The sequence below is a fragment of the Leucoraja erinacea genome, chromosome 2 (genome assembly GCF_028641065.1).
Source record: "Leucoraja erinacea ecotype New England chromosome 2, Leri_hhj_1, whole genome shotgun sequence".
Classification (NCBI taxonomy): domain Eukaryota; kingdom Metazoa; phylum Chordata; class Chondrichthyes; order Rajiformes; family Rajidae; genus Leucoraja; species Leucoraja erinaceus.
The window spans coordinates 93,082,981-93,290,656 of NC_073378.1; the positions used below are offsets into that span (position 1 = coordinate 93,082,981).

A 207,676-nucleotide genomic window follows, 5' to 3' on the forward strand; every position below is an offset into this window, starting at 1 on the left:
AGCATCTGCAGTTCATTCGTACACAACATTTTTGAAATATGGTCGCTTGGGCAATTTTGATCGCAAATGTTCAAAGTGCTTAATTTATCATGCTGGAAGCAAATTGGCACCACTGTGGAGTTATAGAGTTATGGCGTTGAATTTAGTGGTAGTATTTTTATTTTCATAAAGTGGGTATGAGAACTTAATGGATACCCACTGCTCCAGTATGCAGAAAACCACCTAAAGCTAACTTCTTTGTTTTTGCCTCCTCTGCCTCACCACTCATGTCAATTTTTGAAATGTATTTTGTAAGAATAGTGCAAAGGTTATCCCAGCCAATTTAAATACATTTTCTTTAGTTCTATATCTGCAGTTCAATTGAAGCACCATTCTGGATAAAAAAGATTTTGTACCCTGACAATCTTACATTTTTTATGAATGGTTAATTCTCTAGCTGCCTGCATTTGGTCCATATCCCTCAAAACCTGTCCTATCCAAGTACATGTCTAACTGTTTCTTAACTGTGGGAAGAGACCCAGCCTTAACTACCTCCTCTGGCAGCTTGTTTCATACACCCACCACCCTTTGTGCGAAATTTTTTACCCGTCAGATTCCTATTAAATCTTTTCCCCTTCACCTTAAACCTATGTCCTCTGGTTGATTCACCTACTCTGAACACGAGACTGTGCATCCACCCGATCTATTCCTCTCATGATTTTATACACCTCTTATGACATCAGGACTGTGTTTAATTGCAAAATTGGCGTTCATTCCGTGACTTGCGTTTAGTGGCAAGATGGCGCCGATGATGTCATTACCGGTTAGCGGCAAGACGGCGCTGAGTGCGTCATTCCGGTTCATGGCAAGATGGCGCTGACTGCAGAAAGCACAGAGTGAAGATGTCGTTGAATAATTCAAGAGAGCTTACTGCTCTGTCTATGGTGAGTGTGTTTGTTGGACATTATTTAAAGCACGTTTTTGCTTCAGCAGCAGCCTCGACAGGAGGCTTTAAATGTTTGAATCATTCGGTTTACACACTGTATGTTCACCACGTTCTGAAGTTACTTGGCATTTTAGTATTGGTTGTGTGTGAATGAGTCTGCGTGAGTGTGTGAGAGAGAGAGTGCGTGTGAGTCGGTGTCTGTATGTGTGTGTGTGTGTGTGTCTGTGTGTGTGTGTCTGTGTGTGTGGCTGTGTGTCTGTGTGTGAGTGAGTCTGTGTGTGAGTGTGTGTCTGAGAGTCTGTGTGCATGTATAGGGGGTTGCACGTAAGGTCTCCGGGTGCAAGGGCTTGACAAACGGAACCGTTCAATCCATCTGGAGGACATCGCAGCTTCCGGTATATGTTGATAATACACGAAACGCGTAATTTCCTACCTGTTAAAAACTGCCAAAATGGTGAATTTTTGCGCTGTAAATAATTGTGGAAGTCAGGGTAACCGTGAGAGACATCTATCCTACTTCAGAATTCCAAAAGTGAAGAGAAATGAAGGTAAAGAGAAGCGAGAGCTGAAGGGACAACAACAGCTAAAGTGCTTGGCAAACATTGGCCGTGCAGATATAGAAACATAGAAACATAGAAATTAGGTGCAGGAGTAGGCCTTTCGGCCCTTCGAGCCTGCACCGCCATTCAATATAATCATGGCTGATCATCCAACTCAGTATCCCGTACCTTCTCTCCACACCCTCTGATCCCTTTAGCCACAAGGCTAAGGGGATCGAGATGGAAAATATTGGGAATTATCGCGTTTGCTCACTGCATTTAATCACCAGTAAGGCATTATTTGTGTTTTTTCTTGATTCCTTTTGTGTCTAAAAAGTTTCAGAAGTGATAAATCTGGCTGTAAAATTTAAAAATTGCCCATGATTCTGAAGTGGGTTTTTACATGCAAAAAGAAAACGCTTCTGAAGCTAAATTTATCATTAAAAAAATCTCCAGACTTATGAGTGGTGTGTGGAAAAGTAAGTTTTCTATCATTATGTTATTGAGATGTATATCCACTCACGCATAGCCCCCAACTCACAGGCAAGGCTAGAGAGGGAGGGGGGTAGATAGAAAGGGATACAGAGGCACAGAGAGGGACAGAGAGGCACAGAAAGAGGCACAGAGAGGGACACAGGCATGGCGAGGGACACAAGAGGCACAGGAAGGGACAGAGGCACAGAGAGGGACACAGAGAGGGACACAGAGAGGGACACGGAGAGGGACACGGAGAGGGACACAGAGAGGGACACAGAGAGGGACACGGAGAGGGACACGGAGAGGGACACGGAGAGGGACACAGAGAGGGACACAGAGAGGGACACATGAGGGACACAGAGAGGGACACGGAGAGGGACACAGAGAGGGACACATGAGGGACACAGAGAGGGACACAGAGGGGGACACAGAGAGGGAGACACAGAGGGGGACACAGAGAGGGACATGGAGAGGGACACAGAGGCACAGAGAGGGACACAGAGGCTGGGGAGCTTGATGATTTTGGAGCCAGGGTTTCCTGGTGTCCGCTGCCTTTAAGAGTTGGAGTTTCCGGTTTGCGCCGTCTTTTGAGTGGGTGGCTCTGCTGCGAGCGGGCGGCCCTGGGCAACGTGAACACAACATGCAGCCATTGTGACGTCACCAGCGGTTTCATTTTGTAACTTATTTGAGATTTTTGAACAGTTTGATTAATAATTTGAGAAATAATGCATGAATTTTTCAGATGAGGCAATTTCTGAATCCACGGGATAAAACACTACAGGAATATGTAAAAAAAATATCGTTAACACTCTAACATTTATTCAAGCAGATGTGATCACACACACACATAACACACACACTCACACATCCATCCAAGATCAGAGTTTTAATAGTTACTAGACCAAGTGCAGACTCGTTGGGTCTGTTCCCCCAACGTGCGGTGATGGGGGGGGGGGGGGGGGGGAGGCGGCGTGCACCGTCACACACACTAACTATCCCCCCCATCCCTCCCCCCCGTACTCACGCTAATTACCCCCTTGATATTATATTAATATTATTAATTTGCTCCTTTTACGCCATAACCACCCTATCTACTGACGCATAGCCCCCAACTTGCAGTCACATCTAGACAGGGGGGGGGGGGGGGGGGGCGTGCGGGGGTAGAGAGTGAGGGCAGAGAGAGAGAGACAGACACAGAGAGACGGAGGAGGGGAGAGGGGGGAGAGAGGGGGGAGAGAGGATGTGCTGAGAGGGGATGGGGAGAGGTGGGGAGCAGGGAGGGGGAGGGAGGGTGGAGGGGATGGGGGTTTAGGGGAGGAATGGGGGGGAGGGGATGGGGGGGGGGGGGAGAGAGAGAGAAAGAGGGAGAGAGGGAGATAGAGGGAGTGGGAGGGAGAGAGGGAGAGAGAGGGAGAGAGGGGGGGACACAGAGAGGGGAGGGGAGAGGGGGGGAGGGGGGGAGAGGGAGAGGAGGGGGGAGAGGAGAGGGGGAGGGAGGAGAGGGGGGGGGGGAGAGAGGGGGGGAGGTAGGAGGGGGGGGAGAGGAGTGGGGGGGGGGGGGGGGGAGGGTCGGTGTTGGTGGTGCTTGTTGTGGTTGGTGTATGGGGGGGTGTGGGATTTTTTTGTTGGTTACGGTTTTGGGGGCTTTAAAGGTGGTATGGAAATATTTAAAGAGGGGGGGGGGGGGGGAGGGAGAGGGAGGGGGGTGGAGGAGAGGGGGGAGGAGGAGGGGAGGGGGGAGTGGGAGAGGAAAGGGGGGGGGGGGGAGAACCTAAAAAACATTTTAGAACCCTAAAAGACACATTCTGCAAGCATTGTAGAACCAAAAGAGACACTTTTTGCAAATATTTTAGAACCAATAAACACTTTTTTTCAAACATTTTAGAACCAATAGACACATTCTGCAAGTGTTTTAGAACCACTAAGGACACTTACATTTGAGTAATAATAATAATAAATAAATGTTATTTATGGGCGCCTTTCAAAAATCTCAAGGACATGTGTTCAGTGTTATTCACAGCTCAGAGAAACTTGACCCTCTGCCTTCCTCCAGCTTGCAGACACTGATTGAGGCACACCACTTCCTGGTTTTATAGTTCCTCCCCCCTGCCGCCAGCAGGGGCAGCAGAGAGAATGGGGAATTTTGTAAAATCATTAATATATCTGTCATTTTTCATCGACAGGAAAAATCTTCGGCACACATACAGCGGAGGGGGGCTCTGAGCAAGGTGGCCAAAAATGACAGCCGTAGGTGGCGGCGTTCTCTCGGAAATCGCAGCACAGATGGCCAAAACCAGTCAAGAACAGACTTTTAGTAATATAGATATAAGATAAGATATAAAATTCTTAAAGGATTGGCCATGCTAGATGCAGGAAAAATGTTCCCGATGTTGGGGGAGTCCAGAACCAGGGGTCACAGTTTAAGAATAAGGGGTCGGCCATTTAGGACTGAGATGAGGGAAAACTTCTTCACCCAGATTGTTGTGGAATTGCCTTCCACAGAAGGCATTGGAGGCCAATTCACTGGTTGCTTTCAAGCGAGAGTTAGATTTAGCTCTTAGGGCTAAAGGAATCAAGGGATGTGGGGAAAAAGCAGGAATGGGGTACTGATTTTAGATGATCAGCCATGATCATATTGAATGATGGTGCTGGCTCAAAAGGGCTGAATGGCATACACCTGCACCTATTTTTCTATGTTTCTATGTACACCAAATTATTTCTCTCATGATTGTCTGCAATTTCATCCCTGTAACAGTATCATGTTTGATAGATCTTCCCTGTAGTACTAAACTACTGTTTGAATTCATTTTAAAAATACTTCACAACAAGAACTGAACTGTAGATTAAGGGTGTTGTCTTCCCAAAGCATTAAGTAATTTGACCAAGAGATTTTAATCGTTCTCATTAACGCATTGTGGTTTTGGAAGTGTTTTTCTGTGAGAACCTTTCCTGCAGCTGAGGTACTTTTCCACAATTCATCCACAGTTCAGGATTCTTCTTCCAGCATTCTCTTATTTCTTCTTACTTAAGTGCCTGTCCCACTTGCATGCGATTGCGTGCGTTTGGTGCGACCAACCGAAGCGGAGTTCATGAGAAGTTCGCGCTTAGTTCGCGCTTAGTTCGCCACTGCAAGAATTTCGGAGCCCCGTGCGATGTTGGGACCAGCCCCGCACAACTCCGGGCTTCTAAGTGGGACAGGCCCCGCGCGGCCATATGGTAATTTGCGAGCCAAGGTCGCGTAAGTGGGACAGGCCCTTTACTCTTCCACTTGATGTGTTTCACTCTCTATCATAAATTTCTACCTATTGCATTCTCATCATCCTTTTTTGCTCCCTCCTTCCTCTTTACTCATCTTTTAGCTCCTCTCAGCTTCCTCTCTCTATCCATTTTTTTTCTCCACTTCCATTGACATCTCCACTTTCCCAGCATTGTTTCCCTCCCTGGTTCCAATTATTCAATGACTGCATAACCTCGGTTGACTAAATGTTGCACCATATCTAATTACCTGGTCACAAAGTCAACTTGCATGTGTATCCATTTAAGATTATTTTTCAAATTAACTTTGATCCTTGAGCAACTTCTACTAGTCTAATTCAGAAGGGGTTGTTAGGTGGGTGCAAGAGGGTGATTCTAGCTTGAAGACTGACAAGAATTTTGTTTTAACAAAAGTTGTTTTGTAAGAAGTCAGGGTGCAAGACATCTGTGTTAAAAGTAAATACATTTGCAGATAACTAAGCAACTACAGAAGCACTGTTCCTTTGTCAAACCAGCCATTTACCTTCTAGGAACAGCAATTTGGGAACTACCTTTTCTTTGTGAAATGAAGGGTCAGCCTAGACAGCAGGAAAACAAAACAAGAAATATCTGTATGTCATAACTAATTGTATGGGGAACGAGAAGGTCCCTTTGATGTGGAATGAGATTTAGGAATTCTTCAGATCTGCACCTTTTAAATGGGATAAGTGAAGCAGAAATATACCAACACTGATATTTACCATCAAAGGAAGACACCTGTATATTGCTACATGCATGCATATATTTTTTTAATAGTTTTGAAGCACACACATATAGTCATTACTTACTTTGAACTTTTTAATGCAAATACACCACCGATTTTCAGGCACCCTTGGTTCCAGAGCCTTGCCGGATTATCTGCTTTGCCGGGCTAACATGTAATAATAATTCATAATAATAATAATGTGGGTTGCTGTCCCCGCTCGACATGTTGATTTATCCAGAGAACAAGGAAGAAGCCGGGAGAAGCGAGAGCACAGTCACCGACACACAACTTAAAGTAAAAGTGCACAGCAAACACAGCTGGGCTGCTGTACAGGGACTGCTTTGCTGTGTTCTACATAGGTCCCTGAGCTTGGCCGACTCATTTGATCACGACTTGAGCAACTTGCAGCCCTGAGGCTCATACACGCACCCAATCAGATTTAAAAATAACATGAACTCTTTCCCCCTTTCAACACCTTATTATACTGGTTTACTGTATATCTACCAGTCTCCAAAGTTATTGCAGCGCCACAAGATGAGTTGGGTGGATATCAAATAATGTTGAGATGGTGTATTGCAAGGAGATTGAGTAGCTCGTGACCTGGTGTCGAGACAACAACCTTTCTCTCAATGTTAGCAAGACAAAGGGCTTGAATTCAGGAAGCGAGCGGTACACATACCCCAGTTTGCATTGATGGAGCTGAAGTAGAAATAGTTGAAAGCTTCAAATATCTATGAGTAAATATCACCAACAATAACTCCTGGACCACCCATATTGAAAGAATGACCAAGAAAGCACACCAACACCTCTACTTCCCAGGAAGGCTTAGGAAGTTCGGCATGTCCCCAACATGCACCGTCGAAAGCATTTTATCGGGATGCATCACAGCATTGTTTGGGAACAGCTCCATCCAAGACCACGAGAAATTGCAGAGAATTGTGAACGCAGCCCAGACCATTAGACAAACCAACTTCTCTTCCATTGACTCCATTTACACCTCACACTGACTCGGCAAGACCATCAGCATAATTAAGGATGAGTCACACCCCGGCCACTCCCTCTTCTCCATTCTCCCAACGGGCAAAAGGTATAAGTGTGAATCGCTGACCTCCAGATTCAGGGACAGTTTCTTCCCAGCTGTTATCAGGCATCTGAACCATCCTACCACAACTAGAGAGCAGTCCTGAACTACTATCTACCTCATTGGAGACCCTCAGATTATCTTTGATCAGACTTTACTGGCTTAATCTTGCATTGCACTAAATGTTATTTACATTATTTATTTTATCATGTATCTGTACACTGTGGATGGCTCGGTTGTAATCATGTATTGTCTTTCCACTGACTGGTTAGCACGCAACAAAGGTTTGTCACTGTATATCGGTACACATGACAATAAAATCAGCTAAAGTAAACTTAATAGCATTTTTGCTTCTTCCACCGGATGACGCAAAGATGAACATTTGCTTTGATCCAGTTTCATTCTGCATGTCCTCCACCTCTCCCACTTCCTGCCCCTTCTCCTCTCCCACCGTTCATCTCCTCACTGTTCAGATTGCTCTCATATCTCCCAGCACCAACACTCCACGCATCTTCACCACCTGTTCCTGATCGCGTTCCCAACCCTCAAACTCCCAGATGGCTTGCAGTTGTATCCGGATCCCCCGTAGCGAATACCCCGTACAGTAACACTATTCTACACACGAGGGACAATTTACAATTTTACCAAAGCCAATTAACCTACAAACCTGCACGTCTTTGGGGTTTGGGAGGAAATCAGAGCACCCGGAGAAAACCCACAAGGTGACAGGGAGAATGTGCAAACTCTGTACAGACCACCCGTAGTCCTGATCAAACCTGGGTCTCTGTGCTGCAACACAGCAGCTCTACTGCTCGGCCACTGTGCCGACATATAGTGGAGCCACTTATGGTAATACAAAGGAAGAGAGGTTGCACAATTTGTGTTGTTGTTTAGCAAAACCACTACTGTACATCACCAAAATTCTTTAAGAAGACCACTTTGAAGATTATCTTAGAACAATTATCTTTCACAAGATGATTGCAGTTTGCTAACACAGGATCACTGGCAGAGGATTCTTTTTTTTTTCCTTTTTTTATTCTTCTTTTTTTAGCAGTAAAAGGAAGTAAAGAAAGAGAATAGTAGAAAGAGAAGTGCGTGATACCGAACAGTGAGGCGAAGGAAAGAAGAAGAGAGAGAAAACAGGGAACTGAAGGAGAAATAGCTATTTATTATTCTTGACCACCCTTCACCCGATCCTGAAACAGTTAATTTCTACGGTTATGTTGCACCATATGCTTATAAGAAGTCGATAAATGGAGACCAAATCATTAAGAATTGGTCTGCTTTGTCTGTTTGTCACATTTCTTCAAGATGTGAGGTTGAGACAATTACCTATAATTGTAATTGTGAATGTTCTGCAGTAATCTCATGAATAATCCAATACTTTATTCTTGAACTCTTTCTCTTCATCTGTTTGCATCCTCTTGGTAAAATCACAGGCATAACCCCATTGCAAAATAATGTCAATGCTAGAAATGTGAAATAAAACATAAAACATTGAACATGTTCTGTAGGCCAGAATGTCAGTTTTAATGCTATTTGTTTTTGACTATACCTTTCGGTTTCTGATTTTGACTTCTTCAAAAAATTAATCACGTTAAATTCCATCTGCCATTGCACTGTCCATTTTACCAATTTATCAATATCATATTATAGATTTTAACTACTTTCCTATCAACAACATTGAATTCTGTGGCATCTGCAAATGTACTAATCACACCTCCTACATTCATAACCAAATTGTTAATGTATACAGTAAACAATAGGGGTACCATTACTGATCCCTATGATGTATCATTTGTCACAGACTTTGAATTCACTCTGCACCATTACCCACTGCCTCAGATTACCTTGCCAATTTTGGACCAATATTCCCTTGATCCAATCAGCCTACATTTTTGGACCAGTCAAGTGAAACCTTGTCAAAAGCTTTTCAGAAGTTGGTTTTAAATAATTCTGATCTATTGCCAGGGTTTCATTCTTCCACATGGATTGTTACTCACATATGGGGTTTCACCATTGCATAAGTTAGTATATGTCTTTAACGTCTTAATTAAAATCTTTTGTGCCCCCATTTGGCATGTGCAGATCGCTGAGGCTAATATTTATCATCACTGTCAAGTTTGCTCAACATTATTAAGTTTCAACAACCTAATACATTTTTGATTACATTTTCATTCCTGTCTGGAAACCCTCAATGGCTTCAACTTATCCAAGCTTCATAAACACCTCCAGTTTTTTGTGCTCACGATTTAATACCAGTTTGGCAAATACTAGCCCTTTTCTCAGCCACATATTCCTTCGGTATAATTGGTGACCCATCCTTCTGTTTCCCTTCAAATTTCCAACAGTTTCTAATTTCTCTCTACCTTTCTCACGTCTGTATGAGATCGATTTATTTTATTCTGGTTTCATGAACTTTACCTAATCACGTTCCTCTCTTGGCTGTCTTTCGTGTTTGATGGCCATCTCATTGCATATGGCATCTGAGACAAAGTTACCTGGATGAGTGGTACTGTTGCTGATGAGTTAAGGTCAGATTTTAGGTCATAGTTCTGACTATCATTGGCAGCTGTTGCTCTGATGGTTTAAAGAAGACTATGATTTGGATAAAATTATCCTTTCTTCTCATTTTCAGGATTTGATTCAGACATCAGACATGTCAGAATGTGCCAATCAACTGACTGTTTGCACTTCAACTCTTGTCAGCTTGTCAGGATTTCAGAGGAAAATCAATGTTTTCACTGCAATTGAAGCTTGTTGGCATTAACCATTTGAAAGATGGGATTGCTGCCTGTCAGAAGCAGTCACAGAGTAAACAGTAAAACTGAAGGCTGCTTATAAGAAGCTGACTGGAGACTGGAAGTGGCTGCCAGCAGAATAATAAGATACTGCTCATTTTTTGGATTTGCAAGTCACTTGGGAAGGGAAAATGGGCCAGATATTTCTGGGAAAAATAATGGCATGATAAAAGAACATGTATTATTAACATGTAAACTGGCCACCAAAATCTAGGGATTGAGAAATAAACTGCAAGCTGTGAATAGCCACAACCTGCAATTCCATTCACACAGTTTCAACACCATATCAATTACTTTCCTAGAATCTCCTTCTGTGTTTCTTCTAATTAATCACCCATTTCCCGATAATCTATTCTCTCATATGCCCATGAATGAGCCACTAGTTTATCTATGAGTCATCGATATTAATGGTAAATTCCAGTCACCAACCAGCACCTCATCGAGATATGGAATGGATCAGAGCATCCAGGGAAACCTACATGTTCCACAGGCAAGTCATGCAAATTCCACAAGGACTACAGAAAGGGGCCACTCTCACTCCTTAGAGAATCCTATATTTCCAATAAATATACAATCGATGCAATAAATGATGCATAAACCATCTATTATGGCTCGCAGATCAATACAATCAATCCCATTGCCCCTTTTACTTTCATCAACACATTATCTTGTGCCTATTTGTACCCTCCTGATTCTCCAACCTATTAACTATGCCAGGGGTAATTGCAGTGATCAATTAACCAGCATGCCATTGGGATGTGGTAGGAAGCCAAAGCACCCAGGTTGAAAGTCACAGAGTCAAAGGGGAAACTCCACACAGACAATACCAGAAGTCTTGAGAGATTAGCAAAAGAGTAAACTGATAAGTTCAACTTTTCTGAGTTCTCAATAAATTTGGAATCCCCATATTTCAAAGGTTCAAAGGTTTCGAAGGTCTTTTATTGTCACGTGTACCAATTATGGTGCGGTATTATGCGAATTACCATGCAACTACACTAAAAAAGCAACAAGACACAACTACATAAAAGCTAACATAAGCATCCACCACAGCAGATTCCCCACTTTCCTCACTATGATGGAAGGCAATAAAGTCTAATCTTCTTCCCTCATTTTCTCCCGAGGTCGGGGCAGTCGAAGCTCCCGTGTCGGGGCGATCGTATCTCCGTCGAGGTAGGAGATTAGAAAACGTTTCCCCCAACCCCGTCCCCCACCTGCCTCATAAAACAAGCTAAAGAAAACGAAAAGTATACATTTAACACATATTAAAAAACAACAAAGAAGAAAGGGACAAACAGACTGAACAACTGGGCAAGAATGATTCAGGATTAAATACCACTTAGATCCTCTTGATGGTGCTGTTGAACACAAATGCCGCTGGAGAGCTTGATTAGAAAGCTGCCGGAGTTTGTGGAACTGCAATTCTTAAATAAATTATCAAAACAAAATCTTGCCAGATTGAAGAGGAATGAATTTACTCACAAAATTAACTGATCAAGTCAAAAATCCACAAGAGCAACAGATAATTCTCTATGGAGTTCCCAGTTTTTGCCCCAGATTTGTATTTAATGGGATAATAAGATTATATTGTTTGGTCTCTCGTGCCTGCATTCCTGGCTGATCTTTTACCCCAACAGCACTTTCCTGAATTAATTTGATTTCCTTAACATCCAAAATGCTGTCTATGTCTGTCTTTTTCAGCTCAGTGACTGAGCCTCCACAGTCCGCTGGAGTAGAGAATTCTAAAGGGCCTGTCCCACTTGGGCGATTTTTCTGGTGACTGCCGCTGACTGTCATAGTCGGACCAGGTCGCTGAAAAACTGGCGACTGGACTCTCCTACGACAATGTCTACCACAAGCTACACCAACCTATCACCTAATCGACATTAAGCTACTGCAAGTTATCTACAACCGGCAACCCAATTGTCGCGACTTAGGATGTCCACCTACGACCACACCTAAACCAACCTACGATGATACCTACGATAAACTACATCCACCCGCGACAAGCTATGAAATGCTACGACCCTGTCGTCGACAACTGAGGAGAACTGAAGACACGTGATGTCATTTTGGCCTCTAAAACAATGGAATCACCCAGTTTTCCTATAAAACCAGTTGCAGAGTGCAGTTACGAACCATTCTGCATCATGACTACATCGTGGAGCAACATCAGAGGGCATTGCTCTTATAACAAGAAGAAGAAGCCAGTAGAGCAGTAACAGCAGCCATGGTGGAGGGTGACCGAGTGGACAATCAGACAGGCAACATCACTCCAGGCTCATGAAGAACTGTAGGACAGGCTGCATCGATGGTGGCACTGGAGAGATTTCCAGGAAACACCTGCAACAAGAGAGCCAAGGACCAGAGAGACCATTTCTGCGCTACTACAACTCCGAACTCGGCAGTGTACCATGGCAGAACAACATGATCTGAAGACCAGCAGCAAACAGCCCACACCACAAACAGAAATCCACCTCTCCAGGAAGGGAGCCCACAAGAGACCACACAAAAAGGCAATTTTCAGGGCCACCCACATCCTCCCAAAATATCTTAATTTTCTCAATGCAGTGCAACGCTTGTATTCGTGTTTGTCTTATTGATCAAAATATATGAAATTTAAATATTTGAAAGTAATACCATGAACTTTAAACTTTAAACTTCAAACATCAAACAAAACAAGTATAAAAACATCCAGGACAACATTATTACACTCAGGGGTGATCTGTGTCCATTAATCCAGTAAAACTTGTGCCCACTTGCGTTCCAAAGTCGCTACTTGACTTCTCTTGACAACAACCTGGTGACAACCTACGACAGCACCTACGTCAGGAGAAGACAAGCTGTGACAAGCCCACGGTTGCCGACTGTCGCTGAAAAGTTTTGAACATTTCAAAATCCAGCGGGGACCAGAAAAACGCTACGGCACTTTGGTCAACTGAGGAGATTACTCATACAGGCAACACCCCGGCGACGGTGTGGTGACTGCCTAGTCGCCTAAAAAATCCCCTAAGTGGGACAGGCCCTTAAAAGATTCACTAGCTTCTTGGTGAAGAAACTTCTCATCTCTGTCCTGGATGCCTGCCTCTTATGTTGAGACAGTTTTCTTACTCCAGCCAGGTGAAGTACGAAAGTTTTGAACATTTCAAAAATCCAGCGGGGACCGGCTTTGGTCAACTGAGGAGATTAACCCTAAGTGGGACAGGCCCTTAAAGATTCACTAGCTTCTTGGTGAAGAAACTTCTCATCTCTGTCCTGGATGCCTGCCTCTTATGTTGAGACAGTTTTATACTCCAGCCAGGTGAAGTACGACCTCTGCGGCAACCCTGTAAAGCCTTACAAGAATATTTGATTTTGTTTCAATGGCATCTCTGCTTCGAGGCATAGAGCCATAGAGTGATACAGCAATGGAAACAGGCCCTTCGGCCCAACTTGTCCAAACCGACCAACATGTCCCAACTACACTAGTCCCACCTGCCCACGTTTGGTCTATATCCCACAAAACCTGTCCTATCCATGTCTAACTGTTTCTTAAATGTTGGGATAGTCCCTGCCTCAATTACCTCCTCTGGCAGCTTGTTCCATACACCCACCACCCTTTGTGTGAAAAGGTTACCCCTGAGATTCCTCTTAAATCTTTTCCCCTTCATCTTAACAACTGTTTGTTCTTCTAGTTATGCCTGCTTAATCTCTCCTCATGCAACTAAACCATCATCCCAGGAGTGGATTTTTCTGGGTGGGACTAATAATACCATTGCCAGAAATTATTAAATTCAAAATCAAGTTATGTTTTAGGCAGAATTTAAGCTACAATTCACAGTGATGGTTGATAAAAAAGGTTTTCTTTGAATTTTACTGTTCCTATTTATTAACGACAAAATATTAACTAAGAGAACTGTTATAACCTGCAGTTATACATTATGTAAAACATTCTGATTATGAATCTTTTGCTTTTATTTATATCTATATTGTGAGGGGGAGGTTGCAGAGATGCTTTGTTGATAGCATTGTGGAGAAGTTTAGGGCTGGTTGGTATTTATTGAAATTGTCAGAGTTGGTGGAGATGACTGATGGTTAAGGGTTAATGTGGGGGCTGCACAGGGAAATGAACAATGTGTTTGTCAATTCAGGGGGTGGACAGGGAAGTGACAAGTAGGTGGAGCCTGAGGACTTTGATAAGGGATGAGTGGGTGCTAGTTAGGAATGATAATAAAGACAATGCATATGGAGGCAGATAGATGTCCTGGACTTCTGGCAGCAAGCCAGGGAGGCAATGGGCTGTTAACTACCACTAAAGCGCGAGTACAATTAACACATACACGAGTACAACAGGTAGTACAAAATGAGAAAGGAAACAGAGAGCAAAGTATAGTGTTAAAGCTACAGAGAAAGTGCAGATAAAAGAAATGCAAGGACCGCAAAAAAATGTGAAATACATTCTCATTCTATGAGAGATCCGTTCAGTAGTCTGATAATGGCGGGAAAGAAGTTGTTCTTGAATCTGGTGGTATGTGCTTTCAAGCTTTTTATCTTCTGCCTGACAGAAGAGGAAATGGCCGGGTTGTGTGTGGTCCTTGATTATGTTGGCTGCTTTTCGGAGGCAACATGAATCAGATATAACTGATGGGGGGGAGTTAGGTTTGCATGTTGGACTGGGATGTGTCTACAACTCTCAGCAATTTCTTGCTGCCTTGGGCAAAACAGTTGCCAAACTAAGTTGTAATGCATTCAGTAGGATGGTTTCTACATTGCATCTGTAGAACTTGGGAAAAGTCTTTGGAGACATGCCAGGCCTAATTAGGCTTCTAAGGAAATATAGACATTGATGTGATTTTTTGGCCTTGGCATCAATGTGGTTGGATCAGGACAAATAGTTGGTGATATTTACACATAGCAGCCTGAAGCTCTCGATCATTTTCACTTCAGCATCATTGATGCAAACTTGGATGTTTACTCCACCCCACTTCCTGAAATAGATTACCAACCCCTTGGTTTTGCTGACGTCGAGGGAGAGGTTGTTTTGTTACTTATCTGCTTCTCTATCTCCTTTCTATACCATTGTTCAAGATAGGGCCTACTACAGAGGTGAATCTGCAAACTTGCAGATGGAGTTAGAGAAAAATTTGGCTGCACAGTTGTGAGTGTATAGAGAGAATACGCTCACATCTGTATAGTGTATAGTGCACCGCTGAGAATGCGTCCGTGTGGGGCACCGATGCTATGAATTATTCTGGAGGATGTTTTGTTGTCTTGTGGTCTATGCGTCAGGGAGTCTAAGGTCAAGAGACAAAAGTGGCTGCTGTCCATGTTTTATGAGCTTGGAGATGATTTAAGTTAGAATTATGGTGTTGAAGGCAGAGGCAAAGTTAATAAAGTGGACTTTTATGCAGGAGTATTTGTTATCCAGAAGTTGTAAGGATGAGTATAGGGTTAGGAAGTTGGTGTTTGCTGTAGACTTGTGGCAGTAAAGGAATTGCAATGGATCGAGGCTGTCGGGGAGGCTAGAATTGATATGCACCATGATCAAACTCTCGAAATACTGGTCAACATGGTGGATGTTAGAGCCACTGAACAGTGGTCATTAATGCACACTCCCTTGCTTTTCTTTGGCACGAGATGACCTTGGTCTTAAGGCAAGTGGGAACTTCTGATTGGAGTAGGGAGATCAAAGATATACTCCCATGCGCAGATTCTGGGGTGACAGCTGGGGACTATCTAGGCTAGTTGCTTTCCACAGGTTCACTCTCAGGAATCGGTCTGTAACTTTGGCCGTGAGTGCAGATGATCCCAAGACTGTTGGTGCTGGTGTAGCTATTCCACTAATCTTCTGTTCAAAATAGACATAAAAGGCACTTTGCTGATCGGGGTGCAGTGCACTGTTGCCAGCAACACTATCCGTCTTCACTTTGTATCTTAAAATCCATGGAACACCTTTAGAATTGTATAAATTGTTGCACTGTGGAAAAATGTAGCTTCATTTTCTATTGTTGACATTTTACTTGTTCTAATGCTCATTACAGTGCACCAGGTCTACTGCTTCAACCATTTCGTTCTCTCCTTTAAGTTGTCTAATTTCATCAGTAAACACCTGAGGATATTTCTACCTTAAAAAATTCTTCTTCATTTGCTTACAGATGTTTAAAATATATTTAAAATATGATATGACTTCTTCAGAAGGTATTCACTACCATTATAATCTAATAATATCCATGCTAAAAAATATATCCTTCTGGGTGGCAGAGGTCTTATTGTTATGTTAGCTGCAGCTTTGCAATCTAATTTATGTTTTTAGTCACCACTTTGAACAAACACTTTGCCTGCACCAAAACAGGAAGAAGAGTTCCGTCGTGAGATATAATTGCAGATCTAAGTGATTCCACCTTTGGAAGTTTAAAAGCTTTGGCTGTTTTCCTGAGTAAATGAAGTGGGACTCCATTATATTCAGTTTTCCCATCTATTTAAAGCATTATACAGTTGCTTGACTCTAAGCGTAATCCATTCCACATCATTCAGACTATACAAACTGACTTAAATGACAATAAACCGGTTGCTTCTGGCTCCTCATCAAATTTTCTGGCTGTGCGTTTACCTGCAGGTGATTCATTTCCTTGGCAATTCTTTGCACATTGATTGCTCTTTCTGCATGCGTTACACATTTTACTAAAAGTAGAACACTACTCTCTCCTGTGGAACACATGTTTCCTCCCACAGTTCAAGTACTTGGTATCCTTATTTGGAAGCTTTTGTTTGTCACCCAAGAGATTCCTCTGCTTTCACATTCTGTACTGTTGACTCAATAATGACTTTATGTTGAACCCCCATGTTCTCTGCCACATTACAAAATCGTATTTGTTTTCTCTAAGGCCAGGTTCATTTCTCAAATTAAGCTTCCACGTTTTTAGCCTGCCCTTCCAAACGCAAATCTGTCTCTTGAGTATATTTTTCTGGCATAATTGCATGAAACTCACAACCTTATTATTATTATTCTGTATTGATTGTACAATTCAACAACATCTTAGCTCCACCTACAAGAATGTTTTTTCCACAATTAACAATTATGAAAAAAAATATGCAACACAAATATTATTTCACGTTTAGCCCCTTCTTTGACCCAGTCTGTCCAAATGGAATAAATATAATGTACCTCTACATCTTTCATTGATAGGAAATGCCCTATTGTACAGTATAAACAAAATATATGCTGACTACTGCAGCAGTATATACTTAGTCATAAAAAGAAACAGAGGGCTGGAGTAACTTAGCGGGTCAGGCAGCTTCTCTGGAGAACATGGATAGGAGATGGTTCAGGTCGGGATACTTCTTCAGACCTATTGCAGTGAGGTGGGGAGGGGGATAGAAAGATGAAAAATAGGTGGGGATGGGGCAACCTTCTGGCAGGTGATGGGTGGATGTGGGTTTTTGTTTGACAGATAGCTGCACAAAGGACAGAGATGAAAAAAAAAGTGTGAGATATGAATAGATGGGGTACAAAATGTGAAACCAGTGGAAGTAATAATAGACATAGGTGCAGGAGCAGGCCATTCAGCCCTTCGAGCCAGCATCGTCATTCAATGTGATCATGGCTGATCATCCCCAATCAGTACCCCTTTCCTGCCTTCTCCCCATACGCGCTGACTCCGCTATTTTTAAGAGCTCTATCTAGCTCTCTCTTGAAATCATCCAGAGAACCTGCCTCCACCGCCCTCTGAGGCAGAGAATTCCACAGACTCACCACTCTCTGTGAGAAAAAGTGTTTCCTCGTCTCCGTTCTAAATGGCTTACCCCTTATCTATATTACTAAAATTCTGATCTTGACCACTTACTGTTGTTCTGTATATTGATTTTAGAAAAAACGCTGCCACTTACGGCTGTGATTTTTGGCCATCTTACTCAGAGTCCCCCTCCGCTGCGCAGGACAAGAGGATTTTTCCCATCAATGAAAAATAAGAGTTATTAGTGTTTAAAAAATGTTGAGATTCTCTCTCTTGAAGGCCACGCCCCTTCCAGAGGGACTATAAAACCCGGAAGTGTTGAGTGCCTCAGTCTCTGCAAGATGGGGGAGCGAGAGGATCAAATCTCTCAGTCTGAGCTGTGAATAACACTGAACACATGTCTACTAAACTGTGAGTGGTTTTACTGACCTGTCCGCCAGAGGACCTATGCGAGGACCCTGTTTGTTGATTTTAGCTCTGCATTCAACACCATTGTGCCAGAGCTACTACACTCCAAACTTTCCGAGTTGACTGTTCCTGAACCCCTCTGTCGGTGGATCACCAGCTTCCTGACGGACATGAAGCAGCATGTGAAGCTGGGAAAGCACATCTCGGACGCAGGAACGCTCAGCATACAAGCACCACAAGGCTGCGTACTCTCTCCTCTCCTCTACAACAATAACTGCACCTCCACAGATACCTCTGTCAAGCTTCTCAAGATTGTGGACGACACAAACCTGATTGGACTGATCCAGGATGGGGAAGAATCTGCCTACAGATGGGAAGTGTCACAGCTGGTGTCCTGGTGCCGTAGCAACAACCTGGAGCTCAATGCTCTTAAGACAGTGGAATTGATTGTAGACTTTAGGAGAGTGCCCCCTCCCCTCACCCCACTCACCATCAACAACACCACAGTCACATCTGTGGAGTCCTGGGAACCATCATCTCCAAGGACCTTAAGTGAGGGGGCTACCATCAACTTCACAGTCAAAAAGGCACAACAGAGGATGTACTTCCTATGGCAGCTGAGGAAGCACAATCTGCCACAGGCAATGATGGTCCAATTCTACATGGCCATCATAGAGTCTGTTCTCACCTTCTCCATCATGGTCTGGTTTGGCTCAGCCACCAAGCACGACACCTGGAGGCTGCAGCGAATCGTCCGATCAGCAGAGAAGGTTATTTGCTGCAACCTTCCCTCCATTGATGAACTGTACACAGCAAGGGCCAGGAAGCGAGCGGGCAAGAACATCTCTGACCCCTCTCACCCTGGCCACAAACTCTTTGAATCTCTTCCCTCTGGAAGGCGACTCCGGATTGTCAAAGCTGCCACAGCCAGATATAAAAACAGTTTTTATCCACGAGTAGTTGCTCTAGTCAACAGCCAAAAATCTGTAGCCTGCCTTTGATCTGATATTTTGTTGGTTCACATGCTTGATCAATGGTGTTTTATCATTAATGTTTTATTATTATTAATGTTTAGTGTTTTCTGAGTCATTCCTCACTGTCACTGTATGTCATGTTGTTACTTGTGGGTGGTTCACCAAGGCAAATTCCTTGTATGTGAATACTTGGCCAATAAACTTACTTACTTACTTACTTACATTATATCAAATAGCATGCTGGTGAATCTGATAGAAGTCTGTCCATTACCTAAATGAATCTATCTGGAACATCCCTCATTAATATACCTTGCTGCATGATTTAATTACATAATAGTTGCCTTGTACAAAGAGAATAAAAGCTGTAAATGCACACTGAATATTTTATCTCTCTTAAGCAGAGTACTGTACTACCAGAGTGGCAGATGAAGTTTAATGTGGATAAGGGTGAGGTTATCCACTTTGGTAGCAAAAACAGGAAGGCAGATTACTATCTAAATGGCATCAAGTTGGGAAAAGGGGAAGTACAACGGGATCTGGGGGTCCTTGTACATCAGTCTATGAAAGTAAGCATGCAGGTACAGCAGGCAGTGAAGAAAGTGAATGGCATGTTGGCCTTTATAACAAGAGGAATCGAATATAGAAGCAAAGAGGTCCTTCTGCAGTTGTACAGAGCCCTAGTGAGACCACACCTGGAGTATTGTGTGCAGTTTTGGTCCCCTAATTTGAGGAAGGACATTCTTGCTATTGAGGGAGAGCAGCGTAGGTTTACAAGGTTAATTCCCGGGATGGCGGGACTGTCATATGCTGAGAGAATGGAGCGGCTGGGCTTGTACACTCTGGAGTTTAGAAGCATGAGAGAGGATCTCATTGAAACATATAAGATTGTTAAGGGCTTGGACACGCTAGAGGCAGGAAACATGTTCCCGATGTTGGGGGAGTCCAGAACCAGGGGCCACAGTTTAAGAATAAGGTGTAAGCCATTTAGAATGGAGACGTGGAAACACTTTTTCTCACAGAGAGTGGTGATTCTGTGGAATTCTCTGCCTCGGTGGTCGAGGCAGGTTCTCTGGATGCTTTCAAGAGAGAGCTAGATAGGGCTCTTAAAAATAGCGGTCAGGGGATATGGGGAGAAGGCAGGAATGGGGTATTGATTGGGGATGATCTGCCATGATCTCATTGAATGGAGGTGCTGGCTCGAAGGGCCAAATGGCCTACTCCTGCACCTATTGTCTATATTGTCTATTGTCTATTGTATTTTAATTGTTAGGGGAAGTTAATAACATCCTTTTCCTCTACCATGAAAAAGAGAGTTACTTCCAAGTAAGGTATATTGATGGTTAATTCTGACAACTGCCATGTTTCCGTGATCATTTCACTGTAGTATTGACTACAAATTACACTGGTGTCAGCAATTTCTAGATGGCTGGGCCAGCGACTGAGTATTATGTGTGGATCACTAATGCAGTTATCATCATTAAACACAAGCTTCAAATTTCAATTACGATGCAATTACACTATTTGACATTTCCATCTTGCAGCTGAAGGTGTTATCAGAACGCGGATGGTTTATTAAATTATCACATGATAAAGTTATACCAGACTCAATTAAGCACAGGCAGGACTTCCAACAGATGTATTTAAAAAAATCCTAATTTCAGTATTTAGCAATTTTACCTTGAAATGCCGCAGTGTGGGATTGGCAAATTCACGGGGAAAATTGGCTGTGTTGATATTGGATAGACTTGACATGAATTAGTGCTTGTGGCTCATGCTGTGTATTTGGATCAAGAAATCTCATCAGATTTTCCTTCTACTTAATGCAGATGACCCACTTCACACTGAAAAGAAACTCCTAATTTCATTGCAGTTTGAAATAGAAGCCTGATGTGCTTTCTCGCCTAAATTGTTAGTGGATCTGTGTGAGAGGGGGAGTTTGGTGGTGGTGGAATGCAAACAGATTTATCAGTCATATACCTCTTCAGAGATCTCGATCGGAAATAATTTCATTGTTTATGTCAATCTGTGAAATGACAAATTAGAGACAAATTGGCTTCTTCCAATACATTATCATTCTTTTCTCCATCTGAGATTTTTGAAAAATAATTGGCATTGGCATGAATTATAAATCTGGAAGTGAAAAAGGCCACTGGAATGTCCATTAAACTTTGGTCCCTTTGCTTGTGACTAATAACGAACAACTTTGCAGCACTAGTCTAAGGGTTAGCCTTCTGCACAAACTATAGTAGTAAGTTGTTTATGTATGATTTTAATTTGTTTATTTTTTTCTCCACCATTAAAATCATAAAGCGCATTTCTTATTTCATCAAGATAAAAGACAGTGAGCTGCTTCCAGACCTTCAGCATTTGCCATTGTACAGAAAGCCAAAATGTGTCCTGAATGATTTTGTCTATTTTCCTCTTGGCATGGTTGAATTTGAAAAGCTCACTGAACATTATATTGGGATTTTCATAAACCTAAGATGTCTTAAAGCTGTAGCACCCAATCTATTGCTTATGAAATGGCACTGCATAGGAAAGCATTGTGGTCAACCTTTGCACAGTAAGATCCTGAAAATGAGAAGGGTTTAATTTGTCTTGTTGATGATGTTGCTTGAAGCATGAGCCAGGAGTCCAGCCTGCATGTTGATCATTAAAATTCCATACATTTTTTCATAGAAATTTCGCAGCATTGAAACAGGTCCTTTGCGCGTATGATGACCATCGTACTTAAATGCTAACTGGTCCCATTTACTCGCAATTGCCTATAGCTTTCTTTGCCCAAACAATTCAAGTAATGGACGTCCATGGTGGGGAGGAGGGTGTAGGGGCTCGGAGGGTGGAGGTCATTAAAGAGACAAAGGGCATGTGAGGTGTCTTGGACATATGACGGGATAGATTGGACCGGGGGGATAGTATGGAGTCGAGGTATGTGGAAATCATTTCCTTGGGACAGGAGCAGGCAGCAACAATGGGTCTGCCAGGGCAGTTGTGTTTGTGGATTTTGGGGAGAAGGTAAAACCGGGCTGTGTGCCGAAGGGAAACAATAAGATTGGAGGCTGTAGAAGGCAGACAGCCAGAAGTGATGAAATCAGTGGTGGTGTTTGAGATTGAGGCCTGGTGCTCATCTGTGGTTTCATGGTCCAGGGATGTGGGAGGAGGTGTCTGAGAGTTGCCACCTGGCATCAGCCAGGTCAGCGAACCGGACCGCCACAGTGCCTCGCTTGTCAGCGGGTTTGATTGCAGTGTCAGGGTTGCTGCAGAGTGAGCGGAGGGCTGGCTGTACGTTCAGAGGGGGTGAGGTTGGAGTAGGTAAAGGGAGTGGAAAACTCATCGGTCTCCTCCATTGTCAGAGTAAAGCTAAATGCAAATTGGAGGAACAGCATCTCATATTTCACTTGGGCGGCTTACAGCCCAGTGGTATGAATAATGATTTTCCTCACTTCAGGTATTCCCTGTCTCTCTATCCCTCCCCCACCCAAGTCACACTAGCTTCTCATTTTCAACAAACAGCTACAAACAGCTTACAACAGCCCGTTTCCTTTATCATTGTTACTTTTTTGGCGTATCTTTCATTTATTGTTCTTTATCAAGGACATGACTTCAGAATTAAGGGACAGAAGTTTAGGGGTAATATGAGGGGGAACTTCTTTACTCAGAGAGTGGTAGCGGTGTGGAATGAGCTTCCAGTGGAAGTGGTGGAGGCAGGTTCATTGGCATCATTTAAAAATAAATTGGATAGGCATATGGATGAGAAGGGAATGGAGGGTTATGGTATGAGTGCAGGCAGGTGGGACTAAGGGGAAAATAAATTTGTTCGGCACGGACTTGTAGGGTCGAGATGGCCTGTTTCCGTGCTGTAATTGTTATATGGTTGTTATATGGTTATATCTCTCCACATCACCATCTATATCTCTTGTTTCCCTTACCCCTAACCAGTCTGAAGAAGGGTCTCAACCTGAAACATCACCCATTCCTTCTCTCCAGAGATGCTGCCTGTCCCTGCTCCAGATTTTTGTGTCTATCTTTGGTTTAAACCAGCATTTGCAGTTCCTTCTTACACTTGTTCAGATGTCACCAAACCCGCGAGAGTCAGTGCTCAACTCTGCAACTGGAGCCTCCACGTCCTGACTAATAGACCCCAATCAGTGAGGATAGGGGACAAATCATCATCTACTAAAATCCTCAACAATGGTGTTCCGCAAGGATGCTTTCTCAACCCTCTTCTTTACTTCTCGTACACCCACGATTGTGCAGCCCTGTACAAATCCAATTCAAGTTACAAATTTGCAGATGACATCACCATTGTGGGCCAGATATCAAATAATGATGAGACAGAATACAGGAAGAAGATTGAGAACCTTGTGACCTGGTGTGGAGCCAAAACCTTTCTCTCAATGTCAGCAAGACAAAGGAGATTGTGATCGACTTCAAGAAGTGAAGTGGTACACATACCCCAGTTTGCATTGACAGGGCCAAGTAGAAATGGTTGAAAGCTTCAAATTCCTAGGAATAAATATCACCAATAACTTGTCCTGGACCACCCATATTGAAGCAATAGCCATGAAAGCACACAAATGTCTCTACTCACTTAGAAGGCTTAGGAAGTTTGGAATGTCCCCAACTCTCACCAACTTCTACAGATGCGCCGTAGAAAGTATTTTATCGGGATGCATCACAACATGGTTTGGGAACAGTTCCATCCAAGACCACAAGAAATTGCAGAGAATTGTGGACCCAGACCATACACAACCAATCTCCCTTCCAATAACTAAATTTACACCTCACGCTGTCTCGGCAAGGCTAGCAGCATAAAATTAAGGACGAGTTACACCCTGGTCACTCCCTCTTCTCCTCTCTCCCATTGGGCAAAAGAACTATAGAAGTGTGAAAACGCACACCTCCAGATTCAGGGACAGTTTCTTCCCAGTTGTTACCAGGTAACTGAACCATCCTACTAACAACTAGAGAGCAGTCCTGAAGTACTATCTACCTCATTGGAGACCCTCGGACTATCTTTGATCGGACTTTACTGGCGTTATCTTGCACTAACTATTATTCACGATATTCCCTCAATCATGTATCTGTACACTGTGGATAGCTTGATTGTAATCATGTTATTGTCTTTCCGCTGACTGGTTAGCATACAATAAAAACTTTTCACTGTACCTCTGTAACTCGGTGGCAATAAACTAAACTAATGACTGATGCCTCTCAAATGTTATGAGAATACTTGTTTCCATCAACTCCTCGGGCATTGTGTTCCAGGCTCTAACTACACTGTGCGAAAAGATTCCCCCTCAGATCAACCTACCTTTCATCTTATAACTACGCCCTCTTATTTTAGACACTCCCACCAAGGGAAAGATATTCTCACTATCTTTTTACAACATTCCTGACCATAGTTTCCGTACCTCTACATCTAAAATTAACTACATGCTGACTCACTTGCAAATTATTATGCTGGGCTGGATTGAATTACTATTCCTTTCATGCCAAACTATAAATAGGATGTAAATAATACTATCAGAGAACTACCAATCCAATGAGCAGTACAGCACAGGAACAAGTTATTCAGCCCACCATTTCAGCCCTGAACATGATGCCAAGACCTACCCTGACTTGTTTGCACATAATCCATATTCTCCCATTCGCTGCATATCCATGTGCTTATCCAAAAGTCTCTTAAATTGAATTGAATTGAAGTGAATTGAATTGAATTTCCTTTATTGTCATTCAAACAATAGTTTGAACAAAATTGCGTACCTTGCAGTCATGACAGAAAAAAAAGCAACAAAACACTCGATGAACACAGTTTCACACAAACATCCAGCACAGTGAATCTCCAGGCACCCCCTCACTGTGATGGAAGGCAAAAAGTCTTATCTCTTCCTTGCTTGTTCTCCCGCTACATCGAGGCAATCGAGGCTCTTGATGTTAAAGCCCCCGCTATGTGATGGTAAGTTCCGCGGCCGATTCCAAGCTCCGCGAACGGGCCGATTCAAACTTCGCGATCCGGGGTGGACAAAGCTGCCACCATCCAGTCCAGCGGGCGAAGTTGTTGTGCAGGAGCTCCCGAGAATCGGCCACCAACCTGGGACCTGCGAGCTCCCAATGTTACCGTCCACAGGGCCCGCGGCCGAAGCCTCCGAAACTCCGAAGTCGGGACACAGGCACAGCACCTCCTCCAAAGTCAGCCAACTCCATGATGGTAAGTCCACAGGCTCTGCTACTGGAGCCTCAAGGTCGATTCCAGTTGGAGGCCGCCAGCTCCACGATATTAGGCCTCAGCACAGACGGAGACGGAGGTACGACAAGGAAAAGGTCGCACTCCCGTTGATGGAAGGGGTTTAAAAAGAGGCTTGGCAGCGCCGCCACTTCTGGATATTGCCACTATTGCATCTGCCTCCACCACCACCTCTGGCAGAGCATTCCAGACATTCACCACCCTCTGTGTAAAAAAAATTGCCCTGCACATTTCCTTTGAACTACATCACTCACCTTAAAGCTATGCCCTCTATTATTTGTTTGTCATATACATCAATGATCTGAATGATGGTGTGGTAAATTGGATTAGTAAGTATGCAGATGATAATAAGATAGGTGGTGTTGTGGATAATGAACTAGATTTTCAAAGTCTACAGAGAGATTTAGGCCATTTGGATGAGTGGGCTGAAAGATGGCCGATGGAGTTTAATGCTGATAAGTGTGAGGTGCTACGTCTTGGCAGGACAAATCAAAATAGGACATTCAGGTAAATGGTAGCGAATTGAGGAATGCAGTTGAACAGAGGGATCTAGGAATAACCGTGCATAGTTCCCTGAAAGTGGAATCTCATGTAGATAGGGTGATAAAGAAAGCTTTTGGTGTGCTGGCCTTTATAAATCAGAGCATTAGGTATAGAAGTTGGGATGTAATGTTAAAATTGTACAAGGCATTGGTGAGGCCAATTCTGCAATATGGTGTACAATTCTGGTCGCCAAATTATAGGAAGGATGTCAACAAAATAAAGAGAGTACAGAGGAGATTTACTAGAATGTTGCCTGGGTTTCAGCACCTAAGTTACAGAGAAAGGTTGAACAAGATAGGTCTTTATTCTGTGGAGCACAGAAGGTTAAGGGGGGACTTGATAGAGGTATTTAAAATTATGAGAGGGATAGACAGAGTTGACATGGATAAGCTTTTTCCATTGAGAGTAGGGAAGATTCAAACAAGAGGACATGATTTGAGAATTAAGGGACAAAAGTTTAGGGGGCAACATTTTTTCCATTGAGAGTAGGAAGATTCAAATCAGGAGGACATGGAGGGTTATGGTCTTTGCAGAATTACAAGGTGAGAGAAGTGTTTAGAAGGGCCAAGATGGCCTGTTTTCCGTGCTGTAATTGTTATATGAGCCCGAGGGGGAACTTACTCACGTGAGGGCGATCCGGTCCGAGAGCTGGTACGGTGCTGTGTGGGAACGTTTCTGGAGCGGTTCCAGAGTGGTTCAGCCGCGGGCCGGAGGCTGCGGTGCTGGACTGGAGGTGCGGCATTTCAAACCCCGGGCCGCAGTGTTTAAATTGTGAGCTGCGGGACTGGTATACCATCGGACGGTGGGGAATCGCCTCAGGCAGAGGGAGAAGGGGAGAGACTGCAACCCTAAGATTTTGGTCCACCACAGTGAGAGGTGTTTGGAGGTCTGTAGGATGTTAATTTGTGTTTATTGTTGTTATTATTGTATTATTGTATGTATGACTGCAGGCATGAAATTTCGTTCAGACCGTAAAGTCTGAATGACAATAAAGGAAAATTAATTCAAGGAAAATTCAATTCATTCAATTCAATTCATATGGTTATATGTTTATATATGCTATTTCCATCTTAGGGGAAAAAAGGTTCTTAAGGGTCTGTCCCACTTAGGCTATTTTTAGGCGACTGCTGGCGACTGTCATAGTCATAGCAGGTCGCTGAAAAAACGGCGACTGGAACCCACTTTCGACATAAAATTTGAAATAGAATCATTACTTTAACAAAAAAAAATACTGAAGTCAGCACCGGCGACAACCTACGCCACCTGGCGACAACCTACATTAACCTGGCGAAAACTACGACAGCACCTACGTCAGGAGAAGTCAAGCCACGCTCATTAGCGTCAAACTCACTGTCGCCGACTGTCTCAGAATTTTTTTTAACATGTTGAAAATCCAGCGGCGACCAGAAAGACGTCATGAATCTTTCGGCGACTGAAGAGACTACTCACGACCATACAGACGACACCCCAACGACCATGTGGTGAACGCCTAGTCGCCTAAATGGGACAGGCCCTTCCATCGTATCTATGCCTCTCATCGTTTTTTTTTTTGATTAGGTTTAAAAAAATTATAATGTTTAAATATGAGTTCTCTCATTTGCATGGCACAGAAATCGAGAAGAGCCTGTTTTCCCAGTACACTGGGGATTTGCAGTGGGGAAAAAAGGAAACAGTGCATAATGGGACATCCTGCACCTGTAGATGACCTCATTCAGTATGCGATATACAATGCAGAATGCAGATTATATGCATAGCAGATAGCAAATGGCTGGGTGGAGTAGGTAAAACTGCAGCTTGTTAAACAGAGCACAGCAGACATAGCTACAAACAGAAGTGCTTTGCAGAACACGAAGGAAAATGAGTATCTATGATCGGTTGTAAGAGGATGGCACAACCATCTGATATTCCTGGCAGTCTTTGTGTCCCAGAAGTAGGACTCTTAGCTGCTTTAAAATGGAACAGAAATTCAAAGGGACAAGGACAAATAAAACAGAAGATAAAAGACCTGCCTGCATTATTCAAGAATGGATTGAATCTCAAGAAGAAACATGCTGATGTGGTAATTGTACAATTTTCTAATTTATTCTATATTGGAAAGAGATGGGGCAGATTAGCTTCACAGTTCTGAGGAAAGAGTTATGTTGTCCTTTCTATGATAGGTCATTTAATATACAGTACATTGTGTAAGGTACGGGGCAAAGCACTTTGTTGAACGACATATACGTTAGACAAATATGATTGTGGTAATGTGATCACATAGCATGAAGCCTTCACAAATAGATTGACTATTGTTCATAGAGGAACATGTTAAATACAACCTAAGCAAATAAAGATAGATTTTAAGTAATCGCTTTTTAGTCACAATGAACTGACTTGATGCACTGATCCAATGAAGCATTAACCTTGTCATCTTTGATACTCTCAGGAGAGTTTGATTTTTCTATCAACGTGAAACATATCAGCACTTTACATTGAGGGCAATCATCCTCACGACTGTAATCAGTGTCAAAAAAGTAACAACTTAATTTCACGTTACATTATAGAACCATAGCTCAGTAATGGCACTAATCAATTTTTAGAGAAATCACAAGTAAAAAATAAAGCTCTTTTTGAAAAAGAAACCAAAGAAGGTCTGATGTTGAAACTGACAGATCTTGAAGAGTTTCATTAAATTGCCTGAATGGTTAGATTGTGTTTTGTAATATGTGTTGCATGTTGCTCTTGGTTATCTGATTAAAGATTTTAGTAATACAGATGACCTCCGTGGTACGCAGATGGTGTGACTACTTAATACAACATTGCAATGAAATATGGCTAATTAAACGTGCCATAGAATTTTTTTCAGCCACATCTTCATAATTAAAATCTTGGTAATTTAAAATGCTGAAAATGCCCGACAAATCAGGCAGCATCTGTGGAAAGAGATACACCAGAAATAGCTAATTCACTCACATAAGAAAATTGGGACTGAAAATGATGGGCTGCCTGTGCTGTGCATTTCCAATATATGTCATCGCAAAATTGGTATCAACCCTTTCTCAGATTAGCCCTCAACTTTCTCTCACCGGCCCTCTTTATTGAAATTATATCAGTCTTGTTTCTTATGTTGCTGGTACCGATGAAGGTCATTTAACTGAAGTTTTGCGTCTCTCCATAAATACTACTTGTCCTGCTGAGTGTTTCTGGTATTTTCTGTTATTGTTTCAGTTTTTAGCTTTGCATTATTTGTCCCAATTACTGCAATGAATGTCTGGTGGTTTTCATTGTGATAAGACATATATGCATGACCAATTGGTATGGGGCACAGCAACTTAAAAATAAGGAGTAAGCTATTTAGAACGGAGACCAGGAAACCATTTTTCTCACAGAGTGGTGAGTCTGTGGAATTCTCTGCCTCTGAGGGCGGTGGAGGAAGGTTCTCTGGATGCTTTCAAGAGAGAGCTTAATAGGGCTCTTAAAAATAGCGGAGTCAGGTGATATGGGGAGAAGGCAGGAACGGGGTACTGATTAGGGATGATCAGCCATAATCACATTGAATGGCGGTGCTGGCTCAAAGGGCCGAATGGCCTACTCCTGCACCTATTGTCTATTAACACGAGTCATTAGTGATACAGTGTGGAAATAGGCCCTTAGGCCCAACTCGCCCACACCGGCCAACATGTCCCAGCTACACTAGTCCCACCTGCCCACGTTTGGTCCATATCCCTTCAAACCTGTCCTATCCATGTACCTGTCCAACTGTTTCTAAATGTTGGGATAGTATCTGCCTCAACTACCTCCTCTGGCAGCTTGTTCCATACACCCACCACCCTTTGCATAAAAAAGCTACCCGTCATAGATTCCTATAAATTCTTTCCTCCTTCACCTTAAACCTATGTTCTATGGTCCTCGATTCACCTACTCTGGGGAAGAGACTCTGTGTATCTACCGATCTATTCCTTTCATGATTTTATACACCTCTGTAAGATCATCCCTCATCCTACTGCGCTCCAAGGAATATTCCCAGCCTAGAGCCCGCAGAGGGATATCAAGAGTCAAGAGTCAAGAGAGTTTATTGTCATGTATCACAGATAGGACATTGAAATTCTTGCTTGCTGCAGCACAACAGAATATTGTAGGCATAAATACAGAACAGATCAGTGTGTCCATATACCATAGAATATATATATACACATAAATAAACAGATAAAGTGCAATAGGTTGTTATAGTTCAGTTTGTTTGAAGTTGTGCTTAATAGTCTGATGGCTGTGGGGAAGTAGCTGTTCCTGAACCTGGATGTTGCAGTTTTCAGGCTCCTGTACCTTCTACCTGAAGGCAGCGCAGAGATGAGTGTGTGTCGAGGATGATGTGGGCCCTTGATGATGTTGGCAGCCTTTTTGAGGCAACGACTGCGATAGATCCCCGGTTGAACTCGGGTCTCTGGCACTGAAAGCACTGTAATGCCCCTGTCGCACTTAGGAAACCTGAACGGAAACTTCTGGAGACTTTGCTCCCCCACCCAAGGTTTCCGTTCGGTTCACGGAGAATTTTGTCAGTCTCCCTACCTGCTTCCACTACCTGCAACCTCTGGCAACCACCTGCAACCTCTGGGAACCGCATGGAAACCTTGGGTGCAAAGTCTCCAGAAGTCTCCGTTCAGGTTTCCTAAGTGGGACAGGGACATAAGGCAGCAACTCTACCGCTGCGCCACCATGCCGCCAATATATGACTCAATGATTCTGATACTTCAAAACAGCTACAGCTAGATTTATAAACTGGAAAACAGCAATTAAGTATTGGTGTCAGAGTGTGATGTATCCGATGTAACTCACAAATCACAAGCAAAAATTATTTAAAATAAAATTTTAATTAAAAGAAAACGTTACATTGAATTACTATTTTGTATAATTCTATTTCTTGGAAATAAAATTGCTTTATAATGGATTTCCATGAAAAATTGTTTTCTTCTACACTTTTATGGATTAGTTGCTCATGCAATTGTACAAGTAACAGCAATGATTTTGAAATCCATATGCTCACCATTTTCGGGTGGGGATGTGGTTCCTAATGTATCTTTCTATGCCAAAAGCCTTTTATACACTTGCCCTGTAGTAATTGCTGTGATCAAATTTTGTTTCTTTGGGATGTAATGTGTAACATTATCAGGCAATCAATAACTTGTTGTACAAAAGCTGTTATACTGTCATCATATAAATGAATAGATCCATTTTGCAGAAGATACTTTGATTAAATATTTATAATAGACTGAAATATTAATATGTCCTGTGAAATATTTGTACCTATTGTAATTTCATGTTATTACAGTCAATTATGAAGCACAGATTCATTAGACATTACAGTAGAGAATGCCACTCGTCCCCTTTATCTTCATTCTAGCCATGGAAAGCCAAAAACGTTCCAGTTTTTGATGCATAATCATGTATGTTACATGCTTCAATGTATATCCATGTACCTTTTAGACTTTAGAGGTACAGCATGGAAAGAGGCCCTTTGGCCCACCGAGTCCACGCCGACCAGCGATCACCTCGTACACTAGCACTCTCCTACATACTAGGGACAATTTAAAATGTTACAGAGGCCAATTAACATACAAACTTGTACATCTTTGGTGTGTGGGAGGAAGCCGGTGCACCTGGAGAAAATACACGCGGTCACAGAGAGAACATACAGAATCTGTACAGATTGAACCCGGTTCTCTGGTGCTGTAAGGCAGCAACACTACTCCTGCACCACTGTGCCATGAGATGTACCTTTTTAAATGAAATATGGATTTCTGCCTTACCACCTATTAAGGATGTGAGTTCCAAACTCACAACATATCTGAAAAAATATCTCCCCCCAGTTTAATCAATTTTTGAATTGAAATGGTCAGTCAAAATATTTTCTAGAAAGTAGATTATTTTGAAATAACTTGCATAAGTTAATCTCCATCTTGTTGATTTAATATAGATAAATATCTGATCCAAAGTGTAAAATTAGTCAGCACTGAAAGTTTATTTTTTGAGTTTTTGTGAGTAAAAAAATCAAATGATTAACTATGCATCTTTACTTAAGAGAACACTCAGTCTATTGGACAGTGATACATTTATTGTCATATTTTATCATCCTAATGTAACTGGACAGTTATTATTGTGAATTTATGTAACAGTGGGTAACACTGTTGTTCATACATGAACAGTATGTTTCGGCTCATTATTCAAAGGTCATTTGTACAGTCCTTCGACGGCAATCTACGTGCCTCCGTTGGATTAATTCATTAGCTTCCAGCAGAATGTGGTAAGAAGGCTTCCCCTGAGGATTGGGAAACAGGAACTGTTGATTTCATTTCCCTTCCCCAGCATATCTGGTCTTCTATTGTCTCAGAAGGAATGACATTTCACAGAACTCAGGAAATGGCCTGAGACCCTGCCTCCACCCTGCTGTGTGACAGGAAGTAGTCAAATAACAATTACGTGCACAATGTGAGAGGAGCTGTGAATCATGGATTAAACTTTTCACCGTTGCCATTCCTGTTGGACAACAGGGACCCAGTTTATTTCAAGGTGAAATGGATAAGATTAGTTCATAACTTGTCAGATCACAAAATAAATTGCCAAATATTAGAAATACAAAAAGATTGTTGAGTGGTATTCAATTGTTAATGTACTGAACCTGTTTCATCTTTGCATATTCCATGCATAATTTGACCCTTGCTATACCTCAGAGAGTTCAAAGTTAAACTGAAAATCTTAAAGCATGAAATTTTGTTGACCAGCTTGAGTATTCAAAATTGATGCATTAATTAAGTTCTCACACCATATATTTTAAGTACAAGTAGATGGGCTTGGCCATTACAAATCCTATCTTGGTGAAGAGTTCTGTTTTATTGTTTATTAAAGAAATTATGGGAATATGCTTTTGAAATTACGATGAAAACTGGTTCTCAGTATTACACATTCTGCACCACGTAACCAACAAGTAACCCGATCACTGTTCTTTAGACAATATACAATAGACAATAGGTGCAGGAGGAGGCCATTCGGCCCTTCGAGCCAGCACCGCCATTCAATGTGATCATGGCTGATCATCCACAATCAGTACCCCGTTCCTGCCTTCTCCCCATATCCCCTGACTCCGCTAGAAGGCAGGATGGGGTACTGATCGTGCAAGAATATATAATGTGAGACCTTGTTGGTTAGATCACATTTGGAGTATAATGTACAGTTCTGTGTGACACACCTCAGATGGATGTGGTTATACTGCAGAAGGTGCAGAGGGGATTCACCACCAGGATGTTTAGGAAGGAGCTGCAGATGCTGGTTTACACCAAAGATAGAAACAAAATGATGGAGAAACTCAGTAGGTCTGGCAGCATCTCCGGAGAAAAAGAATAGGTGTCTCGGAAGAAGGCGTTGCGGTGCTAGGAGGTGAATTGCTTGCTGCAAGTATCCAGCTCTGACGTGCATTTGAAACCATAAGATTTTTGTGGCTTTTTGAATTGAGTTCCTGGCCAGTAGTGATCCCCAGACCATGTGAGAATCAGCAGGGGTAATGCCATTGACCACACCAGGCATACGCTTAAATTCTCTCTTACTGGAGGCACGATTGAGGCATGAATGTTGTAGCTTATTAGCATTTGCTTGAATGTCGTGATGGTCTTGCTGAGTGTATACATGCACTGCCTCATTAGATGCTGAAAAGCCAATGGAATTGAATGTGCAATCGTCAATGAATCTCTTCACTCCTGTCTTATTGATGAGGCAGCTGAAGATAGTTGGGTCTAGGGCATTGAATTGGACCTAATGTATTACTTACAACAGTATGATGTTTGACCTACAGCAAGTAGTTTTAATTAACTCCATTACATATCCCATTATCCATTCAAGTCTCATTCCTCAGGATGGCCATGGTCTGAGAACAAACTGTTCTCAACCTTGACTGCGGTGGTATAGTACAGGATCACTCGCACAAGGACTTAAAGGAATAGACAAGTGTGAGTAGTTTCATGCCACTTTGCAAACATTGATATAATTTTGATTTGAATTGTTTATTTTCTGGAACTTTTTATTCTATGTTGTGACCCTCTGGTGAACCGAATTTGTGACATTTTTGCAAACTGGAAATCACAGCTTGATGAAACCTTCAGATAACTTGTGAGCAGCATTCATTTAATGAAAATTATAACCATATAACCATATAACAGCACGGAAACAGGCCATCTCGGCCCTACAAGTCCGTGCCGAACACTTATTTTTCCCTAGTCCCATCTACCTGCACTCATACCATAACCCTCCATTCCCTTCTCATCCATATGCCTATCCAATTTATTTTTAAATGATAAAGTCGAACCTGGCTCCACCACTTCCACTGGAAGCTCATTCCACACCGCTACCACTCTCTGAGTAAAGAAGTTCCCCCTCATGTTACCCCTAAACTTCTATCCCTTAATTCTGAAGTCATGTCCTCTTGTTTGAATCTTCCCTATTCTCAAAAGGAAAAGCTGATCCACATCAACTCTGTCTATCCCTCTCATCATTTTAAAGACCTCTATCAAGTCCCCCCCTTAACCTTCTGCGCTCCAGAGAATAAAGACCTAACTTATTCAACCTTTCTCTGTAACTTAGTTGTTGAAACCCAGGCAACATTCTAGTAAATCTCCTCTGTACTCTCTCTATTTTGTTGACATCCTTCCTGTAATTGGGCGACCAAAATTGTCCACCATACTCCAGATTTGGTCTCACCAATGCCTTGTACAATTTTAACATTACATCCCAACTTATATACTCAATGCTCTGATTTATAAAGGCTAGCATACCAAAAGCTTTCTTTACCACCCTATCTACATGAGATTCCACCTTCAGGGAACTATGCACACAGAGAGTGGTGAATCTCTGGAACTCTCTGCCGCAGAGGGTAGTCGAGGCCAGTTCATTGGCTATATTTAAGAGGGAGTTAGATGTGGCCCTTGTAGCTAAGGGGATCAGGGGGTATGGAGAGAAGGCAGGTACGGGATACTGAGTTGGATGATCAGCCATGATCATATTGAATGACGGTGCAGGCTCGAAGGGCCGAATGGCCTACTCCTGCACCTAATTTCTATGTTTCTATGTTATTCCTAGATCCCTCTGTTCAACTGCATTCCTCAATTCGCTACCATTTACCATGTACGTCCTATTTTGATTTGTCCTGCCAAGATGTAGCACCTCACATTTATCAGCATTAAACTCCATCTGCCATCTTTCAGCCCATTCTTCCAAATGGCCTAAATCTCTCTGTAGACTTTGGAAACCTACTTCATTATCCACAACACCACATATCTTAGTATCATCTGCATACTTACTAATCCAATTTACCACACCATCATCCAGATCATTGATGTACATGACAAACAACAGTGGACCCAACACAGATCCCTGAGGCACCCCACTAGTCACCTGCCTCCAACCTGACAAACAGCCATCCACCATTATTCTCTGGCATCTCCCATTCAGCCACTGTTGAATCCATTTTGCTACTCCTGCATTAATACCCAACAATTGAACCTTCTTAACCAACCTTCCATGAGGAACCTTGTCAAAGGCTTTACTAAAGTCCATATAGATAACATCCACTGCTTTACCCTCATCAATTTCCCTAGTAACCTCTTCAAAAAATTCAAGAAGATTAGTCAAACGTGACCTTCCAGGCACAAATCCATGTTGACTGTTCCTAATCAGACCCTGTTTATCCAGATGCTTATATATAGTATCTCTAAGTATCTTTTCCATTAATTTGTCCACCACTAAAGTCAAACTAACAGGTCTATAATTGCTTGGTTTACTCTTAGAACCCTTTTTAAACAATGGAACAACATGCGCAGTACACCAATCCTCCGGCACTATTCCCGTTTCTAATGACATTTGGAAATATTTCTGCCCCTGCTATTTCTACACTAACTTCCCTCAATGTCCTAGGCAATTTCCTGTCAGGACCTGGAGACTTATCCACTTTTAATAGTTTTCAAAAGTGTCAGTACTTCCTCTTCTTTGAATCTCATAGTATCCATAGCTACTCTACTTGTTTCCCTTACCTCACATAATTCAATATCCTTCTCCTTGGTGAATACCGAAGAAAAGAAATGGTTCAATATCTCCCCCATCTTTTTTGACTCTGCAGATAGCTGTCCACTCTCTCTCTCTAATGAACCAATTTTATCCCTTGTTATCCTTTTGCTATTAATATAGCTGTAGAAACCCTTTGGATTTACTTTCACCTTACTTGCCAAAGCAACCTCATATCTTCTTTTAGTTTTTCTAATTTCTTTCTTAAGATTCTTTTTACATTCTTGATACTCATCAAGCACCTCATTTACTCCATGCTGCCTATAATTATTGTAGATCTCTCTCTTTTTCAAACCAAGTGTCCAAGTGTTTTCCCTAGAAAACCATGGCTCTTTCCAATTTTTACTATTTCAACCGAACAGGGACATAAAGATTCTGTACTCTTAAAATTTCCCCTTTAAATGTCCTCCATTTCTCTTCTACATCCTTCCCATAAAACAAAATGTCCCAATTCACTCCTTTTAAATCCTTTCGCATCTCATCAAAGTTAGCCTTTCTCCAATCAAAAATCTCCAACTCTAGGTCCAGTTCTGACCCTCTCCATAATTATATTGAAACTAATGGTATTGTGATCACTGGATCACCGAAGTGCTCCCCAACGCATACCTCCGCCACCTGACCTGTCTCATTTCCTAACAGGAGGTCCAGCACTGCCCCTTCTTTAGTAGGTACCTATATGTATTGCTGCAAAAAACTATCCTGCACACATTTTACAAACTCCAAACCATCCAGCCCATTTACAGAATGTGTTTCCCAGTCTATGTGTGGAAAATTGAAATCTCCCACAATCACTACCTTGTGCTTACTACTAATATCTGCCATCTCCTTACATATTTGCTCTTCCAATTCTCGCTCCCCATTTGGCGGTCTATAATACACCCCCATAAGTGTTGCTACACCTTTCCACTTCTCAGTTCCACCCAAATAGCTTCCCTAGACGAGCCCTCTAATCCATCCTGCCAAAGCACTGTTGTAATAGGGGAGATTATGTGTTCGGCACGGACTAGAAGGGTCGAGGTGGCCTGTTTCCGTGCTGTAATTGTTATATGGTTATATGGTTATATGGTTAATATCTTCCCTGACAAGCAATGCAACACCTCCACTTCTTGCCCCGCCAATTCTATCACACCTAAAGCATTGAAATCCTGGAATATTTAGTTTCCAATCACAGCCCTCCTGCAACCATGTTTCACTGATCGCCACAATATCATACTTCCAGGTGTCAATCCAGACTCTAAGCTCATCCACCTTTCTTACAATGATCCTAGCATTAAAATATACACATTTAAGAAATCCATCGCCTCTTATTCTCTGTTTATTTTCTTTTTCTTCTTTCTCCCCTAGATTTTGGGTCCGAGTGCTTCCCTTCTCTGCCTCCTGCCTCACACTCTGTCTACTAGCTTTCTCTATTTGAGTCCCTCCCCCCAACCATTATAGTTTAAAGTCTCCCCAGTAGCCTTTGCAAATCTTTTCGCCAGGATATTGGTCCCCCTCGGGTTCAAGTGCAACCTGTCCTTTCTGTACAGGTCACACCTTCCCCAAAAGAAGTCCCAATGATCCAGAAACTTGAATCCTTGTCCACTGCACTTGTCCTTCAGCCACGCATTTATCCTCCACCTCGCTCCATTCCTACTCTCACTGTCGCGTGGCACAGGCAGTAATCCTGAGATTGTTACTTTTTTGGTCTTTTTCCTTAACTCTCCTCCCAACTCCCTAAATTCATGCTGCCAATGAATTGTGCAGTCCTCAGCAGAGCTCCTCACTAAATTTAAGGTCGGACTTTGCACAGTGTCGCACCCGTGAAACCATGAAAGCACAGTTCTTGCCACAAGATGCACAGCAAACCATTCAGAAACAGAAGCAAGGGTTTGAAATAAAGAAGAGGAAATTAAACAAAGAATCAAGGAAGCCCGCTCCTGCCAAGTTATCTGAAGGTTTCATCGAACTATGATTTCCAGTTGCCAGAAATGTCATAAATTCGGTTCACCACAGGGTCACAACATAGAATAAAAAGTCCCAGAAAATAAACATTTCAAATCAAAATTATATCAATGTATGGGAAGTGGCATGAAAATAATCACACTTGTCTATTCCTTTAAGTCTAATGTGCGAGTGATCCTGTACTATAGTCTGAAGAAAGGTCTCGATCTGAAACGTCTCCCATTCCTTCTCTCCAGAACAGCTGCCTGTACCGCTGAGTTACACCAGCATATTTTGTATATGTACTACACCAAGGTTAAGAATAGTTTGTTCTCAGACTGTGGCCATCCTGAGGAATGTATATCTGAGACATCAGCTACTACATCAGTGGATAACCCACTAGTAAATAATAATAAAAAGGCAAGATGTTCATTGTACCTGTACCACACTGTATTTGTGACAATAAACCCGACAACATGAAAATGAATAAATAGAAGACAGAATGTTTTATTTTCATGTCCTGAAATGAACCAATGAAACTCTTACTTGCAGCAGCACAACATATATGTAAATGTAGTACTGTGAAACCCATAATAAACAACAAAAATATAATATATATTTTATAATATACAAGACCAAGTGGGACCCGTTGGGTCCCGTCCCCTGAATGCGCGGTTGTGGGGGGAGGGGGTGCCTGCGGTGTCACACACACACACTAACCAACCCCCCCACCCCCACACACACACACACACACACACACTAACCACCTCCACACACACACTAACCACCCCCATTTATATTATATTCATATTATTCATTCACTCCTTTTACCCCATCCCCCGCCCTATCCACTCACGCATAGCCCCCAACTCGCAGGCACAGCGAGAGAGGGAGGGGAGTAGAGCGAGAGGGACACAGGGGCACAGAGAGGGACACGGAGGCACAGACAGAGACACCGAGAGGGACAGAGGCACAGAGAGTGACACAGAGGCACTGAGAGGGACACAAGGCATTGAGAGGGAAACAGAGGGAGACAGAGAGGCACAGAGAGGGACACAGAGGCACACAGAGAGGCACACAGAGAGGGACACAGAGAGGGACACAGAGAGGGACACAGAGAGGGACACAGAGAGGGACAGTGAGGCACAGAAAGGGTCACAGAGGCACTGAGAGGGACACAGAGGCACTGAGAGGGACACAGAGGCACTGAGAGCGACACAGAGGCACTGAGAGGGGGGACACAGAGGCATTGAGAGGGGGGACACAGAGGCACAGAGAGGGGGGACACAGAGGCACAGAGAGGGGGGACACAGAGGCACAGAGAGGGAGAAAGGAGGAGAGTAGTGGGGAACGGGCAGTGGGGAGGGGGGCGGGTGCCAAGTAAATTACTGCATGTTCGGCGGATTCAATCCAGAGCCCGGGGGGTAGTGGTCGTCACAGGGGAGGGCTGGTTCTCTTGAGGGAGGGACAGAGAGAGGGCTGTGGGCGGACATGGAATCGAGAGAGGCCGCGGGCGGGTGGTCATGGACCCAAAGTCCCCGAGCGCGGGGCGGACTGAGAACAGGCAGGGCAACAGCGGACGGGCCCATGGTAAGCGGGGGATAAAAGGACTGTGAGTCAAGGGGGCGGGGTGATGTCACTCGCAGTGCGTGGAAAACAGTGCGGAGCAGGATGCTTGTGGAAAACAGTACACACAGGCCGCGTGAGCAGACCCATTGTGACGTCATCAGGTCATTTATTTTCGGATATTTTATATTTTTTAACATTTTCACAAATAACTCAAGAAATAAAGCTCTCATTTTTCAGGGAAGCCGATTTTTGACTCCAGGGGATAAATCTCTACCGGAATATATTTTCCTGTTAGCGCGTTGTTTCATCGAGTGGATGTGAGAACACGAACACACACACGAACACACACACGAACACACACACGAACACACACACACACGCACACACACACGCACACACACGCACACATGCACAGACAATATTTAATAGCCTGATCATTGTAGGGAAGAAGTTGTTCCTGAACCTGTGCGTTACAGTTTTCAGGTTTCTATATCTTCTTCCCGATAGCAGGAGTGAAATCGTACCATGGCCAGGGTAGTGTGGATCTCTGATGCTGCTGAAAGCCTTTTTGAGGCAGTGACTCTTGTGGGATATGGGGAATTTTTTAAAATAGCAATGATAAAATGTAAATTGCTCCGGTTGGATTAATGAATGTAGGCTGCTTTGTGTTTACTTATATTGATCTCCGAAAGGGAATCCTTTCTTCCTCTTCCTTTCACCACTTTGCCAGGGTCCTAGGCAGGTAATTGTGTTGGTAAGGGCAGGAAGTGGAACAAGGCACTCTCAACAATACCATAAGTACCTCCAGAAATTATCCATTTCCACAATTTCTTGAAAAATAGGCAATAAATTATAATATAAATCATCATAAAAGTTATTATGACACTTACATTTCAACATTGAATACCCAGTTACCATGGAAATGGAAGCTTTCCAATTATAGATCTCATTTTTTATCTGCCCATTGGGAACTTCCTTCACATCGTAAAAATGGCACTGCTAATTGCCGATTTATAAATATTGAATGCTGCTCAGTGAATGCTTTCTATCTCTGATGTTAGTAGCATCATAGAAACTTAATCAGCTTGAGGAAGAGGTGTAGGATCCCATATGGATTTCATTTTCATTAGATTTAATTGGGGTCGATCTAAAAAAAGGGCTAACTGCAAGATGCAGAACTGAATGTAATAATTTAACATAAATCAAAATAATTATTACAGCTATGATATCCCATGGACTTTTCTTGCAGATAAAAGGTGTAGGGCTCAAATCTCATAGATATGACACTTTCAAACATTTTTTTGAGCATCATTTGCTTGCTCCAAGTTTTATTTGAACTAGTCCAAACATCAACCTATAATTGACGATAGACTGGTGAGTCTAAAGAAGGGTCCCGATCTAAAACTTCACCCATCCTTTTCCTCCAGAGATGCTGCCTGACCCGCTGAGTTACTTCAGCACTTTGTGTCTATTGTCAGTAAAAAAAACAGCATCTGCAGTTCCTTTCTAACCAGTTTTAATGTATAACTTCAGACCATTCTCACGAATATCTCACTTTGGGAGCAGAAGCGTTTCTCATATCATATAATAATATGGTCCTTCCAGGTCTGCAAAAAACACTTCAAGTTGCCTCCACTATGAGATATACAACACAGAACTTAGAATATAACAGGACCTTCGACCCACTATATCTCTGCTGACTATGGTGACAATTTAAACTAATCCCATCTGCTTGCACATGATCTATATCATTCCCTGCTTGTGCTTGTCTAAATGTCTCTCAATATTGATGTCGTATTTGCTTTCATCATTTCACCTGCCATCACTCTCTGTTCAAAAAAACCTTACCTCACTAATCTCCATTAATCCCCCCCCCCCCATCTTAAATCTGTGCCGCAGGGTAACATTTCCACCCTAGTAGAAAGACCAGCTTTATATACTTCTATCAGCTCTCCTCGGCCATTGCTACAGTGAAAACAATCCAAATTTGTCTGACCTTTCCCTCCAGACAATAGACTTTATTTCAGGCAATATCTTTGTCCTGACCTGAAATGTCACGGATCCAGGGGTGCTGCTTGACCCGCTGAGTTTTAGTTTAGTTTATTGATACAGTGCAGAAACAGGCCCATCGGCCCACCGAGTCCACACCGACCAGCGATCCCCGCACATTAACACCATCCTACACATACTAGGGATGATTTTCACTTATACCAAGCCTATTAACTTACAAACCTGTACGTCTTTGGAGTGTGGGAGAAAACCGTAGAGCTCAGAGAAAACCCAGGCAGGTCACGGGGAGAATGTACAAACTCTGCATTAGAGATACTGACATCCGTAGCCAGGATCGAACCCGGGTGTCTGGTGCTGTAAGCGCTGCAAGGCAGTATCTCTACCCCTGCGCCACCGTGCCACCCTACACCAGCACTTCGTGTCTTTTTTTCGTAAACCAGCCTCTGCAGTTCCATGCTTCTACATTTGGACTGTTCCAGTGCAAAATATATTTGGTGAACCTTTCTCCCGTACATCTTTCCTGTAATGCAGCATCCAGAATTGCACACGATATTCCAAATATGGCCTAATCTAAGTTTTATTCAACTGCAACATGACTTCCCTACTTTTATACTCGATCATTTCATTATTTCCTAAAAGAACTCAATCGGGTTTGTAAAAAATAACTATCTCCCAGCCAAAGCCATGCCGATTGTAAATCCATGGTTATCCGGATATTCCCAGAGTTTGCAGACAGCACCATTCACAATCTAGTGTAAAGAATTTAGGGAATTCCATCAAACAAGATATCCAAGAAATAAAGCAGAAGTTTTACACCCACAGGGTTAATAATAAAACAACTGTTCACCCTACTGTGAACAGTTGTTTAGTTTTCACTGTTCATGGTACCATATTGGAATTCTTCTCTTCTGCACTTCAAAATAGCTTTTGAATAAGCAATTATTTGAGATTACAAGAGTAACAATCAGTAAAGAATACTGTGCTGAAATTTAAAACGTTTTTTTTGAAACACTAATGCCCTGCAAAAAATTGATAGAACAATACATCTTATGAACAGGCTCTTCAGCCCACCATGTCCATGCTGAAATCAATACAAATGCCAAAGTTTGAAATTAAATGATCAAGTCAATGAATAGGTTGTGACTTTTTCCAGAAAGACAAAGAAAATAGTTCTGCCATAAGAATCACAGTATGCTGAACCATGATCAAAATAGTTTTAAGATATTTGAAGTAATTTGTGTTGCAATTAGTAATTACATGAGTTTCAAGTTGATGCCCTAACAAAATAATAAGTCCAAATCTTTATTGTGTACCGACAATATTATTGGCCTGGACGTGTGTAACTAAAACATTTATCTTTGTACATCTAAAGTTGTGGTCAGTAACTTGCTACAGTTTTGTTGACTGCGCTCCAACATATTGTTTCAGTAGGGGTGATCTTTACAAAGAACAATTATTAGTTAATTTAGAGAAAATAGACGCAAACTGCGGGAGCAACTCAGCGGGTCAGGCAGCATCTCTGGTGAAAAAGGATGGGTAACCTTTCGAGTCGGGACCCTTCTTCAGAGTTAATTTAGAATTAAAAAAAAAAAATGTTTGAGTGCTTTTAATGTTTTATAAGGATTTGTATGTTTACAAGATTTAAATTTGTTTTTAATAGATTGTGAGCGTTTGACAGCTTGGGCAGTTTACGGATATTACTTGGCTGTCAAAGCTTTTTCTGGATGGATGGATGTTCTTTTTCTTCTCTCAACACACCCCTCCACAACCTAATCACAACCCCACCAAATAAATGCACATAAAATCCCACAATACTGGGGAAACCATTGCCATTACTCAGAGCCTGGGGCCTGCTTGCTGTCTTACATAATACCTTGTTAGCTCAATCGCTCAACAAATATATATATATTTTTTACGAAATCACTTGTGAATGTGCATAGCTTACTGCTGCCAACAGATTTGGCCCATTAAAGTATTGAAAAGATCTCAACACTGTTTATTTTATTCCAATTACCCCGGTCACTATTTAGCAACACAATTTAAGATATAGGAGACTGTTAAAATGAATGGATTATCGATGATGCAATGTAGGGCAATAGACTGTCAAATTTTAACAGCAACAATGTATTGTACATATAGAGCACATATAATATGGAAAAACATTCCGCAGCACAGCACAGCACAAGAATGCCGTCAAGCAAAATTTGACAACAAGCCACATGAGGGAATATTAAGGTTGATGATCGGAAATTTGATTAAAGAATTTAGTGTACAAGAGGATATTCAAACTGTAGTGAAAGGAACTGAAATTTCTTCCCGGTTTTGTACTGTTATCAATTTAACCCATTGCAGTGATTACATCAGTTATTTTCTAACCACATTGGTCAATACTGGCCTACTTTCACATCTGCTTTTTAGGAGAAGTAAATGTATAAAGATATGGGATTTTAGGAAGAAAATTCTGTATTTGGGCCTCGGCATACTATTAGTGTCGACCGATTTCAATTGTGTCAGTGTCAAGAAATTGCGAGCTTGTGCAAGGTTGTATGGATGTAGATCGTAAAACTGGAGGCAGGAGCAGGGTACAGGCCTTCAGAGTTATAAAACAGGGATAAAACTGAGCTGCAGCTTAAACTTGGTACAATAATTTAATCAATATTTGTCAATGAGGAATCAATGAAATGAAAAATTAATTAATTTTGACTTTTGTAAAAAGCCTAAAAATTCATTTGCACAGATGGTGTCTGCATGTAACTCAATGGATAGCAGGTGCAACAAAACTCCTCAATCATAAGTTCTGAGTCATCAGGAACAACTGAACAGCCCCACACATCTCGCACGTGCCATGCTGTTACAGAGTATGCAAGGGAAAGTATCAGGTTAAGTCTGGAACTGCGCCAGGACCAGGAAAAAGTGGTCCAGGTTTATGGTCATCGAGGGATTGGATCAGAGCCTTCGTCCAGGGTTGAACGTGAAGTCTAAGGTCAGGGCATCAAACATGAAGATGGTGGTAATTGGGGAAATGAGGGCAGGATTTGGAACCATGGGAGAGGGACCAGATGAAGAGCAGGTAAATAAATGAACCTACCTGAGTGGAGTGACGAGTTGGGAATTGCTCAGAGCTTTTAGATCAATGTTGTTCTGTGGAATTATTGATTAACAGAAGCACTTCAGAACAACGTGACTTAATTTCCAGTGTGCTGCTCATCATCATTCTATTTGTGTCTGATATATGCAAGTATAAATAGTGACTGGAAATATCTGATCAAATTTCTGGTACAGAACAACTTGATGTGGAATCATTGCAATCGCATTCCACCCCTGACTGGCTGATTTATTGTCTGTAGAGCTGAAAATAAAAAGCAACACCACCATATCAACATCTGTAGCTATTAGCTGGATTGAACTAGTGTGAGTGAAGTATTAAGCTGATTGCCAATTGGTGTTGGACAACAGCTGGTCCATGAAGCTGGTCTGGCTGGGTTTATAAAACATAATGAGGAGATTGTGGTAGATGTAAAATGAGCAAACATTAGTGAAGACAATTTTGGAGTGCTAAGGTGCTATGATGTCAAGAGGCTGTAATCGCTGCCAAAGGTGCCTCAACAAAGTACTGAGTAAAGGGTCTGAATACAAGACCCTAACCCTCTCCTTTACAATGACCTCTACGCTAATTGAAGCTAATGGAGTCATTGCTATAATGCTAGTTTAGGTCATGGTAATCTCATGTTTCATTGCACTGGACGTTTTACTTGTTGCATGTCATGGACATATTCAGGGTTGTTTTTCATCTGTCAATTTATCTGAAGCTGCTAATCACTTTTTGTGTTTATCATATGTGCTGGTGATAGATGGATGCCTAGTTTACTAGACCAATTGTTTATGTACTTCAAAGACAATTCCGTGTATCAATTCCTTGAAATTTGGAAAAATGGGCTGAAAGATGGCAGATGGAGTTTAATGCTGATAAATGTGAGGTACTACACCTTGGCAGGACAAATCAAAATAGGACGTACATGGTAAGAATAGAATAGAATAGAATATGTTTATTGTCATTGCACAAAACTGAGCAACAAAATTCCATTTGCCTCTCCTCCGTTAAAAGAAATACAACATGACACCAATGCACATATGTACAGTTAATAGTAGAATATAAATACATTTTTAAAAGAATTTAGCGGTATTCCTCGAAGTTACTTCTTGCTTCCCAGTGTTCACTATTGGAGTTAAGCTCTTTTATTGCACAATGGTAGAAACTATTTTTTAGTCTACCAGTGCGAGCCTGCAGAGACCTGAATCGCCTCCCGGAGGGTAGCAGAGTAAAAAGGTGGTTGGCAGGGTGGGTTGTGTCCTTCTTGATATTTATGGCCCTGCGCAAGCATCGGGCCTTGTATATGTCATCCAAGGAGGGCAGGTTAGCGTTTGTAATGCGCTGCGCAGTTTTTATAATTTCCCTGCAGCGCCCTCCTCTCAGCCACAGTACAGCTGGCAAACCACACCAGGATTCCATAGGTGAGGATACTTTCCACGGCGCATCGATAGAAGGATAGCAGCAGCGGCTGTGAGACTTTAGCTCTCCGTATAGACCTTAGGAAATACAGCCGTTGATGAGACCTCTTCACGAGAGTGACGGTGTTCATTTGCCATTTGAGGTCCTGGGAGATGTTTATTCCCAGGAACTTAAAGTCGTTGACTCTCTCCACCATGTCTCCTTTGATGTATAAGGGAGCAGGTTCCTCTCTCCTCTTCCTCCTGAAGTCAACGACAAGTTCTTTTGTCTTTGATGGGTTTAGTACCAGGTTGTTTTTGGTACACCAGACAGTCAGTTTTTGGACTTCATCCCTGTAGGCAGACTCGTCATCGTTGTTTATCAGTCCCACCACAGTTGTGTCGTCCGCAAACTTGATGATCCTGTTTGTACTGTGTGTTGGTATACAGTCGTAAGTGTATATTGTATACAAGATTGGACTCAGCACACAACCTTGTGGCGCTCCTGTGCTAAGCGTCAGGACTGGGGAGTAATTGGACCCCATCCTGACAGTCTGTGGGCGGCCTGTTAAAAAGTCCTTAATCCTTCCACATGTGTTTGCATTAACACCCAGATCAGACAGTTTGTCCACCATTCTGCTGGGGATGATGGTATTAAATGCAGAACTAAAATCTACAAATAACATCCGCACATATGAGCCAGGACGCTCCAGATGTGTCAGTGCAGAATGTAGAGCTGTGTTGATGGCATCTTCCGTTGACCTATTAGCTCTATACGCAAACTGATGCTGATCCAGGGTGGATGGGAGTGAGGACTTAATGTGGGCCAGGACCAGCCGTTCAAAACATTTCATCACGGTCGAAGTGAGAGCAACAGGTCTATAGTCATTCAAGCTCGTAATGAATGTTTTTTTGGGTACAGGCACGATGGTAGCAGTCTTAAAGCATTTAGGGACAGTGCACGTTAACAGAGAGAGGTTAAGGATTTTGCTAAAAGCCTCCGCTAACTGGTCTGCACAGTCCCGCAATACTCTCCCTGGGATGCCATCTGGGCCAGCAGCCTTCCTGGGGTTGACCCTGCGGAGTGTTCTTCTGACGTCCTCCGTACTCACAGCGAGTGGCGGGTTGTCGGTGTGGCTGCAGGTGCAGGCTCTGCCTCATTCAGCTCAAACCAGGCGAAAAAATGGTTGCGCTCCTCAGCTAGCGAGTTGTTACTGCTGCAGATGATCGCCCCCCCCCTTGCCCTTGTAGTTTGTGAGTTGCTGAATGCCCTGCCAGACACGCCGAGGGTCCCTCTCGTTGAAATACCCCCCTATCCTTCTTCCATAGGCTGTCTTTGCCTCCTTAATGGCTCTCTTTAGTTTAGATCTGGCAGTGCTGTACAATTCATCACTGCCAGATCTAAAGGCTGAGTTCTGTTCTCTCAGCAGGTTCCTGACATCCCTGGTCATCCATGGTTTATTGTTTGGGTAGCACCTGACCTCCCTGTTGACAGTGACGTTGTCAATACAGTTCTGTATATAAAACATGACTGTGGATGTATATTCATGTATGTCCTGGTTTGCAAACAAGTCCCACTCGGTGCGCTCAAAACAGTCCTGAAGTTGGGCGGCAGATGGTAGGGAATTGGAGAATGCAGTTGAACAGAGGGATCTGGGAATAACTGTGCATAGTTCCTTGAAGGTGGAATCTCATATAGATAGGGTGGAAAAGAAAGCTTTTGGTATGCTAGCCTTTATAAATCAGAGCATTGAGTATAGAAGCTGGGATGTAATGTTAAAATTGTACAAGGCATTGGTGAGACCAAATCTGGAGTATGGTGTACAATTTGGTCGCCCAATGATAGGAAGGATGTCAACAAAATAGAGAGAGTACAGAGGAGATTTACTAGAATGTTGCCTGGGTTTCAACAACTAAGTTACAGAGAAAGGTTGAATAAGTTAGGTCTTTATTCTCTGGAGCGCAGAAGTTTAAGGGGGGACTTGATAGAGGTCTTTGAAATGATGAGAGGGATAGACAGAGTTGAGGTGGATCAGCTTTTCCCTTTGAGAATAGGGAAGATTCAAACAAGAGGACATGACTTCAGAATTAAGGGGCAGAAGTTTAGGGGTAACATGAGGGGGAACTTCTTTACTCAGAGAGTGGTAGCGGTGTGGAATGAGCTTCCAGTGGAAGTGGTGGAGGCAGGTTTGTTGGTATCATTTAAAAATAAATTGGATAGGCATATGGATGAGAAGGGAATGGAGGGTTATGGTATGAGTGCAGGCAGGTGGGACTAAGGGAAAAAGTTGTTTGGCACGGACTTGTAGGGCCGAGATGGCCAGTTTCCGTGCTGTAATTGTTATATGGTTATGAATGTCTTGTTGTCATATGTTGCTGTGTAAAAAAAAGGCAGATATTCTTCCATTCAGAAGTGTTATTAAATTTTGTATTTGTCATTTTTGTACTTTATTGAGATGTTTAACCAGTCACAGTTATGGGAAATATATGGTAACTGCAAATCTCTGTTACATAGCAGTGATAAATTACTGGAAAATTTGTCAGTATTTTTGTAGTGCGATGGTATTATAACATTGCTTATTGTTAAATTTCTCTCTGGTTACTGGCTGCCCAAGGATAAAGAAATGGCCTAGTTGCCACTTCAATCCCTTGAAAGTGTTATCTAGAGCCAGGATTTTGCCATAAATAAATGCCCTTTCATGCCTTTTTTGATGATTTCACCAGGATAATGCCTTTTTCACACAGGGAGTGGCGAATCTCTGGAACTCTCTGCCACAGAGGGTAGTTGAGGCCAGTTCATTGGCTATATTTAAGAGGGAGTTAGATGTGGCCCTTGTGGCTAAGGGGATCGGGGGTATGGAGAGAAGGCAGGTACGGGATACTGAGTTGAATGATCAGCCATGATCATATTGAATGGCGGTGCAGGCTCGAAGGGCCGAATGGCCTACTCCTGCACCTATTTTCTATGTTTCTATGTTTCACGATTGAGTAACTAAATCAGCCTTTTTTTTTGCCGTTTTGCTAAGAGGTCGTGCTATTTTCTCTAGTTGTACCGTGATTACAATGATGTTTTCTATGTAAACACGTTAATATTAATGTTATTATTAACGTGTTAACATAGTATAACTTGCAAGAAAACTTCCACCACCGGGGAGGAACCTAGGGCGCCACCGTCGGTAGTCCATTCGCTCTTGCCGCTGACTGCTGGTTCAGTTTTCTCTAGATCTATTTAAGAAAGAACTGACTGCCTGTAACTATCAGAAAGTTCTGGTTGCCTTGCAATTAAATTTGAATGAGATCTCACCAAAAACTTGTCTTAAGTCTCTGGCTGATGAAACAAACCTCCTCGGGACGTGCCATTTCTCCACAGAAAGCTGTCCAAAGGCTGAAATTGATTCTATTAAATGCAATCCCCATGGACTTAAAATATTCACACTTTCATGTTTTTATTATATTTTAAACCAAATTAAAGCACACCCGTTCAGCAAACCAAGGGAATTCATTGGCATGTTACCCATATTCTATTATCATTCCTTGGGTTTTGGCAGATTTTATCTTGATATTCTATTTCTGGAGCATGATAATAATGGTTATAATCTTTTTGTCAGCAGATAGCAAACTTGGAAAAGAATGCTGATTCCAATCTATCAAATTCCACAAGAAAGGTAGGCAGTATAATAATCTCTTAGAAGGTCATTTGCCTATTGTTTCTATATCCAGAAGCCAAAAGGGGTGATCATCTGATTATTGTATGGGATTAATGCGCTGGTCACTCGGTGGCCAATCAGACAGTCTCCTAGGGGCCGTTTGATCAATCACCGACCTGCTTCCCTCACCGAAGCAGACGATGGCTGCAGCCGACATGGAGAGAGGGAGAGATGCAAGAAAGCAGCTATGACATATAATACACAATAAACTATATTATAAATACACAATAAACAAGTGATGCATTCTTGCACTGTAACATGGGTATGACCGCACATAAAAAAAATCCCCCTCCCCCCCCCTTCCCTCCCAACCTCAGCCTCAATGACTTTAGAGTACCCCTATTTCCTAAAACCAATTTCCATCACTGATTGTGTTGTATTTGAAGTGCCTGAATTATAGGAAACGTACATTTGAAAAGTATGTTCTTCTCTATTTCTGGCACAACCAGATATGCAAAATGTGTCAGTTGTGATTCTGCATTATTTATCAAATGGCTACCATTAAAACCTTGAAATGCAATAACAGATTTGAGGGTAACTTGGGTCACTGTGTTTGCCTGCAGAAATACTTGGTTGCAACATTAGCAAAGGCAGCATCTGCAGTTCCTTCTTAAACACATTAGCAAAGGAGACTTGTTTGACACCGATGTGCTAGCTAAACCTGTATCCCTAGATGGATGGATGCAATCAGTGGGCATTATTGTGTTCTTTACATCATTTGCTCTCATTCTGCATTTGGGGTATATTCTTACCTCAATTTTGTCAATATATATTGATTGTATTGTAATTAGCTTATAAAGCCACATCACTCAACTGGTTCATTTTGGGCTGACAAATGACTCACTGCTGAAATATCTCATGAACTCATGGCATTATGACCTCTTGAATCAGCCCTGTACATTGAAGGCCCTCCTTTTGCCTGCTTCCTTATTGTGAAGTGGGCAAATGAAACCGGTCCTGGAAGTTCTAGGGTTGGACCTCGGCAAGATTGGAGGTTTGGTCAGTGATCAGTGTCAATTGATGATTTGAGGAGTTGTTGTGAGAGTCAAGCATTGGGATTTGCAGGGGAAAGTAGTGTTGGGTTCAGCAAGGATTTAATAAGTCAAGGAAGGACCGTGGTGGTCAGGGAGGGTATAGAGGATGAGGGGTGGGTGATGCAATCACTAGTTAGATGCTAAGATTGTTAATTGGGTAGATTTTGCTTGATATTTATTGGGAGAGGATCAGTAATGAGTGGAGGTTGTATTGCTGGTCTGAAAAGAGTTTGCAATTGATAGAGAATATGTTTTTTTTACCAGTGTTCAATATACAGCACTGAAGCTGACACCTTGCCAGTGATAGAATACATTTTAATAAGAATACCTTGTTTAGTTTTACTCAGCCAAATATCCTGCACTACTTCCTAATTATCTCATCAATTTTCCATTACTTGATTCTTTGTCATAGATATATTCGGAGACCATTTGCTGTGCAGGGCGAGCACTAAGGGATAACTTTGTATCACTGGCACCTCACTTACTGAAAGATCGAATAGCTGATACTGGGAAATTCAAGTAAGTAAAAATAAATCAGTCCATGAAGAGGGATGTTAAGCATGCTGTGTGGAAATTGTCTGCCATGTTTCCTTGTTTATAACAAATGTTCTGAAAAAAACGCTTACAAAGAATTTTAGAAAGTGATTTCAAAATCTTTTGATTATTCTTTGCAAAAATATTTATGTACACTATAGTCACAAAATACAAATAATAGTAATACAGGTGCACAACCTTTTATCCAAAAGCCTTGGGACCAGACACTTTTCGTAATTCGGAATTTTTCGGCTTTCGGAATAGAAGATTTTTAGCGTAGATTTTAACGGCTGGCTCAGTGGTAGAGTGCTCGGCTCATATCCGCAAGGTCGCGAGTTTGCGCCTCGATCCCGGCAGTTACTCGATTGCGAGTTTGAGTCTTCAATGTAGTTTTTTCTTGCAGAATAGGAGAGAATAGGGAGGGTTAGGCTGGGATCATTCTCTGCGAGATGATCTTAGTGCGGGAGACAAGTGTAGGAGAGGTGTACTGACTGTGTGGCAGAACTTTGGAAGTGATTGCCCACCATTCTCAAAAGCCGCTGTGTCTCCCTGTCCCTCCAACTCCAGAGGAATCCGCTCCCCGATGGGCTGCTACGGCGACAAGTGGCAGTTCGCCCACAGCCCGAGCTGCGCCACCCCAAGAACAAGACGTACCTTGCACACCATCAGCTTCTGCCCCTACGGGGAGCGTGTTCCTCTGGAGTTGGAGCGGGGCTGGGCTGGAGTTGCTGATCTGGGATCTCCGTGCTTGCAGTGGGCCTGGGGGTCGGTGTCCCAATGAGGGGGCACAGCTCGGGCTGTGGGCGAACTGCCACTTGTCGCCGTAGCGGCCCATCGGGGAGCGGCTTCTGGTGGTCCTGACGTCTCTCAGCTCCTGTCCAGGGGGGTGGCCGGAGACATCAGGACCAACAGGAACCCGCTCCCCGATGGGCCGTTACAGCGACAAGTGGCAGTTCGCCCACAGCCCAAACTGCGCCCCCTCATCTGGAGTTGGAGCAGGGCTGGGCTAGAGTTGCTGCTGGCTGTGAGTCTCTGGGATCTCCGTGCTTGCAGTCGGTGTCCTGTTGGTCCTGACGTCTCCGGCCACCCCCCTGGACAGGAGCTGAGACTGGGAACTGTACCGCCCTTGCCCCCTCCCTCTACAACTGCAACAACCCCACTCTCCTGCAAGGGCGGTACAGTTCCCAGTCTCAGCTCCTGTACGTCACAGCCCAAGCTGCTCCCCCTCATCCGCAACCCCAAGAACAAGACGTACCTTGCACACCATCAGCTTCTGTCCCTACGGGGAGCGTGTTCCTCTGGAGTTGCAACGGGGCTGGGCTGCTGCTGGCTGTGGGTCTCTGGGATCTCCGTGCTTGCAGTGGGCCTGGGGGTCGGTGTCCCGTTGGGCCTGACGTCTCCGGTGACTGGCACTAACCTGCTGGCATCGCTGACGTGAACACAGTGCAAAGCCCCCGCGCCGCTGCAATGGGCAGGGAGCTGGAGAGGGGAGGGAAGGGGTCACACACATGGCCAGGAAGCAGAGGGGTGTAGGTGGGGTGAAACTGAAGGGAGCGACAATCTGCTACTGCCTGCCCGCTGAGTTAAAAAGTTCCCACGCAAGACTCACGATACACTGTGCAGGCAGCAGAAGATTGTCAATTATTAGCCCTCCCGCGCAATATACCCTCACCTTCTCTTTTATGAATGGGGATTTAGTTTCCCTTTCTTCGAGGACCGACCGGAGGTTCCGCTGTCACCTCTGCGGGCCGCCCTCGGTAAACGTCTTCAAGGACCTTTCTTCAAGGACCGAAAAAATGTCCGCTATTCGGAGCTTTTCGTTATTTGGAATTTCGGATAAAAGGTTGTGCACCTGTATTATTTAATTGTTTTAACCTGTGGACATAAATTCATAGAGTGATTTGCCACTTTGTGCATTAACAAACTGAACTACAAATTATATCTTATCCTTACAGGCTATTTACATATTTCCTTGCAACAGACTGCATTTTTTTCGTTCTCATTTCATAAGTGATAGGAGCAGATTTAGGCCATTCGACCCACCGTGTCTACTCCGCCATTCAATCATGGCTGATCTATTTCTTCCTTCTATCCCTATTCTCCTGCCTTCTCCGCATAAGCCCTGACACCCATACTAATGGATGGCGTAGTGGGAGAGCTACTTCCTTACAACGCTAGAGACCCGGGTTCCTTCCCGACTATGGGTGCTTGTCTGTACAAAGTTTGTACGTTCTCCCCATGACGCACGGGTTTTCTCATTGGTTTCCTCCCACACTGCAAAGACGTACAGATTTGTAGGTTAATTGGCTTGGTATGAATATAAAATTGTACGATAGTGTTAATATACGGGGGATCGCTGGTCGGTGCGAACTTGGTGGGCCGACGGGCCTGTTTCTGCGCTATAGCTTTAAACTAAACTAAACTAATCTCGGAGGTACAATGAGAAAAAGCAGAATGTAATATATTCCGGCAAAATGCTAATGAATAAATAAGATACATTTAAGATATCGCTTGATAATTGAAAGTTTGTTCTATTTCTTAATAGGAGAAGCTCCGTGGGATTTGAAATGGTGGACTGGTTGCTTGATCAATGTTCATTCATCGACACTCGGATCAAGGCTGAAGGAATCTGGCAGACTTTGTTAGAACTGGGAATTATATCTTCAGGTAATCGAATATGTTCAGTGTTGCTTGCAATACTTTTGGAACTGAGATAAATGATAGATCATGCTCTTGGTCTCTGTGCCAATTCCACCCTAGTTTCACACTCTGATTCCCTTGGCACCGGTACAGATTCACAGGTGGATCCTGATTCCTGGGAAAGGAGTCCTGTAGTTCTACAGCATGGAAACAAGCCTATCGGCAAAACCTATCCAGTATGTAGACACAAGGAACTGCAAATGCTGGTTTGCATAAGTAGACACAAAGTGCTGGAAAAAGTGGGGCAGGATGCTCCTGGACTTGCTTCCCCCTCCTCTTCCATCTACATTCTTTCCTCTGGCTTTATAATTTGCAACTCTTCAATCGTTTTGTTTCATATCTTCTGTCTTTTCAACTCTGGCCTTTGTCCAACCATCTACTTATCAATTAAACCTTCTCACCTGCGTTGGCCTGCTAGGCTTTGTTCCTCCCCTCTCTTCGAGTTTTCTAACCCTCCCACCTAAATCAGAATGAAGAAGGGTCCCAACCCAAAACATCACCATCCATGTTCTCCTGAGATATTGCCCGATTTGCTGAGCTACTCCAGCACTGTCTTCTTTTGTTTAGTACATCCCTTCTAAGCTCGGCCCATATCCTTCTAAACTTACCTATCAATATTTGTGTCCAAATATCTTTTAAATGTTGTTATTGAATCTGCCTCAATTATTTCCTCTGGCAGTTAATTCAATTCATCTACCACCCTCTTTGTGTAAAATTTGCCCCTCAGGTTCCTGTTAAATATTTCCGCTCTCACCTTAAACCTATGTTCTCTGGTTCTTGAAACCCCAACTCTGGGGGAAAAAGACTGTTAATTTACCCTATCTATTACCCCCATAATGTTATATACCTCTTTCAGATCATCCTTCAGCCTCCTGTGCTCCAGGAATAAAGTCTTAGCATTCCCTATAGCTCAAGTCCTGGCAACATCCTCATAAATCTTCTCTGCATTCTTTCCAGCTTAATTGCATTTTTCCTATAGCAGTGTGACCAAAATTGAACAAAATCCTCCGTGTGGCCTCGCCAACATCTTGTGCAACTGTACCATTATGTTCTAGCTTCTTTACTTAATTCCCTGACTGATGAAAACCACAGCGCCAAAAGCCTTCTTCACCACTCTCTCTACTTGTGATTCCACTTTCATGAAACTGTGTTCCTGTACTCCTAGATCCCTCTGTTCTTTAACACCCCCCAGAGTCCTACTGTACAACGTGAAGGTCCTGCACTGGGTTGTCTTCCTAAAATGCAACATGAAAAAATGAATGCAATGAATAACCATAATCTTGGTGCCTCTTTATTTTATTTGACTTTTTAATTTTCATAACAGATTTGGCTATTGTGTTGTGGACATACCAACAGATACATAGTATTCATAATGTAGACTTCTAAAAATTAAAGTGTGGGGGGGGTGGGGGGGGGAACAAGATGGTGAGAAGAGCATTAAAATAATAATAATAAAATCTGGATGCCAATATTGTTGTTCTTAATGAGATGGATGAATGGGTAAGTTTTATTTGTCCATTTACCACCTAAAATGCATGGGCTCTTGATTGGATTAGTTGTCACTTAGTTCATTGGTAATTCACACAAATTAAAAAAAAACATACTTAAGTACATGCCTTCCTATGTATAACAATAACATAATACATTGTGTAGGTCAAACATGATGCACCAGGCAATAATGTAGCACAAATATTCCATCACCTGGGACATTGTTGATGGCAGGTTAAGGATGATCTGTTTTGCTGTGACAGCCACCATACAATGCAACACTTGATATATTCTAATACAGTTGATTTATTGTGCCTCTGCTCTCTTAACAGTACATCTTCAATGGAGTAAAACACATATATTTTGATGTAGCCAATGAAAGGTTGATCCATTACTCGGTGCTAGTTCTTTGCAACATTAAGAAACGAAGAATTTGCTAAATGTTTAATGCACTTAGGTGCCTTGACATATATTGGCATGCTCTTTAATATCGTATGTTCAGCAGCATTCTCAAACATATATATATTTCTTTGAATTGGCACATTTAAAGAAAACCAAACTATTTATTGGTTTCAAAAGATGACATAAAGTGATGACATTAACTATCTTGCTCTCATCTGGCATGAGTAAGGAATACATCGAGAGCTAATACATTCTCAGTAAACTAGAGAATGAGGGAAAACAGCAAGCACTTCCACAAACTGAGAAACAATGGCATGGGTTGTATTGTTTTCTAAATGGTAAACTGGAAATATATACACGCATGCGTGTGTGTGTGTATATGTGTGTGTGTGTGTATATATGTGTATGTATATATCTATATATATTGTGAATTTGAGTCGTAGAGTTATACAGCGCAGAAATAACCCACTAAGATATCTAAATGAACTAGTCCAATTCGTCTGCATGTAACCCATATCCCTAAAATCTTATCAATATACCTGTCCAAATGTATTTTAAAATGTTTACTTGTACAGTACTCCGTGCTTCCTCTGGCAGCCTGTTCCAAATACCCACTACTCTATGTGTGAAATAAATGTCTCTTTTTAAATCTTTCCCTCTCACCTGAAATCTTTGAACTCTAGTTTTTGACTCCTCTACCATGGGAACAATACTGTGAATATCCAACTTCTTTCTGTCTGTCATGATTTTGCATACTTTTATAAGGTCACCCCTCAGCGTCCTAAGCTCCAGGAAAAGAAGTCCTAGCCCATACAACTATTCCTTATTACTCCAGCACAGCAGTCCCAGTAACATCCTCGTGGATTTTTCTTGCATCCTTTCCAACTTCATGACATCCTTCCTGTTGCTGAGCAACCGGAACTACACGTACTGTTCCATGACTGGTCTCACGAGCAACTGACATGATGGACATACAGTTGGAACATGACATGATGTCCCAACTCCTATACAATTGCCTGACTCGTAAAACAAGCTTGCCAAAGGCCTTCTTCACCATCCTATCTACTTATGTTGCCCCTCTCAGGGAACTATGTACCTGTACCCCTTCGTCTCTCTGTTCTACCATACTATCCAGGGCTCTGCCATTTACTGTGTACTCTCTTTTCTGGTTCAATGTAACACCTCACACTTGTCCAAGTTAAATTTCCTATACTATTCCTTGGATTTCTATCAAGGTCTGGCATGAAGGTTGGTAGGTCCGTCCGCTGTAACTGAAATCTGTTATATAGAGGTCTGTAATAATGAGGGTATACAGTATGGCAGATCTTTTTGAATAGGGTGAGAATTAATGTACACTTTGTGCCTTGAGGGCTGAGGGCTACTGGACAAGATCTCCAAATAGGACTTCCCTTCTGCACAGATGGTATTGGAGTCAAAGGATGTGTAGGGAGGAAATACCCCCTAGCCCACATTACTTTCGATTGAGATATTGTGGCCACATGCTGTGTGTCTATGTGTTCTGAACAGTGAAGATCAGAAAGTTAATGTAGGACCCATACCACAGCCTGAATACAGACTGTCATGCCGTAAGCCTTGGGGAAGCAGGCATGCCAGCAGATAAATCTACCCTCTCTGCCTCGCTTTCCAAGCTAAAGGAAAAATCAAGGAATTTGCATCTTCCTGAGTTTAGAAAAGCAATAACAGCAGCACTACAGCAATAAAGATGCCAAATTGTTACAGTGTAAATCAGCCACACCTTCAACTGTGGGAGTAGACCAGACAGAGGTGTGAGCTTGTGGTTAAGGCCTCAGAAGGTGACAGAAGTCTGTGGAATTTGTGGACAATGTTCCCCAGAAAAGAATCCCTGCAGACCTCCTGCAGTGCTGAGGACTTCCATGCCTCCTCTCTTGGTGATCAGTCCAAGTCTGCAGTCTCTTCAATGCATCTAGTTATTTTCTAAGTCATTGAGCAAAGCAGCAAGAGTAACCCGAAGTCAAGTGCTCAGTAGCACTTGTACGTGAGCGTGTAAATGGCTTGTTAAGCTGTCAAAAAATAGTTGTTAAAATATCTTTCATTTGTGTGCACCAACAAAGTTTGGAAATGCATCAGAACCGTACACATGGAGAACTGATTTAATTTGGAGCTTACCCATCCTCAGAAACATGTGACCAGGAAGCAAGAACTTACTTCAAGAACTGCTCTGGGAAGTGGGCGGAGAATCTTTAGAATTTTTACCCCAGAGTGTGAGTTCAGCCATCGAGTTCATTCAGAACAGCGATAATTAAGGAAATTAAGGGGATAGGGCAGGAAAATGGCACTGAGATGAATGATCAGCCACGAGTTGGTTGAAAGGCAGAGCTGTCCTGAAACTCCTGCACTTATTTCTTTTATCCTTGTGTTGTTATGCAAGTACTCTGTTGATTATTAGCATAATTCCTGCAAAACTGAACTCACAATTCACAGGTCTGGCAGTTGTAGTTTTGGGTGCTTAAGGCATTGCACTATAATCACTGAGTTTTCTATTTCATAGCAACGAAAAGCCAAGAGAGAGATTTGAAGATAAAGATATTTTTTACCAGTTTTCAAACGATGAATGTGATGTCCTAGTCTGCCCCTTTGGAAAGGATGAGGAATGGAAAAATGGTGCAAGACTGCTTGGGCACTTAGTCCCATATATTCAATCAAGAACAAATCTGCAGATAATGTTAGTATATTTTATGATTTCTTTTTAATATTTAGATTTAGATTCTTTTTAATATGCCAAAGAAAGAAATGAACTGATACAGAAGAAAATGTCACCTGTGGTACAATGCATGGGAATTAATTTGTTTTGACACATAATCTTAAACAGTTGATAACTAATCAGTTGAGCACTTGTACACCTCACCCAATTTTATTTACATTGAAGTTAATCAAGTGTTTGGTGATCAGAATCAGAATCAGAATCAATTTAATTGTCATTTGGACCCCTGGAGGTCCAAACGAAATGCCGTTTCTGCAGCCATACATAACACACAAATAGACCCCAGACACAACATAATTACATTTAACATAAACATCCATCACATAACTGTGATGGAGGCCAAATAAAACGTATCTCTCCACTGCACTCTCCCCCCCCGATGTCAGAGTCAAAGTCAAAGCCCCCGACTGGCGATGGCGATTGTCCCGCGGCCATTAAAGCCACGCCGGGTGGTGCGAGGTCGCACACCGGGTCTTGATGTTGGAACCCCCGGTGTGCGCTCGCAGAGTCCGCGGCCATTCCAGCCGCGCGGGGCAGCGGTGTCAGGCCCCGCTCCATTGAAGAGCTGAACTTCGACCCCGCAACTCAGGGCGGGAGAAGAGAATTCGCCGAATACCTGAGAAGTTAAGACCCCGAAAAGCGGTCTCTCTCCAGGGAGCCGTGGGCTCGGCGCCGCCGTCGTCCACAGACCTGTAGAGAGCCTCCGACTCTCCGCTCCATATGGCAGCAGAGAGAAATATTTTGCACAGCTTTAAACAGCAGCAACAGCATCAGCAGCAGCAGCATGCTCCTCCAATTCTCCGGACCCGGCCAGCTCCGCGACGGTGAGGAGAGTCGACACCTGAGTCCCCGGTCTCTTCCTGTTGGATTTGATTCCTCGTTACGGCCTCAACGACGACTGAGACCCGACGATTGAAACAGAATGTAGTGTCTCAGTGTCAATGATTGAGAGTTTCACAAAGTTTTCCCCCCCCCCCCCACCACCCCACCCCCACCCCCCCCACACACACACCCCCACATAAAATAACAAAAACTACACAGAAACACAGATGCCTGCTCCATAAGCCAGATATTGCCTCATACTTAAAGGTGTTGATTTGTCATTAGTTAAGTGAGTGTTCATAGGAATGGGAAATGTTTGCTTGTTTATCAAAATCCTCATGGCATATGTTGGCTGAAGTCACATGTGTACATGCATAACCCAGCTCTGCTGATTAATTAAATGCTTGCCAGGGTAGAACAATGAGACAGACATTCATAAATAATTGTAATACAATTGCACATCAGTGATGTTCACTAAACAATCAAAGACATCAAGAATGTTAGTAGCTGAATCTACATCATATCGCCAAATAAATGCAACAGCTAATTCTCATTAGGAAATGATGCAATGGGGAGGGCTGGAATGGGTGAGTTTTTTTTAATAAAAGCATGTATGTGGATTGATTTATGCAAAGAGATTACAAACTCATCATTTTGGTTGATTGGTTTTGGAGAAAGTGACTAGGATGAGGGAATTATAGTGCTGGAGGAACTAAGACAGAATGGAGATGGGGTTGCAGGTTTTTTGTGACTGATAAGATGAAATAAAGGATGCATTGAAGCCATATTGAACTTGAGAATCTCGGAGGAATGCTAGGCAGCTAGTGGAGGGAGAGAATTGAAGAATACCTGAGAATGGTTATGGACCAGAGAAGTACTGTAACAATTGACACCGGAGGAATGAGGGGGGAGGTAAAGGACAATGAAAGAGAATGGACATTGTGGGTAGATGGAAAGAAAAGTAATTTCCTTTTATGAAAGAAAATGGGCTACTGCATCCATATTTCCATATGTCTTGAGCAGAGAGAAATATTTTGCACAGAACTTTAAACATTTAACCTGATTTTTGGAAGAGCAATTCAGCATAGAGAAAAAAAAGACATTGTCTTCAATTCTGTAGAACAAGAGGATAGGAGACAGAGGCCATTTAAGATTGGGAGACCTGCAACTGCCTAAAAATAACTAAAAGACTTGGGGTGATTTATCATATTCCAGGACGCTACCCATTGTGGCAGCTGAGCTACCATGTGGAAATTGAATGACAGGAATGTTAGTGTCCAAACGGGGTCAATGATTGGAGAAGTTTTGGAAAATCTACTCAAATGTCACTACACCAAAAAAATACATTTAGCATGACAAAAGCTCCAAGGAATAATAGGAATGATTATCATACAAAACTTGGCACCCAAATATATTATCTGAATACGTCCCAATCGATAGGTTTTAAGAAGGATTATTAAAAGATTGAGGATTAGAGTGGTTTGAGGATGGAAATATTTTGCAAAGTGGCACATCTTCTGAGTACTTTAACTTAAGAGACCTGCAGGAATATGTGAAAAAAATGTCTGACCTACTTATTGATTATGTTTATTTTTCCCACAAACGTCTGGGACACGAACACTTCACATGTTAAATCATTGGTGTATTTTCTGCAAAGTGTGACACTGCATACTTCCATATGTACTTCCAAAGATGGCGGATGTGCAGGAGTGGGCGCCGTCTGTGTATGGCAGCCTGCCCGCAGTCCGTCTCTTCACCTTTTTTAAAATTTCAAGTCCTGTTAAAAAATGTTAAAAAATGTTAGTTGGAGGTCTTTTATGTGGTGGGTGGGGGTGGGGAAGGGGGAAACTTTATTTCTTAGTCCCCTACTTGGTTGGAGAGGCAGCATCCTTCCGAGCTGCTTCTTCGCCCTGTCCTCGCGGCCTACCATCGAGAATGGAGCGGCGTTTCATGTCGGGACCGGCCGGGACTACAGCTCGGCGGTGGTGGCGCAGCGCTGGGATACCAACACGGAGTGGGCGATGCCTTACCAGGTCGCCGTGCGGTAAGCTCCGGAGCGCTGTGGCCGCTGACTCCCAACATCGCGGAGCTGTGGCTGCGGGCGTTTGGCCGCGGTCGGCTCTGGATTTGGAGCGCCACGGAGCCTGGGATTGAGTTCGCTGGGGTCGGAGCTCCAACCGGCGCGGCCTGAGGACTACGAGTGCCCCGGTCTCCGGGGAGGAAGCAGCCGCTCCAGACTTTCCAAGCCGCTGAGGAATGTTTCACCCAACGCCGGAGTTCCATGTTCACAGCAAGATGGCCCTGAAAATTATCGGATTGGCTGCAAGGCCACAAATGGGCCCCGACCTCGGGTGTTTCACAGAGGAAGAGGACTTAACTTTCTGGTGCCTTTCCCCACAGTGGAAATTTTTGATTCTGCTGTGGGGGGACGTTTGTGTTGAACTCTATAATGTGTTGTGTCCATTTTATTTATTTTTTTAACCTTTTTCTATGGTTGTATGGAAACTTATTATCTATTTTATGTAAAGCATTTTGAGGTCAATGCGAGTTGACTTAAATGTGCTATATAAATAATACTTACTTACTTACTATAAGTCATACTGAAATGCACGCAGACGGCAAAATCAGTTGTAGTGCCTATCCTGGACAGATAGCTGATTGACATATTTGAGGGAAAGCTGGGCATGCAGTCCTGGAAATCATGCACTTTTTTCCCGTAACAATCATTCATTAATTTTAATGAGCAGACAATATTGCAGATATGCGATCTCAACACCCCACCCCCATTGGATCTATTATTATGTAAATGACATCATTAGCTAACAATGTGCACATATACTGTATAAAATGGCCATGATTTAGATAAGATACCACCAGCTATTAGTATCTACAGATCTATATTACAACTTCTTCAGGAATTCAGAGGGTGGTGGAAGACCAGAATAACATTTTCCAAAATAAATATAATTAGGAGGAAATGTATAACAAATGAAAGTAACCATTTCAGGTAAAATGTACTGTTTAGATAATAGATATATTTTCCTAAGCCTATGTTACTGGAGTATCTCGTTAATGTATCTTTAATTTACGGTAGATGAGCAATGCATAAGTCTGGCTCAAATACTTAATAGAGTGACTTACAGAACTAGCTTGAGCATACAGAAGGTCGGGCAATTTGGGGAAACCGAAACAGAGTTAATGTCTCAGGTCACAGACCCTTTGTCAGAACAGGCTAGGTTTTTCTGACCTGAAAGCTTACCCCGTTTCTCTTTCCAGAGATGCGACTTGACGTGCTGAATATTTCTTGCACTTTCTGTTTTTATTTCAGATTTTCAGTCTCTCCAGTTTTATTGACCCTGCAGAGAGTAATTGGCTCAAAATAATGGACAAGCCAATTATTGAAAATGTTTAGTATAGAACCAAAACTGCAGTTAGTGTGAAGCAATGGCATGGAGTTAGAGTTAAATAACCAATAATAGACATACCACAATAATTGGATTTGGCATAATAAACCCTGACACTTTAAAAGCCCACCTCCTGATCTTAGCTTGATGGGAATGCATGCTTTCTTTATGTCCCAAAGATGATGGTTCATTTCTAAGTAATTCAAAATCTGAACAACAGTCTTTTGGCATAGTGTGAACATGTGTCAAATTTGTAAATTACTGGAGTAACTCGGGTATAAGGAAGTTATTTAGAGTCAAAGAGTTACACGGCATGGAAACAGGCTCTTCAACCCAACTTGTTCATGCCAACTTAAACCCCCATCTAAGCTAGTCTAATTTGCCTGCATTTGGCCCATACGGATATTATATATCCATATAAGCCTTCCTTAGCCATGAACCTGTCAAATTGTCATTTAAATGTTATTATTGTACCTGCCTAACCACTTCCACAGGCAGCTTATTCAATTTCTGGTAAGGCATTGAACTTTCTTGTTGGAGTTCATTTGAATATTTGAGGATGGTGAAATGCACGTTGACTAATACAAATTACCATTGTCAGCTTAAAAATGATTACAACCAAATCATCGGACAATGGAATGGAGTCATTACCTTTTCTTATATTTTCTTAGCCATTAGTCCGTTTATTTACAGATTCTAATTTATCTGGGTATCTGCAAATTGTTCACAAAAATACAGTTGATTTAGTACTGTTATCTTGTAATTTTAATCATAAATTTTAGCAATAATGGCTTTTATGAAATGCATGATTATTTAACATTGAATTAAGAATTAGTAAATGTAATATCTGTTTCTTTCCGCTCTATGTTATTGATACAACATCTGTATTGTAATTGGTTTAAAAAGATAAGTTGAATGTTTCAGAACCTTTGTCCTTTAGAACTGAGCAAAAATACACAGGCTGAGATCCATCCATGTGTTCAAGGAGAGAGAAGTGTATTTTATGATTTTTCTACCTAATTAGCATTCAATGAAATTAATAGCTAATGGATTCTCCACTCTTTATTCCCAGCTCTGAACAGAAGTCAGCGGAGGAGAAAATAGTTTCATCTGATGAAGTCCTGCAAATTCAGGAGCTTGCTCTTTTATCAGCTACGGTAAAAAACCTTATTGATTCAGGAATGAGCAGTAATTTTCTTAGGATTTCAAGAACTGAAGCTTAATGGGGTACGTTTGGTTTTGGGGAGAGGCACAATGGGCACCAGTGAATGGTAAGCCAGTTTTTCACCCCACTTGATCTGAAATCGATAAATCAATTTTATGACACAGCACATTTTGTGTCGCCACCAAAACAAAAGCTAATTTTGGTTCTAACTCCTTCCAAAAGGATTGAATGCTTTTGGATTGCATGTTGCGCAACAATTACTCCAGAAATTATGACTTCTGAGAGGACAAAAAGAGTCAGAGTGACTGCCTTGCCTATTTTAATATTCATTATTAGTTCTTTGTCCAAATGCAAAGCAAGAATCCAAATGGAGTTTCAGTAAAAATAAGAGGAAACGTCAATTTTTTTTATCCAATAATTTTAGAAGCACTAGTGTTTAAAAAGGTTTGGGCAGAATTGTACTAGTTTCTCACTCAAAAATAACCATTGTGGGGCAGTGGGTTTGAAATCTTTTCATGGGTTTTCTGACTGGTACCATTCAGATTCGGAGGTTTCCTGTGTGTAAGGCTGGGAAGTAAAGCTGAGGTTAGTTGGACATTGCAAAGTTAGAAATTGTCTTTGTCGGCAGTATTTAGAAGGGGTTTTCAGAGGAGGATGTTATTTGAGGAGGGATGTCAGACACTGGATGATATGCTGTAGCCTGAATATCAGATATTGGGGAGAAAGGAGTTGAATATCAGGAATCTGTTAGCAAGGCTGAGAAAGGAAATAAATTGCTTTGGACAGCTGAGGTGAATATAATTGCTCCCACTGGCCATGACCAGTACAAGTTTGTACTTACTGGTCTAAAACCCTTCTTGCTCTCTGTAAATGACTGAATAACACAATCTGAAATCCAAGATCATCTTTAATCAGTATCCAAACTATAGCGGTACAGCAGGTTGTTAGTTGCTATAACTTCATAACCGCTTCCAAGACTGAGCAGTACAGGAAGTGGGTGTTAATATAAATCGTACAGTAGGGTGGGGTTAGTGATGCTATTCTAGGATGATTGGTTATTCTGCATAAACCAATCGACACTCTCTTTCAGCTACTATGTTTTATAAGATAAAGAAATCCTGGTCCCGGGGTTAAAAGTAACATTTATCTTGAAATGAGGCCCTTTAAATTATTTAAATTAAAGACCATTTTTCTAAGAGCAGGCTAGTCATTTGCTTCCAAACAACCTTGGTTGCAATGTGAAAAAGGTGCCCAGCAGGTCGGTTGGGATTGAAATGCAGGTATTTGGATAGGGTGGCTAACAGTTAAATCTAACGAGGCCGAGTATTGCAACAAATCTCAATCTTAATTATACTTCTGGGCTCGGGGTTAAAAAAAATTATGAATATTTGAGGCCCTTTAAGCATCTTAAATTAAAACAACCATTTTCCCCCTTCAGAGCAGGCTATTCTCAATTTTCCTTTTTCTCTGATGTTCCAATGTGCAGTAGGGATATTGCAGGGTTGCCAGCTGTGTATTAGCCAGGGGCCATAGGGTGGCTATATTGGGCTAAATTAACGAGTCCGATATTGGGATGGCCCTTGCCCCACATTTAACTGCTACTACTCTGTAAGAGGCCTTGCTTAAGACAGATCCTAGATCTGATACAACAGCGTGCGTGCGTGCATGTTGCATGTGCTGTTAACGTCACGCACAAGTGATTCACCTGTCATTAGTTGTGTGCTATATTTTACCAGTCTCTGTATCACCCTCCTGTCCCCCTCAATGTCCCCCATCCCTCAATGTCCCCTATTCCCTCAATGTCCACTCCCCTCAATGTCCGCTCTCCCCACATTGTCCCCTCTCCCTCTGTAATCACCTCTCCCTCTTGTTAAGACAGATCCTCAATCTCCGATCTCCCTTCAATGTCCGCTGCTCCCTGCATGTCCCCTCGCCACCCTCAAGTCCATTCTCTGTCAATGTTGCTCTCTCCCTATATGTCCGCCCTCCCTCAATGTCCCCTACCCCTCAATGTCCGCTCTCCCTCAATGTCCAATGTCCTCTCCCTCAATGTCCCCTCTCCCTCAATGTGCGTGTGGCGGCGCCTAACGGCAGCGGCTCAACTGCTGTCCCTCTGTCTTTTTTTAATTTTTGTCCCGTTCGATGTATTTGGTTTTAATTTTTATTATTTTTTAGCTGTGTATATGTGGGGGGTGGGGGGAATCCGTTTAATCTCTTACCTGTACGGGGACCTGACTTTTTCCCTGTCGGGTATCCGCTGTCGTTGGGCCTGACATCGTGGTGCCGGTGGTGCCGGCGGTCTCCAACCGGAACCAACCTGAGGGCTCCAGCCACGGAGCCTGCAGACTCACCATCTGCAGACTCACCACCACCTGGCCGACTTCGGAGTGGGGAGAGCTGTGGTGGCGCGCGGCTGCAACCCGACTTCGGAGCTTTGGAGGCTCCGACCACAGGCCCGGTAGACAGGAACATCAGGAGCTTGCAGGTCCCTGGTGAGAGACCGCTTTTCGGAGCTCCCACAATGGCAATGTCTCCCGCTGGAATTGCGGGTTTTAAATGACTCGGAGCGGGGCCTAACATCGCCCGGCGCGGTTTAAATGGCCGCACAGTTTAACATCGCTCGCCGGGGTCTTTAACATTGTGGGCCCCAGCCGCCTCAATGCTGCAGTTGGACTGCTGGACCATCAACAAATGGAAGAGATAAGACTTTTGCCTTCCAGTGAGGAGGTGTTGGAGATTTACTGTGATGGATGTTTGTGTAAATTGTGTTAAGTGTGGGTCTTGGTTTTTTTTGGAATGTCATGACTGCAGGAATGAAATTTCGTTCTAACCTTGTCTGTTTGAATGACAATAAAAGGCATTCTATTCTATCCCCCTCCCCTCAAACACAAAGTTGGCAACCCTACATACTGCTCCAATGTTTATTTCCTTCCTTCATCAAAATGATCACTCTTTCTCTTGATCCATCTTCACTAGAGGCACTATCCCACCCTTTTAAGACAATCTTCCTCCCAAAGGCACTTCTCCCTCTTTATTGACTGTTTCTCACATCTGTTCAGGATATAGGGTGATGGGTGGATGGGTACTGTTGCCCTTGTCTAAAGGTATTCTCCGACCATTATTAATTGATTTGTTTCTGACTTCCTGGAACTTATTATAGTGCACCATCATAATTTCACTGGAGGCCATTTGAACGGGATACTGATTGTGGATGATCAGCCATGATAGCATTGAATGGCAGTGTTGGCTTGGGCCGAATGGCCTACTCCTGCACCTATTTTCTATGTAGCTTTGAAATGCGCACTCACTGAAGTTATGGTGATCTAAATCTGAGGAAAGTGAAAGCTTTTTTGATGATGTTTATGGTGAAGTCATGTGAATTATCTTGAAATGACAGATTTGATTTCTCTTTTCATTTTAGCATCAATAAAACTTAGTTCATTGCAGCATTTCAAAATGCTTTGCACGATGAATTATTATATCCATGTAGTCAAACATTCAATTTATTCTGGGAAAACTGTAATCACAGTGAAATTGCTTAAAATAATTTTTAATTTAAACATATTTTCAATGCAGTAATTTAAATATTAATATTTGCCTCAGGATCATAAAGCACGATTGTCATCACTCCCTGATAGACCATGTCTTCATAATCAGTACCATTTTAAAAAAAAAAAAAAAAAAATACAATTCAGTTTTGTAGCTGAAAATTCCTAAGCAGATATGATTAATGTAAATTCCTATTTGCAGCAAAAGATAACAATAAACGAGTTTATGCATTAATAGGAATAATTTTGATCACATTTTTAAAAAATGTTCCTTCGGGCCTTCTGCTGCAGAATATGTTTACAAAACAGAATAACCTGCTGATCTGTGACAACTCATGTTTTTTCTTTGGACAATAGGTGAAGAAGGAGCTGGATGCTGCTTTTGCTTCAAAAACAGAAACATCATGTGAGTAACTCTATTCGATTCCCACCCAGTTGCTTTCCGCCAGCAATGTTCACACAATGCAGAAGGATAAAGTGCATTGCTGACACCACATCCTCTGAGGGAAAAAGTATTGACCTAATAGCTGTAACACCCAGTTGGTACTTCCTATCAAACCGGGACTGAATAATGGCTATATCATGCTTTAAACCAGCTGCTTCCTTAAAAATAATTCTATTTTATACAAAAGGTCAGTGTTTAACTTTTAATATATAATCTCAGTTATTCATTAAATAATTAGATGGAACAATAACAAGAAAAAGAAACATTCAATTACTGAAAATTGAAATAGAAACAAAACTGCTGGAAAATGTTCTCCTTGCATTTCACCCTTTATACATAAGAATTACAAGCAGAAAGTAGATAATGGCCCTCTGATCTACTCAATGCCATTTTTCTTAACTATTCCCACTTCCTTAAAGGAGAATGAGGGGCAATTTAATTGAATATAAATTGAGAGGCCCAAACTGCATGAACAAGAAAGATCTAGTTTCCTTGGGAGAGAATTCAGTAACTAGGAGGTCATAGCCTTGTTAATTGGCAGGAGATTTGGAGTTGGAGGACAGCCGAAGAACAAATTTTCACCAAAAAGTCATATTGATTTTTGGAACTCATTGCCTGAAACAATGGTGAGTGCAGGACACCCTCATCACATTGAAAAAGCACCTGGATGAGCTGTAATCCAAATGAGTACAGATCAGGAGCAGGAGGAGAAAGTAATTGTTCAAGAAGGAACTGCAGATGCTGGAAAATCGAAGGTACACAAAAATGCTGGAGAAACTCAGCGGGTACAGCAGCATCTATGGAGCGAAGGAGAAAGTAATTGTCTGAATCTGGAATTAGCTTGGGGTTGCTAATTGTGGTTCCTCAGGAAGCTGTTTGGTAAGTCACATAGTCTTGTCTTGATCATATATCTTTATTCCCTCAATGATGCTAGGTCAAACTCTTGAAATAATATAATAGCAATGATATTTAGCAATCATTTGATTATTATGGGTGTCAGGGGTTATAGGGAGAAGGTAGGAGAATGTAGTCGAGAGGAAAAGATAGATTAGCCATGATTGAATGGCAGAGTAGACGATGGGCCGAATGGCCTAATTCTGCTCCTGTCACTTATGAACTAGTGAAATGTAGTAGTATCGGCATCAGTTGAAGAAGAATGCTCGCTACCACTTTTTTGAGAGCAATTAGCAGTTATTAATTGATGGCCGGGAGAACCAAGCCTGTACCATATCCAAATATTTTGTGTAGAATTTTCCCAAAATAATATTTGGGGTATTTTTTCTTAGGGTAAACGTGCAGCATACTTTGTAAAAAACGTGCAGGCAGAACATATGGCTGATGGTGTGGGTAGCTTTCAGAAAATAATTCAAATATTTCCTCTGCTTTACCTAACAGTTAAAGATTTAGCGATGCAATCTTTGTTTAGGCAATGATAAATTCATGGATTTTTTTTAGCGTGCAAGGAAGAGAACAGAAGCCAAGTTGATTTGAAAGACGCTGCTGAAAATCTCAAGAAGAATAAGGTAAATTAACTGCATAGCAATAACATACATCAACTTTATTGAACAGCAAATAAATGCTGTGCACATCTCTGAATTTGCTAACTTTAACTGTAACGATCCTGTTATTTGTTTTATTGATTACTGTTTGCATTTTCTACATCTGCTGTTGGATGGAATTTTAAAGCTGGGCTTGTGCCTTCACAAAAAAAGTGATTTGAGTTATTCCATTGCTGGGGAAATGAGAAGAAAAGTCAAAAGCGATGTCCTATTGCCGAGAAACACAGAAACATAGAAAATAGATGCAAGAGGAGGACCTTCATTGTGATCATGACTGATCATCCACAATCAGCAACGCTTGCCTGCCTTCTCCACATATCCCTTGACTCCGCAAGCCTCTCGAGCTAAATCTAATTCATCCAGTGAATTGGCCTCCACTGCCCTCTGTGGGAGAGAATTCCACAAATTCCAACTCTCTGGGTAAAAATGTTTTTTCTCACCTCAGTTTTAAATGGCCTCCCCTTTATTCTTAGACTGTGGCCCCTGGTTCTGAGCTCCCCCAATATTGGGAACATTTTTCCAGGATCTAGCTTGTCCGGTCCTTTTATAATTATATATGTTTCTATAAGAAATTGATGGCCCTCTCATCCTTCTAAATTCCAATGAATACAAGCCCAGTCTTTCCAATCTTTCCTCATATGACAGTCCTGCCATCCCGGAGATTAACCTCGTGAACCTACCTGCACTCCCTCAATTGTAAGGATGTGGTCTCACCAGAACCCTGTACAACTGCAGAAGGACCTCTTTGCACCTATACTGAAATCCTCTCATTATGAAGCCCAACATACCATTTGCTTTCTTCACTGCCTGCTGTACCTGCATGTTTACTTTCAGTGACTGGTGTACAAGGACACCCAGGTCTCGTTGCACTTCCCTTTTTCCTAATCTGACACCATCAAGATAATAATCTGCCTTCTTGTTCTTGTCGCCAAAGTGGATAACCTCACATTTATCTACATTATACTGCATCTGCCATGCATCTGCCCACTCACTCAACCTGCCCAAGTCACCCTGTAACCTCCAAGCATCCTATTCACAGTTCACATTGCCACTCAGCTTTGTGTGATCTGCAAATTTGCTAATGTTATTTTTAATTCCATCATCTTAATCATTAATATATATTGTAAATAGTTGCGGCCCCAGCACTGACCCTTGCGGCACTCCACTCGCCACTGCCTCCTGCCATTCTGACAAGGACCCATTTATTCCTTATTCCCTGTCTGCCAACCAATTCTCCATCCAAGTCAATACCCTACCCCCAATACCATGTGCTCCAATTTTGCCCACTAACCTCCTATGTGGGACCTTATCAAAGACTTTCGGTAAGTCCAGATACACTACATCCACTGGTTCTCCTACATCCATTTGATTTGTCACATCCTCAAAAAATTCCAGAAGATTAGTCAAGCAGGATTTCCCCTTCATAAATCCATGCTGACTTGGACCAATCCTTTTACTGTTATCCAAATGCCCCATTATCACCTCTTTAATAATTGACTCCAGCATCTTTCCAACCACCGATGTCAGGCTAACTGGTCCCCGTTTTCTCTCTCGCTCCTTTCTTGAAAAGTGGGATAACATTAGCTACCCTCCAATCCACAGGAACTGATCCTGAATCTATAGAACATTGGAAAACCATCACCAATGCATCCACAATTTCTAGAGCCACTTCCTTGAGTAACCTGGGATGCAGACCATCAGGCCCTGGAGATTTATCAGCCTTCAGTGCCGTCAGTCTACCCAATACTATTTCTCGCCTAATGCAAATTTCTTTCAGTTCCTCCATCTCCCTAGATCCTCTGTCCTCTAGTACATCTGGGAGATTGTTTGTCTTCCTTAGTAAAGACAGAACCAAAGTACCTGTTCAGCTCTTCTGCCATTTCCTGTTGAACTCTTCTGCCATTGTTGTTCCACCATCTTTCATGCTAGGATCCTTTTCCAGTCGACCTTGACCAGCTCCTCTCTCATGCCTTCAATGTCCCCTTTGTTCTACTGCAACACTGACACTTCTGATGTAACCTTTTCCCTCTCAAATTGCAGATTAAAACTTATTATATTATGGTCACTACCTCCGAGCGGTTTCTTTACCTTGAGTTCCCTTATTAAATCTGGTTCATTAGACAGCAGTAAATCCAGAATTGCCTTCTCCTGGCCTGGTAGGCTCCAATACAAGCTGCTTTAAGAATCTACCTCAGAATCACTCTACAAAGTCCATTTCTTGGGGTCCAGAACCAACCTGATTTTTCCCAGTCTACCTGCATATTGAAATCTCCTATAACCACAGTGGCATTACCTTTGTTACATGCCAATTTTAACTCCTGCTGCAACTTGCACTCTCTATCCAGGATACTGTTTGGGGGCCTGTAGATAATTCCCATTAGTGTCTTCTTACCTTTACAATTCCTTAATTCTATCCACAACGACTCTACATCATCATTCCCCATGTCACCCCTCGCAAGGGACTGAATTTCATCCCTCACCAACAAAGCTACCTGCCTGTCCTTTCTATAGCACATATAACTCTGAATATTTAGTTCTCAGCCCCGATCCCCCTGCAGACATGTCTCTGTAATCCCCACAATGTCATATCTACCACTCTCTAACTGAGCCTCAAGCTCCTCATCTTCACTTCTTATACTTCGTGCATTCATATATAATACTTTTAATATATTACTCACCTCACCTTTCACATCGATTCCTATTTCACTTGGCCATACTCTCCTATCCCTTCATGAGCTTTCAGTCCTGTTAATTCTGGTGTCTTTCTTCACTTTTCCCATACTCTCTTTCCCTTTAACTCCATCCTTGTATTTCCAAGTTGTCTCTCTCCCCCCCCCCCCCCCCCCCCCCAACTATTTAGTTTAAACCCACCCATATAGCAGTGGCAAACCTGCCTGCCGGAATGCTGGTCCCCCACCTGTTAAGGTGCAACCCGTCCCTTTTGTACAATTCACCCTTACCCCAAAACAGATCCCAGTGGTCTAAGCATCTAAATCCCTGCCCCTGCACCAGCTCCTCAGCCACACATTCAGATCCCCTATCTCCTTGTTCCTGCCCTCACCAGCACGAGGAACTGGAAGCAAACTGGAGTTAACCACCCTGGAGGTCTTGCTTTTCAGCCTCTTTCTGAGCTCTCTAAAGTCACGCTGCAGAATCGCTTTCCCCTTTTTTTTCCCGACGTAATTTGTGCCTACATTTACTACCACTTCCGGCTGCCCCCCTTCCCCTTTGAGGATAGCCTGCAATAGGTCTATGACATCCTGGACCCTGGCACCAGGAAGGCAACACACCATCCTTGAATCCCGCCTGTTGCCGCAGAAACCCCTGTCTGTACCTCTCACTATGGAATCCCCTACTGCCATGGCTCTGCCTGTCGTCTGTCTCTTCGACTTTGCCTCAGCGCCACGTTTTGACTCGCAGACCTGTCCACCGCTCAGACTGGCAGTGTCTTCTGTCCCGACAGCTTCCAAGAGGGTGTACCTGTTTTCAAGATGTACAACCCCCGGGGTCTCCTGTACTCCAAGTTTCCTTCCCTTCCTCATTGTCACCCATCTTCTCTCTTCCGATAACCTCGGTGTAACGATCTCGCTGTAAGTCTTGTCCAGGAAATTCCCGGAAGATCCTGAGGTCACCCAGTTGCCTCTCCAGTTCCCTAACACGTTCAGGAGATGAACCTAGACATAGTTCTAGAATTGTAGCAGCCAGAGGCACCAGCCGTGTCCCTGACCTCCCACATCCTGCAAGCAGCACACTGAATCATTAATGACAAGTCATTATTAGTTAGGTGTGCACTTTTCCGGTTTCTAGTGATAGTTGTATGTGTGCTACAAATTTTGTTGGCAATACCAGAAGTATTTTCAGCTTCGCAATAATTGGCTCCACCAGTAAAGAGGGATTTATTTTTATTGATCGGTATATAATCAGGTGGCTGTATCAGTGAAGCAATCACTAATATGAACTGGAAATTGTAATCTTGCAAACACTCAGCACAACTAATCTCTTACTCTTTAAAAAGGGAGATGAATTTAATAAGAAGAGGCAAATTACAAACCAGTAGAAAAAATTATTTCTTAATGCATCAATGAACATGATGATACTCACACTAAAAGACACACCGTGCTAGATTAAACTCAGTGGATCATATTTACAGTGCAGCTTTTAGAACATTTCACATTTTAAAGAAGAATGAAATATATATGCATTTCTGATTTGTGATTTCCTCCTAATATATCATTGCTAATTTTAAGTGGTAAGCTTCCACTGGCCCAGGTACAAATTCAGAATGCATTTAATAGCTGGGCGATATTCAATACTTTAAGTATTGATAATCTGTAGAGGATAATCAGGAGGCAGCTTCGTTGTCCATGCATGATATGATCCATGAGATTTCATAGGATTTGAGGTCAACATTGCAGACTTTAATGGCTGTCCTTCTCCATCTGGTAAGCCAATGTGTTGCTGCCTCGCATGGCTCTGTCCAGTTGGTCACCCAGGGATTATGATGGTGGATCACATAAGCTGTAAGACTCAATTTTGTAAGTACGACTTTGTCAGGCTGTTGTTTAACTACTCAATGAGACAGTCCTCCTAACTTAGATTTCAGTCCTCAGCTGTTTGTGAGGGGGACTTTATAATGTTGACCAGGCTGTGAGTTAAGGCCCTGTCCCACTTTCCCGAGTTACTCATGAACTCTCCCGAGTTTTCCACTTGATTCGAACTTTGAGAATTACGGTAATAGCCGTTCGTATGTACTCTGGGCTATTTCTTTTAACTCGTGGACATTTTTCAACATGTTGAAAAAACGTCCCGACTTACCTGATGCCCCGAGTTCCTTCGGCTGGCATTACGAGCTGCTACAAAACATCTATGGACTCCTACGAGCTCACTCCCGACATTCCCTGACATTCCCTGAGTTCGAATCAAGGGGAAAACTCAACGGGAGAGTTTGAGTAACTCGGGAAAGTGGGACAGGGCCTTAACTTTGCCATGTGCTCATGCCAGTGCTGGATGGTTGGCCACTTTTATTCTTTCACCGTTTTGTCTATGATACATTTGAGGTCATTTCAGTTAAGAAGCAATAACATTGCTACGTGAATTGGATTAAATATTGGTTTGAACGATAAGAATGGTAAATTTCCTCACCTGAAGAACATTAGTCAGGCAGCTTTTAAAAAAAAATTTTTTTTTTAGGTTTGGGCTGAGATTTATTATTGTTCCAGGTACAGTGAAAAGCTTGGCTTTGCATGCTATCCAATCAGATCAGATAATATCAATACAAGCAAGCCAAACTCAAGAACAATAGGGTGGCACGGTGGCGCAGCAGTAGAGTTGCTGCCTTACAGTGACGGTGACCCGGGTTTGATCCTGATTATGGGTTCTCAGTTCAGAGTTTGTATGTTCTCCCCGTGACCATGTGGATTTTCTCCGAGATCTCCGGTTTCCTCACACTCCACTTCCAAAGACCTACAGGTTTGTCGGTTAATTGGCTTGTCATAAGTGTAAATTGTCCACAGTGTGTGTAGGATAGTGTTAATGTGCAGGGATCGCTGGTTGGCGTGGGATCGGTGGGTCGAAGGGCTTGTTTTCGCGCTGTATCTCTAAACTAAACTAAACTAAATTAAAACAGATAGTGCAAAGGATAAGCTATAGAATGCAGAATACAGTTCTCAGCATTGTAGCACACTAGTTCAAAGGACAAAGTAAAATGTTCACAAAAGGTGCAGGAGTAGGCCATTCGGCCCTTCAAGCCAGCAGCGCCATTCACTTTGATCATGGCTGATCATCCACAATCAGTACCCCGTTCCTGCCTTCTCCCCATATCACTATCTTTAAGAGCTCCATCTAATAATGGGGTAGAGGTGAATCGGACAATGCCCTAGCTTATGGAAGGACCATTTGGAAGCCTGATAATAGGTGTACCTGAGTGAGGAGGTACACACCTTCAAGCTTCTGTACCTTCTTCATAGAGAGGAGCTGGGAGAAGAAGGAATGACTGGGATGGGGTTAGTCTTTGATTATGTTGGCTGCTTTCCCAAAGCAGTGTAGATGAGAGCAATGGTGGGAAGTATGACCTGTGTGATGGACTGGGCTATATCTACAACTCTACAATCTCTTGCGGTCTTGGGCGAAGCTGGTCCCAAGGCAAGTGGTGATGCAACTCAACAATATGCTTTCTATGGAGCATCTGTTGCAATGTTACAATAATCTGGTAGTTTCACAATCATCAATATCTTGCCTTTTCTTGATAAATTCAGGATCATTATCTGAATTAACAATTCACAGCTGCCATTGGAATTTTTGTCCAGACCTCCAAGTTAACTTTATTTCTTAGCTATTGTACAGACAATGCACTTGTAAAAATGACTTGGTTTTCGATAATTGATTATTTTGAGAAACAAGCCCCTCTCCTAAAGGACTGTTGTGAGTATTTTGTAGCGCTTGTGTATCTCTGTATACGGCATCAGACTACACTGATCTCATATATCTTCTTCCTGGACAAGATGTGATGATATGTATCTTTATGAAGTAGTTACTAAGCAGCAGCATTTCAAATCTTTAGGCATGATGAAGTACTTTGAATAATTTCTGGCTGGGTGTGAAAGTCCGTGCATTTGACATTTGATAGTGATCCAACACTGCACAGTATAATCAAGATTCTGCACATCTTAGATTGTGGTTTAAAATACCTGTTTTTTTCCTTCCCAACCCAGGATGGAATAGTTTGCAGTGTAAGGGAGGGAGACGATATTGATGGCAATGAATTAATCCAAAAACAGTCAACTGTAGCTCCTGTTATTCTGACAGAAGAGGTTTACCATGTTCAGGCAGTCACTGAAGAGAATTTCAGCAGGATACGGAAGGTGAGCCCTCAGTAAAATCTTACAGTTGCCATGTGACATGGATAATACTGATATTCAGCATGTGAACTGGAACATGACAGTTTTATCAAATCATGTTCAGTTTAACATCTTATTTCGCACTGCGGTCTGTATTTAAAGAATCATATAATTTTCTGTTTTCATTTTTGGCCAGAGACTGACAAATGCTAAATATAAAATACAGTTAATAGTCATATTTTCCCTCCAAACACGTTTGTCTTTGTGAAGAGAACATACAGCCTGCCTTAACCAATGTTTCATTTGATAATATTGTACTAATTCCTCAAGCGTGATGACTTTCAGATGTAGCATTAGGGAAAGACAGCTAATGAAATTCAATTACCTGCCCTGTGTTCCAAACTGAATAATTTTTATGAGTGCCAACAAGCTTTTCTTTATGCAGCTATTTGTAGCCTATTACAAAGCTGAAATGTAGATGCCCTGTAGAGGAAATGTTTAGGAGTGATATTCTTTATGTGACAAGTAGTGTTTAGAGAGGAATATGTTGTTTGGACATCGTGATAATGGTGGTCTATTTATTGTCCAGCTATTAACATCTTAAAATTGTGCACCTGCCTTAACGCAATGGTTGTACGCTTGACTCAGAGTTGGAGCACTGTAGATTCATGTGGCCGATATTTTAAATCAATTGTCTAATCATTTAGCTCATTGCTGATGATGGAATCTTGTCATGAACAAATCGACTGTCATGCTTCCCTGCAGTGCATCAGGGATCACTCATTAAAAAGGATGTGAAGCATTTTGAAACATCTTGTGGTCACAAAATGTGGAATATAAATGGAAGTTTTTGCCTAAAGATTCAGAGTATGGTATGAAAAGAAATTGCCTTGAAAATTCAGTGCATAGTACAGGTGCACAACCTTTTATCCGAAATTCCAAATAACGAAAAGCTCCGAATAGCGAACATTTTTTCGGTCCTTGAAGAAAGGTCCTTGAAGACGTTCACCGAGGGCGGCCTGCAGAGGTGACAGCGGAACCTCCGGTCGGTCCTCGAAGAAAGGGGAACTAAATCCCCATTCATAAAAGAGAAGGTGAGGGTATATTGCGCGGGAGGGTTAATAATTGACAATCTGCTGCTGCCTGCACAGTGTATCGTGAGTCTTGCGTGGGAACTTTTTAACTCAGCGGGCAGGCAGTAGCAGATTGTCGCTCCCTTCAGTTTCACCCCACCTACACCCCTCTGCTTCCCGGCCATGTGTGTGACCCCTTCCCTCCCCTCTCCAGCTCCCCGCCCATTGCACCGGCGCGGGGGCTTTGCACTGTCTTCACGTAGGCGATGCCAGCAGGTCAGTGCCAGTCACTGGAGACGTCAGGACCCAACAGCAGCAGGCCCACTCCAACCCCAGAGGAACAGGCTCCCCACAGAAGCTGATGTGTGCAAGTACGTCGAGGGGGAGCAGCTCCCAGAGTCTCCCCACCCCCTACAGGAGCAGACTGGGAACTGTACCGCCCCAGTGGGGTTGCGGGAAACGGGAAAGCAGATTATTTCTAAAACTCCATTGGGAAAGGGGGAGACAAGTGTCATGGTCCCCGTAGGGAAAGAAGCTGATGGTGTGCAAGAGATTTGGTATAGGAGCCTTGTTGTTAGGGTCTTGGTTGACCACACCTGGATGATTGGGGGTTTTGGTCTCCAAATCTGAGGAAGGCATTATTGCCATAGAGGGAGTGCAGAGACGGTTCACCAGACTGATTCCTGGGATGTCAGGACTTTCATATGAAGAAAGACTGGATAGACTCGGCTTGTACTCGCTAGAATTTAGAAGATTGAGGGGGGATCTTATACAAACTTACAAAACTGTGGACAGGCTAGATGCAGGAAGATTGTTTGCGATGGTGGGGAGTCCAGGACAGGGAGCTTAAGGATGGGGAAATCCTTTTGAGATGAGGAGAACTTTTTTGCAGAGAGAATCTCTGGAACTCTCTGCCACAGAGGGTAGTTGAGGCCAGTTCATTGGCTATATTGCAGAGGGGTTAGATGTGGCCCTTGGGCCAAGGGCGGATACAGTTCAGCCCATATTAAATGGCGGTCTCAGCTACCTGCACCTAATTTCTATGTTTCAGGGTTTGGTGACCGGAGGGGTCAAGGACGGTACACGTTCAGTCTCAGCTCGATCCAGGGGGGGTGACAGGAGAGACGTCAAGCATGGAGATGCAAGCCGGAGATCCCCGACACTCCAGCCAGCGAGCAACTCTAGCCCAGCCCTGCTCCAACTCCAGAGGAACCCGGGTTGCGGATGCGGGGGCGCAGCTCGGGCTGTGGCGAACTGCCACTTGTCACTGTAGCGGCCCATCGGGGAGCGGGTTCCTGTTGGTCCTGACGTCTCCGGCCACCCCCCTGGACAGGAGCTGAGAGACGTCAGGACCACCAGAAGCCGCTCCCCGATGGGCCGCTACAGCGACAAGTGGCAGTTCGCCCACAGCCCGAGCTACGCCCCCTCATCGGGACACCGACCCCCAGGCCCACTGCAAGCACGGAGATCCCAGATCAGCAACTCCAGCCCAGCCCCGTTCCAACTCCAGAGGAACACGCTCCCCGTATGGGCAGAAGCTGATGGTGTGCAAGGTACGTCTTGTTCTTGGGGTGGCGCAGCTCGGGCTGTGGGCGAACTGCCACTTGTCACCGTAGTGGCCCATCGGGGAGCGGATTCCTCTGGAGTTGGAGGGACAGGGAGACACAGCGGCTTTTGAGAATGGTGGGCAATCACTTCCAAAGTTCTGCCACACAGTCAGCACACCTCTCCTACACTTGTCTCCCGCACTAAGATCATTTCGCAGAGAATGATCCCAGCCTAACCCTCCCTATTCTCTCCTATTCTGCAAGAAAAAACTACATTGAAGACTCAAACTCGTGATCGAGTAACTGCCGGGATCGAGGCGCAAACTCGCGACCTTGCGGATATGAGCCGAGCACTCTACCACTGAGCCAGCCGTTAAAATCTATGCTAAAAATCTCCTATTCCGAAAGCTGAAAAATTCCGAATTACGAAAAGTGTCTGGTCCCAAGGCTTTCGGATAAAAGGTTGTGCACCTGTATATGCATGTTTCTCACATTGGCTTGGCTGGGGAACACCACAGGGGTTTTGGGGGGAGTTGGGGGGGGGGGGGGGGGGGGGGGGGAAACAGTGGCGCAGCAGTGGTAGAGCTGCTGTCTCACAGCGCCCTCTAGGATGGGATAGTTTCATGCCTTGTTCTCCACTAATGCAATCATTAATGGACTGCAGCCACATTTTATGTTTTGGTGCTCATTCCCCCATTGTGAGAAGATTAAGATTGGAGCTGGATACTGCAGTTCAATTAATCAATGTACAAATTCCACAAATTCAAGATCTGGGATCAGCAGTAGCTGCATCACCCTGAGGCGAACTCCTACTTTTACTAATGGACAAAAGAGGAGGATATTGTTTTTAATTTTGTTGTGTAAAATATAACTACTAATAATTTTGGAAGAAATCTCAACAATAAGGTGACACAGTGGCTCAGCTGGTGGAGCTAACTATGTTAGAGACCAGGGTTTTATTTTGTCTCGGGTGCTGGCTGTGTGAAGTTTGCATGTTCTCCCTGTGACAGCTTGGGTTTCCTCTGGGTGCTCCAGTTTCATCCGACATCCCAAAGATATCTGGCTTTGTAGCTTAATTGGCCTCTGTAAATTGCCCTTCGTGTATAAATGAATGTTAAAGTAAGATAACATAGAATTAGTATGAACGGGTGATCAATGATCAGCATCGATTATGGGATGTCGAAGGGCCTATTTCCATGCTGTATCTTTCAATCAATCAATTCAATCAATTGGCTTGAATTATCAATCAATTATTGTACAACCAAATTATAGGAAATTTATACATCTTATCTCTTCCCCAAAAGTTAACCATGATGTGCCATTGAATTCCAAAATTTCAACATTATCTTTCATAATGAGAAATGTGATGAAGTCTTAAATATTCCTCCAATTATCACTGCATTGTTGGGGCAAAATTGTGATCCATAAAATCTCAAGAATGTGTCAACCAACATAATTATGGAAATCAAAATAGTATTTGTCCACTTCAGGGAAAGATCATAAAATGGTGATCTGCATCACTCAAGTGAAGTCTTAGAAATTTTTTTAGCAAACCAGATAAAAAAAGTTCTGGCTTTGTAATTATACTGATTTTATGCTCTGTTTTTTTAAAGCACATTTCGACTCTTTACCCGCAAAGATAAAAATAAAATCTCTTGGAAACTATGGAAAACAAAATGAATAATTATCAGCAAGAGGATGATCTTTTCCTCTGAAATAAATTACTTCATTTTCTCTATTAAACTGTATAAAAGGTTAAAGTGAAAATGATGACTGACTTATTTTTAGTACATTACTCCAACAATGGGGATACTGTCTTAACTGAAATGTCTGAAAAGGGTAACCTTTTATTATCAGACTTTGAAGGCAGTTATACAGCGGATATGTTTGGACTGTGAATGAATTCTAAAACCAGCTGTCTTTTTCAGGGGGACTAAACTTTTTCACTGAGAGAACACAGTAACATATTATTTAAGAAATAACTGCAGATGCTGGAAAAATCAAAGGTAGACAAAAATGCTGGAGAAAATTAGCGAGTGAGGCAGCATCTATGGAGTGAAGGAATAGGCGACGTTTCAGGTCGATGCATATTATCTAATCACTGCTTTGAAATTATGCTTTAACAGAGCAGATTTCTTGATTTTTTTTTGTCAAGATTATACACAGCATTTTTGATAGACACAATGTTGGAGTAACTCAACGGGACAGGCAGCATCTCTGGAGAGAAGGAAAGGGTGACGTTTCAGGTCAAGACCCTTCCTCAGACTGAAGAATCTTCGATTTTAACCAGCACCTGCTGTTCTTTCATACAACATTTTTGTTAATTGGTTAATGTCGGAAGATAAATATCTGAGTAGTTAAAAACGTATTATTTTTCCACTATCAATTTTTCCTATTCATGAGCTTCAAACTTTTCTATTAAAATATGAACTTTTGTGGTCTTGCTCATAAGATGCTTATGTGAGCAATGTCTGATTATTTGAGCAATGGCAGATGGCACATATGCTAAAGTCTATCTTCGTAACGTCCATTAGAGTGGGTGCAAGCTGTTTCCATTTATATTCGCAAATCTAACTGATTTAAATCAACCTCAATCACATATATTTTCCTTTTCCTGGAGCATTAAAAAAACGACGAAAGTCGTATCTAAATAGAGTTTCTTTCATGGCCTTAAGATGTCTCAAAACTCATCACATCCAATGAGTTTTGAAATGTAACTATTGTGGTAAAATGGAAATGCCACAGCCAATTTCCCTAAAGCAAGCTTCCCTCAAACCACAGAGATAATAACCAGATTCCCAGTTGCCTGAGAATTTAGTACTTGTCAGCGATGTTTAATATCTATATAGTAACATCAGCCGATTGTATATATTGTATAGAATGTTGTTCAGATGCAGAATATGGTGACTGATGCGTCTATTGGCAGAATTCAATTTCAAGCTAATCTGTTTGAGCTGTGCTTATTAAAAATATATATATATTTAAAAACCTCTCAAAATGTCAAGGAACTTTTATATCCACCTTAAAAGACAAACGAGGCTCATCCAAAACCTAATGCTCCCAATAGCCCCAATAATCTCTTTGCAAATATGTCCACCTGGATATTTGCTCAAGGCACAGGAGTGGAACTTGAACCTTGATTTCTGACTCAGAAGTAGGAATGTACCACAGACTATTGTTGATGCCACAGACTGAGTTAGTACAAGCAAAATATTCAATCTTACCCCCCAAATCATGTTCTTTTAAATCCAGATGACTAACATAATTGAATACTTTAACATGGAAACATCAATGTTATTGAAATACAACATAAAATCTGTCTGAATACCAGACGCCCGCACATATCAAAGAAATATCTTATAATTATTACAACCACATAAGAGAACTAATCATCAGTGGAATGAGGCACAGGCTTAAGGAAGATATGCCTTTGTGTGTGCTCTTATAAAGATATAGGGGTGGTCCTGCTTTTGAACCTAGCTCAAATCTGTTTGTTGTTGTGAACAAATGCAGTTGGTGTGTTATTGTTTAAGTGATATGAATGAAGCCTCACATTTACAGGAAGAGTAAAAGAAACATAGAAACATAGAAATTAGGTGCAGGAGTAGGCCATTCGGCCCTTCGAGCCTGCACCGCCATTCAATATGATCATGGCTGATCATCCAACTCAGTATCCCGTACCTGCCTTCTCTCCATACCCCCCCCCTTAGCCACAAGGGCCACATCTAACTCCCTCTTAAATATAGCCAATGAACTGGCCTCAACTACCCTCTGTGGCAGAGAGTTCCAGAGATTCTAAAGGGCCTGTCCCACTTTCACGATCTATTTCACGACCTTTTTTACTGGTGGACATTTTTCATCATGCCACGAGTACCTACGACTAGCATCACGGCCTGCTATGACCTGCCTATGACCTCATGACGACCACGTTGCGAGTATGAGTCAAGGGCAAACTCGGCAGAGGTCGTGAATTAGGTCATGAAAGTGGGACAGGCCCTTAACTCTCCCAAATGGTCACCCTGTAAAAAGAAAATAGGTAGTGTTTGCAGATAAGAAACTGGGTGGCTGAACTGATAGGAATTGGTAAACAATACCAAGTAAATTGTGTTTTCAAAAAAATTAGAAACGTTCTCACTTGGTTCCACATTTTTTCATTAATTCCATTTAGAAATCTGAAAATAATGAAGACAAATGCAGGCCCTGAACAGATTTGCGTTGGGAAAGTTCCTCGTATGTTCCATGGATTACACTCGTCAAAAATTTGTTCTCTTCTTCTGAAGGCGTTTATTTCTGTTAGTGACAGTTCCATTTACTCTCCACTAGGTACCTTGAAGGCATATTCCTTTGTATGCCAGCAGGTCATTCAGCCAAAGAAAGCAGCAATGAAGAGCCCTGCCCTTGCCTCGGTGAAACTGCACGCAGGAGCACATTTCAGCAGTGTTCACTGGAGCAAGAATACTGCACCTTCTTGTACTGTAAACAGTCACCTAGACTGTTTACAGTGAAGAGTAGCAGAACACTGGTTAGGATTAGTACAGTTCAGGTATTGAATCAAGGAAACTCCAGGTCTAAATCATTCTCTTGTGCACTGAGAAACTCGAGTAAAACTCAGTAACTCAACTCAACCAACAGGAGAAAAGTTGTGGACTATACAATACAATACAATTCAATAAGGATTCTTTAAACAAAATGAAATTAATCAGATATTTAGTGAGAGATTACATTCCATGTAATGGCTACAAAAATAATGAAATACATTTTGGGACATTTATAGATATGACATCTCATAGGTGGGGAAATATGTCAGTCCGGCCCCACAAAAATTCCAGATTATCAGATGTTTTCTGTAGATCAACTCTTCACATATGCAGGTGCTACACTGGTTATGCAGCAGAGCTGATGGGAATGAGTCTGAGTGCCAGAGTTGTGGGCCACGTTCACCAGTATTGTTGTTTCATTCTGAGCTGAGGAGAACTCAGGAAAAACACTGTAAATACAAGTCTCTTATTAAGCTTCACCCGAGACCCTGCTGTTCAAAGCTATCCTGTTAAATGGATAATATTCATGGTGGGAGGAGGGTTAATCTTAACAGCAAGCCAATTTTGGAACAAGAAATCATGAGATTTTGTTATTTCTACCTGTATAACTTCTGATACAGTATTCTGAGTTCATGCTAATTTTAAGTGATACAGTAGTTTTGCATTGGTGCCCAATTCTCAACTAGCAGGGAAATATCTCCAAACCTCTTGGAAATCGGGGCCATAAATATAAAACTAATGTAGAGAAAGGGCTTTCACAGTCGACTGGAAGAATCCGTGGTAGGAGAGGCCCGAGCTTCTGTTGTGGGATGCGTAGGAGAACCCTGATCTTCCTGAAAATGGAAAGAACAAATATGCTCTGAGTAAAAAATAAGTGCTGGAGTAGCTCATTGGGTCAGGCAGCATCTGCCTGTGCAATCCCTCTCCAGATGCTGCCTGACCAATTGAGTTCCTTCAACATTTTTTTGTTTTGGTGGAATTACTTTTGGATGAATGGATTTAGTGATATTGCTGCAATTTCTTGTGTCTCCAGTTCATCCTAAATGTCTCTTTAGCTTTTCCAACCTCTCCTCCAACACTTGTGCTGGCATTCATTCTGAAGGAGGGAGAAATTTCTGTGCAGAGGGTTGAATCTGTTTTTATTTGCCCAAGATTTAAAATCGGTAGAGATAGATAGATTATTGGCTCAGATGTAATGGGGCAAGGCTGATTTAGGAGGGAGAGAGCGTATAGTATGTTATTGTCAACTGAGTACTCACATACCCGAAACAAAAGCCTTGGGGTGTCCATTCGGTGCGCAGTAAAAAATAAACGGCTATGGTTTTTGAACAAATAAACACTCTACTACTAAACATGCGTTCCGATCAGCAGCGGCTGACAGTGGTCTGCTGCAGTGTGTCCAGGTTGGTTGGTAGAACTTTTCAGGGGGACCCAGTTTACAGTCTTGTAGCCGGGAAGCAGCTCAGGACCATCCCTGGTTTTGCAGCTAAGCTCCAACTCTTCCCAGATGGCAGCTGCTGCAGAATGATGGGTGGTAGAGGTCTTTGTGATGGAGAAAAGCTGAGAGCTGAATGTCCTAGGAAAGGGAGGATCCTGGCATAAGTCTATTTTTGCCGTACGCCTTGCATCAAGATTGTCCCCCTATAAAAAGTTTGTAGGTGTGTACAGTACGAGGTTCAGTGTTGTTGCTGGGCTCTCTCTTGACCAGTGTGTCCTCTGCCGTGGATCATCTGACAGGTGGAGTCCTAGGCTGACCTCCATCGAGGCTTAACCTCCATCCTGTACGCTGACTGATCATTGTCACTGATGAGACCCACCACTGTTGTGTCATCAGCGAACGTGTTGATGAAGTTGTTGTTGAGTCTAGCAGTACAGTCGTGTGTAAGCAGACTAAACACAGGGAGTGAGTCTGGGGTCGGCAGGTATCAAGGTGTGACAGTACGATGGTTGGTGTTGTGAGCTACTTCTTCCACCAGCTGCTGTGGAATGATCGTGTTTTTTTTTGATATGCTGCATAACCAGTTCACTCAAAACACTTGGATCGGTTTACTATGACTGAATGGTGGAGTTGACTTGATTGCCTGAATGACCTAATTCTACTCCTATTCCTTATGACTTTAGGACCTAATCTAAATGCATGCCTATGCATCTCCACTAAGGCTTCTGTGGTCAGAGAATAAAGAAGACTTTGGGAATAAAGAATAAACAGATGGAGGAACTAGTTAGCAAATTCAGATTTGCAATATATGCAGACAATTAATATTTATAGTGACCAGGGAGTTTTCATTTAACATATACATTTATTTTATTGCCGTTTACAGAAATACCTCACTTTAGAGAAATTGCTGTATTAATATTGTTCTGCTCCCGAAGAGAAATGACAGTTGGAAGTTTGAACTCCACAAGAAGTCACAAAGTGAACATTTAATTTTTCGATTTCATAATGAACATGTCAATCAAGCAGCAAATTTCCTCAGTGACCTGCAATGTCAAATATTACATTTGGAACAGGGAATAGACAGAAATGCTAATTAAGGACAATAAATTATGCAAGGTAAAGCTGAACTGATAAAATAAAGAACATTTGACAGCAGATATTTAAAGAAGTTATTCGTGAATGAGGATTTCGTTAGGCATTTTTGGGCCAGACATTACACTTGAAAGGGTGCAGGGAAGATTTACGAGGATGATGCCAGGACTTGAGGGTCTGAGCTATAGGGACAGGCTGGGCAGGCTAGAACTTTATTTCTTAGAGGGCTGAAGGCTGAAGGATGATCTTATTGGTGCATCAAATCATGAGGAGAATTAATGGGGTGAATGCACCGTCTTTTACCCAGGATAGGGGATGGAGGATAGAACCAGAGGACATAGGTTTAAAATGAGAGAGGAGAGATTTAATAGGGGCAACGTTTTCACACAGAGGGTGCTGCCAAAGAAGGTGGTTAAGACAGGTACCATAACAACATTGAAAATATATTTCGACAGTTAAATGGATAGGAAGATTTAGAGGGATATGGGCCAAATGCTGGCAGGTGGGACTATTGTAAATGGAGCATCTTGGACAGTTTGGACTGAAGGGACTATTTCTCTGCTGTTTGACTTTATGATCTCCTCGGAAGAGGCTATTTGTCCATCTGGCCTGTAGTTTTTGTGTGACTGAGCCATGTAATTATTCTTGGAGCATTATCACCCAAAGCCTGGGTTCAAACCAAAATTATATGGATAAAGGGACAATAGAGTTCATTTTAACTTCCTACCCTAACAGCAAAATGTACAACTTAAAGTTACCTATAACCATATGGTGCTAAGTTACCAGATCCTCCGAGTGGCTAACATGTAAATGAAAGTATTCCATGATTGTAATAGGAAGTATTGTTCCTGGACAGAATATTGATGGAGTTTTATACCCAATGCTTTTTACTTAAACTGTGGTTGATGCTAACGTTCAATGAGAAAAATATTTGTTTGTCCAGCCTTGACACACACATTGATGATGAATAATGCATTCTAGTAAAGGCAAAGAAAATAGTTTAGAAATACTGCCTGCAATCAGAAATTGGGTTGTGGTATCCAACTCCTTCACCAAATATGTTATGTAAAGAATAATCTGGAATTTGATGTTACCAACAGAGAAAGCATTTGAGATGGAGAGCATGGCGAAGATGTGGATGCAATGCTCTGGCCCAGGCTTTCTAATTACAGCTTCATTGTGTGGAATGACACAGTTAACTTTAAACATACCTGCATTTCCTTGAGAGTCTGTCAGACTCTGGTTGACTGACTGTAATATGACATTATGGAATAAATAACACCTAATTATAGATGTTTTGCTGCACATTCACCCCTAATTTTGTGCCTGCAGAATCTTGCCAGTTTTGTACAGTCAGCATCAACTAGACATCAAATTCTGGCTCCTGCATACATCAAAGTGCTTTTAACTCCAGCTTCCTGGTCAATATTGTCAGGGATCTAGTCCCCTCACTACATTTATATGGCCAGTGATGCCAAGGAGAAGTGGTTAGCATGGGTAGTATACAGGGGGCTTCTTGTTTCCTTGGCATAGCAGATATCAGACATGGCATTGATTCAAGGGAGGCTGGGTTAGAAAGAAATTTGGGGAAAACACATGATGTTCTCCTGTGCCCGTTCAGCCCTGACACAATGACCTGCCTGACTTACACTGGAGTTATGTCACACCAATGTGAGGTGTGAGCTGACTAAAGGTCCACTGGTCTCCGCCTGCAACAGCTGATATGCACCAGAAGGCTGTGAACAGTGATGTAGGTTCAATAACCCTGATAATTTAAAACTGAGCCCAGCAATGCTGTGTGGGAGATTTTGATGCCCCAATGCAGATCACTTCATTGCCAACTCCTACTTGATCTGCTCCTGGTTTACCTGTGACTGTTTAACAAAAGTTGCAGATTGCAGGCCAAAAGCTCCAATTTATGCTGACGAAGGAGGATGAATTTAATATGCAATCTGTGTTATCATTAGACATATGATTGATGCCTGGAACTAGTCAGCCATACTAAAGTGTAGTTAGTGCCTATGTGCGTGCTCGGCCCAATTTTCCAGCCACAATGATGCATCACTTTCGGTAAAATCGATATTTTGTGTGATTTTCACTTGGAAAATCCCATGCAAGTGAATCCAATTTCTAGCTGATGTGTTTACCTTGCCTAGAATTCATACCTGAAGGGAAACTAGGAGAATTATATTGGACCTCTCTCAAGCCGAGACTGTACCCTCCATTCCATGGCAACTGTGCATAGGAGCGAAGGAAGAGGCATTAGAGATAAGTGTGTAAAAACTACAGAGTTCATTGGTGTGATATTGATGTAACTGACAGAAACACAGCTCTGGAAGTTGGTGCTACTCAGTATGCACTTATCTGAACTTTAGTAGACTGATCATTGTTCCTGATTCTGCTCTGAGCTAACACTTTTAAAAGAGCTGAAAGAATTTAGGCGCATTTGTTGAACGTCAGTAAAATGGCATTATATATTATGTATGCTCAGTGAAAAATCAATGCACTGTTCCATCAGTAGAGATTGCACATTTATGTGCTGGGTGAAATATCATTAAAGTGCTTGTAGTGTTCTTCGTTTTTATTTTTACTTAACTATTTACTTTGCAAAATATATTGGAAAGGCTTAGGGAAACCTCTGTCTGAGTGGCTGTTGGTCAGATAAACTACTTCAAGATATATCAACATAACTCCTGCGTGCAGGAGTAAACAGCTGCGTGCCTTATTCATTGAAGGAAGATGTCCTTCAAACTAATTATCAATCACAGAAAGTGATTCTTCAAGGCAAAATATAAAATGGACTGTACTGCTAGTCTTGAAAGTGGTCCTTTATCAAAGGGTGAATAAGATAACATAAAAGGATTTTGTTCTTGCATGAAGCATCTAATTATACACTAGAAATTGCTGTTGAAATATTGGATGAAAGATTCTTATTCAACTCCCTTAAGTATTTCTATTTTAATATCACACAAAGTTTTAGTGTTCCTTCCCATATAATTGTAAGATTACTTTTACTTTGACCAGTAAACTTTAATTTCAATTTGCTGTAGAATTCTTTTAGTTCAAATTCAGTGAACGTGGAAGTAAACAAGATGCATTTAAAAAAAAAAAAATCCTGTTTTTCTGAAATGTTTTGGAGTTTACAAAACATTAGGGGCTCTGGCTGAGATTTTTTAAATCTTCACTAAACACGTGAGATGCCAGATGACTGCAGGATGGCAAATGTGGTCTTCTTTATCAAGAAATACAGTAGGCGAAAGCCTGGTAACCATAGACCTGTGAGCATTTATATCAATGGTATCATCAAAGATACAAAAAACAATTCTGCGGGAGAGGACTAATGATCACGTAAAGGCCGGGACTAAAGAGAGATAGCTAAAGGGTCTGTCCCATTTTCGCGACCTTTACGGGCGACTGCTTGCACCCGTGATGGGTCAGAAAGACTTTGGAGACCTCTCTCGACCATACAGGCTGTCTCCTACGGCCGTGAGAGGTCACCTGCGACATGTCGCCAGGGGTCGCCTGTGTGGTCGTAAGAGTTCTCCTATGGTCGCGAGAGGTCTCCAAAGAGTCGTAGCGTCTTTCTGGTCGCCACTGATTTTTCAACGTTGAAAATTTCGGGGACCTAATTTCGGTGCCGGCAGTCGTCTGTAAAGGTCGCGTAAGTGGGACAGGCCTTTAACATGGCTTTAGTGAGGGCAGAATCTGTCTGATCAATTTGACGGAATTCTTTGAAGAGCAAAGTGTATCGATGGGGCCAGGGCAGTGGACATGATTGCCATGAACTTTAGTAAAGCCTTTGATATGGGCTGGTTCAAAAGGCTAGGGCCCAGTGTAAATTGGCAAAATGGATCCAAAGTTAGGTTGGTAAGAGGAGACAAATGATGATTGCAGGGGGTTATTTTTGTGATTGGATGCCTGGGAGTAGTGGTATCTCATGTGTAGGAAGGAACTGAAGATAGACACAAAAAGCTGGAGTAACACAGCACGGTGGCACAGCAGTATCTTTGCTGTCTTACATGAGAGGGGATCTTATAGAAACTTACAAACTTATAGATCTTATAGAAACTTACAAAATTCTTAAGGGGTTGGACAGGCTAGATGCAGGAAGATTGTTCCCAATGTTGGGGAAGTCCAGGACAAGGGGTCACAGCTTAAGGATAAGGGGGAAATCCTTTAAAACCGAGATGAGGAGAACTTTTTTCACACAGATAGTCGTGAATCTCTGGAACTCTCTGCCACAGAGGGTATTGAGGCCAGTTCATTGGCTATTTTAAGAGGGAGTTAGATGTTGCCCTTGTGGCCAAGGGGGTCAGAGGGTATGGAGAGAAGGGTACGGGATACTGAGTTGGATGAGACAGCCAAATCAGCTGGAATGGCGGTGCAGGCTCGAAGGGCCGAATGGCCTACTCCTGCACAGCTATGTTTCTATGTTGCTATGTCTTATAACACCGGAGACCTGGGTTCAATCCTGACGACTGGTGCTGTCTGTACGCAGTTTTTACATTCTCCCTGTGACCTGCGTGGGTTTTCTCCGGGATCTCCGGTTTCCTCCCACATTACAAAGAAGTATAGTTGGTTAATTTGCTTTGGTTAAAAGGGTGTGTCCCTATAGTGTGTAGGATAGCGTTAGTGTACGGGGATCGCTGGTGGGCGCGGACTCGGTGGGCCGTAGGGCCTGTTTCCACACTGTATTTCTAAACTCTAAACACAGTGGGTCAGGCAGTATCTATGGAGAAAAGGAATAGGTGACATTTAGGGTCGAGACCTGTCTTCAGGCTGAGAGTCAGGGGAAAGGAAATCAAGAGATATAGACAATGATATAGAGAGATATAGAACAAATTAATGAAAGACATGCAAAAAGTAACAATGATCAAGGAAAGTTGGAGCCCACAATGGTCCATTGTTGGCTGTGTTAATGAGTTATACAGACAGTGAAACAGGACATCAGTGAAACTATTACAATGACTAGTGATATCTCACATAGACCAGTGCTCAATACAGAAGTCTGTATGTAAAATGATGAGTGGTATGTATAAGATAGATTGCCAGCAACTTTTCCTTTATCAGAGAGATAGATAATACCTGACAACAAAGGCTTAGGGTAAAGAAAATATGAGAGGGACCTTCTTCACCTAGAGAGTGCAACTTCCTGCACTAGAGCCACAGTACTCAAATGAAAACCTTGAAATGCAGTGAGAATTTATACCTCAATTACCTCTCAGTTAGTGAGATTCCAGCCTCTATCATTCATAGAAAATAGGTGCAGGAGGAGGCCATTCGGCCCTTCGGCCCTTCGAGCCAGCATTCTTTTGGTGAAAATATTTTTTCCTCATTTCCCCTCTAATATTTCTATTGATGACTTTAAACCTAATTCTCTTGGTTTGTGATCCCTGTGCAAATTGATATTGAAATGTGTTGGTGCACAGAGATACTTAGGGATGTTTGAACATGGAACATTGAAAGTTAATGTGCATGTACAGCAACCAATTGTGAAGAGAAATGGTTTACTTGATGTTTACTACAAAGAGATTTGAGGATGATGGTAAAGATCTCTTGTACGTCTGGTCTCCTTACATAAGGAAGTATATACTTGTGACAGATCAAATGCATTCAAGATTCACAGGCTGAATACTGGGAATTCATTGTCCTATGAGCAGAGATTAAAAAGGCCTGTAATCTCTAGAATTTAGAAGATTGAGATCTCTGAAAGAAGCACATTTCTTACAGTATTTGGTGAGGTAGATGCTGGGGTGGTGTTTCCTAAGGCTGCAGTATCTAGAATGAGTCGTCAGTCTCAAAATGAGACATTGACCACTCGGAACTAAAGACAAAACACACATTTCTTCACACAGTGGCTAGGATTCTGTGGAAATCTGAGCCCAAGAGGACTCTGGAGTGGTTCAGTATCTTCAAGACATAAAGCACAAAGGATGGCATAGTGGTGCAGCGGTAACATTGTTGGCTTACAGCACCAGAGACCCAGGTTCAATCCTGACTACTGGTCCTGTCTGTATGGAGTTTCTACATGCTCCCTGTGGGTGCATTATCTTCCCATTTATTGTACATTCCCCAGTTTTGTTGAATCTCCCCAAATGCATTATGTCACACTACTCTGGACTGAATTCCATGTGCTAGTTTTCTGCCCGACTGACTACTCCATTGATGTAGTCAAGTTCAAGGAATAGATTATAAAATGGAAAACATCAGCCACAGGTGCAGCACAATTCGTAATTCACTTATCAATACTCTCAATTAACCAGGGTTGATCTAAAGCATGCTTATGCTTCACTTAACCTTTTTTTGGCCATGCCCCACCTAATCACCTCTAAAATCCTGATGCCCCTCCCCCATGTGGTGATATATAATTCTTATCACTTAAAAAGTGAACTCCGTTTCAGCTGATAATTCATCCAGCTAAAAGACAATACACAAAGGTGTAATAACTACACAATGTGGAAGTGGGGACCCATTCTAATTATCTACTCAAGGAACTTTATTGAAATAAACTACATATGTTTACCTGATGGAAAATCCTAAAAAATAATAATCGAAAATCTGGACCCAGACCTCCTCGATATCTTGATATCAATTGCCCCCCTTAAAAACCAAATTGCCCCCCTGTGGGGCTTGCGTTGGGCACCACTTATCTAATATGCTTATGCTTCATTGCTACCTCGATAGTTATAGCTTGGTGTGCTCGCATCCAGGTCCCACAATTTTATGTGTCATCTGTTCAACCACTACCACTTAAACATGTCATAGTCGCAGCAGGCACTGAAACATTCATCCATGTGCAAGACAAGGTACCAGAAAATGGTAGCAGACATTCTGTGGAAGTGGGGACTATTCACGACAATCTGGAAGGAACTTTATTGAAATCTTGTGGATTAGGTATTGTGTCCAAAATGGGTAGCACTGTAAAATTAACTTTGCAGAATGTTCGATATCTTGATATAATTGCTCTGCATACTTCTACCAGCAGGTAGCTGTGTGCTTGCTAGCACCATTACTAATATGGCATCTGATGTGCTACATGACAGTATTGTGTGCAGACCATTAAGGGCCAGTCCCACTTATGCGATTTTTTTCGGCAACTACCGGTACCTGTCATAGTCGCAGCAGGTGGCCACAGATTCACCACTCTCTGTGTAAAAATGATTTTCTCATCTCGGTCCTATAAAACGTACCTCTTATCCTTAAACTGTGACCCCTAGTTCTGGACTTCCCCAACATCGGGAATAATCTTCCTGCATCTAGCCTGTCCAATCGCTTAAGAATTTTGTAAGTTTCTATAAGATCCCCCCTCAATCTTCTAAATTCTAGCGTGATCTAGCGTGTACAAGACCATACAGGCATCACCCCACGATGTTTAGATGTTTCTTCAATATTGTAAATGTACCTGCGTCTACCACTTTCTCTGGCAGTTTGTTCCATGTATCCACCACCCACAGAAACAAATGTAAAGCAAAGTCACTGAATGTTGGAGATCAAACAACTGCATTGTATAAAAATATGCACCCAGTTCCATGGAGATGCCTTAAAAAGGTTAAGCTTTCAGAATAGCTTATTGATGGTCGGCATTGACTCAGTGGGCCAATTGGCTTGTTTCCATGTGTGGGAACAAACTGCAGATGCTGGTTTACATTGAACATAGACAAAAATGCTGGAGTAACTCAGTGGGACAGGCAGCAGCTCTGGAGAAAAGGAATGGGTGAAATGTCATTCGAGACCCTTCTTCAGACGGGTTGAGAGAGATATTTCCATGTTGTCCCTCCTTATGATTCAAATATGTCAGCCGCTCTCCACTAAATTAATCACAGATATGCAGAAACCTCTGCAGCTCAATGTTCTGTGGTGAAAGGCAAGTCCAGCTGCTACCTAAATGCGGGTTTCTGTTCAGATTAATTCTGGATTATTTCCTCCTCTTCCTTCCCCTCCACTAATGTTCTGATATGAATACGGTGCCACTAGGAGATTGTGCCTCACCCTTGCAAGTTGTACAGAATGATTAGATGAAGGCCAGGGGCCATTCCGTTAAGGTGTGTGCTGCACGTGCAGTGTCAAGACCAGACATAAATGAACAGGTTAATTTCCAAACCCTGCATAATACTTTTTTTTCCTGCTATTTCAAAGAATTTGTTTAAACATGACATTTTTAGAAATGCATGCTTTATAGTTTTCTCTACTTCTTGATGATTCCTTAACTGATGTTAACTGCTCAGCCTCGAGTCCACACTGACTTTAAGATAACTGGTTTACTCTATTAACGGAAAGAAACAGAAACACCACTGATGTAGCATTTTAAAAGTGTTGATTTATAATAGTACAAGTACAGTCCTGAGGTTCCCAAGTGGGTTAAGTGCAATCAAATGTACAAAAAGCATTTCTGACATTCATTATTTTCTATTTAAACCATTAGATCAAATTGTTGAGGCAATATGGCAGATGGTACAATACTTGCAATGCAGGCTGGCTCCTGTTCACTTAGGATGTGACAGATAGTCATGGAAAGTGCATGACTCTTTACTTTATCACTGTCACCTCAATGTGGAACTGTGGATCAGGCCAGGGGGAGGCGAGGCCTCTCATGTTGTTGTAGACAGGCTTGAAATAATATTTGAACATAATATCTTTTAAGGTTCTCATGCCCACTTCTTTGGTGCATTACCATATCCAATTAAAAAATAAAGCAAGAAGTGTCCAGTGACAATGTCACAAAATTAATAATCCAGAGATCTAAACCTCACCAATGGCATTTCAATTTGGTTAATTAATTGAATAAATCAGGACTAAGAACACACTATCAGTGGTGGTGAGTGTGAAATAACTGAATAATTGTTATTATCACATCTTGTTTACCAATGCCCTTGAGAAAAGGTAGTCTCTCTTCCCTTCAGTATGTGAATCTAGAATAACAATAATATGGTTGTTTCTGGTGTTCAGAAAAGCACTGACTCAAACCATCAAACATTGATTCTATCAAAGCTCCTGTGAAACACAATCACTATGAAGCCACTACAGTCACCCACCATCACTCGAAGCAGCTGATTCAAATATGATAACCTTCACAGATATCAACATAACCATCTGGAAATGTTGGCAAAATTGGGGATGGCCAGTCAAGCAATAGCCCAACAAATTTGTACTCTTCATAACATCAGGTAACAATAAAGGCTGTCCAATGCTCTTATTGGGCATGTGCTGCATGTGCAGTGTTCATGCCTTTGAGACAGCGATGCTGGCTCGAAGGGCCGAATGGCCTACTCCTGCACCTATTGTCTATTGTCTAATGCAAAAGCGAACTAAAAGAGTGGTCACACAGTGGTATGTAGTAAAAAGAGTGGAAGCTCTCAATATTAACACAGGACATGAGATGAAGTCTTGCAGCATTGGGATGAATGGAGGTGAATACCACCTACCACTCTCTTCCAGCTGATGAATTAACATTACTTTATATTAAAAGGTGTACTGAGGGTAGCAAAGCACTCAATACTTATGAGTACTTTTTTTTTTAATATATCCCCAATTTATACCCAATTAAATCTCTAAAGTCCTAAGTCTAAAGTAAAATATTGTCACTACACTGTTCAGTCCATCACGGGTTCTGACCTCCCCACCATCAAAGGGATTTACAGGAGCCACTGCCTCAATGCAGCCAGCTTCATCAGAGACCCATGGCACCCTGGCCACACACTCATTTCACCCCTGCCATCGTGAAGATAAGGGAACCTGAAAACTGTAACATTTGGGTTCAGGAACAGGTTAATCCTCTGCAGCCACCAGGCTAGAAAAAAAAAGAGCAGCAATGCTCGCAATAAAATCCTAAAGTTAGCACCCATCAGATAATGTAGTTAATGCTCTGGAGCAGGGTTTGACCTTTCACCTTCTTGCCTCAGAAGCAAAGGTATGACCGTCAGATCAAGGCTGTAGTTCACCTTGTCATATGAAATATGTGGTGTTGTTAAATTAATGAATGCTGTTCTATTGGCCTTATATGGTATTTTTAACCAGCTGATGTAAAATATTTTCAGCTGTGTAAAATCTACATTAAAATGAGGTAATCTGCATGAATACAAAATAAAGGCAATGCTCAGGCTCTCACTTTGTGAATTGTGACAAATCAGCATTAAAAATAGTTTTGTCTCATAACATCAGACTTCTGACCCTGACAACATTTGTACATTAAATGTAGGAAAGCAATCATCTTTAGTTGTGCTTAAATGACTTGTAATATGATCATAGAAAAATAAAGAACATTTTCTTACATGGATGAACTGCTGGCATTTATCTGTGTGCTGGCAGCATTAACTGAAGGGGAAATAAGAAGTCATGTTTCATAATGTACATTGTACAACACAGCAATTTCTGTTTTGGCTGATTAAGCTGCATTGTTCAGCTCCCTGCATAAATCCCTTGAAAATCCAGTATTTGCTTTCTCTTTTGTGTAACAGAGTGATGAAGTGAGTACCATCCGAGTGAAAGAACAAGGCCGTGATGTACTCATCCTGCAAAAGGTGTCGTCATCTAGCCCAGCCCCCGCAGCAGGGAGTGCCCTGAATGATTTGAGGTAAGTGGTTCACATACTCTGCAGAGCACTCAGCAGCCAGATGGATCATATCATCTGAAGACTAACAGCGGGGAAGAGAAACCACTGATATCACATAATGGGCTGGCTGTAAGGAATGAGATAATAAAAGTGAACACCATGGGAAGTTCAATATTAAGACTTTTTCATCCATATTTAGAAGACGAGAGAGTTTCCAAAATCTTTGCAGACAGTACTGGCATGACCTTGCCTGCCTTTGATGTGCCTTATTTTAAATATATTGACGAGGATTCAGAGGATGAGTGGAGTAATCCTTCGCAGTCCTCAGTAGAAGAAGATACAATCAAATCTTCACTGTCTAACAGGTACGTGGTGGTGGCTGGAACCCCTGAAAAGATTCTGGAGCATCTGCTCAATGATATACACTTGGAGGAAGGTGAATGCAAAGAGACTGGTAAGCACACTAATCTTGCCATTAAATCAATAAATACATTTATTTCTGACTATTATTTAACATGTTTAATCTGTGACTAATAATCATTTCTGCATTTCAGATGATTATTATTTTGATATCCCTTTGAATCAATATCTTTATTCATTGTTTAGCTGAATACACAACATGGTGCACCACAGGGATATCAAAATGCCTTGAAGGGTTTTACAGGGTTTCTGAAGTGTTAGCATTTGATTATCATTCCATAGTGTTGAATGCAAAATGTATATTACTGGTTGCAGAATATCAAATTCAAAGTGACAATTTTCTTGATCTTAACTGAGTCACTGTCTGCTGGCATTTTTCCTTTTCTGTAATACATATTGTAAATCAAAAGCAAATAATTGAAAATGCTTCTGAAGCATGCACTGTGCTCAGAACAGAAATATTGAAAAGTCATAAATAGTCTGACTGGTGGCGACAATGTAAAAGTGGGGCCACAGAATTTCTTCATAATGCATTGACTCAAATAATATTGCTGTTTGAAAATAATTACAGAGAGCAAGAAATCAGCATTGCAAACCAAATGATGATATAAATAGTGTGAGAATGTAAAAGATCCTAAACTTTTACATTTGAACTACTATCCTTTGAGTGAGTCACTTAATGGATCATCTTACATTCATGTTCTGAATTTGGATGTAATCAATGATTGTAAATAAAAAAAATCAGGATTCAGAATTAAGGAAAATGCAAGTTGTTCATTATTGTTGAATTTTAATTGTGATGAATATCATTCCAGAAAATAATTTGCAGATATAATAGTCCCATGAATCACTGAATTAAAACAGACACCTACATACCAAAACAGTGGGTTTGTTACATGCACTTGAAACTGACCTATTACTTCCCTGGTTATGAAAAATCATTTGAATGATTGATTCATATTGATTCTGACATGGTGGTCAAGTCCATTGGATTATATGGAATGGATTGAAATATAATTTAGATTTTGAGTCTTCTTGCCAAATTTAAGTGCATAATGTTGGAAAATTCCTAAATCCTCTTTGTTTTTTGAATAAATTATGATGTGTTCCTAATAATAATAATAATAATATATTTTATTGTCATTGCACATAAGCTCAACGAGATTTGGTATGCAGCTTCCAACCGATGTTATAACATAAATAACTAATAAAATTTGGAGTTAGATATCCCGAGAACATGGATTGTAAAAAGAACAGTAAAACAGTCAAAACAGTTCAACAGACTAAAGTGCAGATGTGTCTGTGTGACGTGACCATCTGAGGGAACCAGTCCAGGGGGGATGGGGGGGCACTCAGCAGGGCCGGTTCAGAGCCGCTATAGCTCTGGGAATGAAGCTGTTCCTGAGTCTGGAGGTTCGGGCGTAGAAGGCCTTGTAACGTCTGCCGGAGGGAAGTAGTTCGAACAGTCCATTACAAGGGTGTGAGGAGTCTTTATGGATGCTGACGGCCTTCCTGAGGCACCATGTGTGGTAGATGCCCTCCAAGGCTGGTAGCTGTGTCCCAATAATCTTCTGCGCTCTGTGGACGACGCGCTGAAGAGCTCTCCTCTCCGCCTCCGTGCAGCTGAGATACCACACAGAGATGCCATACGTTAATATGCTCTCTGTGGTGCAGCGGTAGAACGTTGTCAGCAGCTGTTGGGGCAGACCAGTCTTTTTTAATGTCCTCAGGAAGAACAGTCGTTGCTGTGCCTTCTTGACCAGCGCAGCAGTGTTTGTGGACCATGTGAGGTCCTCTGAAATGTGAGTGCACCGAAACTTAAAGCTGGACACTCTCTCCACACTTTCCCCGTAGATGGAGATTGGGGCGTATTCTCCAATATGGGACCTCCTGAAGTCAATAATCAGCTCCTTGGTCTTGGAGGTGTTTAGTGACAAGTTGTTACGTGTGCACCAGTCCGCCAGGTTCTGCACCTCCGCTCTGTATTTTGTTTCAACAACTGAGGCTAGAATCAGGGTGGAGAGCAGCTTCCATCCATCATACCTGAGGCCAGGATAGCTGTTGTTTCTCGTAAGGCTTCCTTGCTACTTGTGGACTACAGCAGGGTGAGGAAGGGATGTTACTCTGTCACTACAGCAGTGTTGATGTGCTTGTATGGTTTGATATGGCATTTGAGTCCAGAACTTTGATTCTAAAAGAATGTGATATCATTGGAGAGGGTGCGGCGGAGATTCACTAGGGTATAGCCAGAATGGAGTATTTGATCATGAGGGACTAGATAGGCTGGAGATAGACACAAAATGCTGGAGTAACTCAGCAGGACCGGCAGCATCTCTGGAGAGAAGGAATGAGTAATGTTTCGGGTCGAGAACACTCTTCAGACTGAGAGTCAGGGGAGAGGGAAACTCGAGATATGGAGAGTAAGGTATGAAAATTATAGAGCAAAGCAGACGATGTGAGCGGGTTAAAATGTGGTTGTAGAGCTGGCGAGCAGGAGAAAGCACAGAAGGGGAGCAATGAGAGCGGTTGTTGCAAAACTCTTGTCTGAGAGAGGAGAAGTATTTCTTCAAAGTAGGCATACTTTGAGAAGATTTCACGGAGCTAGGTTTGATTGCCATGATGCGGAGAAGGCTGAGGGGGAACCTGATTGAGGTGTATAAAATTATGAGTGGCATGTACAAGAGGGTGGTGAGGAACATTTTGCCTTAGCAGAGCCTCCTGTGACCAAACGGCATAGGTTGAAGCTGAGGAGTGGGAGATTTAGAGGGGACTTTTCACTTAGTGGATGATTAAGATCTGGAACTTACTGCCTGAGAGGATGGTGGAGCCAGGTACGTAACAACATTTAAGTATTTAGATTAGCACTTGCAGCAAGGCTATGAGCCAAACGGGTGTCAAGGGTTATGGGGAGAAGGCAGGAAAATGGGATTAGGAGGCAGAGATCAGCCATGATTGAATGGCAGAGTGGACTCGATGGGCTGAATGGCCTAATTCTACTCCTATAACTTGTGAATGTGAAATGCTGGGAAATGGATTAGTAAAGAGTGATATTTAATTGTTAGCCTGTAGCTGGGTTTTCTGACTGACTTCATCAGCACCCACATGGACACATTGCATGACCATTATGCAACATCTCATTAATCATGGGGCTGCTGGTGGAAAATTCAGCAGCATTGAGGCCTACATGCAGGCACAATTGAATGGGACGTACACAGAGCTGAGCCCTTTCTGCCGCATGCTGCATCATTATGGAGTGCCCAAAGTGCAACAGAAGACATCTCTGCATCTGGATCTTAGTCCAATCATGGAGGGAGGTCTAGTTGTTGGGGTCATGCAACTGAGCCAGAGCCTGTGAGAGAAGTGCAGTGGGATGGGTTGGTGAAGAGTCATGATAGAAGAATAGGATTGGGGCCTGATGCTGGGGGTAATGATCAAGAACTGAGATCCGGGGTGAGATAGAGGCGGAGAAATTAAGGCTGAGCAGGGTGGTTGTTAAAGAATCTTGAGCTTGGGGGCCAGAATAGTTGGAGTGGTGGAATAGGGTGCCCAAGGATAAATTTCAATGACCAAGGATAAGCCTCATGGATACATTTTAATGACCATATACTAAAGGGAATAGTGTAATTGGGTGCTCATCATATGTGGAGAATGATCTTCTAGGGTTGGATTCATTTGCTTAGGTTGGATTTGCAAACGGAACAGAGATATGCAATAAATACAGGTCGGTGACACAGACAGAAAGGGTCACCCATGAACCTATTTGAATGGTGGAGCAGACATGGGGCCCAATGGCGAGCTCCAGCTTCTACTTATGTTTTTATGCCAGCTTGAATTTCCAGTGGGATGTGCGTTAGTGCCAGTACTCATTATAATCACATTCTGCTCTGAAAAATAACAATGTTTAAATCCATAAGAATGAAAAAAAAATCCATAGTGTGTCTGAAGGGCCTGCAACTTTGATTTGAAGCCGGTTTGCTTTTTTTTATTAATAGACAGGAAGTGCCAATTATCTGGTGGGAGAATAATGCAATGAGGCCAAAGTGAATATTCAGATTTATGTTCGTGAGGGAAAGATAAGAAGTTGTACTGAGAATCTCATCATCTCCTATTATCATCAGCCTCAATTTAAACTCTCGGGAGGAATGTCAGGAACTGCTTGTTTTCCATTTTCTTTTCAGTCTTCCTATCCCATTATTCCACCTGACCACCAGCCCTGACATTTAAATTTATATTTTGCCGCCAACATTAAGTGTGCAATATATACAGCCTGCACGGTGTACTCTGTTTCTGAAATTTGATTCTGTTCATTTTAATGGAGCCAAATTTCAGAAGCAGAATACAGTACACATCCAGTTATATCTCATGCTTAATGCATGTGAATCTCTAACCCTTTGTCTTTGAGATAAAATTATAAATTCTTCTAGTAAGCGTTCAACAACAAACAGAAGATGGTGACCAAAATAATTACTGATGCTATCAATTTTCTATTCAGAAATAAAATTATGTAATATGTTGTAAACAAATTAAATGATTGTGACACTCCTTTTGAGTGATACTTGCCTTCAGGCTTCCATTCAACAATCCATCATAGCATTGTTTACAGGGTATGACATATATTCTGAATATTGTTATTGTGTGATTTTGTGTTTTCATGCCCAATGTATTGGCACACACGTGTACGATACAGTATATGGTCATTAACATGATGCAGATGCATTATGCAACACTCAATATCAGAAAAAATGATCTCATTAGCAGATAATTTCATTTGAAAAGTCAGATTGCATTTTTGAATATACCAAAATCACATTTGTGCTTTTAGTATATTTATTTTACTTGATTAAGATGCATGATCAAGTAAGCATAACTGTCCTGCTACGCTGCAGTGTATTCTCAAAGGATGGAAGCACCTGTGTTTTAACAATTATTTTGACAATGTAAATTAGGAAAGATTTTTACGTTCTGGATTCATCCAAATTACACAACTCATAGCCCATGAGGTAAAGCCAAGATATATGGTTGTGTCATTTGAATATAACTTTACAACAGCAGAAAATATACACAGGGTGATAACTGTTATTGTGTAAAGTTGGCAGTGCATTTTCCATGGAACATGCTTATGTCACAAATTAAGTGGCAGGCTGTGGGGAAAAAAAACAAGACAAAACATGGTATGCATATATTCAATCACAATATACTGGCTGTTTAAGTCTTAATGAGCTAGATTATAGGCAAGTGACATTTCAAGATGGGCTTTGTAAACAACCTTTAGTTGTTTCAATTGACCAAGGCATTGAGGACAAGAGTCAAGACGTCACACTGCAGCTTTATAAGACTTTGGGTGGGCCACATTTGGAGTAATGTGTGCAGTTCTGGTCGTCCCTTTTACAGGAAGAATGTGGAGGCTTTGGAGAGATTGCAGAAGATGTTTTTGAGAATGCTATCTGGATTTCAGAATAATAGCTATAAGGAGATGTTGCGGAAATTGATTATTTTCTCTGGTGCTTTGGAGGTCAAGGGGAGAACTGATAGAAATATATAAAATCACGAGAGATATAGATGGGGTAAATCGTAAGAACCTTTTTTCCCTGGGTGGAAATGTCAAAGACTCTAGAGGACTCTAGAGGACATAGTGAGAGAGGGAAAATATAAAGGAGAAGTACAGGGTAATGGGCCTGTTCCACTTAGGCGACTTTTTAGGTGACTGCAGGAGACTATGCAGTCGCCACATGTTCGCGGGTGGTTGCTAGGGAGTTGCCTTCATGGTCGTGAGTTCCCGCATTCTAGGAAATAGTCGACCTCATTATGGTCGCTGTGAATTTTTCAACGTTGAAAAATTAGCGGCGACTAGAATGAAGCCGCCATGGAGCGTATCGAGAATTCTCGTGCCGTAGGTGGGTCGCCAGGAGGTCCTAGTGGGTTGCCAGGTGGTCAAAGGTTCTCTTAGGTTCTCGTAGGTTGTGGTCGGTGCTGATCGGTGAGTTTCATTGGCTCGTTAGGGAAAAGAAATGTAAGCAGTAGATTTCAGAATCAACGATAACCGACCGGTAATGTTAATGTCCGTCAAGCTTCACAGCCGTGTATCTCTGGCTTCTTAAAAGTTGTCTCCCTTCCTCCCCCCCTTCCTCCCCCCCCCCCCCTCCCCCCCTCCCCCTCCCCCCCCCCCCTTCCAACCCCCCCCCCCCCCCCCCCCCCCCCCCTTCCTCCCCCCCCCTTCCCCCCCCCTTTCCCCCCCCTCCCTCTTCCCCCCCCCCCCCCCCCTCCCCCCCCTTCCCCCCCCCCCTTCCTCCCCCCCCCTTCTTACCCACCCCCCTCTTTTAAAGGACTTACTGTACACTGTGTTTTTTAGCTTCTTAATTACAGCGCCAACCTTCCTGTTCATCGCGGTGTGTGTCTGTATAACATTGGCTTTGTACCATTGTGAATTTCACTCAGACAGTGCTCTCCCCACTTGCCCTGTCCCCCGCCTGCATAACGGGCTGGTGAAGGAAGCGATGTGTTTGTGTGTGTTACACTCTGACAGTCGCCGTTCCAGTTGCCGGTGTTTCAGGTGACTGCCGGCAACTTGACAGTCACCGGCAGTTGCCTGAAAAATCACCTAAGTGGGGCAGGCCAATAAGCCTTTTGCACAGAGAGTGGTGGGTGCCTGAAACATGCTGCCAGGTGAAGGTGGTGGAAGCATTAAAATAGTGGCATTGAGGAGAGATAAGAACATGGATGTTCAGGGAATGGAGAACAATTCATCACGTGCAGGCAGAGGAGATTAGTTTAACTTGGCATCATTTTCGGCACTGGCATTGTGGGCTGAAGGGCCTGTTCCTATGTTGTATTATGTTCTATTTACTCCTTTGCATCTATCATATTGATTTACAAATGACATTGTGCTATTGTCTAAGCTCCGTGGTTTTCTTAAGATTTATTAAGGAGCAAACGAAATAAAATTGGCGTGCTGATTTTCTCCCTGATTTCTCCAAGTTTTATAAGGATAAAGTTAAATCCCCAAAGCAAACTTTTAAGTTAGCAATAAAGTTGACTATGGTATAATATCTCATTCCATCTCTCAGAAATGTTATGTATTGACATAAACCTAATGGATTGATACGTTTAAATCTTACTGTAAACCACTGTAAGTTATCTCTTGTATTTAAAATTTGATTTGAACTTCCTTGTAATGAGAAAACAGTTTGATTGATGTCACAATCAGGAAATAAGTGTATAAATCCTTTTGAATCTTTTATGTCCCCTCTCCTATTTATGTATGAATCACTAAATAGTACATCTAAGTAATGTATTGATTTTACAGATGCATGATCCATTCTCATTTACAACAGTCTCTATTTCCTGATTCCAAAAATGTGCTCCTTTTGTGGTAGACCCCTACTATGTGCTCTTCTATTATCTGCAATTATATAAATGGTCTTTTTCCTCATTTCACGTAGTGGGAGAACGGGGTCAAAAGTAGCCGGTCTTAAAGGAAATTAGTAAAATGATTGTTGATCGCGGCTTTCACAGCGCATTCCTCTTGTGCAAGTTGAACTAAATGTTACTAAACCTGTGTTGTACCTGCTCTGGCACTGTGTTTTTTTCCCTATGTGCTCCTCAGCTTTCTATTTGTGCCAGAACAGGTTCAATTGATCTTCATCTGAGCTATCCCAGATGAATATTGGGCGAGATGAAAGCAGCTGCCTTTAAAACAAACAGTTATTATCAAAGTCTTAACCTAGACCCGTTATCCCTCAAAGTGTCCAATCAGGCAATCACTTTTTTATTTTTCATGATTTGATTTGCCTATTTCAATTACATTATTGGATATAATGTGACATTTTCACACAGACGGAGTTGGTCTTTTCAAAACCCACTGAACACTGATGGATGCAGGCATTATTCCTACTTTCTTCTGGCATTTTGGCTAAATGTAATAAAATAATACTCTAACTCTAAAATAGTTGCCTATTCAGGCTAGTAACTATTTTCCCCAACACATTGGTATGTGTTTTAACTTGCTTTTTAAACAATGCAATGTTGCGAGGCATTGCATAAATAATTCATTGACCTCGATGCCAAGTTTAAACTCTTTCTTTAACTGTTGATGCCTTAAGGCACAACCAGCATTTTTGACCAATAACTAAAGAACATCTGAGTGTTTACCAGTAAGTTTCCCAATCCATTCCACAAAATACTGAGGCAGTGAATGGCACTGGTTATAAATATTAAGATAAATAATCATAAATCAATGGAGGTTTGTGAAATCTTTAGTAGATACATTTATTCTATTGATAGAGATAACTACAATAAATCATAATCCTACTTACCAGCTTGAAATCTCTCCAGTCTAGTCCTAAGAGTGTTAAATATTTGCCACACATAAAACACTTTAGTCTTTGCATAATGCTCCATTGAGTGTTGTGTCTTTCTGAACTGTCTATGAATATCTTCTAACCCAAGACAATTCCGAGTATCTGCATAAAAAAATAGATTTTAATGTAAAAGCATAAATCTTCCAATCATGAAAATAGTTACTAGGCTGATAGGCAAAGCCAACGGCATATTCGGGTTTATTACATTATGAAATTCTGCCAAATGGTTTATGTAAAGCATTTCTGTTGCAAGATGAGCACCTTGGCAGGGCTTATTCAATGTGGCTACAGGCAATTCAACATATCTACCAAATTCCAGGAAACTCCTATCGGTCATCAAAGTCACCCGGGTTCTCATAACCATATAACCATATAACAATTACAGCACGGAAACAGGCCATCTCGGCCCTTCTAGTCCGTGCTGAACACTTACTCTCACCTAATCCCATCTACCTGCACTCAGACCATAACCCTCCATTCCTCCATAACCCTCCATTCCTTTCCCGTCCATATACCCATCTCATGAATCAGACGTCTCCAAATCAAAAAATGAGAACATTCCGTCATACTAAGAAACAATTGCGAGAAAACTTGTTTTCATTGTGTACGTACTGTCTCAACTTAGATGATGGTGCACATTGAAATGTTCTTTCTTGTTTCGCTTTGAGTGTCAGCAGCTGCAACATCAGGTCCAGGGCTTTTAAGGGGTCATGGATGGCTAGGGTCAGGATTAACAGAGGGAGAAGAAGATGGCAGATGGGTGGCAGGGTTTTAGGAAACAAATGCTGGGAAGAGACATTTGAGTTCTTCTGTCAAATTATATCTTATTGGGGAGACCAGACTTAATCCAGGACTTTCCCATATTATACTGCACTATTTATCACCAAGATGTGTTACATCTACAGGAGACAAAAGGTCAATGGTTTTACCAGATAAATTATCTTGGAAACAGAAGTTGTACATCTCCAGAGAGTGTGATTTGCTGCAAAGGTCTCAGATGATTGTTTCAAAGTGCCAATCTGGAAAGCAAAGTTAGATGCTTTATAAACAAAGGTAGGCAAGTAGATTGGAATGCAGACTTCAGTTTACAATCAAATCAGCCACAGAGGTTACATGGCCTCCAGCAAGAAGAATCAAGGTCATGTAAACTCTATCAGGAATGTGGGCGGCAATGTTCTAGCAACTCCCCAACTATCTACCTCTGAGAATTGTTGAGGTTCAAGGGATCCGCAGACCTGCTATTGATTGTGAAACTGATGGAATTGCAGCATTTGTCCTCCCACCAAGAACATTTCACCAGTGCCCTTGCTGACTTTGTCCGCCATCCAAGTCTGCTGGTGTCCATAGAAATATTGGAAAGCCTTGTTCACTGAGCCCTAAATTCCAAAGTTTTCTTCAATTACCTCCAATGAATGTGATCAGCCTGCTTCCAGCTTCTCTACAGTGAATAGAGTATTGGTATTGGTTTAATATTAGAAACATAGAAATTAGGTGCAGGCGTAGGCCATTCGGCCCTTCGAGCCTGCACCGCCATTCAATATGATCATGGCTGATCATCCAACTCAGTATCCCGTACCTGCCTTCCCTCCATACCCTCTGATCCCCTTAGCCACAAGTGCCACATCTAACTCCCTCTTAAATATAGCCAATGAACTGGCCTATTATCAACTACCCTCTGTGGCAGAGAGTTCCAGAGATTCACCACTCTCTGTGTGAAAAACGTTCTTCTCATCTCGGTTTTAAAGGATTTCCCCCTTATCCTTAAGCTGTGACCCCTTGTCCTGGACTTCCCCAACATCGGGAACAATCTTCCTGCATCTAGCCTGTCCAACCCCTTAAGAATTTTGTAAGTTTCTATAAGATCCCCTCTCAATCTCCTAAATTCTAGAAAGTATAAACCAAGTCTATCCAGTCTTTCTTCATAAGACAGTCCTGACATCCCAGGAATCAGTCTGGCGAACCTTCTCTGCACTCCCTCTATGGCAATATTAATATTAATATTATGAGAGTGTACTGCTCCATGGCAACCAGTCAGGCAAAATCACAGGCACAAGGACATTTTCAAGTGTGATTTGTCTTGGAATATTTATTTTGTTTTAGCTGCTCCTCCAATGTGGCCAAATGAGAGGTGTGAGACCAATCAAAGGAATAAAAGTAAAATGTTGGAGACTACAGATTAGCCGTTACATGTGTTCAAGGGTTTCGGCCCGAATCGTTACCTATTTCCTTTGCTCCATAGATGCTGCTGCACCCACTGAGTTTCTCCAGCATTTTTGTGTACCAGCCGTTACATGTACTGGTTTGTGTAGGAAGGAACAGCAGATGCTGGTTTAAACTGAAGATAGACACAAAAAGCTGGAGCAACTCTGGGGGATGCAGCATATCTGGAGAAAAGGAATGGGTGACGTTTCGGATCGACACCATGGTTTTGCAGATGAGAAAAATGGTGGACAGCTCAGACTACAGATAGTGGCAGACAGTACAAGTGGTGTTTATGCATGCGTGTGGTCTTCTGTTTGATACATGAGTTAGTCAGCAAGGGTTTCATTACATGTATATATGGGCTATGGTGTTGGTGTTAGTTCACTATTGGCAGATGTACTGAGATACAGTGAAAAACGGTTAATTGGCTTGGTATAAATGTAAATTGTCCCTAGTGCGTGTACGATAGTGTTAATGTGTAGTCGGTGTGGACTTGGTGGGCTGAAGGGCCCGTTTCCATGCTGTATCTCTAAACTAAACTAAACTAAAATGTACAGAGAAAGTACTGATTAAAAAATTGCAAGAGCCATAATAAGGTGGTATGGAAAATAGGGAATACATCCTTAGCATTTCTGAGGTCCATCCTGACAACGGTGGGAAATACTGTAGCTGACCTCCTTTATAGAAACATAGAAAATAGGTGCAGGAGTAGGTCATTCAGCCCTTCGAGCTAGCACTGCCATTCAACATGATCATCTCTGTATGAAGCAGTTTTTCCTCATCTCAGTCCTAAACGGCCTACACCTTATTCTTAAACTGTGAGCCCTGGTTCTGGACTCCACCAACATTGGGAACATTTTTCCTGCATCTAGCCTGCCCAATCCCTTAAGAATTTTCAGTTTTTCTAAAGATCCCTTCTCATCCTTCTAAATTCCATTGAATATAAACCCAATCGATCCATTCTTGAATGACCGGGCCGGTCTTCAGGAAAGGCCACAGCACTCCATGGTGTAGGCCGTAGGGGGGAAACGGAGATGTGACACAGAGAAAAATCGCATCTCTGTCGAGGTAAGTAACTGGCAAGTATCTGAGTATAGGACTTCCTTGCTCCTATACTCAAATCCTCTCACAATGAAGGTCACTGCCTGCTGTACCTGCATGCTTACTTTCAGTGACTGATAGACAAGGACATCCAGGTCTCGTTGCACCTCCCCTTTTTCTAATCTGACACCATTCAGATAATAATCTGCCTTCTTGTTCTTGCCACCAAAGTGGATAACCTCACATTTATCCACATTATACTGCATCTGCCATGCATCTGCCCACTCAACCAACCTATCCAGGTCACCCTGCAGCCTCATAGCATCCTCTTCGCAGCTCACACTGCCACCCAACTTTGTGTCATCCACAAACTTGCGTTTTTTCTCTTTGTCTAAATCATTAATGTATATTGTGAATAACTGGGGTCCCAGCATTGAGCCTTGTGGCACCCTACTGGACATTGTCTGCCTTATGTACAAGTGCTCAAATGTTGTACCTACATCCAGTACATTGTGGAAAGAGACTGAAGGATAAGTTAGATGGCTCCATTACTTTTATAGCCAATGTGAATATCGCACTGCCCAGTGTGACAATTTCAGTGAGGAAACTATACCAAAGAATAGATGTTTAAAACTCTGCTCCTTGCCAGGGCCAGCCTTAAGACAATTGGACCAATTGCTCCCAATTGGGCCCCGCGTCTAAGGGGGCCCCGCGCTAGAGTAATCTACTCTCGGCTCGGGTAGATCTACCCTGGGTGGAGGGTGGAGAGAGCGGTGGAGAGAGTGTAGAGGGGTGGAGGGGGAAGAAATGGGTAGACGGGGAGGGGGGTGTGAGGAGTGAATGGAGAAGGGGGAGAGGGGTAGGTGGGTCGTTCCCTCACGGTCTCTGGGCAGCGCTCCCGCCCCTCCAGTCGCCATGCTTCACACACACAGCACGGGCTCCATCCCTCTCTCTCCCCGGGGAGACGCGGTGAACAATACAAGGAGTGCCGAGCCGGGGGTTGGAGCAACGTTTACAAACCTCGGCCTCAGCTCACACCTGTCAGCCCGGTCCCCGGCATCCGCTCCCGCTGCCGACCCTCTCCCTCTCTTCTCTCCTTCCTTCCTTCCCTCCCTCCTCTCTCTCTCTCTCTTTTCCCTTCTCCTTCCCAACCTACCTTCTTTCTCTACTTCCCTCACTCCCTTCTCTCCTTCCCCCTTTCTCTCTCTCCCTCCCTCCATCCTCTCCTTCCCTCCCACACATAACGCACAGCCAACTAACACACACACAACTAAATTGGGGATGGGGCTGAAGCCCAAAATTTAATGCCTGGACTGGTTTTTCACCAATAGTTATTGGTTTTAAATCAGTTGATCTAGTTCATTAAATTACTTTGTTTTCATTTCACAGTCACTAAAACAAGTGGTATTGTAACTATGTACTTTTCAGAGGTGATCTACACATTCTGTTTGTTACTTGTAGGCTTACATGTATGCAGTTTTATGTTAAAATGTAGCTTAGATCTGTTTGGCCCATTAACTCGCAGGCACTTTTTAAATGCACATTTTGATTACTTTCCATTCTACCATAGAGATATAAACTCTATAATAGACTTTATTTCTATTTCTATGATTCTATAGACCTTGGCTGGGAGCCTGGGGCCAACCAAAATTGTTCCCAATTGGGCCCCGCACTTCCTCAGGCCAGCTCCCTGCTGTGGCTGAGGTTGGCAAATTGCTCCCTAAACATCCCTGGAGATACAACCTCCTCTTGAGAGCTCATTCCAACCACTTATTTAACTTGTATTGCTCTGCATTCATTCTGCTCATTTCCCCAGACATGTTGCATTCCTAGAGGAATGTCTGGGAGCAACATGTTTGTACAAAACCCTTGAACTCAGACAAAGTTGTTCATCACCTCGCATACCACTCCCCGAAGACTTCAGCAATTATAAAGAACTTTACACAGTGCCGCTGTGCCGTTAAAGTACTAAAACTTGTGCCGCTGAAACTTTAGAAATCAGTCAGCAATTAACTTGAAAGCAGTTGTTGATTCCTTTGTGCAGCATTCATGTGTTGTTTTCTTCTATTTCTGAACTTGTATTCAGATATGTGAAGTTAATAGTCAGTGTGTGCTGGAGCGCTGAGGTTCAAACTGGCAGCAACGGATGCCAATTGGCTTCAGGGTGAACAAGCTTTGCATATTTTCAGTAGACTTTGGTTATGCATGAGTAAAACTCCCGAACAATATAAAATCTGGCAAGAATTGTACTACAAATGTGCACGTGTGCATCAGAAGCCAGTTTTGGAACCAATCAGCAACCTGCAGAGCCCCAAAATGGACAGGGGTAAAGCAGATAATACATTAAATTATTTTGTTGTCGACTGCAACAATTTCAGCTCAGAAACCATTTTGTAATATGTTGTTGTAAATTATAAATTGTTACAATTATGACAGAACACCTGAAAAAAACACCTGATCATTAATTTTGCTGCACTTGAAAAATGATTGTTCCAATTGAAAAATGTAGAAAATGTCTTTCTATAAGAAATGGAAGGCAATTAAAGAGACACAGAATTCTGTAGTAACTTGGCAGGGCATCTTCAGAAGAGTCTCGACCCAAAATGTCACTCATTCCTCCTCTCCAGAGATGCTGTCTGTCCCGCTGAGTTACTCCAGCATTCTGTGTCTATCTTCGGTTTAAACCAACATCTGCAGTTCCTTCCTACACAATGGAAGACAATAAGTATCTTTGGCTGTTCACACACTGGTTAATCGGGACGCCAGTCTCAAGTCACCTTGTTCAGGCTGTGATGACATTTTGCAGCTCTACAATAATTGAATTTGGATAGGAAGCACATGATGCAGGGGAGATTACAAATTTACAGTATCAAAAACACAGCATGGCATGGGCCAAGCCTTTCTCTCTCAGGCATTGATTTGGCTTAAGATGATATCATTCAAGGGATTTAGCTAATCTTTTAGAAGGAGACAGTTTAGAAAATAAATTCCTACTTCTGGCAAGATAAAAATCCTAGCATTTTGCCCTGTGCTCGCTTTAGACTGGTAAAGACAAATAATAAGCACAAAATAGTGTTTTCTGTCTCTTTCCAGCTTTGCACAGGATGTTCCCACATGTTGGAAAGCACAAACATTTCTCCCAGCATGCACTATAGATACAATGCTGGTGGATTTTCTTTTTTTCCATGCAACATGGGTAATGATGAATAAACTTAAGTTGTCATTGCCTTGTTTAGTGCTATACTATGTGCATGTTGTCAAGTCCTTTGCCAAGTTCCCCCATGTTGAGCTTGTCTAGATCATTCAGTCACAGACGATCCAGGGTGAGCTAGCCAACTGAAAAAATAGTTTAGATGCTGGAAAATCAAAGGTAGACAAAAATGCTGCGGAAACTCAGCGGGTGAGGCAGCATCAATGGAGCGAAGGAAATAGGCAACGTTTCGGGTCGAAACCCTTCTTCAGACTGATGTGGGGGGGGGGGGGTGGTGGTTGGCGGAGAGAAGAAAGGAAGAGGTGGAGCCAGTGGGCTGAGGGAGAGCTGAGAAGGGGAGGAGAAAGTAGGGACTACCTGAAATTAGAGAAGTCAATGTTCATACTGCTGGGGTGCAAACTGCCCAAGCGAAATATGAGGTGCTGCTCCCCAAATTTACGGTGGTCCTCACTCTGGCCATGGAGGAGGCCCAGGACAGAAAGGTCGGATTCGGAATGGGAGGGGGAGTTGAAGTGCTGAGACACCGGGAGATCAGCTTGGTTATTACGAACCGAGCGGAGGTGTTTGGTGAAGCGATCGCCAAGCCTACGCTTGGTCTCACCGAATTAGAGCAGCTGACACCTAGAGCAGCGGATGCAATAGATGAGGTTGGAGGAGATGCAGGTGAACCTCTGCCGCACCTGGAAAAATAGTTTGGTAATGGAGTCCGAGGGTGATCGTAGAAGGTTGATTTTTTGATTGGATGCCTGTCAACAGTGGTGTGGTGCAAGGATCTGTGCTAGGTTTCTCTGTTGTTTCTCATCTATGCAAACGATTGGGATGACAATTTAGTTAATGTAGTTAACTGAAAAAGGGTTTCAATCTGAAACATCACCTATCCTTTCCCTCCACAGATGCTATCTGACCAGCTGAGTTACTGCTGCACTTTGTATTTTGCTTGAGATTCCAGTTCTTAGTGCCTGCTCGTTAATATGGTTAGCAAATTTGCAGATTACATCAACATTGGTGGTATAGTGGACAATGAGATGGGCAATTTAAGTTTATAGAAGGTCTGGATCAACTTGGGAAGCAGGCTAAGGAATGGCAAATGGAACTGAATACTGACATGTGTGAGATGGTGCATTTTGGTAAATCTATCACACTTGCCATGCCTCCAGACACTTGAGACTTTTTCCATACCTCCCCTGAGCTATTAGTAGTACACTTGCATTTAATCTGCTCCCCTAATCTATCACTTGGTATAAATACCTGAGATCATCACCAAATGGGTGTTGACTAATCAGTTCTGCATTTTGTTGGTTCAATAGCAGTTCTGAGTTCTGTTGGTTCCTGATCTATGTCTTTTGGTTCCATTCGTGTCTGGATTTTGAGTTTTCTTCAATACTTGTAGATGAGCCTGCATTCGCGTCCTTTCCATTTGGGACCTCCTAACAAAATCAAGTAGGAATTTATACAGTAAATGGTTGGACGCTGGTAGGTGAAGTAGAGTTGAGAAACCGAGGGGTACAGGTGCATGGTTCCCTGAAAATGGTGACTCCAGAGGCCACTTGCCTGCACCAGTAAGAATATTCCATTCAGGCATTGGGATGCTATGTTGCAGCTGTACAGGATATTGGTTAGAGCACATTTGGATGCTGTTGGAAGGATTTATGGAAAGGGTGCGGAAAAGATTTACCAGGATGTTACCATAACATGAGGGCTTGAGTTATAAGGGGTGATGAGGTAGGGTGGGATTTTTCCCTGTAGCATAGGAGGCTGAGGGGTGACCTTGTTATGGTATATAAAATCATGAAAGGCTAAATCAAGAATGGTCACAGTCTTTTTTCCAGGGTAGAGGAGTTCAGAACTCTCCTTATAAGAGAGTGGAGTGTGCTGTGTATGTGAAACAAGTTGCTAGAGGAAGCTCGAAAGGAACGTGCAATGTTGATGCTTAAAATACATTTATGCAGGTACATGGATAGGACGTGTCTATGCCAAACACAGGCAAATGGGACTAGATGAGCTACAAAACCTGGTTGGCATAGACAAGTTGTGTCATTGGGCTTGATTCTATGCTGTGTGTGACTCCATGACTCAATGACTATATATACACTTTTGATCACCTGAATACACCTTGAGTTGTTTGTTTGAAGAGTAAAATGGCCCATTCTTGCTCCTATTTCTTATTTGATGTATCATTACCATAGGGAACTGGCTTACAAGTATATTCAAAATGCATATAGCATTGCCCACAAAATTGTATCAGACTAAGGACTTGGTAATTGGGTCATCATTTTAGATTTCCCCCAGGTCATTTTCATCTACTTTGCATTAAATGAAAACAAATACACCCTCAAAAACTAACTACAAACAGCCATTATTTGAATAACCCGAGATATATTTCACTACATCGCTTGGCAATCGGATACGGGATGCAACATAAACACTTACCAAAAAGTCTTAAGAAATGAAGATGTACATTATGGTAAATTCTGTAATACTGATCCTTTTGGGTTTATTCTTTAGCTTTTGCACACGGATTGGTGAGTGGGCAGTTATGTTGCTGTAGTGTAATAAATAAATGTTCTTTTTAATCCGGTTTGCAGTATATTTTGTGTATTAAATAATTAAATTGCTGATAGATGTAATTTTGAGACAATTCAGTTTAAAAAAAAAAAGTTTTCTTTTACAGATATCTTGCTGGACGATTTTCTTCTTACATACACAGTCTTCATGACAACCAGTGATTTGTGCCATGCATTACTGAGACAATATCCTTTCAGATCTCTACGTATACTAGCTAGCAAGTTAGTAGAGGATTATCATGCTTAGAAAGATATGTTTTGAAGGACCAAGGCTTTATGATCTCAAGAAAGAAATAGGTTGAAATGTGTAGGAAAGAACTGCTGATGCTGGGGATTCTTCAGTCTGATGAAGGGTCTCGACCAGAAACGTCACCCATTCCTTCTCTCCAGAGATGCTGCATGTCTCGCTGAGTTACTCGGCATTTTGTGGCTACAATAGGTTGAAATGTTCTCTTGATCTCCTAACTTTGGTGAGTACCTTTGATTTCTGCAAAATAGTCACGTGTCATTCAATCATTCATCAGAAATCATCAAGTGCTGTTTAATTTTGCAAATTTATAAAATGCAATTTTATTTGTAAATCCCATCAATAATATAATGCTTAGTTTCCCATTGTTTAACAAGTGTAAATAATGAATTAAAACACAAGATCCACCATGTAGGTATGAATGCTGAACACTTTAGTAATGACTGATTTAAGAAAAACTCACTTGAACCATAAATTACGAATTCCGTATTCCTGTACTGGTAAGTCAATTGTGCAGTTTGGTGAACTGTACATGTGGTGTGGAGTATGGCGATGACCTCTGACTTACCAACAGAATGTGTGTAATAGGCCAAAATATTAATAAATGAAGCAGTAAAATGGGACCCATGTTGGCCTCGTCAACATCTGCATGTTGAGCTCTCAGCTACATGTCACTGGGAGTGGGGGATCCCTAAAGGACTCTGCACATTGCAGCAGCGGAAAAGGTTGCTAGGAAGAGGAGGGAGAAGGTGGGGGATGAGGGACATGGTGCTATCTTTTGTGCTTCAGCACTCATGGTGAGATAATCTGGCCCATTTAATTACCATGGTATGATTGGTGGTTACACAGAAAAGCTGGAGAAACTCAGCGGGTGCAGCAGCAGCAGTTCCCTCTTAAACACATGGTATGATTGGTCTCAGGCCACTGTAAAGTGTCCACTGGTGAATGGGTCAATGATTGCAGCATGCTCCTTAAACGTAATTTGAATGAAGGCACTATGATCAGTGTAGATAGTTGATTGATTTATACTTTATTGTCACGTGTACTTGGTACAGATGAATTCTTTGTTTTGCATACAATCCCTGCATACAATCTCTTTGTATGCAAAGAGTCAAACATATGGGTCATTAAGTTCTAGTTAAAACTGTGTTAACATAACACAAAATGAAGAAAACACTAGTGATGAATTGAGGAACATCACTTGCATTGAATGGCTGAATTAGTTATAACACAATTTTGATCGGGAACACGAAAAACATTTAAAAGTTATCTAGAAATTATCAAACTGAAATCCGTCTTGGAATAAAATAGCATAGGGGTAAATATTTTGTTTCCATGTAACCTCCTTGCTGTAATCTGACATCATTGTCTCTTCAGAGCACAGCTAATACTTTAACCACTCGTGGTAATTGAAATTGACAAACAATCGCCTCTAATGACACTTGCGCAATGATTTGGTATTGAAAAGTGAGATTAACAGACATTGTGCACAAGATCTATATTTGACGCTGCAGAACCTTGAAGTGCCATTATACGTTCGATATTCAAGTTTGTATAGGGGATTGATGAAATTTCCATTTCTCCTGGGAGTGGAGAGAACGTGTACAATGTGACCTGTGACATGACATGCAGATAATACAAAAATACGTGGAAGTACAGGTAGCGTAGAGAAAGCAGGGACTCTGTAGAAGGACTTGGACAAGTTGGGAGAGTGGGCAGAGAAGTGACGGATGGAATATAGTGTAGGAAAGTGTGGAGTCAAGCATTTTGGTTGCAGGAATAAAGGCATAGACTATATTCTAAATGAGGAGAGAACTCAGAAATTGGAGGTGCAAAGGAACTTGGGAGTGCCGGTACAGGATTCCCAAAAGGTTAATCTGCAAGTCGATCGGCAGTAAAGAAGGCTAATGCAATGTTAGCATTTATTTCAAGAGGGCTAGAATACAAAATCAGGGATGTAATGCTGAGGCTCTATAAGGTGCTGGTCAGGCTGCATTTGGAGTATTTTGGGCACCATATCAGAGGAAGGATGGAGAAGGTCCAGAGAACGTTTACAAGAATAATCCCAGGAATTAGTGAGTTAAGATAAAATGAGCATTTGACTGCACTAGGCCTGTACTCGCTGGAGTTTAGAAGAATGAGGGGAGACCTCATTGAAACTTACCAAATAGTGAAAGGCTTGGATAGAGTGGATGTGGAGAGGATGTTTCCACTAGTGGGAGAGTGCAGGACTAGAGGTCATAGCCTCAGAATTAAAAGACGTCCTTTAGGAAGGAGATGAGGAGGAATTGCTTTGGTCAGAGGGTGGTGAATCTGTGGAATTCTTTGCCACAGAAGGCTGAGGAGGCTGTCAACTGATATTTTTAAGGCAGAGGTAGATAGATTCTTGATTAGTACAGGTTTCAATGGTTATGTGGAGAAGGCAGGAGAATGGGGTTAAGAGGGAAACATAGATCAGCCATGATTGAATGGCAGAATAGTCTTGATGGGCCAAATGGCCTAATTCTGCCCCTATCAGTTATGACCCGATGACATAATTGTCGCATGTCAGTTGCGCACCCAATGCTGAGGTGAAATGTGTGCTTGGGATATTTTCCCAATGGGTTTGATTCCACCTAGAAATAACAAAACACAATAACATCTACAAATGCGTTCAATTTCTAGGCGGTGATTTTTCTGCCCCAATACTGACAGAATGTTGGATCACCTTTCGGTGTTTACAATTAGGTTGTGACTTGTGGACTGTTATGTCACTTAGAGACTGAATTGTCAAAATGTATATGAAAAGAATCCGATAATTTTGCGATCAATAATGTAGCGGAGCGTGGCCTTGCATCACCTGGCGCGGCGTTAATGGCCGCGGGACAATTACCATCGCCCGCCGGGGGCTTTGACTTTGACTCTGACATCGGGAGGGGAATGGGAAGTGCAGGGGAGAGATAAGTCTTTGCCTTCCATCACAGCGAGGGGGAGATGCGCTGTGATGGATGTTTGTGTAAATTGTGTTGTGTCTTGGTTCTTTCTTGTGTGTATGACTGCAGAAACAACATTTCGTTTGAACCTCAATGGGGTTCAAATGACAAATAAATTGTATTGTATTGTATTGTATAGCTATGGGTCATCTATATGACTAGGTGCTGAGAAGTGCTGAGGGTAAGGGAGTGAAAAAGTGAGTGAGCAGAGAAGAAATTATACTTGCTGGGGGACCTTCGCTAACTTTTCATTCTCCCCAACATCCCTTTGGAAGATGAAAAGAAGTCTTGAATGAGATGAATCCACGTTGGTCTGCATTTTCTAATGCTTATCTGTTTGCCACACATGGTTCTCCTTAACAATTTTTTTTTAAACCTCAAAATGTCTGCAAATCTAAAATTAAAAATAGAAAATGCTGGAAATTCACAGCTGTTCAGGCTGCATTTGGTTCTTCAGAAAATAGCTATAAAAAGCTCTACGCAATGTTTGAGAAATCTGTGAAAGATTTGTTTGCCAATTCTTTAAACCAGCAGACATGTTTTGTGCATCTGTAAACCAGCACTATTCTGAAAGAACACTAAGTCAGCAGAAAAACACCAGGCTTTCATGTTGGGCTTCTAATTACCCTGGAAAATCCACTGGCACTCGACAGTCAGAGTTTTGTTTCTAATGTTTTAAAGTATAATATACGTTTGCCACTTTGGGCACAAAATGTTCTTACAAAAGGCAATGAAATGAGCAGCAGATTATCTTTTGCAGTGTAGTTCAGGGTTGGAAAAGTAATGACCAGGAACAAATCCACTGCTCAAATTCAAAGTAGTCTTTTGCATTCAGAGCAGAGAGTTTAAAGTCCCATTCATAGGTCGGTTCTTCCAACAGCCTAACCTGTCTGGGCTGGTTCTTGGGTCTCTATTTTTCTGCTGGTTCTGAATTAAATTTTAATCCACAACTTTCTGACTCAGAAGTGAGATTCTTAACTGAACAACAAATGACATGTTTAATAAATCTCATGAAATGCACACTGAGTTAGCAATAGTGAAGAACGTCCTATTAAAAGCATGCACTTACTTGCCTGTGCATTGGAAAGTAGCTAGAAATGTCAGTCTAGTGGATTCTCCACCAACATTGTTATCGTAAATATTATAAAGATGTGCAGCACACGTACTGTGACCATTTCTTCCTCGTCTCCGAGATGTGTGCCTATTTTATCTGTAGATGGTGAGTTTCAAGGGTACCTCCCAGAGTAAAGCCATCATTTCAGGGCAGGGTCCATCGGGGCTTTGTTCCATGGCCAACCATCTTCAGCCGTTTCATCAAATAATTTCCTTCTGTCATGAGATTGGATGTTTGCTGATGATTACTAAATGTTCAGTTCTATTCGTAATTCCTTCAAAACAAAATATTCTGCGCCTGTATGCACCAAGATCTATCCATCAATTCTATCTATAATTCACAATACCTTGGGAATGCAGCCAATATAGTCAAGGACCTTTTTCACCCTGGTCATCCCCTCTTCTCCCCACTCGAGTCAGGCAGAAGATACAATAAACTTGAAAGCACATACAGTAGTCCCACCTCCCTGTGTTTGGCCCCTATACTTTTAAACTGATCCTATCCATGTATCTGTCCAAAGGTTTTTAAAAACTTGTGATTGTACCTGCCTCAATTACCTCCTCCTGCAGGTCATTCCATACACCCACCACTCGTTATGTAAGAAAGTTGTCCCTCGGGCTCCGATCTCTCCCCCATTGCCTTAAACCTATGTTCTCTGGTTTTTGATTCCCCCACTCTGGGTTAAAAAAATCATTTACCCCATCTATTCCTCTCATGGTCTTATATATCTCTCTAAGATCACCCTTCATCCTCTTGTGCTCAAAGGAATAAAGTCCGAGCCTGCTCAAACTCTCCCTGTTGCTCAGGCCCACGAGTCCTGGCAACATCCTCGTAAATCTCCTCTGCACCCTTTCCAGCTTAACACTGTAATTCTTATAATAGGGTGACCAAAACTGAATGCAATGCTCTAAATGTGGCCCCACCAGTATCTTTATGTTATCCCATTCTATCACTATAATATCTACCAGCTATCTGAGAAATCTGTGCTTTCTCCCTTTCTGGCCACGGGTGCACTCCAGATAACGTACTCTCTCGCTGTCTGCACCATCCTATGGAGTTTCCTCACTAAACCTCTCTGCCTTTCTAACTCATTTTCCTCTTTTAAGATGCTTCTTAAAATGGTGCTTTCAATCATCTGACTCTTTGCTCTATCTTGTCCATTAAATCTCTTGTGGGGTGTGTGGCTGTATTTACGGATTGCCATTTCATTTGATGCATTATATAAGGAGCAGTTTTAGTGATGGTTTATAAATATAAATTATTCTGTTAAGTGGCCAGCAAATACATTTTGACAAACTGTATAATGTTCAAAAAAAAATCCTGCAAAAAATCATTGGAAGTCTGTGGAATTATCTGCCTCAAAGGGCGGTGGAGGCCAGTTCTCTGGATAATTTCAAGAGTGAGCTATATAGGGTTCTTAAAGGTAGCAGTCAGGGGATATGGGGAGAAGGCAGGAATGAGGTACGGATTGGGGATGATCAGCCATGATCACATTGATTGCCGGTGCTGGTTCGAAGGGCCGAATGGCCTACTCGTGCACATATTTTCTATTGTCTATAACAGTGGTTCTCAACCTGGGAGTCGTGACCCCCCCCTCATCCCTATGGGGGTCATTGGGGGCTTTGCCTGGGGTCATGAAGGGAACACAAATAACATATCAATTTGTTGAGCCCATGTTTAGAAACCTAACAAAGGTACATACCACATACAGTATTTTGTTCGCGTATGTGCGTACTGGTGCCAAAAAGGTTAAGAACCACTGGTCTAACAGAACAAAAATGTCATCAAATTATTGGATATCAGAGTGAACAGGCATGGAAAAGATATGTAAAAATAATCCCTGTAAATGAAGATGAATGACAGAAGGGAAATGTGCAAGAGAACTGAGGAAACAGCTGAGGTCTCATGACCCGAAGTAACTTCCGTCATTCAATGGTTTTCATCTCTATTTATAAAGAAGCCTGCTGGCAATTCCATTAACTCCAGCATTTAATGGTTTATTTAAAAGAGCTTGGCTAAATAATGCAGGATGTCCAGTTCTTAAGAAGTGGAGTTCTGCATGGAGAATACGGGACTGAAAATCCCTTAAATAATTTTAATTGAGAGCCATTCATGGCAGAACATTGCAGTCATGACAGATCATCTATCTGGTTTGAAATCAGCCAGTATAGCATGAATTTTAAAGGCATAATGCTTTCTGACGAACAAACCTGACAAGTTTTACTTCAATTAACCATCTGAATTCAAGTGCAATGGTTAGCAATTACAGAAACTGCAATTATTGTTTTGTTTTAATGGTTCTTTCATTTCACATTGTAAAGATGTGTAGTGAACTATGCATGCAATAAGCAGCAGTCTCATTGTGCACTAATTTGGTTGGATTTCTGCAATTTGGGCCAGACATTAGTTCAGAAAATGATAAATCTATGAATGAATAGTTCAGTTCTTTCACTAGTTCAGTTGAAATCGAAATCATGACAACTTCAGAAAATAAGTAATATTAAAAGTGCACTTGTAAGATTTTACTATGTTATAATTCCATTTTTGTCATTGTTGATCGCATAATGCTTTCAGACTTGACCAAACCTGAAAATTACAATGAAGTATGTAACTGCTGATAATGGGAATCAAGTTAAACAGAACATAAAGAAGACAAGAGAGACTGCAGATACTGGAATCTTGATCAAAAAACAATCTGAAGTAGGGTCATGTCCTGAAACACCATCTGTCCATTCCCTCACACAGATGTTTCTGACCTGCTGAGTTCCTCCAGCAAAAAACGTCTTCTGGAGCAATTCAGCAGGTCAGACAGCATCTGTGGATGGAACTGGGCAGTTGGAGTTTCAGGTTGAGACCTTTCCTCTGGACTGAAAGAGTGAGGGGGCAAAGCCAGTGTAAAGAGAGGGAAGATGGGAAGAACTGGCATGCGGTAAGTGGATCCGTATGCAGGGTTGTGTGTGTGTGGGGGGGGGGGGGGGGGGGGGTAGGGGGGGGGGGGGGGGGGGAAGGAGAGAGGGTTGGAGGGGAAAGAGAGAGGCGTGGGGACAACTACACTGGGGCCAGATTGGTGGAGGAAACTGGAGCTGAAGGTGATGTAATCTGGTTGGAAGAGAAGGTAAATGAGAAGGGGAAGGGGTCCAATGAGAGGAATGTGTGGGTGATGGGCAGATGTTGTGGGTGAGGAAGAAGCTGGGTGAAGAGTCAAGTATTGGAAAGAGGGTTTCATGTGGGAGATTGAGAGTGGATAGAAATTCTTGAGAGGGGAGAACAGGTTAACTAGTGAATTCAGTGTTCATGCCATTGGCTTGTACAGTAGATTACTGAATAGGATTATGAGATACTGTTCCTCAAATTTGTGTTTTACCTCACCCTGGCAGTGGCGGAGGCTGGGGCAGGCAAATGTGGGATGAGCAGTAATGAAGTGTGGGAATGGGCAGGAGTAATGAAATGGCCAGAATCCAACAGTTCTAGATGGCCATGATGGACCGAGAGCAAATGTTTGGCAAAGTGGTGACTGAGTGTGCTCTTGAGGAAGAGGCCACCTCGAGAGCATCTTTTGCATGGACAAGGTTAGAGGATGTGGAAGTGAATATCTATCTCACCTGGAAGGGCTGTTTGTGTCCCTGGATAATGGGCAGGGTGGAGGAGTAGGGATAGATGTTGCACATCCTGCAGTTGCAGGGGAAATACCTGGGGTTGGGGATGGACGTGAGGAGGGAGGAGTGGATTGCAGAGTCATGGAGAGAGTGGTCCTTGTGGAAAGTAGGGAAGGGTCTGGAGCGGAAGATGTCCCAAGTGATGGGTCTGTGTAGTAGCTGGCAGTTAATAGCTTGTAGATGGGAAACTGCCTGACCATCTACATCTGAAATAAACAATGATAGGAAATATTAAAGAGAGATGAAGGCTACTTTGCCTTTTGACTCTTGATTATGAAATTGTGCAGTTGTGATATGTTTTGATATTTTAAACTAGTGCAATGTCTGAAAACGTAATAGTTATTGAATCGTAAACTTTTAAACACAGTTTAGTGTTCACAGGATTACCCCAGTGTCTTGATAAAAACATTGCACTAAGGAATTGAACTGAAAGCCCTAAATTTCATCTCTGATCACTACTTTGTTTTGGGTCACAAATGGTTAACATTTGTATGACTACTTTCAGCGAAAGGGCATAGAGAAAATCGATTAAAGATTCCAATAATCACAGATAGTTAATGCAGAGAAAGCAGCTGAGTGTCTGTGAAAAACAGCAGGTTGTGCCAGGATGTCTCTTGAATTTTGAAGAGTGTTTTGCTCACTGATGAATTGATGTCATGCAGCAATAATATTTAATATTTTAAGGTAACAAAATAACAAAATGTGGTGATTAAAATACAAAATGTCCATCAGATCATGTAATGTAGTGTTTTTAACTCAATACTATAAAACCCCTTGGAATAAATGAGATGAGCATTAGGAACTGAATTTGTTGGAGAGCAAATTTACCTTCCTCAGCAGTTACTGCAGAATAACTGTACATTAATCTTGTAACTGCATTTCACAATTTAACAGCCTCTGAGAAGACAAGGGGTGTGCACAATATTAGTGGCAGGAAATTTGATAGTTCCTTCAGACTCATTCATACCAGTTATTAAATCATTTGTGGTTCCCACTGGCAAGATCATTATTGCAGTAGAATTCTCCTCAAAAAGATAAGCGGAGCACTTGATTTAATAGCAAAGCTTGTAAATTAAATTTGTTGTAAATGCAGAGTTTTGCAATCAATTTAAAGTAATATGGTGCAATTGATTTAGGATATCATTGATGGATACTGCAAGATAGATAAGGCTTGAAACATTATCTTCCACCTTTGGACTCTCATCAGTGCAATGAAAGATTATCAAATCCTTTGTACTGCTGAATACCTGAAGGGCACTTGCACTACTTTGTGGATCATCTGTCCTCACAGATTATCATTATGATAGTCCTTCATTTTTTAAGATTCACTCAATTGATGGATATCACTAAAAGGACATTTTTATTGAAATGCCTACTTACCCTCAAGCGTGTAGTGGTGAATTGAATTATGTTCATACCCTTGTTTGCTTCGCTGCCACATCCATCAATACTTTCCTTCCCCATCCAGAAAAGTGATTTGGAATAACCGACAAAATGATGAATGGGAATGATGTGATTCCATTGCAATATGGAGTAGACAAAATGAGGGAAGAGTAGTGATAATTGAGGGGCTTATTCCCTGGCAACATCCTAACATCAGAAAATGAGTTTAGAGGAATGTTAAAGAAAGTACAGTATTTTTTTTTTTGTGATCTTAAAATTATTGCTGTTGATGGATTACTATAAATACCAATACAAAGGAAAGATTGAAACCTGTTGCATAGTTGAGTAATTCACGCCTAAGTTTTATTGAGATTCAGTCAGCTTCTGCTAAACAGGGGAATCATAACCGAGTTGCATTCTAGCGAACTCAAATCTTTGAAAAACTGCATATTCATCAGCTGCTATTCAAGAACTAGATTTAAAAATTTCAGCCAGAAAATTAAACAAATCGTAACTTGTACATACACACAACCATACAAATTTGCTCTAAAGTTGTGACTTTTTTTAAACCACCATGCTTTTTTCCTTGACTGAAAGCTACATATTGTTCTCAGACACATGCTGAAAAACAAGGAGTCTTGAAAAACAGCTTGTACCGAAAGCGTAAAGTTCTGCGTATTGTGTCACAGTGGGTCTATCTTTACAGGACATTATTACGAGAAGATGAAAATACTAAATTGCTTTTTAAGGTAGGGTATTTTAAAATTTCTAAAATATTTAGTATTTTATTTACAGTCTTCATGAACAACATGCAATGCTTGTCCCTTTGTGCTACAGAAACTTTATAGGTGTGTGCTGGATGATCTTTTTGAGTACCCGAGTTTGGAGAAAGATTTGAAAGAACTCCAGAGCCTGTTTCGGACACCTCGCAGACAGTGAGTATGACAGACATGCATGTCCTGTCTAGTGCTGCTCTATTTACTGCCCTTGAGATTCATACAGTTAACAGGACGTGGCTGTTAAAGTACTGATTATGGGAGAAGAAAGAGGAGAATCATGATACATGAGGCACTCATTCCAGGACAACATGCTGCCAACAGAATACTGACAACCTTTGTTTGGTGATATTTACTACCCATTGACTTGGTACAGAATTTCCTGAAATTAATATGCGTGGTTGCCTATTAAACTTGCTCCGGGCTTGCACTTGGCACAAGTTCCCGAATGCTAATTCCAATCCTCATTTATAGCCTCCAGCTCCAGCTGCACATGTGGCCAATGTTCTTGACCTCTGACTCCAGCCAAACACCCGCTTGATGTTGCCGACCTAGTTCCATATAACAATTACAGCACGGAAACAGGCCATCTCGGCCCTTCTAGTCCGTGCCGAACACTTACTCTCACCTAGTCCCATCTACTTGCACTCAGACCATAACCCTCCATTCCTTTCCCGTCCATATACCTATAAAATCAAACCTGCCTCCACCACTTCCACTGGAAGCTCATTCCACACAGCTACTACTCTCTGAGTAAAGAAGTTCCCCCACATATTGCCCCTAAACTTCTGTCCCTTAATTCTCAAATCATTGTTTGAATCTTCCCTACTCTCAATGGGGGAAAAAGCTTATCCACGTCAACTCTGTCTATCCCTCTCATCATTTTAAAGACCTCTATCAAGTCCCCCCTCTTAACCTTCTGCGCTCCAAAGAATAAAGACCTAACTTATTCAACCTTTCTCTGTAACTTAGTTGTTGAAACCCAGGCAACATTCTAGTAAATCTCCTCTGTACTCTCTCTATTTTGTTCACATCTTTCCTATAATTGTGCACCGTACTCCAGATTTGGTCTCACCAATGCCTTGTACAATTTTAACATTACATCCCAACTTCTATACTCAATGCTCTGATTTTTATAGGCCAGCACACCAAAAGCTTTCTTTACCACCCTATCTATATGAGATTCCACCTTCAGGGAACTATGCACAGTTATTCCTAGATCCCTCTGTTCAACTGCATTCCTCAATTCGCTACCATTTACCATGTATGTCCTATTTTGATTTGACCTACCAAGATGTAGCACCTCACACTTATCATTAAACTCCATCTGCCATCTATCAGCCCACTCTTCCAAATGGCCTAAATCTCTCTGTAGAATTTGAAAATCTACTTCATTATCCACAACACCACCTATCTTAGTATCATCTGCATACTTACTAATCCAATTTACCACACCATCATCCAGATCATTGATGTACATGACAAACAACAGTGGACCCAACACAGATCCCTGAGGCACCCCACTCGTCACTGGCCTCCAACCTGACAAACAACCATCCACCATTACTCTCTGGCATCTCCCATTCAGCCACTGTTGAATCCATCTTGCTACTCCACCATTAATACCCAACCATTGAACCTTCTTAACCAACCTTCCATGAGGAACCTTGTCAAAGGCCTTACTGAAGCCCATATAGAACAACATCCACTGCTTTACCCTCATCAATTTCCCTAGTAACCTCTTCAAAAAATACAAGAAGATTAGTCAAACATGACCTTCCAGGCACAAATCTATGTTGACTGTTCCTAATCAGACCCTGTTTATCCAGATGCTTATATATATATTATCTCTAAGTATTCTTTCCATTAATTTGCCCACCACTGATGTCAAACTAACAGGTCTCTAATTGCTAGGTTTACTCTTAGAACCCTTTTTAAACAATGGAATAACATGCGCAGTACACCAATCCTCTGGCACCACTCCCATTTCTAATGACATTTGAAATATTTCTGTCATAGCCCCTGCTATTTCTACACTAACTTCCCTCAATGTCCTAGGGAATATCCTGTCAGGACCTGGAGACTTATCCACTTTTATATTTTTCAAAGGTGTCAGTACTTCCTCTTCTTTTATTCTCATAGTTTCCATAGCTACTCTACTTGTTTCCCTTACCTCACATAATTCAGTGTCCTTCTCCTTGGTGAATACCGAAGAAAAGAAATTGTTCAATAACAGTCACACACTCTGTCCCTATTCATGATGACTGGCTCTGTCCGCACACATGGCCCATGCTTCTGACCTCTGCGTTGGCTGCATATACCTACCCAATGTTGCAAGCCACTGACTCAATATAATAAAAGCAGCTGGAAGATAACCCACCCATGCCTTCTGAAATGACAGTGTCTCCTACTCCAATGTCAACAAACCTTGTATGGCAGTGGAGCTGATCTTCAGGGCTAATGGGAAACTGTTCATCCAACAGTGAATATACTTCACAGCCACTGACTCCCAGCAGACAAATGCAATATGCAGATGCTGCTTGCATTTCTGCACATTCAGATGCCATGCTCAGATATCAAGCTCCTAGCTTCATTCCTACATGAAGACCTCAATCGAAGCTCAAAACTCATGGTCTGCCGGGCAGATGTGATCCCTGCCCGCCTCTATGCTTCTGCCACATAGACAACAGAGAGCAGACTCCACATGGCCCATAAAATATGCCCCCAAACCTTACCTCTGCAAAGTACTCCAAATTCATTAACCAAACCAACATCAATTATGGAGTCATACAGCATAGAAACAAACAGGTGTCTGAAGAACAGTCTCGACCTGAAACATTACCCATCCCTTTTCCCCAGAGATGCTGCCTATCCCACTGATTTACTCGAACATATTACTATCATCGCTAGACGCAGGCCTTTTGGCCCAACTTGCTCATGCTGATCATCGATAGAAACAGGCCTTTTGGCCCAACTTGTTCATGCTGATCAACATGCCCCAGCTAACTAATCCCACCTGCCGCATATCCTTCTAAACCTTTTCTATCCATGTACCTGTCCAAATGATTTTTAAATGATAATAGCAGCCTCAACTATCTCATCTGGCAGCTGTTTCCGAATACCAATCATCCTTGTGCAAAAATAAAATTGCTCCTCAAGTTCTTATTGCATTCCCCCCCCTCACCTTAAACCTATGTCCTCTGGTTCTTGATTCCCATACTCTGCATAGAAGACTTTGTGCATTTACCCCACCTATTCCTCCCACTGAGGAAAGATGGTGTTAAGCTGGAAAAGGTGTAGAAAAATGTACAAGGATTTTTCCAGGACTCGAGGGCCTGTGCTATAGGGAGAGGCTAGGATGTTATTCCTTGGAGCGCAGGAGGATGAGGAATGATCTTATAGAGGTATACAAGATAATGCAAGGAGTAGGTAGGGTTAATGCACAGTCTTTTGCCAGAGTAGGATTGAGAACAAAATGACATAGATTTAAGGTGAGGGGGGAAAGATTTAATAGGACCCTGTGGGGGTAACCTTTTTTACACAAAGGGTGGTGGGCATGTAGAACGAACTGCCAGTTGAGGCACTAGAATAACATTTAAGATACATTTGGACAGGTACGGATAAAATGGGTTCAGAGGGATATGTGCCAAAAGCAGATAGGTGGGACGAGTGTAGATTGGGCGTGGGCAAGGTGGGTCGAAGGGTCTGTTTCTACGCTTCGTGCAAGTTAACTGGCTACCCTCTAGACATAATGTATGCAAAACTGTATAAGCAAGAAAAGGATATTTGAAATATTCTAAATTAATTTATATTTGTTTCAGCACCATTGATGACTGTTCACCGCACAAGAAGGTAATTTTTTAATAATTTATTTAAGGTTGAAGCTTTTTTGCATTCTTTTGCAAGACTATGAAAATAATTAGATAACTAATAATATCTTTCTCCAAAATATCATGATGATGGTGTTACTTCATGCAACACATTCATTCTTTCAAGGGTGAAGTCAGGGAGAATAGAATGTAGCAGAGGAGCAAAGAGGGTCTTTCTCATTTAACATTTTTAACATCATGCAATGATTTATCAAGATGCATATAATATCTGAATGCAGGCAGCTCCATTATGAGGTTTCACCGAGTCATACACCTGTACAGTGTAAAGTCAGGCCCTTCGGCCCAACTTGACTACGTTGACCAAATTGATATTCTGGGCTTGCTCCAGTTGTGAGGTTTTGGCCCATATTCTTCTAAAAATTAAAGCATAAGAAGCTTTATATCAACATGAAAGTCTTACAAGCTAGATTTAGAGTTATTGCTGAATCTGAGCAGAACAAAATAAACTGAGATCAGCTTGCAGTAATGCCACCATAATAGTATGAACATATCTCAAAATAATGAACGGCATTATTCACTTACTTCTATTGTGTCTCTTCTCTCAGTGGACATGTTTTTCCACGAGGTTCGCTGGTTTCCTCACATCTCAAAGATGTGCAAGTTGGCGGGTTAATTAGCCATTGTAAGTTTTCCTTTGTGCATAGATGAGCAGCCTGCAAATAGAAAGAAATACCCCCTCCAAAGATATGATCACCATAATCTAAGATGCAATCTAAGTTCAGAACTGGTGAAGTGTTGCACTCTTGGGGTGACATCTTTTGAATGAGGTATTAAGTTAAGGCCCTTCCTGCCATCTCAATTGTACGTAAAAGGTCACGTGGGTCATTTTGTGGTGAACTATTGCCAATATTCATCCTCCAAACAAGTCCACTAGAATAGATTATTTAATCATTATGATACCATTGTGCTGAAATTGGATACTTCTGACATTACCGCAGTGATCACACTCAAGATTAATTTCATTAATTGTGTTGAGATACCTTGAATGGGATGTGTAAGGCAATATATAAATTCCAGTCCTCTCAACTGATGTATCAGATTTGCTGCTATTGTGCATGTTCTCACTGTAAACATGTGGTGCCATCAAATGCTCCGGTTTCCTGGCACATCCCAAAGATGTGCAGGTTGGTGGGTTAATTGGCCACTGCAAAATTTCCTTCATGTGCAGATAAGCAGTAGAATGAGGAGTCATTTGATGAGAAAGTGGGAAGAATAAAAATGTGATTAATGCAGGATTAGTGCAAATGGGTGATTAATGGTCAGCGCAGAGTTGGTAGGCCAGAAGCCATGTTTCTGTGCTGTATCTCTCAATTACTCTGTGGCTCCCTGATCGTGAAATAACTGCACCAAAGATTTGAATTTATACGTTAGCTCACTGTACAAAGAAACCTATTTATACTGCATATTTACGTCAAATAATAACCCATTCTTGCCAATGATATGTGCAGACTAGCCTGGATTAGGAATTGGATCAAAGCAAACACGCAGTCTCAAATAATAGACATTAAAACCATACCTTAGACTACCAATCAAGGGATTAACTAATAAGTATAATTAAATAAGTTGCAGTTTTTCTTTAACCACTGTTGCACACTTACAGCGCTCAACTACTCAAATGAACTCATGTTTATGATGATAATTGCCTCAGGAATTTCAGTCTGTTGATATCAGGTCCATTAAAATTCAAGATGTTGAGCTGGCTGAACACATTTTTGCTGCTCTCATTTAATTTTATTCCACAAAGTTTTAAATTATTCCCCAGATATTAATTTGTAGCGATAAGTTGTCTGCAATGTAATGATTCTTTTTCACATTATAACCTTTCATGTTTGTAGCTTATTATTTCAAAGGTTATTTTGTCATTGATCAATTGTTCTTTAGTTATCATGTTAATCTTTGTACCAGCATTAATTGTTGCAAATCTTATTGACATTTTAACCTGCAAGATGTGCATTTTTATATTCATTCAGTATGCTAGAGCTATGAGCACATCAGTCTCATTTGCATATTTTATATCCTTGAATAATAATTATAGGTAGATATAGGTAAACCAAGGGTTCCTACATATCTCTGTTATAGAAGTGGCTTGGAATTTGTTGTGGTATTATAGATTAACAATAGTGGTGTGGAGAACTGTTTGATACTTTTTTTGTATTCATTGTAAAATTGTTCATTAATATTCAAAACAATAATTTCTCATCTCAGAATATGAAATAATGTACATGGATAGGAATGGCATACAGAAGTATAGGCTTATACAATTAGATGAAGATAGATAAACATGAAATATAAACATGGACCATTAGGACAAATACCATCCTTCTAAACTGTACATAGAAACATAGTAGGTGCAGGAGCAGGCCATTCGACCCTTCAAGCCAGCACCATTCAATATAATCATGGCTGATCTTCCAGAATCTTACATTCTTTGTAATTCTATGAAATGGTGCATTGTTTTTCTATTTAGTATTTTTTGTCAATACTGAGCATTATCAAAAGACATGGAAACCAATTAGCTAATGTTATTGAACTATTTGGTGTCTATTGTCATCTGATGAGGTTCAGTATTGACAGTGCTTTTGCCATCTCACAATGGAGTTCCATGAATGGTCGCCAAATTTGAATGAAGATGTAATCCATCTGGATAAATCTTCAGATACTGTAGTTATGAAAAGGAAAATTTGAAAATATATAGTTTTATTGACAAAAAAATGAAATGGGAAAACAAAATACACCAATTTCACGGAATTAATAAAATGAACTGATAGTCCTTGCTCTTTGCAAAAGGACTATCAGTTTAGCTTTTTCGAAAGACCAGCAGAGGCAAAATTTGTTGAATTGCCACATGTTTGTGTTACAGAATTCCATTTGGAAATGAAGAGATGACATAGTGAAATAGATAGATGATTAGAAGGGGAGAAAACAAAATATGAAGCACAAAATAATTCACCAAAGGATGGTGCTACCATTTAAAGAAAGGTTGTATCTAAGTGGAGAATTACATATATGATAATGTGATGGTTAATGATAAAATCAGGAGATGTATATAAAATGTAGTTGAAGGGAGAAAGGACTAAAGGATGCGGGGAAAAAAATCATAAGCTGAGGCAACAACATGGGCAACAAAATTTTGTCTTGCCAACAATTAATCTTCTATTATATTACTAAAAGTCTGTTCTTGACCGGTTTTGGCCATCTGTGCTGCAATTTCCGAGAGAACGCCGCCACCTACGGCCGTCATTTTTGGCCATCTTGCTCAGAGCCCCCCTCCGCCGTATGTGTGCTGAGGATTTTTCACGTTGATGAAAAATGACAGATATTAATGTTTTTACAAAATTTCCCATTCTCCCTGCTGCCCCTGCTGGCGGCAGGGGGGAGGGACTATAAAACCAGGAAGTGGTGTGCCTCACAATCTCTTCAAGATGGAGGAAGGCAGAGGGTCTGAGCTGTGAATAACACTGAACACATGTCTACTCAAATGTAAGTGTCCTTAGTGGTTCTAAAACGCTTGCAGAATGTGTCTATTGGTTCTAAAATGTTTGCAAAAAGTGTCTATTGGTTCTAAAATGTTTGCAAAAAGTGTCTCTTTTGGTTCTACAATGCTTGCAGAATGTGTCTTTTTGCAAACCCTCTCCTCTCCCCCCCTCCTCTCCCCTCCCCCCCCCCACCTGCCCCCCCCTCCTTCTCCCCCCGCCCCACCTCCTCTCCTCCCCCCCCCCCCTCCCTCCTCTCCCCCCCCCACCCCTCCCCCCCCCCTCCCCCCCCCCCCCTTCCCCCCCCCCCCCTTCCCCCCCCCCCCCCCCTTCCCCCCCCCCCCCTTCCCCTCCCCTCCCTCTTCCTCCCCAAAACCCCCTCCCCTCCACAACCCCTACCCTCTTCCCTCCACCCTCCTCCCTACCTCCCCCTCCCTGCTCCCCAACTCTCCCTCTCAGCACCCACCCCCTCTCTCCCCTTCACTCTCCCCTCTCTCTCTCTCCTCTCCTCCTCACCCACCTTTCCCCCCTCACCCACCCACCCTCCTCTCTCTTCTCCTCCTCTCCACCCCCCTCTCCCTCATTCCCCTCTCTCTGTGACTCTGTCTCTCTCTCTGTCTCTGCCCCTTCTCTCTCTGCCCTCACTCTCTACCACCGCCCCCTCCCCCCCTCTCTAGGTGTGACTGCGTTGGGGGCTATGCATCAGTAGATAGGGTGTTTATGGGGTAAAAGGAGCAAATTAATAATATTAATATAATATCAAGGGGGTAATTAGCATGAGTACAAGGGGGGGGGGGGATAGTTAGTGTGTGTGACGCGCTGCATGCCGCCTCCCCCCCCACAACCGCACGTTGGGGGAACAGACCCAACGGTTTGCCCTTGGTCTAGTTCTTCTTATAAATAAGAAAGTGAAAAAGAACGGAAAATAAGAACTTATTCATTGGCAGTTGATGTATTCAAACATTAAAAAGTCAATGAGTGGAGCCAATGGGGTGCATAAAGTTGAATGTGAGTGATATTGGTAGGTGAATTGGTGGGAATTTGAATAATTGCATTATTACAGGAATGGGTGCCTCAGGCTGTGAAGTGGTCTGTAGAAACAAGGAACTGCAGATGCTGGTTAATACTCCAAAGGGAGATAAAGTGCTGGAGTAACAACAGATTTGGCAGGAGAACATGGACAGGTGGCATTATGGGGTCAATACCCTTCTTCAGTCTGAACTTTACATCTGACTGAACTTCAGTCTGAACTGACTTTTAGTCTGAAGAAGCGTCTTGACCCAAAACGTTACCTATCCATCTTCTTCAGAAATGCTGCCTGACCTGCATTGGTGTGAGAAATGGTGTGATTCTGTAACCCTACCAACACGTCCAGAGAGGTGACACAGTGGTGCAATGCAGCCTGTATTACAGGGCAATAGATGGCAATAGAGTGGCACCAAGGCAAATTCCTTGTATGTATACAACTTGGCTAATAAAATGTATTCAATTCAATTCAAACTCTTGATCCTATATACAACTCCTTAAACCTAAACGACTGCAGTTTCCCTTTAAATTCTTCAGTTCAAAGTATGTGTTGCCTTCGCAGTCACTGACTTTAATTAGTCATACATCCCAGAGCTACAATGAAAATGGAAATGGATCTGCTCTCTGGTAGACACACTGCTCAGCTCAGCCTACTCACGTCTTTCACAGGCTTTCAATTTATGATAGACTGACTATTTAAGTGTTGTGAGGGATCTTCAAAGTGATTGCAGCACCACCTAGTGGTGTTACCTATTTCAGAAGCAGTAATACTGCTCGAGTTTGAAGTGATGTTGAGAGCTTTTGTCTAGTATTAAATCAAAATTTAGTTCCCTTTTTCTTTAACTGCTTACTCCTTCTTGAATTAATTTGTGCAAGATATATTTCCCAACAATTAACTTGGGAGAATAAGACCATAACATATTGTTAATTACTTGAAGTGAATTCAAAACTACCTTCAGGTTAAAATAATTTGTGGGGCAAAGAATGGAAAAGAGACTATAAAATGTTGAATTAAGATTAGTGACTGGTGTTGTATAATGGTGTTTGTCTTTTGTAATGGGGGCCTCTTGCTGTGATTTGTAGATCGCATAATAAGTTATTATAGGCCATCCCCGGATATCGAATGGTTTCCCTTTTTACAAACATCTCTTCAGAGTTTTAATATATGCATAAAAATCAGGAGAGAAAATAAATTTGAATGCTTTCCCTGCTTTAAATCTCTCACATACATTCCCAGCAGCTGTTTCCTTCTTCACCCTCCCCTCTCCTCACCTGTCTCCAACTGCCCTTTCTCTCTTCATTGTCTGCTTCCATCTACCACCCCCATGCCTGAGTCCCAACTCCACCTTTCCCTTCCCCCCCCTCCCCCACCTGCTCTATCTGCTCCGTCATCTTTCATCCCGCTTAGTCCGTTCATCACCTGCTGATCCTGTCTCGCGCTTCTCCATCTCCTTTTTATACCGGCTATCTTTCTTCTTTATTTTCTCTAGTGAGTTAAGGTCTCAACCCGAAACATGGATAATTCTTCCCCGCCGCCTTCTACCTCTGAATGCTGTTCGTCATGATGAGCTCCTCCAGCAATTTGTTATTTGCCCCAGATTCCAACATCTGTAGTCTCTTGTGACTCCCAAACACATTGTTGCCTTCCTTATCAGTGCATTGGTTACATGTTCCTAAAAGAGCAGTGTAAGGAATTTCATAAACTATGGGAACTGCAGTTGAAGACAGTTTCAAAAAGTATTTTCAAAATGTTTCTGTCAGACATGGTGGTCTATTGTAACAATACAATTCCACATAATTGCTTTTGGTTTGCAATAGTGGCACGATTAACAACATTAATCAATATACTGCATGTTTTATTTATTTACAGAATCCAACAATTTTCCATCAACTCAGTTGCAGAGAAAGATGGCTACAACCTAAACCATATGAAGCCGAGGAAGGTTAGTTGTAGAGGGGAAATCTGAAGACAAATAAAATACTCAATTAGAGTAATTGTTTATCCATTTCCCATCTGATCGAACTAGCCTTGACTTGGGGGATTTTGGGAAAAATTCACAATTCTTTTGTTAATTCAGCAAAGTATTTTCAGATTTCAGGCTTGGTACCAAGAGAACTCACATTTTCCAGATGGCTGTAATAATCTCATTTTTAAGACTATCTTGGTTAGGACAGATTGATAATCCCTGTCTCTATTAGGCATTGCTTTTTACATTTAATATTTGCACTGGAGGCAATGGTAAATTCATGTAATTAGTAAACGTTAATAAAGAATGCTGTTAGATTGTTAAAACCTGTCATAAAGCAAACACTGCATCCTGCAGGGAGGCCTGGATAGAGAATGTGGAGAGGATGTTTCCACCAGTGGGAGTGTCTAGGGCCAGAGGCCATAGCCTTAGAATAAAAGGACGTACCTTTAGAATGAATATGAGAAGGGATTTCTTTAGACAGACGATGGTGAATCTGTGGAATTCATTGCCACAGACGGAGGCTGTCAATAGATATTTTTAAGGCAGAGATAGACAGATTCTTGATTAGTAAGGGTGTCGGGAGTTATGGGGTGATGGCAGGAGAATGGGATTGAGAAGGAAAGATGGATCACCCATGGTGGCGTAGAACGAATTGCCTAATTCTGCTTCTAGAACTTATAAACTCATTAACATAAGATTTCAATGGTGGGACACAGGCGTTGACATCATTGTGTTACAAATACTGTGGCTATGAGATAATGCATTTAATTTATTACATCCACGTTATAGACTTCCACTGGCCACTACAACAGCAGGTTTAACATCAGAAGTTCACACACAATCTATGTTGGAATTAGGATCACTGCTAAATTGGATGCCACATATATTTAGTGCTTCTTAAGTAAAGTAGATGATTATTTCATCCTCTCGGGTATAAGAAGAGTGTTTTTGTAAATTGTATGAATATCGCTCAACTGTGATTTTTCAAATCTAAAATATAGTTAATCCTCCTTTTAACGGAAGCCGACACCAACAAAAAGCTGAATGAGAACTAATATAAAGTAATCTGTCTGACGATGGATGCCAGTCCTGAAGCACTAAGCGTTGTACTTTCACCCAGCCTTGCCTAACCTGCTGAATCTTCCATATTTACTGTATTACATGCGAAAGGAACGAGGCTGTAACACAGGGATATGTATCAATCTTTTCAATATTCCATGAATGTTATGTTTTCTTCCATGTATGATTCACCTGCCTATTTAAATTGGGTGGAAATTATTTCATTTTTTAATACAGCTCCTTTATTTATTTGTGCAGTTTTTTGCCGTGTATATTTGGCAGACCATTCGTATGTTAGCTTCCGAACCAAAATGTCGACATCAGCACAGGACATTCTTCACAGAGTGGCTGAGAAACTTCAACAGTGTGAAAATGATTTAATTCTGGTGGCAGTCACATCTTCCGAGGGTGAGTTTCCCTTTTGACATGCCAAATGCCAATATGTCTTAAAATGCCCTTTGAAATTGCCTGCCAAGCTACTTAGGTGCATCATTACCATTACATTCACACAGAAAGAATACAAATTGATGGATTATTCGGAAGGGAGCGCCGTTGACTATGGCAGTCTTTCGGCCTTTCATTCTTTTTTTTATTTAAATTTGTCAAAAAGTTTTGTTTTGGAGGATCTTGTAGTCTTTTTATGTGGGGGATGGGGGGGGGGGTGAAAACTGTTTTTCACATTCACTACCAGGTCGAGGATATGTCTGTTCTCCGAGCCGCATATTCGCCCCTCCTTGCGGCCTAACATCTGGATTGGCGCGGCCTTTCCTGTCGGAGATCGGCCAGATCTGCAGCAGCGGCAGAGCACTGAAGTACTATCGCGGAGCGGGCGATGCCTTAGTGGCATCGCCGTGTTGGAGCTCCGGAGTCCTGGGACAGCAGACTTTAACACCGTGGAGCTGTGGTTTGTGGAGCTTCCAGCCGCAGGCGGCACTGACTTTAACATCGCGGGGCCCTGGGATCTTCCGCCGAGGATTGCTGGGTTGGAGCTCCGCCCAGCTCAGACTATGAACTTCGGGAGCTAATGAGAGTGTTCTTCCGACGCCGGAGTTCCATCATCTGGCGAGAGGGACTGAACAGCGGGCCGCCGTTGCGGCAACTGCGGAGGCCTCAATAGAGGTGGCATGGCTGGAGAGAGAGGGCACATAGAAAATACCCATTCCCACCCAGCAAAGATGGCTGCAGCTTTACAGCAGCCAGCAAATTCATCCTTATCCATATCGCGCTGGTCTCCAAGATGCCTGTTCATTCTTAAGGGGTGTCCATAAGTTGGTTGTGTGTAACATGGAGAGGACCCATACTGAGTCTGGCACATATAATTTTTCAAATAACTGAATGACATCAGATTCACAGAACCCAGAAAAGTCCTGCCCATTTGCTGTTCTTGTGTAAAATGAAATGTGCATTTTCCAGTTGTTGATTTTTCTGGGTGATAAGAATTGGAATAGCTAAGTTGCCCATTTTTTAATTTGTTTCTCCCGTTTTCAGAAAGACATATTCTCCAACCTGATGATGTGTCAATTTTCAAATCTCTTCATCCCACCACCCGGATATTTGTTTGTAGAAAAGATTCCAACAACTGTTTGGTAAGATATAATTTCACACAAACTGTGAATCAACATTCCCGGTTTTGTTGCCTGCACTCTGATTTCTTTTGGATAATGCTGATATTTAGTAGCTGAGAATTTGTCTGTCTTCCAAACCGAGGGCAGTTATGACTTTGGACTGTATTACACAATCATGGAGAAGCAAGAAGAATGTGAGACCCTGGTCAATGCACAATTAGTCATAAACTCCCATTTAGTTCCTTCTCAACACTGATGCTGTTTTTGCCAAGTCTGTTGGGCTTGTTTGTGCGGCCCATATGAGTGTGACAACACATCACCCGTTTAAGATCAGTAAGTTCAGTTATTTTGTGGTAGTTGCATGAAGATGTTGGTGCATTACTTTAAATAGACTGACCCCTTATAAAAAGCATAGAGAGAACATTTTAGTAAAGCATTATTCATTTTTTGTTTTGATTATCCAGTATCATTGCATATAAATAAATTCCCATTATAATTTTATAATAGAGACACATACAGTAATTAATAGGAATTTTCTGTACCCATTCCAGTCTCCTACAGTGGAAAATGATGAAACATCACAAAGAGCCATACAAGTTCTTGGAATGAACACCTGGCATTTAGCCAACAAACTCACCAATTTTGACTGGGATTTGTTTAACTGCATCTGCGAGGTAAATGTTATATATTGAAGTTATGAAATCATTTATCTGCGCACACTGTATGTTTAGGACCTTCCCTGTTGTAAAGGAACATCTTGGGATGGAGGTTAGACTTTTCCTCAGCATTTTCAGAAACTTCAAAGTATCAACTATGGCACCTGATCGAAGCATGATATTTTTGTTCCCTTTCACAAAAAAACTGAATTAGCAGCAGAGGAGAAGATTTGATTGAACAAAATTATTCTGAGCTGAATGGATATTAATTTGCATGATCTACTACGTACCGTTCCATTATATTCTGTTAGAGACAATTCTGCCTTATTCAATCTTTACATTTGGAAGCATATTAAATGTTTAGATTGATGTGTGTGGGCGTGTTTGTTGGCCTCACCATTTTAACCCCAATTCCTCTCCCCAGTGTAACCACCAAACCACTCGCTCACCGACCTCCACTAGTGCCATACATTTGTTGACCAAGACTTCAGCCATATTGAGTATAGAAGCTGGGATGTAATGTTAAAATTGTACAAGGCATTGGTGAGACCAAATCTGGAGTATGGTGTACAATTTTGGTCGCCAAATTATAGGAAGGATGTCAACAAAATAGAGAGAGTACAGAGGAGATTTACTAGAATGTTGCCTGGGTTTCAACAACTAAGTTACAGAGATAGGTTGAATAAGTTAAGTCTTTATTCTCTGGAGCGCAGAAGGTTAAGGGGGGACCTGATAGAGGTCTTTAAAATGATGCGAGGGATAGACAGAGTTGATGTGGACAAGCTTTTCCCTTTGAGAATAGGGAAGATTCAAACAAGAGGACATGACTTCAGAATTAAGGGACAGAAGTTTAGGGGTAATATGAGGGGGAACTTCTTTACGCAGAGAGTGGTAGCGGTGTGGAATGAGCTCCCAGTGGAAGTGGTGGAGGCAGGTTCATTGGTATCATTTAAAAACAAATTGGATAGGCATATGGATGAGAAGGGAATGGAGGGTTATGGTACGAGTGCAGGCAGGTGGGACTAAGGGGAAAAAAATTTGTTCGGCATGGACTTGTAGGGCCGAGATGGCCTGTTTCCGTGCTGTAATTGTTATATGGTTATATGGTTATATTTGCCCCATGATCTGAAACTTTTACAGCCACCTTCCGTCACCACTTATGGCAACTCCTTCCCAGCTTAGTGTGCCAAAAAAATGCTGTGGCGTGCGTACCGAATGTTTAAAATAATTGCTGTTTCAATTGGTGTTCAAAATAATAGAAAAAAAATATTCAGGAGAGTGAAATCCAATGGTCAGGCCAGTTTGTTGAAGCTGAAAAAAAATGGTGTCCTGTCGGAACAAGGAAGTGATGGTAGATTTTACTGTTGTTAACATTCAGTCTTTTGCCCAGAATTCTGGAATGATGATTAGTTATAGAATCATACACCACAGAAGCAAGCCCTTCAACCCTCTCATGTTTTCATCTGCACTAATCTTACATTCTTTTTTTTAATTTTAAACAGATGAGAACAAAATGATTCTAGATGTAGTCTCTTTTAACTGAACTTGATTCAGATTCATAATTTGCATGCAAAACAAAGCAGCGGTAAAAAGGTAAATAAAGCAGGCGGTCTCACCCTCCACATTTATAGCCCTCATTTTATGGCGCACTTTTTGTCCGATACATTATGCAGGTGATCTTCACTCTGACCTCTCCCCCAATTATTCCAGCAGTTGTAGAACTGAAACATCACAGGCTGACTCCTTCCTTCCCTTCTATTCACACTCACTGGAAAAATAACTTTTGATGATGTCATAGGAAGAAGAGTTTATTGTGCAAGTCAGGAATTACTACAATTAATTAACATTTCCTCATCATCAAATTAGCTCATTGCAAGTTTGTGGTTTGTGTCAGCGAACACACTGCTTTCAAAATATGTTTGTTCGATGCCATAGCTTTAAGTTAATCTGCGCTCAGATCTTTCAAATGAAGGAATTTTTTTTCCTACTAAGTATAGGAAATCATAAACTGACAATGATGTAATAACAAGAAACAATGCAGATGCTGGTTTACCCACGAAAGGCACAAAATACTGGAGTAACTCAGCGGGTCAGGCAGCATCTATGTAGAATGTGGATTGGTGACATTTTGGGGAGGGATCCTTCTTTAGACTGATTGCAAGTTGGGGGTGAAGGGGGGGAGGAGCAAGGATGGGGGAGAAGAAAGCTGACAGAGAAGAGGGGCAGCAATAGGTGAACTCAGACAAGGGATTTTTTGATTGCGATAAAGGCCAGAGATGAAAAAAACAGGTCACCGCCCAACAAGATAATGAGTTGCAAATTGTGAAGCTTGAGGATAGTAAAATTCTGAATTGTGTAAGAAGGAATATAGGGAGAGGGGGACGTGCAAGGTCAGCCATGGTCCAGGGGAGGAGAGTAAGGGGGGTGAAGAAAGGGTGGGGTGAGGGGCTTGGGGGTGAAAGGGGAGAAGGAAGGTGACGGTCGTGGAAGTTGCCTAAAATTCAATGTTCATCCCATTGGGTTGTACCCAAGAGGAATATGAGGTGAGATTCCTCCAGTTTCTGTGTGGCCTCACTCTGGCAATGGAGGAGGCCCAGGATGGAAAGGTCAGTGTGGGAATGGGAAAGAGTTAAAATGGTTAACAACCGGGAGATTCCTAAGATCTTGACAGACCAAGAAAAAGTATCCAGCAAAATGGTTGCCAATTCTACACTTGGTCTCACTGATATACAGGAGGCGAGGGAGGAAGTTTCGGTACCAGTGTTGTGGGGAAGGAAAAGTATTTGGATAGGGGGTGGTTTGGGCAGGAAGGAGATGAGTGAACCAAAGAGTTGTGGAGGAAGTGATCTCTGTGGAAAGGGGTGGAAATGGGAAGATGAGACTAGTGGTGGGATCATGTTGGATGTGTCAGAAATGACAGAGGATGATGTGCTGAATGTGGAAGTTAGTAGGGTGAAAGATGAGGACCATGGTAACTCTATCCTTGTTGCATCTGGAGGGAGGGGGAGCAATTCCAGAACCACGAGACGAAGAGGAGATGTGGGTGGGATCCAACTATGATAACCGGGGGGAAACTATATTCACCAAAGAATGAGGACATCTTAGATGGCTTCAAACTGAAAGCCTCATCTTGGAAGCAGATGCGGCAGAGATGGAGGAATTAAGAGCACGGGATAGCATCTTTGTAAGAGACCAGATGGGAGGAAGTGCGGCACAAATAATGTTGCAGTCGGTAGGTTTGTAGTAGACGTCTGTCGATAGTCTGTCCCTGTAATGGAGAGAGAGAGAGATGCTCAAGGAGGTACCTGACAGTATTGAGATGGGCTTCTGCTAAAAAAAAATCAATGCCCAATAAACAAATAATTCCCTGGAAATTAACGAGAGCTTATTTTCCAATGTTAACCAAATGGTAGCAACAATCACTTTGCTAAGTACATGGATAATTGATCGTGTGATCTAAGCCCTGCTGCATCACTTAGAGGACAAAGTGCTGGCACTAGGAACAGTTCACTGGAACTATGAAAAAGGGATTGAATATATAATACAGTGGCCAACAGGTTGTGGTAATTCAGAGTTAAATACATTTTACAGCGATCTGTGTTTATTAGCCCTGTCACCTATATGTCGGGCACAGGTATTGGTACATTTTACAACAGTTTTGCTGAAATCCCTGTTCCTGGAGCATGTTTCACCACATAACATTTGTTAACTAAAATAAGATTAAACAATAGGACTTTTGTGAAGCTGTTCATGGAGTATTGCATGTAGTTCTGGTTGCCCCATTACATGTGAAGGCTCTGGGAAGGGTGCAGATGAGGCTTACCAGAATGATACCTGGATTGGGGTTTTTAAAGTTTTGTTTAGCGATACAGTGTGGAAACAGGCCCTTTAGCCCACCGAGTCCATGCTGATCAGCGATCACCCGTACACTAGTTCTATACTACACACCAGCGACATTAGCTACAGGGAGAAGTTGGATAGACTTGGATTGTTCTGTCATGAATGCTGGAGGTTGAGGGGAGACCTGATTGAAGCATATAAAAATATACACATACAAAGCAGACAGTCAAAATCTTTTTCGCTGAATGGAAAAAATCAAATAATAGACATCTTTTTAAGGTGAGGGGGGCAAAGTTTAAAAGAGGTGTGCAGAGCAGGTTTTTTTTTACAAAGGGTGGTGAGTGCCTGGAATGTGGAGTCGGGGTTAGTAGCTGAGGCAGATATGATAGTGGCATTTAAGAGACCTGGATTTAAGAGCTCTGGATGTGCAGGGAATGGAGGGGTAGCGATTATGTGAAAACCGTTGATTTGGGCTTGGCAACATGTTTGGCACAGATATTGTGAAATAAAGTGCCTGTTCCTGTGCTGTATAGTGTAAACTTAAACCCTGGGAAATGCATTGTTCAGAGAAAATTTATAGCAGCCCATCCTTGTAGGTGCTACTGCATTCGATAGCAGTGTGCCAAGTTTCGGAAGCAATACGCAATATAAAATATTCAAATGATGTCATACAGGAAGCAGGCATGGGAGTGCTATGACTAAACCCTGAGCAGAGTGAGTTATTGCCTCTGTACAAACAATGCTTTTGTTAATCTTGAGGACTCCATACCGGCATGGTTTCTAAATGGAACACTGGGAACAGAACGTGAATTTGTATTCATACTCCTGAGGTATTCTGTGCATTCTTCCTGTAGTAAACAGAAGTGCACATAATACTCCAAATGTGACCTAACCAAAGTTTTACACAACTGCAGCCTCCCAGCTTTTATACTCCATGCCACAACTTATGAAGCCAAGCATGCTGGAAGCCTTCTTTATCACCCTGTTCACTTGTTTTGCCACCATAAGAAGACAAAGACTATACCCTATCCCACTGTTTTGTTTTGTTTCATTTATTATTGTCACATGTACTGAGATACAATGAAAAGCTTTTGTTTGTGTGCTATTCAGTCAAGAAAAAGACTTTCCATTAATAAAAAAGACTGAATATGAATCTGACAAACAGATTCTTCCGTTCATCAATGCTCCTAATGGACCTGCCATTTACTATATATGTTCTTCTTACATTAAACCTCCCAAAATGTAACACCTCATACTTTAAACTGCATCTGCCATTTTCCCACCCAGATTTCCAATTGATTTACGTACTGCCCTCAACTCATCAAATCTTGTGTCATCTGCAAACATATAAATCAGACCACCTACATTTTTTTTTCCCCCCAGATCTCCAGTTAGAAACAACTATCTTTTATGATTAAGGCAATTTTGGATTAAATGTGACTCGATCTTCTGGATTAACCCACCATTAGGGTCCTTGTCAAATGCTTTACTGAAGTCGATGCAGACAATATCCACTGTCCTGCTCATCAATCATCTTCATCACTTTCTCAAAATCCTCAATTATAATTTGTGAGACAAAGCTATACTGACCATTTTTAATAAGCCCAAACTTTTTATTGCAAATATATCCGAAGAATCTTCTCAAATAGTTTCCCTAATAATGATCTACCGTTCACAAAGCCAAAAAAATCCTGGTTGTACCTGTTATACTTTTAAACAAAGCAACAACATCGGAAATCTTCAGTCTTCTGGTACCTCGGCCATGGGTAAAGAGGATATGGAGAACCCTCTCAAGAACCCAGCAATCTCTTTTGCTTTCCTCAATATCCTGGGGGTAGACTTCTTCAATCTCTGAGGACTTATCCACCTTAATGTTTTTCAAATCAACACCTCCTTCTTAATATTGACATCACCTGGAATGTCAACATAGCCCTCCCTAACCTCACCATTTCCTTCCACTTGGTAAATCTGATGCTAAGTACTTGATAAAAAACTCAACTACTTCCTCCGGTTCCATTCATAAATTCTCTCCTTTATCCTATATTGAAGCTACTGTTTCCCAATTTACTCTCTTGATCCAAAGATAAAATGCCTTGCGATTTTCCATAATCCTACTTGTCCATGACATTACATGGTCCTTGTTAGCCCTACTAATTATTTGTTTCTTTCCTGATTCCTTCATATTAATTCTAAGGCCTTGTCTGATTTCAGTTTACAAATACTTCACTTTTTTTTACTAAATTTAGAATCTCATCATCTAAGGTTCCTTAACCTTGCCATCTTTATTTTTCAACCTCACATAGTCCTTAACAGCATTTATGTCAGAAAGATATTGGGGTCCAAGACCATTGCTCCCTGAAAGTAGCAACACAAGTAGATAGTATTAAAGAAGACATGGTATGTCTCTTCATCGGTTGAGACATTGAGTATAAGAGTCAGGAAGTCAGGTGCAGCTTTATAAAATTACAGTTAGGCCGCATTGGGAGGATTGTGTGCAGTTCTCACAGTGCCATTACAGGAAGGATGTGGAGGCTTTGTACAGTGTGCAGAAGAGCTTTATTACTATGCTGCCTGGATTAGAGGGAATTAGTTATAAGGAGAGGTTGGACAGACTTGGATTATTTTCTTTGGAGCGTCGGAATATAGCAGTACCTCATTTTTCCAGATATTATTTCCTAAAGTGAGAAATGGTGAAGACCCAGGCTTACCTTTCTCCCTCAGACACAAAAATAATTTTCACTTGCACTTTATATGCAAGTGATGAATAAAATTGATATTAATATTGATATTGATAAAAAGAGATTGTGAGAGCTACTGATTACATTATTCTTGATTCCTCTTCTTTTGAAGTTAATTCTTCAGTGTGAAGAATCACAGAGATGGGAGGGGGAGGGGGTTGGGGGGGGAGAACAAAGATGGACCTGGCATGGGATACTTTGCAGCTTTCACTTGTGTCAGCACCCTTTATGTGGTGACTATTTGCATATGTTGGGTATGCAAGCAAAGAATTTCCCTGTGATCTGTCACATGTGACAATAAAGCATTCATTCATTATATTGTGCAACTAGATCAACAATTGTTGAACTGGGATGTGGAGTAATAGAATATTGAAAAATTTCACTTGTCTTTAAATGGAAGATTGAGATATTAATGCTCATTTAGCATAAAAGCCTTGTTTAATATGAAGCCAAAATTGGTGTTTAACTCAAAACTTTCTAACTCAGGCGTCAGTGTTACACTGCTGATGCCTATAGATATAATATATTCCAAAATATATATGAGGTTTCCAATAATATATTGTAATCAATAAAGTATTGAACAACAAAACTTCTTAATTGTTCTGTTCATATTTGACATTAAGCAATATATTTGCGTTTCGTAGATGTATTAATTAGTAATTGAGAAGTGTACTGAATTTGCTAAATTCTCTTTTACAGCAGGAACTGATTTATTACACTTTCCGCAGAGGGAACACCACTGCCAACCTTGACTTTTTGCTGCAACGGTGTAATGAGGTTCAGCTATGGGTCACGACTGAGGTCCTCCTCTGCAACCAGTTGTCCAAGCGAGTGCAACTTGTGAAAAAGTTCATAAAGGTCGCCGCACAGTAAGTGAAAATATTTGCCTGTACAAAGAAAACATGGAGGCATTAGCAGTGTAATTACCAAGGTCATGGTGATCTATTTGCAATGTTAAAGGAATACCATTCTTGGGTCGAAGATAGACAAAGTGCTGGAGTAACTCAGCGTGTCAGCCGAGCTACTCCACCAAAGGAGGTCTGAAGAAACATCACTCACCCTTTTTCTCCAGAGATGCTGCCTTGGCCCGCTGAGTTACTCCAGCATTTTGTATCTATCTTCAGTATAAACCTGCATCTGCAGTTCCTTTCTACACCATTTTTTGGGTCTGTATTTAGCAAAGCTTACTTGGAGAGATGGGGATAGGCAAGAACTGTTCAACTTTACAAAACAATCATTATTATATAACCAAAACATTATTTATATCAAAGCACTGCTTTCTCACAATCAAATTTAAAAAAAAGAGATATGCCCAATAAAGTGGAAATATATAAAGATTTATGACACTTTTTCTGCAATAACCAGGAACACACACAAAACTATTTAAAAACATACTGGTTATATTTAAAGATGATGAACTTTGACATAGTTATCTTTCTAATCCTATTTTCATTGAGTAAGCACTAGATTATAATCTAATTAAGACATTCCTTACAGGAAAGATATTGGTTGGGAAATTAATCTTCACTATGCCAAAACAGACAGCATTGTAATGTTGAAGGTTATGTTAATGTGAAGTGAAAGAATATTAGTCCAACGGCAGATGTCGTTTCCTTATTTTTTATCAATATATTCGTTTTTATTTCAATTTCACCTAAATGACATACAAAACAATAGAACATTATTCATTCTGGTGTGTAGTTTGATGATAAAAAAATGAATCAATTTTAAAATAAGGCTGTAACGTAACAAAATGTGGAAAAAGTGAAGGGGTCTGAATATTTTCTGAATGTACTGTAAATATACATTTACAAGAAGAGACTCCAATCTGCTAATAGTCTCAGTGTAAAGCAAGAGAGAACTACTCGGGTCAATGACAGGATTGCTGGCAGCTACTGCAATTCATTTGTTCCTCACCGTTCACAATTGCATTTCATATTTTAGGGGTCATAGAACCCCAAGTGACACATTTTGGAAGATATAGCTTAGTGGACAGTATGATGTATTGCTCAAAATGATATATTGCTGTCTGCACTTCGCTCAGCTTCTGTTGCTGAGGCATCAGCTTCCACAGAGCTGTGCTAGGTACTGCTTTGTTTGGCCACATGAGTAAAGTAAATATAAGCACATATGGGGAAGTACAGGAGGCCTCTGTGGTTGATGAAGAATATTAACTTGTGGTAGCTCATTTTAATCAACGATGAGGTCAGTTTTTATGACATTGGTCATCAATGTGGGGAATGTTGCTCCTAATGAAAACCTCCCTGGCAACCTGTCACCACCGTCACTTGAAAGTAAACGTGGAAGTTTTTGAGACTCCCCTTGTACAGGTGATGTTTCTCCTGGGTAACTAGCTTCTTTCTGCACCTTTCACTAAACCTAGGACATATAACCTCTGCCCTCCAAAATCACCAGTGCAGTCTTACTGTAACATGAAGAATGCTGGTGGATTTGCATTGGCCTCTGAGAGGTAGCTGGTGAGGTTTTAGCTGAGTGGTGATTGTTATTTAAAAAAAGTTAGGGCTTACACAAGGTAATGCTGTTGTTTAACTGGTGCTGTGCAATATTACAATCACTTTAGAGGTTTTAAGAATTGCATCAATGAGATATGCCTCATAATTTTAATGCCGATAAAATGAAACATATTAATTTCTATCGCTGCATGTTGTACAGGTGACTCTAATTGGGGTCGAAGCAGGTAACTGATAGTTTCTGGAGATCAGAATGTTAACCAATGATTTCCATCTTGATAGTTCAGCCCCCACCTACTGTGAGTGCCTCTTCTCCTATCCAATTTCACCAATACACTTTTCAGCACCCATTATCTAAAAATACTCAGAACATGGTGAAAAGCAATCCAATGATCTTCCTCATAGTTTGAATCTTCAAAGGAGTTATACTGATGTAAAAACTCTTTTTTCTTCAAACACAGAACTTGGTCATTAGCCCTTGGAGGAATGTCCTAAGTAAGATATATTGATCTCTTTAACACACATGAAAGAACCCATGATCAATAGAGAACAATTCTGTTTATACCAAGAATGGCAGTGAAGTCTGAGATGCAGGGAGCATCTGACATTATTGGAACATTATGTCAGCTCTCTGAGTGGTTCCTGACTATTTCCTGTGTTTACTTGCACGTACTAGATAATTTATTGTTAACTGTCAAATACAAAGATCCTTGTTCCTACAAATGTACTAATGATTGCCAGTTTAAAATTTGTTTAAGAAGGAACTGCAGATGTTGGAACAATCGAAGGTAGACAAAAATGCTGGAGAAACTCAGCGGGTGAGGTAGCATCTATGGAGCGAAGGAAGACTGAAGAAGGGTCTTGACCCGAAACGTCACCCGTTCCTTCGCTCCATAGATGCTGCATCACCCCTGAGTTTCTCCACAATTTTTGTCTACCAGTTTAAACTTGGCAATTTTAGTGGCTCCACGGAAATTACTTCCATCCCTTTCCTTACAGTATTTTGCTTAGTTATCGTAATTTATCTACTTATGCAGTATTCGGGCAACATCTCCTTATCCATGTCTTTTATCAAATCATATGAAGAAAGAATGGATAGACTCAGCTTGTACTCGCTAGAATTTAGAAGATTGAGGGGGGATCTTATAGAAACTTACAAAATTCTTAAGGGGCTGGACAGGCTAGATGCAGGAATATTGTTCCCGATGTTGGGGAAGTCCAGAACAAGCGGTCACAGTTTAAGGATAAAGAGGAAATCTTTTAGGACTGAGATGAGAATAACATTTTTTACACAGAGAGTGGTGAATCTCTGGAATTCTCTGCCACAGAATGTAGTTGAGGCCAGTTCGTTGGCGATATTTAAGAGGGAGTTAGATGTGGCCCTTGTGGCTAAAGGGATGGAGAGAGGGCTGATACGGGATACTGAGTTGGATGATCATATTGAATGGCGGTGCAGGCTCGAAGGACCAAATAGCCTACTCCTGCACCTATTTTCTATGTTTCTATAACGTTAAATTATTTAACAAAGTGAGGTAACCACAAACCGGAACTTCCACGTGTCAGCAGTGCCTTGGTATGCAACCTCGTGATTACATTATGTAATTACACTACAATATATGATTACATTTCTAAATATTACACATGTTTGGAAATTTGGATCAATGATTTAGTTATGGCAGCAAAGCATTGTGGGTGACTCTGACCCCTGACCCTGTGAATGTTGAATAAAGGGCAAGAACTTAAATTGGTAGGTTCACAAAACAGCCTGGATGGGGTTCTCTGTCTTGTGTCACACAGAGCTAATATTGTTGACAATCCACTTCAGTGTATGTACAATGTAATAGAAAATACGGGTTATTTGCAGACAGCTTTAATAGGGACATGCAAACTTTGTAGTATCTGGAAGATGACGCACTCTCTCAAAGTCCAGTTGATGTAGAGCATTGGAGATTCTGAGAGTAAGTGAACTCTTAAGGAAAGGAGTTAACAGAGAATGTTCTGAGGGAGCTCCTGTCTCCCAGATTTTCCAAACTTTTCTGGCTGTTCATGATTCATTCATTTTACCTGCCACCCCTCAGCGTCTTCTGGTCCCTGTCAGTAAATCGGTGAGCATGTTCCCTGCTCTCAACACTTACCACTAGTCGGGAAAGTGTTCCTGGGGTTTTTGTGCAATTCCCTTTAAATGTTGGCTTCTGAGATGAGGCTCATGGCCTTCAGCTGTGAAAAATGTAACTGGAATTTTACAGTGTCCCTAGTATTTCTGGAATGAAATTATACAAAGGAATCCAACATCACTGTTTTTTAAATGGCACTGTGCAATATCTCAATCTTTTAATCCTTGTAAAAAGGCATTTAGTTGCAACAATTATTTAATTTAAAAAAACATCACAGACCATTTTTTAAGCTCTGTATCTCTCTGCAGGGAAATATTGCATATTACACTTATTGACTTTTTGGGGGAAATTTTCAGTCACAAGCATTGTGCTGGGAGAACAAGAATCCCTTCTGGTACAAGGTTCCAGATTTTACAAAATGTAAACAAAATTGCTCTTCTCCAGTTTATCTGAGCAATTTTGAGCAATTATCAGAGATAATTGAAGATTGGTCACTGAAGAAGTGTAGTGTATGAAGTGTAGAAGGAGATAATGGATGGAAGGGATGGGGGAAAGGTTGGTTTCTATGATGCCAAAGGGTTTGGTTGATGTTTTGTGTCAATATCTTGGTTCAGGACTCGGGGATAATAACGGGGACTTAGCAAGTGGAGATTTTGCCCCAACAGAAAGCGGGTAGGAGATTATAGGAGCCCTGGATCTTTCCTGGTGCACCTGTTTTGTGATTGATGCAGTTTTTCTTTATTGCGCAACTAACACAAAAATCTAACATGGAACCATGTTCTAACTCCTAGCTGCAGGGCACTGCGGAACTTTAACTCTTTCTTCGCCATTATAATGGGTCTGAACAGTGCTGCTGTCTGCCGACTATCTCAGACCTGGGAGGTAAGCACTTGGCTGTTGTGAAGTGTCATTTCTCTGTACAACGTTAAGAAAGAGTGAACAAAGAAACATTATGGGATGCAGTGAGCAGTAGAGGGTTGTCTTTTGTTAATATGTGGAAACAGATCGTTAATGAGACACAGTCACAGCATGCCAGAAGAAAATGGAGATGCATCAACCATTGCATTGAATTACACAGCTTTTCCATATTATTCAAATGGGTAAGGTGCAAGGCATTATTTCAGAACATTTCCAGCAAAGTTCTCTTAAATTTGCTATTAATTATTTCCTTGAAATTTTGAGTAACGTTCCAACTTATACATTCATTTTTATCCCATTCTTAAACCAAAATACATTCAATGTTGTCAGACCAATTTGCTGAAACCCCTTGTGAAAAAGAAACACAATGTGCATACAATATAATCTTGGGAATTAACTACATCCTGTTCCTGTTCCCAAGAGAAAGGCTGAAAATGTGAAACCGACAATGGTTTTCTTTGGCCATTGCATCTTGTCAAAGCTGTTGTGAAGCATATTGATTGTGTGTCCTTTTGATGGAAGGAGCAATCCTGTGTCATTTTTTAAACAACTGACACACACTGCAGTAGGAAAAAATGAAGCATAAAATATGTTTATGATGTTGCCATTAACAGCGCCATGATTTCTGACCTAACGGTCCTTCCAAGTTTTAGGTGCAATATCACACTGCACCTCTCTCTCAACACCTCCATAAAATATATCAGGACAATTGTATGATTGGTGTTGAGCTGGAGAATAAAGAAAACCTCCCCCACCACAAAACACACATGAATCCAATTATCGCTTCTGACACTTCATATCAGTTTTTATATGCCTGGTACATGGAATAGTGGGCTCATGAATCAATGATGCAGGAAGAATTACAGACATTAAATATACCCATTAAATCCTGAGAGAGAGCAGATGGTCTGTTATTTGAAGAAACATTTTGATTATGTGCTATCATTTGACTAAAAGTTTCATATTGACATTTTTTTCTATCCTAGAAATTGCCTGGGAAATTTAAAAAGCTCTTCTCTGAACTTGAACATTTAACAGTAAGTCTCAGTACGTTGGACAATGCATAACACACTGATTAGAGTTTAGTTCTATGTTTGATGCACTGGTGGTTTTGAATTCAGAGTAAAGCTACGCACATTGGAAATTTAGGTGTTGTGAGCAAGAAAATTAATGGAAGGAAAATCATATAAGCAGAATGTCAAGGCTATAACTTCAAAATGTTTGGCACAGTGTCGCTATTAGAGCTGTTGTCAGAGAGCTGGGTTCAATCCTTAACTCTAGGGATGCCCGTGTGAATTTTTCACATTCTCCATATGACTGCATGGATACCCTCATGTTCTCCAATACTCCAAAGACATGCTGTGTGCCCACTGTAAATTGCTTTTAATTTAGTAGAATTTAAAGGCCGTTGGCAGGAATATAGGTTTAATGGTCAACACAGACTTATGAAAGGAAAAGTCTGTTCCTTTGCTGTATAACAATAGGCGTATGCCTGTAAAATATGTGGAGGATTTATGATTTTGCTACGTTGTAGCTTTATCTCCATTGGCAGGGCCTCTGACCAACTGGATATTGACAGGTGATCTTACAACTTCTCTGTTGAGAAGCAAGGAGAGGGAAGAATTACATTTCATGTTTTTCTTCACTCCTTACAATGCTATGTACGACAATGATCGCAACTTCTACTGAAGTGTGGATGGCCGTTGGCTCGCTAGAAGATCATCCACCCTTTGACAGGTCTTGTTTTTGGTCCTGCTGGGGGTCCACAGCCCCTTCACTTCACAAGCCAGATGGGGGAGAAGGTTTAGTCGCCAACTATCTGACCATGGAGCAGGTACATGGATTACATGGTACCGGTGGCGGGGGGAGCGATAAAGGTGAACATTTCTTCAATCCTTGATGTAGCCATCTCCCACCTTCATGAGAGCAGAATCTATCTCTCTTATGCCTCCTACACTTAGAACAATTGAAAATTCAGGAGTGGTGCCCCTCATCTGATCACCTTAATGTCTATGAAATATCAGTTGAAGTCCCAGAAAAAAATACCTCAGTATTTGTTACCATTTTTCCTGGACTTCTGCCGAAAAGAAATTGAAAAAGCAAATTAAAAAAATTGAAAGGCTGCAAATGGTAATGATTTATTATTGCAAAGTAATGTGTATAAATGGCATTGATTTAATATATTTCACATTTTTAGGATCCGTCTTTGAATCATAAAGCCTACAGAGATGCTTTCAAAAAGATGAAACCACCAAAAATTCCCTTCATGCCTTTGCTGCTAAAAGGTAATCTCAGACAGGACATTTTGGAGAGGGGGAGATGGGTTTGGGTGCTGGGGACAGGGAAGGAAGGTGAAGACCTAAAATTAAAACAAACCAAGTTAATGCTGTTTACCACGTTCGCAGATATGCCTCTGATCTGACATCATATTTTTCAAATTTAAGTGAGTTTTTGTGAATTACAAATTAGTCATCAAATATGAATTATAATATTCAATTTGATAAGCCTAACAAATCATGAGTATGAGGCATTTAGGGTGAGATGTTAACATTTAAAATACCCCAATCCTAACACAACCTACATTTAACCCACATATTTCTAAGTACAACAGGATGGGAGGCAGGTAGACAATGCAATACATCCAGTGCACTGTGTATAAAGCATTGATCAGTGGGACAATGTGACATTGATCAGTGTCACAATATGGGATACAAGTGCTTTTGAAACCACTTCCATTCAGTTGGCCTCACGTGGGCTCTCTCAAGCCTTCCACTGCTACACCCCTGCCCACCAATCTTATCCCAAATCTTTCTTCAACAACCCATTGTAATCTAAACCCATTTCCCCATTTCTGATGACTCTATTCAACCTGCCCCCACCCTGCCCAATACACACTAAGCATGTACAGAGCCATTGTGCATCACCATTTAATATGTATTTCCAGAGAGGATAATATTTGTGGGCATATTGATTAATTAAGCCTTATAATGAGGTTTATTTACCATTAGTTGATTGTTTAATACTGAATGAGCAGTTTCACAGGGTTAATGTTGGATAGGCTGGTTCACAGAGAAATGACAGATGGAGTTTAATCCAAGCTGTGAAGTTGAATATAAGGGGGGAATATGTAGTAATGGCAAGACACTTAAGAGACATAACATACAGAAGGATCGTGTGTCCAAGTCCATAGCTCCATGAAAGCAATAATATAATTGGATAGCGCAGTAAAGGTATGGTATGTTTATCTTCATTGGTCAAGGCATTGAATATAAGCAACAGGCAATCATGTTGAAACATTATGGAACTTGGTTAGATCAAACTTGTCATTGCGTGTAGTTCTGATGGCCCTGTTACAGAAAAGATGTGGAGGCTTTGGAGGTGGTGACAAAGAGATGTATCATATTGTTGCCTCGATTAAAAGGAATTAACTATAAGGAGAGGTTGGACAAATATGGGTTTTTTTCTGGATCGTCAGTGGTTGTGGGCAGACCTGACAGAAGTACATCAAATTTTGAGAGGCATAGATAGTGGTGTTTATGAGATATGCAGGGATTGGATATATAAGGATCAGATGCAGGCAGAAAAGGTAGTTTAATGATCAGCACAGACATTATGGGCTTGTGCCTGTGCTGTACTGTGCTCTGTTCTTTGTTTCTTAAAAAAGAGGTTTGTTGAAGAAGCTTCTTCTCCTTTCGTATTCTTAACATGTTCTCAAATGTTCAACGAATTTGAGATACATTTTAAAGAATTGCATCATCTGAATAGTTCATGAAGTGTTATAGTTTTCTCAATTGACAAATGAGAAATTGAGAATTCTGCTGGATATCTATGATTTATCACTGTTTTTATTTTTTATTGTCAGATGTAACATTTATACATGAAGGAAACAAAACCTTTTTGGATAATCTTGTCAACTTTGAAAAGTTGGTATGTACAATTCATATTTTGTATTTTCTGAAATGAGTACTAGAATATGGCTAATTTTCATAATAAGTAAGCATAACCTTACGGTATATCCAAAGTTGAATAGAAGTAAACAATGTTAATTAAGGAATGGCTAGTTTTTTTGATAATTTAAAGTCATTTTTAGCAAATATTTTTGTGCTTTTCTGTTAATGAAAGTAATAACCAACTGGGAGATCACAGCTCGTCATTGTTTTCCCATAAAAATTATTTCTAGCTGCTAAATATGTCAAATCCAGAGCTCGGCTAGAGAGCTTAAAGGCCACTAAACGTGAATGTTGGTCATGTCTCAATTAAAAATAAAGGTTCACTACTTTGTGCAAAAGTAGCAGAAAATCACCTCTGACAAATATTAATGATAATTGATATTAAAGAATTGATGAAGACATATCAATCTGTTGAGGGTTAGTGCACAATGCTGTCACAACGTTTATCATATCTGGTGTGGAGACTATCTGCAAAACCCCTTGTGTTCTCTGGTACAGCCTGATGCTTACTTTCCCTATCCCACCACACTTACTTTCTTTTGGATCTGGAAGACTGATCCTGTGAATCAAGCAGGTCCTGACGCCATGCAGTGAGACCTGAAACAATGTCCTGGATGGGGCAGAACAAGCTCGAGAAACCTTGAAAGGATGGCAAATCCCTGCCTCCAGAGCTTTGCAGCCTGTCAATCTCTTCAGGAATTACATCTGATTCTGAATGTTTCTGATGTTCAGAAACATGTAGAAACATTTGAAAATGAAATAAACAGCTGGAGTTTCTTTTAAAGAAAAACAATTAAAATAAACGTAAGCCCTTTGGAGCTTAAGCAGGGTCCAATGGAAAAAATACAGGTGAAGGGCAGACAGTAAATTGGTGAAGGACATGCCACTGTCTCAGTCACCTGGGAAAGTTGCTGACACTGATGTTGAGAATTTCCTGTAGTTTTGATTGAAAATGTTTGGAAACCTCCAAAATCCAGGCTATTGTACCTACATGAAGCGAGATCTGTGGCTTCCTTTGGCAGTTTTGTGGATACGCTTCATTGAAATTACTGTGATCCTGATCTTCAATATTCAACAGCAACTTTGCGAGGAGCCCAGTCGAATTGCAAAGTTACAGTCTAAACGTGGCTGCCAATTTTATCCCTGTGAATTGCGCCAATCTCTCACCTAGTTTGTAACAGGTTGATAGGACCATACCCAGGAAAGTGAAGGTAGTCTGTTTGCAGCAGAACACTGATGTTGCAATGGAAATCACGGAACATCATCATCTACCATTAAAATAGGTTCTACTACAATGCAATATGCAAACGCGTTGTAGGAGAAAGCAATTTCTAGTTTACTACTTGCATTTTATGCAATTTTTCCTTGTGTTCATTTTTCTCTCTGTTCCTAGCACATGATTGCAGATACCATTAGACTGCTGAGGCACTGCAGGAATAACCAGATCAGTAAGTATTAGAACTTTCATTGTTTGCAGTGCTTGGGCTGAATGAGACGCATTGTGGGGATTCAGGACATAGAAGGGTCCTTCCAATCATTTTACCATTTGTTCTGCTCTTTTTTTTTAACAAAGAGAGATTTTAGGTGATTGAAGAAAAAAATAAAATTGATTAATTTCTGACCATATAAAATCCTTACAGCACAGACCAAGGCCATTTGGCTCATCATATCTCTTTGCCAGCCTCTAGTACACCATTCCAGTCAAGCCTGTTTGTCTTATCTTTCCTCATAGCCCTTCAAATTATTTTCCCTCTATTCCTATCCAATTCCCCTTTGAGAGGCCTGATACATCTCCAAGAGATCTGGATTATAGCCACTCTTTGTAAAAAGAGGTTTTTACTTAAATCCTGTTATATTAAGTTTTTTATTTTTAGTTTTAGAGATATAGTGTGGGAACAGGCCCTTCGACCCACTGAGTTTGCGCTGCACAGCGAGCACCCTTACACTAGTTCTTTCCTCCAGGTTAGGGAATTTACAGAAGCCAATTAATTTACAAACCTGTATGCCTTTGGAATGTGGGAGGAAACTGGAGAACCCGGAGAAAACGCATGCGGTCATAGGGAGAACGTACAAAAAGTCTGTACATACAGCACGGATTGTCACATACAGTCAGGATTGAACTCGGGTCTCTGGTGCTATAAGGCAGCAACTCTACTGCTGTGTCAGTGTGTTGCCCCAATTTTGTTCCGCAAATCATAAATCACAGCTTCTAGTTCTTTAAACATCTGCTAACACGAAATATTTATCTCTATCTACCCTCATGATCATATAAACCTCATTCAAATACCTTATTGATCTTTTTACTCCAAGGACTGACATTAATTTTATATCCATAGTCATAGAACCATACACCATGTAAACAGACCCTTCAGCACCTCTTGTCCAAGGGGTCCCATCTAGGCCTGCCTGTGTTTGGCTAATTTCCATCTCAACCTTACCTGTCCATGTACCTGTCCATGTGTCTTTTAAATATTGTTATTGTACTTGCCTCAACTACTTCCTACGGTTGGTTGTTCCATAAGTACTTCCATAAGACCAGCCCTTGGCCTCCTGTGATCCAAGTAATACAGTCTTAGCCAATCTCTCCATATAGCTCAACATCCTTGTAATCTTCTCTGCACTCTTCCTAAAGAATATTGACCAGAATTGAACATAATACACCAGTTTATACCTAACTGCTGTTCTGCACAACTTAGTATAACCAGCCTGCATTTGAGCTCTGTGCCTCTAATTATGAATCACATGAATCCATTAGTATCCACTTTCTCAACAGCCAGTAATATTTTTAAATGTTTATTCGCATCTTCACCCAGGTCCCTCTCTTTGTACACATTTACAACCATACCATTTATTCCCTTTGAGCTTTCTACTGTTTCTCAGCATTACATTTCATTTGCCACTTGTCTGCAATTCTGCCAGCATATTTTTGTCCTCTTTCAGTTTGCTCCTCAAAATGATTACGCTACCCATGATAAATCAATATTTCAACTTTCACAGTACATATTCACTCTTTACCCAAAGGAGTACAGGTAGAAAATTGAACTGTTGGAATTTTAGCAACATTCATATCATGAGTTGCAAATATTTAGGGTTCAGAAGCCTTGGCTCTAGACTTGGAGACAGAAGTGTTTAGTTGGGATTTGGCAAATAGAAATGCAATGGCCCCATTATTTTTGGTCCAATGACTGTAGATTTGCTCTGCTAATGTCATCAATAATTGACTGGGATTAATTTAGCTTACATAATTTGGGTGCTGTGATTCTCCATTCATCGTATTGTGATGGAAAATATGCTCAGTTTTCACCAGAAAGCATATTTTATGTATTATTATCAATTTCCATTGCTGTAGTTTTGAGATACACTTAAAACAGACTCTCTAGATTGTTGTAATGAACTGTGTATTTATGGACTGTGGACTGATTATTTATTGACAAATAGAAAAGGATACGGTTGAATGTCTATTTATAATGAACATTTGCACATAAACAAAATAACAAGTTGGCCCATTGTGAAACTTCAGCATGACATTGATGAAAACGCTTTCTATTCTGACTTCAGGTACGGATGGTAGTCGGAAAGACCACCAAGATGTGAAAACCTACATTCACCACTTGCATATTATTGACAACCAACAGATATTATTTCAACTTTCTCACAGGCTTGAACCAAGAACTTAATGATGGCTTCATCTTCCTGTAAGATTACGATTGTTGAAATAAACTGTGAGGAACTCGGACATATCAACTGTGGCGAACTGGCTTGTTGAGAGTGCTACGCAGGGGATCTTTTGTCAAAACCTCAGTCTATGCACAAGTCAGTACAAGAGATGAAAAACAGACCAAATTACTTTCAGATGAGAAAGTAGCAATGGGTTTGATGAGGATTTCACCCTTGCGTAAAATCAAAAAATCCTGTTTCATTATCCGAGATGCATTGACAGCAGTCAAGAAGCCAAGAAACATTCTACGTGTTTGCTGAAACTAAGCAGAACAAAAAGGATTGTATTATTTTCAATCCACTTTCTGTTCCCAAAAATGTCAAAGCACAGATATTCAGACTTACTTCAAGGCACTGTGGCCAGGATCTTCGTCCCTGGCTTTATGTATGGCATCAGTGTTATGGGATGGGCCTTGTTGCTGGTGGATCAATGTGCCACTGATGCCAGTATTATGTCCAGAATGGGCCTTATTCAGACTTGTTTTGACAGGATTTCCACGTGTGCTTGAGTGCCATGCAGTCAGTTTGAGCCAGAACTAATAGCTGTCACCAAAAATAAAACAATGCAACGTCACAAGGATGCATTCAACTGAGAACATTAGAAAGCAAATAATCTTGTGCTATATTTAGTGATTACAAAAAACCATTGGAGCTCAAAACTGCAGATGCTAGAAATCTGAAATACAATTTAAAAATGTGATAATACTTGCCATCACATTAAGTTTCAAAGATGATTTGCCTTAGGTCTTGTTTGTGGACCTCTTCTCATTATTAAATGTGAGTGTTGTTAGCAATCAACAGTATTAAATTAAAGGGATCAAAGGTCAGTTTATTGTCACATATACCAATTAAGGTACAATGAAACTTGAATTACCATACAGCCATATTAAAAAACAAAGCAACAAGACACAGAACTCCAACAAAGGTAACATAAACATCCACCACAGCGGATTCCCCACATTCCTCACTGTGATGGAAGGCAATAAAATCTAATCTTCTTCCTCTTCGGAGAATGAGAAAACAAGGAACTGCAGATGCTGGTTCACAAAAAGACACGCAGTGCTGGGCACAAAGTAAAGGAAACTGGGGCATAATGTAATTTTGACATTTTAATCTCATATAGCACCCCCATGTAGACCTCGTATAGCATCTTGTGGCCACTGCTCCTGTTGGCAATGAGGTGAGATCATCTAATGCACATCTCAATATTCTGGGACTGGCACATGTTGGCCCAGAAGATGAATAGACCAGAGGATGATTAATATTTTAGCAGTTTTCAATGTTTACTTTCCTTCAGCATTCAAAGAATCTGCACCTTAGTGACATAATTCTGTATCATGGTAAGTAGATTGGTGTAGATGACTAAATGGGATTTTAGTTATTTTTATGACTGATGTTTATGGGCTATTCTTAATATAAGCTATCATCCCATAGTTGGAACAGTACCAAGAGTATTTGCAAAATAAGACAAATAAAGCACAATGTATAAAGTCTATGTAAAAATTACACCCCTGGTGTTATTTATTTGCTCTCGTCATTTTCGTTAACAGTTACAGGCTTAGAGACCACCCGAATCCTCAGAAACTGGTGAAGGTGATTACAAAGACAAAACTGTTCACACATTTTTTATATTGAGGTTTGAGGAATTAGGTGCTTTGTTGGTTACCCTACAGCAGAAACCAGGGGATTAATAATATAATGAATGGGTCAGAACGTGCTGGAGCATGGCATGCCATAGTATCATCATGTAAAAATGATTTGTATCCTCGCTAGTTCAAATCGCTAACAAATAACTACATTGTGAAGAGAACGTGATATCCAGGATAAAAATTTACAGTGGAACATACAATGTTTCCTTAAATAATGAGAGTTAGATTGAAAATTAAACAGAGAAGTCACTGAAATTGAGTGTGAATAAGTCAATGAATTGAGTCAATGAATTGAGATCTAATCAGATTGGGTAAGCAAAATAGTGAGAGGTTGAGTTAAGGAGAGAAAATAAAAGCAATAGAAACGTTGTTTTTTTGCTATATTGTTATTTTTTAAATGGGTTTTAAAATATGACATGGGTTTAAGGTGAAGGGGGAAAGATTTAATAGGAACCTAAGGGGCAGCTTTTTCATACAAAAGGTGGTAGATATATGAAATGAGCTGCTGGATGAGGTAGTTGAGGATGCTGCTATCACAACGTTTAACAAACATTTAGACAGGTACATGGATAGGATGGGTTTAGAGGGATATGGGCCAAATGGAGGGAAGTGGAACTGGTGAAGATGGGGCACGTTGGTTGGCGTGGGTACGTTGGGCTGAAGGATCTGTTTCCATGCTATATGACTCTATGAATCTATAAAATCTTTAATGACGATTAATACCTGGAAGACTTTACCTGCAATAACACAGTTACCACCTTCTCCCTCTTGCCTAGGTATGCTGATTGGCAGTCAGTAACACTGTTAGTAAGATTGTTTTGCTATTATACTAAACTTCCTGCAATCAGTTTAATGAACAATTAAATCCAATAAGTGCATGCAAATCCAATTAATGCATTTTTAAAGTGGGGAAACCCAAGGTTCAATGCAATTTGTGTGCAGGGCAGAGTAGTGTAAATCAATCAGAGTAATATAATTTTGGAACTACACACCTCATAGCATCTCTCTTAATCACTTGAATTTGCTTGCGCTATGTATATTCTAATGTCAAAGTACATTCATATATTTTTACACATTTCAGCCCGTTTTTAAGCAAGGATACGCAGTCCATTTAACCTTGCAAGACCATGAATGAATGGCCCTATTCTATCACACTGCTGCGAGTTTGAAATTCAGTCATAATTTTGTTCTCAGTGAAAATTCACAATTGAAATGTCACCCTGTTATATTATCTTATAACCAGTGCAGGTTTAACAAACTCCTCGATACAACCGTGTCATTTAGCATTGTTGGCTATAGTCTGGAATAATTTACATAAAAATGTGCAAGGATTTTAAAGGGAACAGTTCAAAGAACTCCCAAACATTCAGTGCAAGGATGGGAATAGAATGCATTTCATGTTTATTGAATGTATTTTAATGCATTATAAATTGTAGTAAGATTGATGGATGCATTGCTGCAGTTTGGCCAGCAGCTGGCAATGTTGTACTCTGTAAATGTTGATATTTTTCCATGCACGTCACTTGCATTGCAGAATCCTTCCCTCAGACTGTTCTCTGTAAGAAGTTAGATGTTTGAGTGAGGCACAGAAACCATTGGTTTTCTTACTTGATTGCTATTTGAGAATGATTTACTTTACTCGTCCTGAATGCTTTGTTAATTTCCCTGGTGCAAACTGGATATCTATAGAGGGTTTCAATAATGTACCACATGTGCCGAAAGTACCCTTGAAGTGCCACAATAGCATATTGTCAATGACATTAAAGAAACATAGAGACTCCCTGTTGTTTTGAGTTTAGGAACAGACTGTATTTAATAACATTTTTGGTAAATGTTACACTCTGAAATGTTGCACTTGTAACATTTGACCAAATGTGGCATTAAGAAGCCTGGTACAGATGAAGTCAATGAACTTCAAGAGGAAAACATTTCAGTGGTCGGGGTTGTGCCTTATGCAATGGTTGCGGTTGATGGAGGTGAATAGATTCTTAAGGCAGTATCCTGGGCCCGACCAGCTTCAATTGCATTATTAATGATCTTCCTTCTGTCATAAGGTCAAAAGTAGCATTGGTTACTGATTACTGCACAATCATAAATCCCATTCACAACTCCACAGAAAATGAGGTGTTCCATGCCTGCTAGGCCCCTTGTCCACCGTCATAAACATTCACTTTCTTCTACACCAACACCCAGTGATAGCAGTGTGCATCTTCTAAAAATCCGGGGCAGATGAGAGCACCGGGAGCATAGGGACACCAACATTTGCTTGTTCACCTCCAAGTCGACACCAGCCTGATTTCCCACCTCCATCACCACCTCCATTCCTTTACATCCCGACACTGTTGAACGTATCATTTGACTAAATTTATTCTTTAGTTATTTCTCCACCCAGTTACTTTTATTTATTTATTTATTTTTAAGAAAATTATATGAGAAGCAATTGGACAGAGATAAAACATTTGGCATCTAAAATTATACAATTATTGTACAGCTTCATTTTTAACCTTATAACCTAAATTATGAAAATGAAAAAATAAAAGAAAGAGAAAACAAGAAAGAAAAGAAGTAGAAAGTGAAAAGATAGATTGAAGAAGAACAAAAGAAAATCCCCTAAGTGTAAGCAGAAAGATGTAGGAATAAAAAGAAAAAAGAAAAAAAAAGTGGAGATATACCTTGCTCCTCATGCCCCCCCTCCCCACCTGCCCACCTCACCCAACCCAGCATCGGATTTAAATTTAAATTTGTGTTGCACCATATTATTGTTGTAAGAATTCAGTAAACGGTGTCCATGTCTTAAGAAATTGATTTGGTTTTTCCGCCAAGACAAGCCTAATGTTTTCTAAATGTAGTGTCTCGGACATATCTGTGATCCACATCTTCACTGTAGGGACTGTTGTCTGTTTCCAAAATTTGAGTATTAATTTTTTTGCCGTTATTACGCCATAGTTAAGGAAACTTCTTTGAAATATCGTTAGCTTAGAACATGCCTCTGACATAACCAGTGTGATCAGTTTTATATCGGGATCCAATTTAGTTTTAAGTATTTTGGAAAATATATCAAAAATTCCCCTCCAGAAGTTTTGTAATTTTGTGCAGGAAAAAAAAGAATGGGTTATAATCGCTTCTTGGAGGAGACATTTATCGCAGATAGGAGAGACATTGGCAAGATCTTGTTCAATGTAGACTTTGAATAATAGAGTCTATGCAGTATTTTAAATTGTATTAGGGAGTGCCTAACATTAAGAGAACAGTAATGTATTTATAAAAGACTATCCTCCCAACTATCCTTTGAAATTGTTAAACCCAATTCGTCTTCCCATGCTCACCTAATTATTTCCGAAAATGGGATATGTACATTTAAAAGGGTATTGTAGAAATAGGATATTAACTTATTTGTATCTGCCTTTCTGTTCATGCATTAGTCTAATATATCTGGGCCCATAGAATGACAATCTAGCGTGTGTATTTTCACATAGTCTCGTATTTGAAGATATCTAAAGAAATTACTATCTTTCAAATGATATTTCACCTGTATTTCTTGAAACGAGAGGAAGGTTCCCTTCTCATAAAGATCTCCCAGCTTTTTAATTCCTAGGCTTTCCCATTGTGCAAACGCCTTGTCTAAAGTAGACGGTTTAAACGATGGATTATTGGCGATTGGTAAGAGGAGAGAGATATTTCTCAATTTAAGGGTTGATTTCAACTGTTTCCAAATTCGTAAGGTGCTATGGATTATTGGATATTTCTCATATACTGATTTCTTCAGATGTATTGGAAAGAGATGAATCGCGCCTATATTGAAACAATCTTCCCTCTCCATTTTTAACCAGTTTACATGTTGGCATGTATCGTCCATCCAGTAAATTAAATTTTAATATTAGTTGCCCAATAATAGAGAAGAAAATTAGGGAGAGCCAGTCCACTGATTTATTTAGGTCTGCATAAAGGCCATTTATGAATTCTATGAGTTTTATAATCCCAGATAAAGTTTGTAGTCACAGTCAAGTTTTAAAAAAAAAAAGTTTTTAGGGAGGTAAATCAGTATTGATTGAAATAGGTACAGGAGTTGTGGAAGGAATCTTTATGGCATTCACTCTACCTATAAGGGAAATCAGAAGTGTTTTCCAAAATTGAATAAGGGCATTTAATTTGGTGATTAATGGTGGAAAATTTGCTTGAAAGAAAGAGGGATATTTTCTAGTCACGTAGATTCCAAGGTATTTGAATTTTTCAGTAGCAATTGTAAAGGGAAATTTTAGGAGATGTTACTTGAACTTGAATAGAACAATACAGCACATGAATAGGCCCATCAGTCCATGATGTCTGTGTCGATCATGATGCCAAATTAAACTACTCCTTTGCCTGCATGTAATCCATATCCCTCCATTCCCTGCATTTTTGTGAGTATCTCAAAGCCTCGTAAATGCCATTATCATATTTGCTTTCACCACAACTCAGGAAATTACCACTCTCTTTGTAAATAAAATGTGCCCTTCACCTCTCCTTTAAACTTTCTCTCTCACCTTAAAGCTGTGCCCCCCAATTGTGACATTTCCACCCGGCAAAAAAGATTCTTACATGCTACCCTATCTATGCCTCTTATAATTTTATAAACTTCTATCAGACCTCCAACGCTCCTAATACCTTCTAATCCAGGCAGCAATCTGGTAAATCTCTGTTAAACCAAAGCTTCCATGTTCTTCCTGTAATGGGGCAACCAGAATGCTCACAATAATCCAAATGTGGCTGAACGAACATTTGATGAAGTTGCAACATGGCTTCTTGACGCCCCTAATTCAATGTCCCAACTGATGAAGGCAAGCATACTTCTTTACCACTCTTTTTACTTGTGTCGCTATGTACCTTGGCCCCCGTAAGCCTCTACATATCAATGCTATTAAGGGTCCTGACAATAACTATGTACTTTCACATTATATTTGACCTCCCAAAGTGTTACACCTCACACTTGCCCAGATCAAGCTCCATCTGTCTTTTCTCTGCCCATACCTGCAAGTGATTTATCTCACTGTTTCCTTTGACAGCCTTCTGCGCTGCCGTCAACTTCACAAATTTAAGTGTTGACTGCAAACTTACTATTCAAACCATCCACATTTTGGTTCGAGAGATTTATATATATATCACAAACAACAGAACTGAACATTGCAGAATTCCATTGCTTCATGACTCCTGAGAGAATAACATCTTTATACCACTTCTTGTAGGGAGTTATTAATTACCATAATTTTTTTTAGGAATGCGTTCAATGCACTTGCCACAATAAGATGCAGTAACCAAGTTCTAATACAATCAGATCATAGTTTTATTTACTTTATTAGAAGTAGCCGACCACAGGTCTAAGAAATGCAGTGAACCAATCATACTCAGATCTTTGTTTCGGGCCCAGCCCTGGTTACAAAGGTGCAAGATTCTTTGGTATAAGTAACTTCCAACAGTTTCAATTATTATCTAGTTGATATTTATCCACAGTTCAATTAAACTATGTGTTTTTGTTAAATAATCTAACGCTTTATGGTTATTTTTGATCATGTTGGTTGAATCGCATTTACACTGAAGGAAGTATTTAGGTTGAATTTGAGGTATCATTTTACAATAGAGAAGGATATTTACTTTCAGGCTATCATATACCTGATTCAAAATGCTTAAGATGTGTTCAAAGTGGAAATTTAAATAATATTTTAAATGCACTGCCATTTAGGAGGAAAAGCACATACTTTTACATCACAACTATTAGTGATTTTTTTTGTCTTTAAATCTGTTCTACCATTCTCATACTGTGAGAATTCTATATTTTCTACTTGTCTATATTTTCTACTTGTCTATATTTTCAAATTGCTAACTCAGAGGACCTCTGGTGACACCATTCTCCAAGAACACAATGAATGAACCTTTCTCTCTGTTATAGGGACTTTGTTCATGCATTTGGAACGTGTTGTGAACTTATAAGCCTCAATGCTTACTGAATAAAATCTTGCCAGATAGGTTCAGTGAAATGATCACATAACCAAATTATTACTCCATAAATTAATTATTTAAAACCAGAATCGGTAAATGGAATTGATTTCCCTGACCATGGAAGGACCAAGCATCCAGAAGTTTGCTCTTCACTACTTACAACTACATTGCTAAGTTATTTATTTTTGTTTCTCTGACCTTACCATGAATAAAAATATAATATTTGAATTTTACCAATGTTGACAACTATTGGCAATAATTTGCACAGGCCCATCGTTTTCCACCCTGCTTCGTCCACCTTGAAACACCTTGATTCAGACTGTCAGCTGCATCTTGCCTTATAACAAGTGATTCCTACCTACCCTCAGTCAGTGTTTAAAGTAAAAAATCTGCTTCACATTAGGGGAAATTTTGTGCAATGATGTACTTGAGTTTATTGGGTTAGTGGTGACTGATAAAAACCGGGCCATTGTATTTTACAGTAATCTGTGTATAGCAATTATGTTTTGCAATTGGATCTGATAACTATTTATTGATGCAATGTATTTATTTATATCATAACTGTTTGTATGCATTAATATGTACTTGCTGCATTCTGTATTATATTTTAAAGCAGAGAAAATCAAGAAGAGTCATTTTAAAGGAGCCATTACAATTCCATGTAGATTATTTCTGAATAAACCCCAACTGCATTCGTATTACAAAAGAAAAAACAACAGAAATCAACCAATTTAAATATAGGTATTATTCCTGTGGCACATAAAGCTCCTTCCTCTGTTTTTTATTTTGTAGTAGTTTGTAATGCAATAGCAATAATATATGTTTCTCCAAACTACTGTACCACAAATCTTCACCCATCTCCAGCATTACATTTGATTCAGTCAGAGAACATTCCTTCCTGAACAATGTTATTTATGTTGTGATTAGGGGGTATGTGTAAAGCGTTTTACCCATTGCTAAATTGGTATTGGGCCTGGAGTTCAAATCAGTGGAGGCTTATCAGATGAGAGCAATACAGGTATTTCTGCTATAATGCATGTTTCCATAACATTAATTGGATATGATGCGACTGATGTATTAGAGAATGCTATTTGCATTACGTGGGCCGAATTGGGTACAATTTAATTTCAATTGGGAACTAGAGATTTACTTAGAAGTTACTTTGGAAATTGACAAGCAGTAAACAGGCACCATTTTCTTTTAAGAACGCAGCTGCTGAGCGGGTGTTCATTGAAATTGACACGCAATTACTGCCATTGAAAATGATACTCCATTAAACAATATAAAATACTGTCATCTGGTATCTTCAGCTTGCAGTAACAACAATAAACATAGCTATTAAAAAGAACTGTTATTGAAGTTCCTGCAGGAAAAATAGCAGCTTCTGCAAATCTGAAACCCTCTGGTCCCTAAAGGGCCTGTCCCACTTTGCGATTTTTTTCGGCGACTGCCGGCGTCATATCAGGGTCGGCAAAAGATTTTGAACATTTCAAAATCCAGTGGCGACAAAAAAATGTTGCGACACTTGAAAAAACACCACACATCTTACGTCATCACGCCGCATCACGCTGCAAATTGTTCGGTGACCTGATACGTCAGTCAATGATGCCGGCAGTTGCTGAAAAAATTGCCAAGTGGGACAGGCCCTTAATTCACTTTCGTTTTGTTTTTATAACATGGTTTTCTATAATGCAAAATTTCTTGGGAATACAACTATTGTATTATATTACCACCTGTAGTCAATTGGGTGCACGCTGAACCATCCTTTTGAGGATGACTTGGAAGGAACAATTGATCCTTGAGTGTGCATTGGGTACCTACAATGATGTAACTGAAAGCTGAATTCATCTTCAATGGTTTGTACTCCCCCTACTCCCACTGGTAGTACTCAATCTTGAGTAGCTACTGTTTATTGTGAGTCTTAGAGGGGTCAATGACAATCACAAAACCCACAAAATGTTCCGGTTTTATTATGTTGTGGACACAGGAAAGGTTTGGTGTCCAGTTCTCTTTAGCAATGTCCAAATTAATCCAACTCTGCATTTCTGTTCTGAGTTTATCAAATTTCTTCACTGTCTTATCAACGATAACATTTGAAATGTTAATAAATAAAACTTTTATACTAAACACAGGCAATGACAATGATTTTGCTTCTGAAAATATCCTCGGTTTACAAAATCAACTGATCCCCATGAATTATGTTTAAGGAAAATTCTATTTGTGACGGTAATTGATGACAATTTACGTGTGCTAAGTTTAACATGATTCAGATCACATTAACCATAATTAGGTCACATTTTTAAACCGCACTGTGTGGCCGTTTCAATACAGTGGCATAGCAGTTAGTGGTGCTGCTGCACCACTATTAGCTTTCCATGGGGAGTTTGTATTCTCCCTGCTTCTGCATGTGCCTAATTTACATGCATGTAGCGGGGTAGACTAAGGAAATATGAAATCACCCTTCTAATCTGAAATGTCTTCTTTCAGGATTTTCACCAAAAGAACACTAATAAAACAACAAATACAATGTTATTGATATGTTGGAATGAGGTGAGGGAGGTGTGGATGACGGTTGAGATTATATCAAATCTGTATTTGGAAAGAAAAATATGTCCTTTTTGTGGTGATGTGAAAGGAACCAATCTATTTTTGACGGTGCAATTTCCAAAGCAAAGTGCAATATTCTAAATCGGGACTGTACAAGGCTCCTCAAATACAAATACTCCTCAGTAATCCAGCCCCTTGAGATAAAGCTAACATTTCATTAGTTTTCTTGATTACATTTGTGCTTGTGTACTGACCTCCAGTAATGTTTGAATGAATACCTTTCCATCCTTGCAACTTTGTCTTCGATCATTAGGCAAATATTCCAAGGCGTCTCTTCTGGATTTAAAATCGATGATTGCATATCTTCCCCCACCTTCAGTCTATCTAACTACTTCTGCCACAATTTGGCCCATTCACTTAATCCCTCTGTGTTGGTTCAAGAGTTGCAGAAGTAATTGCTGAAGTAAATTGGGAAGTGCACATTGGAAAGGTAATGTTATTCAAGCAGAAGAATCAGATCTCGTCTAATTTAGCAATTTATTTATGCCACATATTTTTCATTTCAATCTGCCGACTAATTATTTCTCCCATGTAATTGATTTTTAAAATATTTTCATGTGCCTTATCTATTTATTTAAGTCCAGTTATTACTGATTTATTCCTCCAGAGCATTTAATGTTTCTTTCAGACATTTCATTATTTATTCAGCCACTCCACTCAACTAATGAATTTTTATTTATGCAGAACAACTACTCATTTGTTCAATTCAGCTAGGATCTTGATTATTTGTACGTTTATTTAATCACTTGAAGGCTGGTTAGTTAGTGGTTTATGCCTTCATAAACAAAAGTCAATATTTGGTTCATTTATAATTATTTATTTTTTACTAATTAGCTGGCCTTAAATAAATCTGGAATAAGATCACAATATTGTTGCCAACAAGCTATACAGGGATCAATGCTGAATTACTCAACAAAGTTGGCTAATGAAGGTACACAAAAATGCTGGAGAAACCCAGCGGGTGCAGCAACATCTCTTTCGCTCCATAGATGCTGTTGAACCCGCTGAGTTTCTCCAGAATTTTTGTGTACCTTCGATTTTCCAGCATCTGCAGTTCCTTCTTAAACAAAGTTGGCTAATGAGTTGCCCAGCCAATGAATAAAGGATTTGATAAGGAGTGAAATAATTGGTTTCCTGGAGTAGAAGAGTGCAGTACAGGACACGTCTAAAATTGGAGCTAGTTGATGCAGGCTATATGCACACCATATGTACACCAGCCACTATATGTACACCAAATTATTTACATTTGAACACTAATCAAATATTTACAAAGCCATTGAAAATATGGTGGGATTCTGAAATATTACAACGTCCTGTTCAGTTGGCATTTCAGTTTGTACATTTAATTATTTCATCTTCCCTGATCCCTTTTCCCTCTCATTGAGGGAAATTAATCGCAATGACAGTGTTACCATTTGTTGATATTTATGTTCAAATTTATCTTCAAATTTAATGTTACTTCTTTATTGTTGTGTCCTATTTTCAGAAACAATGCCCTTTCATCCCCTTAAATCTTGTGGCATCCATTTTTTCAACCATTTGGATATAAATATTTCAAACACAGTAAATAAGAACTTAACCTAATCTCCATGTAATTGCAGCATTAGTCATTGTGACAAATAAGGGGTTTGTTATTGAACAATTTAATTTTAAACTGGTTCATCTTGAATGTTTCTTTGAGGAAAACCATATAATTTTGCAGTGAAATTCAATGATCCTCACTTCATTCTTACATTGCTATTTTTGGTTGTCCAAGTGAAAGAAATTTACAGGAATTCCTTGATAACGAGTCACGACAAACAAAAAAAAAATCCAAAATCATTTAATCAAGGAATAAAGTTATTTGATACGATTTATTACCAAATCAAATTAAAACACAATAAACTATAAATTCTAAACTGTACCACAATATTTTAAGTTTTATTTGATAACTGATCACATTTACATATTACTAGACTAAGTGGGACCCATGGGATCCCATGTTCACACAGGACGCTGGTTCCACGTCTGCACCAATTCCAATATTGGTGGCCGGGGGGGGGGGGCTTTCTGTACGCTAGTATGGGTGTTGTTGGCTGCAGGGACTATTGGTTTCCAGAGGGCTAGTATGGATATTGAGGGCCAAATGGATTCTTGGGGTGGCAGCTCAGTCCCTCAAGCCTGATGTGCTGGCAGCTCACTCATGGCTGGTCGGCTGGCAGTTGACTCACGGCTATTCCTTGAAATTCCAAGCAGAGTGCAAGGCCACCAAATTCAAATTCATTTTCCTACCATTTCAAGCCAGGTTAGCCGGGAATTGGTGTTAGGTAAATTGAATGGATAAAGGCCGATAAATCCCCAGGGCCAGATAGGCTGCATCCCAGAGTACTTAAGGAAGTAGCTCCAGAAATAGTGGATGCATTAATGATAATTTTTCAAAACTCTTTAGATTCTGGAGTGGTTCCTGAGGATTGGAGGGTAACTAATGTAACCCCACTTTTTAAAAAGGGAGGGAGAGAGAAAACGAGGAATTACAGACTAGTTAGTCTAACATCGGTAGGGGGGAAACTGCTAGAATCAGTTATTAAAGATGGGACAGCAGCACATTTGGAAAGTGGTGAAATCATTGGACAAAGTCAGCATGGATTTATGAAAGGTAAATCATGTCTGACGAATCTTATAAAATTTTTCGAGGACGTAACTAGTAGAGTGGATAAGGGAGAACCAGTGGATGTGTTATTTCTGGACTTTCAGAAGGCTTTCGACAAGGTCCCACATAAGAGATTAGTATACAAACTTAAAGCACACGGTATTGGGGGTTCAGTATTGATGTGGATAGAGAACTGGCTGGCAGACAGGAAGCAAAAAGTAGGAATAAACGGATCCTTTTCACAATGGCAGGCAGTGACTAGTGGGGTACCGCAAGGCTCAGTGCTGGGACCCTAGCTATTTACAATATATATTAATGATTTGGACGTGGGAATTGAATGCAACATCTCCAAGTTTGCGGATGACACGAAGCTGGGGGGCAGTGTTAGCTGTGAGGAGGATGCAAGGAGGCTGCAAGGTGACTTGGATAGGCTGGGTGTGTGGGCAAATGCATGGCAGATGGCAGATAATATGGATAAATGTGAGGTTATCCACTTTGTTAGCAAAAACAGGAAAGTAAACTATTATCTGAATGGTGGCAGAATAGGAAAAGGGGAGATGCAATGAGACCTGGGTGTCATGGTACACCAGTCATTAAAAGTAGGCATGCAGGTGCAGCAGGCAGTGAAGAAAGCGAATGGTATGTTAGCATTCATAGCAAAAGGATTTGAGTATAGGAGCAGGGAGGTTCTACTGTAGTTGTACAGGGTCTTGGTGAGACCACACCTGGAGTATTGCGTACAGTTTTGGTCTCCTAATCTGAGGAAGGACATTCTTGACAATAGAGGGAGTACAGAGAAGGTTGACCAGACTGATTCCTGGGATGTCAGGACTTTCATATGAAGAAAGACTGGATAGACTCGGCTTGTACTCGCTAGAATTTAGAAGATTGAGGGGGATCTTATAGAAACGTACAAAATTCCTACACTTGTCTTTTGTAGGTGCTCCTACCTGCATGTTCAGGGAGCAACAGTCATTCAACTCGTATAACACCAATAATGCTGTAAAACGTACAAAATTCTTAGGGGGTTGGACAGGCTAGATGCAGAAAGATTGTTCCCGATGTTGGGGAAGTCCAGGACAAGGGGTCACGGTTTAAGGATAAAGGTGAAATCCTTTAGGACCGAGATGAGAAAAACATTTTTCACGCAGAGAGTTTTGAGTCTCTTGAACTCTCTGCCACAGAAGATTGTTGAGGCCAGTTCATTGGCTATATTTAAGAGGGAGTTGGATGTGGCCATTGTGGCTAAAGGGATCGGGGGTATGGAGAGAAGGCAGGTACAGGATACTGAGTTGGATGATCAGCCATGATCATATTGAATGGCGGTGCAAGCTCGAACAGCCGAATGGCCTACTCCTGCACCTACTTTCTATGTTTCTATGTAATTCAATCAGTTCTTTTTCCACCTGTTTCCTCATAACCATGGACATTATTTTCTGGTACTTCCCATTTGCAGGCTCTGATTGTTCCTATTAACCGTTCAGGTTATTTAGTCCAGCTCTGCACTTAAAAATAATGTTTTCTCACATCACCTACTGTAGCTTGTGCTCTTCACTTTTAATCACTGTCTCATCGTCTATGTTTATTGATAATGAGAAGGATTTTGCTCTGTTCATCCTATCTAATTCTGAAAGAAAATTTCTGATTTATAATCTTCTCCATAAACTATTCAGGATTTACATACTTGTCCTAAAGTGTGATAAACAGAATTAAGCATCACATGGCAAATTAAAAAGGTGTTTTAAAACATAACCTCCATACTTTGGTAGTCTATGGATTTGCTACAGAAAGCCAGTGTCCTTTAGTAACAGTTCTTCATGTGCCCTGGTATTTTCAAAGATTTATTTAAAATCTTTTAGAACTGTCCCACCCTTTAGTACTGTCATTTAGTCCAGTGGTTCCCAACCTTTTTTAGTTCATGGCCCCCTTGGGCCCTTTAATTTTTCTGTGGCCCCCCCTGACATTATTAGCAGAAAAAAAGTGGCCCCCTTCATTGAACCTGTGGCCCCCTAAATCCCCAAATTTTTCTGTGGCCCCCCTGAAATTTGCCGTGGCCCCAGGTTGCGAATCACTGATTTAGTCAATGCTGCTAATCGTCTTTTGTGTCAGAATTTATCATTTTTCATTACACCATTATAAACTTAATCTACCCATTTTGCCTACATGACTATATTCCTTCAATCTCTTACTATTCTTGTCACCAATTACCTCAACTCTTGGAATTGTATCATCTGTACTGTTCAAATGTTACCCTCACAGCCACATCCTATCCTAAATATCAGTGCAATGACCTTGGCAAACATTCCATCAATCTCCAACCTGGAAACAACCATGATTCTCTGCTCTCTTTGACAAATCCAATCTCGTAGCTATACTGCCACTGACAAATTTTATTCCAGTGATCACAATTTCACTCTAACTTTTTGCCTGAGGTTTCCACAACTGCTTTATGAAAAATAACTTTATCAAATCAATTATATTCCTTTATTACCTCATCAAAAAGTTAAATTTGGTTAGCCAACACAATTTGCATTTAATATGTCCAGGTTGGCACTCCATTTTTAATTCAAAAATTTCCAAAGATGTATTAATGACTTCTTTTTGGTACTGGAAACTGACTGGCCTACAATTGTTTGGCATGTTACAACCCATTTGGGACAGATTTGCCTTTTACCTATCCTCCAATACCTCCCCAATATCTATAATATAATGTCAAGTGGTTAGACACAATTTCAACAGTTACATTGGGAATACCTCGCTGAATTTTCAAATGGGAAATGTTTTCAAAGGACTTGCATACACTCACAAAGGCGTACATTTCGAGTGGAAATTACAAACTCCCAGCAGCTGCTCTATATTCATAAAAATCACCTAACTACATAATGACATGAAATTACATATATACATAAGCAATTTATTTAGCCATCTTTCCAAGCATTTTAAACCACACCTAAATTTTGACTATTTGCTTTTTAAAGGTTCAGAGGGAGAATTCAGACTAAAGAGCCTATTTTGAGCGCTATAGCCTTGCAGAACAGTCTAAGATATAAAGGGGCTTAGAAGAAAATACATCCCTATTTTTTTTTCTCTCACCATTTCTCCTCTCTCCTCTCTCGCTCTCTGTTCTCACGGCTTGTGTATTTTACAAAGCTATGGTTATCTCAGGCCATTCTGAGCAAACTACATTTTCAGTCAATTTCTGAGATTGTAGACTGCAAACTAGTTAATGTACTAATGTACTACCTACTCATGTCCTCCTTGACTCCCCTCAACTTTTCTTGGCCTTCTCTCTTGAAACGGAACTTGCCAGAGACCCCAACCTTTCACTTAAACCTTGACTTGCTCCTTGCTTTTCTCAAACTTCCCCTCAGACTCAGGGTGATCTCCCATCCAACCAATCTGTGTCTTCATCTGTTCCTCCCTCCCACAATCTCCTTCCCAGTCACTGTGATTGTAAAACATTTTGAATTGGTACCTTGGTCCAGTCTTCCTAAAGCTTAGAACAAACGTGTAAAATTAATTAAATGGGATATTTTGTACATCTTCTGCCAGATCTACAGATAATAGACCCATTTGATGCTTAAAATAGGCTTTTTAGTCTGAATTCTCCCTCTGAACCTTTAAAAAGCAAATAGTCAAAATTTAGGTGTGGTTTAAAATGCTTGGAAAGATGGCTAAATAAATTGCTATATGTATATATGTATATTCCATGGTTTGATTTGTATGTTCTTGCAGAAATGTTCAATCAGTTACAGCATACGGACAGAATCACTCATTTTCAACAATATAAGATTTTACTTACATTTTAAGAAATAGTTGGATTCATTGGCCTAGAATAAGTTTGAGCAGATGCTTCCTAAGTCAGTTCATTTCTGTTTAGTTTATTTTATTGCCACGTGTATCGAGGTATAGTGAAAAGCTTTTGTTGTGTGCTATCCAGTCAGCAGAAGAACAATACATGATTATAATCGAGTTGTTTACGGTATATAGACACATCATAAGGGAATAACGTTTAGTGCAAAGGTAAAGCCAGCAAAGTCCGATCAAGGATAGTCTGAGGGTCGCCAATGAGGTAGATAGTAGTTCAGCACTGCTCCCTGGCTGTGGTAGGATGATTCAGTTGCCTGATAACAGCTTCCTTATTTATATCTTAGTTCCTCCTGTAGATATTTTTCTTTTACGTTATTACGCTAAGGCATGACATCTGATAGGTCACATCAAACTCGGTAACATCTCAGGATCAGATTGACTGACAGTCATGACACTGAACTAGCCCTGCTGGCTCCTTGCCACAGGGTTGCCCGGGAGACGAAACCCGAATACCAGGGGATGAAACCATGTAGTTACATTTCTTTTATCCAGGCCACATGGAAACGATGATCTGGCAGGGTTAGCACATTGCATCTGTTCAATTCTGTTTTATTAAAAAAAAGGTCAATAGTTTGTAATGTGAATATGTTATAATTTGTCGGAAAGTAAATGGTAGAATTGCAATATTAGTCCAGATATCAGCTGTGTTATCTGAAGACCTGCTGAGTGGAGACTAAGGGTTCCTGTCAGGGAAGGGGAGAAAATTATAGGGTGAGTCACTACATGAGTCTCACGTGCCTGCCAGTAATCGATTCAAGAACTGTAATATCAGAATACTCGGCAAATGTGGCTTATTTGACAAATAATGGAGCCTGATGCAGAGATTCCAAAGAGAGAATGAAATTAAGTTGTTTTTAAAATGCGAAAAAAGTTTTAAATTGAAAACAAATTCAATTAAATGGTTCTTGAATTTGTTTTCCATTCCCAGAGCTGTTCTGATATCATTGGTAGGATGGTGGTTAATCTGATGGTTAAGCTTTGCTCACATCGGATGATGGAAGGTGGGATAGAATTAAAGCTCAATTGAAGTTTTCCGGGGCATGGTAAGGGAGGAATTTGGTGGCTGTCCTGTGAAGAGGCATCGTCTCTGGCATGCAAATGCTTTCCCTGCAACTGAAGTGACAGTTTGTACGTTAATTGGCTTGGTAAATGTACAATTGTCCCTAGTGGGTGTAGGATGGTGTTAATGTGCGGGGATCGCTGGTCGTTGCGGACCCGATGGGCCGAAGGGCCTGTTTCGATGCTGTATCTCTAAATCTAACTAAACTAAAAGGATGTGGTTATGGAGACAAAAGAGACTGCAGATGCTGGAAAAAATACGGTATGTTCATCATCACAATTTCTGAATCCTACATTGCCTCTACTCAAGATAATTTGGTTCTTTGGGCTTCATAAAAAAACTCAAGACTAAATTAGCTTCACTGGTTGCCATTGATGCAGATCACAAAACTACATTATGTGTACAATGTAATCATGTCGACAGTACTCAATAGTGGTTTCCTTGAGTCTGCAAGATTCAAGATTCAAGATTCAATTTATTTGTCATTTGGACCCCTTGAGGTCCAAACGAAATGACGTTTCTGCAGCCATACATTACAAACAAATAGACCCGAGACACAACATAATTTACATAAACATCCATCACATTGCTGTGATGGAAGGCCAAAAAACTTATCTCTCCACTGCACTCCCCCCCCCCCCGATGTCAGAGTCAAAGTCAAAGCCCCCGGCTGGCGATGGCGATTGTCCCGCGGCCATTAAAGCCACACCGGGTGATGCAAGGTCGCGCACCGGGTCTTGATGTTAGAGCCCCCGGCATGCGCTCGCAGAGTCCCGCGGCCATTCCAAGCCGCGCGGGGCGGTGCTGTAAGGTCCCGCTCCAGGAGCTCTTCAACCCCACAACTCGGGCGGGAGAAGTCGCCGTTGCGGGAGCCCTGAAAAGCGGTCTCCCTCCAGGGACCCGCGGGCTCCCGGTGCCGCCGTCCGCCAGACCCGCAGTTGCAGCCTCCGAACCACCGGTGGTCGGGCCGCAGCAGCACTCCACCACCGCTCCACCCGCTCTGGACTCGGCCAGCTCCGCGACGGTGAGGTGAGTAGTCGGCACCAGAGCCCCCGGTCTTCCTGTTGGAGGCCGCTCCACTTGCAGCCCCAATGACAACGGAGACCCGACAAAGAAAAGGTCGGGTCTCCCGTGCAGGGAGAGATTTAAAAGTTACCCCCTCCCTCCCACCCCCCCACACACATACCACAACAAAAAATAACAAAAACTACATAAAAACATAGACAAAAAATAATAAAAACGCAGACGAGCTACAGAGGCTGCTGCTGACGAGAGTCGCGCTTTGTGATTCTTCAGTTTTATTTTCCTAATGAGTGACATACTTGTACGTTGAATGCAAATTTATTGATTACCGGTTACCTGATCATCACCTAAAACATGTAACATCAATTCAGTGGCATGTGAGACCATAGGCCTAAGGCATTTCTGAATTTACAGCAATGGGACTCAACAAAACATGCCTCCACCATGAAAAATTGGTGCAGGAGTAGACCATGACCTTCATTGGCCAAGTTACTGAGCGTAGAAATTTGGATGTCATATCACCATTGTAGAAATCATTGATTTGACTTCATTAACAGTTCTAGTAAACCACATTGCAGGAAAGATGTGAATAAGCTAAAGAAGATACAGAAATGATTCACAGGGGTGTTGCCTGGAGTGGATGGTTTGAATTACAAGGAGAAATTGGATCGGCTGGGTGTGTTTTTTCTGGCGCAAAGAAGGCAGATAGAGATAGGTAAATTAACAAGAGGATCAAATAGGGTAGATAGCCCGAGTCTGATTCCCATGTTTGGGGTGCCTGAAATTAGAAGGCATATGTTTAAGGGGAGAGGGAGAAGATTTTTCTTGGAATCTAAAGGGTAATTTATTAAAATAGAAAGTAGATGGCCTCCAGAATGCACTGCCACAGGAGATGGTGGAGGCCAGAACAGTTACAGATTTAAGAGGTATCTGGACAGATATAGATATAGATATATATGGACCTAATGCAGATAAGTGGGATTAATATAGGTCGGCTGATGACTGGTATAGATGTGATGGACCAAAGAGTGTCTTTCTGCGCTGTACAACTCTTTGATTCTATGAGAGCATCCGCTTCACCTCCATTCTAAATGGTAACTTAATTAATAAAAATGGCCTCTGAAAAGGGGAACATTCTTTCATCTACCTTCCAAGCTGCTAACACCCTTACTTATTTCAATAGGCCAATCTGCTCAAATGGTGTTGGCACAAGTAGAATTAGTGTGTATGATAGAACTGCAGCCCTGTGCTTTTGCTTTTGCTTTGCATTTGCTCTTCTTGACCTCACCTGAAATGAAAGCAAATGGATTGTATTGTTGGCTGGCCCTGCCTGCCCTGCCCTGTGCTTGACTTGACTTGAAATGGATTGACTTGACATGAAATGGATTGTTGTCCCTGCACTCACTGTGCTTAACTTGCTTAATTTGGTTTGAAAATGCTGAAGCTGTGTTGCTTTTGCTTTGGAAATGCCAAAGCTGTGTTGCCTTTGGTTTGGAAATGCCAAAGCTGTGTTGCCTTTGGTTTGGAAATGCTAAAGCTGTGTTGCCTAATTAAAGTTGCCTTGTCTTCTATATAATTAAAAGTCCAATCTTGACCACTTCCTGTTTGCGCTTTATATTGATTTTAGAAAAAATGCTACCATGTATGGCTGTGATGTTTGGCCATCTTACTGAGAGTTCCCCTCCGCTCATCAGATGCCGAGGATTGTTCCCATCGATGAAAAATAAGAGTTATAAGTGTTTAAAAAATGTTGAGATTCTCTCTCCTGTCAATCACGCCATGAAGGCCACACCCTTTCTGGTGGGAGGAGGGAGGGACTATAAAACCCAGAAATGTGTGCGTGGCACAGTCTCTGCAAGATGGAGGAGGGAGAGGTCACGACTCGCTGCCTTTGGTGACCTTGCACCCTGCTTGAAATGGTATGAAACTGCACTTGAATTTGGTGGCCTTGCACCGTGCTTGAAATGGAATTTCAAGGAATAGCCGTGAGTCAGCTGCCAGTCCACCAGCAGTGAGTGAGTGAGCTGCCAGCACACCAGGCTTGAGTGACTGAGCCAACAGCCCAAAAATCCATTCGACCCACAATGTCCATACTAGCCCTCTGGAAACCAGTCCCTTCAGCTCTCAACACCCATACTAGTGCTCCAGAAAGTCCCCCCCCCCCCCCCCCCCCCCCCCACTGGCCACCAATATTGGAATTGGTGGAGAGGTGGAATATTGCATTGGGGATCAGCCCTCTCGTGTGATGCTGGGACCCAACGGGTCTCAGTCTAGTATTCTATACAATTCCTCTCTGTTGGGCCATTATGTGTTATTTTTGCATGTGAACTTTCTGTCTTTTATGCATGAGGATATTCAGATCGCTCCGTATTCTATTATTTGGCGTTCTCGATCCTTTTAATTAATACTTTGCTTTCTAATCCTCGTGCACTCATTAGGATGGATCAAACCCCTTGAAATTATTAAGATCAGCAAAGTGAAGGGAATGTGGGCTCTGGAATCAGTGTTAACAGAGCAATCAAGTGGATATTTGGAGATTTCTTTAACGCATCCTATTCCCTAAGACTGGGAAATAAACACCGGAAGAAGTTAGCATTAATTAATGCCAGTGAACTCAATGTCGATTCAAGTACAGAAAGAAACATAAAGTGAGGGGAAAAAAGATAGTTTCAGAGAGAGGGAAAGGTGGAGCAAAAAAAAATCAAATTTTAACATTTAAATTATTAAAATCTATCCAAAGGGTAATTTCTGAATGAATTAGATATCACAATTGTAATTATTAATTTTTCTTGGCACAGTGGTTGATTAGCTATAATTAACACTGTTAATCAATGGTACAAAATTATCCGTGGGGGGCTTTGATTATACGTATATACAGCATAAATGCAGCAACTTCATTCACTTCAATGAAGAAGTAGTCAGCAAGGTGACATTTTCTTGAAGCTATTGAAGGAACATCATAACTCAAACAACCAATTTCAGATCTTCACATTTAAACATGCATCTGCCTGAAGCTCCTGTAACATTTACACATTAATAATAGCAAGCACTAGTATTCACACTGTTATTTTGACAGAAAAGTCTGGCCCAATGTGTTCTATTTGACGTCTGAGAGTCAAAACTACTGTGAATCAATTGATTGAATTAAGTTTTGGTTAGGGAGGCATAAGAATCATCTTCAGATTGTACTGCTTTTGTACCCGGCAGGGCTAAAGTTCGCAGAGATATTACATGCATGAATGAAGATTGGAATTAAAGCAGCAAATCTACAAACTGCAGATTAACACAGCACATCTTTTAGCCACGGACCACTTAATATATTTCAGACATAAGTGATCAGAATTCTGCTGCAACCTTAGAGGTTTTCTAGTTGAGTGGAGAAATGGCCATATTTGGTACGTGAAAAAATAAAGTATGGATAGATTAAGGGATAAAATTATAAAGATCATGTGATGGGTGTTAAGTGTTATGCTTAGCCAATAAATTCTCTACAATAAGAAACAAATGACAGTGATTTGGTACATTACATTTCTTTTCACAGAGCTAAAATTACACTAGGATCAGGTGTGTGATCTAACTAAAATCAACTCTAATAGAAGGACTAGACTAAGTGGGACCCATTGGGTCCCAGCTTCATATGGGAGGGCTGGTCCCCCAACACAATATTCCACCTCTACACCAATTCCAATGTACACACACACATCCGCACACACATCCGCACACACATCCGCACACACACACACACACACACACACACACACACACACACACACACACACACACACACACACACACACACACACACACACACACACACCACACACACACACACACACACACACACACACACACTCCATCTTACTCACACGCACATACACTCACACACACATACACACACACACACACACTCACACACACACACCCACACACACACACACACACACACACACACACACACACACACACACACACACACACACACACACACACACACACACACACACACACACACACACACACACACACACACACACACACACACACACACACACACACACACACACAATTTCTATGATCTTTGCAAGCTCTTTAATGCTCATGATGCAGTTTGGATTGAAATAACATGTTAAAACTGAATCAAACTTTTCCTTTAGAAATTATCAATGACTGCCTGAAATTAGGATAGACACTGGTTGAATGAAGATTACTGATTTTCACATGGCAGTAGATGGAGACTTCTTTGAAAGGGCAAAATGAAAATCACCAGCCAAGTCAACAGAGTCCTTTGATCGCTTTCAAAAATGCGTTGGCTCGGGTGTGAGAATCTGCTACCTGATCAGTTGTTTGTTTGCAGAATAACATGTGAGGTAATAAATTGTAATTATTATTCAAATAAACATTTTGGAAAAATATATTTGGAATTAATGCAAATTATGAATTAAATTGCAAATAATCTGAGGCGGCACAGTGGCGCAGGGTTAAAGCTGCAACCTTACAGTACCAGATACCCGGGTTCAATCTTAACTATGGATACTGTCTGTACAGAGTTTGTACGTTCTCTCTGTGACTGCGTGGGTTTTCCCTGGGCACACTGATTTCCTCCCACACTCCAAGACTACAGCTTTGTAGTTAATTGGTTTCAGATTCAGATTCAGATTCAGATTCAATTTTAATTGTCATTGTCAGTGTACAGTACAAAGACAACGAAATGCATTTAGCATCTCCCTGGAAGAGCGACATAGCAAACGATTTGAATAAATAATAATAAGTGTCCGGGGGGGGGGGGGGGGGGGGGGGTGTGGTGATTGGCAGTCACCGAGGTACGTTGTTGAGTAGAGTGACAGCCGCCGGAAAGAAGCTGTTCCTCGACCTGCTGGTTCGGCAACGGAGAGACCTGTAGCGCCTCCCGGATGGTAGGAGGGTAAACAGTCCATGGTTGGGGTGAGAGCAGTCCTTGGTGATGCTGAGCGCCCTCCGCAGACAGCGCTTGCTTTGGACAGACTCAATGGAGGGGAGCGAGGAACCGGTGATGCGTTGGGCAATTTTCACCACCCTCTGCAATGCCTTCCGGTCGGAGACAGAGCAGTTGCCATACCATACTGTGATGCAGTTGGTAAGGATGCTCTCGATGGTGCAGCGGTAGAAGTTCACCAGGATCTCAGGAGACAGATGGACCTTCTTCAGTCTCCTCAGGAAGAAGAGACGCTGATGAGCCTTCTTGATCAGAGTAGAGGTATTGTGGGTCCAAGAGAGGTCATCGGAGATGTTGACTCCCAGGAACCTGAAGCTAGAAACACGTTCCACCTCCATCCCGTTAATGTGGATGGGGGTGTGCGTGCCGCCTCTGGTCTACAATGAGCTCCTTGGTCTTCTTGGAGTTAAGGGCCAGGTTGTTGTCAGCGCACCATGCTGCTAAGTGCTGGTCCTCCTCCCTGTAGGCCAGCTCATCGTTGTTGCTGATTATAATTTTATAATAAAATTATAAATTTTTCCCTAGTGTGTAGTGTTAGGCGCTCCCCCCCCGGTGAATGCTACGTACTTACCTTTCTCTGTTTCTCTCCCGAGTACAGGCCTCGTGGCTGTGAGTCTGGAATCAAGGGGTTAAAGGCTCCTATACCCGATTGGCCAAGCTGCGTCAGGTGACGAGTGACTCCAGAATTGGCCTCACCAATGCCTTGTACAATTTTAACATTACATCCCAACTTCTATACTCAATGCTCTGATTTATAAAGGCCAGCACACCAAAAGCTTTCTTTACCACCCTATCTACATGAAATTCCACTTTCAGGGAACTGTGCACAGTTATTCCCAGATCCCTTCCAGGCACAAATCCATGTTGACTGTTCATAATCAGACCATGTTTATCCAGATGCTTATATATATTATCTCTAAGTATTCTTTCCATTAATTTGCCCACCACTGACGTCAAACTAACAGGTCTATAATTGCTAGGTTTATTCTTAGACCCCTTTTTAAACAATGGAACAACATGCGCAGTACGCCAATCCTCCGGCACTATTCCCGTTTCTAATGACATTTGAAATATTTCTGCCATAGCCCCTGCTATTTCTACACTAACTTCCCTCAATATCCTAGGGAATAACCTGTCCGGACCTGGAGACTTATCCACTTTTATATTTCTCAAAAGTGTCAGTACTTCCTCTTCTTTGATCCTCATAGTTTCCATAGCTACTCTACTTGTTTCCCTTACCTCACATAATTCAATATCCTTCTCCTTGGTGAATACCAAAGAAAAGAAACTGTTCAATATCTCCCCCATCTCTTTTGGCTCTGCAGATAGTTGTCCACTCTGACTCTCTAATGGACCAATTTTATCCCTCGTTATCCTTTTGCTATTAATATAGCGGTAGAAATCCTTCGGATTTACTTTTACCTTACTTGCCAAAGCAACCTCATATCTTCTTTTAGCTTTTCTAATTTCTTTCTTAAGATTCTTTTTACATTCTTTATACTCCTCAAGCACCTCATTTACTCCATGCTGCCTATAATTATTGTAGATCTCCCTTTTTTTCCGAACCAAGTGTCCAATTTCTCTTGAAAACCATGGCTCTTTACATTTTTACGATTTCCTTTCAACCGAACAGGGACATAAAGATTCTGTACTCTTAAAATTTCACCTTTAAATGTACTCCATTTCTCTTCCACATCCTTCCCATAAAACAAACTGTTCCAATTTACTCCTTTTAAATCCTTTCGCATCTCCTCAAAGTTAGCCTTTCTCCAATCAAAAATCTCAACCCTAGGTCCAGTTCTGTCCCTCTCCATAATTATAGTGAAACTAATGGTATTGTGATCACTGGACCCGAACTGTTCCCCAACGCATACCTCTGCCACCTGACCCATTTCATTTCCTAACAGGAGGTCCAGCACCGTCCCTTCTCTAGTAGGTACTTCTATGTATTGCTGCAAAAAACTCCTGCACACATTTTACAAACTCCAACCCATCCAGCCCATTTACAGAATGTGTTTCCCAGTCTATGTGTGGAAAATTGAAATCTCCCACAATCACTACCTTGTGCTTACTACTAATATCTGCAATCTCCTTGTCGGCTTCGGAAACCGCGGTCTCCGGTAAGGAAGCGGCCGTCCCAGGTGGCCCAGCCGCTGAGAGGACTCTCCCGACGCCAGGGCAACAGCACCCGGCGAGAACGGCCAGGAACATCGGGCCTCCATAGAGGCAATAGTGGAGGCCTCAATAGGCCTGACTTTGGGAGAACTGGGGATGGGGACTGGACATTGTGCCTTCCCCCACAGTGGTAACCATTGTGGGGGGATGATTTTTGTGTGTAAGTGATTATTTTAGTTTGTGTCCAAGATGGCTGTCGGAAGGGAGAGTGTATGCTGGCGCGGTTTAGCTGCCGCTGCTCTCTCTTCACATTGTGTTTTTGATTTTTTTTTGTCTTTGGATCAAATTCTGTCTTTAATTTGTGTATTGGTGATGTCTTTATTATTTATTTTTCTCCGACTATATGTTTTTTAATCTTGTTAAATTCTGTAAGGTGTCCTTGAGACTTTTGAAAGGCGCCCACAAATAAAATGTATTATTATTATTATTATGTGTCTTGAGCACATTACTGTGCAGCAGTAAAACTTGGATGGTTTACCTACATCAAAAATGAAAATTCAATCATGTTTATTTCTACTGTCTTCGCTGCATTCTGGGAGTTTCTTGGTAGGACAAAATTACCAGTGAACCTGTCTGCCTGGCCAACTTAGCACCCCTATGAGCCCTGGGACGGCAGGACTGTCATATGAGGAAAGATTGAAAAGACTAGGCTTGTGTTCACTGGAGTTTAGAAGGATGAGGGGATATCTTATAGAAATATATAAAATTATAAATGGACTGGACAAGCTAGATGCAGGAAAAATGTTCCCAATGTTGGGCGATTCCAGAACCAGGGGCCACAGTCTTAGAATAAAGGGGAGGTAATTTAAGACTAAGGTGAGAAAAAACTTTTTCTCCCAGAGAGTTGTGAATTTATGGAATTCCCTGCCACAGAGGGGAGTGGAGGCCAAATCACTGGATGGATTTAAGAGAGAGTTAGATAGAGCTCTAGGGGCTAGTGGAGTCGAGGGATATGGGGAGAAGGCAGTCACGGGTTATTGATAGGGGACGATCAGCCATGATCACAATGAATGGCGGTGCTGGCTCGAAGGGCCGAATGGCCTACTCTTGCACCTATTTTCTATGTTTCTATGTTTCTATGTTTCTATGTATCCTCAAGCAGACATGTACACAGGGTAGAAAATGGACGCACCCCTAAAGATGTGCTAAACAGGAAGGTCACCATGCTCGGAGGCCAAGAGGAAGGCCAAAGCTTTGCAACAAGGAAGTGGTTAAGAGATATGTCAAGTTTTAACATTGGCACTGACAACTGGGAAGCAGCTGCTGGGGACCGGGGCAGGTGGAGGAAGGACCTCCAGGTAGGTAGGAAGCACCACTACAGCATTTGACTTCAAGACTTTGGAACGCCAGGCACCAACCTCATGAAATGTTCTTGCAGCAACAGCAACACACTCCCCGAGCGGCACCTGCCACAGCAGGAAATGCAACCACAAATGAAACATTCCCCTCTCCAAGCAGGACAATATCAAAGACGCACCATCATCTTTCACAGATCGCCGGATGTTAACATCAACAATACAAAGGATCAAGGGTGCAGTCTAAAAAACCAAACATCAATGATACTAGTAATAGAAACAAGGAATTGCAGGTGCTGGTTTACAAAAAGACATAGAATGCTGGAGTAAATATATTGAGCTGTGATATATGTAACTAAAAATACCCATGAACCTGGCACCTCGATTAAGTCTTCAAAACAATTTTTGTGGTATCTGAAGATTTTCTTGCTACAGTCTATGGTAGCCTGATATCCAAGTGTAACTCTTCACCATTGTTAATTTATTGGCCTATCCGGTTCCCTTTATAACTCCACAGCCAATACGCCATGGATAACACCACCATGTTTGTTGCTTAATCAAACTATGAAACTTTCAGTAACATTCAGTGGATTTTATATGGAAGTGAATTATATGATATTCCTTAATCTCTCCTTGTATGTTTCCAGAAGCTTGCTTAAATATAGTTATTTTACATTCACTCTGAATATGCCGTACTTTTCCAACCCACTCTCAACTTTTTCAACCATAACAGAATCAGTCTGTTGCTGGAACTAGTCACCATTTTAGAGGACTTCATATTAAATTTGTCCTAATGGACGGGATCTTGCTGATCCCAGATGAGCTTATTGTGCTGCTCACCCATTGCAAGCATTGATCTTTAACGCCTTAAGTCCCCTTCCTATTCTCATACTGTCCTTTCTGTCCACTACTCCACTGTCAGTGAGGCCCAATGCAAATTGGAGGAGCAGCACCTCATATTTTGCTTGGGCAGCTTAAAACCCAGTGGTATGAATATTGATTCAGCTAACTTCAAGTAGCCCTTGCTTTCCCTCTCTCCATCCCTCCCTATCCTAGCTCTCCGACTAGTTCTACTGTCCTTCTGATTAACCATTACTGAATGTATGTTGCATTGTTACCTTCCCCTCAGCTAACAATGAACCATTCTACATTTCCTTATCACCATTTGTTTTTGATCTATCATTTTCACACCTTACTCTTCCGCATCTCTAGACTCCCTCTCCCCTGACTCTGTCTGAGGAAGAATCTCAACCTGAAACATCACCCATTCCTTCTCTCCAGAGATGCCGTCTGCCCCATTGAGTTACTCCAGCATTTTGTGTCTATCTTTATTGATCTTACCTGATAGCTCCACAACAGACTTGATGTCAGTGTAGCAAGGCTGTGTAATTGCCACAATATTAGATTTTGCATCTTTCTTGCTGCAGTGGAACTTATCTCCAGGGTAAGTGGGAAGCTAATCAATGTACATACCTTCACTCTAGGACCAGGTCGCTCCAATGTTGGTCATTGACCTGCTGAGATCTAAGTTATCATTGACTTGTTCATTGAAGCAAGCAAGAGAATATGCCTTATAATTATCTGCAAAATAATGATCCCATACCATGCTGCCCTCAAATACAATTTAAAATTCACCCTCTGAAATGAGGGTGAACATCGAGACCCTTGAAAAGATGGATTGCTTCACAACAAATAATGCACATACTATAAGCAGAGGTGTGAGAACATTCTAAGAAAGATAAGGACTTCTTTATGCCCTTTTGTTAATAATAGAAAGTTTGACAGTTCTTCAATGCCACAATGTCTTTCTGCCCGATAATCTAAGTACCTGTACCTCCCTCTCCCCTTTTGCAAGATGTCCAAATGCCATGGGTCATAGCATGGCCATGATGATGGACTGACTGACCACTTCATATCTCGGTACAGGTGCACAGTAGAGAGCATGCTGACCGGTTACATTGTGGCTTGGTTCGGCAAGTTGAGCGCCCTGGAGAGGAAAAGACTACAAAAAGTAGTAAACACTGCCCAGTCCATCATCGGCTCTGACCTTCCTTCCATCGAGGGGATTAATCGCAGTCGCTGCCTCAAAAAGGCTGGCAGTATCACCAAAGACCCACACCATCCTGGCCACACACTCATCTCCCTGCTACCTTCAGGTAGAAGGTACAGGAGCCTGAAGACTGTAACAACCAGGTTCAGGAATAGCTACTTCCCCACAGCCATCAGGCTATTAAATCTGGCTCGGACAAAACTCTGATTATTGGTGTCTCATTATCTGCTATTTGCACTTTATCAGTTTATTTGTTTATGTGTGTATATATTTATATTGTGGTATATGGACACACTGATCTGTTTTATAGTAAATGCCTACTATGTTCTGTGTGCTGAAGCAAAGCACAAATTCCATTGTCCTATCAGGGACACATGACAATAAACTCACTTGAACTTGAACTTGGTACTCCATAATGTGTTGTGTGAGAGATTGTAATGATATTCTTCCTGAATTTTCCTTTCTAGGATACAATATCGTTTATGTTGGAACTGTTTATTTGTTGTGATAGTGAATTGAAAATTGCCAAACATATCTTATATCTTATGGTTAAATGTATATTGTATTCATTGAGGATTTTCTTTTGCAAAACTATTAACATTCTCAGTACAAACATCCTTGTTAAATGCTGGTCTCTCTATTAAGAAATAAAACACAAAACTGCCTCCTCCAACTTGGATGAATATCAATACACACAGGGTTAAATTACAGAAAAAACATAGTTTTGGATCACAAATGGTCAAGTATTTCTATATAACAGGAGCATGTCGAAATTCTACCCATGCATCAGGTATGCATTTACCCATATTATAGTTTCAAAGTTTTAAAGATTTGTAAGGACTGATTTAAACGCTATTCATAGATTGAAAGATCTTGTCAAACAATCATGCCTGTATAGAATGTAGATATCATTCTATGGAGGAAAAATACCATTCTCTTTTCATACAAAGGGTTACTGCTTTTGGAAGCTTACCAACAGCCTATGAAACACCTGGCAACAAAACAAATTGAAAATCTGCTCATGTATAGAACACCATGACTCAGTGTGCCCATTTCAGATGGCTAAATGCTCATTATCCTGCCAGCGTCTATTATCAGATTAGATACATGCCACTAGATGTCTGCCTGCAAGTCATCAAATTAAATTTGTTTGCAAAGTGCGTGTATTTTGAAACTGGGTTTTGCTAACAAAAATTACATCGTACATACTTAAGGGTTACCGTGTTAACTACATGAAAAATATCCATAGATTCAAGGTCTTATTACAGCAAGGGCTCCTTGGTTAACGTGGCCTGCATTTTTCTCTCTTCAAGGGTGTTGTAAATACAATACACTACACCAAGGTTTTTTGTTATTTGGTGTAAAGTCTAATAAACCATGGCTGTACTTGAACTCTAAATTCACATTTGTCGCGGAGTTGCTACTCAATAAATAACCAGGCTCGCACCTGATCAGCTTTGCTATTTACTCCAGCTTAATGGAAGGTTATTCCACCTCCAAGCCTTGAAGTTGATCCAGCTGCAAAGTAGTTTTATGTTTGGAATTTTTAATGGAGTGAAAATTTAGTGAAATAAAATGAAGGGCCAGATCTAGTTGAGCTTCATCTACATCCACTAATTGGAATTTCGGGCAATCAGCTTTTTGAATGACCGGATGTTTTGGATCTCCGTGTGTATTCCATGTGGATTTCAAGTCCGGACATTTGAAGCTGACTCAGTGAAATGGAGTTCGATGATGAGGACCTGTTTGGTTGGGTTTCCCTGCATAATTCGGTTGAATCACTCTCAGATATTGAGACAGTCAGACCTTGCTGGGAATCTGAAACTCCTTGTAATACACTGGACTAGGAGGCAAAAAAAAAGCCACATTTTGCTCTGGTTTCCTTCGGTGCTGTCTCGAAGGGCCAAATGGCCAACTCCTGCACCTATTGTCTATTTAGTTTAGAGATACAGTGTGGAAAGAGGCCCTTCAGCCCACCGAGTCTGAGCCGACCAGCAATCCTCACACACTTACACTATCCTATACGCACTAGGGATAATTTACATATATACCAAGCCAAATAACCTACGTACGTCTTTGGAATATGGGAGGAAACGGCATCACTCGGACAAAACCCACACAGTCCATGGGGAGAACATACAAACTCCGTACAGACAAACACCCATAGACAGCATCAATCCTGGGTCTCTGATACTGTAAGGCAGCAACTCTACTGCTGCACCACCGTGCCGCCTTGGTGTTTTAAATTGCTGACGGATTTATGCATTTTTTAATAATATTTTGTTTTTCAGAAATGTTCAACAAAGTTTACATAAGTTTGTTTTTAATATCTTTAAAAGTCAATGAATTTAATATTGATGAAGTCATTCACTGCTGGCAAAGCTCCACCCCAGCCCTGTTGATGGTGAGTGCAATATCGGGGGTGCAATATCGGGGGTGGAGGTTCTGCATGACACCACCTACAACCTACTCATCAATCACGTCTCACTGCTGGGCCTGAAGTGCAGCAAATCAGGTCCTCAGCATATGGACCAAGAAGGTGTAGGTATCTGGAAGCATTGAATCCAGACTGTTCAGCCCATCTGGCCAAAGGTGTAAATTATATCATCCTACTTTGGTTGTGTGGTTTGATTAATAGAAAAACAAATTTCAAACCATGTCCATCTTCACATAAACGATATGAGTGTGATAAAGAGCTCTAAAATTAAAAGAGCAACTAAAATGGTTATAATTTAGTATAATAATGTAGCAGTCATATTTCTCAAATATTGTCTCTTTGTTGGTATACTATCTCTAATTGACATAGTCATGCAGCTGTATATATTATACATCTCTGTAAGGTCATCCATCAGCTCCTACATTGACCAAGCCTATCCAACCTCTTCTATAATTTTCAACCCCCGAACATCCGGACAACATTTATTTTGCACCGTTTCCAGTCGACTTATATCCTCTCTGTAGCATGGTGACAATAACTGGAAAGTACAGATTTCCATCGAAATTTCCCCCTCTCTCCTACAGGAGTTCTGTGAGTTACTGAACCCTCACCCCCACCCCCACTCTGTGATTTCTGCAGCAGTCTGAAGAAGGATCCCAACCCAAAAAGTCATTTGTACATTCCACTCCATAAATGTTGCCTGACCCACAAAGTTCCTCCAAAACTTTAATTTTTGTTAAAGATTCCAGCATATGCAGTTCCTTGTGTCATCGGCTACACCCCTTGGTCCCTGTGTTCTGCAACGCTCCCTGCCATTTACAGTGTACTGCTGGTGGTGTCTAGTTCTGTCAGGTCTTGCAACTGGTACCATGTAGTCCAGTTCAACCTGTGGGGCATGCTCGTCCTTCATGGTTAGTCTGCTTTGGCGGACCAGGCCAAAGAGATCTTTATGAACCAACGGCTGGAAAGGCGACGCAGAGCACTAAAGACGACGGCCATGGCCATCCACTACAGCCAAGAAGTCTCCAGCCGCGATGATTTTTCATACCTCTGGACTCTGACTTCTGCGGCCGAGAGGGTGGGGTTGTTACAGTGCAACTGCTTCTCCACCTTAAACTCATTCACGCACAGGTTTTTTGTGCAGTCCTAGTTATCACTGGAGATTTGTGCAGAAATGGACAAATGGGTCCGCTGTCTTAACCAGCACATGCTGTAAGTTCCATGTTTGGTTTGATGGGGGTACCAGTCTTATATCTACCTCAGTGCAGAGCTCAGATCACTAGCCCTTTGAACACAGGATTGTCTACAACTAGAGATGATATACAAGGGTCCCGACCTGAAACATATGAGTCTGAAGAAGGCATCCCGACCCAAAAGGTCACCGCAGGACGGAACAAGGGCGCAGCAATAAAGTTGCTGCCTTACAGCGCCAGAGATCCAGGTTCAATCCTGACTATGGGTGCTGTCTGTACAGAGTTTGTACATTATCCATGTGACTGCGTGGGTTTTCTCCGGATGCTGTAGTTTCCTTCCACATTCCAGACACATGCAGGTTTGTAGGTTAATTGGCTTCTGTAAATTATCCCCGGTGTGCAGGATAGAACTAGTGGAGGGGTGATCATTGGCCGGTGTGGTCTCAGTGGGCTGAAGGGTCAGTTTCCACACTGTATGTCTAAACTAAACTAAACAGCTATGTTCTCCCTAGATACAGATTGGCATGCTGAGTTACTCCAGCACTTTGTGCCTTTTTGTTTTCTAATTCACTCCACTGTTTTCCAGTGTTCTTCCACAATTAACGAAGGAAATTTGTCATTGCTATGTGTGAGAGTGTTGTTTAGTTATGGTTATAATGGATTTACAATGTAACAGATCAACTACTTAGTCCACTTCCACTCTCTTCAACAGATAAGCACCAAAGATGAGCCAGTTAGCTAACTGAACCTTGGTTGTGTTGATAAAATGACATTCAGATAGGAATAACCTGTTTAAAAACTGATCTTACATTTACAACAATGCTTAGGATTTCCCTGCATCCATCAAGTCACACTAACTGATCAACAAATGCATGTCTTGCCGATTCTGCACACTACAAATTCTGTAAAAGATTATAATTAATACTGGACAGCATGGGCGGCACAGTGGCACAGCGGTAGAGTTGCTGCCTTACAATGCTTACAGCACCAGAGACCCGGGTTCGATCCCGACTATGGGTGCTGTCTGTACAGAGTTTGCATGTTCTCCCCGTGACCTGCGTGGATTTTTCCCCGAGATCTTTGGTTTCCTCCCATGCGCCAAAGACATACATGTTAATTGGTTTGGGTTTGTATACTTGGTATAAGTGTAAATTGTCCCTGGTGTGTGTAGGCTTATGTTAATGTGCAGGGGTCGGTGCAGACTCGGTGGGCCGAATGGCCTGTTTCCACGCTGTATCGCTAAACTAAACTAAATTAAGGTTACACATCCATAAATCTGTGGCTAAAAGTGCTTCGTCCTAGTACCAACCATTATCTATTCTAAGTGTGAGTATCAGGGATTATGGGGAGAAGGCAGCATAATGGTGTTAATAGGGAAAGATAAATCAGCCATGATTGAATGGCGGAGTAGACTTGTTCGGCCAAATTGCCTCATTCTGTTCCTAGAATTTATGTAGTTATGTGACCAACAATCAATCGGGAAGGTCCCACGAAAAACAATGAATTAAGACGAAATAAATTGTTTTAGGAGCTGTTCGAAAGGTAAGTAATGACCAGGAGTAGACTCTTCCCCCCTTCAACAACAAACCTATTTATATTGGCTATCTCCCCTACACTCTTTCAGTCCAGATGAATAGTCTCAACCCAAAACGCTTACTGTTCATTTGTGGCGAAAGCTGCAAGGGTCTTTGTCACGGTTCATCCCAAGTAGCTGCGCAACAAAAGACTCCCAAACGTTTTAAGTTCATATGTCATAGGAGCAGAATTAGGCCATTCAGCCCATCGAATCTACTCTGCCATTCAATCATCGTTGATCTATCGTCCCCCAATCCCATTCTCCTGCCTTTTCCCTGTAACCTTTGACACATTTACTAATCAAGAACCTGTCAATCTCCACTTTAAAAATACCCAATGACTCATGAGCTGTTACCTGGGACACACACAAACGTAAACATTAACTGCTACTGGAAGACCATTAATTTGATGAAAGATTCTTTTTAGTGTGCCTGAAAGTTGTTGGTCTTCCAACGCAGTGAGATGTCAGTAAGGAAACTACAGTAAACTAGCACATTTAAGACTGCAGGAGTACATGCTGAGGGATGGATGCACTGAGGTTTGGTGCAGCTAACTTGAAGGAACTATGAGGGAGGACCACAGTCTGAGGTCCTTTTGCTAATAGACAAAATCACCCAGGGAGCCACATGAGTGCCATGGTGCTATGTGTAATTAAAAAAAAGAGGTGCTAACACAACAGGGTATAACACCATCAACATTGAATGTTTTGGCTCAATAAGAGTATATCCAGAATTTTGCACTTTTTTGTTTGGTATATATTTTTTATTATGAAGAACGTATTATTTTTGAAACAGTAAATGTCCATCTCCTTCTTCAGATGCTGCCTGATGCGGCAGCGCCATGCGCCATGCGCCAGCAGTCACTCCAGCATTTTGCATCAGGAGGCTCTACCAATTTGCAGGCTACTACAGACCGACATCTACTACAAACCCACTGACTCCCATAGCTATCTTGACTAAACTTCTTCCCACCCTGCTTCCTGTAAGGACTCTATCCCCTACTCCCTATTCCTCTGTCTACGCCGCATCTGCACCCAGGATCAGGTGTTCCATATCAGGGCATTGGAGATGTCCTCATTTTTTAGGGAACGGGGGTTCCGATCTTCTATTATAGATGAGGCTCTCACAAGGGTCTCCTCTATATCCCGCAGCTCCGCTCTTACTCCCGATTCCCCCACTCGGAACAAGGACAGAGTCCCCCTTGTCCTCACCTTCCACCCTATCAGACTTCGCATATCAACATATAATCCTCGGACATTTTCGCCACCTCCAACGGGATCCTATCACTGGCCACGTCTACCCATCTCCTCTCCTTTCTGCTTTCCGCAGAGATCGTTCCCTCTGTAACTCCCTGGTTAATTTGTCCCTTCTTACCCAATCCACCCCCTCCCCGGGTACTTTCCCTTGCAACCGCACAAAATGCTACACTTGTCACTTTACCTCCCCCCTCGACTCCATCCAAGGACCCAATCAGTCTTTCCAGGTGAGGCCTGCACCTCCTCTAACCTCATCTACTGCATCCGCTGCCCCAGGTGTCAACTTCTCTACATCGGCGAGACCAAGCACAGGCTCGGCAATGGCTTTGCTCAGTTCGTACTAATCAACCTGATCTCCCGGTTGCTCAGTACTTCAACTCTCCCTCCCATTCCCAATCTGATATCTCTGTTGGAGGAACAGCACCTCATATTTTGCAGTATGAACATTGACTTCTCTAATTTTAGATAGCCCTTGCTTTCTCCCTCCTTTCCCTCCCCCTTCTCAGCTCTCCCACAGCCTATTATCTCCGCCTCTTCTTTTCTTTTTCCCACTGCCCCCCCCCCCCACAACATCAGTCTGAAGAGGGGCCTCGACCCGAAAAGCAGCCTATTCCTTCTCTCCATAGAAGCTGCCTCACCTGCTGGGTTGCTCCAGCATTTTTTGTCTACCTTCAGTTTCTATTACATTTGTCAGGGTTAAAGGCAAAAGAATGTCTGGTGGGACAAAGATGACTTTAAGTACTATCCCCAAAAAATGAGGAATGTATCCATCTAAAAATCCTGGTGTAATTTTGTTTTAAATTTAACAATGTAAATCTTTTATAACTTGCACTTGCAATCTCCCCCACTGGAAATAATTGATAGATGCATTTTTTTAAATTACAGAGGTAGACATACAATTGTATTATTTTCTATTTTCCTCAGTCCTCAGCTTACAATTGAAAAGAAAAAAATACCCTGAACCTACAAATCAAACTTAACATGCTTAAGCAGCTGCAACAGATTTGTTTTACAAGGCTGGCTCTAACAAACTACCTGCTGTGCGCCTGTGTCGATGTTTGTAAAATGAATGATGAGAATGAAAGTCTGTGATTTCATTTATTCAGACCGATTAGTCATGCATGCAAATGGTATCATTTGCCTGTCACTTAATGACTGACCATTCTGTCTGAGTCATTAGCTCCACAGTGTAATGAAAGAAAGAGATAAGCATAATAAAGAGATGACGGAAGTGCAGTGCTGTTTTACCTAAAAGGAACAGAACACAGAGATTCAGTGCAGCTGCAGGTGTTCGGAAAACAATGTGGGAAGTAGTTAGCTTCCAATTTAGCAGAAAATTAAGTACAAAAAACTGTTATTTGTGCAAGAAGATACTCATCGTGAGCCATCATCTGTACAGTGGATTCACAGGATAAGTATTCAGCTGTCTCAGAATAGAGTTAGAACAATTGGCACCTTGGTTTGCATTGGAGATCAGATTGACGCTTATGATTTGTTGTTTATTCTTCTGCAGCATTCTTTCAAATTCATTTTAAAAATTGGCACATTATCTATTGAGTAAACAGGTTTGATCTGTGGAAATCTGTAATAACTCTGTCCTGAATCAGATTTCCCATGCTACCCAACCATTTGGCAACAGTTGATAATGTAAAAATCAATGATCACAAATATTTCTTGCACATATTCCCCAGCAGTGTACGTTTTCAACCATGTTGCATTCCAGAGAATTTGCAGTGCTTTTTCAAAGCTAGAGTTACGGATTGATGTGTTAAACCCTGCGTGTAATTTATCCAAATATAATGCATGTTTGCGATTTGTAGGGACAGCATAACTAGTGGGATGTACAGCAATCAGCTTTGAGAATTTGTTATTAATAGTAATGATGTGGCGATGGCACAATAGCAATTTTCATTGTTTTCAATGATACCAGAGTGGGAGAGTAATGACTAAATGGAACCCGCGGACTTGTCACCCAGAGTTTGGATGGATTGGAGCTCCTAGTTGTTAAAATTGAAAATGTTTGCCCAAACTTCATTCCTTGCTGCTGGCATTAAATATACTATATGATTGCAGCTGAACCTTCTACTCTATTACAAAAAGCAAATTCCAGAAGTGAAGTAAAGTGTACAGCTGCTACTAGTTAATTCTATGACAAAAGGATGCTGGGAGAGACTGAATCTTATGAAGTTATGGGGAAAAATGCAGCAGATAGAATTTAACATTTACAAAAGTAAGGTGATACATTTTGGTTAACAAATAAAATAAATTCACTTTAAATTGATAAAGGTTGGCAAATTCAGCAGACCAGAAGAAATGTGTAAGAAGGAATTGCAGATGCTGGTTTACACCAAAGATAGACACAAAATGCTGGAGTAACTCAGCTGCACAGGCAGCATTTCTACACAGAAGGAATGGGTGACATTTCCAGTTGAGACCCTTCTTCAGAAATTGCTGATTCAGGTGCATCTGTCTATCTACATATTACTAAAACTCTCGTCTTGACCACTTCCTGTCTGCATTGTTATTACATTTGCGCAAAAACGATCCCCCATAGTGCTACGATTTTTCGCCACCTTACTCACCATTCTCCTCTGCTGCAAGTCAAATACGTTTTGTTCCGATCAATGAAATAGTACAAAAGTTATGAAGGTATTGAAGGTTGATACCGGACCCAAGGTATACAGAATATACCAATCAATACGCAATATATATATCAACATAAGAGATTGAAGTAAATTAAGGCACATGGCCCCTCTGCCATTCAAAAGGATTGTGGTTTATAGAATAGAATAGAATAGAATAGAATAGAACAGAATAGAATAGAATAGAATATATTTTAATGGTCACATACACCTAGGTGTAGTGAAATGCTTCTTGCCATGCAGCACATAAAGAAAGAATACAGACATAACATTAAAAAGAGATTTAAACATAAAGAACATCTCCCACAATGGTTCCCATTATGAGGGAAGGCACAATGTCCAGTCCCCATCCCCAGTTCACCCACAGTCGGGCCTATTAAGGCCTCCACAGTTGCCTCCACGGAGACCCGATGTTCCAGGCCGTTCTCGCCGGGTGATGGGGCTCCGGCGTCGGGAGAATCCTCACAGCGGCTTGGGACACCTGGAACGGCCGCTTCCGTACTGGAGGCCGCAGCTTCCGAAGCCGACAAGGCAGCACCGGATGGAGCTCCACTACTGGTGATCTCATCGAGAGGTCCATGGCTCCCGATGTTAAAGTCAACGCCGCCACCCGCAGCTGGCCGCTCCACAGACCCGCAGCTCCGCGATGTTTCTTATCGGCGGTCCCAGCATACCGGAGCTCCAGCGCGGCGACCCGGGCAAGGTATCGCCCGCTCCGCTCCGCGATAACGCTCCAGCGCTGTGCCGCTGCTGAAGCCGTGGTTCTGGGCGGTCCCCGATAGGAAACGCCGCTCCAGACCCGCTGGTAGGCCGCGAGGACGGGTCGAAACTGCAGCCCGGAGAAAAGCCGCCTCTCCGACCAGGTAGGGACCCTGAAAGATAGTTTCCCCCTTTCCCCCCTCACCCACCACATAAAAAAGTCTAGACCTCCAGAACAAAAACACTTTAACTAACTGTAAATAAAAAAAAGAGATGAGAAAACGGACAGCTGCTGGCTGGGCGGCCATGCACAGGACAGTGCCCCCTCCCCTGCGCTTGAAGTAGATAGACCAAAAGACTATTGATCATGGATTTGAATACAGAGATCCTGAGAACTGGCCAAAAGTTGATTTCACTGTGTCAGAAACGTCTGTGTTCTATGGCTACCCATATCGTACAGTATACATGTGCTATAATTCTTGAATTTTATTGAATAAGCAGCCAAACACCACGATCATTAAACTAATGAAATATATACCGTAACCAGTCATTAATGCAAACCAGGAAACATTTAATTACTGCAATTATTAATAACTTGCATGCTTTGGAAACACCAAATGCCTGCACCTCAGAGAACTGGAGAGGATCAATGTAGTTTCCTCAAAGTCTGCAAGATAAGTATATCAATATGTTCTCCCAAGCCAAAATCCATAGCAACAAGGCTCTGTGCTTATCCAGCTTTGATGTACGAGTCTCATCACTTACATGCCTAATACCAGACCCAAAACGGTCACTTGGCTCCAACAAACTATTTCAAGAAAAAATTATTAGCAGAGCAGAGGAAATACATTAACAATGTTCACAAATTCTTATTGATAAAAAAATGTATCATTCCTATGGGCTGTGGTTGATCAAATCAGAGATGCAATTGGGATGGCATGGAAAACCTCAAGACTCTGTGAACTCTGGGAACTATGGTAAAGTATCCTCTATCCCAAGCAAGTGTATGGGCAGAGGAGTAAGAATGTCCTTACTGGTGGTTGCTGATGTTTTATTCCCCAAGTGACCAGCAGCCTTGCAAGGATTTCTGGCATTCCCTTTCTGTCATTGTTTGCATCAAATTGGAAACCACATCAGCATATATTTATTTTCATAGGCATCTGTATATCAAATTGATGACATCTATCATAGATGGAAGTTTCCTTATGAGTTTTCAGTGAAAGAATCACAAAATCCTGGATACAATTCACAATTTTGCACTTTCTATGATCCTCCCCAGCAATGGGGCAACTTTAAACCATGTGTTTCCCCAGATCATGCAAACCGTGGAGAGGTTTATCCCTTTGAATTGCAGAATCCCTTTGTATATACTGTATGAGGTATTATTGAGCTACATCCACAGTTTGAACTCTTCGACAGCTTTCATGGATTACTGTGTGGGTACAAAGCAACCACTTGGATTAAATTGGGCCTAAACCTGCTGCCAGCTTGCTTTTCAGGATCTGCCATTGTTGACTTCCTGCCTACATCTGTTAAATTTCAAGGGGCTGTGTGGCAGCAGGGTCTTGGATGACATAAGGTCATAAGTGATAGGAGTAGAATTAGGCCATTTGGCCCATCAAGTCTACTCTGTCATTCAATCATGGCTGATCTATCTTCCCCTCTTAACCCCATTCTACAGCCTTCTCCCCATAACCTCTGACACTTGTACTAATCAAGAATCTATCTATCTATCTATCTCTGCCTTAAAAATATCCACCCACAGCCTTCTGTGCCAAAGAATTCCACAGATTCACTACCCTTTGCCTAACATGAAGCCTTATGTGGGCAGTCCAGAACTGCTTAACAGCTGGGAACATTGAGCAGGGTCACATTCTGCCACTGAACTGGATGTGGAGGACAGCTGATAAAACACTTACACAGAACAGCCAGCACATTTGGGACTCTTGCCTTTGCACAGGAATCCTCAATTTCTTACACTTACGTTAAGAAATACTGGTAGTTTAGACTGAAGAATGGGTGTTTCCCAATATGTTCCAACTCATAGTCCTCATGTGCATTGACTGAAGTATTTCAGGAGAGTCAACAATGGTAAAAAGAAAAACAATGGTTATTCAAAAAATAATTTCAGCTGCACATTTTCTAATTTATTTTTTGTGTAACTTTGTTGTTTTTATTCTACATTTGAAGCCTATAAACCTGGGGAAATGTTATTCTCTTCTCTGTGCTCTTCATGCAAAAGGGCATTATGCTGCGAAACAACACTTGCAAAGGTAAAGAAATATTATACATCTTGTACATCTGTATAGAATTTTTGAGTAAAGTATCCATTGTTATCAAGTCCAAAGGATTACTGACAATTACAGGTCTCATTATACCTCATATTCGACAGGAAGGAAGGTGTGATATGGGAACCTCTGTGAATTAAATGAAGTAAATCAACCTGCACACAAGAAAAGACAAAGAACATAGTAAGTATCATTAAAAATGATAGCAAAAGTGACAAGGTACTTTCCCTAACTTTTGATGGCATAAAGATCTATCTATAGGAATGAAATTATATTTCAAAATAAATAATTACTGCCGATAGAACGTAATTGAAATCTGTGATGTGGGTGGACATTTAAAGTCAGTCATTTGAAGCATGGGAACATGAATCTGTCACAATCAAACTCAATCTAAGTTGTTGTATAAAAAGTGCAGTGAGCATGAAATTCAAGTGTGAAATCTCTAACTACAATTTGCAAAGTTTCAGACAACCACTTTAATTGCGTTTCCTATCATTAGAGATTACTAGCTCAATTCTTTACATAGAAACATAGAAAATAGGTGCAGGAGGAGGCCATTTGGCCCTTCAAGCCAGCACCGCCATTCATTATGATCATGGCTGTTCATCCACAATCAGTAACCTGTGCCTGCCTTCTCCCCATAGCCCTTGATTCCGCTAGCCCCACGAGCTCTATCTAACTCTCTTTTAACTTCATCCAGTGAATTGGCCTCCACTGTCCTCTGTGACAGAGAATTCCACCAATTAAAACAAATCTATTACGTCTTTTGGAACCTGAGCTCCAGGTGAAAGAAACTGTGCCATGTGTGCTTTGTAAAATTGAATTTTCTGATCAAATCCATCTCATCAAAAGTGGGATCCAGAGAATAATTGTATTGAATTTGCATGAAGTATTCTTTAAAATGATTAGAGAGATAAATAAATTACTGTTATTTTAGGTAGTTTGTACATAAACTGCAAAATATTTTCTTGACTGCCCTCAACTGAACAGAATTTGTTGATCAAATATAAAACCCACATGCATTTGAAATCCAGGTTAGCCGGGAAGTGGTGTTGGGTAAATTGAATGGATTAAAGGCCGATAAATCCCCAGGGCCAGATAGGCTGCATCCCAGAGTACATAAGGAAGTAGCCCCAGAAATAGTGGATGCATTAGTGATAATTTTTCAAAACTCTTTAGATTCTGGAGTAGTTCCTGAGGATTGGAGGGTAGCTAATGTAACCCCACTTTTTAAAAAGGGAGAGGGAGAGAAAACGGGGAATTACAGTCCAGTTAGTCTAACGTCGGTAGTGGAGAAACTGCTAGAATCAGTTATTAAAGATGGGATAGCAGCACATTTGGAAAGTGATGAAATCATTGGACAAAGTCAGCATGGATTTACGAAAGGTAAATCATGTCTGACGAATCTTATAGAGTTTTTCGAGAATGTAACTAGTAGCGTGGATAAGGGAGAACCAGTGGATGTGGTGTATCTGGACTTTCAGAAGGCTTTCGACAAGGTCCCACATAAGAGATTAGTATACAAAACTAAAGCACATGGTATTGGGGGTTCAGTATTGATGTGGATAGAGAACTGGCTGGCAGACACGAAGCAAAGAGTAGGAGTAAACGGGTCCTTTTCACAATGGCAGGCAGTGACTAGTGGGGTACCGCAAGGCTCAGTGCTGGGACCCCAGCTATTTACAATATATATTAATGATCTGGACGAGGGAATTGAATGCAACATCTCCAAATTTGCAGATGACACGAAGCTGGGGGGCAGTGCTAACTGTGAGGAGGATGCTAGAAGGCTGCAAGGTGACTTGGATAGGCTGGGTGAGTGGGCAAATGCATGGCAGATGCAGTATAATGTGGATAAATGTGAGGTTATCCACTTTGGTGTAAAAAACAGGAAAGTAGACTATTATCTGAATGGTGGCGGATTAGGAAAGGGGGAGATGCAAAGAGACCTGCAGGTGCGGCAAGCAGTGAAGAAGGCGAATGGATACGCCATTCATTAAAAGGGAGGTTCTACTGCAGGTGTACAGGGCAGGCAGTGAAGAAGGCAAATGGTATGTTAGCATTCATAGCAAAAGGATTTGAGTATAGGAGCAGGGAGGTTCTACTGCAGTTCTACAGGGTTCGGGTGAGACCACACCTGGAGTATTGGGTACAGTTTTGGTCTCCTAATCTGAGGAAGGACATTCTTGTCATAGAGGGAGTACAGAGAATCCAGAACAAGGGGTCACAGTTTAAGGAGGGGGTTCACCAGACTGATTCCTGGGATGTCAGGACTTTCATATGAAGAAAGACTGGATAGACTAGGTTTGTACTCGCTAGAATTTAGAAGATTGAGGGGGGATCTTATAGAAACTTGCAAAATTCTTAAGGGGTTGGACAGGCTAGATGCAGGAAGATTGTTCCTGATGTTGGGGAAGTCAATAAAGAAACCTCGTTAAATCTTGGGCTACATAAACAGAAGTGAGAAAACATATAGATGCCATGAATTCAGATCTGTTAACTATGCTGAACAAGACATTGTTGATGTACTTAATGACCTTTCAATGGAAGCAAATAATTTTGGATTTGGGAAATTGTCAGGAAGATTTACAAGAAAAAAAAATTAGAATATTACGTGCATCTTCTAGTACAGTGGTTCTTAACCTTTTTGGTATACGTACGCGCATGGGGAGGGAGGTGGAGGGCTCAGTACATGGATCTATACCTTTTTGAATCTAAATTAAACATTGAAGTAAACCTTGTCTTCCTCACATTCCTATAACAATTAGATGATTTTAGGAAAATTTGGTCATTTCCATTTCTAATTATACTTTCTTTGAGTTATAACCTGCATGTCTTTCAAAGACAAGACAACTTTTGTTCTTACGTTATATTATGATTAACGAATCTGAGGGGAAATATGAGAATGATGAGAGATATGGCTTTATTTGCTGGAAAAGGAGCTTATAATAGGGATTAGGCAGGAGTATAAGATTAATTAGTTATCTTTTTCAGAAAGCTGGCACAGTCAGTACAGGCGGAATAGACTATGCTGTAAAATTCCATTTTCTAAAAACAGTTAATAGAGGAAGCAAGGGCATATTTTAGTTTTTAATCTTGAAAATGTCTTTATGAATGATAAGCATCGATAATAAAATAATTTTAGATGGCAGAAATATATCTGTGATAAATGGGAATAAATATGCTTGAGTTTTTATTTCCTTCCCATCCATCCTTAATTATTTGTTCCATAATAATAATACATTCCTTGTATTTGTATTATTAAAGGAGTAAAATATTTGATGCACATATATAGCTGGATGTTGATACCTTGTTGATAGTTTGATTGACTATTGACATCTTACATGAAACATTTGAAAGTCATCCAGCTTGTTTTTTTATTATCAAATTTGTTAGATTCCATTGATTTTGTACCGATAATTTTTCCAATGCAACATTGTTGTTCTTTTATAACATAACCAGGTACAATTAATTTTTAAAGCGTAAACTCCCTGTCAAAGACTCTGGCATGTTATTTATTATTTACCTTCATCACAAAATACAGTTAAGACTTCTCTGCATTTGTAAAATGATCTGTGAAACTCACCGTTTTATAATTGCATTTGATATGGTGTTGCTTGTAATTTAGAAATTCCAGATTAAAAACAAATTAACAAACTAGATTTTAACGTGATATGGCCACTTAAAAATAATTGTGAATTTGTGGAATATTTTTCATTTTATAAAACCACAAAAAAAAATGTAATGCATGGAAAAAGTGAAGTAGGTATGTCAGTAAAGCTGCCCTAGAGAAAATACTAAAAAATGCTGCATATTTCAATAGTATAGATTTCTCAACATTTTGAAGATCATGGTATTAGATTGCATTTCCTTCAGCATTGAGATGCTTAATATACGTATAATGTTACTCCTCTACTGTGGAGGCATTTTGAAGGTTGCAAGCAATGGATTTTTTAGTAATATCTAACAGTGGTTAATGAAAATATTAGTGAAGAACCAGGCCTTGAATGAGAAAGCACCAGTGCAAGAGAGTTACATTTAGGAGGCACCGTACTTGAAAATTTAAAGGTGATTTCGTTTTGGGATTAGAATCGTTAAAGTGACTGAATTCATATTAGTATTCTCATCAAAGTTTTATCCACAAGTATTGGAGCCTGTCAGTAACAAGCAATCAAATCATTTGTAAAGTTGGACTAGATTAATCTTGGTATTGGCTTTGCAGCAGAAAAAAATAAATTGAGCTGTTTGTTTTTCACAGGCACAGATGGGTTACTAGAAACTTCTTTGGAGCTTTTTGTCTTTTCTGCTCCAGTTGCCTCTGTGGGTGTTTGACAGAAACCAGTTGATGAGTAAAAACAAAGCTTGTGCCAGCAAAGTGGGAGAACTGCCAAGAAAATCACTGCTGTTTGCCTCCACAAATAAATTACTTCAAACAAATAAATGCTTATGCATTTTTTCCAGCTTATCTTTTTCCATAGTGGTGAAAATGTTCATTTCTCATTGATCAATTTAACTTGTCCCAGTTATATCTAAAATTACTACATATCCCCCACCACACTGCCAAAATAAAATGCATTGCTGCTAACGCAAATGTGACCAATGCATATACCTTGTATGTTCAGTCTTAAATGAATAAACAATCCTGTCAAGAGACAAATGAGAAAAGTTGTTAGCATTGAGCCAACAGCTCTCAATATTCACAAAGTGATACCATGCAAGATTTGCTAATAGTTCCAAAGAAGGGTCTCTGACCTGAAACATTAACTCTCTTTCCCTTTCCATAAATGCTTCCTGATCTGCTGAGGTTTCAACATTTCTGTTTTTATTTCATATTTCTTGCATCTGCAGTTTTTTAACTTTCATAATTAATTCCAAAATGGTGAAGAAAATACATAAATTAAATGTAAAGATTTCAGACCACGGAATAGCCATAGTTACGTTAATTCCTGAAAAATTAATACCCGTTTAAAAAGCTCCACAGTGCTCCTATGTTGAAGTTTTAAGGTGCAGGAAAACTCGCTTGTATATTCTGCACCTTGTGATTAAATACATGTTGTAGAAGGGAAGAAGAGCCCTGCAGTCATGATCATATATCACTCGCAATCTAGTATAATGCCATATCAAAAGGCAGGCTTACACATTCACAAGGTCAGGACAGGTTGGCAGAATTGTACATAAGTGCAACATCATTTGTGACTGTTACCCTGGTTTCTGCCTTCATTATGCGGACTTTAATGCTAACATTGGAAAATTCTGGTAGATTCTTAGAGATTGCTAGAAAGGAAATAGTGCAGGTAAATGTCCCCTTACATTTCAGTTTGGTCTGAAGCCATCCAGATGGCCTGAAGCCAGACTAAGCTCAAGGAACAGTCCAATCCAGAATACTTAGATGTTTATCAGTCAAGTCAAGTCAAGTTTATTTGTCACATACGCATACGAGATGTGCAGTGAAATGAAAAGTGGTAATGCCTGCGGAATGTGCAAAAAACTACAAAACAGAATAGAACAGAATCAGTAATTACATATTGGTGAGGAAAAAAAAAGCATTTTTAAAAAGACACAACACAACAGTAGTTTGGTACAGTAAGTTAGTCCCTGGTGAGATAAGAGTTTACAGTCCTGATGGCCTGTGGGAAGAAACTTTGTCTCATCCTCTCTGTTTTCACAGCATGACAGCGGAGGCTTTTGCCATTCCATAGCAGCTGGAACAGACCATTGCTGGGGTGGAAGTGGTCCCCCATAATGTTACTGGCTCTGGATCTGCACCTTCCGATGTATAGGTCCTGCAGGGGGGGGGCAAGTGAAGTTCCCATAGTGCGTTCGGCCGAACGCACTACTCTATGCAGAGCCTTCTTGTCCCGGGCAGAGCAATTCCCAAACCAGATTGTGATGCTTCCGGACAAGATGCTTTCTACAGCCACTGAGTGGAAGTGCTGGAGGATCCTCAGAGAGACTCTGAATTTCCTCAGCTGCCTGAGGTGGTAAAGGCGCTGCCTTGCCTTACTCACCAGTGCGGCAGCGTGTGATGTCCATGTTAGATCCTCTGTGATGTGCACTCCCATTTTTGTCATTCAAGAGGATCAGCCACATCCTCCCGGTAGGCCTTCTCATTATTTTCGGTGATCAGGCCCACCACCACAGTGTCATCAGCAAACTTGATTATAGAGTTGGGGCTGAACCTAGCCACACAGTCATGTGTGTACAGGGAGTACAGTAGGGGGCTGAGGACGCAACCCTGGGGGGATCCTGTGCTCAGGGTGAGGGTCTTTGATGTATGTCCTCCCACCTTGACTACCTGGGGCCTGGAGGTGAGAAAGTCCAAATATCAGTCAGGTTAAGTTTAAATCTTAAGGCCCTATCCCACTCGGGCGTCATTTGCGCGTCATGCAGGAAGCGAAGATTTTGTGAATCCCAAAATCGCCGTGCTCGCACGCGTCGAGCGTCGTGATGAGTAAATGATGTCGCGTAAATGACCCGCAAATAACGCCAAAGTGGGACAGGCCCTTTATGCACAAGTACAGTGAGGTATAGGTACAATAAAAGGCTTGCTTGCAGCAGCATCACAGGCACACAGAACATAACCTATACTTAAATAATGCATAAATTAGGACAGCATTACAAATAAAATAATATAAATACAAGTTGTAAAATGAACCTTGCGTAATTTATTACAAGAAGGACCGATCGCTGGTCGGTGCGGATACGGTGGGCCGAAGATGTGTTTCCATGCTGTATCTCAATGTTGCAGGTTCAAGTCAAGTCAAGTGAGTTTATTGTCATGTGTCCCTGATAGGACAATGAAATTCTTGCTTTGCTTCAGCACAACAGAACATAGTAGGCATTGACTACAAAACAGATCAGTGTGTCCATATACCATAATATAAATATATACACACATGGATAAATAAACTGATAAAGTGCAAATAACAGATACTGGGTTATTAATAATCAGAGTTTTGTCAGAGCCAGGTTTAATAGCCTGATGGCTGTGGGGATGTAGCTATTCCTGAACCTGGTTGTTGCAGTCTTCAGGCTCCTGTATCTTCTACCTGAAAGTAGCAGAGAGATGGCTGTTTGTTGGGTTGGAGGCAGGTGACTAGTGGGGTGCCTCAGGGATCTGTGTTGGGTCCTTTGTTGTTTGTCATGTACATCAATGATCTGGATGAAGGGGTGGTAAATTGGATTAGTAAGTATGCAGATGATACCAAGATAGGGGGTGTTGTGGATAATGAAGAGGATTTCCAAAGTCTACAGAGTGATTTAGGCCATTTGGAAAAATGAGCTGAAAGATGGCAGATGGAGTTTAATGCTGATAAATGTGAGGTGCTACACCTTGGCAGGACAAATCAAAATAGGACATACATGGTAAATGGTAGGGAATTGAAGAATACAGTTGAACAGAGGGATCTGGGAATAACCGTGCATAGTTCCTTGAAGGTGGAATCTCATATAGATAGGGTGGTAAAGAAAGCTTTTGGTATGCTAGCCTTTATAAATCAGAGCATTGAGTATAGAAGCTGGGATGTAATGTTAAAATTGTACAAGGCATTGGTGAGACCAAATCTGGAGTATGGTGTACAATTTTGGACGCCCAATTATAGGAAGGATGTCATCAAAATAGAGAGAGTACAGAGGAGATTTACTAGAATGTTGCCTGGGTTTCAACAACTAAGTTACAGAGATAGGTTGAATAAGTTAGGTCTTTATTCTCTGGAGCGCAGAAGGTTAAGGGGGGACTTGATAGAGGTCTTTAAAATGATGAGAGGGAGGGATAGACAGAGTTGATGTAGACAAGCTTTTCCCTTTGAGAATAGGGAAGATTCAAACAAGAGGACATGACTTCAGAATTAAGGGACAGAAGTTTAGGGGTAACATGAGGGGGAACTTCTTTACTCAGAGAGTGGTAGCGGTGTAGAATGAGCTTCCAGTGGAAGTGGTGGCGGCAGGTTCATTGGTATCATTTAAAAATAAATTGTATAGGCATATGGATGAGAAGGGAATGGAGTGTTATGGTATGAGTGCAGGCAGGTGGGACTAAGGGAAAAAGGTTGTTCGGCACGGACTTGTAGGGCCGCGATGGCCTGTTTCCGTGCTGTAATTGTTATATGGTTATATGGTTTATATGGAGATGACTGTGTGGCCAGGATGGTGTGGGTCTTTGATGATACTGCTAGCCTTTTTGAGGCAGCGACTGCGATAAATCCCCTCGATGGAAGGAAGGTCAGAGCCGATGATGGACTGGGCAGTGTTTACTACTTTTTGTAGTCTTTTCGTCTCCAGGGCGATCAAGTTGCCGAACCAAGCCACGATGCAACCGGTCAGCATGCTCTTTACTGTGCACCTGTAGAAGTTAGAGAGAGTCCTCCTTGACAAACCGACTCTCCGTAATCTTCTCAGGAAGTAGAGGCGCTGATGAGCTGTTGAATACATAATGGTGAGGGATCTGATGTTTTGATCATCATTACGCAAAGGTAATTTGATGGGAAAAGTTCTTAGTTTAATCAACATTTCGGAAAAACAGATAAATAGGTTTTGCAAATCTATATTTGAGCATGAATA

At 41.4% G+C, this 207,676-nt stretch overlaps 1 protein-coding gene across 1 annotated transcript; it reads left to right on the forward strand.

Annotated features, from left to right (window-relative positions):
• The first annotated feature begins 26,755 nt into the window (after window positions 1-26,755).
• Window positions 26,756-158,567, forward strand: rapgef5a (Rap guanine nucleotide exchange factor (GEF) 5a). Its single transcript, XM_055661364.1, has 27 exons — window positions 26,756-27,763; window positions 49,380-49,436; window positions 50,925-51,031; window positions 53,592-53,713; window positions 56,472-56,484; window positions 58,182-58,340; window positions 63,678-63,762; window positions 67,676-67,724; window positions 69,219-69,286; window positions 76,033-76,182; window positions 96,301-96,416; window positions 96,761-96,849; window positions 114,298-114,376; window positions 124,164-124,311; window positions 124,400-124,497; window positions 128,160-128,190; window positions 134,598-134,670; window positions 136,015-136,164; window positions 137,245-137,342; window positions 137,873-137,995; window positions 145,255-145,424; window positions 149,932-150,022; window positions 151,045-151,095; window positions 152,256-152,343; window positions 153,921-153,985; window positions 155,402-155,456; window positions 157,567-158,567. The coding sequence occupies exons 1-27, from the start codon at window positions 27,572-27,574 to the stop codon at window positions 157,683-157,685; spliced, it is 2,646 nt and encodes an 881-aa protein (XP_055517339.1). The 5' UTR covers window positions 26,756-27,571; the 3' UTR covers window positions 157,686-158,567.
• The last annotated feature ends 49,109 nt before the right edge of the window (window positions 158,568-207,676 follow it).

Coding starts and splice junctions, on each gene's coding strand:
- rapgef5a (XM_055661364.1), top strand. CDS start 27,572: ATGATCGGTTGTAAGAGGATGGCACAACCATCTGATATTCCTGGCAGT. Junction 67,725..69,218: donor TTCAAAAACAGAAACATCAT/GTGAGTAACTCT, acceptor GATTTTTTTTAG/CGTGCAAGGAAGAGAACAGA. Junction 152,344..153,920: donor CATGCCTTTGCTGCTAAAAG/GTAATCTCAGAC, acceptor TTTTATTGTCAG/ATGTAACATTTATACATGAA.